At 39.2% G+C, this 220,276-nt stretch overlaps 9 protein-coding genes and 4 long non-coding RNA genes across 22 annotated transcripts; 5 read left to right on the top strand and 8 right to left on the bottom strand.

Annotated features, from left to right (window-relative positions):
- The first annotated feature begins 4,227 nt into the window (after positions 1 to 4,227).
- On the top strand, positions 4,228 to 7,595 carry LOC141906757 (uncharacterized). 2 transcript variants are annotated; one of them, XM_074796095.1, is made up of 5 exons: positions 4,228 to 4,316; positions 5,077 to 5,410; positions 5,938 to 6,165; positions 6,481 to 6,675; positions 7,169 to 7,595. In XM_074796095.1, exons 2-5 carry the CDS (start codon positions 5,266 to 5,268, stop codon positions 7,243 to 7,245), a joined length of 645 nt encoding a protein of 214 aa, XP_074652196.1. In that variant the 5' UTR covers positions 4,228 to 4,316; positions 5,077 to 5,265; the 3' UTR covers positions 7,246 to 7,595. The 2 variants fall into 2 exon arrangements, 1 of the variants encoding a protein (XP_074652196.1); XR_012619411.1 differs by lacking the exons at positions 4,228 to 4,316; positions 7,169 to 7,595 and adding an exon at positions 4,685 to 4,831 and having other exon boundaries at positions 6,481 to 6,826.
- LOC141906755 (uncharacterized) lies at positions 7,451 to 12,519 on the bottom strand. Its single transcript, XM_074796090.1, has 5 exons — positions 12,478 to 12,519; positions 11,228 to 11,566; positions 9,563 to 9,588; positions 8,938 to 9,179; positions 7,451 to 8,050 (listed from the first exon to the last, which is right to left on the bottom strand). The coding sequence occupies exons 2-5, from the start codon at positions 11,445 to 11,447 to the stop codon at positions 7,651 to 7,653; spliced, it is 888 nt and encodes a 295-aa protein (XP_074652191.1). The 5' UTR covers positions 11,448 to 11,566; positions 12,478 to 12,519; the 3' UTR covers positions 7,451 to 7,650.
- A 1,662-nt stretch (positions 12,520 to 14,181) lies between these two features.
- On the top strand, positions 14,182 to 33,756 carry LOC141906754 (uncharacterized). Its single transcript, XM_074796089.1, has 6 exons — positions 14,182 to 14,201; positions 14,627 to 14,791; positions 15,035 to 15,373; positions 31,102 to 31,127; positions 32,150 to 32,424; positions 33,059 to 33,756. The coding sequence occupies exons 2-6, from the start codon at positions 14,698 to 14,700 to the stop codon at positions 33,588 to 33,590; spliced, it is 1,266 nt and encodes a 421-aa protein (XP_074652190.1). The 5' UTR covers positions 14,182 to 14,201; positions 14,627 to 14,697; the 3' UTR covers positions 33,591 to 33,756.
- Positions 33,757 to 34,457: 701 nt separating this feature from the next.
- LOC141906756 (uncharacterized) lies at positions 34,458 to 38,426 on the bottom strand. 3 transcript variants are annotated; one of them, XM_074796093.1, is made up of 5 exons: positions 38,314 to 38,426; positions 36,891 to 37,787; positions 36,017 to 36,349; positions 35,274 to 35,516; positions 34,458 to 35,014 (listed from the first exon to the last, which is right to left on the bottom strand). In XM_074796093.1, exons 2-5 carry the CDS (start codon positions 36,949 to 36,951, stop codon positions 34,851 to 34,853), a joined length of 801 nt encoding a protein of 266 aa, XP_074652194.1. In that variant the 5' UTR covers positions 36,952 to 37,787; positions 38,314 to 38,426; the 3' UTR covers positions 34,458 to 34,850. The 3 variants fall into 3 exon arrangements, with proteins under 3 accessions (XP_074652194.1, XP_074652192.1, XP_074652193.1); XM_074796091.1 differs by lacking the exon at positions 36,891 to 37,787 and having other exon boundaries at positions 38,314 to 38,421; XM_074796092.1 differs by lacking the exon at positions 36,891 to 37,787 and having other exon boundaries at positions 35,274 to 35,504; positions 38,314 to 38,421.
- Positions 38,427 to 40,647: 2,221 nt separating this feature from the next.
- LOC141907421 (uncharacterized) lies at positions 40,648 to 44,061 on the top strand. Its single transcript, XR_012619487.1, has 4 exons — positions 40,648 to 40,812; positions 40,900 to 41,105; positions 43,738 to 43,861; positions 43,949 to 44,061. It is a non-coding gene; the product is annotated as an uncharacterized LOC141907421 (long non-coding RNA).
- Positions 44,062 to 53,874: 9,813 nt separating this feature from the next.
- Positions 53,875 to 54,544, bottom strand: LOC141906723 (uncharacterized). The gene is made up of 3 exons (XR_012619404.1): positions 54,497 to 54,544; positions 54,029 to 54,157; positions 53,875 to 53,931 (listed from the first exon to the last, which is right to left on the bottom strand). It is a non-coding gene; the product is annotated as an uncharacterized LOC141906723 (long non-coding RNA).
- A 1,654-nt stretch (positions 54,545 to 56,198) lies between these two features.
- LOC141907617 (uncharacterized) lies at positions 56,199 to 56,966 on the bottom strand. Its single transcript, XR_012619524.1, has 3 exons — positions 56,873 to 56,966; positions 56,695 to 56,765; positions 56,199 to 56,429 (listed from the first exon to the last, which is right to left on the bottom strand). It is a non-coding gene; the product is annotated as an uncharacterized LOC141907617 (long non-coding RNA).
- A 19,052-nt stretch (positions 56,967 to 76,018) lies between these two features.
- LOC141906998 (max-like protein X) lies at positions 76,019 to 82,126 on the bottom strand. Its single transcript, XM_074796522.1, has 9 exons — positions 82,063 to 82,126; positions 81,093 to 81,135; positions 80,192 to 80,320; positions 79,599 to 79,702; positions 79,094 to 79,190; positions 78,542 to 78,641; positions 78,041 to 78,125; positions 77,494 to 77,610; positions 76,019 to 76,828 (listed from the first exon to the last, which is right to left on the bottom strand). Exons 1-9 carry the CDS (start codon positions 82,114 to 82,116, stop codon positions 76,760 to 76,762), a joined length of 798 nt encoding a protein of 265 aa, XP_074652623.1. The 5' UTR covers positions 82,117 to 82,126; the 3' UTR covers positions 76,019 to 76,759.
- An 892-nt stretch (positions 82,127 to 83,018) lies between these two features.
- Positions 83,019 to 111,576, bottom strand: LOC141906710 (transcription factor CP2-like). 5 transcript variants are annotated; one of them, XM_074796019.1, is made up of 19 exons: positions 111,310 to 111,576; positions 109,987 to 110,122; positions 102,295 to 102,360; positions 100,075 to 100,146; positions 98,131 to 98,207; positions 97,242 to 97,309; positions 96,232 to 96,337; positions 95,446 to 95,705; positions 94,528 to 94,596; positions 94,395 to 94,436; positions 92,927 to 93,036; positions 92,582 to 92,659; positions 89,851 to 89,953; positions 89,209 to 89,232; positions 88,500 to 88,593; positions 88,290 to 88,380; positions 87,699 to 87,748; positions 86,924 to 87,118; positions 83,019 to 86,698 (listed from the first exon to the last, which is right to left on the bottom strand). In XM_074796019.1, exons 1-19 carry the CDS (start codon positions 111,317 to 111,319, stop codon positions 86,652 to 86,654), a joined length of 1,698 nt encoding a protein of 565 aa, XP_074652120.1. In that variant the 5' UTR covers positions 111,320 to 111,576; the 3' UTR covers positions 83,019 to 86,651. The 5 variants fall into 5 exon arrangements, with proteins under 5 accessions (XP_074652120.1, XP_074652123.1, XP_074652119.1 ...); XM_074796022.1 differs by lacking the exon at positions 100,075 to 100,146; XM_074796018.1 differs by lacking the exons at positions 109,987 to 110,122; positions 111,310 to 111,576 and adding an exon at positions 104,684 to 105,365.
- A 245-nt stretch (positions 111,577 to 111,821) lies between these two features.
- On the top strand, positions 111,822 to 121,935 carry LOC141907284 (GTP-binding protein Rheb-like). Its single transcript, XM_074796887.1, has 8 exons — positions 111,822 to 112,007; positions 113,158 to 113,229; positions 113,315 to 113,382; positions 113,856 to 113,938; positions 114,655 to 114,708; positions 115,281 to 115,328; positions 115,417 to 115,498; positions 116,562 to 121,935. The coding sequence occupies exons 1-8, from the start codon at positions 111,959 to 111,961 to the stop codon at positions 116,649 to 116,651; spliced, it is 546 nt and encodes a 181-aa protein (XP_074652988.1). The 5' UTR covers positions 111,822 to 111,958; the 3' UTR covers positions 116,652 to 121,935.
- Positions 121,936 to 125,068: 3,133 nt separating this feature from the next.
- Positions 125,069 to 126,995, bottom strand: LOC141907135 (uncharacterized). The gene is made up of 5 exons (XM_074796708.1): positions 126,847 to 126,995; positions 126,530 to 126,763; positions 126,251 to 126,413; positions 126,078 to 126,143; positions 125,069 to 125,409 (listed from the first exon to the last, which is right to left on the bottom strand). The coding sequence occupies exons 2-5, from the start codon at positions 126,755 to 126,757 to the stop codon at positions 125,381 to 125,383; spliced, it is 486 nt and encodes a 161-aa protein (XP_074652809.1). The 5' UTR covers positions 126,758 to 126,763; positions 126,847 to 126,995; the 3' UTR covers positions 125,069 to 125,380.
- Positions 126,996 to 128,580: 1,585 nt separating this feature from the next.
- Positions 128,581 to 129,699, bottom strand: LOC141907899 (uncharacterized). The gene is made up of 3 exons (XR_012619557.1): positions 129,653 to 129,699; positions 128,867 to 128,955; positions 128,581 to 128,602 (listed from the first exon to the last, which is right to left on the bottom strand). It is a non-coding gene; the product is annotated as an uncharacterized LOC141907899 (long non-coding RNA).
- Positions 129,700 to 141,809: 12,110 nt separating this feature from the next.
- LOC141906704 (fasciclin-2-like) lies at positions 141,810 to 199,315 on the top strand. 3 transcript variants are annotated; one of them, XM_074796005.1, is made up of 20 exons: positions 141,810 to 141,998; positions 160,512 to 160,671; positions 163,995 to 164,137; positions 168,373 to 168,525; positions 169,317 to 169,454; positions 170,027 to 170,142; positions 171,224 to 171,392; positions 171,921 to 172,069; positions 172,992 to 173,133; positions 173,728 to 173,936; positions 174,485 to 174,602; positions 178,446 to 178,616; positions 179,554 to 179,673; positions 180,204 to 180,331; positions 181,012 to 181,216; positions 189,761 to 189,965; positions 191,507 to 191,602; positions 196,801 to 196,878; positions 197,907 to 197,982; positions 199,080 to 199,315. In XM_074796005.1, exons 1-20 carry the CDS (start codon positions 141,944 to 141,946, stop codon positions 199,212 to 199,214), a joined length of 2,766 nt encoding a protein of 921 aa, XP_074652106.1. In that variant the 5' UTR covers positions 141,810 to 141,943; the 3' UTR covers positions 199,215 to 199,315. The 3 variants fall into 3 exon arrangements, with proteins under 3 accessions (XP_074652106.1, XP_074652105.1, XP_074652107.1); XM_074796004.1 differs by lacking the exon at positions 163,995 to 164,137 and adding an exon at positions 161,652 to 161,797; XM_074796006.1 differs by lacking the exons at positions 163,995 to 164,137; positions 189,761 to 189,965; positions 191,507 to 191,602; ... (1 more) ...; positions 197,907 to 197,982; positions 199,080 to 199,315 and adding exons at positions 161,652 to 161,797; positions 183,797 to 188,448.
- The last annotated feature ends 20,961 nt before the right edge of the window (positions 199,316 to 220,276 follow it).

Raw genomic sequence — 220,276 nt, 5'->3', positions numbered from 1 at the left:
TTCGAAAGTATGATTCCTAGTTGATAAGTCTGTCCGTACTTTGAAATTGAAATTTTCCTTTAGGAAGAGAGCTACGCCGCCACCAAGTTGACCATTGGCGCGGGATTTAAAAATACTCGTGTAACCGTTAATTCTATACAAATTGGAGTTAGAATTATTTGAATTAGTCCAAGTCTCGGTCAAACCAATGACCGAAAATTGACCATTACAACAATTCAAAAAATCAGTTAAACTGTCAAAATTTTTGTTGACACTTCTGATGTTATGAGAAATGATGGATAGACTTCCCCGTTCAAGAGGAGAATCCTCGTCAACATTAAAGTACAAACAACTGTTGTTTGTACAAGGTATATCAGTTACTGAGCTTTTCATACAAATAACAAGTCATGGTGTTTGACTAATATTCAACGTATTGTTTTTTCCTGGTTTTTTCTATTGAAGGTGGTGTTCCGGATAGTGATCTCTCCTTTCGTTTTGCCGAGGTCGGTGTGCAGAAAGCATCACTAGTGACGCCATCTATTGCCTCGCAAAAGTGTTTAAGCAATGCAAGCTTGCCGGTTTCACTGAGGTGAATACCACTTTTATCGGTCGGCGAATAAAAGTGGTCCAAAGCTTTACCAGACGGTTTAAGTTTCAATATAGTGTCATTATCAATAAACATGATATTCTGTTCCGCGCATAGTTTCCCGATATGGTTGTTAACTGCTATTGCAAGGCTGTTGTACTCTTTTACGTTGTTGGAGTTACCTTTTCTTGGAATGATACTAGAGAAGTGAATCTGGGCTTCATTGAAATGTTCCGTCGTTTTAGCCATGGCTAAGGACAGATTCACCACTACAGTGTCACTGTCATTTTTGTTGTTACTTATATCGTTTGTACCTAAGTGGAGAATAACGTCAGTAATCGACGATCGATCTAGAATCTGATTGTCAGCTTTATTCAGAAGCGATGAAATCTTTTCACCGCTAGCACCAGGCTGGCAAATAACCGTGCCATTCGGAAACTCGAAGTCACGGAGGTTGGAATCACCGATTACTAATACATTATTTGTAATAGTATTGGACAGCGGTTCGCTTGACGTTTTCTCGCAATAGTCACGCGCTTCGTTGGATATCGTGTCGCTCAGAGTCACGGTACAATCACGAGCTTTATGCTCTGCGGCGCCACATTTGAAACACTTAAATCGTGACGGACAGTCAGCTGAGCGATGATCGCCAAGGCAATGTTGACACCCTATACCCTCACAGTACACTCTAACGCGGAATCCATCGATTGATGTGAAGTTTGGAATAACTTTATTGACTTGTTTCAATTTCAAATATCTGGTCCCAGTATATATTTGAGTGTCCCTTATCACGCCTTTTTTTACCGATCCTTCAACATAATCACCATAATTTTTAATAAAGTTGACAATGGTCAGATCCGACATCTCATACGGAGCATCGACTATTTTCACAGACAAAAAGGTTAAATCTACATCATCCGGAGTGATTTTATTCCCTCGAAAGATTAATCCGGATTGTTTCAGAAGATCTTTACTCGTTTCATCTACTGCAGTAATTATGCAAAATTTTGACGTTATTTGAATCGCTGCTATTTTACTCACGTCACCGTCGGCACTGTCCTTTATAGCGTTAATTACATCTTGATGAAGAATTTTTCCGTTTACCTCATTCAGAGGAAACTTGATAGAACACTTCCTATCCAATGAACCCATTACTCGTTATAAATCCACAGTGAAAACACTTGATAAATAATTTTTGTCAGGACATATACGAATGCGTGATCGCACTAGTCCGCCATCTTGAATCGAAGCCTAAGAAGTTAAGACTAATACCTCTATACCCAAGTGGTGTAAGTTCGTCTTTACCTTGTTTATGAATAGGATGTAAAATACTCTGGTTCTATATTGATGGGACGTTACCGGCACTGAGAATCTTATTGAACAGGATGCACAGAATTTTACAAAGATTAGGACTTTTTAAAACTTCATTTGGAATCTTATCCAGCCCAGTTGCTTTATTGTTTTTTAATTTGTTCGTGGCTTGAATAACTTCGGCTTGTGTTATTGAATTATTCAGAGTATAATTTATATCATAAATTTCTTCCATATTATCAATATGATCCCAAAAGGAGTTTATTTCTTGTTCATCCGAATTAATGGGACTATCATTAGCAACTGGATTGTACAATTTTTCAAAATCGTATTTCCATTGTTTCATGATATCGTTTTTGTTTTCTGAAATTGTGCCGTTTTCCGTTCTCACTGCTCTTATAGCGTTATCTCTATTCCCCGGCCCTAGCTTTTTAATATGGTTCCAAAATTCTTTTGGGTTACTGGTCTGCAAGTGGTCTATTTCATTCAATTTTTGGAGCATAAATTGACGTTTGGAATTTCGATAATACGGATTAGTGCTGATCGCCTGCGTTCGTTTGCGAGGAAGTCTATTGGAACTCCATTTACGAGATATCTTTTGTCGACAATTACATCATCGACAAACGAGTTCACCTGACGATGATCTCTAGGGTGAGATCATAAATTCTTTTAATCTGTAAATAGTGGGATTTTTTCTTATCATCCGTTCACCACGTTTGAGTGTGGTTATCGTTCCACCATTAGATAATTCGGAAATATGACAAGGTTTGGTAATTTAAGATAATACATGATTTAAAGATTCAAACTGCCCTGATGTACGTAAGTCTCAAATTCAATACTGCCTGATTCTTCAACATTTCTTATTTATTTGCTTTGAAATTCGATTTTGATAGTATGCAAGCGTGATCACCCCTATTTATAAATCAGCAAAACATGATTTACTATTAATAGAAATGTATGATAGTGTAATTAACAATAGTAATAATGATGAATGATCAAGAGAAGACCTGATTATCACAAATTGCTGACAAACGATTGCTGTAGGATATCTATTAATTCGGTTTTCTAACTCAAAACAAAAATCGTTGGCCTCACTTGATTCAGGGAAGTTGGTCACTCTCACCTCCCAGCTTGATTCGAGTAAGAAGCCGTCTCTACTGTATTTGTTTGCTGTAAGTAACGAGGGTTTGTTTGAACCTGACTTGAGTTTTACAAACAAAGGTAAAATACGGACGAAGTGTAGATTCCGGTTAAGTAGTTCCAGGATGAACCACATATTCATATTCGTCCGCACAACAATCTACACAGCTGCGCGGTTAACTGGTTGCTGACTGACGGGACGACTGACTGGTTCAAAGGAGTAGTGGTGATGGTGGAGAGTGTAGTGATGTAGGATAGTAATGATGGGGAGGATGATGATGGAAATTATAGTCATGAGGATGTAGATGGCGTGATGGTGATAATGGCGGCTCTTTGAAATGCGTCGAAATGAAGATCCGAATCTGTCAACCAACGTATTATATGGAATAATTTTCCTACACCCTTGCACTATTACCCAGTATTCCAATAAATTGTCTACTCACCAATTCATAAGTGTAGCTTCTTGGACTATTTCGATCAGTTATCTTCTACATATTAATATCATCTGCTGCATTCAGATCAATCGGACTAGGTTAGTTTAATCAGCAGCATGCACATTTGACGGAAATCAGGTCCTGGGGGTGCGATTCAAGTATAGGGGACTATAGCAATATATATGTAGTGATAGTTATCAATTAAGTAATAATATCAGTAATTGATAATGATGATATATAATGATAGTAATGTATATTGTAATTAATGATGATTAGGGAACTAAACCTAACCCTAATCCTAACCACTAGTCCCCTATTCTTGAATCTTACCGAAAAGATGACAAATTTAAAACATTACAACTGATATTATATCGACTCGGCGATCTAATATTTGAATAAAGATTTTTCTAGATACCTGAGTGAAAATCAGAGTCGCGTGAAAATCCTGTATCAAGTTGTAGAGTTATTGTATCGGTTGCAGAGAACCGTCACTTCTCAACATTGCAAATCCCTAATAAAATCGTGGACTCTTTGACAGCTGGATAATTTGGTCTCACACCGCGTTTAACGTCCCTTCTATTTAGAGTCCATGATGAAATCTAGCTAACGATTTCTGCGTCCAATTTCATCAATATAAGCAAAGGGAAAACCCATTCGATTTATCTAAGCGCTCCGTAACAAAATGTTTTATCGATAAATATTCCTTATCAAGGCACGAGCATATCTGTTATTATATAGGGCAAAATACGTACTTTTATTCATTATCCGCTAGAAATTCAATCGATGTCATTGTTATAACGTCATTATGGGTTTCTCGTTGATGATCTTAGCGATTTTACTGCTGGGGCCTGCGCTGACAAAGACTGGTAATGTTGAATTGATGGAATTCTTTTTAACTACAAGTATCTATCTGTAATCCTCAGGATCCAGTTCCACAGTTGTGAGTTGAGAGTTAACTCCGAGTTAAAGTTAGTTCATTTTCAATGTTTTAACCCTGAGTCAAATCTTAACTCAGAACTGTGGAACTGGACCCTGGACTCAGTTCCACAGTCGCGAGTTAGAGTTAACTCTGAGTTAAAGTTAGTTCATTTTCAATTTTTTAACCCAGAGTCAAATCTTAACTCAGAACTGTGGAACTGGGCCTTGGGTTTTATTACATACCGTGAGCAAGCTAAACACCACTCTTTTCTGGAGAGCTGATGAAGTTGAACCCGTGTGCCCGGTTACAGTAAAATCCGCTCAATCCGGATCGTAATGGATCGAAGATTTTCGTTCGGATTATCCGAAATCCGTATTACACGAATTGGGATTCAAAAGTATGAAAATTCTGGAAGTTATGGTTGTTACTTGGACATTGAGCTACATATCTACATCGTGAACGGTAAGGTTTTTAGAGGCGACTTCTAAAAATTGAATATCCGACTGGAGACTAGATGAAAAAAAAATCGGACTTAATAAAGTGCATAAGACGAAAATCCAGATAAACCCGATACGAATTTAGCGGATTTTACTGTAGTTCATTTTCAGCAATGTCTCCGGTGAAGTCCTTTAATGCATTGACGAAACGCATGCAAACACAATTGAAAAACGAAAATTCATTCGCTCGTAAATCTAAATATCTTTCAGAATTTCATATGTTCGTCGATACTTATCATGTAACTGTTGGACGGCCGGACATTAGATTCGAGGGGGTCGAGACACGGTACCTTTGTAGAGCGATGGTTGGAAAATCGACGCCTACGCTGATTTTTGAACAGAAGAGACGAGATTCAGAATCGTGGGGACCAGTTCTTTGAGATATGCGACTTCACAGATATGTCAAACAGAACGCACTTTGTTTACGCGCAGCTAAAATTCAAGGCAGATTCCAAACTTCACAATGGAACGACTTTTAGATGTCTTGCAAAGGAGAATCCTACAGATCCGGAACCTGCACTATTTGACCCGATTGTAGTTCATAGTAAGTATCTGGGTATTCGTAACATCGATCATTTAAATATAATTAAGCTGAACCGCGCACCTTTATCTTTCCTGTGCCTTATTAAATTCTCAAGTTGAGCTTATCAAATAAAGTATGTGTTGAAAAAAAGAAACAAATCAAGTTACTTTTTCCCAGATAACTGGTTCAGACTAATCACGATTTCATATTCGTTAATCATAGAATTTGAGACGGATTTTTTATTGAATCTAAAGAAAAGTGACTCATTTATTACTTCGTTTACCTTTAAATTATCTTGCCACCATCCTCAATTAGCTTCTTAGCTTCTTAGCTTTTCTCTGTTGTATAGTTTTATCTAATAAACCTTTATACAGTTAAAAGCCGCCATTTCAATAGGGTTCCTTTGTCCCGTGTTGTTGTTTTTTATTTCTCTAAAATGGTTGATTGTCTTGTGATAAAAGCGGTTTTGAATACCGGTATCTATCATATCTATATTCAAGGGGCAGATAATTTGATTCATGGTTGTTTTATCTCATTTTTCATTCAAGACCTTGCAACAGCTTGGTACTATAATGTATTAATACCCAGTAATGCAGAGACGAAACGACTAACATGTGACCCTCCAGCCAATTTTCGGAAACAATCAAACGACAAATGGATTGTTTCGGTACCGATTGTAAACAGTATCACAACTGATTATAGAGGGAGGTGTCTGCTAAATGGTAAACGCTTCATTGATATTCGCCGTCGTGATCTCGGTCGATATGATGAACCAGGTTAGTTGCATTTATTACTGGGAATAAAATTTCCCATTCGCTACGAGTATACTCGCTATATCTAACAAAATTAACAACCATTCATAGCAAAACGACTTCGATAAATGTCTGTCAAAAGTACTGGATGTGTTGACATGCATCCGAAATTTAAAGTTACTAATAGCAAACCTGAGTAAAAGCTAGTCCGTGTTTGCCAACTCGTAATGTAGACTCTATAATGAGACACCGATGTTGAAAGTTTGTTGGTTGTTTCAGCATAATATTTATATCCTTATTTTTTATTGTCATTTTGTTTATTTTGCCTTTTATTCGAAGGGAAAAACAATGTCAATACCAATCATACCAATACCAATTCAGTTAATGCTATTGGAGTTAATGCAAATGGAGTTAATACTAACGGAGGATCTGGTAATGGAGTAAATGTTGCTGGTGGTGTATTCGGTGGACTCATTGTATTTCTTTTGTATAATCAATTGTTATGCAGTGAAGCCCGCAAACCCGCGTGGCAAGGTGAATGTATGGTGGCAGATTCGGGACATGGCAATATTTTTTTTTCATCATCCACAAAAACGCGCAAAAACAAATATTACCGCGATAGACAAACATTTAACGCGCAAGAACAAATCGCTTCGTTTTTTGGCGCTATTTATTTGCTTTTGCACCGCGCAAAAATAAATATTTGTTTTTTTTTTGTTTTTGCGCGGAGCAAAAGCGGAACTAATTTTTTTTATCGACTTAAGGTCGCCTGTCTCTGACATTCCCTGCAGCCATCGTAAAATCTTTGATTTGCAATTTATGATTTTTAAATATATCTTAATGTGTTGTGGTGATTTCTTCGGCCAGAGCCCAGTTTCACAAAAGTTTAACTCAAATTTTTGGTGTAATTGCTATTGGGTACTTCATTTTTTCAATGAGGACAACATTTCAAACTTAACCGTTTTAGGCTTAAACTTTTTCGTGAAACTGGGTTGCCTTGTGACTCCATTTTTTGTTCTTACTTCAGACGAACCGTCACTGTCGATATGTGCTTGTGTGATGATACCTAGTTTCCATGCGCCATCTATCGCAAAACCGGCTTAGTACATACTTCAGCTTCCAAGCCGTCGTGAACTATTTCGATCCAGCGAAAACAATCCCGGCACTATTAGTTGCTAGCCGCTTACAGTCGTTCTACCTTGAGGTTAGATGAGTAATCAAATCGAGCTGGGAAACTAAGAAATAACCGTCATAGGCAAAATAAGGAAGGAAAACATGTATATCAAATAACATATACTTTTTCTGTTCTTAAGACATTTTTCCGATGAATTGGATTCTTGTATAAAAAAGCTTTATATGACAAAATTACGAATTATCACAATACATTTTGATTATTTTTATGTATTCTTATATCTAAGTCGCGATTGTTCGTGATGAAATTCCAAATAGTGTAAAAGAGCGTAAGATTTAAAGTTAAATATCACATTTCTGTGTGAACTCACTGCCTTCTCAACTTCCATCGTCTTGTCTGCTATCCCTGGATTCCGTATCCATGGTGGTCGCTACATCTTTCTCCAATCTTGTCCCCTTCACGGCTTCCATATCCATGTAGGGAGTTGTATCTATGTCCTTCCCGGCTTCCATATCCACGTAAGGAGTTGTATCTATGTTCTTCCCGGCTTCCATATCCATGTAGGAAGTTTTATCTTTCCTGGCTTCAAAGTCCTTGTGAATGTTATGCAGTAATCCAGTTTCAGCATTTCTAACTCGATATTTGTTTGAAAGATTATCGGAATCACTGCCATCATCAAGCTCTTCGTAGATACTTAACATCTCGCATGTTGTTTCATCAACCTGTTGCTGCGGTGTTGGATTATCCACATGACCTTCACCGGACGGTCGATTGCGTCTGAAATGGGTAATATATTCTAGGATAGAATAACAAGCAACTTTAACGAACTTCCATCGAAAGGGTGAATTAAGATAATCTATCGGATGATACAAATCATGTCATGTGATAATCCAACATGACCAACAGGCCAAGTTAACTCATTTATAAGTATCAAACCTAAATCTTGAAATCATTTGGACCGGAGTTTTAAAAATTCTTAAAGTCGTTGAGTCCTCTAAGTCGAATTTAAAAAGAAACGGTGACTAGAATTCGTGATGTAGTCAGCTCCAAATAAGTCACTACCCCCAACCCAACATCGGGTTATTTCTGAGGACGGAACATCCATTATGTGCCATTTGGTCTTGGACCTATCCTGACACGCCCTGTCCAGGAATATGTCAGACATTCGACGTCAACGACGCTGATACGACGTCAGAGTCGTACGGTACTGAAATCAAAAACTTTTGTTTGGGAGTCGAATGTCTGGACATAGTTATCATTCATCTTTCTTAGGAAAGTCGTTTTCCTGTGTGATAATTTAAAAAAAATATCGAAATATATGATTTTCTGGATATATATTTTCTTGGAATATATAATATTCCAAGAAATGACAAAAGTAAGGAATCATCTAATAGATAATTTATGTTTCGCGTAGCGCATCCAAGAAAGTCGAATGGAACCAGAATGCTTATAATAATATGGAAATTTAATGAAATTTAATTTAAGAAATCGAATGACTGTCGAATGCCTAACTTATGAAATAAGCTTATATGCGAAATCGAATGTCTGGACAGTGAATTTTTGACGCCGATATGAGCTAGACGATGGTAAAAGGGACATATATTATGTTTTCGAAGGTTAGATCATCACGCTGAACAATCTTGTATAACCGAATGATTTCATACCTGCGCATAATGATTTCAGCGATTATAATGATTAAAATGCATCCAGTAACTCCGCTGATGATGTATAGTATCACATTGGTCCAGTCGGTTGTAGACCGATCAGTTGGGATCTGGTCAGTTTTAGTCCCAACAGTTGTGGTCTGGTCAGTAGTGGTCTGGTCAGTTGTAGTCCGGTCAGTAGTGGTCTGGTCAGGTGCGACCCGGTTACTGGGACCCACTGTAGTCTGATCGATGTATCTACGCTATTGAACGTAAACAAAAATCTGAGAATTATTACGATTTTAAACGATCAATTGACTTTAGTTATCATTAATTCTGTTTGGTTCAGCTCATCTTGTGCATTTTTTGATACCGAACCCAGATGTGTAGGTTTCATTTGACTCTGGACCCAGTTCCACAGTTGTGTGGATTTCATTTGACTCTGGACCCAATTCCACAGTTGCGCAGTTTAATCTGACTTTGGATCATTTCCATCAAGTGTGGGTTTAATTTGACTGTGGACTCAATTCCATGTTAAGTGGATTTAAATTGACTCTGAATCCAGTTCTAATGTTATGTGGGTTTAATTTGACTCTGGGTCCAGTTCTACAAAATGTGTGTTTTTTATTTGACTCCAGGTACTCACCGATGATGGATTCAAAGTTGAATGATCTGAAATAAAGTGTTACAAGCAGAATTAACTTTCAGCGTGTTTAGGTTTGATTAGTTTGCAGACGTGTATAAAATTGAGCATTATGAATATGGAAGTTACCGATTTGTCTCGAAGTACAAAAAGTAGCAAAACTAGAGAGACGAAACAAGTATTAACTCAGAATAAAACCGGTCGCTTCTTCGAAAACGCACTATCATTTGTACAGATTACTCCTAACATACACCGGCAACAAAAGATTTGGATATTCTTACAATACTGCAGAGCGGAGATATTTGCAGAATTTATTGATGTATTAATTCTGACAACATTGCGAATGTTTAGATTTGTTTAGGTTAAGATTTATTTAGATCAGTGAGTGCCCTTCTTTACGATCACGTTCAGACTGACTGGCCCGATCATGAAAATACGTCTGAATTAATTGAAAACTTCAGAACATTTTTTGTTGATATGGTCGAGACCATCAGAGAGGCTTTCCTAATTACTAATAGCTCAAAATTGGATGCGAAACATACAATATTGTTCTACTTATCTCAACTGCTTCAGAGGAATTGGTTTAATTGATAAGTTGATCTCTGATATGAAAACCCACAAATAGTGAGCTCGACCCGCTTCCATCTATCTACACTTTCACAGAAATGCCTCTCTGGTCTCTAAAATCGTCAACTTTTCTCTCGAATGCGGTATAGTTCCATCACAGTTTAAACTTTCTATTTTAAGGCTATTACTAAAAAAGCAATATTTGGTTTTCTTTTTCTAAAATTACCGACCAGCGTCAAACTTATCATTTTTATCCAAAGTCTTGCTTCTCTGGTAACTTGTCGTTTTGAAAATAATTGCTTGATCGATGAATTTCAATCGGGCTAAATAATAGAGTGATGTACTACGAGTGATGATTAAAACTGTGCTTTTAGTTCTATTCTATTTAATATGCACGTAGCAAAACGGGAATCAAATATCATCGACTTGAAGAATGAGGAAAATCGGTTTGTTTATTTTCTCTGATAATCAAATTTATGATTTTACTGAAAGAACGAAATGACATTTATCTATCTAACATTCGCCATTTTTATTGTTAGACAAAGCAAATATGCTAAATATGGATGATATACAATGGCTTTATGTTAAATGGATTAGGTCCTTACTTGAACACACAATCTAACAAAGACTAAACAGCTATTTTTGCCGTTTAACCAATTTATCTATCATAGTTTACGAGAGATACCTTGATATTAATGACACTATTTTATAAAAGCTCAAAGTAAATTCCGTTTATGATAGAAAGTGGCCACAGATCCTACGCGGAAACTGTTCGTGTAGCCGTTATAACTCGAACCAAATCGCAGATGAATAGTCCATCCTAGCTGACTATGCTATTCACAGAGCGGATCCAAGGGGACTTTAGAGATTTGAACAAGTCCATAAATCTTCTTGGAGCACTTTTTCATTTTGTCAACAAAAATGAAAGTGCATTTCTGAAGTCTCATTAACATTTCCTATTTGAACATCAAAGTGCCATTTTGGGACAAGACATTCAAAATTAGCCTGTGGATCCGCCCCTGGATGAGTGGCAACGCAATCTCGACGAGCCACCACCTCTCTAGGTTGGTTCGTGATTAACGCATTTCAATTGTTACTTACCGGTGTCGAAAACTACTATCGGATCAAACTCAACAGGTTCCGGATCTGTAGGATTTTCCTTTACAAGACATCTTAAAGTCGTTCCATTGTGAAGTTCGGAATCTGCCTTAAATTGCAACTTTGCGATAACAAGTACGTTCTCTTTAACATATCTGTCGAGTCGCCTGTCCCCGAGAACTGGTCCCCACGATTCAGAACCTCGTCTCTTCTGTTCAAACATCAACGTTGTCACCGACTTTCCAGGTTTTGTTCTACACACATATTCTACCTCTTGTCCTTGGTTTATCCTGTTCGGCTTACCTGCGGGAACAGGACGCTGGCCAATAAACTGTAGAGCACCTGGAAATAATGGTTTGTCCAATGATTTCACGTTATTTGAGACATTTCGTTGAACAGTAGAATGAAAACTGCTCTGACAAATCAGTTTCACCGCCGTTTAACCCAAATTCTACATGATTTAAATATCCGCATTTTCAGATAACAGATTTTCATTACATCTAGGTTCTTTATTGTGGTATGATTAGATTAAGAAATTTAAAAAGTGTTTTTTGAATAGCCAACAATTCGTTTTTGTTATTTCTTCATTACCACTAATTTCAAAACGCCTTGAGTTAGTATAGGCCTGCATGTTCCAGAAAAAGGTTATGATATGATCTGTATCATGTATAGTTTTCTAATAATTAATCTAAAATCATATCACATAAATAAACAGATACATATATTATGGTGGTGTGATTAAGATGAAAAAAAGTAAAAATTGTTTTTTTTAAATGGCCAACAATCCTTTTTTATCTTTTTTATTATCACTAAATTAGCACTAATTCAAAACGCCTTTAGCTATTTTAGGCCTGCATTTTCAGAAAAAAACCGTTATAATATGATCTGTACCATGCAGTGTTTCCTTTCATTTTTAATTATTATCTTCATTTTTTTCTGTTTTCTTGTATAAGCTAAACGATGCATCAAAGTTGTTCTTAACATTTAATCTTAAACAAGTTTTCCATGACCTTATTAATTTGGTAAGATTTATTTCAACAAAGTAAATCATATCATTATCATATCAAAAACTATGCAAACATTTGGTAATGTTTCTATATATACATCATATGAGGTATTCTATCGCGATAAAACAATTTTTTCTCTTAAATCAACTCTAGTGCCTACTCGTCGTTCGCAGTGAGATATTTGCAAATGTAACTAACGACCAAAGAAAGAAAGTCATTAGATGTTTTCAAGTTTGAGTAACTTACTTCTCTTTCCGTTCACTCCAGACAATTCTGCATTGTGAATGTTTCCCAGTTGCAGTAACACGATGCAGATCAGTACAGACCAGTTACTCAACATTCTCTGGTTTTGATTTCAAACACCCAGTAAAACTATGCAGAAAAGAACGGATCAGTTCTTTGCCATACCTGATTCGAAACTGTTCGTATGGCAGATACAAAACATTATGTTCCGCATCGCTCATGTGAAATTGATACGGAAGATTTGGATAATGATTGGTAGTATGTTTGATTGAAGTATGTTTGGCATATATATATATATATATATATATATATATATATATATATATATATATATATATATATATATATATATATATATATATATATATATATATATATATATATATATATATATATATATATATATATATATATATATATATATATATATATATATATATATATATATATATATATATATATATATATATATATATATATATATATATATATATATATATTCGAACCGGGACTTCGACTCAATTTTGCATACTCGCATCTACACGATAGATAAAAAGTCTGAAGTCAAGATCTATTAGTCGAAACAGGCGGTGGGCGCTGGAATTGACGCAAGACATTCGTACAATATTCGTACATGCAAAATATGTCCTATATCTGCTGGTTTGAGGCTAAATTATATAGCAAGAAATTACTGGACAAACCCGAATAAAGAGGAATTCATTCATTCAATTTCCAGTACTTTTATGATTTTCAGCTCTGCTTAAGGAAGGTTTTGGTATTCGCTTTTGATTGGGAATTGAGCAATTGAACGTTGTGTAAAAGCATGTATATGCAATGTTTGTCATACATCTATGTGCAAAATGAAAATGTGTCATTTTTAACCGTGCTAACTGATTGTATACAAACGACCAATTATTGATCAAAACTGTTCTCGAAAATGGTCACATCCACGAGTCAAGTGTCGAAAAAGCCTCACCGATATTTACTTTCAGTGCACATGTTTTTATGCAAAATCGTTAATACCGCGACAGAATGGGTTAGTTAAGTTATACTGGCGATTAAACGATTTTGCTCCTCGATCCGACCTTGGTTTATCCTTAGATATTAATATAACTGATTCTGGTTTGATTCATAAGGAAGTTTTTTTATCTGTTTGCAGGATTTCAGGAATTCGGCTCCCGTGGAGCCGAGTGTAACCGGATGGAAGGGTCGTCGTCGTATGGTCGAACGTTGTGTTGAAATGTATCGAGGTAGTGGTAAATGGAACGATGTTATATGCCAGAGTCCAAAACCAGCTATTTGTTCGAAGGACTGTCAATAGAAATGAACGAGGACGATATGAACATCTTCACTACGATATCTCTTATCTTATACGTATTTTGTGCGGTATGAAAAATAAAACTATTCCGTAACGGCAACACGGTCGTCTTATAACCTACGATAGACTTCTGAAGTTTAATCAATGTTTTACACTCTGGGTTAATATTAATCGTTGTTGCACGGTCGGATGATTTGACAAAGTTAGTATTTCCCAGCGCATAGCAGTCGCATTACCGATATTCATCCAGTAATCCTGTTCCGTCGATATGGACTGCCCGGCTACGTATGATCACGGACTCTAAAACGTATTAGAGTCCACGGTATGATGAGGGACGTATACAGCCTTTTTTCTTGCATATCCGCGTTCACGCCTCACCGAGAGCTCCAGTCAAATTGAACAATGCCCAGTAAGGATATTTTTACATTCATATGAATATTTTATATTAAGATATAATCCCCCTGATTACAAATTAAAAGAATTCTAAAATCGATAATTTATTTATTGAAACAATCTAAAATATGAGAACACGACGTTTCGATCACACCCTAGAGATCATCGTCATGTATGATCGAAACGTGTTATTATATTTTAGATTGTTTTAATAACTAAATTCTCGATTTTAGAATTCTTTTTTATTTGTAAATAGTGGGTTTTTATCTTATAATCTATTCACCACGTTTGAGTGTACAGGTTATCGTACTATTTACATATATATTTATATATAGTTAATCGTATTTACCATTCATTATCCAAATATTCCGTATCAATTTCACCTGAGCGATGCGGGACTAAATGTTTTGTATCTGTCATACGAGCATTACTACTCTGCAGGTATGGCAGGGGACGCTGATCCGTACTAATCTGTAAAGTTTTATCAGGGAGTTTGAAATTAAAATCTGAGGATGTTGAGGAACTGGTCTGTACTGATCTGCATCGTGTTACTGCAACTGGGAAACGTACACAATGCAGAATTGTCTGGAGTGAAGGGAAAGAGAAGTAAGTTACTCAAACTCGAAAACATCTAACTTTCTAAGTCGTTACATGGCCTTTCTATTAAACAACGCTTTTACATACGTACTTATTTCCTTTGACTTATTTATTCACAATTGGCTGTAAAAATGTCGACGTTCAAATCATGACGATTTCTGGTTCTTATAATAATCCATATTCTATACTTTTACGCGAAACCGCGAGAATCTCTCAAATAACATGCAGATTAAATGAGACACTATGTTTCAGGTTTCCATCGATTTATTCACCTGCTTCCTGATCTCAGTGGTCAGCCAGACAAGAAGAAACAAGGGGAGAATGTGCTTTATAAGTGTAGAGCAAGGACTGACAAATCGACGCCTACGTTGATGTTTGAACAGAGGAGACGCGGTTCAGAATCGTGGGGACCAGTTCTTGGAGATAAACGACTTCACAGATATATCAAACAGAACGTATTTGTTTACGCTAATCTGACATTCAAGGCAGATTTCAAACTTCACAATGGATCATCATTTAGATGTCTTGTTAAGGAAACACCTACAAATCCGGAACCTGTTCAGCTTGATCTGATCGTAGTTCGTGATACCGGTAAGAAATTAGTTAAAATTGAGTCGTCATTTGCTCTAACCTTGAATGCCTGGGATGTCGGTAATAATTCCCCTTCGGTTTGATAAGAATGAGATTCACCAATCCATTTCATTTTCCATAGGAACAAGTTAGTTCGAAAACAGTAATTTTAAATATAGCTGCGAAGCAGCGATGACGTGTTTTCTGCAAAGCCATTCAGAATGATGGGAATTGTAGTAAATTGAAATACCGATACATAGTATAAAATGCATTGACAGATTCGAACCTAATATGCAACCACTGTGTAAACGTCAAATGTGATTCAGCTTTGAAACCGAACATACGCGGACGTATAATCAACAAATATTAATTTATTTGACCAGGCATTTATTTTGGCATTCAAACATCATGATACTGTATTATCACCACGCTTAAAAATGGATCTGTCCTATTAAGAACCCATCTTAAGCACCTGTTGAGTCGATAGATTGAGTGAATTCACAGATAAGAACGTATTATGATTTAGAATAGATTGAAGAAGTTAATATTTTTATTGAAATATTTGAATAAATACATATATTGTAGTGTAGATTCAATCAATAAATTATGAATTGATCTGGTCTGGGTTTCCGGCTGATTTTGGCTTTTATGGATTATAAATTCTATAGTGATTAACAATTGATACCTGCAACATGTGTGTAAATCAAACCTATTCCACTGGTTGCGTGTGTTTCCTAATAAACGGGAGAGTCACTCTCGATCTGAGTTATGAGACAAGGAGCCTATCGGCTTATATAGCTCCGCTGTGTGATTTGAAGAAATGGAAGCTGCATACCCAGGGGTGCTCCCTTTTGGCCAAATCCAAAAAGGGCTCTGTACTTTGTAGGCATTGGTCCATAGAACATTCATACCAAATTTGAACTTGATCTGTTTAAATCTGTATGACTAATAGCAATTTTGAAGAAATAGAAACTCCACCCCCAGGGGCACCCCCTGGTGGACGAATCAAAAAATGGCTCTGTAACTTCATAGGCCGTGGTCCATAGAACATTCACACCAAATTCGGAATTGATCTGATTATAACTGTAGGACGAGTAGCGATTTGAAGAAATAGGAACTCCAACCCCATAAGGCGCCCTCTGGGAGAAGAATCAAAAATGGCTCAGTAACTTTTTAGGGCTAGGTCCATAGAACACTGATACCAAATTTGGAATTGATCTGATTAAAACTGCACGACTAGTAGCGATTTGAAGAAAAAGTTGACAGACGAACGAACGGACGGACGATGACGGCTTACCCCTAACCCAATAGCTCCGCTGACCTTCGGTCACAGCCGAGCTAAAAAATAGTGTTCATTTAGTTATAGAACTTCATTGCCTTTTTGAAAATTCTATAATAATATTTGTTCTGTCCTAATTTTTATTACTGTATGAACCAATGATACGCTTTGTAAATATGATGTAATAGAACAAATTTGAATTAAATTTGAATATGAGAATCAAGCATAACTTGTGTTTTTTCAAATCGTCTTACTAGAGTTTCAATTACAATCAAAGCCAAATTGGCTAAAAAATGCATAGGACTAAATGAAATGAACTGTTAGTCATTACAAACCTATTCCAGTGTTATGTCGATCGTGTAGAATCACTTTGCTTGAGTTGAAAGAATCAGATCTTCTATGGTACAACATCGGTCGAAGAGAGATATCTTGGTGTTGACTGTCCTTGACCATTTAACTTCATGTGTTTATTGTACATTGGAATCAGCATCATACCCATTTGAACTGCAAAATATTCATACAACATGAAAACCTACAGTACATGTATACAGTAATCAAACTTTCACCGTTGTTGGATATTTCAATGAACGTTGGGCTTATTTCAGTATTCTAAAGCAGGAAATAATAAGCCCAATTGATACAGAGGATAGTATTTATTTAATATCTAAGTCATTATTCAGTTTTCATTACAAACATGTTATACTATATTTCCGTATGTTAATCATATCAAAAGCAATATTGTCTTTATCTCTTTAATCCCAACCGTCCACTTCACTCGGCACTGGTCATTCGGACTTTGTCCTACTGACGTGTCTGGCCATTGTCTAGTGGAGCAATATAAATTCATGTCTCTCTATTCCTCGCTCTCTTTCTCTTTGGCTCTCGTTCTCTCTCTTAGCTCTTTTCTCTTTGACTCGTTTCAACAATAAATCAAGCTTTAAATTATTTCAATATCGTTTGTGTTTGGTGACTATTCCGAGCTAGTTCTAGGTATCATTGGTGGAGAACCCGGGCAGGAAGGTGGTGTCATGTGCGGCAGGGGATAACGCAGCCAAGGTAGAGCATACGTGTGGCTCCATGCTGACCCAGCGTTGTCGATCTGGCCCTGTTGCGTAAACAAGACACCGTAATCTTTCCGGAGTATCAACCTTTCCCTCGCAGCACCGGTCCCTGTACCCATCACCATCAGTATGAAAAATATTGGATAAATCATCATTGTCTGAAAAATAGATGGAAAACGACACGATAAGATCATTGTCTTTTATCCAGCCGGAATTTTTCAATTAGGTCTTTAGATACGTTTCTTGATGGCTCCCATGAGGGAGGATAGTTACCAGCCCATTGTACTAGGTACTGTAAGCGACCTTTCGATTTCCGTGATTTTAATAGGCATTCGACGGGAAAGACATCTGATTGCTTTTTGTTCCGGGATTTAAGTTCGGGATCGGGAAGATTCTTTGTGATTGTGTGCTCAGTTGTAGTTGGTGGTGTTGGATTATTCGCGGATGCGGCCGTTGGCTCGGAATCCTTGGGTTTATTGCTATCGCTACCTCCCTGTTGTTGAGGGACAACCTGTGCTTGTTTCCTGGGTATTTGGGGTTGTACTTTAACTTGCAAATCACGATCAAATTTCTGAATTCCGACACGTCGAGCATTAGGGTCAGTGTGCATTTTAAGTCTGTTGGCGTGCACGGGAGATTTAAGGGTTCTACCAGCTCGTGTTTTAAGGAGATAATTAACGGGCGATGTTTTCTTGAAGATAATGAATGGTCCAGAATATGGATGAAGCAACTTCTTAGATAGCCCTTTTATTGTCTTTGGAGTCCGAAGCCAAACTAAGTCGCCTTCCTGGTAGACAGGATCTGTGACCTTGTGTCGTTGATCATGTTTCAATTTCGCGATCACCTGAGTATTTTCCAGATTTGTTTTGGCCCAAATGCGAGCTTCTTGCAACTTTCTACCCATTTCTTGGACATATTCATCAGCTGAGTAGAATTCATGTTCAGGAGGTAGGAGTGAGGTGTCTATTGGTGTCCTAGCTTCACGACCGTGCATGAGAAAAAATGGTGTGTAGCCCGTGCTTTTGACGATGGTAGTTCTATAGGCATGAAGGAGTGGCTTGATGAATTCATCCCAGTTAGTCTGTTTTGAATTGCAAAACATGCTCAGTCCTTGCACTAAAGTGCCATTGTACTTTTCAGTAAGTCCATCTGTACATGGGTGATAAGCGGAAGTACGGATCTGAGTAGTATTGCATAATTCACATAGTTCTCTTACAAGAGAAGACAGAAAGGTCTCTGTCACTCAAAATTAATTGTGAGTGGTGCGCCGTGGGTACATAGAATTTCATCAAACAGAATGCGAGCAATCACAGTTGCAGAAATAGATTTGGTGGCAAAGGCTTCGGCCCAACGTGTCGAATAGTCGGTTATGACTACAATATATTGGTTCCCTTTCCTACTGCGATGGATTGGCCCTACGCAATCAATTGCGATTCGATCGAACGGAGAATCTACTGCAGGTAAAGGGATCTGGGGTGCCGTGAGCTTGTGTTTCGGTACTTTCTTGGTATTGCACAATACACATGACCTGACCCAGTGTGCTATATCTTCGTACATGCCTCGCCAGTAGTATTTCGTTCGTATTTTATCGTAGGTCTTATCAAAACCAAAGTGACCAGCCAAAACATCGTCATGATAAGCTATGAGAACGTCCTCTCTCAATGATGGAGGGATATATAATTGAAACAGAATTTGTCCCGGATGTTTTGATCGGTTCAATTTGGACTTGCGCCATAATAATCCGTGTTCGCGTAGACAGAAAAATTCAGACTGGAGGATGATGTTTCTAGCGGCCTTCTTGTCTTCGGGTAATTCTCTATCATTCAAGTACTTTATCAAATCTAAAGAAAAAGGGTCATCCCTCTGTGTGCGTTTGATAAATGAGATAGGGTTGAGTATCAACCAAAGACAGACAATATCTCATTTATCAAACGCACACAGAGGGATACTCAACCCTATCTTCATTTGAAATGTTCAAAACCTGATTTGAATCAATGGTGTTGATATAGTTTCGACGTGATAAGGCATCCGCGTTATTGTGTACCCGACCAGCACGATGCACAATCTCCATGTCGTATTCTTGCAATGCTAATGCCCAATGACATAATCGTCCTTGAGGTTCTTTTAATGTCATTAACCAACGGAGTGCATTGTGGTCTGTAACGACACGGAACTTACGACCGTGGAGGTAGGGCTTGAACTTCTTGATGCCTTCCATGACAGCAGCCATCTCCCGTTGGGTTGTGTCCCAATTTCTTTCCCTAGGGAGGAGGTTCCGGCCCCCATACGCAATAACGCGTTCATTATTATCCACACGCTGACACAATACCAGCCCTATTGCTGTTGCACTGGCATCTGTGTGCAGTTCAAAGGGTAGATTAAAGTCGGGAAATGCTAATACGGGGGGAGTCGTGAGTCGTTGTTTTAATGTGTTAAAGGCTTTGTCACATTCAGGTGTCCAATCAAATTTTGCATTTTTCTTGGTCATGGCATATAGAGGTGAGCATATTTCGCTAAATCTGGGAATGAATTTCCTGTAATACGTAGCCAGGCCTACAAATGATCTTAGATCTTTCAACGTTCTTGGAATTGGGTACTCCAAAATTGCCTTGCACTTTTCAGGATCGGGTTCGACTCCCTTGGCGCTGAGAACGTGTCCTAAGTAAAGAATGCTTGCCATAGCGAAGTTGCATTTGGACGGCTTCAGAGTCAGTCCAACTTCTCTTAGCCGTTGGAAAACTTGCTCTAAATGTTCCAAATGTTCTTCAAATGAATTGGAAAATACTACAACGTCGTCGAGGTAAATTAGACATATCTTCCAACTGAATTAATTAAATTCAAACAGGCCACGACTACAGGTAAACGCAGTGATTGGCTTCGAATCTTCGTCAACCTCTAATTGCCAATAACCAGATCGCAAATCTAGTGATGAAAGAATTTTGGCTGGGAACTACCTAAACTGTCGATTATATCGTCACAACGAGGCATCGGGAATGAATCCTTCCGAGTGACCTCGTTGACCTTCCGATAGTCTACGCAGAACCTAGTCTGGCCATTTTTCTTTTTAACTAGCACGACCGGGCTACTCCATGGCGAGTTAGATTCTCGAATAATCCCGGCACGTGCCATCTTATCTACTTCCTCCTCCTCGATTTTTCTCATGTCTGGGGTCCGTCGATAGGCTCGTTGCCTGATAGGAGGGTGGCCTTGGACATCGATATGATGTTCTATTAACGTTGAATGACCCAGTTCGTCATCACTATTGGCGAAAACGTCACGGTACTTCAAGAGAGGTTTACGCAGACGCTGTTTCTCTGAGCCTGAAAGTTGCGATTTACCTAGGTTGACGTCAGGTGGGTCTTCATACTTCAGGTTCCCAGGCTGACAATTAAGATTACAAATGTTGGGTCCCGGTATACTTGCTGATTCGTTTTGTACATCTGTATCTATGATGTCAAACGATCCTGTAGATAGATGACCAAGTGTTGTGTTTCTATAAAGTTTCACGGGTTTAACGGTAGGATTGCAAATACGAAATGGAACTGAGTTCTTCTTGACTAAAGCAATGACTTTAGCACCAATCAAATTTGTTCTGTGTAATTTGAGACTCGGTTCAATTATGCATTCGGTCCCATTTGAAACGGATTGTGATATTTTTGCCGGTATGACTATTTCTGAAAAAGGTGGAACTACAGTGGTTTCTTTGACACGCAGTTGGGCATCATTTACAAGATCGTATTGCTTCTGTAATATCAGAGGACCGCTACCAGGGAATTGTACGGTACCTTCCCCTAAATCAATAATAACTCCCTGTGGTATCAAAACGTCCATACCTAAAATAACGTCGTATGCCAAATCTGCCGCTACATGTGCAGTTATATCATAATCACAGAGCCCAATATTAAGTTTTAATTCAGTGACGCCCAACATTCGAATATTAGATCCATTAGCTGAATGGGCATTGATACTTTTATCGGGGTCAATTAGCTCGCAACTGTCTAATTTATCAAACAGAGATTTACTAACGACTGTCAAGTCACTACCACTATCAATTAAAATAGTAACATTTGTTCCACTAACTTTTCCGGGAATTGAATTGGCGACCGATGCTAAAATTTTATAAGACTTTTGACTATTTTCGCTCACTATCGGCGACTGTTTACATTTTTCATCACATTTCGGGAAACTGATGCCGTTCATAAATAGGCTAATATGATAACAAATAATTCAATAGAGAGACTCACCCAAGACACGAGACTTAGCAAATATGGTTATACTGCCACGTGCTGACCGTTGTACAAGTTTGAATAGCACGATGAAAACATTGATAAGAAATGGAGTGGCTCTACACACGATGTCTTTGCATAAAAAGAATATAAGTAGGGAAAACGCCATGAAAACATAAAATATTCTGAGCAAACAGTCACAAAAATCAATATGAAATTTACTGCTAAAAACGTCAGAATTAGCGGAATCATCTGCAAAAGTATCGAAATTAATGTTAGGAGGGGATGTTGGTAAATGGTTCGTGGGGTTATGTGCATGTGGTTGGCTGTTATCACCCACGTTGATACAAGCCGTGCCTAATTTCCCTGATTCGTGTGATAGGTAGAGTTGGGAAACTGCTGCCTGTCGTTGTAACGAGGTCCTATTCTGCCTGTTCCACAGTAGAAGTTTCCTCCAAATATCGACTCTGCGAGCCCAAAAACCAGTAAAAAAGGCGGACAAAAGATATTAACACAATCACCTATTGTTCTGTATTTTCGAGAGAGAGAGGGCAGCACCCTCCAGTTACAACATAGAAAACGACTGATGGACATATTCCATCACACTACCCCCTTCAACTTGTTCAAACTCCTATTTGAACAGGAATATATAGTCAAAATATCTACGCAAATTTAATTATAGTCCTTATAATAGTATATTAAGCTCCAAACTTCTCGGCTCTGGATACAGTAGACATCTAACACGGCGTAGTTGTTGTTTCGCATTAGGGTTTCTTTTATATAAATGACACAGAAAATACAGGACCGCAAATAAATGTAGGGGAAACAGGCACTTAAATAATACTAAATATGTACTAGGAATTACGAAGTAGGTAAAAAAAAAATACGTTAAGTACACACAAAAAGTAACCGTAATTTACACAGACTAAACGGAGAAAAACGTGTTCACCGCTTCAACTCAATTTCAACGGGTTTTTTCACAATCAAATCCCACTACGCTGCCACCAGATGTAACGAGGTCCTATTCTGCCTGTTCCACAGTAGAAGTTTCCTCCAAATATCGACTCTGCGAGCCCAAAAACCAGTAAAAAGGCGGACAAAAGATATTAACACAATCACCTATTGTTCTGTATTTTCGAGAGAGAGAGGGCAGCACCCTCCAGTTACAACATAGAAAACGACTGATGGACATATTCCATCACATCGTAATTACCCCTATGTGTATAGTTTCGATTGTTTGTCGGGTTATCAGGATTAAACCGACGGTAATTATTCCTCGAATAATTTTGCCTACGCAACCCTTGACCCCGATAACTAGACTGCTGACCTCTTGAATTGTACCTGCGATCACAAGTACGCTCAGAATGACCTGATCTCTGACAGTAATTACAGTAAGGAATTTCTGATGCCGGCCTATTGTTTGCTTGGAAATTTGATTGAGAAGTGAGGTCAGCTCGTAGAGATTTTATTTCGTTAATCAACAATTCCATTTTATCCTGCTCCTGGCCTTTAAGGGCGGCAACTGAGTGTGTTGCAGGAGGATCTAGCTGCGTAATAATCTCTGCCGTAAGGGCCTGATTAACAGCCTCATCAACTGACCGAGGTTGTTGAGTCAAAACAAATTTCTTTAGATCCGTTCGTAACCCTAACAAAAAGACTTGCAATCGCGTCTGAGGAGGTGTTTTCAATTTCGCAAATTTAGAGGTGAGGTCCTCCGAGTATGATTTCACCGGCTCATTCGGTCCCTGTTTACGGCCAAGTAACGCCTGTTCTTGCACCCAGTAGAGTTCCTTTGGGTCTAACTTCGCCTCACCGTGGCATAAAAGTTCTTTTAGTATTGATTCCTCACAAATTATTGCCTCTACATCATTAATCTCAAGTTTGTTAGCTTTGACTTTCTCGCTGTATCTATTCTGTACTAATCGAAGAAGAGCGGCAACTTTGTTTGCACCTCTCGCAACAACCAGCAATCCGTCGGCAAATTCATTTAAAATAACGATAAATGAAACACTAGCCTTTTATCCACCTGACGAACAAAGCAATCCGGCTACCGACAATGCTACAACCGATTTTGTATCCTCTTTTGAATTAATTTCTTCGCATATTCAGGAGAACGTACACTTCATCGTTTTGTTGTTAGCCGGCTATGTGTTATTTCGGTTGTCTTTATTAATTTTAAAGAATATATTCCGAATGGTATATCCGTTACGTACTAGCGGCTGTTCTTTAGTCCTCTCACTGGCTAACATCAGCGATAGCGTTAATATAACTATTTTAAATCTTCCTGACTGTCCACATCACTATTATATCAATCACGCCCCCAATGGTCTAAGGAAAACAAGTCAGGTCAAGCTTTTAAGTCCTTATCTCTCGACCTATTGGGGAAACAGTCAAATTATAGCAAATTCTCGGCGGCACGACTTACCTGAATTAACCAGAATGTCATGGTGCGCGTACATCCAATTAATAAAAATTATTAACTCTAACTATTATGATACTTATCTATATCTTTCATTCACGGATGGTAAAATGATTGCACTTCCGACACTTGATTAAGTTTACCCAACCACTAAACCTTAATAATCATTAGTTACACGTACTCACAAAAGTCTTTTGCAGATCGTGAATATCCATTACTGCTGCGACACTAGCTCAGAGATATCCTTTTATCAAACTACTCATATTTTTCAAATTCTATAACAAAATTTTATGAGAGAGCTTCCTACAATGTTTTATTTTGTCTAATCCAAAACGTTCTTTTGCAGGTGCAACAGCTTAAGTTTTTCTTGTTTTTGTTTTTTTTTTTTTTGCTTTATGCTATCGTTAAGCTAACTATCTTTTCCTAACTAATATCGGTATCATCCATTTGCGCGTCTGATATGGGAAAGCATGGAGGTAGTTTAATATATCAATTTGATCTATAATCTATGTAAATGACTCGCATGCGATATAGTCTCAGGTCGATGTCACATCTCCGTCAGAAGTCACACCCTAAATAGTCTCTGAGGAAAACCACAGACGCCAAGTGCCACAATGCGGTCTTCGAATACGAGGCCTCTTCCACAAACAAGTTCTTCCAGACGTATCGGTACTCCACATTGTTTACACCGGAGACAGCGATGAAAAATCGTAAGAAGTCATCAACTCTATCTAAAGAAGTTATCGCACCAAGCTGACCTTTGTCAGACTCACTACGAGATGGACTGTAGATGTGAACGTGACAACTAGACATTGCTGGCCCCACCTGCGTCAACATAGGTGGTAAGCCCAATGTCGAATAACCAACAACACACGTCATGTCGAACCGTCCACAAACCTGTAGTCTCAAGAACATCCGATGGAGAGACGTCCACAAACCTGTATCGAAGCCTGTTGTCCGGCATAGATGTCTAAACCTGATGTCTCGGAGACTAACAAAGTGTGCGCTGTGTACTATATCAAATGCTAGCCTTTGCATAACTATATTTGGCTAACACTCTTTGCTTTTTCTCTGGAGTGGTTCCTCCAGCACAGAAATAACCCGGGAGTTAACCCACTCTCGTCAAGGAAAAAGGGCTAATGTATGGTTGATACCGTTTGGGGTTTTCTGAGTCCTCTCCCCAACACAGAACAAAGAGGATCGGCTGTTGCTAATGTTTTTTTTTATTTTACAAAACGCGTGCCTCTGTGTCAGCCCGCCTTTTATTAGAAATATTTAATATACTTATTATCGTGTATGTGGAACTTGATACTTACTTAGTTACTATCGCGCCATAGTTTTCATTTATTTTTGTGCGTGCAGTCCACTTATTGGACTTTGATATTTATTTTAGAAGTGACAATGATATTTACTGCCGTACTGACCACATTACTATTATTGACAACCTATACGCCTATCTTTATATGGGTTAGATTCCATTCATATGAATCATGTACTATCTTTGTTTATTTCTCCTGATTACGCTTAATTGTTGAGTGGTGGACCTGTATACATTTTTTCCGTGTGTCTACGTCTTCTTGCTACAATGATAAGTCGTTAGTGTCATCCGCGTAATTTAAGTGTCTTCCAGGTTTTCATCCCACTGATAATTGCGTGTTTAAAGGGAAGAATATCATGCAGTATATATGGTTACTTTTCATGTTTGGATCTTTTATCGAGTAGTGGTTTTTCACTCGTTGTCAATAGTTTTTTCGTCGGTATAGTTTAATTTTGAGATTCGAGGACGAATCAAGTGAAGGTGGGGCATATGATACAGAGGATAGTATTTATTTAATATCTAAGTCATTATTCAGTTTTCATTACAAACATGTTATACTATATTTCCGTATGTTAATCATTTCAAAAGCAATATTGTCTTTATCTCTTTAATCCCAACCGTCCACTTCACTCGGCACTGGTCATTCGGACTTTGTCCTACTGACGTGTCTGGCCATTGTCTAGTGGAGCAATATAAATTCATGTCTCTCTATTCCTCGCTCTCTTTCTCTTTGGCTCTCGTTCTCTCTCTGAGCTCTTTTCTCTTTGACTCGTTTCAACAATAAATCAAGCTTTAAATTATTTCAATATCGTTTGTGTTTGGTGACTATTCCGAGCTAGTTCCAGGTATCACAATCAATAGGCCCTATTCCCATTGGAACAATTATATAATGCGTACGCTATACTGTACACTTATCAGTCAAAAATGGAGAAATCGGTATACCAAACCTACGAACAGCAAAATGTACAGGCCTACAATGATTTCTGGTATACAAGCCGTGACCACATGAACGTTTTGGATCTAGGTTTGACTATTAATGTCAGCAGGTCAGAGAAGGCCTGAGTAAAATTTAATCACATGGCTCAAATCAATTAGCCTTTCTGCGTGTGAATACTTCACTGTATTGTCTTAAAAATAGGCCTATCGAGTGAATTAGTACAGACTGAATTAGACTTTAGGCTAGTCCTGACCAAATCCTATCCATGTTATAATGGCACCAGTTATTAGTAACATCACTGTAGGGCGGACGAGAGGTAAAACGTTGTGTTTGTAGTACATAGGCATGGTAGGCTTATTGTACTCATGGTACTCACTTAATACTTCAAACGTTGTTGTTACCTGTACGTGACTGTACGGTGATTTCTACAGGTTAGCCGTATGTGAGTACGTTGACGCTCAGACTTGCAATATTGGGATTAAAACCAAACGAAAAAAAAATCCAGTAGTAATCCAGTGATTTACCCATTGTGCCACAGAACGTAACTGCATTGTGGATGAAATTTGATTTGCAAATAGCCTACTTCTGTCACACCTGCTCTCCGTGCGACGTTTTGGTCCGTAATTTCGTTAATAATCGGTTTATCTACCTTTATTACCATCAACTTGTTCAGTGAGGAATTTGCATTCAGAAATAAACAATTTTTACTAAAGTTGTTGTTGTTTTCATTTATGAGCGATAGTTTACTCGGCATACGCTCGCGTAATGCTGAGAATCCGCTCCGTGGACGCTCGGAAACGTTACAGTGACGTCATCACCTGCTCATTAGCATATCAAAATACAGTAGGTGGCGCCACGTGACGGACCATAAAAGATAAGATAAGATAAGATAATTTATTACTCTCCAACCATTTCCATGGTACGTTGAGAAAAAAAAAAGATTTTGTTTACAAATATTTACATATCGAGAGAAAAATAAAAAATATTTTAAAAATATACACAAGAGTATTTACAATATATACAAATACAGTGTACTATTTACAATTGACAGACTACAGGAGGGATCTATATACATCTAAACCATCTTTTATAAATTGTGCTAATTAGGGTTTTCTGTTATTTCACAGAAAACCCTACTGATATCCACGTGATTATTAGGGTTTTCTGTTCCATCACAGAAAACCCTATTGAGATTCGTGTGTTTCTTATTATGGTTTTCTGTTACATCACAGAAAACCCTATTGAGATTCGCGTGTTTCTTATTATTAGGGTTTTCTGTTACATCACAGAAAACCCTATTGAGATTCGCGTGTTTCTTATTAGGGTTTTCTGTTATTTCACAGAAAACCCTATTGATATCCGCGTGATTATTAGGGTTTTCTGTTATTTCACAGAAAACCCTATTGATATCCGCGTGATTATTATTAGGGTTTTCTGTTATTTCACAGAAAACCCTATTGATATCCGCGTGATTATTATTATTATTATTTTCTTCCACACTATTTTTACCAAAAGAACATAGGCTTTGTTACCTTACCGCTGTTTCATATACAATCCATATAATATCGTTCAGCTCACTGAGATCTACAAATAGCCCGCGTGTTTTTTCACGAATCATCGTTACAAAAGCGCTGTCGTGCCGTAAACATCGAAAATTTAGCCCCATTCAATGGGGCGACATGTTTTTCGAGTCGTCATCCCGAAATCAACCCGCAGGCCGACTGTCACTTCGATTATCAATTCAAGTATAAATGAACTAATTTATTGCCGCAGACTTCACATTCAGTCGCGGTCTTCAAACAGTGATTTTAACAATAGCCCATTTTCCTCATCAAATCATATTACCGATACACTGGAAATTTACTACTTTAGATTTTAAAAGCACTGTCGAGCCGTAAACATCGACGAATCGACGTGTGTTACTACATCGTCGTTCCGGGGATCAGCTGCGAGTTTCTCCTCATCATGAACCTACGTGAAGTGAGCCTGTTATTCCAGCCTCGTATTCAGATATAGTGTGTACACACTGTACAGCTGCCTTTAGATACTGGTTGACATGAAATGTATAACTTATATGAGCACTTTCGCCCTAGACGTAGTTTGTAGAACGACGGCTAGGTACTAGACTACCCGTGACTCAACAACCTTGATTTAAACTTGATAAGTTCAAAATGTATTTATTGATGCTTTTGATTACATGAACTGATCAGCAATATACTTAAATGAAATAACCGGAATAACAAGAAATCAACAATATAAAAGAGGTAAAAAACAAATGCCCGTAAACCTGTCGGACTCGTGAACGTCGGGTTCGTAAACTCTTTGACTCGGACCCGCTGAGCAATAAATTCATAGAATTGACTTTGAAATTGATTGTGGAGAAGAGAGGGAATTATTATTTATTTTCTCGTTCTTTTTCAAATTTGTTTAGCTTTCTTATGATTTGATTGTTCTGCTTTTCCGTGAAATAAATATTGAATTGAATTGAATTGAATTCGATAGCTTTTCCTCGAAAAGAGGAGAGAAATGTCGGAAGAAAACACAACATGGCTACTAATTGAACGGGGCCAAATTTCCGATTTTTACGGCGAGAGTGCCAACGAGGATTTATCAAAAAATTCCCATGCAGTATCTGGAGATTGAAGTGAGCTGAAGGATATCATATCGGCAACAGCGGTAAGGTAAGGAAGCCTCTACACTTTTCACAAAAACTGAGTGGAAAAGAGAAAAAAATTATAATAATCACGCGTATTTCAATAAGGTTTTCTGTGATGAAACAGAAAACCCTTATAATCTTGTTTCATAACGAAGGTCGAAAGGTCGAGCTCACGTGATAATAAATTCCCACATGTTTCAGGCTCGAATTTGTTTTAATTTTTGTGAGCTCGACCTTTTAAGCTTCAATATGAAACAAGATTATTACAATTACTTTTTTCGAAACGTTGCGACTAATTTTTGGATCTCGATTTTTAAACGTGTAATCTTTATAGTGGGCTGTTATCTACGTTCGAGTGTGGCTATTTTATCATTTATTTTTCACCATATTACCTCCTGGACTCCGTAAATATGACCTTTTCTGACATATGATTCCCTCTTGGGATGTAAAAATTCTTCACAATTAGATAATTAGCCCCTCAGAGCTGTAACGTGCCCAATATTGTTCTCAATGCGCATCCTAGCGCCCTTTTGGGATGGAATGAATTCTTTGAAAAAAAACCTTTGTGATCACCGAACGCATATTCAGGAAATTTTGACAATGCTTTTTATTTTGTTTGGTTTTATTCAACTCGATCTGTAGAATTTACCCTCTTAATAAACTCCATCAATTTTACTTGATTTTTGGAGACTTGCTGGAAGATTTGTTTTTGAAAAAAAATTCGTTCATATATAGTGGAGAATCCCGCACTGATAAAACGAAAGATGAAGTCCGAAAAATGTTTCCTTTAAAGCTGATGTGTTTTTTTATTATTCGTTCATTCGTTCATATTTTTTTATTCGTTCATATATTTTTTCAAATTATTTCGCTTACACAAAAGCGAACAAATAAACAGTCGTCTTAACATAACCCTCTTGGAAAACATAATTATTGTCAATTTACTCGTTATCTAAGTGCCATAAAAAATCTGGAATTTGGAAAGATTTTTACCAGGGATATCTATCTATGGGGTATTTATCGCCAGTTGGAATTGTATCTGTAAGCACTGGCTGGGATGTGGGTAGCTCGTCAAAATTTTGCCATTTTACATTATTCTGGTATAAAGTGTAGTCGGCAAACGGCACATGGTGGACTAAATGGTTAAAGCAAAGACAAGATAATAACTTTATTAAATACGATGATATGTGCCCGATGAATTAATGTCTTGTTTGAATAGAAAATTTTGACACCTGGTCCATCGGTTTAGTCGGCCACCTTCTAGAATTATATATGTAATTTGCAAGTAAAATAAACAAATTAGAGAGATAGTTGTTGCAAAAATAGATTTTTGATTGGTGAGATAAGGTAATATAAGATAACACCTATTCAAAACGCTAATGATAGTTGCATTGTGTATTCCTTGAACTTCCTCGTGAATGACAGCTGATTTATCTAGTCCTATTCTTTTACAACCGTTTATGTCACTGGCGAATCTATACTAACGTCATTCAGCAATTCATGGTGATGAGTTATGTCTATCGGCTTGAATAATGAGCCCCTGGACAAAATAGTGTTTTGAATAGATTGCTAAAAATGTGTCGAATCCACCGACATCCATCAATAAGTAGCCACCAAATTTGTCCGCACTACAGTGCACGCAATTCTTCCGTTAGAATAAATAGTTCACCTTTTTCTTGAATAATGCTGGATCCATCTCTGGTGAATTTTTAGAAATGTTATTTATTTATTTTTGCTTGTTGGTTACTTTTAACTCGAGGGAATACCTGTAACTATTCCTTCTGTACAACGCTATACACGTCGCATCAAACCCAGAAACGCTGAAAGTTAATTCTGCTGGTTACACTTTGTTTCAGATCATTCTAATCTGGACCCTGCACCGGTGAGTATCTGGATATAAGCTGAAGAGTCATATTTAACCAAGACAAATTTAGAACTGGATCCAGAGTCGTGTTAAACGCTCTCCGCTGTAGAACTGGGTGCAGATTCAGATTAACCCCACCCAACTGTGGAACTGGATCCAGAGTCAAATTAAACCCCACAACTGTGGAACTGGATCCAGAGTCAAATTAAACCCACACAACTATAGAACTGGGTGCAGATTCAGATTAACCCCATCCAACTGTGGAACTGGATTCAGAGTCAAATTAAACCCACGCAACTGTGGAACTGGATCCAGAGTCAAATTAAACCCACAGAACTGTGGAACTGGATTCAGATTCAAATTAAACCCACAGAACTGTGGAACTGGATCCAGATTCAAATTAAACCCGCACAACTGTGGAACTGGATTCAGAGTCAAATCAAACCCGCACAACTGTGGAACTGGATTCAGGTTCAAATTAAACCCGCACAACTGTGGAACTGGATCCAGAGTCAAATTAAACCCTACAACTGTGGAACTGGATCCAGAGTCAAATTAAACCCTACAACTGTGGAACTGGATCCAGAGTCAAATTAAACCCACACAACTGTGGAACTGGATTCAGAGTCAAATTAAACCCACGCAACTGTGGAACTGGATCCAGAGTCAAATTAAACCCGCACAACTGTGGAACTGGATTCAGATTCAAATTAAACCCACAGAACTGTGGAACTGGATCCAGAGTCAAATCAAACCCGCACAACTGTGGAACTGGATTCAGATTCAAATTAAACCCGCACAACTGTGGAACTGGATTCAGATTCAAATTAAACCCACAGAACTGTGGGACTGGATCCAGAGTCAAATTAAACTAGGAAAAAGCGAAGCCGTTTCACCCCTTGTTGTTTTGATATAGTAAGGTGATAGACAGATAGATGAGCCTAAGCAAACTGAATGAATGGTGACTAATTAAATCAATTGATAATCATTATTATACCTTTTGAAATTGTAATGATTCTCAGAGTTTTGTTCATTTTTAGGCTCCGCTGGGTCCACGTTACAAGAGCCCACCTGTACGGTCAAAAATTCATAAGACCACCACAGTAACTAACAAGACCACAACCGATCGTAAAATAACTGAACGGGCTACCACTGATCGGGCCACAACTGACCGGACCCCAACTGATCGGACCAAAACTGACCGCACTCCAACTGATCGGACCACAACGGACCAGACCAGTTTGATACTGTACATCAGCAGTGTGGTTACTGGGTGCATTTTAATCATTATAATCGCTGAAATCATCATGCGCAGGTATGAAATCATTCTGTTATACACGATTCCCCAATGTAATGATCTACCATCTATCCCCATCGAAAAGATCCGTATACATTGAGTCCCATCGTTTTAAGATGTCCAGAGATTTGATGAATACAAGAACAGCGCTACCATGAATCCCGTTATAACAGCTGCAAATTTCCAAATCATTATTTTAGTTCTACGTCTAAACTCGGTTAAGACGAGCGATAACCCATAAAAAACCCTTGTGCGTGCGTTCGTCCGTCCGTCCGTTCGTCGCTGCTCCAATTTTGCAGATACGCAACATCTGTGCCGTATCATATTTTTGCGATTTCTCGGAATCTTCGTTGTTTTTTTCTGCTAGTTCACTTTACAATAGGTATGTAAGAACCTTACTTTTAACATCCCTAGTTTTCTAGTTTGGATTCGTGTAAAAATCGGGACTACATTTTAAGGAACTCCTGTGCGATGGACGATATCAAGATCTAGGTTTGATAATTATGAATGAGTTAATTTAGCACTTTGGCCATGTTTGATTATAACATGACGGATTCAAATCAACCGAAATATGATCTTAATGCACTTTTTCGATCAAAGTTTGTAAAAAGTTTGGCTTCTATTCTATCCTAGAATAAATTATCCATTTCAGATGTAATCGACCGTCCGGTGAAGGTCATGTGGATACTCCAACACCGCAGCAACGAGTTGATGACACAGCAAACGAGATGTTAAGTATCTACGAAGAGCTTGATGATGACAGTGATTCCGATAATGTTTCAAACAAAAATCCAGTTAGAAATACTGAAACTGGATTAGTACATAGCGTACCGATTCATAATGCCAAGAACTTTGAAGCAGGAAAAGATATAACTCCTTACGTGGATATGGAAACAGCGAAGGGCATAGATACAACTCCTTACATGGATATGGAAGCCGGGAAGAACATAGATACAACTCCTTACATGGATATGGAAGCCGGGAAGGGCATAGATACAACTCCTTACATGGATATGGAAGCCGGGAAGGACATAGATACAACTCCTTACATGGATATGGAAGCCGTGAAGGGGACAAGATTGGAGAAAGATGTAGCGACAACCATGGATACGGAATCCAGGGATAGCAGACAAGACGATGGAAGTTTAGAAGGCAGTGAGTTCACACAGAAATGTGATATTTGACTTTAAATCTTTCGCACTTTTACACTATTTGGAATTTCATCACGCACAATTGCGACTTAGATATAAGAATATATAAAAATAATTAGAATGTATTGTGATAATTCGTAATTTTGTCATATAAAGCTTTTTATACAAGAATCCAATATTCATCGGAAAAATATCTTAAGAACAGAAAAAGTATATGTTATTTGATATACATGTTTTCCTTCCTTATTTTGCCTATGACGGTTATATCTTAGTTTCGCAGCTCGATTTGATTACTCATCTAACCTCAAGGTAGAACGACTGTAAGCGGCTAGCAACTAATAGTACCGGGATTGTTTTTGCGGATCCAAATAGTTCACGACGGCTTGGAAGCTGAAGTATGTACTCAGCCGGTTTTGCGATAGATGGCGCATGGGTATTATGAAAATTCGCTGGAACTGCTGGTCACCGGTGACCGCGTACCACGTAACGATAGGGTTTTAACCAGCAGTAACGAAACGACTTAGCACTGTCTACGAGTAATCATCTTGATTACAAGTAAGTATTATATACCTATGACGCCGTATATTTATACATTGTGTTGGTGCAGATCCACCAGATATTGTTATCATGACCTTTTTTCGTTCCGCTAGGCCGTTTATGTGTCCAGTAAACGGTCATTTTCCCAATCAAAATTATCTGAATATTTCCCAATCTGTATCAAAAAATTCCAACACCTCGTCCTGGCCGCGGCACTATGACTCAGCAGGCTATAGTTTTTATGTCAGAATCCATCGCTCAAATGGCGTCAAATTCCGCCATTTTCCGGAGGATTTTAAAAAATTTTCTAAAGCATCTAGCCCAGAACGTTCAAAATGACTGAGAATAATGACTGCATCCATCTTAACAATTCAATAATTGTTTGATACTAAATATCAAACAAAATGCTATGTTTATTCAAAACAAAAACCATTTTGCATTTCAAAAATAATAATTATCAACAATAATGGTGCGCGTAATATACTTGAATTTCAGGACCGCGCCAAAAAATAAAAATTGCTCCACGCAAAAACAAAAAAAAACAAATATTTGTTTTGCGCGTAGCAAAATTTTTTGCAAAAACAGATAAATAAATAGCGCCCGAAAACGAAACGATTTGTTCTTGCGCGTTAAATGTTTGTCTTTGCGCGGTAAGATTTGTTTTTGCGCATTTTCATGGAGGATGGGAAAAATATTGCCATGCCCAAATCTGCCACCGTACATTTTACCCTCCCACGTGGGTTGGGCTTCACGGCATCACATTAAAGTATACAAAAGAAATACAAAGAGTCCACCGAATGCACCACCAGCAACATTTACTCCATTACCAGATCCTCCGTTAGTATTAACTCCATTTGCATTAGTTCCATTTGCATTAACTGCATTTGCATTGATATCATGGGTATTGACATTGTTTTTCCCTTCGAATAAAAGGCAAAATAAACAAAATGACAATAGAAAATTATAAGGATTGAAATATTTTGCTGGAACCACCAACGATCTTTCCACATCAGTATCTCATTATAATGTCAACATTACGAGTTGGCAAACACAGACTAGCTTTTTCTGACAGACATTTATCGAAGTCATTTTGCTATGAATGGTTGTTAATTTTGTTAGATATAGCGAGTATACTCGTAGCGAATGGGAATTTTATTCCTAGTAATAAATGAAACTAACCTGATAGTTCATCATATTGATCGAGATCACGACGGCGAATGTCAATGAAGCGTTTACCATTTATCAAACACGTCCCTCTATAATCAGTTCTGATACTGTTCACAATCAGTACCGAAACAATCCATTTGTCGTTTGATTCTTTCTGAACATTGGCTGGAGGGTCACATGTTAGTCGTTTTGTCTCTGCATTTCTAGTTATAGATACATTATAGTACCGAGCTGTTGCGAGGTCTCGAATGAAAAATGAGATAAAACAACCATGAAACAAATTATCTGTCCTTGAATATATGATAGATATTCAAAAACCGCTTTTATCACAAGACAATAAACCATTTTAGAGAAAAAAAACAACAACACGGGACAAAGGAACCTTATCAAAGTGGCGGCTATTAACTGTATAATGGTTAATTAGATAAAACTATACAACTGAGAAAAGCGGTAATTGAGGATCGTGGCAAGATAATATAAAGGTAAGCGAAGTAATGAAAGATCAGTCGCTTTTCTTTAGATTCAATAAAAATCCGTCTCAAATTCTATGATTAACGAATATGAAATCGTGATTAGTCTGAACCAGTTATCTGGGAAAAAATTAACTTAATTTTGACTTGTTTCTTTTTTTCATCACATACTTCATTTGAAAAGCTCAACTTGGGAATTTAATATGGCACAGGAAAGATAAAGGTGCGCAGTTCAAATTAGTTATATATTTAAATGATCGATGCTATGAATACCCAGATACTTACTATGAACTACAATCGGGTCAAATAGTGCAGGTTCCGGATCTATAGGATTTTCCTTTGCAAGACATCTAAAAGTCGTTCCATTGTGAAGTTTGGAATCTGCCTTGAATTGTAACTTGGCGTAAACAAGTGCGTTCTGTTTGACATATCTGTGAAGTCGCATATCTCCAAGAACTGGTCCCCACGATTCAGAATCTCGTCTCTTCTGTTCAAATATCAACGTAGGCGTCGATTTTCCAACCATCGTTCTACAAAGATACCGTGTCTCGACCCCCTCGAATCTAATGTCCGGCCGTCCAACAGTAACAGGATAAGTATCGACGAACATATGAAATTCTGAAAGATATTTAGAGTTATGAGCGAATGAGTTTTCGTTTTTCAATTGTGTTTGCATGCGTTTCGTCAATGCATTAAGGACTTCACCGGAGACATTGCTGAAAATGAACTACAGTAAAATCCGCTTAATCCGTATCGAGTTTATCTGGATTTTCGTCTTATGCACTTTATTAAGTCCGATTTTTTTTCATCTTGTCTCCAGTCGGATATTCAATTTTTAGAAGTCGCCTCTAAAAACCCTATCGTTTCACGATGTAGATATGTAGCTCAATGTCCCAGTAACAACCATAACTTCCAGAATTGTCATACTTTTGAATCCCAATTCATGTAATACGGATTTCGGATAATTCGGAAGAAAATCTTCGATCCATTAGGATCCGGATTGAGTGGATTTTACTGTACATAAACGGGCACATGGGTTCAACTTTATCTGCTCTCCAGCAAATAGTGAGTGTTTAGATTGCTCACGGTATGTGATAAAACCCAGAGGATTACAGATAGATACCTATAGTTAAAAAGAATTCCATCAATTCAACATTACCTGTATTTGTCAGCGCAGGCCCCAGCAGTAAAATCGCTAAGATCATCAATGAGAAACCCATGATGACGTTATTACAAATTCACCGATTGAATTCCAAGCGGAAAATAATTAAGTACGTTTCACAGTCGTATTTACATAAGTACTCTGCCCTATATGATAACAGATATGTTATTAAATCTGGTAAGGTGTTTAGTGTTTAGATCTGATAAGGGCAATAAAAATATGTTTCGATTAAAAAACTTTTTGTCACTTAGATAAATCGCCTTCAGAATGTATATCGGGTTTTCCTTTTGCGCGCGCTTATTGATGAAATTGGATGCAGAAATCGTTCTCCAATGTTATGGCGTATATTCCTTCTGTGTCAATGAATGAAATATATGTTTTTTTATTGAACACTTACTGAGCATTTATTGGACATTTCAATTTTTCTACGATGAACTGGAGCAAGTCAAAATAATGGAGTAGACCATGGTTGTCAAAATTTGGTTCCAATTCCGTTCAGAAATAGAACTCGGTTTCCACTTCTGGTGAAATTTCTAAATTGTGATAGCGTGAGGATAAAACTAGCTGCAAAAGCCTTTAAAACTACATACAGTACCGGATATGTAGGATTTTCCTTTACACGACATCTAAAAGTCGTTCCATTGTGGAGTTAGGAATCTGCCTTGAATTCTAACTTCGCGTAAACAAATGCGTTTTGTTTAACATATCTGTGAAGTCGAATATGCCCAAGAACTGGTCCCCATGATTCAGAATCTCGTCTCCTCTGTTGAAACGTCAACGTAGGCGTCGATTTTCCAACCATCGTTCTACAAAGGTACCGTGTCTCGACCCCCTCGAATCTAATGTCGGGCCGTCCAACTGTTACAGGGTAAGTATCGATGAAAACAGGAAATTCTGAAAGATTTTTAGATTTACGAGCGAATGAATTTTCGCTTTTCAATTGTGTTGGCATGCGTTTCGGAGACATTGTTGAAAATGAACTACAGTAAAATCCGCTTAATCCGTATCGGATTTATCTGGATTTTCGTCTTATGCGTCCACTTTAATTAGTTCGAATTCTTTTTCATCTTGTCTCCAGTCGGATATTCAATTTTGAGAAGTCGCCTCTAAAAACCTTACCGTTTCACGATGTAGATATGCAGCTCGATGTCCTAATAACAACCGTAACTGCAAGATTTGTCATATTTTTGAATGCAAATCCCCATTCAAGTAATCCGGATTTTGGATAATCCGCACGAAAATCTTCGATCCATTAGGATCTGGATTGAGTGGATTTTACAGTACATGAACGGGCACACGGGTCCAACTTTATCAGTTATCTAGCAAATAGTGAGTGTTTAGATTGCTCACGGTATGTAACGAACCCACATTGAGATTACAGATTGATACAGTTAAAATAATTTCATAAATTCAACATTACCTGTCTTTGTCAGCGCAGGCCCCAGCAGTAAAATCACTAAGATCATCAATGACAAATTCATCATGATATTATTACGATGGCGCACCAATTGAAATGAGGTCATTCGAATTCCAAACGGGTAATGAAAAACAAAATTTCACAGTCTTATATATATGAGTATCTTGCCCTATATGATAACAAATATGCTCGTGCCTTGATCTGATAAGTAAAATATAACTCGACAAAAAAACAATTTCGTCATTGGGCAGTGAAACAATTACGCAGTGAAAAATAAATCGCCTTCAGAATATATTTGTAATCTTAATTAATTCTATCTCCAACGAAATATTTTCCTGAGGCTTAATATTATATCTTTCCTGTAAAAATCCTTCAGTGACACTAATGTAGTGTATGCTTTTATTGAGCATTTATTGAACATATTAATTTTTCAATGATGAACTGGAGCAAGTCAAAATAATCGAGTTGACCATGGTTGTCAACATTTGGTTCGAATTCCGTTGAAATAGATCTCGGTTTCCACTTCTGGTGAAATTTCTAAATTGTGATAGCGTGAGGATAAAACTCGCTGCAAAAGCCTTTAAAACTACATACAGTATAAAGCTATATCTACCATTATAACTACAATCAATTGCAGAATTAAACAGATTTATTTATAATTACATGAGTAAAATCTGGTCAGTACATTGCCGGTACTGCTAATTGAGAGCAAAATAACTGAAAACTTTGTTTTATCTATTGAAGAACCACTTTATTTGTGACAAGCAAATGAATGTTATTTAAAACCTTAGCTATCACCGAAAACGTGTTTTGCGATCTACAGAAAAGCTACAAATTTCATTAATAAAAGTGACTCAATCTTGAATCATGAAACTATATTCTCATAGCCCAAAGAGCCTTTTAAATACAACCATTTAGAAACCATTTAGAAACATTTCTCCGAGGAAGTACTCCGAACTCCTTGAAGAAACAGACGCAAATTTTTCGCACCAATGTCAACTTGCTTCCGCCCACCATGAAGAGGGAAGATTGATAGATACACATTGCCTTTAAAACCTTTATAGGAACAATCAAAATCAAACCACATTTCTGTTTCAATAAGATTCACATTCAGATGATATCTTGACAACGATACATAATGGTAGCCTAGGCCTAAATCAGAGGTTTTTTCTTACAAGTTGAGATGTATTTTTTTAAATCATTGATTATTTTCTACTTCGATGGATCTCTATCTCTATCTCTATCTCTAGGCATAAACATACTTGAAGACCCGTGTAAAGTGGCTCAATTCCAATCTTTAGCTTGCACTTGTAAAGTTGTTAGTAAAATTGGTAATGTAGCTATGACAGTGGAATGGCTCAATAACGGATACGATGACGATGATCGACATACTTTCTTCACAAGTAAAATGCAAGTTCACTCAACTAAGATGGAGAATGGAGTTATCACCTCAATTGAGTTAGAACCATGGGCTATGGTCTTTGCAGATGCTATTCTGTGTCGTTTGGCGACGTACAACAATATAACACTAAAACATAGAATAGAAAATCAAAGTAAAATGGACGTAACGTGTAAGTTTTGAAATTTCCATCGGAGAGTTAAATTGTTTGAAACCCGATAACAACAACTGAAAATGCTCTTTACAGGCTAGCTTGAATAATTGTATTAATGCATTTAAGAGGGGTGTCTATCTAGGACCAAATACCCTCAAATTTCTCAACCGGAAAAATCATGATTACCAAACCTAATTTTCTACTAGCTCATATATTTTTTTAAATTTATTTTATGTTTAACCTGCCTGGATTTTTGGAATTCATTTCTCCAATATTTCTGATTAGTCATCACCAATAGATGACATATTCGGGAAATTCTGCAGCGGTCTAACGACTGAAATTCTTTGTTGGAGTAACTAATTGTATCATTTGAATGATCTCATAATTTTCGTGCCTGATATTCACCAGAATTGTGAGAATTTAAAATGCCGAGGATAATCGATTGCAATGGAGCTGCAAGGATTTTGCAAAGACTCTGCCTCAAACAGGGTCAGGTCTAGCCTCTTCCAGTATATATTGTACGTATTTGAACAATTTTCCTGTAAAATATGTACAGGGTCAATATGGCATTATCCAGCTAGTCGCACCAGTGTCCTAGAGTATTCCCACTGTCGGTTGAATCACTTTATGACGGAACCACTTCACTTTGTGTTCATAGGGATACATTGTCATTTTTGAATGCAATAATCAATGAATATATCGGTTTGAATAGCACCAGTTCTGAGGATTAAACCATTCACATAGTCCTATATCGCGTCCACACTAGCTAGATTTCATCATGGACTCTAAAACGAAGGGACCGGTGTGAGATGAAATGATCCAGCTGTCTTAGAGTCCATGATTTCATTAGGGATTAGCGATGTTGCGAAGTGACGCTTCTCTGCGGTGCAGGTTTACATAACTCTACAACTTGCTACAGGATTTTCACGCGAGTCGAATTTTCACTCAGGTATCTAGAAAAACCTTTATTCAACCATTCGATCGTCGAGTCGATATAATGTCAGTTGTAATGTTTTAAAATTGTCATTTTTTGCAGGCCATTCCTCAGTTTCTCGCCAAGACTTTATTGCAACATTGTGTACCGGTACTGTAGACCATCGTCACTTACCCAGAACCTGATTTCCATCAAATGTGCATGCTGCTGATTAAATCAACCCGACCCGAGAGATCTGATTGCTGCAGATGATATGCATAAGTAGAAGATAACTGATCGAAATAGTCCAAGAAGGCACTAATGAATTGGTGAGTAGACAATTTATTGGAATACTGGGTAATAGTGCAAGGGTGTAGGAAAATTATTCCATATAATACGTTGGTTGTCAGTTTCGGATTTTCATTTTGACGCATTTCAAAGACCCGCCATTATCACCATCACGCCATCTACATCATCATGACTATACAGTTCCAGCATCATCCTCTCGATCATTACTCTACAACATCACTACAATCTCCGCCGGCATACACTCTCCACCGTCACCGATACTCACCACTTAACCGCATTCTACACTTGGTGTACATTATAACTTTGTTTATGAAACTTAAGTTGAGTCAGGTTTTAGCAGACCCTCGTAACAGCAAACAAATACAGTAAACTGCTTCTTACTGGAATCAACTGAAGCCTATGATTTCTGTTTGAGTTAGAAAATCGAATTAATTGATATCCTATTGCAATCGCTTGTCTTCTCTTGATCATTGAGTATCATCATTATAACTACTGTTAATTACACTATCATACATTAGTATCTAATATGTTACCTTTGTCATTACTGAAAATTACGAAACACTTTTTATCGACAGTGAATAATTTTATGCTGATTTATTGAACTTGGACTTACGTTGGGGCAACTTGAATCTTTTAATCATGTATCACCTAAATAACCAAACAATGTCATACCGGTTTATCTGTAATTCAAGCTTCCACTGGTATAAAAGGTAAAATATTACTAGAGTTCATTTCGAACTTTAAAATCATATCTCGTAGATAACATGTCTTGAACTTGAATCTTTTAATCATGTATCACCTAAATAACCAAACAATGTCATACCGGTTTATCTGTAATTCAAGCTTCCACTGGTATAAAAGGTAAAATATTACTAGAGTTCATTTCGAACTTTAAAATCATATCTCGTAGATAACATGTCTTGAACCAATGTGTTTTTGACTTTTGAACGAACGGAAAATACCTTAGTGCTTACGGAATTGTATTTATTATCTTAGATCGATATCATTGTGGGTAATTGGTATTGCACAAATTTTTTTTTGCATTACGTCAAATGGTATAACCTCATACGGAAATAACCAATGAGCATGAAGGTCAGAAAATACTAATCTGTTTTTTAGGCTAGAATTAATCATGTCGGATGAACGGGTCACTTTTTTGAATTGCAATGAAATTTGTAATCAGCTCCAGGTCTGTAATGGCCCGGTTGACCAAGTCCCGGGGACCAAGTTTTCTCAAAAAAGTAATGCACAGGCTAGATATGCGGCTTGCTAATAATATTGATCGATTATTACGTAATTTAAGTATTTTAAAAACCTGAAATGTATAGACGTGGGAAACGCTGTATCTAATCGGTTCGAAAAATTACCTGAAATATTGTATCGATGAAAGACTATGGAGAACTTCCATTTCTCGCATTTATCTTTTAATCGCATACCAGGGTCGGTCTCGTCCATTTCCATTCCAGCGTTCGTTTGCCTGGGACTGTTTATTTTAAATTTCTTAATATTTTGATTTGTTTCTATTGGCTTATATTTTCCATAAAGCCGTAATAAAAGTGTGTGATCTATGATAGGGTATCAGGACAACTGCCCCCGGAAAATTGCCCCCTATGACATTTTGCCCCCGGATAATTGCCCCCCAAATTAAATCTTTTTAATCTTAAAGTAACAAGAGATATTTACTTCAAATTAATTAGACAAATTTAACTAAATCTAGCTAATTACTCTAGGACTGCTTTAAAGTTTTTGATTGGCTAAAGTAACGCTAAAACTAATTCCAATAAATCAGCCAACATTGACTAATGCACTAATAAATGGACTTATTAAGTTTTCTTTAATTTGGTAAGTGGATTATAATAACTCAAGGACTGATTTAAAGTTTTTGATCTGCACACGACATCAGTAATTCTATATCTTATAAATCTATATTCAATAATATACAAATTAATTTCTAAGTAAAGTATTTAGGTGGTGTTAATCCAAATCAAAACAGATTTTATTCGGAGGGGGGCAATTGTCCGGGGGGCAATCATCCGGGGGCAGTTGTCCGGGGGGGAATTGTCCTAGGATCCTATGATAGATGTCTGAATATTACGATATGACTTGCTACTTGGATCGGGGTCGCACCGGCATAGCTTATACCAGAATGAATTGTATATACAAAGTATATACAAATTATATACAAATTATTAGTTTAGAGTTCGAAATGAAATTTGCCCTTAAAGAAAAAAATCCCGATGCAACCAATTTCCCAGTCTGGACGGTCTCAGGTAATTGACCACTTTCCCAAGTGTACGGGGATAGTGGTTTATAAATTAATGTGTTTTATGATCTGCAAATCTTAGGAATGCATTTTAATTTGTTATAATGATTCCAGCCAGTGGCATGCGAGTCATAAAAGTCTAGTTTGAAAATGCTTTTGAAAAATTGATTCTCATAAAAAATGCTTTTGCGTTGATTTACTCGTTTAGCCGAAATAAATGTCGAACGACGCATGATGACTTTGACTTTGAAAATAAGTTTTGCTCGCATGCTATGTGAATGGATATCCAGGTTGCTCCTCTGTCCCCGAGGTCTTACTCGGGCATCATAAATATCGTTTTCGAGTCAGAATTAGAACTGTTTATGTTTTGAATTGTTGTTTTTTTTCAGATCAGCTATTCCTCACTTCCATCACCAGGACCTAATTGCTGCCAATACCACGAGGCTGACTCCACCAACGCTGCGATCGAGTCGAGACGTAATCCATGTTGCTCAACACGGAAGTAAATCGGTGGTGAGTAGATTTGTTTTTGACTGAAAATGTCATGTATCGAAATTGAATCATCAGATTTAATGGTGATTGTTTAATTTTTACTTTTAGAGAAGCCCTTCTTCCTCCTTATGGCTACAGCAACTACAGCTTCAACCCGCTTCCTAATGTCCCCAATCAAGACCTAATTGCTGGCTAAACCAACCTGGCCCAAACCGACCATCCTTATTGTAGCTTTTTGGTCATCCTTATTGTAGAATTGTAGCTTCGATGTTACATCACCCAAGGAAAAGATAACTGATCGAAATAATCCGTGAAACCTCACTCCTGATTTGGTGAGTAGATATTTCAACTAATTTGTTGTATCGGAAACTTAGGTTACGTCAGGTTTAAGCTTGTTTTTAACATATGGACCCTCGTTACAGATACTCAGTTACTGAGATACAGTAGGCTCCTAACACCGCTTCTAAATCGAATAAGTTTGTGACCAGTGATTTGTGTTAAGGTGATAAAGTCGGCAAATACAGCTGATATTCTATTGTTGAAATTCGCTTTAAGTTCGGTCGGGTTAAATCATATACTAAAAACTGGCATCATCTAAAAACTTATACACCTGCTTCATCGATCTTCGTAAAGCCTTCGATTCAGTGTGGCATGCTAATTATTATTAAATAATAATATGTTGTAGATCTATATGATTATAAAATATGCAACTTATATCAGGGTGACACCTTACCCTGGGAGGTATACTTGACACATTTGCGGACATATTTCCCGGTTGAATACACGCCGTCCCGGTTGAATACACGCCGTCCCGGTTGAATACACGCCGTCCCGGTTGAATCTCTAATACACGCCGTCCCGGGTTCACACCGTCCCGGTTGAGTACACGCCGTCCCAGTTGAATACACACCGTCCCGGTTGAGTACACGCCGTCCCAGTTGAATACACGCCGTCCCGGTTGAATACACGCCGTCCCGGTTGAATCCCGGGTTCACACCGTCCCGGTTGAATACACACCGTCCTACTTGAGTACACGCCGTCCCGGTTGAATACACATCGTCCCAGTCGAATACACGCCGTCCCGGGTTCACACCGTCCCGGTTGAATACACGCCGTCCCGGGTTCACACCGTCCCGGTTGAATACACACCGTCCCGGTTGAATACACACCGTCCTACTTGAGTACACGCCGTCCCGGTTGAATACACACCGTCCCGGTTGGATCTCTAATACACGCCGTCCCGGGTTCACACCGTCCCGGTTGAGTACACGCCGTCCCAGTTGAATACACACCGTCCCGGTTGAGTACACGCCGTCCCAGTTGAATACACGCCGTCCCGGTTGAATACACACCGTCCCGGTTGAATACACGCCGTCCCAGTTGAATACACGCCGTCCCGGTTGAATACACGCCGTCCCGGTTGAATCCCGGGTTCACACCGTCCCGGTTGAATACACACCGTCCTACTTGAGTACACGCCGTCCCGGTTGAATACACATCGTCCCAGTCGAATACACGCCGTCCCGGGTTCACACCGTCCCGGTTGAATACACGCCGTCCCGGGTTCACACCGTCCCGGTTGAATACACGCCGTCCCGGTTGAATACACGCCGTCCCGGGTTCACACCGTCCCGGTTGAATACACGCCGTCCCAGTTGAATACACGCCGTCCCGGTTGAATACACGCCGTCCCGGTTGAATCCCGGGTTCACACCGTCCCGGTTGAATACACACCGTCCTACTTGAATACACGCCGTCCCGGTTGAATACACATCGTCCCGGTCGAATACACGCCGTCCCGGGTTCACACCGTCCCGGTTGAATACACGCCGTCCCGGGTTCACACCGTCCCGGTTGAATACACGCCGTCCCGGGTTCACACCGTCCCGGTTGAATACACACCGTCCTACTTGAGTACACGCCGTCCCGGTTGAATACACTCCGTCCCGGTCGAATACACGCCGTCCCGGTCGAATACACGCCGTCCCGGTTGAATGCACGTAGTCTCGGTTGAATACACACCGTCTCGGTTGAATACACACCGTCCCGGTTGAATACACGCCGCCCCGGTTGAATACACGCCGTCCCGGTTGAATACACGCCGTCCCGGTTGAATACACGCCGCTCCGGTTGAATACACGCTGTCCCGGTTGAATACACATCGTCCCGGTCGAATACACGCCGTCCCGGGTTCACACCGTCCCGGTTGAATACACGCCGTCCCGGGTTCACACCGTCCCGGTTGAATACACGCCGTCCCGGGTTCACGCCGTCCCGGTTGAATACACTCCGTCCCGGTCGAATACACGCCGTCCCGGTCGAATACACGCCGTCCCGGTTGAATGCACGCAGTCTCGGTTGAATACACACCGTCTCGGTTGAATACACACCGTCCCGGTTGAATACACGCCGTCCCGGTTGAGTACACGCCGTCCCGGTTGAATACACGCCGCTCCGGTTGAATACACGCTGTCCCGGTTGAATGGACACCGTCCCGGTTCACACCGTCCCGGTTGAATACACGCCGTCCCGGTCGAATACACGCCGTCCCGGTCGAATACACGCCGTCCCGGTCGAATACACGCCGTCCCGGTTGAATGCACGCAGTCTCGGTTGAATACACACCGTCCCGGTTGAATACACACCGTCCCGGTTGAATACACGCCGCCCCGGTTGAATACACGCCGTCCCGGTTGAGTACACGCCGCTCCGGTTGAATACACGCTGTCCCGGTTGAATGGACACCGTCCCGGTTCACACCGTCCCGGTTGAATACACGCCGTCCCGGTTGAATACACGCCGTCCCGGTTGAATACACGCCGTCCCGGTTGAATACACACCGTCCCGGTTGAAGCACGCCGGTCCCGGTTGATCCGCTGAAATGCACACAAAATAAAGTGTCATTCTTCAAGCGTTTTTCTTGAATTTTGCACCATATAAATATAGATATAATGTGTCGAAATCATACAGCAAATCTAAGTTTGATTTAAGTTACAATTTAATTCGTTATTTCAGATAACCGAAGGAAAGTAATGGTAATGTTTTTGGTAGATGTGATGAACGAGGTTGTCAGCTGACCGTAATTTCCCCCATCAATCACCAAATACAGTACAAATTAGTGAAGCGAAATCTTCAAGCGCAAAAACACGAAATGTACAATAAGTATTAATAGCCAGGCCCATCAAAGTTAATAACTTGTTTCTCATCCAGACCTCAGTTCTAGACATGACGAGGGCGGGAGAATATTTTGGTTATGAGCTTTGTTAAAATAAAAAAGTGGAAATAAACTCGTATTTTCATGTATTCCAAGGAGACGAGGGCGGGAGGTTTTTCTTTTTAAATCCAAAGATCATTCACTGTGTATAACTTATATGATACGAGAGCGGGAGTTTTTCAGAGTCTCGATCCATTAAAGTTTAAGTGTACAGAATCAAGACATGTTCATTTGCTTATTTTCTTTATCTATAACATCTAACCTACACAATTTCAAACATTTGCATATAATCTACAGGGTCACATACCCAATCATTTTGCGAATGCCATTCTTATTGTCATATCTAAATTCTGAATAGACCAAAGAACATTATATACGCTAATTTTTTACCTTGGTTGACTGTTTTTTCGACTTCGTTGACTGTTTATCATAGAAAAATTAAAATGTTCAATAAGTGCATTACTAATACACAATACTAATTATCGATAAAAGCGAAATGCATTAAAAAAGATCCCCTATACGACGCGTCATCACGCGCGCGTGAGGTGTTATAGAAAAAAAAGAACCGATCGTAAGAAATCTGACGCGGGTTTCGACATTTATATTTTTCTTTTTATTTTGGCTATCGGCTATCGGGAGTGACGTGGGCGGCTTCACGACTTGATGAGAAATAAGGTATCAACTTTGAATGGCCTTAACGTCATATATATGTTTGTCAGGTGTTTCAAAACCGTTGTTACCCACGTAGTTATTTGGCCGAGATATAACGATACACCCAATAATGGTATTTCACGAACTAATGAAATAGTAATACATGTAATGACATCAAATTGGATTTACAATAATTTTTCTCAGAAAATGTTGGCGTCAAGTCAGCAGTATTGATAAAGATGGCGTAATGGTAATTTGCCGATCATACTGTTAGACTACAGTTTGTACTTGATATTCAATCAAATTTAAGTAAATTACTATCAATTCTGTCTTTATTAATTTCTTGTGGATACTGGTTGGTAATGAATCATGAATGGATCATGCAAGCTGGACCAATCAGATTCGAACGTTGTCACCTTCAAAGTACGGATTGTGAAGGGGGCTCCAGTGGGGTTCGAACCTTTTTTTGCGGATCGATGAGTAAGAGCAAGTTAGAGGATTATTTCCCGAACCGAAAATCGTGAACAAGTTATTGTAATTGATGATTAAGACAGACAGATTTCACTATCATAGTTACTATAGCGGTCGGTATCATAGTAGCCACTATATTTAACACTCTTAACCTTACGAATTAATGCATGTTTCAGTGTGTAGCGTGGGCCGTGCAAACCCAATTATCATCATACTTTTATCAATCATGGATCCCCCAAACTTAAGCACAAGTAGATCAAAAGTTTAGAAGACATTAGGCAATCAATCAGCAGACTTTGCATAAGAATTATCAGGCAGATATCACGGCTGGAAGGTAATGGTTCAAGGACACGGACTAATACGTACCTGCGTTACATAATTGAGTGACAGCGCTTTGAGCATTCATTGGAAAGGCGCTATATAAGCACTAATTATTATTATTATTATTATTATTATTATTATCATTATTATTATTATTATTATTACATTGCATTTATTGAACCCTCGTTACCAAAAAAAAACTAATGAGTTTTACTATTTGACATGGTTGAAAAATAATTTCAACTATATACGAATTCATCTACCTACAAGAAACAGCATTTTCCAAACTCGGCATCAGCAAAGGAGTCGTAGATTGGTAGCGTCCTTACAATATCCAAATAACAGGGTAGTTCTTAACAACTCAATAGATGTGTGATGTATTAAGTTATTAGTGGAGATGGCAAACTTAAATTGCACCAATGCGAGCTTCATTTCATTGAACTCTACTGATTTTCTGTTTTGACAATTGGTTCCTATTTACACTTGTCGCAGATTTGACAAAATCATATCTTAATACACAAACTTGACACAAAATCTCAATACTTTTATTCGAAATTTATGAACAATTTCTACAGTGCCATCATCTTCTGAGAATGCTCTTTCTTACTCGACGATGGCCATCACACACGAGCCAACGCAAAATAGGTTTATTTCATTTCATGTTTATTTTAAACCTCACTTTAAATCAGTCTGTTTAGCTCTTGTATCGGAATATTGTCCGTTACTCAACACTCCAGTGTATTTAAAGAAAATTGTGCATACGACGTAAATATCATCTGAGTTAGTTGAAAAATGAAAGGCTGGTGATCGTCGAAAGCTTATAATTTCATCATCGCTGTCCTGAACAGGAATCGAATTCTAGGTCGTGGCCAAAGTTCACCGATTTGATATTATGCCTCATAGAGTGAACGAGACGTGACAAACAGCCAAAAACTAGTCAATGAAAAACCAATCGTTATACTTAAGACTGCTTATAAGCTGTTAGATTAGCTATAGAACTAAAATAGTCTTAGACTGGTCTTAAGTCTAAGCCATGACTATGCAACCGGCCCCAGGGTCACATCAGTTCATGTATATGATTGGGAATGTCATTCTTATTATCATATTTTAACTCTGAAGACCAAAGAACTACACTACGTTAATTTTTCTCTTGATTGACTACTGCCTTATAAGGCTCCAGTTTATCATCAGTTTATCAGAAAAATTAAAATTTTCAATAAGTGCATTACTAATACACAATACTAATTATCGATGAAAGCGAAATAAATTAAAAAAGATCAGTTGCCGTTGTTACCCACGTAGTTATTTGGCCGAGATATAACGATACGCCCAATAATGGCATTTCACGAATTTGATAATGAAATAGTAATACATTTATTGACATCGTATTAGATTTACACTAATTTTTCTCAGAAAATGTTGGCGTCAAGTCAGAACCATTGATAAAGATGGCGTAATTGTACTGTAAACTACAGTTTTTACTTGATGTTCAATAAAATTTAAACAAATTACTATCAATGTTGTCTATGACAATTTGTTGTGGTTACTGAAATCATGAATGGATCATGCAAGCTGGACGGATCAGATTCGAACGTTGTCATCTTCAAAGTACGGATTGTGAAGGGGCTTCAGTGGGGTTCGAACCTAATTTTGCGAGCCTAATTTTGCGGATCGATGAATAAGGGCAACTTGGAGGAACATTTCCCGAACGGAAATCGTGAAAAATTATTGTAACTTATAACGATTAAGACGGACACATTTACATCGTAGTTACTATAGCGGTCGGTATTATAGTAAACACTATATTTAAAACGTTTAACCTTATGAATTAATGCATGTTTCAGTCTGTAGCGTGAGCCGTGTACAAACCCAATCATTATCATTCTTTTATCAATCATGGATCCCCCAAACTTAAGCACGATGAAAAGATACAAGACATTAGGCAATCAATCAGCAGACTGGACATAAGAATTATCAGGCAGATATCACGGCTGGAAGGCAATGGCCTAAGGACACGCCTGATACTGGTTAAATAGTTGTTCACATGGTTGAAAAATAATTTCACCTAATACGAATTCATCTACCTACAAGAAACAGCATTTTTCAAACTCGGCATCAGGAGAGAAGTCCTTTAATATTCCTTTTGGTAGCGTCCTTACAATGTCCTAATAACAGGGTAGATCTTAACAACTCAATAGATGTGTGATGTTTTGAGTTATAAGTGGAGATGGCAAACTAAAATTGCACCAATGCGAGCTTCTTTCATTGAACACTATTTTGATTTTCTGTTTTGACAATTGGTCAATAGCATCAGATTGGTAGCGTCCATACAATGTCCAAATAACAGGGTATGTTTTAAGTTATAAGTGGAGATGACAAACTTAAATAGCACCAATGCGAGCTTCATTTCATTGAACTCTGCTGATTTTCTGTTTTGACAATTGGTTCCTATTTACACTGTGACTGATTTGACAAAATCATCCTAATACACAAACTTGACACAAAATCTCATTACTTTTATTCGAAATTTATGAACGATTTCAGCAGTGCCATCATCTTCTGAGAATGCTCTTTCTAACTCGACGATGGCCATCACGCACGAGCCAACGCGAAATAGGTTTATTTTATTTCATGTTTATTTTTAAGCTCCACTTTAAATCAGTCTGTTTAGCTCTTGTATCGGAATATTGTCCGTGAATCAACACATCAGTGTATTTAAAGATAATTTTGCTTCAATACGACGTAAACAATATGTTTGTAATACGTAACTTGGTTGAAAGGTCAAGTGAACGAGGTGGCAGAGGCGATAAACTAGTCAATACAAAAACAATCGTTAACATGTTATCGCTCCAGAAAATTGCACATAAATACTTCATGACTCCTCTGATAAAAAGACTTAAACGAAAACGGCGAAAAACTAATCAATAAACAACCAATCGTTTACATGTTTTCGCTCCAGACAATTGCACATAATACTTCATGCCTCCTCTAATAAATACTGACTGTTGTACCTCGTTGAAAGGCCACTTGAACTAGCAAAAAACCAGTCTATAAAATGTCAGTCGTTAGATGGAATGAATACAAATATTTATTACACTCCAACCATTCCCATGGTATAATGGGGGAAAACAGTATTTGAAATAATTACATAAATAAAAGCTTTTAAAACTTAATAAACTGGGCTCAGGCTTATGTACATATTATACTATTTACAATACATATATACTACCGGAGGGATTCATATACATTTAGACCTATTTTGATGAATTTAGCCAAATTTAAATTTAGATTTTTTACACATCTAAGTTCCAAAAGGTGTTTACATCTAAGTGGTTTTCACGGGATTCGGTTAGCAAATTACAATCGGAAATAAATTGTAGTTGGAATGGCTGGTCGACCGGTGTGCCACCCTGTGCCCGCGCACCGAGTTAACCTCGCAGGTCTCCTGAGAAAACTATACAACAAATGTAAATTAGCGGAAGCGACATCTATTGCGTTGTTTAGAACCACCTTTTTAGCAATCACAATCCCCCAACCCGGATCTGTACATTTCATGACATCATTACAATAAGAAGCCATTACGAGAAAAGTCAAACCCGATTTTTTCATATGACCAGAGAAATTATATCAGATATAACCTGGTCAATCGTCCTTGACCTGTCGTTTGTAAGGCGATATAAGCCTATACAATGATTGTCTAGTCACCGTAACGACTGTAGAACATAACTATTTTATCAGCTCTATTGCGCTTTTATCTAAAATTTGCAAGGAGTTAAGTCGCGCTGTAGGCGGTTTCCTAGGGGGAGATGACTTACATTCACTTGAATTCAAATTTCAACAGGAGATTAGGAAAACTAATCTTCAAAATCATTTGATAGCAAGTCCAGCTCCCTTCCTATACTACCGAAATGTTCGTATGAATAACCATAGACGCGATAACACTAAAAACATAGTAATTTTCTAATGAGTAAATACAGTTTATTGACACGAACGTTTCGAGATCATATCCCCCTCATCAGGTGAAATACAAGTGAATCAAATGATTAAACTACAGGTTTATATACAACATAAGTTACAAAATTACAAGTGCTAAATTCTAGGCTAATTACAAACCAAGTATTTAATTACAAGCTAATTATTTGAATACATTCAAGATAAAGGATGAGCCGTTTTGGAATAATTTTTGATTTAAAGAGGGTCGTTGATAAACAGGGCCTCCCTAATTTAGTTTAAATTTAGTCTAATTTAATTCAAATGTGAGAAACGAAGGTTCTCCAAGTTTCCAATCGATTCAATATTTCAGTCAAGATTTAAGTCAACCGAACAAGTCGGAATGAGCTCTGTATGAACTCTGAACTCGTGTCTGGATGCATCGGCAGAGCCTCTCCCAAAAATCACCAAACTCAGGCCAGGATACCACCAACTGACATCCGCGTGTTGACGGCCGTGAAGTTACAGGGAGTTCGAATCCAAATACAGCTTAATTGGATATTGTCAGTTTAGATGTGAACGAACACGTTTGATTTCAACCTCAAGACAATTTTCATTCACGATCAGACGGGTCTGGCGGGACACTTTTGAATGAAATGTAAGTGTTTCGCCAGATAATGGATGAAAGCAAATTAAAACTTTATTTTTTGAAAATAATTTTCAAACTATCAACGAATGACTTTGTTACCGTAAAAAGTTTTCAGATTATGAACTAAATTCAAATATGTTCAGAATTGAATGTACGATTGAGCGTGTTATTGAACTATGACACAGAATGTATAAATGTCTCGGACGATTGAACCGGTTATAAGCGGGTTATAAATCGGTTTTACGATTAATATTTCATAATCCAAATGATCGGAATAAATCGGAAGTTTGCTTTGAAAACTGTTACAAATCATCTTAGCTCAAATCCTCCATATCTAAATTATCATCTTTAGCCCGAATACAATTTCTAGATCAATCGAAAGGGAATATCAGTAAAATTTTTATCATTTCAATTAACATTTAAAACAAAAAATCACTGATCGGAAATTAATTTGAGTTGAGAGGAGAGTTAGGAGTCTATTTTAGCTGGGTTTGCTGTAACGTGGGTCCATCTGTTTGATAAATGAGCTTAAGCGCGACCTGACCTAAGTTTCCGATACAACAAACAGTTAAAATGTCTACTCACCAATTCATCTTAGTGTGTAGCTTTATGGATCTGTTTGATAAATGATCTTAAGCGCGGCCTGACCTAAGTTTCCGATACAACAAACAGTTAAAATGTCTACTCACCAATTCATCTTAGTGTGCAGCTTTATGGATTGTTTCGATCTTTTCCATGGAAGATAGACGATCATCAACAGCAATCATGTTCTGACGATGAGGAACTCCACTAGGTATTTGTGTGTTTTGTCGGCAGCAGGCTTTGGCAAACGGATCCTGGGTAAGAAGAGCTTATCTGAAAAAAAATGTAACGACCACTATCAAAATTTGATTCGATTCATGTACATTTTAAACTGTTATATTCAGTTTTAAACAACAGCAAATCTACTCACCGACAATTTTTGTGTGGAGCATCGTGGATTATTTCGCACGGTCCGGAATTAACGCTGGTTTAGTCAGCCTCACAGTACTGGCAGCCATCAGATCCTGATGATAGGAAAGTGAGGCTTGGCTGCTGGTCACTGAAAAAGCAACAATTGAACGCATGAAAATTTTTAATTCGACTTAGAAGAATCATTATCTATGTAAAGGCCTGATGCCTGAGACAGGGTGTCAACCCGGTTTATGAAAATTAAACTTAGAGCCATGTTCAATATATTTATATACCGGTATATGCAGTAATCTTGAATTATGCAGACCGAATTTGATGACAAATTACTGGACCAGATTGATCACGAGTTTTGGCTAGTTTAAATCAATGTAGAAGTAGCTATTCTAAACATTATTTTCATTAAAAATGATATTTCTCAATTGAGCATAAAACGGTCAAATAACTCCGAATTCAACCAATACGTACTTACAATTCGTACAATTCATTCTGGTGTAAGCCGTGTCGGCGACGCGACCACGATCCAAGTAGCAACAACTCGCGTCGATATATTGAGACATCTATCATAGATTACACACTGTTATTACGGCTTTCTGGAAAATATAAACCAGCAGAACGTGTAGAAAAACAACGAAAAAGTGGAATATATCAAAGCCTCCAAAACACGGAAAATGGAACTCAAAACACGGAAATGCACCTCTACTTGTATGCGACTAAACACATGAATGTAAGAAACGAAGGTTCTCCGAGTTTCGAATCGATTCAATATTTCAGTCAAGATTTAGTCAACCGAACAAGTCGGAACAAATTTAGCATTTTCCGCGTCCTTATATTTCAGGAAATTTAGCATTTTTGTAAATGGAGTAATAATCGAAATGTTTTATTTAAGGATGCGCGACGCGTAGATTTGTAAATCAAACTGAAATACATTATCAACTTACACGAATACGGCCTATGTTTTATCCTACTGAATTAACAGCGACGCGAACCACTCCTAACACCGAACAACCACCGTCTGACCAGATATCAGCCGACACACTCAGCGTTTAGTATACGTGGTCAGTGGAGCGGTGATTTGTAAGGTCCATATAACCGCGCAGTTCACACAATGAATGGAAACATCCGAGAACCGCGTACGAGGTACAAACAGCGCATTATTTTGTACTGAATGAATTCACTTTAATTCAATTTAACATAATCCAAATCTGAGCGCGGTTTCTTAAGCAGATAATGGCACGAGACAATATTCTAGCCTGAACGACATTTTGTGAATTTTGGAATGAAATGCTGATTATATTTTGCGCCGTTGGATGAGGAAGAAACTTAGAATTAAATTCGCTGTAACCGAAGATACGGTATGATGTACTTTAATTTGACGTACGAAATGCGTGTATTGAAGATTTTTCAACTTTTCAACGTCGGAAATTATCATCGATCCGAGATTCTGCTCTTCCGGTTGTAGATTATATGTTCAACAACACTTGGTACCCACTCGACTGAGAGCGCTGTTTATAGCGTCGCTGATCGTCTGGCGAGTTAACATCGCACACGCTGATCTGTCTGACTCTGTGACGGTCAGTTCGTCTTGTAACAACACTTGGTACCCACTCGATTCTACGTCCGGTTACATCGTTTCACCGAATTACCAAGTTATAAAGATGTTTATTCCGAATATTAATATACATAAATACCAGTGCCAGGCTACAAGTACATTATAGGCAAAAGGGTTAAGTTAAACATTTACAAGTTACAAATTCGGCGTAGCCAGACATAAATTTAGAAATGTTACATGATGGTTGGGTTTATATGAAAAGGCTAACAGAGCAGATACTGTACATATGTAGGAGTCTATTGTTGGAATTGTTGGTAGTTACTGAGAATAAATTTTGAAACATTATGTAGAATTTGAGTGTTGGTATGAAGGTCGAAAAGGGAGATGTTGCCGTTAAGTAGGAGCTTTTTATCTTCAGCATCCGCGTCATTCAGCAGTACCACTCCGACTGGGTTCCGACCCGTAGCATCTCGGACCGTTTACCCTCCATTTGTCATTGGAACAACTCTGAAATTGAGTGGATTCGAATCCGGGGCACCCTTTTAAATGAGTGCTTGCAATGACTGACACACATCCTCAATTGTTGACAAAAAGAAAACAAGAAACAAACACAGAGCATGTGTTGTATTTAATCATACAGGTTGACTGTTTCTATTCAACTCATTGAATGTCACAAATATGACGTCTTTATTCAATATCTGCACATCTCTCCAGCTCCTGTGTTAATAACAACAAGCCCCGAAAGGATAATGACAACAATTCGCCGGTTTAGGGTTACCGAGCCAGTAATATGTACCTTTACCCTTTTTTGACTTGCACTTACACGGGGTTCCTCTCTTCACCTTTCGCACATCTGTAAATAAGCTCGGACTTATTACAATCATTAACCGGACGACCGGGAACAAGCAGGTTCGAATCCCGAGTATCGGCCTCGAGTAAAAAGCAACGGTTGACTGCCGTTTTATCGTATGCGAACAAGACACGAGAAATGGGTGAAAAAGATCTTTCCTAGTTTTCCTACGTCAATTTACGTTTCATAGAATGAACGTAAGTTTATTTTTTTGCGGAGTTAGAAATGCATAATTAAACAATTGAATCGATTTACTATTAAAACCTACCATCAGTTGCCGCCACGGCTCCGATGACCATAAACAAGGCCAACGCGATGAAAAGAGTTTTAGTAAACATTCTGAAATAAATGATTCAATCAGATTTACTGAGTTACATCTACGGAGTAACATCTACATGTAACTATGCAATGAAATATTTGAGCTTGTCGTCTATAGCTTCACTTACCTCGTTACCAGTGAGGATACACTCGAACAGAGTTCTTCGTTTGACGTGTGTTGACACGATAGTAAACAAAATCGTTCTCACTTTATAGAAGTCGTTTTGGTAGCACATGTTAGCGGCTTTTGATAATAAATATCTATTAAATTTCCACCTCTGGTTTAGTATGGCGGCTTATGTAATCAAATGAATGTGTGATGTTATATGATATATTATCAGCGTTTGAAATACAAGTTCCACGCGCAATTTCGAATAATGACTACAGTTGGGGTATGATCCCGACGTGATACAAACCCTTAACCCTGTTGGGACCGGGTGGTGTGGATTTCTACATAAGACCTTTCACTTTATGTCTATTTTGAGGTAGTGACATTTGTCGGAAGCCTCGAGCAAATTTACGTCCGGCGCGTTGGTTTGAAAAAGCGCCAGGCCTATAAACACCCATCTTCACCCGTCAAGGGATTCGAACCCAATAAGTTAAAGTCATTCCCCGAACCCCTTAACCTCACGAGTCGTTGTAGTCGTTACTAGCCGACCAGAATCCGTTCGTACCAATCACAGCGCCTGTAACAAACAACATTAGGCTTCTGTTGGTTTCCCGTTTAATGGACCAATCAGCGAACGTTTTACTGAACAAGGAAGTATTTCGCAAATCGATAAATGACGTCATGCGCAACAGCGCCATTAATGAAATCACGCGTCGTGAGGCCAGGGGGCTGGTGGAAGCGAGTTCGGGAGCGATACCGGACCCCTGGCAAGCGAGGATGATGAATACCATTTTCTGAAAAAAAAAGAAATCACATCTATGTTTTGCCTCCTTCGCCAACCGAAGCTATCACACCAACCAAAACCATGGCACTTGATAAAGGACATCTGTGGCAGGGATTCGAACTTGATGGCATCGAGACCGCATGAGCCTGAAATTCTGCTTGATCAACCCAGAGTCATGAGCTGCTACATACTAAGCTCAGATGATGTAATTATTAGTCAAGCAGCCCGTTTTATTATAGCCCTGGTTGTTCCATTGATCGATTCTCCCCTTCCCCCACCCCCTGCCCTCCCTATCTATCCAGTGACTAAGGATGCCGCTACATATGAATGAAATGTATAGCGCTAATATAAACCTTGTTGATTTATTCCATAAGGTTTAAGCTAAGCTAAATCTCGTACAGTCAAATCACCGCGCTAACTCTGGTGGTACGCAGCTTGCAATCGGTACATTGAATCTGGTTAGTGTGATCTCGTCCCTGATTAAATCATATATCAATCTTAAAACCAACAGCTTCAATCCAATTCCAGACATATATATCATCACGTTGGTATTGTGGTTTGGAATTGCTGGTGCATAAAGCGTAAAAAAACATATGGTTATGAGGTTACAAGAACCCTGGCAACACGTACATGTATGATGACAAACTGAAAGGGGAAATCTGAAATAGACAGGAGAAATAGACTGTATTGTTTAATGGGCATTTTCCATAATACCACAGTAAATTAATGAATTTGGTCACTAAGGAATGTTTCATTGGTTCTTCATTTCCCGCCGAACTTCATCAGTTTTCTGTATAAAAATATGTCAGTTTTGTGTATAGAATAAAATCTCATTTTAAAAAACAAGTCTTCGGAGTTGTCAGTTCCTTTATTCCGAATAGGGATTTCAGTCCTCTGGTCACTCTCCGTGTGACACTCAAGTCAAGTTGAAATGGATATTACACAACCGTTCTAACCGAAAAGCGAGTACCGGTACGGTGTATACGCACGTGGTTATGTCATCATTTATATATGACGTCATCGACAAATCCAACAATAAATTAAGCCAAAACGAGAAACTTGAATAGAAGAGTATATACTAAGCACTATTAAATGATTGTTTAGTTAGCAAAAATGTCTTTAAAGTTAATCGTAATTTAGATTTTTGTGGTCGATGAATGAAACTGAATTTCATTTTTAAACAGAATGATGGTTATTACACGTGGACTGATGGGAAACCATTGAGCTACACAGAGTGGTTTAAACCTACTATGATAAACGAAACGATACCAGAAGTTATTCGAGGATTGATATCTCCTCTACGAAAACAACCGATAAATGACGTCAATATGCCGTGTACGGCGATGATACTGAATAATCCACGAGGATCAGCGAACTGGGTTCGATTCCCGTGTCAAATCGAGGAGACTCGAACAACTTTCATTTGTGAATCGGATAGAATTGACGTCGATTCAGAACGCGTGGATAATTTCGGCAATTAAAAATCAAAATACAACGAGCATTACAGAAAATACTGATACTCATGACGATATCGATTCTTTCACAGGAAATAGAAGTGTTCGAAATTCCAATAGAACAAATAACTCGACTCGTAAAAAAAAGGTTGTTTAAGTTTTGACGAAAAGTGTTGTCAAATTCTCACAGATTGGAACAACAATCGAGGTTTGGATATTTGAAGGGCTACGGAATTGTGTCGTGACCTTCACGCTGAAATAGGTATTGTAACTCGCCACGTGGAAAATGAAATAAAAGCATTAATTGACGAGTTTAGTTTTAAACACCAATATGGCGCTATACTGACTATGGGTGCTAGAAAAATGTTTCAAGTGATCGAACCAGTTTTGATAAGGGATGGAATCACTTTTATCGAGTCGTTGAGATGGTCGATAAAACAGTGGAATAATCAGACAAACAACGTTCATTCCGTGCTATGTTCCCATAATGTAACTGGTGAAGAGTGGGATTCTATAAGCGGTTGTAAATCGTGGCAGTTTAACTAAATGTAACGATCGACCATGTATCAGCGACCGTCGCGTATGTGATAACAGAAACGACTGTCAACACGGTGAAGATGAACTCGATTGTTCGGGGTATAACTTATATAGTCAGTTCCACTGTTCAGATGGACGGGTTGTATCGATAAGTGGTTTCTGCGACTTTGAACCAGATTGTGTCGTATCTCCGATGAGAACTCATGCTTACACCCACCGTGTTTGCCCCAATAATTCCGCTGTACTAGTGGTCAATGTGTGGATAGATCGTACCGATGTAATGAAATCGTTAACTGTAAGGACGGCTCCGACGAGCGGGCATGCAGTCCGCAACTTTGCAACGGGTTTCTCTGTAACATAGGTGAATGCATCAGTTCTCTATTGTATCGGGATGGTGTTGTAGATTGTAGCGGAAGCCTCGAAGAAAATGAATTTTTCAACACCGAATGTTACAGTGAATCCTACAGTTCACTGTAATAGTGAAAACTACTGCACGACTGATTTCACAAACTTATGTAAGAAATCTGATGAACAAAGATGTTCTTTCGATTCTCCTCATTGTTATTCTAATTTCTTAAAACTTCGATTTCAAATTTGCAATTCCACATTAGCTTATCCCAAAAATTGTACATTGTTTTCGCAGGCGTCAAATAATTTATTAAATTAATTTTCTTGTGTTCTTTTTACAGAAAAGAAATCTTCTGACAACGAGCAGGTTGTCGTAAACGGTTTTTACCGGACCAAATTCCCACTTAAGCAATTGGCAAATAGCACGGCGGTCCATGAATTCCGTAATTATCAAAATCCAAGGTCACCGTCAATATTTCAACCCAGCTTTACCATTTCCAAAGTCAAATGGTGGCATCCGATGTAATGAAATATTTCTATGATGTCGACGATTTGATTAAAAGAAAACAATATTTACGAGAATGGAGAGCATTGTACTCGGTCGGCCACATACGTACGGATATATTTTTGAAAAAGTTATTTCATCCAAAATTTTGAAATAGGGTGGGTAGGCTATTTGGCTATTTGCTTTCGATAATGATTATTTGAAATGACGAACTATCTGGTTATTCGAGCCCGGGAAACGGTGTGTTTATACATAAACATATTACATTATTGACTTCTTCGAATTATTTTTGTGGTGTCGGATTTACTATCACTGAAGGACTGGATTTTAGCGTGTGGATATGGGATTCCGTGGCCTCGGATTTCTTGGAGGTGAGTTGAAGTGTTTTAGGGCATCGAGTAGTCTTTCAAAAACGGGAAAGCAGTGAGGGTTACCTCTAGTGGGAGAGGCCAAAAATCGGTGCATGCTCCTCGTTTCATTTAGTTGGTATCTATTTTTCTCTTCTAAGCTCAACGCCTGCGCAGGTCGGCCAGAAATACGTGTAGCGCTGGACTCAGTCGGAGAGAAAGCTAGAGGATTTACATTCTATAAAACGTATTCATGATTCTCTTATTAATTTCCTTGGGCACAGTTTTTGGTAACTATGCGCTCGTTTTACTCGATTTGTGAGGACATTCAGTCACCCGACACTGGAAGAAGACGTCTCTTCTGAGCAAGTGACGGTTCATAGTAGTTCTCGATATTAGAGATGGCGTGCGATGTCCTAACTAATGATCATCAGTATTCCCTACTTGAAACTGCAAGAAAAATCATCTCCCGACCCTGATGAGTATACAATATGTAATTAGATGAAATCTTAGTGACGGGCGCCTCGTCACAGCTTGATTTTATGTTTTTAAGTAAATTAGGTTAATCATCGGTAACGAATCAGAAGTAGGTTGTATTCGATTTTTTTTTTTTTCATTTCAGACAAATAAAGCCAAAGTTCATTGTACAGATTATAGAAATTTTTAAAAGATCGAAAATGTATCCAATCGATCAACTCAAAGAACACAACGTTTCGATCTCACCCTGGAGATCATCGTCAGGTGTGAGATCCTGAGTGGCGTGACGTAGTTCTACTGCCGATTTCCCCATTACTTGTCAGTAAGTCAGATCGGTTAAAAAGACACTTAGAGGACTTTCTGCATTAACATCTACCCGAAAAAAACTTAACTATCTGACTATTTACACGTCGAAAACGACCAAAAAAAATATAGAAATGGACAAAATGATCTTCAACCTTGTAATATAACTATTTCCAAAATTTCGATGTATCAAATTAGGCAGCCAGAAAACTTGACCCCAATCAGTCGCTTGCCGGTTCAGACTGAATGGACGATTGTTTGGATGAACCGGAACCGAATTTCCCAATTATGTACTTCGATTTTTAAACAAAAAATTATGTAAACTCGACCGCCGATCGCACAACTATATCTGTATTTCTGATCTCAAAATCAAACCCCCTGTTTCGCTACCGGCAGGTGTGGTGGGTCTGTAAGGGGCACTCAATCAAAAAATCAAACAAAATTTACCACAAAAAAAGACTCTTTGTAGTATTAACACGCGTTTATCAAAGGGACGCCCTTCTTAGGGACGTCAGTTCTCGTTATTCTTACACCTTCCAGATGGCCGTGCTTGACTGTTAAATGCAATTAAATCATTTGAACCAATAAACCGCCAACTATTCTAAGGCTCTTGAGCTGTTGCGGTGTCATTGGAATGCTTTGCCGCGGTCAACGTGCACTCTCCCTCCCTCCCTCCCTTCCTATCCCACCATTAATTAATTAAAAGATGATACAACTAATTGTTGTATCATTTTGAATTTCTAAAATCAGTTGAGTTATTTTATGTAACGGACTATGAATAGATATTAGTACTTGTATCATTATTTATGAATATATTTGTGACGTAATACAGAATGTAAGCGACTGCGTATGATGGATTGCATTCCAGTTCTCGGGACTTCCAGTTTGACCATCGTCACCTGCTAATTGCGTCTGATATTTGTAGCATCGTTTGTTCCGGCTTGTGTCAAACTCATTAGATACAAATTGATCGTGTTCACTCGTCTTGAATTAAACTGCACTAGGTGTAGAACATTTGAAGTAACTTGGTGTCCGAACTCTTGATTCGAACCCGGGTCACTTTTAATCTTCAGCGTCCGAGTCATTGAGCAGTACCACTGCGACTGGGTTACGACCCGTAGCATCTCGGACCGTTTACCCTCCATTTGTCATTGGAACAACTCTGAAATTGAGTGGATTCGAACCCGGGGCACCCTTTTAAGTTAGTGCTTGCAATGACTGACACACATCCTCAATTGTTGACAAAAAGAAAACAAGAAACAAACACAGAGCATGTGTTGTATTTAATCATACAGGTTGACTGTTTCTATTCAACTCATTGAATGTCACAAATATGACGTGTTTATTAAATATCTGCACATCCCTACAGCTCATGTGTTAATAACAACAAGCCCCGAAAGGCTTAGGACAACAATTCGCCGGTTTAGGGTTACCGAGCCAGTAATATGTACCTTTACCCTTTTTTGACTTGCACTTACACGGGGTTCCTCTCTTCACCTTTCGCACATCTGTAAATAAGCTCGGACTTATTACAATCATTATCCGGACGGCCCGGAACAAGCAGGTTCGAATCCCGAGTATCGGCCTCGAATAAAAAGCAACGGTTGACTGCCGTTTTATCGTATGCGAACAAGACACGTGAAATGGGTGAAAAAGATCTTCCCTAGTATTCCTACGTCAATTTACGTTTCATAGAATGAACGTAAGTTTATGTTTGGCCGAGTTAGAAATCCTTATTTAAAACAATTGAATCGATTTAATTATCAAAGCCTACCATCAGTTGCCGCGACAGCTCCGATGACCATAAACAAGGCCAACGCGATGACAAGAGTTTTAGTAAACATTCTGAAATAGATGATTCAATCAGATTAACTGAAATAACAAGTGTATAACATCTACGGAGTAACATCTACATGTAACTATGCAATGAAATATTTGTGAGCTTGTCGTCTATAACTTCACTTACCTCGTTACCAGTGAGGAGTTCTTCGTTTGACGTGTGTTGACACGATATTACACAAAATCGTTCTACTTTTATGGTCGTTTTGGAAACACACATGTTAGCGGCTTTTAGAAATAAATATCTATTAAATTTGGTTCAGTAACCGGCTTCCAATATCAACTGAATTAAAAAATCTTTGATGTATTATTTTTACTTAATATACACGTCCCATGCCCAATATAGACTAATGACTACTGTTAGGATGTGTCACTTACCAAACCTTGGCCCTGATCGGAATGGGTCATTTGGATTTCTGAATTCTTACAAAAAGGCCTTGAATATCTATTTTGAGGTAGTGGTATCTGCAAAATAAGCAAATTTGTTTTTCGTCTGTTTGGCATAGAACTATAAGCGAAAGGAAAGGCCAACTTCGTGACGCGTCTATACATTTTCCTTTGCTAACTTCGAAATTAATCAGCGCCCTCACCGGTGGCAATAAACAATAGGTTCTCGGAAATATGTTCGATTATATTTTCTCTGCGAACATTGAACATTGCCGTTTTTCAAGATTTGGTATTAAGACTTAAACAAATCAATGAAAAACGCTAAATTAAGAATATAGACCGGCAACCAGTCTACAACATCTATTGTTTATCGCCACCGGTGAGGGCGCAGAACAAAACACACGATCACTAGCGGCACCTAGTTGATTTTCTGAGGAGTCAGTCTCCCTGTTCGCTTATAGTTCTATGCTGACAGTATGTGATTTTGAATTTAAAATAGGGTGGACAGTATATACATAGAATCTACGCAGACAGAAAGACGTTTTATATTACTATCAGAGTTCAACATTTCGTTTAGAAGCTGTTAGTTGTCGAATCTGATAGAATATGAATTCTAGAGGAAAATCTGTAATGATAATATTAATCAACAGAATAACAAAAGGGTTCTCCACGAAAGTCAGAAAACCCTCAATATGTAAAAGTATTACGAGTGAATTTTAGCCCTGCTGAATTATTGAGATGACACTTTCACATTATTTGAATGATATGTATGTATGTAAATATGTTGACAACGATCTATTCATTATCTAGGTTAAAGTTTATCTGGAGCAATCGATTTATCATGCGAGCTTTGCGGGTATTTTAATCATGGATTTTAATTCATAAATTCTACAACAGCTTCAACACGATTCCACACATATATCGTACTAAGTAAAATACACACCAAAGGTTGAATGAGAAAAATCATTAAGGCATCGTCATGAACTTTCTCACTGAGCTGCCAATGGTAGGCTATAGTTCACTAATTTAATTTCCTCACAGAAGGAAATCCATCTATCAAAAATGGCGGATGATGTTTTATCTTTCATTTAGTTATAATTTGTTTTTACTCAATCTAATGCATTTTCGTAATTAATGAAATTTTAAATTAAATGCTCAAAACCTTCCCACAGTTATTTTGTTCATAAGAATTTTCACAACGACATTGAACGCCCCACCAAATACACTGGTGTTACTGGTTATTCTGCCAATCTTATTCCTGTTTGGAGTTTTCGGGAATTCGGCTACTTTCCTGATTACGGCGAGTCGAAGATCTGAGCCTTTTTTTTCTCGGTGATTTCCTTTACTGTTTAGATCATTGACTGACTGCAGTTTTATACTTTGTGCTCTTGAATCTAAACACTGGTTCTATATTAATGATTAATCCGTCGATCAGTTGTAAATTGTATGAGTTCTTGACAGGAATTGCCACTTCTAGTATAAGTTAATAGTGGTTAATAGTGACGATATCTCAGGAACGTATGGCGGTTGTGCTCTTCCCGGTCACATGCGGGATTCGCGTTATTTGTTACATATATGGATTATTGTTGCCGAGTTGTTAATTATATCGTTATTCTTATTTCATTGAAATTTTCTCCAAAAGAATTAACGTGATGCAATGAATTCCAATTCAAAAGAATTCAACGTAATTACGACAAGAACATAGAAATTCGAATCGAAGCTGTGCTAGGATTTATTTTGCAAGCTTTACCTCCAGTGTTTGTGTGATGAATCACTGACTGGCTGAGATAAACCTCTAAACAAACTAATCATTCATTCAACAGTTCAGAAAAGCAATGACGCCACCTCTACTAATAGTGTGATGAATTGACTGTAGATACAGATTTTCGTTTTGATAGCACATGTTGATGGCTTTTGATAATGAATATCTATTAAATTTTCACCTCTGGTTTAGTATGGAGGCCTTATGTTATCAAATGAAATCTGTGATATATCATGATATATTATCAATCAGCGTTTGAAATACAAGTTCCACGCGCAATTTCGAATAATGACCGCAGTTGGGATATGATCCCGACGTTATACAAACCCTTAACCCTGTTGGGACCGGGGTCGTGTGGATTTCTGAATTTCTACATAAGATGTTAACTTTATGTCTATTTTGAGGTAGTGACATCCGACGGAAGCCTCGAGCATGGTTTGAAAAAGCGCCAGGCCTATAAATACCCATCTTCACCCGTCAATGGATTCGAACCCACTAAACTAAAGCCATTCCCGAACGCCTCGCCCTCACGAGTCGTTGGAGTCGTTACTAGCCGACCAGAATCCGGTCGTACGACAAAACGACATGAGGCTTCTGTTGGTTTTCCCGTTTGATGGAACAATCAGCGAACGTTTTACCGAACAAGGAAGTATTTCGCAAATCGATAAATGACGTCATGCGCAACAGCGCCAGTAATGAAATCACGCGGCGTGAGGCCAGGGGCGTACTCTTTTATGACCTCCGAAGTCTCCGTCCGAAATCTCCGGTTGGCTCCACACAAAATCCGAATCACACCACCTCGACAGAAAGGAGGTTTCGGAGACTCCAAAAAGTCACGTGACCAATAAAAGAGTACGATTGGAGGCAAACGGATTCTCCGATCTGATAAAAGAGTTCGCCCCAGGGGGCTGGTGGATGCGAGCGCTGGAACGATACCGGCACCGGACCACTGGCAAGCAAGGATGATAAATACCATTTTCTGAAAAAAAAAGAAATCACATCTATGTTTTGCCTCCTTCGCCAACCGAAGCTATCACACCAACAAAACCATGGCACTTGATAAAGGATTATCTGTGGCAGGGATTCGAACTTGATTGCATCGAGACAGCATGAGCCTGAAATTCTGCTTGATCAACTCCGAGTCATGAGCTGCTGCATACTAAGTTCAGATGATGTAATTATTAGTCAAGCAGCCCGTTTTATTATAGCCCTGGTTGTTCCATTGATAGATTCTCCCCTTCCCCCTCTGTCTTTCCCTGCCTCCCTATCTATCCAGGGCATTAGGATGCCGCTATGGATGAAATTTATAGCGATAATATAAACCTTGTTGATTCATTCCATATATTAGGTTTAAGCTAAATCTCGTACAGTCAAATCACCGCGCTAACTCTGGTGGTACACAGCTCGCAAACGGTACATTAAATCAGGTTAGTATGATCTCATCCCTGAATGAATTAGTATGATCTCGTCCCATTATTAAATCATGTATCGATCTTAAAACCAACAGCTTCAATCCAATTCCATACATAAATATCATCACGTTGGTATTAAGGTATGTAGGGGTTGAGGTCGGCGCAACAGTTTAAACAAGTCAAATAAATAAGAGATTAAGTAATGAAATAAAAATTCTATTTCCATTAACAAAGAGGTAGCTTACGGTACATGACACCGACTTTTAACCTAATTAGTCGGGTGAAATGAACATTTTTTGACGCCTTATAAAACGTCACCATTATGAAACCTAAACAATGCTAACCATTCAGCGTCATTTTACAAACGACAGCCGTTAATCGATGTGCAAAACGTCACAGGTTTATGTGTACACAAACAAGCTATCTGGCAAAATATTATTGACATAGATGTAGAATGGCTCCCTGTGATTATATAATGACCTATATTTGAACGTCGAAATGTTATATTGCATTGAATATCATTAGAAGACGTATTGTAATAGTAAAGGGTGTATGATTATATCAGAAGCGGCAGGCATAAATAGAAATGATAAGTAAATCGGATTATTCGGTTAAATGGAGGATGTATACACGATGCGGAAGTCTTATATAAAAGTCAGACCCTGACGTGGGCATGCCGGTGGAATGACGAAGCTATCTACGATGTGTGTAGGGCCGGCGTGAATTTCATCAGCGGCTACAAGCGGTCAATATGAAAATTTGTAAACATGTAATTTCAATATTCAATCGTTTGTGAAAATATGTTTGATATTAGGAGTATGCAAGTTTCGTGAGATTAGCAATTTATAATAGCATAGCTGTCATATACGGCTCCGTGTCCTCTGATGGCATGTGTATTAGGTGACAATTCAATTCAATTCTTCATTGATCCTTATTACATTGAAATTCCGGGATAAAATTCCCAAATTCAATAAATACAAATTTTAAAATAAATTAATACAACATACATGACACACGGGTAATTCATACAGAAAAACATAAGCATGTTATTTTAAATGACAATGTCTACTTCAACCCACCTGTCCATACTATCGAGGACTCCAAAGAATTCCCTAGGTCCGAGAGAAAACGACTACGAACGACGAGACTTCCTTATCGTTGAAAGATCTATAACAGCCCTGATTTATTCTGCCCATACGTTCATATAAATGATATTGAGATTACATTGTGTCAAATCTGTACAACTATTGGATAGAATCTAGTAAACAACCTGTACAGTACTGAAAAGGGATTATCACATGAATTATATGGATTGATATGATACAACAACCATGAATGAAAACTACAACATAAATACAGCCATATACGCCGAATGATATATTCGCGACACTCCGGCCACAACAAAATAACTATGTACTATTACTTTCTCTATCTGAAATTATAAAGTTGTTCACAAATTAACTATTTACAGAAATACCGATAAGTACCATTAACAGACGTCATCGGCAACGTCTTTATATACATTTCTGATTCTTTGCCGGGCTAAATCTGCTGCTTGACGAGTACTCAGATTACGAGGAATACTTGCCCTTCCAGTTACAGAAGGAGGGGCATCTTCGTCATTTTCAGTTGTCTGTAATTCTAAAGGATAAAGTTTTGACAAAGGGCGGTTTGTTACTCCGCTAGCAGTCCTCAACGAGCAGGACCGGACACGACCATCCTGTCCCCTGAACAATTCAATAATTACACCTAAACGCCAGCTGGTACGAGGACCCTCATCGTGTATCAAAACTACCGATCCCGTTTTAACTATTTCTCTGTTATCACCAACATTCCTATGAAATTCCCTAAGACCAGTTAGATATTCTGTACGCCAACGTTCCCAAAACTGACGTACTAACGACACAATAAAATTGTATCTGTTACTTAGTGAACGGCTATTGACAACAAATTCCGGGTCATTAATATCAGCATCACCTATCGGTAGAGAGGTGATGCGCCTCCCGCACATTAAATGAGATGGAGTCAAAGGACCCAAATCGTTTATATCGCTCGATATATACATCAGTGGACGATCATTCAAGATCGCCTCTATTTCTGTAACCACAGTTACGAATTCAACATAGGTCAAAAAAGAACGCCCTAGGATCTTTTTAATGCAACCCTTTGTAATACCTACGAGTCGCTCCCAGAACCCTCCCTGCCAAGGAGCTCTCTTAGAAATGAATTTCCAGTCCACATTGTGCGAGGACAGATAACGCCGAACTATCTCATTTTTGAAAATCTGCCGTAAATGTGTATTGGCACCAACGAACGTAGTGGCGTTGTCGCTCAACATCAACTTTGGCAGGGAGCGTCTGGAAACAAACCTCCTGAAAGCAGAAAGAAAGGTTTCACTTTTGTTATCCGAAACAACTTCAAGGTGAATTGCGCGACTAACCGCGCACGTAAATAGGGCTATACACACTTTCCCGCCACCTTTCAAAATCATAGGCCCTAAATAATCGACCCCAGTATAATAAAAGGATGGCACCTCCTCCACTCGGCAATGAGGTAAATGAGGGGGGTCGGGTAGACGGTATGGTTTACCCTGATATTTCCTACAGACGATACAACGACGCATAGCAGATTTAACATATTGTCTACACTGAGGTATCCAATAAGTCTCTCTAATTTTGGCAATAGTGGCATCTGTACCCAAATGAGCCACGTTGAAGTGAGCGTCTCGTGTTACCAAATATGCGAATCTGCTTAACTTCGGAATTAACATAGGATATTTACAATCGTAACTAAGAGGTGCGTTTTTCAAACGCCCTCTACACCTGATTATTCCATCCTTGTCCAAATATAATTGTAGTTGATTCACTACCGAAAATTGTTTCTTAGACGTACCAGATAACACCCGAATTATATCTTTACAATATAAATTCTGACAGCTCTTAACCCACAGGATCTTTGCGCGGTCTATCTCGCATGATGATAATTCATCAAAATGCCGTGAACTCGCTTTTGTTTTGAGGTTATGTACAAACCGTAATACGTATGCTGTAACCCGCAGAAGTCCTGTGAGGGAAGAGTATGTCTCTATATCTACTACCTTCCCAACATCATAGTCAGAAATAACTTCTGAAACATCAAAGGATACAGCATTAGATTCGACATGGTTGGTGTTTACGTGCATGATATTTCCGTCACACTTACTTACTACAGGACGATTGTTTTCATCGACCAGCCATGACGGTCCCTTAAACCAGAAGGTGCTACATTGATTAAGTGTTTCACAAGTCACACCACGTGTAATAAGATCTGCAGGGTTTTCTTCAGATGGACAAAAACCCCAACAACCAATATCAATTAAACGATTTATTTCTGACCTTCGATTTTCTACGAATTGGGATACCTTTTTACCCGACCGTCCTGCTAACCACCCTAAAACAATCTGACTATCGGACCAGGCGAAAATATTCAATGGCCGACATAACGCAGGTTCAAGTGACTTTGCAACGTGAGATACAAGACGTGCTCCTATCACTGCAGCACACAATTCTAATTGAGGAATTGATAATTTCTTAATAGGTGCCACACGAGATTTGGACATCAAAAAGGCGGATTGATCAACGCAACGGATATATGTTACTGCCCCGAAAGCCCGTGAACTACTGTCACAAAATACGTGAAGTTCTGGTTGGCCGGAAACCAACATGGCAGAATCAATTAGTTGACGCGGAAATTCAAATGTAGACGCTTCTTGCATATCTTTTACTATAGAACTCCATCTACTACAAAGTTCGCTGGACAGACTATCGTCCCAATCCACAGAAAGTTTCCAAATGTCTTGCATTAGAATTTTCGATTGAACTGTAATTGGTGTAAGAAAACCGAACGGATCATAGACACTGGAAATATTACTGAGAATCAAACGTTTAGTAATAGGTGCTACACTGGAAAGGTTGTCATAAAGCAGTGTAAGACTGTCATGGTTGACATCCCACTTTATACCCAAAACTTTGACACTGTTTGACCGTTCCAAAACAGCCTCCCTCCCAGCAGCTTCACGCAGATCTGAGCAAGTCGACGACCAACAGCGTAGATTAAAGTTCGCACCCGCAAAGAGAGTGCGAGAAGCCGAATACAAATCAACACAACCAGAAATGCTGTCGACGCTAGTGACGATATTATCTACATAAAGATCGCGTAGAAGCTGCTGTGAGAGAGGAGTATCATTACATCGTAGATGATAGAATAGGGTGCTGTTAAGCATGAACGGACTACAAGTTGCTCCAAAAAGTACCCGCTTAAACCTATAAATATTGAATTCACCCTCAGGATCTAATGGGTCGCGGAGCCAGAAAAAACGTGTAACATCCCTATCATCTACATGAAGCCCGACGTGGAGAAATGCCTTCTCAATATCAGTAATGATACCATACTTGAATAGTCGGAATCGCAATAGTATACTGGTTATATCATTTAATAGAGGTGTTCCTGCCTCTAAACAATCGTTCAAAGAATTTGAATTCCTTGACGCTCTGCAACTACAATCAAACACAATCCGCAAGGGTGTTGTAGCAGATTGTTTGAAAATGCCGTGGTGAGGAATGTAATGTTCCCTAGAAACGCAACCAGAAGACACTAAAACTCCAGGATCATCAACTAACTCGATGAAATCGCGTGATAACTGTTCGGTTATGATATCATTGTATTGTTTTAACAATCCTGGGGTTTTAGATAACTTCCTGGCTGTGGACCTAGTGCGCGCTTTAGCGACATTGTAATTGGTAGGCAAAGGCCCGTGTTCAGACTTCCATGGTAATCGCGCATTATATATACCGTTATCAAAAGAGATACAATTATCACAATACCAGTCCAAATACGGATCAGTTTCTGGTGGTCTAATCCCAATTAATTCTAGATCCCAGAATTTCTTAATAGAGTTTTGCCCAATTTCATCCACTGAATCTGCGTTCACCTGCAAACAGTAAGCCGCTTGTGGACCGGAAACTAGGTAACCCAACTTTGTAGGCACAGCTATAGGACCAATTGACGAAACCACGAAGTCGTTCCCTAGTACAAACTGGTAATAAAAATCAACGCCTATCAAAATAGAAATGCTGAATGCATTTGAATAGAATTCACGAGAATGAGCTAGCTCTAAAGATTTAAACTCATCAATTTGATCAATTCCATGAACAGACATAGGTCTCGTAATAAAGGGTACCACGACTGCTTCTACCTGGACCTGAGTGTTATCGTTGCATATCACGTCAACCCTAACTATATCTACTGTCTTGTTAAACCCAGTGGCAGCACCGAAACCCGACAAATCTAAATATTCCTGCTTATGAGGCTTCAAACATAATTTCTCAACCAATTCTTTTGTAATAAAAGATCGTTGCGAGCCATCGTCAAACAATAAATTTGAGCGGATCGATCCATTGTACGACGAGCACACCCGCGCTACCGCTGTTTTTAACAGAACGTTAGCCCCACCGCCGCTGTTTGTCATAAGAGAGCGTTGTTTGAATTTTGGTTTATCAGCCTTGGAATTCAACGCAGGAAAATCGTTGACAGGCATTGCGGAAGGATTATCGTTGACATTGTCACTCTTGGAAGAAGCATCGTTAGAAAAAGTTGTTTTACTTCTGTCAGCGTTATTTTGATTCTGACTCTGACGGTACTGAAACATGGACGCACCACATAAACTAGTATGGTGTCGACATTGGCAAATTCTACAACGAAAACTAGACCTACAACTGTTAGAACGGTGCTTCCCCAGGCAGTTAAAACACAAACGTGATTTAAACACAATTCCTAATCTAGCATCAGGCTGCTTGACGACAGTGCAGTCGTTGTTCCGATGTTCCCCTTTGCAGAAAAGACACTCTAACTTCCTCGCTTGTACCTGTAGAGTAGTAGTGAAATTTGAATTCAAATCTGATGAATCTTGGCAGGTTTCGAGGATTTCTACTTCACGTAATAAAGCAGCTCTTAACTCAAAGAGATTCCATTTACCATTACCGTGATCCCGGCTGATGTTGTAAATTATTTCTTTCGGAAGTTTATTTCGAATTATTTGCACTAACAATGTTCCGTAAGAATTAGTTTCGATACCCAGAGCTTCAAGGCTCCGTATCTTCTGCTCAATCGTCTCATAAAACGTGCGAAGCGAACGTAAATCGTAATACGGTGCTTCGAGGTTAATCAACGCATCTAAGTAGGCCTCACTGATCCTATGTGGTCGACCGAATCTAGCTACAAGCATCGACTTAGCGGAATTATAATTCTCTGATGTCAACGAAAGACCTTCAATAACTGTCGACGCATCTTTAATCACCAAACATTTAAGGTGATTAAATTTTTCGATTTCACTTAGTTTTGTTTGTTTGTCCACAGCCGAAATAAACAAATCCCAAAAGGATTGCCAATGCAATATATCGCCATCAAATTTTGGTATTTGAAGTTTCGGTAACGATAAACTGCTAGTAGAAGTAAATGATGCTGAAGCGGTTTCGGAAGGAACGAATCGAGATTGAATTGATAGTTCATTTAATGCGAGCTCCATCTCCGTAAGTTTCATATGATGACTATTTATAATGTCATCTGACTGGACGATTAAATTCTCGTAGGCTGAACCCGCGAGACCACACTTTGCATATATTTCAAGGTCAAGTTGCTCCAATTGAGATAATTTCTTTTTAAGAGTAGCTAAAACACACGTACCCTGAACAGCCTGGTTATCTTTGATGTGGTTCTCGCACTGGATTCTTAGTTTTGTGAACTGTCCGCGCTGAATTCGTCTCATCTCTTTCTCCTCGGTGGCCATGATTTAGTTGACTTCAGCACTCCAGACGTCGTGATTAATGCTGTACCGCAAGTAGATATCACCCAACCGGTTTGTTGGAGTTTCGAGTTTTCACCGTCGAGTTGAAGTTTCTCGTCGAATTATCGTCGTCGAAATCACCGCAAAACAACCAATAATACTTTGTTTGCAACCGAAAACAAATCCCGCTGCTCGAGGGACCAAAATGTCCATACTATCGAGGACTCCAAAGAATTCCCTAGGTCCGAGAGAAAACGACTACGAACGACGAGACTTCCTTATCGTTGAAAGATCTATAACAGCCCTGATTTATTCTGCCCATACGTTCATATAAATGATATTGAGATTACATTGTGTCAAATCTGTACAACTATTGGATAGAATCTAGTAAACAACCTGTACAGTACTGAAAAGGGATTATCACATGAATTATATGGATTGATATGATACAACAACCATGAATGAAAACTACAACATAAATACAGCCATATACGCCGAATGATATATTCGCGACACCACCCAGACTCAAGACTCTAGGATATCGAGTGACAGCCAAACCCGTGGCCCGGGCCCGGGGACCGGGCCGGCTGGCTAGGCCACACGATATGCTCGAAGTCGTGATGAAGCAGACATCAGAAGAGCTCTTTCTTCATCCATGGAGGCAATGAAGTTGCAGACCAGCTTAGAGGCATAAGTAAATGAAGTCGGTCGCAAGTTCGCGATCAATTGAGAATTTTCAATAAAAAAATTTAAACCCTAGAGTCGAAGACCTGTATCATCTACCCAATCGCCAAATCTCATCATTCCCCAAATTTCTTAAAACTTCGATTTCAAATTTGCAATTCCACATTAGCTTAGCCCAGAAATTCTACATTTTTTCCCCAGGCGTCAAATAATTTTCTAAAATTAATTTTCTTGTTGAATGCACCTATAGCTGCTTCCCTCGACTATCCGCTGAAAATTGAGGTCACGGGGGCGCTGTGGCGATAGCCGGCACTAATCCATGCCTGTCCACTGGACCATTAAGAGTTAGGTAATGTGTCAATGAAGTGACTCTTAGCCAGCAATTGGTCATCTTCACCCGTCAAGGGATTCGAACCCACTACGCTAAAGCTGTTCGCCGAACCCCTTGACCTCACGAGTCGTTACTAGCCGACCAGAATCCGGTCGTACCAATCACAGCGCTTGTAACAAACGACAGTAGACTTCTGTTGGTTTTCCCGTTAAATGGACCAATCAGCGAACGTTTAACTGAACAAGGAAGTATTTCGCAAATCGATATATGACGTCATGCGCAACAGCGCCAGTAATGAAATCACGCGTTGTGAGGCCAGGGGGCTGGTGGAAGCGAGTTCGGGAGTGATACCGGACCCCTGGCAAGCGAGGATGGCAATTGGTCTAAGATTTAGATTAGAGCGGTGATCATAAGTTATTCAAGGACCGAAAACAACCGCTACATAACGTTAATATGCCGTGTATGGTGATGATACTGAATAATCCACGAGGATCGGCGAACTGGGTTCGATTTCCGTGTCAAATCGAGGATGTTCGAACAACTTTCATTTGTAAATCGGATAGAATGAAAACATGTGAAGTGTGGATCAGTTTTTGAAAGTGTGCTGATAAAATGTCTGTCTGGTGTTTGTAGTTCATTTTCAATTAGAAATGTCTCAGGTGAAGCACTGAACACATGTGAAGTGAGGACGATCTGTTTTTGAAAGTGTGCTGATAAAATGTCTGTCTGGTGTTTGTAGTTCATTTTCAATTAGAAATGTCTCAGGTGAAGCACTGAACACATGTGAAGTGTGGACGATCAGTTTTTGAAAGTGTGCTCATAAAATGTGTTGTCTGGTGTTTGTAGTTTATTTGTGTTAACGTACTCTCGATCGGGAGAAAACCAAACCCTCGCAAAACGAGGTTGCAAATAGCCTATTACATCCAAACCATGACGAGTTCATGTTCCTCTAATTTTAGTCTACGAAATTAGGTTCACACCAGCGATAACTGGAACCTACTGAAATGCCAAAAATCAATGCTACAGACAAAATCATCACGTGGTGGACAAAAATAGTCGATGTTTGAAAATAAATTAATGTACATGTTTAACAAGTTTAGATTGAATTGGCATCCAAGGAATTGATGACAGATATTTCTTCAGTTTTACAAAACGCAAACTTTATTGACATCAATAACCGCATATTATTGATACATTGAATACATAAATATCAATTTTTCAATGATTTCACGCGAACTGAAATCTTTCAAACTGCAATTGAAATATTGCGATAACAAGTTACGATAAATTATCACTTTAAAATGAATAAAACTTCACAACATTCGCCCGATGGGCAATATCTTAATGTACACGACAACCCCAGAGATGGATCAAGTACCAGAGATTATGTGAACATACAGGCACTGTGGAGCAGGAGGGCTCCCAACATTTTGCCTCCTCAAAATTTTAATCATAGAAAGTGCTTCTCCGTGTAGGTTGGTGGCTGAATTTGATCTGCGTACGAGCCCTTGCATTGCCAGATCTGTCATTTACAATTTTCAGGTACACCCCTTCAAAGAATCCAAGATCCGACTTTGTTTGCCTATAAGCCCCTCACCCCCGAAATCTTGAGGTCCTCCTCAGTTCCCGCCAGACCTATCCCAAAATCATTCAGCTGTTTTTGCCCCGGTTTTTGCCCATCACTAGGGTAAAACCGAACTTCGGACCCAGTTTAGCGGTTCTATACAAAGTAGAACCGCGTTACAACAAACTTCAGGGTACAAGAAAATATGTTCTTCATTATTTACAATTTGATATATCCGTGTATTGAAATTAATCCATATTTCAAAAGTTCGCGAATCAAATTGATGCAATAAATTGTGAGATAAGTGTCACAATCGTCTGTTTATCGATTTCATCATTTGTCATCAGTAAAATCAGGACGGCGGTTTCGGCAATTGCTTGTTGACCGTACCGAGAATATCCATCAATAGATGGCGCAACGACTGAAAAACAAACCGAAAACACGATAAACGCAATTGATTATTGCACATTCTCCGCAATGAGGACTCGAGGATTCCGCTTAGATCCACCAGGTGGCAGTATTGAAATCTATCGATAATTTCTAAAATTGCAGGCGGGATCTAAACTATATTCACTGCATTACAGAATATAGTCAGAACAAAGTGACTTCATTAGTAATCTGACGGATTCAGAAATCCTTAACCCTTTCAGTGCGTCTACACCGCAGTGCGGTGTACAAATCAGTGATGGATTTTGCTAGTACACCGCACTGCGGTGTATTGATGTAATTAGTAATTATCTCTCTTGAAAGATGGCAGCACCTGTCAAACATAGTGAAATATCAGTAACTAACGATACACCGCACCGCGGTGTAGACTATAGTGCTATTCCCGTTGTTCAACATACTGGAGTGGATTTATTCAAAATTTTCAAATTATCTCCAGCACTACAAGGGTATTAATAAGTCAGCATTGAAAGGGTTAATATCATCCCAGATTCGAAACGCGAAGATCAATCTCAGTTTATCGAGAGACATGAATTGCTACGCCACGCTTGTGAAACGGCTATTATCGCCTTGTGAACTCGTACAACAATAGTACAAGAACAGCAGCCGACTCTTTGAAATGATAAGTTTCTTTATACGTACGTGGGGTTTGCAATATTCCTCTAGCCACGAGAATACACAACCGGACAGTTCGGCAAAATTAGCCACCGATATCGACAAGTTGAACGACGTAAACAGCGAATCCATCATTTGTTTGAACTGAAATCAGAAATCATGAATTTGGTTTTTTTTCTAAATCGCATCAGACCGGGTTCATGGTAGTAAGACTGATGCAAAAGTAAGCAGTTTTAAGCACTTTTTAAGGCAAAAGTAAGCAGTTTTAAGCACTTTTTAAGGCAAAAGTAAGCAGTTTTTAGCACTTTTTATGGCAAAAGTAAGCAGTTTTTAGCACTTTTGTAAGCCAGTGACACCTCTACTATCATAGGACGACCTCGTCCTAATCCACTACATACTTCGTTGAAACCGTAAGTAATTTTGGATGTCAACATTTTGTAATGAGCAAGCACTTTCTTTGTGAAAATTAAGGGCCTGGCTAAATTATCTTAAAACAAAATGGTGCCTGCTCACCCTTCAGGTATGGCTGACTAAGAGGAGGGTCAGTAGTGCAGTTGACTAAAGAAATACTTACGACTTGAAATTTCACTTCATCCGAGACCTGGTTCTGTCCGTGTACAGGCGTATTCTTGTGGGCTTTTACGATATGTTCATAGTTCCTGCAGTAAGATACAGAAGTCATACAAGTCGGCTTCGAAGTTAGAGTTTCGAAATATAGTCAAGGACCTGCAGGAAAGTCTGGCAGTAGTAAGCTATGACTGATTGCTGTCTAACATGATCAGGATGGCCACTTTTATTTGACTTGCTTTTTCCCTGACAAGCACTTCGTTTTCCCTGACTTGATCTGCTAAGAATCCAATCAATTAACAAATATGCAAGACATAGCCTAGATGAAAACAGTCGCATTTTACGCGCGATCTTACAATCACAACCAATTTCCCTGTGACTTTTCCCTAATTTTTAGCTTCGTTTTTACGAAATTCCCCAACTATTCCCTGAATTTTCAAAAGAAAATTACCCAAATTTAAAGCGTTGAGTCAGTAAATTACAGTTTGGTCTGATTTTTTTCACTTACGCTTTCATGATTTTCAGCGCCATCACTTCTTTTCTCAGTGAATCCAATTCTTCTTCTTGTTTTTTCTTCTGATTCACGAGAAATTGAATGTAATCGATCGCTGAAATGTAACGAAAAACGCGCGAACATTACTCGAGGGTCGCTGTTAACACAGCGGTTCGGTCCGTTCTTAAATCATCCCCGCAAGTGACAGTTTTTAGCCAGCCAAGAAAAAACTGTCAAAACTTCACCAGGTCTCGCGCATCGACCCGAGGCATGAGTACTTAAGAAAGAATAGCCGTTTGGAACATCCGCTGTCTACATATATAACTATTATATTGATGCATTGAATACAGAATTGTCCAGACATCAAATTGTGAAGGGCTGGTTACAAACAGCAAATTGATACTTGCATAAATTACTGTAGGCTACACATTGTCCTCCCCAGGCGAAACTGTACCCGATTAGCCCAAAAGCGCAGCTGCATGCGCCCCAATCAGATATTCTATTCTATTTTAGCCCAGGTTCCATTTATGGTTTGTCAGTGAAATTTCAGTGAAAATGTGTACTCACATTTTTGTAATATAGTCGCCTTGCTGACTTTCTGTCCGGTCAGTCCATCCGATTGTTGGAATGAAGGCACAAGATTTTGTAAATCATCGTAACCTTTCTGAAAAGAAATGAACGAAACTATCTCGTTACAACGTAGATGAAACATCTCGCTAAGCTTTCGGAGTAGAGCCATCTGAGCTTAGCTACAGAAAACTTTCCAGGAATGTGATCACCATTTCAGATTCGTAAAGTATACTCTAGAATAAAATCCTCAGTTAACTCAGTAATCCTATCAGTAATCCATTGTTAGTTTGCCTTTACGATCTTGGTTTCCAAAAACTAACCCTACTGGATTTTTCATTTCACCTCATGACGAGACGGCCTTTGAGGTGTTGCTCGCACAATGTAAGCAGTCAACAGGACTCGAACCCACTTGTCACTCGGCACTGATAGTGGATGCAACAGCATCATCACGCCTTATCTCACTGAGCTACAAAGGGAGGATGCTTTAACTCATAATACTAACCTTAATCGCGTCACGTCTTTTTTGTTCAGCCTGCGTATGAGCTTCACGGCGTCGATCTTTATAAGACATCGGCTGTTTACTGCTATCGCTGTCATCATCATCATCTTTAATAATACAAAACATCGCATTAACTCATCGTCACTACACGGTCAGATTTAGGTGGCAGTCTCAGGGGTGGAGGAGATCCCTGCCTTCACAGTGAAGTTGCCCTTTTCGTCAAGACAGATTGTAAAATCATGCTAATTTGACACTTAATCCTATCAGCATCTGCGTCATATAGATTAGATTTCTTCGATAATATCTAAATCCAGAGGATTGGTCCCCGCTAGTGGCTGTTGACAGAGCTGCTTTATCCTGGAAACACCTTTTCTTCTGAACCCTGGCCTTCCAATTTTCCTAGACCCGACCCTGTACTACAACATTCAATAACCAGGCATCAGTTGCTGAAAAGTTGGTTAGAGTGAGGCCTAACTGGTAGACGAAATACCACACAATTTCAATTTTCACTACAACATCTATCCAATGGCTAACTGTGACCACTTCTGAGCAACTGATGCCTGGTAAAATGCGACAGAAACGGCGGCTGATTTTACCTGAATTATGAGCAGACGACGCCGACGAAGTCGTTCCGATTCCGTGAATAGATCCGGTGCTGCTCGTGCGAGAAAACGAAAAACGCTGGTTGAAATTCGTCGGACTCGTCGCTTCTATTTTCAAATCACCTGTTCATAGAAAATAAACTCACGATCGAAACAGGCAGATAAATCTTTGTCATGGAGGTATTCGAAATGTTCCACAAGGATCTCTAATACTACCAATTAGTAAATCTAAATAGGATGACAAGGATTTTGGATAAAATCCCAGGCAGGCTTGAAGCTTACATATGCGGCTTTAAAGGTTTCTATTTTCAAATCACCTGTTCATAAAAGATGAACTCACGATCGATAAATTCTTTGAGGTAATCGAAATGTTCCACAAAGACCTCTTCAACCGATTAGTAAATCTAAACGGGTTTTACTGTGACAAGCAAGGATTTCCGATGAAGCGTACACACCGGTTTAATTCATTGAAGGTTTTTATTTTTTCTCGATGACATTTTCACCGGGTTTCGATCGATATTGCAGAAAATTCACAATTTTCACTTGTAAAAATTTCGCGTCATGCGGTGGTTTTGAATGTGACCCAGGCGCGGATCCAGGGGGAATTATGAAACTTGTACAAGTCCATCAAACTTTCCAGGGTGCCCTTTTTCATCAGGGTTCCTACAGGAGTATCAATTTGAAATTTGGGGGGTTTGAGGGGCTTTTGAGGGTATAATCACCAAATCATTATGTCAAAGGATAATTAGCGTATTTCAGGGAGTAGGCCTACGCTTAAAGTTGCCTTTTTTGACATCGAAATGCTTCAAAATTAGCCCCTCAGTGCGGGAGTACACATGATATTTATGAAAGCCATCGAAGTAGGCCAAACCCTAACTATTGTACAGCTGCTTACCTTCCAGACTGGCTACGGCTTCAACAGCGGAAAAACTACCATCCTATCAATAAAATAGAAACGACTTACAATCAAAAGATTCCCGTGTATTAGGATTATCAAATTCCAGAAATTAATCTTATAAGAAAGAGCCTAACAGTAACATTACACGAAAGAGATTTCACTATAGAATTAGTGGGTTAGCCTTAATTATAGGACCAATGACTGGGGTATCGGTCCAGTTTCCGGGCTACTGCTAAGTTTAAAAAAATTTCGCATGGATAATGGGATTGGTCAGTTTTGATAGATATTGTGACAAGTCAAATAGTTTTCTTTTTTCGTTTCCCAGCAAGTTTAACTAAAGTAGCCTAGTTGAACCTTGGCCTGGAACAGTCTTCCCGGCCGAGTTATGGGGAGCGGTGGAGTGACTGTCACTGACATTACAATGGACTCATTCAAGACAAGTCTTCATGAGACATTGACAAAATTTGTAATGACGGGCTTACTAACTAACGGTTAACTAACTGTCACTACCCTGGGGCCAGTAGCTCAAAAGTAGGTTACATAGTGACAATTGAAGTATCATTGCTGCTATGGTATCTATCCACTGTGGTTATCTTTAACCAATTTTTGAGCAACTGGCCCCAGCCCGGTAGGCCTATGTCCTGTAAACAGCGCAGCCTACCAAAGTCATAGGCCTAAGCCTAAATCAGTTTAAAGGCCTTGAGTTGAAAATCATATAAATGGGCACATAACTGTAGGCAGTAGGGCCCAGGGGTAAAGTGTTTTTTCAGAGTTTTTTGATAATATCAAAAAACACTAAAAAAACACTTTTTTATCAAATGTCAATGATATGTCAATCAATCAATTCCTGATTGCAAGAAATACCGTTCGTGGCAAATAATTTCTAAAGAAAATTCTTGGAGGTTTGCTTTTCTAGTTTCTATAAATGTATAATATATTGAGGATGTATCATCATGCGGCGGCCTACCCGCTGTCGTGCGATCCATCCCGCGTCTAAATTAGCGTCGTCTTCGTCGGCCATTTTAACGATGGACGCCTCCGAGGAAATTGTCAGCGATCTTAAGGAGCGCTCCGATATTATCGCATGCGACATAACCAATTCATTTCAAACTTACTGCTAATGTTACTCTTAGAAACTACAATGTGTTGGAAAAACTATTTAAATCTTATAAAAATATAACAAATAAATTGTATTTCGAATAATGGATTAATCACGCATGGTCTCAGTCTTTCTGAAAAATGATCGCACTCAATAAGTCGTGGCTCCGACAATATCCAAACCTCTGAATCTATATCAAGGCGCGATGCTCTCACGTCGACACCGAGGATTACTCCGCATCGGGTAGCTGCCTTCGTACAGTAATAATTGTCGCCAAAATATAACATCTTGAATAGTGGTTTGGGCTGGTTTTTCCTAATCGGGCAGGTCATTTTGTTAACTGCGATTTAGTTAATTTCTTTCAAGCGTGCATCAAATAAAGCTTCTTGATATCTCTTTACTAATAGCCTAGTCTGAATACCAGTCGTTGTTACGGTTCCCGGCTAGGTACTAGACTATACTTAGCCCTAATTGAATGAAAATAAACTCGAAACCATTCCGATTTGATATTCTTCCGAGTAATTGAGCTCTAAAAGTGGTAGTCCTACCAATTTTAGTCGAGCTCAATTACTCTAGAGTAGTTTATTAAGCAAAGAAGTGGTAGGTCTGTACAGCCTCTTATGTAGAAGAGCTCATCGCTTCGGTCATCCTTATTACCGAGATGACGTATTTTACCGAGATGAACCGAGATCAACTGAGATGAAATGAAATATAACATATTTATTTATTCCTTTTCGATTTTAACAATTGACATCATATCATATCAGTAATAAATGCCTGCTGGAGTCATATTTTACATATTTTGTCGGATATTTTTGTAGAAAAATAACTTAACTTTACCGAGATGAGATCGTCGATCAATCAAATTCAATGAAATTTTATTGCTAATCGAGTTTACGTATTTGAAGTCAAAATTTTTTTTAATAAATAAAATATGTAAAATATGACTCTAGAAGGTATTTATTACTGATATAACATGATTTCAAGTGTTAAAATCGATAAGGAATAAATAAATATGCTATATTTCATTTCATCTCGCTCGGTTCGTCTCGGTTCATCTCGGTAAAATACGTCATCTCGGTAATAAGGATGACCCCATCGCTTTCACCAACAAAAATAAACGAACAATGCCCTATAATCTTTACTATAAGTTCTTTCGTTTGTATTTCGAGTCAACAAAATACATGATAATAAATATACACATAACCACAAATACATGTAAATACATTGCATACGTATTATAGAATTTATATGGACTGTTCATCATAGTAACATAGTGTGTGCGGTCAACTGGCCATTTTCACCCATACAGCGACACCTCAGATAAAACGATTTATCCATTATTGAATTACAAACCTTGAATTTAGTCCCAAATAGGACAATTTCATTATAATTTGATACTGGATATAATGAACTATATACTTCATAAGGCTTAACAAAAATGATACCTTGTTTCTCCGCAGCGGCCGGGTCATTTTTGTAAAATATGATAAAATTTATAAACAGTTCATTTCTATAGCGGCCGGGTCTGTTATGGTGAAATTGATCACGATTTTAAAAAAAGTAATGTATAGGGTAGATAGGCGGCCGGCAGGGTCAACATTTAAGCTCAGCAGAGCGGAGAAACAAGGTATCAATTTTTTTTGGCCTAATGAACAGATTTTCTGGTGCCATGAAGATCGTTGTAACGAGGTTCAATTGTACACCTTCATAAAAACAAATCATAAATTTACAAGTATCGTCGAGTGGGCCAGTAAATGACTAGCCTAACTCGACCATAGCCAACTGGGATGAAAACTAATTTTCAGACCTTGTAGAGGTATCTCCAATCGTTAACCGAACTGACCAATTTTACACGAACAAGGCAAGATTTACTGTACACTAAGAATTTTATACAGGGTATAAATATGATGCGTAAACATGTTGCATTTAGAGCACGAACAACTGAAACCAACGCAGCCATCTTTCATATTCTACTCTCTAAAACTACATACATATATACACAACCAAACTCAGTAAGAACATTACTCATTCATTTCATTCGGTCACATTATAAGAAATAGGAATTGCTGAGTCATTCGTAAAGTACCGGTACATGCACCAGGGTCCGATCCAAGGAATAAAAGCCACTTGTCCGGGGGGCAAGCATATCTGAAATTTCGCTTGCCCCTTCCAAAAGCTACTTGCCCTACATAGGTGGTTTGATTGGTGTTACTATCATCCGTTGTATCGAGTGGGAAAAAGCTTTTGTGACATGAAATTGCACTAGCGCGGGGGACAAGTGATAATGATAACCTACTTGCCCTGATGAAAACATACTTGTCCCGGGCAATCGGACAAGTGCTTAGATCGGACCCTGATGCACTTTACCTAAAATTTGTTTATTCTAACCCGGGTTATCCCACGTATAGATTAGTAACAGGTATGCGTTAAATGTGCCTCAGTGATTATACAACCGGCAATTTGATACCTGCGCACTCAGGCTAACCAGGCAGGGTTTCGTGCCATGGCAGAGTCTCGCGATGTCTTCAGGTTCGAATCCCTGCCGTGATAGGATGCACGACGATGGTTGGCAGTGTCTATTCCATTCCATCCTCCCTCGGCAGGGATTCAAACCTGATAGCATTGAGACTGCCATGGTGCATAGGTACATGCACAGGTTTGCCACACTAAAGACCGGTTGGCAGGTACATGCGGCACCAATCAGATTGCTCGTTGTAAAACCCCTGAGGCAAATTTCACAGATAAACTATAAATGGGAAAACTTGGGTTAAATCACAACAGGATATCTGATGACATCATCTAAATCTGCGCATGTACCTGCACACACGGTCTAGCTTGCCAGGGCTTCAATGCCATAGCTGTGTCAAGCGATGCCGCCAGCCGAGATTCGAATTTGACGGCATCGCGAGACTCGGCCACGGCACCAAACCGCGCACAAGGAAAGAGGAAGCTTACAACTGCGCGGGTAAATAGAAAATCATCATGAAATTATTTGTATTAAGCACGTTATCAACGTTTTATAATAATCACTCGTAAAATCTATTGAAATAACATACTTAACATTATACGGTACAGTATTGATTAATAATAATCCACTATACAAAACTGTATAAACAAGTTTTCCCTGCTTTTACCCTATATCACAATATAGTTCATTCTAATGAACAACATCCGACAAATCACGCCCATAGAAAATATACGTTAAAAAATTGTCCTCGTTACTATGAAAATCGCACAAAGTCAAAGCAGACGCAGCCAGAGTCGGATCCAGATTAGGCGACAATGAGCACCACGCGCTCTAGTACCAATATTCCCGTGCCCTATCGAAAAACGAAAGCAATCCTTTTCAGAGCAAGTTTTCACCCGCAACTAATGGAGCAGCAGTCCACTGCCCAAGATCTATCTCATTCTCTCCAATGTCACTAAACTCGAGCACCTAGAAATTGACATTAACCCTTTCGCCGCGAGCTTGGTTGCTGTGGTATGCGAGGGTCCCCAGGTAAAACAATTAAACAAATTCGAATGAAACAAAACCATCTATTTTTGATTGGGCCTTATTCGTTATGTTTCCGGATGTTTCCTTGATGAAAATAGCTAGAAATATCATTACTAAATTCTGGCCACCATCCGACAGCGTAGCACATGCAATAACCAAGTCACCTGGCGCCACCAGCCTGCCGACCACCCGAACCAAGTGGCATTAGCTATACCGGTATATATCAACTTTTTTCTCATCTTTTGCAGCGAAAAGGTTAAGATAGACTGAAATCTCAAATTTTGCCAGACACTCGTGTTGGCTTGGCGCTCGCGGATACTTGCCCTTTTTTCAGTATCTGTGCCCTTTTCATATCTCTGTGCACCTGTCAAAGTCTGCCCCTGGATCCGCCCCTAACAGTAGACTCATTCCTCGCTTTACGTTAGGAGCAGTCTACCGCATTTCTCAACTCACTTTGAGTTGCTTCAATCGTGCCTAATATGAGCCAGCAGTGTATCGTATCGTGCAACAGGTCATGTGTCTAGTATTCAGTGACTAGGCATCATGCGCACTACCTTAAAGCTCTAGACATGGATAATCAGTAACCCGTCACCAGACAAGGGTGTACCCTATCCTTCATCGAACCAGGGCTTTGCCCTAATCTTTCATCAAGCAGGGGTGTGCCCGATTTCCATCACCAAACAGGCGTCTGCCCTAATACATCATCGAACAGGCGTCTGCCCTTATCCATCATCGAACAGGCGTCTGCCCTAATCCACCGAACAGGCATCTGCCCTAATACATCATCAAACAGGCGTCTGCCCTAATCCATCATCGAACAGGCGTCTGCCTTAATCCATCGAACAGGGGTGTGCCCCAATCCATCATCAATCAGGGATGTACCCTAATCCAGCTGCAACACGACCCTTCTAGGATCTCCAGTGCGACGTTTACATTACACAGATTAAGAAGTTTATATTTAATCCACTGTTTTCAACAGAATTCGATATGTATCGTTTGATTGATCTGAAATGAAAAATCATTACAATATATTAGAACATCACTAGCACCTACAAGCAAACGCAATTGTCAACTCAGCTTTATTCAAATTTTAATGGAATGTTACAATTCACTCATTTTTCAACGAATCACGTATTGATAAAGAAACAATTTTCTGAGTTATCCAGCCATCACCCTGCGTAGTAATGATGGCAGTGTGTAATGATGGCGCTCCTGGTGGCCTCTTCTTACCGTTTAGCGCGTCGACATTAAATCTCGACTGATCGGTGATGTTTTGTATGACCTCGTCGGTGACTAGTATGTGAATTCCCGACGGACCTTGTAGATAAACGTCGGCGACTTTCTCCGCCGGTAAATTGTATAAAGCTGCCAACTTCGACACGAGCTCGTTATAATCTAACAACTCTAAATACAACGCGTGGTAAACTGAAAAAAACAAAATTTGAAAAGAAATTTTAGCCAGTGCCGATTCAAGATGTAACAAGGGAACGTAGGCCATCGTTTTGAAAGCCAACCTGTAAATCCGAAATTTCTAATGTGTAGTTAAGAAACGACCATGAAACACACTTAATCCAGATCAGTTTTATCCAAACATTATTTATCTAGGTTAGATGGGTACTTTACGTTAGATGGATACTTTATAATATGAAAAAGCGGCCAATTTTATTTGACTTGCTTTTTCCCCGACTATTCCCCGACATGTAAGTCGAATTCCCTGACTTGATTTGCTAAGAATTCAATCAATTAACACAATCTCAACAAATATTTCCCTGACTTTCAAGACACGAAAATTTCCTGACTTTTGCCTGATTTTCAGGTAAGTGGCCACCCTGTATAAGGTCCATACATATGATTTTTAATTTTAGATTTCTAATTAACCGATCTAGCTTATTTCAATCGCGATTCAAGAGGCTATTGGATCTATGAAAGTCAATACTTGATGAAAATGAACAAAATTTTTATCGAGTATATTACGTTTGGTCTACAGGTGGGACGGCTCACGTACCTTGTTCTCCTTCCTGCGACACAAATACTGACAACTTTGGTCGGATTATTCTGCGAAAATAAAACAACTTAGTTAGAAACATCATGTCTCTGTTACATGTTTCTTACGGGTTGTTGAAAGTTTTGAAAATGGAAATTTTTTTCCAGACATGCGAGACCTGGGTATTTGATATCTCTTATTGTAGATTGTACCAAATTCGAAAGTAATTTGACATCAAAAACAGTAGTTTAATTGAAAATGAACTGGAAATTATTGTAACACTCAAGAATTTCATATAGATACGTAAGATATTGATTTCTGCACCAAATTTTGACATCTTGGGTGTCCAGTTTATCCTAAGCTATTGGGTTTGAATCCCACTTTAACCTTTTTTGTGTAGCAGATGAAAAAAGAGTCCAGGAGGATTCTGGTGGCTTGAGTAGTAATAGGCAGGGCGGATGTTTAGGCCGCTTGAGGGCTGATAGGCTTAGCCGGCGTAAAGTTACTCAAATACACGGAGGTCAGTTAAGACTTATTCTACAGTTATTCGCAGTAGAGTAAGTGTTATTGTTTTTAGTTTCAGAGAATGCGTTCCGACTGTAGTCAACTTACTTCGATTGTAAAGCGTTGTTTAGTCGTATGCCATCGGCTAATCCACAAATTTGTATGAGATCGTCGCGAGACAGTCTTAATAAATCAGCACCTAACGAATAAACAAACTACATGTATAGCAATATGACAGCAATATTTCTCTTGTCAAATTCAACTTGTTTGGTGCTGACTACCGGTAATTGATACCCGAAAATGCTGGATATAACTTACCGGAAAAATTTTGAAAAATACGTGAAAAGTTATAGAATCTGTTTTGATGAAGCCATTCGGAAACTTGGTTAGCAGACGCATCGGGAGACAATGGCTGTAAATACATAATTTCAATATTTTCACTCAACAGACTTCGTGATACCGGTTACAATCTTTTTGTAAACAAACCATCCCTTCAGACATTCACCATTAGTGTGAAGTGTGAGGCTTTTTCACTTATTGAAAAATGTGCTTATAAAATGTCTAATATCTGGTGTTTTTAGTTCATTTTCAATTATCAATGTCTCAGTTGAATCACTGAACTCAAATTTTGTTTAACACATGTGAAGTGTGGATGATCAAAATCACTATGGATCATGTGGATGGGAAAATAAAGATAATCACTCAGATTAGTGGATATTTTGATGTGTAAACTGCTTTCCGAGACCATCGCAGTGGATTCTATAACTATATTATTCACGGTGTTTTATTCTCAAGGAGCAAGGGGTATCATAAAGATAATCACTCAGATTAGTGGATATTTTGGAAATATTGTTTCTGATTAAAAATGTCGAGCAGATATGAATCAATTAATGAATAGAGCATTTTAGGTGTAAATCTTCATTCGTTCATACGTAACTCTAACCCAGTAGGCTAACACAATGACTGATTACTGAATTTAAAGGGGGAGGGTTTAGGGGTCGGGAAAGGGACGGAAACAAGTATTTACCGAAAATTCCCCCGAATCCAACAACTGTAACATATGAAATGAGACATAGGCGTTCAAATAATCGGTAACAGATCACAAACAATAAATATAGCTGCAAAGCAGCTATATAAGGTTTTCCGTAGGGCTGCAACCTTCACATTCGAACATCGGATGTGGGACGTTCTGAATATGTCAATGAGGTAATTTTAAAATATAGTGATGATGAAATTCCCGAGAAGGGGACACTAGTCAGAGCCGTCGGAAGGAATTTTTCAGTGGCGAGGCTTATTTCTGAAGGGTGGTCTGGGGGACCTCCCCTAGAAAAATTTTGAAAATTCAATCGCCGGAGATGCGTTTTGGGGCCATTTCACGGTCTCATTCACAGAAGCATGAGAAGTCGTGAGTCAACCACCTAGTACAGAGAACGACGAGCTGCTACGCGGTATAGCATGCTTTTGAAAAAATTTTTGTTAAGCAAAAAAGTAAGGCGGCTGCTGCCACCCCTGTTTCGACGGCCCTGCTAGTAGGACTTGTTGCGTATCATCATTGTGACAAATTGGCAGATGGTATTCAAAGAAATAGTGAATATGGGCTCGCTGAAAAAACTACTGTCCTAAAAATTTTGAAATAACAACTATGTAATAATATACCCGGGGTACTTACACAGAATTCTGCATCTAGTCGAGTGTGACCGATAACTGAACTCGTATCGGAATTTGGCGAAGGACTCGGACTCGGCATACCGACACTTCCTGTAGGGGATGTTCTGCAAAAAAAATCGTAAAAATCAAAACAATTGAAGCGAAGTAGAATCGACCTTAACCTTTTCACCGCCGATTAATCAATGCCTGAAAATGCGCGAGATGATTTGAAAATTTGGAAAAATTCCACCCCAGAACGCCGTCACACAGCGCACGTCTACACCCGGGTGCGGTGTATTTGTTAGTTACTAATATTTCATAATGCTCGACATAATGCTGCCATCTTCTATAGTGATAATAACTTATTGCTCATTACATCGATACACTATGATGCAGTGTACTAGCGAAAACCATCAGAGATTTATACACCGCACTGCGGTGTAGACGCTTGATAGAGCTAACAGAATGAATTAACAGAAAACGGATTTAACACCCGAAACCTCGCATACCTTGAAAACGCGCAAGCAATTTTTTCCGTAGATTCCATTGCGACGATTTGCAGAGTAAACATTTGTTCGGGCGACACTGTCGTCCACGGACATTGTATCGAAAATTTCACAGTACGAAAACGCAATATAAAATACACTAACATCGCAACGAACATGTCAAATAGAAATTCGGTTAATGGCTAAAAAATTTTCGGGGGGGGGGGGTGTGACAAATAACTATAGCTCTTTACATCAATTAATGTGACTTATTGATACTCATGAGAATTGCACCGCATTTCAGATACTAGTCCATCGCAGTCCGAATTCCACTACGGTTTTTAGCTATATCGAATTTCGAAAAATCCTTTCAAATCGATCAATGAATACCCTCGATCAATAATTATGAGAATCGCAATACATTTCCGATACTTGTCGGTCCCAAAGGGAGTCCGCATTCCAATACGATTTTTAGTTGAGTCGGTAAGCGTAAAATCCTTTATCCAGGATTCAGTTTTGTCGAACGTTGAAACTAATCCTACACCGCATTCAATTGCAATGTTACCGGTCAGTTGTTATTATGTAAGCCACTCGTCATAAAATGTCGCCTAATAAACAACCTTCAAGTTCGACAGATTGCCGCGGTCCACATAACTCTCGAAATAAGGTGCTTCAAACGCGACTATGTATCGTACAATGGTGGAATGAAAACGCGGAAATTTTCCGCGATTAAAATCACCGGCGTTTACTCGCTGAAACTGGCTGAATTCGGTGATAAGACCGACGCGTTATCTAAACTAGTCAACACGGTCACTAGCTGTATGCGTGATATGTCAAGAGGCACAAACGCGACACAATATAGGTCAATATAGACACAATATAGGTCAATATCGAACACACGCGACGCGACATATCTACGTATGTAGTTATCATTGAGTACGCGCGACCCTGATTTCGGGGTCCCTACTCCGATTGTAAATCACAGGCCTGGATGAACCGCAGAATCTCAGGCCCGTATTTAGGAGGTTTAAGGGGCTCGTTGAAAAAGGTCCGCCGAGATGCCGAAACTTAAGAAATTTTGAGCATCGATATCAAAAGATTCACTCATTGGTTAAGTTTCATTCTTTTTTTGTTCGAAGCACTTGCTTCCAAACTTAATTCATTTCAGGCCAAATTGTAGGAAAAAAAGAGCAGAATTTTCACCCCAAGAAGTAGTGAAATTGTTTCTCTTTGATTCTGATTTTTAAATATTTTCCGCGGGATGCTTAAATTTACCAAAGCACCTTACGAAAAATTCCAAATATGAATAGCGAACCCCCTGGTTTACAGGACCCAGTTTCACAAAAAGGATTATGGCCTTAATCGATTTAAGATAAACTGAATCGATGAAAAAATCAAATCGATTTAACCTTTTCGTGAAACTGGGCCCTGGCCAATCTTGACGTTAAACCCATTATCTTAACCCCAAAATTCTGGTTCCAAGACTTCTTCTAACATTAACCCCGAAGCCTGTTTATTTTTAGAACAGTTTCAAATTCTAACCTAATACAGCCAAGAATAGCCTTTGTTCTGCTCAGAAAAACATTTTCGAAACATAAAATAATTTGACTCATAATATCATCTGCGCATGAATACGATTGAATTACGAAAAATTCTGACAAATGCGGACAAGTATTTGCGATTCCGATTTCAATCGACTTTGAAATAGACTTTTTAGTTTCCTAAAAATCTACCTGTACTTTCATACAAGCCTACACAAATATGTAAGATAAACTTTTTCAACTATCGCGTTTTGTATCCCACAATATAATTTCCATTGATGGCGGATTTACACTAGCTGATTTTGGTGAAAAAAGAAATTGAAGCGCGGCTGACTGAGCAACTACTAGCGAATTTCTCCCCCACTCCTTAATCACTTAATTATCTGTTTGCAGTATCACACAGTAACTTTGTATCATGCATTAAATCAGTTTGAAATATTGAATAAATATTGGGATAAATATCAGTAACTAACGATACACCGCACCGCAGTGTAGATGCACTATAGTGGTATTCCCGTTATTCAACACACAAGGGTGGAATCTTTTTAAAATTTTCAAATCTCCAGCACTATAGGGTATTGATTAGTCAGCACTGAAAGGGTTGAATAAGAAAATAACCCCAGCAAATTGGAAGACAACACAGCACAGCATCCATACCCCATACATAACCAACCCCAGCTCACATGCCCGATTCATAACTCAGTCCCAGATTCTGAAATCAGCCTACCTCGACGCAGCCCAATTATTCGGTGAAGAAACGCTACGTTTTCTCGGAGTTCGGTTCGTTCTGACCTTCGGGCTCCATCTGAAAACAACCATCAACGAAATCAAGTATTTGTATCGGGCGCAATTTCCAGGCGCCCGAACTAGTCATTTCTGAGGAACTATGATCATATTTCGAGTGTGCTGACGAAATGTTTTCAATTATATCGTACGCGACATTTTTCCACTGGGAAAGCCCCTGAAACCTGGCCTGGGCCCTTACCGCACATCTGAAACCTGGCCATGGCAAACGCATTGCAGCCATCTTTTCATGAAGTGTTTATATGATTAAAAAAAAAAAAAAACTTACTTTCGTTTCTCAGTAGTTGATGTATGGAGAGTTGATGAAGATGTCGTCGTGGCGACAGAATTAACGGTATTCACTGTTGACTTCATCGAGTACATCTGATCGGGAGGAATCTGCAATTACGATAACGAAACTCATGAACTCGCGAGTTTTAAATGAGGACCGTTGACGAGGTAGCAGTAATGGGTTCTAACATCAACAACTGTGGCAATAGAGGATTCCACTTGTGGCAAGTGAGGATCCACCAGGTGTCGCTAATGTGCAGTAGGACATCAACTAATGCGACAATAGAGGATTCCACTTATAGCAAGTGAGGATCCACCAGGTGTCGCCAGAATGTAGTAGGACACCAAGTGCGGCAGTAGAGGATTCCACTTGTGGCAAGTGAGGATTCACCAGGTGTCACTAGTGTGCAGTGGGATACTGAATCTACCCCAGAGTGTTGTATATCTATGTTTATGAATTAGTTAATGTGTTTATGTGAAGAGGGCAGCACCTATCGATCACTGCGAAATCTTGGTAATCTACTCCACTGAACGGCATACACAATATGATATATGATTTCATGTTTGCCCAGCAGATGGCAGTAGTCACTATAAGCATAGTCAGAATAAACTTCTGAAAAGACTTCGACCAATAAATTGCAGATATGAATAAATCGATATTGAATTCTGCTGACGTTTACGGCAAACTCTGGCAAAATGCCTTTGAAGTTATACCACTTCACATAGAGTGGGCCGACAGCAAAAAGTGAACTTCGACCAATTACTATCATAATAATGGATTTGTTTTAGATAAATTCTTTGCCCTATTTTGAGTCAACACGCCACCATTTATCCCACCAGATTATGCGTCAAACAGTAGGATAAACTGGATCTAATCAATTGAATCAATTTTCAATCAACTTTCTGCTGGTTGACGTCATGCAACATACTACCAATGCCTCAGTCAGCAGTTGATATCCTACCGTACACTAAGGACATCTGGTGGATCATCTCATGTAACACTAGGCCTAGCTTGATTTGTCGAAAAACCACTACCAGGGTTCTTACAGGTTCTGAATTTCACTATCCATAACTTTTCCATACCTATACTAAAATTTTTCCATACCCCTAAGTTACACATCCCCAACCTAGAACCGGTAATGTGAGCCCAGTCAAAGAAAATAAGTGCCAATCATCAAACCATTAACAAAGTGTCTTCATAAAGTTTGTTATCAAATGTGTAGTTCTTCATTGGCATACAGTCTAGAAATTTAAATTATTTTGAGACCATTTTCTGATTGTCTATACGTTTTCCATAGCCATTGAGAAAAAAATTTCCATAGCTTTTCAAGGGCCAGGAAAAAAAAGTTTCAATTTTTCAAAACTTTCCGAGACTTTCCCCAAACCCTTGAGAACCCTGCTACGTGAAACAAGCATATATCTAGATTTAAGGATTCATCAGATCAAATTTTAAACATCGATATTACCTCAGTCAGTACTGTACATTCATAAGATGGCTGATAATTTTTCTGCAATTAAAATAAAACAAATCGAATGAAGGAACAGCTGTGCATAAATCATTGAAACAGACGCAGGTTTAAAAATGGATTGAGTAAATACCTTTTCGCTTTCGTTAATTTTTTCGATTTTATCCCGGTCGGTTTTATGTTTTCGATCGGCTCCTTTAGGCTGAATAAATTACAGAATAAAATATACATCAGTTACGCATTACGACTTTTCACTTTTCGGAAGTCAATCAGTAAAATAAAACTAAACAATCAGTGACATAACTCAAATAACTCACAGGGTCCCCACAAATCAGTACTGGATATAAGTAGATTTGAAGGAGAAAATTTCACATTTCGAGGAAGTGTCTGCATCACTTTTAGAGTCTGATTACAGTAGACTCCTGAATCGACACGGTTTATCTCGGTAAACTGGTTGTTTTGTAAACAATATCATTCTATACACTACCTAAACTTGGTTTCTAATTCGGTAACCTCCTAATTGGGTAAAAAACTCCTGGGGCCGGTTGCTGAGTCATGGCTTTGACTTAAGACCAGTCTAAGACCAACTTAGTTCTATAGCCAATCTAACAACTTAAGAACAGTCTAAAGACTTAGTACCACTTTTGGACTTAAGTCACGACTGTGCAACTGGCCCCTGGTCTGGGTTTCATAGACGTGGAAGCAATATAATAATCCCTGGGTAACCATGGTTTCTCATCGTCACTACTACGGTGCCTCTTACCCTGGACCCAGTTCCACAGTTGTGAGTTAGACTTAACTCTGAGTTAAAGTTAGTTCATTTTCAATGAGTTAACCAAGAGTCAAATCTAACTCAGAACTGTGGAACTGGGCCGAGATTGAGGATTTACCCCATCAAAAAATCAAACGAAATTTACCAGCCAAATAAATAACAGGGAAAATCCCTATTTTACGATCAAAAAGATTTTAAGTCAGGTTGTGAAAAAGTTATCTCGACAAAATAGGCTGCTTTGCCCCCCCGGATCCGGCCCCGAGTATCCGACCTGAATACCTTGAATACTTTAATCTGCGACGAGGCAGAATGTATGAGTTCGCCGATCGAGCCGTCCTGCGGATGAGTGTACGTATCGACCTGGATACGGAACGGAACGCCCTTCTCGCCGCCGTGTTTCTTCGGCGTGAACTCCGTGCTGATGCAGTGAACGCGCACGAAGATACCCGTGTCGATCTTCGGGTCCCAGATGAACTCGGCGGCGTTCAGAACGTTCGGGTCGACTTTCATGTCGATCGCGCCGTACGACAGTGGAATATCTGAAATCATATCGAAACCGATGATGCATGGAACAAGGCTAAACTAAAATGATACCTTTTAAAAAATTTTTTTTTAACATCCTCAACCCGCTAAGCGCCACGCAGGTCATTATAAGGAGGTTCGATGTTTCTTTTTCCCAATTGGGGAGAGACTAGAGAAGAGCCTTCGACCAAGAAACTCTGTCACCACCGGGGGATCGAACCCATAAACCCCGGATTGACGAGACCAATGACCGGTGGCTTAAACCACTCGGCCACTCTTTAACCACTTAAACCACTGTTATAAACCCACAATATCAAGTAAAACAACTGTCATTGTTTTTTTCCACACGTTTCAGGCAAAAACCTTCCACCAGCTTCAGAGCTTATTTGAAAAAATTGGAGAAAAAAAGATATTTTTTCGAATGAACTCTGAAGACGAGTGGATGGATTCTGCCCTAATGGTAAGGAATAAAACAATAACAGTTGTTTTGATTGATTGCAGGTTTCTCCTAACATCAGGAGTTACTATCTCCACATCTCTCACCTATATCGAATATGCGATCACCGGGCCGCGTTTGTTTCCACGTTTCGAGTTGTTCCTTCTCCATGAATTGAAGACGACGATCGTGAAATGTCACTCGTATGACGCTCTATAAGAAATTTTTTTTTTTCTTGAAGTGAGAAAATATCAAAAACACCACGTAGTTAAAGCGTTGAGTTTCGGATTCCACCTAGAGATCATCATCAAAACTATTCAGGGTTTCCAGTGGTAAGACCAGGATAAAAAGAAGTACTACGAAGGAGTTTTTCCACGATTTTAGACTTAAAAGGAGGGACTTTTGGACTCGGAAAGAAGTACTTTCCAGTAAAATGAGGGGCCCTCAAGAACATTTTCGCAATGCCTCTGCCGGAATACTAGTCATATAGACCAGTCATACATTTCAGGGTATAATTCCGTAACACTTTTCTGTATGTTCAATCTTACTGATAATTGAATTACCAGGCCCGAGTAATAAAATACTTCAACAGTTGAATTCGCGACAAAATTGCGCGCGGAAATTACATAAGAATCAAATTTGGAAGGACTTTTTGATCAAAAGGAAGGACTTAGAGTCAAAAAGAAGGACAAAGATGATGTTTGTCCAAACTTTTTCCAAAAGAAGGACATAGAAAGACTTGGAAGGTGGAAACCCAGAGTCCTATTACACCTCAAGCCGCCAGGATCCACCCGACTCTTTTTCTGTCTGCTACACAAAAACTTTATGTCAAAAAGAAGGACAAAGATGATGATTGTCCAGAGAGAAGGACGAAGAAGGACTTGGAAGGACGGCTGGAAACCCTGCTATTATCTATAGAAAGAGTTCGAAACATCGTGTGTCTTATTTTCAATTCTTGAGTACGGGTAACAAATTTCGCTATTCAATATTTTAAATTTCGTTTATAGCGAACTTATGATCTATTCTCAACGTCAGAGTGTGCGTCTAAATGACGGCCGAATGCATCTCCAGGATCGGCAAGATTTACCGCAATTAGTAATCATCGAAGATATCTTACCCTGTAATACTGTCCCTTACAGTCGGACAGATCGCCGAGTTTCTTGATCTTCACTTCGTAAGACTGTCCTGTGAAAACAGTAATCAATAGTTAATACAATATACATCTATACCATCTGTAAAATACGACGTATCTCGAAGCTGAACTCTTACACCAAAATTTTTATAGATATCACTACTCAAGGGACCATTCATTTATTATGTACGCATAAAATTTGAATTTCTCAACCCCCCTTTCCTCTCTGTACGCAAAATCGGCCATTCTTTCATATACATTAAGCATCACGATACGCAATCGCACTGACCCCTCCTCCTCCCTTGATGCGTACGTAATAAATGAACGACCCCCAAGCGAACGAAGAATCTTGACAAGATTCTGAAAATGTTGTCATCTTTTTTAAGTGATAAAGGTCAGAGAGATCCCCCAATAACGATCCCAGATTGATAAATTCTACATCAGAACGATTATATTTGAGGAGCGACGTTTCGGCTAGCAACTGTTAGCCATCATCAGGCGTACTGACTTATTTCCTTACGGAGTCTCAAATCTCGGTATCAAAGGTCTATCTTCAAGACGGTTTTTTAAATTTTTTAAAATCTTTTTTTACACCCATAACCCGCTAAGCGCCACACAGGGCATTATAAGCAGGTTCGATGTTTCTTTTTCCCTATGGGGGGGGGAGACCAGAGAAGAACCTTCGACCAAGAAACTCTGTCGCCACCAGGGTTTGAACCCATAAACCCTGGATTGACGAGACCAATGACCGGCGGCTTAAACCACTCGGCCACTGCGCCTCTCCTTCAAGACGGTTCAATTAGCCCTGTATTGTTCAAGCTATAAACACGATAGCGCTCGACGAAAAAATGAACAAATTACGAACGTAACGAACCTTGATTTAGATAGGTGATTGTTTCTTCGTTCATTTTTGTCGCCGGGGACGTGGCCGCTGACATGATGTATTGAAACCTGTAAACGAGAAAAAATATCGAAAATATTTATGGTACGAGAACCAAATTTTGTAACTGAAAGGTCATTGGTGCATTTATTTTTGGTACTAGTGCCGGAGATATAATTTGAAAGTGTTTCGAAATCCCACTCCAGTGCGATGTATAACAGGCATGGTGTTGTCTACATTGCAGTGCGGTGTATCGCTAGTTACTGATATTTCACGATGTTTGACTGGAGCTGCCATATTCAATAGTAATTGATAACTATTACTTATATTTACATTGATACACCTTGATGCGGTGTATCACCCGATTAATACACCGCACTGGATTTAGGTTTCTGTAAATTGTAAAGTACGTAGGGGTCTCAATCTGTAGCCTGTAAGAATTTTTCACGAGGCATTATCAGTTGAAAATGAACCGACACAAGACACTAGACATTTTATCAGCACATTTTCACTCAGTGGTTACAGGGAAGGTTTCAGGCAACAGATATCAACTAATAATCAATTAAGAAATGGTGAGTGATTACTTTATTTTGACAGGCGTGAACAAAATCTGTTGACGTAGTAGCGTTATCAAACTTTCTAGCTCATGGTAGAAAAAGGTTTACGTGAACATATTTTCCTCGCTGAAATTACGATCGTAAAATTTCCTGAATTTCTCGTCGACAGATCACGATTTCCCCGAAAACAGCTTCGATTTCATCTCTGATCAATTTGCTGTTATCGTTTATTAGGATTTAAGCAGCGAAATCAACCATGTTAGATAACTAATATTCATATGGACAGGGCACGCTATGTCTCAGTGATGCCAGTTATTTCACCAACAGGCGGCGTGCCTAAGAAAATGATGACTTCACAAATCTTTAATCCTCGGGCTGCAGTTGCTGGTAGGTTGGTTAAAGACAACCGGATAAAATCAATAGCAACAGTGAAGTTTGAATTGTCACTATGTCAACTATGCACCGATTAAATCTGAATCCTGGTAAGTCTTTTGAGCAACTGGCCCAAGAATTTTAGCCGTGTATGATGTAATCACACGTTTTCGGATAAATCAGATCTTTACGGTTCATACATATCACACAATTTTCATGCATCTTCTATCTTCATTATAGGGAAATAAGAATAGATTTCGATTAACTCGGAAAGCATTGATGTCCTACTGCACACTAGCGCCACCAGGGCAAACTTCGGTTATCGGAGTTAGTCGACTATTTGCAAAATAAACGAAACCGAACGTCAGAAACGTAGTCGGAGCTATCGTCCTGAAATTGTCGACCACACTACTGAGTACGGTCGTTTAAAGTTCGACCTCGGTCCAAGATGGTCGACATTGCGAAATAGTGCGGTTCGGTTATTAGCTCTGAACCACTAGTCCACGAAGGGGTGGCCACTCCATCCAGTTTTCATCTAAGTCGGATATACTATATGATATGTAAAACAGAGTGACCCCCATTTTTCTCCATGACTATTCCCTGACATGCAACTTAATAAGATAAAAACCCACTATCTACGGATTAAAAGAATTTTCATAACCAAGAATTTAATTAATCGAACAATCTGAAATATATAAAATACACGACGTTTCGATCTCACCCTAGAGATCATCGTCAAGTGTGGATGCACGTTGTTTTCCCTGACTTGATCCACTAAAAATCCAATCAATTAACGCATAAGACATGGACAGAAACCGATTGATTATATGCGCGATCTAGCAATCTCAACAAAATTCCACGACTGATTTCCATGTTAGCGGCCACCCAGTACTAACTACAAAAACCGAAGTTTGCCCTAAAAGTGAATTGTCAATTGATTCCTGATTAGATCATTAAATCTTGCATAAATCATCAGTGAAGCTTGTTATAAATGATTTTTTCTCGATACCTGGAACCGTACGCGACGACTTGTTGAAATACATTCGACGATGCTGCCCTTAATGTATTTTCAGCTGAAGAGCTACAATTAAAAACTGTCATTTTACTAAACTTGCCTCAAGCCCTAAACCCTTTCAGGGCTGACTAATTAATTCCCGAAAGTGCTTGAGATAATTTCACAGTTTAAAAAAATTCCACCCCAGTGCGTTGAATAAAGGGCAGCCCTCTATATTGTGTCTACACTGCAGTGCGGTGTATCATTAGTTACTAAAATGCTTGACAGGTGTAGCCATTTTTCAACAGATATAAAAACATATTACTAATTACATCAGCACAATGCGATGCGATAATATCGGTCAAGTCCATGACCGATTTATACATCGCACTGAGATGTAGATGCATTGAAAGGGTTAAAAAGTCGTAGAAAAGAGTCGAAACCTAAAACAATTATTTTTAGGAAACTGTTTGTTGTAAAATTTTTTTCTAAGCAGTCTAATATAAAGCATGCGTGCAAATTTCTGAAAATTTTGAATTTTTTCACTTCTTTCCAAAAATCGCCAAATTCTATTTCTGAGAGGATAGGGTATGGGGAAAAAATCCAGACACGTAATTTTTGGGATTTTTGCTTCAAATGAAAATTAAAAACACTGTATCCACGAAATAAAAGTGATGATATGGCCGAAAGGGTTCTCAAGTTAATGCAAATTTTTTCGAAATTTTGACCTGGCAATATCTCATCAAGCATTCAAAATAGACGCGTCATTTTGGTCTTGTTAGCCTTGTTTCTACGTGATTGTTTCGCTCCGCCCTGTCGTCAACAACATTCACTAAATACTACAGTGCTCTTGTACTTATATCAGTAATTACAAGCCGAGTCAGTAAAATAGCGTGGGGTTTATCGCTCAAGAACTACGATCAGCAGATCGCCTGATTTCTTTAGAATTTCCGATCGGGCCCGCAAAGAATTCCAGTTTGTTTTACGCACGTCATTAGCCGATAGCGATTTTCTAGATTAGCGGCCTTTTCCTAGAACGGCTTGTCGAAAAACATACACGTAAAAGGCCTAAAGAAAACAATACCGCATTCAATCTTATCTCATACGTATACGCGTTATGATAGCGATTAGGTAAAAACACTTAACACGCGATATTTGGTTTTGCGCACCTGAAAAACGATATGCACATGGTACGTAAAACAATTAGCAGTCATTTACTCCTTGCATTGCGCTCATTACTTTTGAGTTACAACCTAAATCCATGCGTAACTCATAAACAATGTACAACTATGTGCAACTATTGAGTATAAACTGACAACTATGTACAACATTTGACTCACAACTGACAACCATGTACAACTATTGGCTATCAACTGACAACTATGTACACCATTTGACTCACAACTGACAACTATGTACAACTATTGGCTATCAACTGACAACCATGTATTGTACAACATTTGACTCACAACTGACAACTATGTACAACTATTGGCTATCAACTGACAACTATGAACAACATTTGACTCACAACTGACAACCATGTTCAGCTATTGGCTATCAATTGACAACTATGTACAACATTTGACTCACAACTGACAACTATGTACAACTATTGGCTATCAATTGACAACTATGTACAACAATAGACTCACAACTGACAACCATGCACAACTATTGGCTATCAACTGACAACTTAGTACGACATTTGACTCACAACTGACAACCATGTACAACTATTGGCTATCAACTGACAACTATGTACAACTTTTGACTCACAACTGACAACCATGTACAACTATTGGCTATCAACTGACAACTATGTACAACTTTTGACTCACAACTGACAACTATGTACAACTATTGGCTATCAACTGACAACTATGTGCAACTATTGGCTATCAACTGACAACTATGTACAACTATTGGCTATCAACTGACAACCATGTATTGTACAACATTTGACTCACAACTGACAACTATGTACAACTATTGGCTATCAACTGACAACTATGCGCAACTATAGAGTTACGATTCACAACCTTGTACAACTATTGGGTTATAACTGACCCATGTGCTGCAACTATTGGGTTTAAACTTACAAACATGTGCAACCATTGAGCTGTGCACAAAGATTATAATCATAAAGTCACAGCTGAAGAAATGGTACAACCGTAAATGTAGCTACATGCAACTTGCTTGACACTAAGTTGCACCTCTGTGTTACTAACTTACCTGTTGATTTTATTGAGATCATCAAGGTGTTCCTGTTTAAACACAGGCAATGCCAACAATGCTTCACTGAAAAAGAGAAACAAATATCATCATTAAATACTTTTCGATATAATCTGTTCATCTGAAAATTGTTTAACATTTACTCCAAAACGACGGGCTGAGGTGGGTTGTAAGACCGAGGGGCAGGAAAAAACCTGCCTGCAAATTCTAACCAATTATCAATTCACGCACCCTCAGACTTATTGCTCCTACCATGTAGGCTGTAAGTCATAGTACAAGATCCAATGGCCCGTACCAGTATGAAACTTAGCATTTGATACCATCCCCAATTTAAGTTATCAATGGAAATGCCCAGAATTACACTTAGGCCCCCCTATGAGGTTTTTTAAACATTTTTCTTCACAGGGCCCCGCAAAAATCGTTCGCAAAAATTCAAGCCCAAAAACAGCTGGTCACGCTCGATCAAGATAGTTAAATTTTCAAAATAATTAACTTCGACTTTTTAAGCTATCGTATTTATATGATATTGTCTAGACGAAACTAAGATTAGTCATTTTTTGGCTCATTCGTTTAAAATGTTGAAGTTGAAAAAAGTGTCCTCGTGAAAGTCATGAAGTCAGTGCGTGCGGTTCATGTGACTGATTTCACGGATGCCTAAAATCAATTTAGTTACAAATCCAACATAAATTAGAGAACATATTCTGAAAAGATTCCTTGATTTCTTGATTGATTTCAATGTTTTTTTACTATTCTATCCTAATAGTCAGCTACAGCAATAATAGAACTTACTTAAGGTGTTTCTACAGTTTTTCGTTTTAAGTGTGGGATTTTGTTTCCATTCAAATAAATCTACAAAATTTGAAGACATATCTAATGAATTTTCTTCTGCCCGTGTGGATATTGGCCCTAGAATATTTCCGGCGTGCTCATGATTTTCGACGCGCGAATATTTCACTTAAATCATCAGAGCGATCATCAGAGGCATTTTTATTTCAATGTGACGATCCAGTTCCACAGTTCAGAGTTAAGATTTAACTCAGAGTTAACTCATTGAAAATGAACTAAGTTTAACTCAGAGTTAACTCTAACTCACAACTGTGGAACTGGATTGTGGAGTGTTTTTTATTTCAGCAATGCGCCTACGATTTCCATACAACGTCCATATACGTATTTAAGGCGAATTTATCTTGTCAAATCAGATTTGATTTTCCTAATCATAATTTGCTAGTCACGCGTAATCTAATCAAATAAGATTTGCACAACAAGATGAATTTGACGCCTTGTTCGAAACGGCTGACAAGAAAATGCTGTCCCACTTTTTAAAATATTATTTCCTATGAATGAGTTTCAGGTTTCTCTTTCCGTTTTGCACATTTATATCAGTTTTTCGAAAAAAATTTGTGCGCCTCCCATCTTCAAATCGTATCTAATCACCTCCAGGGGCGATTTGATGATTTGACAAATCGATTTGAATTTGATGCCGTGTTAAATTAAAAAATTAGACCATATCAAATTTGGTTATGACAAGACGAAAACGATTTTACTTAAAATCGAATTTGATTTGACGTGTTAAATTCGCCTCAAATCAAAGTACCAACGCTGGTACCCAACACAGCAGGATCGCAATTCGCTGCGCTTTGATTCGACTTGCAAGATGCCACCTGCGACAGCAGCGTTCGGCAATATATCAAATATCAAAATGGCGGCTCTTTCAATCGCAGAAAATTCAGGTTACGGGTCATTCAAGGCGATTCGATTTGTACCATGTGATAGTCATCGACAGATATTTTCGATGTTTTGGTAATATTCAACATGAACTTATAGTAAGTCTACATAGAAGTTTAGATATTTCGAGCACCATACGGACAAGAAAAATTGCTAATTGCCTATGATTCAAAATAGGAGTTTCAAGCACCTTTTAAAGCTGCAATTACTGATACCTATCTCAGTGTAGAGTTAACAAATAAAAACCCACAGTTAGGTCCGTAAAACAATATATTTTCTTGACAGTTTCGGAGCTTTAACGAAGCCCCATCATCAGAGGAACAAAAACACTTTTTAAATTTTTTTTTTTTGTATTTTTTTTTTGTGTCTTTGTTCTTCTGATGACGGGGCTTATTTAAAGCTTCGAAACTGTCAACAAAAATATACAGGACCCAGTTCCACAGTTGTGAGTTAAGATTTGACCCAGAGTTAACTCATTGAAAATTAACTAATTTCAACTCAGAGTTTCAACTCTAACTCGCAACTGTGGAACTGGATCCTGTTTTACAAACCTAACTGTGGGTTTTTATTTGTTACCTTTTAAAAGCATTTTTGATTTAGGGAGTTTTTCAAGATTCAAGGAGTCGTACGGACCCTGGCTATATATACGTTACTGGTTACTTACAACATACTGTCATCGACCGGGGGCAGGGTAAAGCTGTAATTACTCGAGTTCAAATTATACGACGCCTGATTCAAGAACTGCCCGATCAAACCGTGACACGCGGCGGCCGCTTGGCTGTTACTGTTCCCGATCAAACCGTTCGCGCTCATCGCGAGTGTTCTATATACAACGCCGATTACGAGGAGTAGTCGAAAAACTAATACTGAAACCGTTTTTTGTTTTCACCGGCAGTTTCTAAAAGCGTTAGTTCCGCGAGATGAGAAGATTATGCGAGTATTCGGCGGCGGAAAAAAAATTTCCGTAAAATTTAAAAAAAAAACAAAACTACGATATTTGTGCGCGGATACGACGAGAGACGTTTATAAATACCCTGCGTCAAAAAATGCTGCCTCCGATGAGCGTTAGTCGCGTCCCCGACAGTTTCAGCAATAGACGACTTTGGCGGCGCCGTGCGAGCCCATGCGCACGCGGCAATTAAACAAATGTAGTCTCAGCGGGCGCATCGTAACGACCGGCTCCGATGAATAAACGCCCGAAATTGTGTTTAGAAACTAAAGTTTCCGATGTCGCCGGTGGTGAACTCGCGCGATGAACATTCGAGAAACATAACGCCCGAGATATTACGAGTAAAAAAAAAACAGACTGGATCCGAAAGGTATAAGTCCGATATGCCGACTTATAGGCCTAAATACTCTTAGAATAATGGTTGATAAAAGACATCTACGTCATATATATATATATATAACTTACGACATTTCGACGGGTTGTCACGTGACGCGGACACCGAACAAACCGATTGTTTCAACTGAATTATCAACCCGCGAACGCGCGCTTCTAGGCCGATCCTTATCCGCGCTTATCAAAAAGCACTTCATTTCGTATATATACTAGGCCTGTAGATATTTCTTCGACGCTCTGATAAGACTTGTATAATCTTCCGAAACGCGGCGTAAACCTCAAATATGACGGTTTAATCTGAGGTCAGTCGCGCGAATGATGGCTTGACAGGTCTTAATATAGGTTCGGATGGAAATATACCTTATGATCCTCTGCGGTCACTGACCAGCAGATGGATAGTTCCAATGTTTATGTTTTCAAGCAACAGGTACTTGAAAACATAAACATTTTAGGGGTATTTTAGGGGCCTGAGGTCTCGAAGCCAGAAATTTAGGGTATTTTAGGAATTTTAAGGTATTTTAGGAATTTTAGGGGCTGTAGGAGCCCTGTAACTTAATTTGATGGGGCTCAAAAAGAGATACATTCTCACCAGGAGTTAGCCGAAGAGGAGCACGTTGATTGTTGACGAAAAAACGATTCATAATAATACCAACGATAATAGTAATATCTAGAATCACGCCTTGCGACCTAAAATTTCGAGCCCCCCTCGGCAATTACTCTCTCCCTCGAAAGCCGCGGGCCACGTATCTGGTCATTCTAATAAACAAGACTATACTAAAAGAATATAGGACATCAAAGTGTATGTTTGATGCTCCTTAAGATGATAGACACTATAGCCACGATCGGACGAGCATGTTTGGCTCGGGGTAAATTTGGCCCGGAACTACCAAATGGACTTGTGCATGTTGGGCCCGGGCCTCACTTCACTTTGTCACTTTAGAGTCATTAGTGAGTGGTTTGCGTGAACACGATCTTTTATTAGACACGGGCCAAATTTAGATTTAAGGCTAAATCATCTCTGCATGATCGCGGCTTACGTTCGACTTAAAACATGGCTGAACATAAACCTAACGCATTTTTAATTGATTCAGCTGTGGTAGGGACGTAACTTGCCTGAAGGCGGTTTTACAGATGAATAATTGATTTATGCCGAATTCAAAGCATTCTCTACGGATGATTTGGCACGGTTTAGCGCGGTGAGGTTTAAACTAAAGTAAACATAAACAAGACTTTAGACGCGGAAAATGTATTGAAAAATGCACTGTTTTATTGAATTGCGCCCATGATAGACGTTGTAACTGGTCATTATGATTTGTCAAACCATTACAATATCACTTGTGTTACTCATGCACTAGGACATGTCAAATGTCTAGAACATGTCATATGTCCCAAAAGTGACGTGCACTTGATTAACTGATCATATTAGCACTACACATGATGTGACAAAGATTTTCAGATGGCTCGTGGGACTAAACCAAAAAGTAGCAATCGGCGGCACATTTATGACATTTAAGTGCAAGGCGAGTACAAAATCAGGGACCAGTCGCTCAAAAGTTGGTTAAAGATAACCAGTGGATAGATACCATAGTAACGATAAACTTTTAATTGTCACTATGTCAACTATCCACTGGTCAACTCGAACCAACTTTTGAGCAAGCACAAAATCGGGACCTTAACATTTTTTCCTCCACAAACTAACGCTTAGTCGACTCCTTTAAAACCATTTTTCGTGATTTGCTTAACCCGCAAACCTTTGAGTAGGCGTAATGGAAACTCAAATTTACTACGATCATAGCTTATCAAATAAAAATGCCTTGAACTCGAGATTTATCAACAGATATCCGTTAAATGGAACCGCTTTACGCGAAAAAGGGGGCACAAGGACACCGGGTTCACCTTCGAAAAATCCCTGCAAAAATTTCGTAACGCGAAAAACCGCAACCGCGGTATTGGCAACGAGCCAACGTGTAGTATTCGAACACTCGTTTTCGCGTAAACAGGACGTCTGGCAAATCGCCAACCGATCGTGGTCAGCGCTATATATCGAAAGTGTTTATGGAAAATTATCAGATCGCGCGTACATCGTCGAGTGATCGCAAATATTGATTGAGATAACGCCTGCCGGAGATCGACGTTTCGGGTCCTTTTGTGTGGTTGAATAAAAATACGAATTTAGGTCGTATAAATGCGCGCGCGCGAGCTTATCAAATATCAGGCACTACTAACGGATGACACAGATGAAACTGTGAGCTTGTCATGGATTTAACCCTTTCAATGCTGGCTAATCAATACCCTATAGTGCTGGAGATAATTTGAAAATTTTAAAAAATTCCACCCTAGTGTGTTTAATAACGAGAATACCACTATAGTGCGTCTACACAGTGTATCGTTAGTTACTAGTATTTCACTATGTTCGACAGGTGCTGCCATTTTTCAAGAAAGATAATTACTAATCACTAATTACATCAATACACCGCAGGGCGGTGTACTAGCAAAATCTATCACTGATTTGTACACCGCACTGCGCTGTAGACGCACTGAAAGGGTTAACCTTACCCATTAGCACTCAGGAATTTAGCTATGTAGTGTCTATTAGTGTCTATTACTCCTCAAAGATTTCAAGGGAAAATTGACATCAATCACGATACAGAATCAGCTCCAGTTTATTTTCACGTATTGCAAGTTCAAGTTCATTTTGTTTGTAAACACACTATGCTTTCATATGATATAAGATTTGATGAGGCAGGCCACCAAAATGCGGACATTTTGCCCAGTAGACCTTGGATATAAGTGAGCGCTCAGATCCGTCATGTTCGTACCCCAAATAGCCTACTCGAGAATTTCGCACAGGAAGATGTTGATTTCTGTACGGGATTTTGATGTCTTGTTCATCCTCTGCTTATGGATTTGAATCCCACTGTGTATAACAGTTTTTGTGTGGCAGATAAGGAGTTAAAGCTGATTTGGGCGGCTTGAGGAATAATCTAGGTTAGAGTTGATTCTCCTTGAGTGAAGCTTATCCCAGAACTGAGTTTCGTAGATGTGGGGCCAAAATAGTCCTAGCCAGAAACATTTTGTGTTCTAATTAATGAATTATTATACCTTGGTTTTTCATTTTTACTAAGGTGGTTGATAACCTGGTTAAGGATTTAACCCACCCCATGAAAAAAGTGTCAGGGTGGATTCGGGGGGCTTGAGGAGTAATAGGCTAAATGAATTGTTACCTTTGATGAACGGCCAGGCTGCTTAGGGTACGGGGAAACCACACCCAATTGGAAAGTGGTTCGAAATGCTCGACAATCTGACATTTTGAAAATTCAACGCCCCCTGGTGAACATATACAGAAACAACAACCTCGAAACTCACCACAATCATAGAAGATTTCACGAGCTACAACTTTGCAATTGAATGCGGTAACTAGATAGATCCCAATAAAAATGGAAATACTATATAATTTCACCATTTGACACCTGCTAGGACGAAAGTCCCAAATGGGCCATCCTTGCTTGCCAGGGGTCCAGTATCACTCCCGAACTCGCTTCCACCAGCCCCCTGGCCTCACGAAGCGTGATTTCATTACTGGCGCTGTTGCGCATGACGTCATATATCGATTTGCGAAATACTTTGGTCCATTTAACGGGAAAACCAACAGAAGTCTACTGTCGGTTTGTTACAAGCGCTGTGATTGGTACGACCGGATTCTGGTCGGCTAGTAACGACTCCAACGACTCGTGAGGTCAAGGGGTTCGGGGAACAGCTTTAGCGTAGTGGGTTCGAATCCCTTGACGGGTGAAGATGCAAATAGGCTGGAATGGTAACAAAACCGCATTCGTAATTGAATACCCAATTATACTTGTGACGATGGGTCCTACGGGGATTATATAAAACAATTCTAAACAATCTTCAAAACTCAGACTGATCCAGCAGCCGATTGTACCGCAATACAGTGTACTAGCCAAGTCCATCACCAATCTATACATCGCACTGTGGTGTAGCTGCACTGAAAGGGGTTACCCAGTCGTACATCCGTCCTCGGCCTCAGTGCCTGCTGAGGGCGGATGTATGACTGGGTTTCCCCTTTCAGTGCATCTACACCACAGTGCGACGTATAAATTGGTGATGGACTTCGCTAGTACTCCGTATTGCGGTATATCGACGTGAGATGAATAATAAGTACAATTTCTATCAACAGATGGCAGCACGTGTCAAACACGGTAAACATCAGGAACTGATGAAAGCAGCGTAAACGCGGTATGCCTTGTCAGACAACGCACCGGGGTGCAATTTGCTGAAAATTTTCATATCATTTCCAGCACGAAGCAGGGACGAATCTAGGAAATTTTGAAGGCCGGTGTCCATAAGAAAAGGAGACATTATTAAGATATTCCATGGACTATTATTGAGGTCCACCTTTGTTATTAGATATTTTTGAAAAAATACGTCACGAAAATATGTAATTTCCAAAAAGATCGGTGAAATTTACAGGTTTTAATGATGATCTTTGAATTGATAAAAGGGGCAACGTCAATGTGAGGGCAGGGATCCGGATCCACGAGACCGCCCCTTAAATCCGCCCCTGTTAAGGGTAACAATTAGACGAGCACTGAAAGGGTTTTAATACATACCTCATATTATACGCGTTAGCGCCGATTTCGACGCCGAGTCCGGACAGCGAACCATCGAAATCAGCCGCCAAACCTCCGTCGATATCGTGCCACGCCCTATCGTTCATCAGAATCGAGATCTCGTTGATTTCCGAATCTGAAATTATAACGAACTAAAATTCTATACGTAAAATCGAAAATTCATGAAGACTTAACCCTTTCAGCGCGTCTACACCGCAGTGCGGTGTATAAATCAGTGATAGATATTGCTAGTACATTGCACTGCAGTGTATTGCTGTAATTAGTAATTGTCTCTCTTGAAAAATGGCAGCACCTGTGAAAAATAGTGAAATACTAATGTCTATTTATTAATTGATGAGACCTGTTTTTCTTGGATATTTTGCTTACTTGTTGGGGTACATACCTCATTTATGTCTTAACAGAATGCCAAAAATCGCGGACAACAACTGAATATCCGATATATTTCCAGTTCTGTACCAATTAGATGGATTGGCAAAAAGACTCCTTAAGTCCAATTGAATGAGAGAGAAAATCCTCGATTTTGTGAAATTTCTTGAATTTTTACATTGTCACCATGCCTACGAAATGAAGTTATTTTTCTTGTGGGGTCTCAACAACTAAATCAGGGTGGCGTAGGCATGGTAACAATGTTCAAATCCAAGAAATTTGACAAAATGGAGGATTTTCTCTCTCATTAAACTGGACTTAAGGAGTCTTTTTGCCAATCCATCTAATTGGTACAGAACTGGAAATATATCAGATATTCAGTTGTTGTCCGCGATTTTTGGCATTCTGTTAAGACATAAATGAGGTATGTACCCCAAAAAGTAAGCAAAATATCCCAGAAAAACAGGTCTCATCAATTAATAAATAGACATTAGTAACTAATGATATACCGCGCCGCGGTGTAGACGCACTATAGTGGTATTCCTGTTAATACACCGCAGTGCGGTGCACTAGCAAAATCCATCACTGATCTGACCCCCTTTTCGAAATAGCTTAACTTTTCAAGTTAGGCTACTATGTAGGCCTAATCTAAATGCTCACGATTTTTCTTGCCAATTTGACTAGTCTTTTAACTCTAAAACGATTCATTTAGAGCCTGGAAAACGTCTCTAAAGCCTCCAATTTTCAAAAAGTTTTTTGGGAGAGGCCCACCGAACACCCGACATTACGCATGTGTATCCTGGATTGATGCTTATTCGAACCCCCTACCTATGAAAATTCCTGGGGACGTCTATGCCATGTCGCTGATAGATTACAGCAGCATTGTTATTGTGAGGGCTTAATTTTGGTAGGCCGACTTGACAACATAATACAAACCTCCACTCATGGCTCATCAGTTGAATTCTTCGCCTTCACAGCTTGGTTCCTTCGACTTCTTCAATTCAACCCTTTCTTTTTTATCAAATATATTGCACCAATATATTCTTCTATATCTGTTAACAATCCGTTAAACGAGCGGGAAATTACGTGGATTTTGCGACAATATTCTTAAATTCTATCCCAGACCGTATTCATCGTTGAAAAACGCGAGTGAATGGAAAATTTAGGCCCAAAAAATGGATAAAATGTTCCGTTTCGCTCTGACTGATGATGACACTTGGACGGGGAATACCTGTCGCAAAATATTCGACATTCTTGAAAAATTCTAAAAGCGAAATTTATTTACTAAAAAAATCGTCTCAATTTCTCTAATTAATTCTACTTCGGTCATAAATTTTAGATTAGATTTGCGAAAATCTAATTAGCGTTGTATGAATTGTCGTAAAAATGATCGCTGCCGTATGTAGGAAGCTACTTCCGGGTTAGAAAAATAATTTCTTTCGCGAAAATTTCTGAAAATTTCCATCAAAATTTCTGCGAATTTCCGTTTCTCGTTGCGTCGACGGAGAAATGTGATTGGATTGAGTCGTGAATTTATTGAATATCGAAGATTTCGCGAGCGTTGTTGGTGTTGTTTAGAGCCGTCATGCCGCCCAGACAGAGAAAAATAGCCATCATGGGATTCCGATCCGTCGGTAAGTAAGAAGAGGACCACACTCACTGTAGCTAAACACTCACAGAAAACATTCACAGTCGAATCATTTTATTTTCCCTTGTCACACTAGACCGGATGTCATTCTTTACAATTCAGATATCGGGTTTTATTCTAGCCCGGGTTTTTCCATATAGTTCTTCCGTGATTTACCTCAGCCTCTGCTGAGCGATTATACAATGAGCGATCTGATTGGCGCTGTAAGTTTTCGCAAGGCAAGGCTGCGCGCCCGGTCTAATGTCTATTTCGATCTGACTTGAGAGCATTCCGGGTGGCCTAGCTCACTCAATTTTGGTAGTACATACCTGATAAAGGTCTTGGTAGGACAAGAAAGGACTGGCAGTCGACCTAAAACATAGATTTTTAATCCACTTTAAACTGTATTGAAGGATATCCAATAAGTCTTTATTGAAAGGGGTTCATGAGAGAAAAGAGACTCCATGATTTGAAAGTTTAACCCTTTCAGTGCGGACTAATTACTACCCTATACTGCTGGAGATAATTTGAACATTTTGAAAAATTCCACCCTAGTGTGTTGAATAACGGGAATACGACTATAGTGCGTCTACACTGTGGTGCGATGTATCGTTAGTTACTAATATCTCACTATGTTTGACAGGTGCTGCCATTTTTCAGGAGGGATAATTACTAATTACTAATGACATCAATACACCATAGTGCGGTGTACAAGCAAATCTATCACTGATTTATACACTGCACTGCAGTGTAGACGCACTGAAAGGGTTAACAATTTCACTCCATACTGTTACATATTGTTAAACTTTCAAATCATGGAGTCAATTCTCTACATTTAACCCCTTTCAGTGAAGACTTTTGAGATATCCTTCAATACAGTTTCAAATGGATTAAAAAATGATGATTTAGGTCGACTGCTTGTCCTCTCTGGTCCTATTAAGACCTTTATCAGGTATGTACTACCAAAATGAGCGAGCTAGGCCACCGGGAATGCTCTCAAGTAAGGTTGAAATAGACATTAGCGTGGCCCTCGCCAGGGGTCGTGCCTTGGCTGAGTGTAGCGTCCCAAGTGTAGGTTCAAATCCCTGTCGAGGGACGATGGCATTGCGAGCCCATACCCCATTGACTCAGAATTTATTTAAATCTCTCTTTCTCAGGTAAATCATCACTAACTATACAATATGTAGATGGTATGTTTGTAGATTCATACGATCCGACAATCGAAAACAGTAAGTTGATCGTTTAAACTCCCGTCGAATTCATCATCATTTTACGTCGACTGAGTTTTCGGTATCGTATAATTTTCTTTTGTAGCGTTTTCTAAAGTTTGTAAGATCGGTAGCCAAGAATATCAGTTACAGCTCGTCGACACAGCCGGCCAGGTACGTATTAACAGCGCGAATCAAAATGTTAACCCTTTCAGTGCGTCTACACCGCAGTGCGGTGTACGAAGCAGTGATGGATTTTGTTAGTACATCGCACTGCGGTGTATTGGTGTAATTAGTAATTAGTAATTATCTCTATTGAAAGATGGCAGCACCTGTCAAACATAGTGAAATACTAGTAACTAACGATACACCGCACCGCGGTGTAGACGCCTTATAGTGCTATTCGCATTATTCAACACACTAGGGTGGGATTTTTCAGAATTTTCAAATTATCTCCAGCACTATAGGGTATTAATTAGACAGCACTGAAAGGGTTAAATTGCAATGAATTTTTGCCAGGCAAAATAATTTGATGCGACTCTAGATTTCTTAAAAACTCCCTCTAAACGGTAATTGTTTTTAAACGAGAGCGCGAAACTACTTTAACTCGTGCAAAATGTCTGAATAATCGGTTTATTTTATTTCAGGACGAGTATTCCATATTTCCGCAATCGTATTCTATGAATATCGATGGTTATGTTTTAGTATATTCCGTAAACTCGATGAAAAGGTAACAATTTTACGTTCTTTTTTACCCATCGGGTCTTTGTTCATCTATCTGACGCTATCATCAGTGGCATCAGTTTTGATTCAGCCATGTTGTAAGTTCGAGAAACGGTTTTTAAAAGACGTTACTGCGTAATGATGAGTAAAATCAGTTGCGTTCAATCTAGAAAGTTACGCGGTATCATCGGTTCAATAGTCTTCGAAATGAATCAAAGCGTAAAAAAGCCACGTTTTAACCCTTTCAGTGCTGACTTATAAATAATACCCAATAGTGCTGGAGATAATTTTAAAATTTTCATTTATTCCACCCTAGTGTGTTGAGCAACGGGAATACCACTATAGTGCGTCTACACCGCGGCGCGGTGTATCGTTAGTCACTGATATTTCACTATGTTTGACATGTACTGCCGTCTTTCAAGAGAGATAATTACTAATTACATCAATACACCGCAGTGCGGTGTACTAGCAAATTCCATCACTGAATTATACACTGCACTGCGATGTAGACGCATTGAAAGGGTTAAGTGAAGCTAAGAGTGTTTGAAAGTCGTAATTTGGGATCTTGTTCATTTGCCTGAACTGTCTGGAACTTCCAATTTTCTCAACAAAGTCTCAAGATCCATAGACTTCTATCATTATTTCGATTAAACATATCATGTCACTAGTATGTAGGTCAGTGTCGAGCTCATGTTATGAAATTCTGCTCTTTTCATATTTCAGCTTCGAGGTTGTGAAAGTAATTCATGAGAAATTGATTGATATGACGGGAAAACAGTAAGTATGTTTTATTCAAATGTCTACGCAACTGTGGAACTGGGTCCAGAGTCAAATGAAATCCACGCAACTGTGAAACTCGATCCTCAGTCTAATTAAACTCACACAACTGTGGAACTGGGTCCAGAGTCAAATGAAATCCACGCAACTGTGGAACTGGATTCAGAGTCAAATGAAATCCACGCAACTGTGGAACTGGATCCAGAGTCAAATGAAATCCACGCAACTGTGGAACTGGATCCAGAGTCAAATTAAACCCTCACAACTGTGGAACTAGATTCATAGTCAAATTAAACCTGCACAACTGGGGAACTGAGTCAAGTTTCCGATCATTCCCAAGATTAATCCTATCGGATTGTTCATTCAGCTTCATTCAACATGACCATTTCCACAGCCTCTGAAGTGTTGCCCGCACACTGTAAGCAGCCAGCAGGACTCGAACCTACTTGTCACTCGGCACTGATAACGAATGCAACAGCATCATGCTTTATATCATTGAGCGACTGAATCTACTAATAGCGTAGCACTCTCCGTTTTATAGCCTTGATTCAAGCCAGTTTTAACTATTTCAGGGTTCCTTTACTTCTCTGTGGAAACAAAAATGATCTTAGAATGGAAAGGTAAGAATCAGAATGCTCGTACGGTAGCCTTTGTTGAATTGATCAAAACTGTTGTCTTATTCAATTTACTCTGGTTGATTTCTTGTAGAGTCGTTAGTTTTGAAGATGGAAAAAAGGTGGCTGATCAGTGGAAAGCGGCATTTCTGGAAGCGTCGGCGAAAGAAAATCAGGTCAGTCTATCCGTGTGATTGTCAGAGACAATTTAGTGATGTGTTCTGAGTAAGATGTTCCCAATGGAGGGAGGTGTTCGCTATAGTTAGATACAGACCATTCAGCCACTCCTAGTGACGTCCTTCAAACTTCATTCATGGTTCCCACAATACAGGGAAATTGGGAAAAACTTGGGAATTTTGAGATAATTCCCGGCTTGGAAATATTTGGGAATTTGAAAAATTTTCCTCAAATCAGGGAAATATTTGGGAAATTCATTACATTTTGCATATTGCATTTGCCAAGGGTGGCTTTCTTCAGCGATTTCCCTCTTAATTGCCTTTTAATCAACCAATCACCTCTAAAATGTTGACTGTAGCATGACGATATGTGTTCATTTGCATTTGCATGAAATATTATTATTATTTGGCACCTTAGAAAACATTCATTTTTCGCTATAAGGTTGCCTCTCACAGAAATTTGCAATACAGTGTTCAGTCAGTGTATATTGAAATTTGACATAAGGCCTGCGTCGAAACATATAATCAGCGGTGTTGTGTTTAATATACTGAGTGAGGTAGAATATACATTTGGCACCTTAGAAAATGTTCATTTTTCGCTATAAGGAAACATGAGATGTGTATGTGTAGGTGTTCGCAATACAGTATAGGTGTTCAGTCGGTGTATATTGAAATTTGACATTTGTTGTGTCAGGAGAACTTTCACAGAGGTCGGCCGGACTTCGTTTTTTTTTTTTTTCGGGAGTTTAACCCTTTCAGTGCTGACTAATTAATAATCTCTTGTGCTGGAGATAATTTGAAATTTTTTAAAATTCCACCCTAGTGTGTTTAATAATGGGAATACCACTATAGTGCATCTACACTGCGGTGCGGTGTATCGTTAGTTACTAATATTTCACTATGTTTGACAGGTGCTGCCATCTTTCAATAGAGATAAAATCTAATTACATTAATACACCGCAGTGCGGTGTATTAGCAAAATTCATCACTGATTTATGCACCGCACGGCGGTGTAGACGCACTGAAAGCGTTAAACGACAACGTTTTTCTCTCTCTTTTTCAGAGCGTCGCAAAGATATTCTCGTCGATTATTTTCGAAATCGAAAAAGCCGACGGCAACGTGCCGGAGAAAAGCTCGTGTCTACTATCGTGAGCTTACTAATCACATCGACTCAGGTATATTCATGTATTCGGGAGCTTACGGAGCGCGCGTCGTAGGCGGTACGCTGCGCGGTGCCGGAAGATAGAAACGACCGCCAAAAAAAAAAACGATAAAATCATAAACGATATTTACGTGGCCTGACGTAGTTGGCATCGGATCTTCACGAATTCTGTTTGTTTTTATGCGCGCGAGAAATACTTGATGACGAAAATTGATGATGGTAGAATTTTTTATATACCGGTATAAACTTTATTCTGTGTTCTGACGAACGAGGTTTTGGGCGAGTTTTGTGTAAGTTCGGTGGGAATAATGCTTTGGGCTGGTATCGACGACCTGAACTACTCCAATTCAGACATTCGCCGTTGATTCTTGACATTGTTATGAACACTTGCGCGATGATACCTGATAGAATGTATATACTGTCCTGTGCGCCGTGTATTTGTTAGTTCATTTTAATCGCAGATATCTGGTGAATATATATTTATGATAGATACCTAAGTAACGATGAACTTATTATTTTCAATTATCCACCGGTTAAGTCTAGCCAACTTTCGGGCAACAGGACCCGGTTCCACAGTTGTGAGTTAGAGTTAACTCTGAGTTAAATTTAGTTCATTTACAATGTTCTAGAGTCAAATTTAACTCAGAAGTGTGGAACTGGGTCCTGGCCGCTGGATGTTATCCCAGATTTAGATAATCGCTATTTATGATTTCTCGAATTCTATGAATGTTGAATTAAAGTCGTGCATTGAAAGGTAAAAATCTATCAGAACTATCAAGGACCTGGAAATGATAATATTTTTACGTGGAAGGCTAGTTATGAAGTTGATTGAAAATGTTGAAAATGAACTTAATTTTGATTGAGTTGTCCTATCGACAAACGCATGCCATTTTGCAGGTTGGCTGAGGTGGGATGCGTTTTAATAGGTCTCATTGGAGATTGGAATCTGATGACATCGTGAGACTCTGCCACGTTCCTCCAGGGGTGGGGATTCGAACCTGATGACATCGTGAGGCTCTGCCACGTTCCTCCCTCATTGCTTTTTAAATCTCGATGGTTAAAATTAGAGCCACCTTTGATAACCGATAGTTCTAAAATATACAGCGGAACCTCGTTACAACGAACTTCAGGAGACCAGAAAATCTGTTCGTTATAACCGATAGTTCTATATACAGCGGAACCTCGTTACAACGAACTTCAGGAGACCAGAAAATCTGTTCGTTATAACCGATAGTTCTATATACAGCGGAACCTCGTTACAACGAACTTCAGGAAACCAGAAAATCTGTTCGTTATAACCGATAGTTCTATATACAGCTGAACCTCGTTACAACAAACTTCAGGAGACCAGAAAATCTGTTCGTTATAACTGATAGTTCTATATACAGCGGAACCTCGTTACAACGAACTTCAGGAGACCAGAAAATCTGTTCGTTATAACCGATAGTTCTATATACAGCGGAACCTCGTTACAACGAACTTCAGGAGACCAGAAAATCTGTTCCTTATAACCGATAGTTCTATATACAGGGGAACCTCGTTACAACGAACTTCAGGAGACCAGAAAATCTGTTCGTTATAACCGATAGTTCTATATACAGCGGAACCTCGTTACAACGAACTTCAGGAGACCAGAAAATCTGTTCCTTATAACCGATAGTTCTATATACAGGGGAACCTCGTTACAACGAACTTCAGGAGACCAGAAAATCTGTTCGTTATAACCGATAGTTCTATATACAGCGGAACCTCGTTACAACGAGCTTCAGGACATCAGAAAATCTGTTCGTTATAACCGATAGTTCTATATACAGCGGAACCTCGTTACAACGAACTTCAGGAAACCAGAAAATATAACCGATAGTTCTTTATATATCCAATGTGAAATTAATTTGAAATTCTATATTTGTTTAATCAGATGAATCGTTGTTAACGGGGTTCCACTTTGTAAGGAATTTGGTTGTCGAATAACATTCCTTTTACCCTTTTGAAACAATCGTTAATTCTTGCTGAGGGATTTTTTTTCCAGAGCATCGGATTTCATGGTATCGAGTTCGGCTTCGTATATGTATCAGCCGTTGTTTCTCAGTGAAGGGCCTTTTATTAGAATGTAAATAGTGAATAGAATGAGGACAGGCCCGTTGCTGGTTTTAGATTGATAAGATAGATTCTGGATAGAAATAAATCGTTTTTAAATTTTACGCGGGTATCAATGTGCAGCTTCGAGCCCAGGATTGGCTATAGAACTAACATGATCTTAGACTTGTCTTAACATGTTAGATTGGTTAAAGAACTAACATGGTCTTAGACTGGTCTTAAGTTGAAAGATTGGCTATAGAACCAAAATGAGCTTAGACTGGTCTTAAGTTGTTAGATTGGTTTTAAGTTGTTAGATTGGTTGTAGATTATTGGTTATGGTCTTAGACTGGTAAGATTTGCTATAGAACCAAGATTAGCTTTAGACTGGTCTTAAGTTATTAGATTGGTTATACATTATCGGTTATGGTCTTAGACTGGTGTTAATTTGTTAGATCGACTATAATCATAATACTAACAAGGTCTTGGTCTGGTCATAAATCTAAGCCCCGACTATGGAACCGGTTCCTGGGATTGGTTCCATAGTCGAGACTTCTGACCAAAAGACTGGTCGTAAGTTGTAAGATTGGCTATAGAACTAATATGGTCTTAATTCTAAGCCATGACTATAGCACCGGCCCCTAGGACCCCGTCCGACATTCACTGTGTTGTAGCTTGAAGTCTCAACGATCTCTTTTTGAAAATGTGACCTCCATGTTTGTTAGTTCGTTTTCAATTAGAAATGCGTCGGGTAAAGTCCTGCCAGGACTATGCAACTGGCCCCAGGAGTCTGGAGGATCAGTTGTTTTCTCTATTCCTGAGAATAGCGATGAAGTATCAGGGGCCAGTTGCACAGTCGTGGCTTAAGTCCAAAAATGGTCTTAAATCTTAAGACTGGTCTGAAGTTGTTTGATTGGCTATAGAACTAAGTTGGTTTTAGACTGGTCTTAAGTCCGAGCCGTAACTATGCAACCGGCCCCAGATGTCTGAAGGGATGCGGGGTCCGGGCTGTAGATGATACCTACGTGAATGTATTGACTTGTACTCTGTACACGACAGTTTGTATTTGTATAACAATAAACCTTGCCTTACTGGGACACGGCCAACTTTTGACTAATTCGGATCGAAAAAAAAAACATTATTTTTCTCGATTTTCTAACTGCTATCCTTAACTCGTCGAACTGTGGTCAATGTTATCAGGTCCAGTTCCAAAAAAGCAGGGTTTACTGTACAAAGAACCAACTCTATGAAGAGCAGACCTGAAAAACTGTAAAAACGATGTCGAAAAAGTAAGAAAATGTATTTCTTTTGGTGCATACGATATGTGATGTTCTCGTTGTTTGTGAAACATTGGCCGCGATCGCACGAGCATTTTTTGCCTAATTTGGCCCGGAACAACTGTTCACACGGGTGCCCAATGGCCCGAACCTGTTAGGCCCGACCAAAACGTCGGACCAGGCCCGAGCCAAATTTCAGCACGAGACAAATGATTGCAACTGGCACCGGAAATGATCCACTTCGCTTTGTTTAAGTATTGTATCGAGTGAGTGGTTTACGTGTGAACGCGCTCTCTAATTCGGCACTATAATTGGCACCGATCGGACTCGTGCCATATTTGGCCCGGGCCAAATCGTCTCCGCGTGATCGTGGCTTATGTTCTATTAATTCGGTGAATCATGTTCAAACGAAATAATGGTGCGATGAACTGAAACCTTAGTGTAATAAAGTAGGTACGCAATTGTAAACTCATTCGTCAAAAAATATGTCCCATGATACTTGTGTCTATGTAAAATGGATGCTGTGTTGACAATCTTGTGTCCTATTTTGTGTGAATATAAAAAATCTGCTAAAACTCTTAGTTACCGCTAGTGTCGCACTGGGTCGTAACATCATTTCCAGGGTCCCTACAACTCCTTGAATCCTTGAAAACGCCTTGATTTTTGAAAATATTTTTCAAGGTCCTTGAAAATCCTTTAATTTTGAGAAATATCCATAAACTCCTTGATACTCCTTAAATTCTGGGAAAGTCCTATTGAAGATTTTCAAAAGGTCCTTTTCAGAAGACAGTGTACTCTATTATTCTTCACTGTGTGACTTGTGAATGAAAGTTGTTTCACTTTGAGATTTAGACATGTAAAACCAAAACGGCACACACAACAACTGATCAAAATTTTTTTAGGAAAACGGGGATTTTGTTTTTGAATTTTCGACTTTTTTCCGTATATATGACCGCGAAAACCTCTTTGAATTTTGAAAATTACTCCTTAAAAAGTCCTTGAATTCTGGATACCAGGAATTGTAGGAACCTTGATTTCATTGTGAATGCATCGATAAATATCCTATGAAAAATCGGTTCAATCAACGTTTTAATCTAATCCAGATGTTATTTTAGTTCGTCCGTATAATACGACAATCAGACTCACTGAAGCGCTAAGTAATAAATAAGTCGCGTTGAAACAGGGGTCTGAAAAGTTGAGCGGTTTCATTGTGTCTACACGGCAGTGCGGTGTATAAACGGGTCATGATCGAGATGCAGTAATCATCGCCTTACTCAGATATGGGCATCGACTAACTCGGAATGTAAACTTCGTAAAGTTTAATAAGATAAAAACCCACTATCTACGGATTAAAAGAATTTAAAAACAAGAATTTATTTATTCAATCTAAAATATATAGAATACACGACGTTTCGATCTCACCCTAGAGATCATCGTCAGGTGTCTAGGGTGAGATCGAAACGTCGTGTCTTATGTATATTTTAGATTGAGTAAATAAATAAATAAATTCTTGCTTTTAATTCTTTAAATCTGTAGATAGTGGGTTTTTATCTTATTATCCGTTCACCACGTTTCAGTGTGGTTATCGTTCTTTCATAAAGTTTGTACTTGCTTACCTCGGAGCGAGTAGCTTTGTGTTACGCGTGTGCGAGTTAGTCGAGGTGGTTTTCTGCATTTCATAAACCAAATTATGTTCATCAGTACCAAAAATATACGCCGGATTAAAGTGAGGTTTAATGCAATACTTTGTAATCTTGCACACACTGTATATCTTCAACAGTATGAGTTTAAAGCTCACACTGTTGAGTCTGTCATCTTTAATTTGTCTTCATTATTTCTTGATAAAAATAATCAGTTTGGTGAATGGAACACTGCGTGTTTGAATATGATAAATTGTGTACAGTTTATGTAGACTATGACTGGAAATACGAAATAAATTGATTATAGTTCAATAGCTGTCTCTATTTTCTTCCGATGTTCATCATGATCAAGGTGTGCATGCCAGGGGCGGATCCAGAGGGCAAACTTGATTGCCTTCCTAGATTTAATAGGGCATATTATTGTAATCATAAGGGAAATTGTCTGCACTTGAGTCAGCGAGCCGCGCAGCGGCGAGGCCCGAATTCCATCTGAAAACCACCACTTCGTTTTTGAAAGCATGCCAGGGGCAATTTTTTTTCTCAGAGTTTAAAGAAAAATTTATTACTTTGATTTTTGAGGGAACCTAAAAATTTTGACTGCCTTCCGGAAGGCATGGAAGGCAACCTGGATCCGCCCCTGCATGCTGTGTTGTCTGCCTACCCCCCCCCCCCCCCATTGAGCCACGGGTCGGTGAGATTGCCCAGCTTACGTGTAGGAATTCATTGTGATATTCCATTCTGACCTTATTCCAAACGTGCATATTTTGAAAATGCTTCTTGTAAAACGAATGTTTGTATTCAACTCGGTTCCATTCGTGCAAGATATGTTAATCTTCCAGAGTGAAATAGATTTCTGAAACCTTTTCATTCGCCGTTAAACAATTTAGTTGTGAGATGTGATTACCATAGTCTCTTACAAATAATTGTGGCTGTACCTGGTAATAAAGTCTTGAATGGTACGTTCATACTTATTAAGTCGAATCAGTTTACCAATACGCGAGGAGACACAGTCAGTTCCGGCAGACAGTTACTCAGTGACACTCTCATACAGTCCGAGTTAAGATAGATAGACAGTAATAGTATACGTGATAAGATAGACAGTAAACTCTTATGACAGTCAGCAGTAGACTCTCAAACAGTCAGTAGTAGACCCTCGAAGACGGTCAGTCGGTCAGTAGATACGCACTCGATCCTCGTCTATCATGAATTCTACTCGGATTCAAATCGGCCGCACTTATAACAGTTATACCATCATCATGTACGTCGAGAACAAGTCCGGAATCTACCGTACTGTGTTACTGATCTCTCTGCCTGTCGTGTTCCTCTTCGGAGCTTTCGGGAATTCGGCTACTTTCCTGATAATGATAAGTCGTAGATTCCGCTGTTTATCGTACGCTAACTATCTGATCGTTTTGTCACTCAGCGATTTTCTGTACTGTATATGTCTAACGCTGATGCCTGTTTTACAGTTTGTTCTCTTGCACGTTGGAGATGTTCCTATATTCTTGATGAATTCGCTGATTACTTGTCAAATCTATGAATTTGTAATGATACTAGCGGTCTCAAGCTGTTCGTGGTTTGTAGTGGCTATAACTCTAGAACGCGCGGCGGTTGTGCTCTTCCCGTTCACATCTCGTTTGATATGTACACCGAGATTCGCTAGATTTACTATATCGATAATCGTTACGGTGAATATACTGGTTCTGATTCTTCTGCCAACTTTGTCGATGCACTTGACCGATGTTTCGCATGGATGTTACTACACACTAATTGACCAAATAAGATTTTTCTCAATAATCGTCATCCACGTCAACCTTCTGCCGTTAATTTTGATTCTTACATCGAATTCTGTAATAATAGTTCAGTTATTCAGAGGATCGAAAATGGTTTCGTCCGATCAGAAAACTACCAAATCAAAACGTACGACAATAATGCTCGTAACAGTTTCATTCGCATTTGCGATATTTACACTTCCAACTACTATAACTGCATTTCTAGAAATTTCACCGGAACGAAGAGAATTTCTATACGATATATTTGCACAATTCCTAATGTGTAATTACGTGATAAATTTCTACATATATCTTTTGCTGGGACGAGAAATTCGTGAATATTTCTGTATGAAAATCCGCTGTAGAAGTTCGATCAAATAATAACCGTTGCTTTCATATTTGATTCACCCCAAACAACTTTACCCCTACGTATCGCTATATAGAATGGCGCGGTGACATTCGGTGAATCTGTGACCTACAAATCCACAAATGTAAGACTTCGGACGATAACATTCTTGTGGCAAATCATTGAATTGTATAGTTGCAAGTTACAAATAAGTTACAGGTTAGTTTAATCATCATAATTGTAGTTGCTCTAAACAACAGACGTGCATGTGAAAGGGCAGTGAATGATTTGTTTTTCAAAATGATAAACATTCAGAAATTCTGAGTCAATTGTGTTGCGTCTGAAACCTTTCTTTTTCCTGTCGTTGTTAACGATAAAATTGTTGAGTCGCGATTGTTTTAAATCTCTAAAAAAGATTTCATGCTGTAATTAAGATTTTAATAACATACGTGTATATAATAGAAGCGAAGGTGGAATGAATTCTCAGATACGCGAGAAAACACGGGGTCATTTTTCATTGTACATTGTTCGAGAATTTGTCGAGAATTGGTGAAAATCCGATCGGTTCGTGATCGATATTTTCTTAAGGATTCCATGGTGCAAGCAATGTTTTCTGCGCGTTTTCGTTACGCCGTGCCGTGTGTTGAACGTTTGCGGACAAAACGTTTTACGAAACGTTTTTTTTTTTTAAACGGGATTTCTGTGTTGGCGAAACGAATGTTATGCCGTATGCGGCTGGCTTTAGGATTCAATCATCCCGAGATATTCCATTGTCCTGTTCCATTTATCAAAATGTTGTCACATATCATTGCGAACTTTTAAATCGTAGCCATCGTCAACGCGTGGAGGACGTGTAAACTGTTTGTCTTAATTCTATTCATTGCAAATTGTCATAAAAACTGAGTAACGTCTGCTGCGTAAAACGATGTGTGTTCCATTCACAACCACCGGGCACCACCATAAGCAACGTCATATACTAATTCTGTGTGTACTATTCTGTGTTTTCCTTTGTATATATTTTGTTCCTTTATTGTGTTCATCCCTAGAAAGTAAATGTCAATTAACTTATATGAATTTGAATTTTGAACTTGAATTTTATATCTATCATCTAGAAATTCAAATCGTAAGGTCAAGGTATTTTGCATGTTTCATGAAGTTGGCTTATAAAGAGGGGTTGTGCCTTTTCCTCATTCCCCATCAGTTCCATCGTACGTACGTTGAAATATGAACCTCGACTAATCATTATTGGAACATGTAATAGGATACATAATTACCTAATATAAAACTAGAAAAATATTTTTTCAAAATATATCTACGTTTTATAGTTTATTATGCGGTATTCTACATATTTCTAGAAAAAATAATTTTACGTTAAAAGCGAATAAATCAGATCTATTATTTGTTACAAAGTGTAATGATAATAATGATAATTTACATTTCAATTCATCGTCAATAAAGAATCACGGACGGAATTACGGAAATACACGGAACACGATAGAATCAGTAAATGAGTGAAATGTCATATATAAAATAAACTGGACGGTTACAGTAAACTACGTAGATATGTGCTAGTCTATTGAGAGCGATTTGTCAATGTTTCTGTCGGTTTTATGGTTTCTTGCAGTCACACGATTCAACTGAAAATACGAAGATACGAGATTTTACATGAAATTACGAGGATAGAGACGAGAAGATACACAATATCCGCGTAAGATGACAACGAGAGAAATCCGACAATAAATTCAGCCAGAACGAGAAAATTGCGAGCTTACTTTACTACTGTTTTCCAGCTTTTATGTCATTACTTTAATCTATTCCCCTTTCAAAATTTTAATCACTAACTCTGTTTCTATTGTTTTGGTCTTGTACAAATATCTTGTAATATTCTCCTGTTCTCAGTACGCCTGATGATGGCTGTAATAGTCTTTAACCGAAACGTTGCGCAAATATATATATATATATATATATATATATATATATATATATATATATATATATATATATATATATATATATATATATATATATATATATATATATATATATATATATATATATATATATATATATATATATATATATATATATATATATATATATATATATATATATATATATATATATATATATATATATATATATATATATATATATATATATATATATATACTCTATACATAGATATATATACTCTAATTAAAGTTTCTCGTTTTGGCTGAGTTTATTGTGGGATTCTCTCGTTACGAGGATAAAGATCTGATGCAAGTTGGAAGATAATCGACGATTCGCGGTAGTTTTCACTTACCATCATTCTTTTCCTGGAATGGCCACGGAGCGTTTTTGAATTCTTCCCTGTCGACAAATGAGTCCTCTGCAATGTAGGAGATGTACAGTATATCTAACCTGTATCTAGTTTAACTTAAATAGCATTATCACACACTTCACAAGAGTACATTATCCAACATTCTCACAACTTACCATTATTGTCGGCCTGGTGTATGAGGAATTTGGCATCATCGTCATCCAAATTCATTCCAGCGGAAAATTCTTCCACTGAAATCTTTTCATCTTCGTCTATATCGAAGAAATCGAAATTGTTCGGAATCGATACTTCGTGTTCTTTTTGTGTTGAATTGTCTGCCTGTAAAACGTCAATTATACCGATGTCAAATACAGTCAGTGTCATCACTTTCGTTTTGAATTTAAAAGTGATTACGTTAAAGTTGATGGTAATCATAGAATAAGAATAAAACTCACAGCGCTTACTGCAGAAACGTCTCGTGCATCGCGGTGGAGGTGGGGAACGCGGGTGCACACATACCAGCAGATGATATAACATCTCCATTTTTCAGTTTCCTTGTCGTAGATGCAGCGAACTATGCAATAACGACGACATCTGTAGACCGTGTGTGCTTCTCCCTCCTGAACGGAGTAGAAAGCCACCATCAAACAAACCATCAGAGACAATAAAACTAAAGAACGCATCTTCAGCTAGAAAGAAATAGAAAAAAAACAATTTCATGGAACAAATTTATAAACTAGAAGGAAAAGATTTGTTGAGATTGTTTACTTACATTATTGGAGTGTTGAATTTATAATTGGATTGTTGAATTTTCTTGCGACCTATTCTTCAAGAATCTCAGTTGTTTATGAAATGCTTCCGATTTTCGCTACTTTTATACAGTATTTCTCACAATAAAATGTGGCTTTTTCCGGGTCGAAAAATCCCGACGAGCAAAATATGCGGCATTCAGCAAAAAATGCATTGATTCTTGATAAAGAGAGTCATCAATTATATACTCGCAATTGCAGTAAATCATGTCAGATTCCTAAAAAAAGTTCCTTTTGATATAACTGAATAAAACTTCCTAGTTCGATGTGACTTTCTTTGCCCGACCCGTTGATCGTTTAGCAGTAAAACAAACATGAAAATTTATTGGATATAAATCTGCGAAAGTCTAACATTCTGAATTCTGAAGATATTCATTTCTTAACAATAACACGTTCGAACATTATCCAAGAATAACGCAATTCATATTCAAATCTTTTGTGTCCTTTATTGAATGTACGCAATACAGATTTGATAAATACATAAAAATGTTTGTGTTCTCGAATAGAGAAAGAATTATTAAAATACGTCAGGAGATAAACCTTGTAGTGCAGCTGTACTTAAGTGGACGAGAAAACGAGCATTTTTATTGACGATATTTTGAGAGTATTTATTTACATGAGTCACGCGAATTTGAAAGAAAGTCTCTAAATCACTGAAAACACGTGAACTCCGAATGATCTCAGTATTTTAGAACATGAAAATTCTATTTCAAATGTCCGAATTTGATCAGTGATTGGTCGATGTGTCTAACCGTCTATTTCGGGGATGTGTTTGTTGTATATAGACTGTCCAATGATCTCATTTTTCCTGTAACTGCCTGCGCGTTCAATTTCATATGAGTTTGTGATGACGATGCGACTGACCTCGACTCGGTGATGATAATGACGATAACGATGATGATGCGAATGATTCGTGTTGTTTCGGCGCAGGTGAAAAGTAACGATGATCGCTGGGGCCCTCCCACATTTGACGCAATCATCGGCACAGACGAAGAACGTTCATTTAGAGAAACAGTTTTTTTTTATTGTTTGAATCAATTTTCGATGTTTTTTTAAATGACGCTCCTCTGTCATGAATCCAAGCTAGAATCTTTAGAATCTTTAGAATCTTTAGAATCTTTAGAATCTTCAGATTTAAAAACCTGAAAGAACGCTGTATCGATATTGTTTCTTCGACGGCGGATCTGACTTTTCGCGTAGGAACAATTAAACATATATTCGGAGTCCGATAGATATCAAACGATATGCGACGCTATTTTTGCATCGTGATAATGGATGGTATAGGCTTAGTCTCGACTGAGAATGCCTGGGCATTAGGAGGTTGATTTCGTCGGTACTGGTTTTAATGGCCGGAATAACCAACTCTGATTCGGCGTGCTGACTCGACCTGTACGACAGACGATCGGCAGATGACCACAGGTATTCCTGCTGAAAGTCGTCGTCAATTTGCTGCTGCAACTGCTCATATTTCGTACCCGGTTCGACAAGTCGAGCGATGATCTTCGGTACAACGAAGTTCCATGGAAACTCTTGTACAACCAACGTACGTCTACAAAGACAGCGAAAGATTATTAGAAATCCGGAAAGTATTATGAAATTTCGTAATCAAAATATTGCCGAAATGCAATCTACCTCCCAAATAATGATGGTTGAATTTGCAGCTAAACAATGAGTAGTGCATAGGCTACATCGGAATATAATCGATGGAGCCATTTTCATCTACGTAAAATATATAATCAGTGAGAAAGGTTGTTAACAAAGTAAAAAAGTTGCCTTTATTATTACCGTTTACGATGACAACATTGTTCAATTCATTTCTTTATGATTGCGTTGAATGCACATTACGAAATAGAAAGTGAAACTCACTATGAGTAATGAATATATTCGTGAGGTGCCTGGTACTGTATCAGGTACCTGGAATTTCTTTTTTGTTTTGTTGAGACGACTGAATGATTTGTCTTTTTTCAAATCAGATTTACATACCCCGAATAGATATACAGCGAAATGCGGTGGATTGATGAATTGCCCGATCACGACGATAAACAAGACCGTCATACCAACGAGAAATACCTCTAAAATACGAAATAATTCATGATGAATTCATAGATTCAGTTATTGAATGTATGCATTATTAGAATGTATGCATTTTTTAGAATGTATACGGTATAAAGGTGGAATTGTTGTAGGGGATTAGGGTACACTAAAACAAAGACAGACCTAGTCAAAAATCTTTTCGAACTCGATATTCAGACGACCGTTCACTGTACGGGGCTGATTTTCATCTCAAAATCGGGAATGACCCTTTATTTGATTGGTAGACAGACATCCAGCCATTAAATAATGTCTAAATAAAGTATTATAAAATAAATAAAGAAAAACATGTGGGAAAATGTCCAAGAGTATGTGGGAAAATAGCCATGACGGAAAATAATGTCATATGGGAAAATGTCCATGTGGGAAAATGCCCGTATACCGAACGAAACAGGGGGTTTGATTTTGGTAATCGGTAATCGAAGTACGGATAAAGCGTTGTGTAATCGGCGGTCAAAATTACAGAATTTTCTGTTTAAATCGAAGTTGGGAAATTCGGTTCATCAAACAATCTTCTAACCAGCCTGAACCGGCAAGCAACTGATTGGGTTTGTTTTGTTGGCTGCTCGACTTAATACATCGAAATTTTATAACGGGGTAGATCTTAAACTTATAACTACTCGTGAATTTGTGCCTTTTAGGATTTATGTCAAGGTAGACTTGTTGAAAGTTACGTACCGTATTTGTAAAGCGGTTGACGGTATATGGAGCTCCCCGGGAAAACGAAATGACACAACAAGCGAATGAAAAACAACCATACAAATATACCGCCGTGTTGTCATAACTTTCGAAGTTCAACTTTCGGTCCCATTTCTACGCGAATAGAACTAGTTCGACGGCTCTATTTCGCGTAGAGATGTGTCTTCGGTTTCTAACCTATACATAGAAACAGGGTTCAGAATTATCCCTAAAACTGACGCCGGCAAATATCCGTACAAGTAAATACTATAGCTGAAAACGTGATCGTTCTGGTGGATACCGGCTCGGGTGGCAGGGTTTAAGTGTCGTAGAGATTGTGGTAGAATTCATGTAACTTGAATCTGACAACCTGTAATCGGTGTCTCTGCTGTAACACACACACCTTTAGTCTATAAGTTTTTAGTCTTTAAATCACATGACGATGGTCTCTAGGGTGGGATCGAAACGTCGTGTATTTTGTATATTTTAGATTGTTCGAATAAATAAATTCTTGGTTTTTTAAAATTCTTTTTATCTGTAGATAGTGGGTTTTTATCTTGTTAAACACACACCTCTCTGAGTATCGTCAAATCTACTCTAAACGCGGGCGGCATATTATCAGTATTTTCATAGGGTCGAAAACAAATTATATGGCAAAATTATCACTATTTTCATAGGATGGAAAATGTATTGTATAGCGCTGGAAAAATTCAGATTTCGTTAAGACGAATCTCTTTATGTCGTACCAGTTTTGTACAGTCTCAATACGTATATACATTATATCATCAACCCAGACATAAAGCAGCTTCTTTTCTTAAATTCATGAGATTTAAGTTGGAAAAGTTACGCAGAACATGATACAAGACGAACTAGCACTGAGTATATCGATACAAGAATTAAACAATGGGACTGGATCGAGTGATTAAACAGTTGTTCAGACGAGAACACGAGTCAAAGTTATTCGAAACAAAGACCGAAAAACAATCTTTAATCAAAGTTCTAACGACAAACTAGGGGTTACAACACAAGCTTAAGTAATTTAAAAACAAAGATTGCAAAACAATAGCAAAATCAGACTATGCAAAGACAAACGAAAAACTAGTGTTAATTTATATACAAGTTGTCTGTCTACATTGAATTTGAATAATCCTTTTCAGAGGAGATTTAGGACGGGTTCAAACATCAGAGCATAAAAGGTTTGTGATAAATAAAACAAACCAACAAAATTTCGTTGGTTGAGTTATGTGTGTGTCCACTATTTGATAGTCCAGGTTCCAGTTCCACAGTTCCGATAGAACGATGACCACACTCAAACCTGAATCATCAGTTCCACAGTTCCGAGTTGAGATTTAACTCCGAGTTAACTCATTGAAAATGAACTAACTGTAACTCAGAGTTAACTCTAACTCACAACTGTGGAACTGGGTCCGGGTGGTTAATGTGTGGGTGTGTAATGATTAAACTATGAGAAATCTTTATGTTCGTAATTACAACCACTCGGGCGGTTGACCCTTTAGAGTGTATAATGAGTTCATTCACTATAATTTTGCAGTCTTTCTTTATAAATTACTTTAACTTGTGTTGTTACCCCTAGTTTGTCGTTTGCAAACGTTAGAACTTCGATTCACTATTGTTTTCTGATCTTCGTTTTCAAATTACTTCAACTCGTGTTGTAGATTGTCGTTTGCAATGAAATTTGTTCTTTGGTATATATATATTTATATTTGTATGTGTCATACGAGAATATTCTCTCACAATAAAGATATATTATTATCATTATTATATAGTGATTTGTCATATACATGAATAAAATATCTATATTTGTATCAAAATAATACGATTCCCAAGCGATTTTTTTATGAATCCAGAATATCTAGAGAAATTCGACATACACCATAGCTATATTTTCCAGTAGTGTAAATGATCGATGTGTTACAGTGTGGATGTAGATGTGTTAGTGTTGATTAGTTTGTTGTTAGGCTTCGAACTTTTTAATTTTTTTTTTGTAAGTAGCTTATTTAATTTCCTAGAATTCCTAGTTATGTACCATAGAAATGGTTGACTTGCAAAAAAAACAAAACAATTCGTAATCATTCTCAACGCAATGAGATGAGTATGCTTTGGGTTAAGCAGATGAGACTCGACTAGAGTCATCCTGGTACTGCGAGGTAGCCCTGACAAGGGCTGATTAGAGATATTGATTGTAGTATCAGTAAGTGAAATCACTCCCGACGACCACGTCTGTTCGATCTGCGACGGTAAAACGAGCGGCCACCAGACTTGTGGCGACCTCTGGTTGCTGTTTGTCTAGACTGCGGCTCGTCTGCATCGTCTGCATCTGTTCTTGTGGTCAGAGACTCTGCTTCTTCAAGCTGTCTCTCGGAAGTTCCTAGAAGTTTCAGGATTTCGGAGCCTATCACTCCGGCTCTTCTCCAATTCTCATCGCCCATAGCTTCGTGGTGGCGTAACGATATCCTCATCAGATCTAAGCTCGTCCGACGGAGCTGTTCGGACCATTCCGCAGCGAGTTCAGGGTTCTCATCCGATTCCATAACTCGGATCAGCGGCAGGTGAATTTCGTATTCTCGCGGAATCTGTTCGGCGATCAAGCAGATGTTGAGGAAAGACGCCTGCTCTCGGTGTTGATGCATTCTTCGATGGCTGTCCTCGTACATCCGGAATACTGCGCTGAGTTGAGGCGGCGGTAGATCCGGTGTTGGGGAACTCGTTGCGGGTTCCGGTATCGTAGAAGCCGGGCTGTTCGGTTCGTCGATATTCGGCAATCGGTCATCATCGGTAAAAGTGTTCGTTTCCATCATAGCGTTACTGGTACGGACTGGTGTCTAACGTAGAGCAGTTAAAACTATGAGTACGTGAGCGCTATTTATACAAGCTATATGCTCCCAACGGGAAACCAATCAGGACGCTTGTTGATCTGTTGACTAATTATCCAGCGGTGAGCGCTGATTGGCTAGTTGTTCAGTGTAAAACTAAACGTCCTACTGAGCACATCCGGTTGTGTAAGAGTGATTAATAAGAATAATAACGGTGGCGTTTTATTGCTTGGTCTGTTTATCTTTAGTTTTGACACACTGCTTCTATTCTAGATCCTGTGAGTTAATATGCTTTGTTACTTGTTTTCCTGGTCATTCCACCTGATGATGGCTGTTAGTCAACAGCCGAAACGTTGTGGTTTCATTATAATAAATTTGATAGTATAATTTCAAATTCGAAGTGTGGGATTTCTTCATTTATCTACAGTTTACACGGATTATAGTGTTTATTCGACAACTAACGGTGACGTCGTCATCAACCCGATTATAAGTAGATTCGTAGATGTAGCCTGGTGTTAAATAACGAAACTAGTAGTACTTGCTAACTATTTCATTTGACGCACGAGCTTTCTTCGCTACTAATGAATAGTAGCTTCGTCGGGTGAACGGATCACTGGTTATAGTACTGGTAAGAAATGAAAAACTATTTTCGTTTTATATGCGTTATTCTTCAAGGCATCGGTGAAGTTGGATTTCTAGTTGTTTTGATGCGTGGTTGATTTGGCGGAAAAACGGTCACGACTATTTTAGAATTTTATATCACGCTTATGAGGCAAAAAAAAATTGATACCTTGTTTCTCCGCTCTGCTGAGCTTAAATGTTGACCCGGCCGGCCGCCTATCTACCATATACATTACTTTTTTTAAAATCGTGATCAATTTTACCATAACAGACCCGGCCGCTATAGAAATGAACTGTTTATAAATTTTATCATATTTTACAAAAATGACCCGGCCGCTGCGGAGAAACAAGGTATCATTTTTGTTTAGCCTAAGCTCTACTTGTTTTGTGCGAATTAAGTACACGAACGGTATCAATTAGAAAAGTTATTTGCGAAAAACGTTGATTTATTTGCGGTTTGTTTATCAGACGTTGTGGTAATAGAGGGCGAACAGAGACAGACATGTTTGTAAAACCAGTAAATCTAAATCCGGTACAAGAATCTATCGGACTGAAGCACTGGTTTATTGCAGAACACTTGCAGATTCGCAGAGAGTAGCCGTTTTAAATCTGGTTTAGAATAAATACAACGAAACTGATTGTATTGTATAGGTTTCGGACGCTCGGAGACGTTACAGTGACGTCATCACCTGCTCATTAGCATATCAAAATACAGTAGGTGGCGCCACGTGACGGGCCATAAAAGCCGTTTTTCAGCATTACGCGAGCGTATGCTAGGTAATCTATAGCCGATAGATGAAAACACAAGCAAATTTATGCCAGTTCATGATTTATTTTTGAATGCAAATTCCTTACTGAACAAATTGATGCATAATATTTACAGATCAACCGATTATTAACGAAATTACGGACCAAAACGTCGTACGAAGAGCATGTGTGACAGACAGTAGTTTATTTGACGCATAAGCTTACACTAGCGATTCACAGCGAGACGGATAGTACTTTATAGGTTAACTAATTTATTTGACGTACAAGCTTTGGCTACTAATGTATATAATAGTTTCATCAGGTGAATGAAAAAGTTGCATTTAATGAAGCTTTTAGAAAGAATTTTACTTTCAATTTGAAGTCAATTCGAGAAGCGCAAAAAAGCGCGAAGATATCTCTAAAACACTGCATGTGTATGGTGTGATTTGTGTAGAAATTTAGAAAAAAACAAACATTAAACATCCAATGATTACTTGCGGTAAAAGAATTTTAATCGTCCGAAGTTCGATGTTTATTTGAAATTGTGAAAATTGACGAGGACACTTTTTCACCGTAACCAGCAAATAGTGGGGTCGAACGGTTATTTGACTGAATTTCGCCGACAGAATTTCATACAGAAATATTCACGAATTTCACGCCCAAGTAGAAGATATATGTAGAAATTTACCACAAAGTTACAAACATGGAATTGAGTGAATATGTCGAGTAGCGATTCTCTCTGTTCCGGTGAAATCGATAAAAATGTAGTAATACAAGACGGAAGTGTGAAAACTGCAAATGCGAGTGAAACTGTTACGAGCATTATTGTCGTACGTTTTGATTTTGTCGTTTTCTGATCGGACGAAACCATTTTTGAACCTCTGAATAACTGAACTATTATTACAGAATTCGACGTGACGATCAACGTTAAAGGTATAAGATTAGCGTAGATGACGATTATGGTGAAAAACATGATTTGATCACGAAGTTCGTGGAAACATCCGAGAAACTTGGAGAAATGTAACACCAAAGCAGGTGTGAGATATATTACCAGTGCATTTACTGTAGTAATCGTCATTATAGTAAATCTAGCGAATCTCGGTGTACATATCAAACGAGATGTGAACGGGAAGAGAACAACCGCCGCGCGTTCTAATGACACAGCTACTATCAACCACGAACTATTGGTGCCGCCAAGCTCCATGAAAAATTCATAGATTTTACAACTGATCAACGAAGTCATCACATATACGGGACCGGCGTCCACGTGCAAGAGGACGAACTGTAAAACGGGCATCAAAGTTAGACTTACGCAGTACAGCGAATCACTCGCGGACAACACGATCAGATAGTTAGCGTAAGATAGTCCGCGGAATCTACGACTTATCATTATCAGGAAGGTAGTCGAATTCCCGAAGGCTCCTAACAGGAATAAAATGAACAGTATGGCAAACGAAAGCGTACGGTAGCTTCCAGACCTGTTTTCCAAAGACATGAGGACGATGTAACTGTTGTAAGGTCGTCCGATCTGCATCTGAGAAGAATTCATGACTCACAATAATATCATTGACGATACGGTATCGATATCAACGCTAATTTAAAATCCACGTCTTAGATGTAGAAGCCGACAATTTATATTGTTCGCGTCAAATTAGAAATCGATTCTGAGAAAGTTTTGCACAATAGATTCAGAATTTTGTCAAATTCTATTATCGAGTCAGACATAATTTATATTTAGTTAAATTAGTTCGTTGTACAAGAAGGATGCATTTGTAAATGTCGACATTGCAACATTTCGAGCAGGTCGGTAAAAGTTTGCGCGAATTCAATTCGTTGCCATGATGCAAGAGTATAACTCCCAATATATTCATTTGATGGGAGACGGGGCGGAGAGGGAGACAGAGAGGATGTCTAGGAGGGAGATGGGGATGGGGAGGGAAATGGGGATAGGGAGGGAGATGGAGATTGAGACGGAGCCGGAGATGGAGAGGGAGGCAGAGTGGTAGGCGGGGCAGATAAGATGACGAAGAGGGAGATGGGGATGTGGAGGGAGACGGACACCCAGAGGCAGACGGAGCAGGCTGACGGAGATCGAGACGGAGAGGCATACGGATGGAAGAAGAAGGAGGAGGCAGCGAGGGAGATGAGGATGAGAAAGATGGAGATGGAACGAGAGGGAGGGGAGATGGACTGGGAGACAGAGAGGGAGAGGATAGGCAGGCGGAGATGGAGACACGATGCAGATGGAGAGGCTGAGGAGGGAAGCATTCCCAAGTGATGAGGATATATCTTACTCAAAAGAACCAATTCGACCAACCGGTCTTTTCTAGTTTAATGGTTCCTCTTTTTAACACAACAGTATTTCAGTTTATTTGTTTTCTACATCATCATTTTTTATGTAAAAGTTACCGAGCTCCGTTTGAGTCCCACCTCATCGTTCGATAGATTGAAACACAGCTAGCCTCTACCACACCCTCGCGAGCTTACGAGACCGATTTTGAAAAGCTCGTGGATAAAACTGGATGGATTTTTAAGGGAAGCCCGGGATCTTTTGCCAACAATTTTATGAACTTGCACAAAAAATGGCAAATTATTGCGGGCCAATTTTTGTGTGACATCACTCTCACGTTCTTCGAAAATTATCATGGGGGGGGGGATAACCCATCAAAAAGGCTTTTCACCTCGTACGTTGCTCATTTTTCGTGTAACATGAACATGTTACAACGCTTTGGATGCCTTGCCCCTGAGTCTAATTTTCTGGATTCAACCCTGGGAAATATCGGAATTCTGTAAATACTGTCAAAGTCCGTTATAACGAACATTTTTCAGAAAACAAATCTGCTCAAACCAACTCAAATCCAATGGAAATATCATTCATTCTTACGCTAAATTCCATGATTTTTTTTTTGTCCCATGATAAGTGGCATTTCAATCGAGGACTTTCACTGCATATACAAAACACACTGAAGCCCTTTACCCTCATATACGTATATCCAGCTAACACTCCATTAAGCTGAAGGTGTATTATTCTATATTTACCGGGGTTGCGTTTTTGATAATCGTTAAAACAGATAAAAATACTGAACCCTACCACCGCCAGAAGATTATGACCCAAAGTACGGTGTCCTATCACGGTGAATGCTTTTTCCATTTGTTTATTAAAAAAACCAGATGCGTAACGGCAACAGTTGAGGTACTTTTTGAGTCATGCGAAAACTGGTGGTTCATATTCTGTTAGTCGGGCGGTGAGGCGTGGATCTAAAATTCTTTCTCTCATCAACATCACTTAGTAAAAATTGATATTACGGGTTTGTATTTTTTTATTTTATCAGTACTATCTAAAAAACCTTATCAAGCTTACTATTCTATCTTGGGGTACATCCACCTAGTAACTCTTTTTTATTCTCTTCTAAAGAGATTCCAATGTCTTTGTTTAGCGAATAATCTATTGCTGACATATTATTTTTGTATGTTATTTTTCATATGTCGAAGTGACTTAAAAGTGAATTTTTATTTTTTGAAAGAATCAAAGATAAGGGCCTGTTCTAATAGAGAAAAATTGATTTCAAATTGATTTATACATATCCCGGTATGCTTTTAGAAAGATCTGAACCGGTATACAATATGTTAGCGTTGTTCCTTTGTTTGTGGCTTGTAACGACGAGTCTTGCAAACTGCGTTCAATGCACGGCTGAGCAACATCGATTCAAACGACCTCCGAATTGTAGAGATAAGATCCCGATTTTCCACTCGATCAACGACTTCGAAGAAACTCGTCGATATGGGGACTGTTTTAGTCGATGCGCCGCGGATGACCGCTGCAAATCAGTCACCTACTCGAAAACGAGCCGCACGTGCCGACATTACTCGCGGACTAGCAACTCGAGTTGTGCGGGACTCGAACCCACCACGGATGATACGAAATTTTACGAACGAACGGTAAGAACGCAGACTACACGACAATTCAACCAGCTACGTACATCATTTACAACTTAAATAGTTTTTCATAAGTTTAGAAATTTTGCGGTTTGTCTCATATCGAAATTTGATGTTTTCAGACACAATTCAAACTATTTCAACTTTATAGTACGAGAAACGTGGTGAACGGGTAATAGGATAAAAACCCACTATGTACAATTAAAAGAATTTAAAATCGAGAATTTATTTCTAAAAAGTAACGTCGTGTTTTTTACATTTTAGAAATAAATTCTCGATTTTAAATTCTTCCGATTGTACATAGTGGGTTTTTATCCTATTTCAACTTCGATGAATATTACGTATGTACGGTATATTTGCTAATGGTTGAAAATTTGCATAATAGGTTAACGAGAATCCGATAGATGGCAGCGTTGAATGCACGACTAGTTTCTTCGGTAGAAATTGTGAATATTACACGAGCGGTAAGCGGACTAACAGAAATGGGTAGCTTGATTAGGATTATTTAGGACTTCTTAACTTGTCCAGAATTTCTTGGGTGGACAGGTTGCCGACTTAGCGGCAGCTAGTCTATATATCTAGCCAATCAGATGCGTAGTGAATCTGCCACGCCGCTGAAAAAACAACGCCTCTGATTGGCTTTATACGAGCCGTAATCTACCCGCCCAAGAAATCGCGGGCAATGTAGACCAAGACAAATGAAGGGTTTACGGCCAGAGGGCTTGAGTTGGCGTAAGCTTCGGCGTGTGGCAATCAAACCCTGGCAAGCGAGAATGGGTTTCCGTGTGAGTCGATGTGCACTACGTCATCAATATTGGCGTTTCAAAATAACAATTACAATTGTGAATTCTTGCCTTCTTTCAGTTAAACATATTTCATTATTTTTGAAAGGATATGCGCACCACATCAATGGGCTACACCAGAAATCCCAAATACGTAACTTAGTTGATGCTAATATCATATAACTTACTAATTATTATTGATTATTTATTGTCGACAATATGAAGTAGACTAGCCACACTCTGACGTGGAGAACAGACGATAAGGGAGGGAGGGAGGGAGGGAGGGAGGGAGGGAGGGAGGGAGGGAGGGAGGGAGGGAGGGAGGGAGGGAGGGAGGGAGGGAGGGAGGGAGGGAGGGAGGGAGGGAGGGAGGGAGGGAGGGAGGGTCCGTTATTTTTCAAGGCATCCATCAGGACACTTCTAAAAGTTAATTTTTCTTGATGTTTAACAGATGCAGCTCAGTATTTCTCGATGGATACGGTAACCACCGACCGGGTTTGTATCGGCTCCAAACTAAACGCCACGATGAACGGTACCGACTACGAAGTGGTCGCCGGTACGTTCTCAAAGTACGCGCTGCGAATGAACTCGACTTCGATGATTTTCGGAAAAGTCGCCGGTGACTTCTCGGGCTTTTTCGACGGGAATTTCGAGAAAGGCTGCGCCGCAGGTTGCACGTTGATGTTTTGGCTATACGTGTACGAACAGCTCGAACAGTACACGACTGACCAGCAAGTCAATTACGAGTTTTTACGCTATATGGCAAACGGCGTCTTCTCCGTTTATCAGCACGGCGGTTACATACTAATGAGGAACCGTTATTGCGTGAACGGGACGACCATCAGAAAAATAGCCGTTTCCAGTTCGAGCCCCGTCGGGGTCGGTTGGGTTCACGTGACCGTCGCGTGGAGCGATCGGCCGCGAATGTGGACGAACGCTACTTCGGGAATAACCGTTGAACAAAACGATATAGCGTGGAAATGCACGAACGACTTCTATCGGTTGACTGTCGGTATTCAACCCAGCGATGATCAAAATCCTACTCCGCTAATCATCGACGAATTGATTTTCTGGGAAGCCGCAGATATGGATTTGGTCCGAAGCGTTTGGGATTACTATAAATTTCCGCACGAATAAACGCGACTAGTTCGCCGTCTATCGGCGTAAACGTTAATCACAACAAAAACAAAAACCTTCTGAATGATTTAAGGATAAGTCTTATGACTATAACGGTCGGAAGCGCTTTGTCTGAATATCTTAAAAGAGATGAACACCAATTCAACGATAGTCCAAACACATAGACATAGCTGTATAAAACTTTCAAAATTCGTATCGAATAAAAGCTATAAAATACTCGTTCAGGAATTCGACTAAAGGCTCATAAAATGATACCTCGTTTCTTCTAATCGGTCGGATCAACTGCGATATAATAATCTGTTATCAGTTCATTTCTAAAACTTCCTGGTTTGTTATGATTAGTAGCTTGATCGTCATTTTCTTTGTAGAAATGCATGTACAGATAAGCGGCTGACCGGGTCTACTTTAAACCGATGCGCAAGAGAGAAACAATACATCAATATTCTATAAATAAACCATTTTCGGAGTCATTTTTTCTTCTCCTTATAATTGTGGATTTTTGTCATGTTTTATCATTGGCTACACTAACCAATTTTATCATCGACATAAGGGGCTGTCCAGTAAAAGACGTCCACACACGAAAGTATGGAAAATCTGACCCCCTCTCCCCCTATGTCCACATAAAATCCATATCAGCTTGACCTCACCCTCCTTGTCCGACGGACAGTGGACCTGAAGTTTCACAGTTGATAATGATTTGATGCAGCATGAAAAATTTTAACTTTTATCAACGTATTTACATTTATTCCCTTAACCTGGCATTATAATTATAACTTGTAAAGTTCAGGTATTGTCATGTGATTTCACCTATCCACAAAAGTTGTCCCTAACTAGTGATCGATGTCCCTAACAAGGTGGGCATCCATGAACCCCCTTGTCTACAGAAGTACAAAAAAATCTAAATTCCCCTCCCCCTACAGCGTGGATGTCTCTCAATGGACGGCCCCTAACAAAATGGTGAAAATTTTGAGAGGCTCTATGCTGGCATAGATGCCTAGTAACACCGATGGAGGTCACGTGGATAGCTGAAATGAATTTTCTGCAAGAAGATTCTTCGATGAAAATTGCCGGGTCGCCGCACGGATCGCCGGGCCGCACGGATCGGGCCTTTTGTGTCACCGATAAGACGACCACGCCAAAATAGAAGAGACCGTTCATATATAAACTATCTTAGGAAAAATCATCATAATTAACTTTTATTTAGTATATAATTACCAATGACAGGCGGCCATCTGAAATCAACAGATTCTTTTTAAATTAGTAACTAGGCCGGGCCTATGCCATGTACTTCATGCCATTTTCACCGAGCATTAAACGAGCATTTCCCCGAATCTTCTTGAAATTGAAATTTTGAAAACAAACAAAGCGGGGATCGTATCCGCAAGTTCGTTGGCATAGATAAAATAAAACAGCCATCTTTGAAGTAATCATATGATATAAAATTATAAAACCCAACAAAATTTAAAAGATTAAAACATTTTATAGCGAAATTTATTACACAATTCCAAAAAGAATTTCCAAGAAGTCAAAGAGTTTACGAGGCTGCTACTGTTAACAAATCTTGAATTCGAATCTCTCGTCTCAGCTGGGGCCAAAATCAATGACCCAGTATCCTAGTAGCGCCTATAAAAAGAAATCCATCATAAAAGGGTAAACTCTTTTTTATAGGGGACTAGGATACTGGTCATATCTTTGATTATAGGCCCCAAGCTGTCGTGACTAGCCCCGTGGTATATATATATATATATATATATATATATATATATATATATATATATATATATATATATATATATATATATATATATATATATATATATATATATGGGATTCGAACGCCATTGAGCAATGACTGGTTTCATAATGGCTGGGCGGGTACTCGTTTAGTCACTGACGCGGATTCATTATCGCAAGTAGTGCGCGTCGTTAATAAATCTGCGTTGGATTGAATTGATTTCGCGTATCGATTCGACCTTAAATAAATCTCCGAAAATCTATGATCGAAGCCCCTAAAACATACAAAAACACAAGATATAAGATATGAGAATTGATTTCGATCAGTAAAGTCTACTAAATCGAGCGGGGAAAGAATTGATGGTTAGAATTATATTGTTAGCGGATGGACTGGTTATTGATCGGCGATGCGCTTCGGTTTGCTATGAAACTCTCATCAGATTCTGGGATTTATTAAGATCCTGAGGTGGTTGTTTACAACAGAGCCAGTTCTCGTCAGGATGCGCGCCTTACTGATATTGTCAGTCGTTTTAGGATTATCTGTTCAGCTAATCGGTGAGTTTTCTAGACGAATTTTTGTAATGTGTAAGCCTACACGGCCGCGTTCAAACTCACTTTCTGTTTGTTGTTTAATGAAAATATTGAAATGGAGGAGAGAATCTCGGAATGTCGTTGTCGTATATCATGTCGACCCAGTTCGGTCGTTCCATGATTGGAATGATATTTAGTCCTCAATTTTACGCATTTAATCTCGATTGGTTTTGATATTCATTATTGTTGGTTTAGTCTGTCAGTCAGACGACTAACAACGACTGTCGCCGGTCGGTACCGTGGTGGTGGGCTTGGTTGGTAATGGTAGTCAGTTAAGTAGGCCTAACTATCTACCTGGACTGTTTGGTTTTATAGTCAAACCTAACCATGTTTTAGTCAGTATCAGTAACTGGACTGCGGTTTAGTTTATAACTGGACTGCGGCTTGGTTGAGGCGGTAGGCCTAATTGGACTGCAGTTTAGTCAGTAAATGGACTATTGTTTTGTCAGTAAACGGACTGGTTTAGTCAGTTACTGAACTGTGGTTTAGTAAGTACCATAATTGAAAGGTTGAATTAGTCAGTAACTAGGCTAAAGCCTAACTTTGGTTTGGCTTTGGCTTAGAAGAAATGTCTGGTGGATGTCCATGTAGAAGCTGGGCGGCCGCTGACCTGGAAAACTCAGGAAATCAGAATAATCTTAAAAAGATCGGGGAAAACTCGGAATTGACAAATTTTGCCGAAAGCTACCAAAACTCGGGAAGTAAAAAAAATCGGGGGAAAACGAATGAATGAGTAAACACTTTAAAGCAAGAAATTCCTCGCTCGCGGAATTCGTGTTACAACGTGGAAAAATAAGAGATTTGTAAATGAACGAGAAGCGACTACACTGAATAGTTGGCTCTGAAATATCCTCGAGTGGAAATCTCAACCAGATTGATATATTCAAATATAGAGCGTAGATCTGTGTAACAGCATTCCTAAACCGAAATTCATTTAGGCCTAGTCGTAACCTGTCTTAATCTTAAAGGTTGCGCCTTTTTTTCCGAGTAACGAAATGCATTTGAAATGATTTCCCCGAGTCACTTAACCCTTTCAGTGCTTACTATTAATACCCTACAGTGCTGGAGATAATTTGAAAATTTTAAAAAATTCCACCCTAGTGTGTTGAATAACGGGAATACCACTAAAGTGCGTCTACACTGTGGTGCGGTGTATCGTTAGTTACTAATATTTCACTATGTTTGACAGGTGCTGCCATTTTTCAAGAGGGATAATTACTAATTACATCAACACACCGCATTGTGGTGTACTAGCAAAATCTATCACTGATTCATACACCGCACTGAAAGTCGTAACCTGTCTTAATCTGAAAGGTTGCGCCTTTTTTTCCGAGTAACGAAATACGTTTGAAATGATTTCCCCGAGTCGTTTAAACAGACGTTCATCATATCTGCGTCATCGATTTCGCAATCTAGGAAGTCGGATTTAAAACCGATTTTCGTCACGCGCCCCCCCCCGAGGCTGAGTTATTATTTCCGCGTATATCTGATTCTCGGTTATAACTTGTTATTTTTAAAGCGTTATATTTATGTGTATGAAGTTCTGGTGTCTACCCTTAGGCTTCGTCAGGCATCGAAGCGCTAAAAAAGTGCTTACTTTTCACAAAAATTTTCTAAGCTCCTTAGAACGAGGTGCCTTTTGTAAAAAATTCAAAAAAGGTCTTCATAAAAAAGTGCTTACTTTCGACTATTGGTCTAGGCCTATCCAAAATTATTTCGCGTTCAATTATGATTGCCCGCGTAATAGCTTGGGCCCGGTTTTATAGACTGGTATTAACTTGAATCCGGGGGCTAACTCAATTTATTTTCAATTCAGTTAAACCTTTAAAGGTAATACCAGTATATAAAACCGGGCCCTGATGACGTAGTGAGACTCTGCAGTGATTTGAACCAGATGCAGGTTTTATAGACTGTTATTAACTTTTACCTGAGGGCTGGGCTAACTCAATTCATTTATTATTCAGTTAAACCCTGGGTTAAAGATGATACCAGTCGATAAAACCGGGCCCGGGCACTTTCAATCCCATATAGGTCTCATATCTCAATCTCATATCCCTAGGCCTATATGTAGACAACGAATTTCACAAATCAACGATTCATGTTGTGGATTGAGACGAGATCTGTGGTCTTAAATGATTTTATTTCATTTCTAAAAGCGCCAACTTTTGACTTTGTTATCGCAAAGACTTTTTCTGACGATCCTAAACGGCTTTCAAGGATTAGGCCTATGTTGTGGATTAGGTGCGAGGGCCTCGATCTTAAATGATATAAGAGAAATGTCATTTTGCCCTTGCCAAGAAGTGCAACTTGTATCAGCCTGACTGAAATAAACCGCTGTCAATGACTCAGCGTTACTGGATCGTGTTGCTAAGAGACATATACCTTTACACCCACCTAAGTAGCTCAGCTGATTCCATCATATTGACCAGTCATCTTCGGTATCATCAGTAATTATTGATTTTTGATGTATGGATGCTACTGCTGCTGATGCTGCTGCTGCTGCTAGGGTCGACAGTAGGGCTATTCACGCAGTAAATAGCTCCATCAGATTGAAATGATCTTGGAGGGAGTCGCCGGAGACTATTGATCGTTACTGTTGGACAGCGGGATGTTGGTCTCTCGTTCAATAATTCACAGTATTCGATGTAGTGTCGTCGTGGATTGGGTTAAGCCACGTGATGAAACCATGTTTTAAGCGTCGAACTAAGGGCGTGTGACAAACTAAAGAGTTGTCGCAGTTTGTCGTGTTGAAATAAAGTAGGCCCCGTATAACAGTGAGTGGGCCCTATCGTTGTCTTCATAATTTCGTTAGGCTCCAAGAATATTCTTTAGCTAGGAAATATCAACGAGGGGCATGTGTTCAGTGCTTCATCTGAGACATTTCTAATTGAAAATGAACTACAAACACCAGATATTAGACATTTTATCAGCACACTTTCAAAAACTGATCGTCCACACTTCACATGTGTTCAGTGCTTCATCTGAGACATTTCTAATTGAAAATGAACTACAAACACCAGATATTAGACATTTTATCAGCACACTTTCAAAAACTGATCGTCCACACTTCACATGTGTCCAGTGCTTCACCTGAGACTTTTCTAATTGAAAATGAACTACAAACACCAGATATTAGACATTTTGAAAGTGATGTTACTACTCTGGTTACTACTACACATGAATGTCTTGTATGATGGCGGTTCCAGGCTGCTGATATATCATGTTATGTCACTGCGTCAGGTCTGACCTAGCGAACCGACTGTTATCATTAATAGCTATTTAAACGATGGGTTTTTGAGTAGATAATTACGCGCAATTAGGTTAAATAGGCACTCAGTAGCTCGGTTAGTACTAGTTAACCATGAATTAACGAATAGTCGCTCCTCAATTCGATATAAATACCAGATCTGGTATTAAATTGTTTTGATTTTTCGCATCATTAATCATCGTGATGATGGACACAATTCGATAACTGCCGCCAGTATTATGTGTGTGTATACAACAAATTCAACTGTTCATTCTCATTAAGCTGCGGTTTATATCAATTACATTACTATATACTGGGGGCTTGGTTGAATTATTGGGTCAGATTTTTGTGTAGTCTCATAGTCTGATTAAAGTCGCAATTATTCGAAATTGTCGCGATGTCTGATTTGTGTGTGGGTGTAGCCTACGTATGTGGACCTGACTACAATAACTGTATTTGAGAGTAAGAGCTCGATTACAGCCCAAAAATATCGAAATAGCCTGACTCTTTTATGGGCAGTTTTTGGTGGCCTTTTTCGCATTTTGTGCGGTTCGTCATGACCTCCCCCTCCATGCTAATGCAGAGCTGCCAACTGTTGCTTGTTTTCAGTATTTGTTACTCTTTTATTACGAGAAATACTGATTAGACTTGTAAGATGCGTACAGATAAAAGATGTTACTGAGGGTCTTACTGTTGATTACTGATTAATTTGAACAGAAATATGAAAGATGTTACTGAGGGTCTTACTGTTGATTACTGATTAATTTGAACAGAAATATGAAAGATGTTACTGAGGGTCTTACTGTTGATTACTGATTAATTTGAACAGAAATATGAAAGATGTTACTGAGGGTCTTACTGTTGATTACTGATTGATTTGAACAGAAATATGAAAGATGTTACTGAGGGTCTTACTGTTGATTACTGATTAATTTGAACAGAAATATGAAAGATGTTACTGAGGGTCTTACTGTTGATTACTGATTGATTTGAACAGAAATATGAAAGATGTTACTGAGGGTCTTACTGTTGATTACTGATTAATTTGAACAGAAATATGAAAGATGTTACTGAGGGTCTTACTGTTGATTACTGATTGATTTGAACAGAAATATGAAAGATGTAACTGAGGGTCTTACTGTTGATTACTGATTGATTTGAACAGAAATATGAAAGATGTTACTGAGGGTCTTACTGTTGATTACTGATTAATTTGAACATTTTCTTTCATATTTCAATGAAATGTTACTGAAAATAAGTCAATTTGTTACTGATAGCATTTTTCAGAGTTTGGCAGCCCTGCTACTGGCTTGGTGACCAAGTAACCCTGACATGTTCTTAGATAGGGTGGACAGAGAAGGATTTAGGGGGATGATCTCATGGGGTCTGGACCGCTGGCCCCGCCTTCCTACTGAGGTTGCCTTTTTCGTCAAGATATTAGAAAAACCTGGACATTTTACACTAATCTTCTCGAAATTTGCATCTTTTAGGAACTATTTCTTAAGAAACGCGTTCCTCGATAACGAGGGTCGGACCCCGCTAATAGGCGTTGATATGGCTGCTTTATCTGACAGATACCTTTTCTTATCTTCTGGACCCCGACCTACCAATTTCCCTACACCCGTCCATGTAACTAACGGTCATGGTGGCAATATCGGACTTCGCGTACACAGGCCTTGAGAAGATCGCCCGTCTTACCCCCCCCCCCCGGAGCACTCGGTGCAGTTTACACTAGTAATAATTGATTCGCGTCGTAGATTAGGTTTTAATTGAAATGTTGAAAGCTGCAGCTATTCCCCTACACGCAGCAGACGCCTTTATTACGAATACTTGCAGACGGTTTTTTAAAACGGATAAATCAATAGTTGGATTTTAGTGCGCCATTGCCGGAGGATTGCGTTACATTAATTGCCTACTAGATCATTTTCCAATTATCAATCTGACAATTTCTGTTTGAGATATCGTCGATAGGATATTTTAACCCTCGTCTGGCGGCCATGTTTAACCTGATGATTATAGGCTGCATTTGTGAAATTGTGCTGTTGAAATCGAGAAAAGCAAAATTATCGATGCCATGATATAACATGCAACAGGATTCATACGGTCAGGGTCCCTATGACTACTTGATTCATTTAAAAACTCCAGAAATTGCTCTGAAAGGTGCTTGAAACTCTCAGGCAAAATGCCAAAAACTCTTTTAAAACTATCGATTTTGAGAAATAGGCGATTAGAAATGTTAGCAGTTGCACGGTAGACTGCGCTTAAAATCGGTACAGTTTGCACCAGGATTTTGTTTCTTTACCCAATTAGGCGGTAACCAAATTACTAGGTCCGATCTAAGCACTTGTCCGATTGCCCGGGACAAGTATATTCTCATCAGGGCGAGTAGGTTATCATTATCACTTGTCCCCCGCGCTATTGCAATTTTATGTCACAAAGCTTTTTTCCCCACTCGATACAACGGATGATAGTGCCACCAATCGGATTGCCTGCGTAGGGCAAGCAGCTTTTGGAGGGGGCAAGCGAAATTACAGATATGCTTGCCCCCCGGACAAGTGGCTTTCATTCCTTGGATCGGACCCTGAATTAGAAACCAAGTGTAAAGGATAAAACTGCTTAAATACAAGGTCACATGTCAAATCCTGTTTTATTTAAAGGCGTTACGAGTCTGTAATGAGAATAACGCTACATAAAAATAAATATTATTATTATTATTATTATTATTATTATTATTAGGCTATTATGAAATAAAACCAGCCACCATGACAAGGAAAAAAAGAAATGAAACACCAGACATCGGGCATTGTTTATTACTGGACTAGGGTGAAGCCAGGTGGTCGATTAATACCTGTGTTAGGCCTAGATATCTCATCAGTTTGAATAATTGAAGATTTTCTCTAATAAGACAGCGCAGTGTTCGGGGTAATAAACTGCACTCGGTCGACACGGGCGGAATTAACGTCCAGGTACAGCAGCCTGTATGAGCAGCTGTTACCATAGTTACAAAAAGGGCAAATTGTCATTTCGAGCATTAGCAAAGTGCGTTATTATTGAATTGAAGAGGAACGCGTGGTTCCTCCGTCCGCCTGCCAAAAACAAACCTGATATTAAAGGCCCACTGGCAGTATAAAAGCCCAATCAATGTCAGACATGGCAGTATCTTTGAACCCGTGGAGCAGTGAGGAGCTCCAATGGTGGAAACTGGAATTCTCCTATTTTCTCTGTCAGTTATCCGATTTGGATCCTCCTTTTTGTCAGACATATGTACTAATGTATAATATATTCATTTCTGCAGTTAAAATTATGTTTTAGACCCTCCTCTTCGAGTAATTAAGCAATTTCGTTGGTATTTTCTTCAAAATTTGAATCTTTGAATGACGTAAAGGGAGGAGTTATCCAGTGAATCAGCGTAGCTTGCATGGCACAGTAACAGTAACATGATACCCTAGATCATCACTACACATAAACAAAAATATAGGCTAATTCATAGTACCAAAATCTCACTACAAAAAACTTTTTTCCCGATCAAGGAATCAGTCTGAAATTTCATACACTTGTTAAGCTATCTACCTTCAGTGTTATGCCCAAATTTCATCAAAATCGGATAAAAATTGAAAATTTCTTAAAATCTCAAAATTTCGCCAAATTCTTTAATCTTGGTCCTTTTCTTACAGAAAATGATCACAAGCTTCAGATTTTCATCCCCAATAAGACTGCACCATTTAAAATTACCTCAGAACTTTATATGAAAATTTATGAATTTGTCAGATATTACAGTGTGTGACCTCTACAGTTACAGTTGTAAGCCACCCTTACTCACTGTAAACATCATCAACATGTTAGTGTAGCTAGTGGGACGGCCCATCTCAAGTGCTTACCACCCGGTTTACTACTGCTCATACCAATGGGCCTTTAATTACAAATTATCTATCACTTTCACCCCAAATATCAATTAGTATTTCGAATGAAAAATTGTGACCTCGAAAATTTGCATAGCCGGGAGGTTCAACTTTTCAAGCTGGCTGACTGGTGGCCGTCTTTCCACGAGAATAGCAGGAAAACGATCTTATGTATAAGATACACGCTGAACTAGAGTGAATACAATCATGAAATTGCCTGCTGACATGTTGTCTGGTAATGCACAAAACAGCCCTATGGATTTTGAAAGTTCCATCATTCGAGATGGCTGACTGTTGGCCTTCTTTGTTCTTTAGAAATAGCGGGTTAACATCCTGCGCGGACAAGGCACAGGCTGAGCCAGCAGAATCCTATGAAATTTGGAGAGACTTGGGAACCGTTGGGTTTCTGTCTGACTTTCAAGGGTCCGAGGTTTCACAGCCTGTTTCGTACCTTTGTGCGCACTGAGTTAACCCTTTCAGTGCGGACTAATTAATACCCTATAGTGCTGGAGATAATCTAGAAATTTTGGAAGATTCCACCCTAGTGTGTTGAATAACGGGAATACCACTATGGTGCGTCTACACCGCGGCGCGGTGTATCGTTAGTTACTAGTATTTCACAATGTTTGACAGGTGCTGCCATCTTTCAATAGAGATACATCAATACACTGCAGTGTGGTGTACTAGCAAAATTCATCAACGATATATACACCGCACTGCAGTGTAGACGCAATGAAAGGGTTAATCAAATTCATCGGTGTTTGTGATCAGTCTCGGGTGAGATGTTTTTGAAATATTAATGAGAAAGGCGTGAGTGCGACGTGTACCGCGGCGCGCGACTACCTGCACGGCTGATCCGAGCGGCTGTTGATATCGGCGGATACCTATCGAGACGGAGGGCTCTTCGGGACGATTTAAAACATGAAGTGTTTTTGAGTATCTCGGTGTAAGAGTGCCATTCGTGAAGCATGCACTGCAGGCTTCGCTGGGGGAGGACCACTTCTCGCTTGCATGCGCGCTAAAGAGCCGTTGAATATCGGCGAAATTGCAGAACTGTTCTATGAAAACTAGTTATAACGACCTCGCTTGTATATAAAACAATTTATCGGTTATTACGAAACCTTGAATCGGAATGTTGCCACAAATAGCACAATTTTGATAATGTCGTACTGAAACTCTGTCCAGGATCCCTGCAATACCTTGAGTTCTTGCAGGATCCCTGCGACTCCTTGAGTTCTTGCGGGATCCCTGCGACTCCTTGAGTTCTTGCAGGATCCCTGCGACTCCTTGAGTTCTTGCAGGATCCCTGCGACTCCTTGAGTCCTTCCAGGTTCCCTGCGACATCTTGAATCCTTCCAGGATCCCTGCGACTCCTTGAGTTTTTGCAGGATCCCTGCGACTCCTTGAGTCCTTCCAGGTTCCCTGCGACATCTTGAATCCTTCCAGGATCCCTGCAAATCCTTGAGCTCTTCCAGGATCCCTGCGACTCATTGAGCTCTTCCAGGATCCCTGCGACTCCTTGAGCTCTTCCAGGATCCCTGCACTTTTGAGAAATAGAGAATTAGAAATTGTATCTAGTTTGTAGTTCAGTAGACTACGCCTAAATCTATACTACTTACGCACTTCGAAAAATATATGCCGTAGAAATTTTTCGAGGTCAATTCCGATACATATTTGTCTCGTGTAAGTCACTGGCCTCTGCTTCTGATTGTACGAGAAATTCCGAATATTACCGCGATTGATAGATGCCGTAACCATGGTAACTGAGCGCACCGAGGAACGAGGACGGTCGCAAAAACCATCGCGGGAAACAATAGATTACAATCAAATAACAATATCACAATTCACAATGATCGCGCGAATGTTTAGATTAGATTTGTAAAAAACAGCAGCAATTCATTGATTCATTTTCATCAGCTTAATGCATATTGCATGTATCAATCTGGATTCTGCACTCAGGTTTGATATTTCAAAATATTTCATTCACTATATATTGCTATTTTTTGCTCATGGATAGAGATTTTATGTGTTCAATGCTTCACGTGAAACATATCTAATTGAAAATGAACTACAAACACCAGATATTAGACATTTTATCAGAACACTTTCAAAAACTGATCGTCAACACTTCACATGTGTTCAGTGCTTCACCTGAGACATTTCTAATTGAAAATGAACTACAAACACCAGATATTAGACATTTTATCAGCTCACTTTCAAAAACTGATCGTCCACTCTTCACATGTGTTCAGTGCTTCACCTGAGACATTTCTAATTGAAAATGAACTACAAACACCAGATATTAGACATTTTATCAGCTCACTTTCAAAAACTGATCGTCCACACTTCACATGTGTTCAGTGCTTCACCTGAGACATTTCTAATTGAAAATGAACTACAAACACCAGATATTAGACATTTTATCAGCACACTTTCAAAAACTGATCGTCCACACTTCACATGTGTTCAGTGCTTCACCTGAGATATTTCTAACTGAAAATGAACTACAAACACCAGATATTAGACATTTTATCAGCACACTTTCAAAAACTGATCGTCCACACTTCACATGTGTTCAGTGCTTCATCTGAGACATTTTTAATTGAAAATGAACTACAAACACCAGACATTAGACATTTTATCAGCACACTTTCAAAAACTGATCGTCCACACTTCACATGCGTTCAGTGCTTCATCTGAGACATTTTTAATTGAAAATGAACTACAAACACCAGATATTAGACATTTTATCCGTACACTTTCAAAAACTGATCATCCACTCTTCTGGTCAGAACATTATTTGAGACAGATACCAGACATTAGACATTAATCTATTCAATGAATTCACAACATGTTTAGGCCTAATGGTATTGTTCAGATACATTTAGATGTTAAACTCGATGCTGTGCACTGTCGTCGTATAGTCTAGAATCATCTTTACGGCTTACTTATTATTCGCGCTACCTTTCTTATGACCTAGCCGTGTCCAACATCTTGATGGTTTCTATGGTTACGCGTGATTACGACCCTATGGTTACCGTACCGAGCCGTAGATGACGGAGACGGCGGTGTAGTAGATGAATTTATATTACGGGCGGGTGTTGCTGTGCAGGGTAGCGCTGCTGCTGGTGGTGGTATATCGCTGGAACCCGGTTCATGCAGTACGTCATGTCGCCTTCCTTTTTCGTTTTCAATTATGAATATCGCTTTTTGTTTATGACGCTATTTCAAGATGTTTCCAGTGTAGATAACACGTGATTATGTACTTGATGACCCCTTCACTGCCGGTGAATTATAGCATCATTATGTAACTCATAAATATTCTTCAAACATCAAGATTGATGAGCGGTGTTGCGGGCTTCATTAAACCTCTTTGTAGACTGGACTACATTTACAATGTCTGTATACTGAACTACATTTACAATGTCTGTAGACTGGTCTACATTTAATTTACCGTTGCTGGACTTGATTCGCACTACTATCTGTAGACTAGGACACTATACACCATCCTTAGACTGGACTACATTGACACTGTCTGTAGACTGGACTACATTGACACTGTCTGTAGACTGGACTACATTGACACTGACACTATCTGTGACACTATCTGTAGACTGGACTACATTTACACTATCTGACTGTAGACTGGACTACATTTACACTATCTGACTGTAGACTGGACTACATTTACACTATCTGACTGTAGACTGGACTACATTTACACTATCTGACTGTAGACTGGACTACATTTACACTATCTGTAGACTGGACTACATTGACACTATCTGTAGACTGGACTAAATTGACACTGACACTATCTGTGACACTATCTGTAGACTGGACTACATTTACACTATCTGACTGTAGACTGGACTACATTGACACTATCTGACTGTAGACTGGACTACATTTACACTACATGAAGAGTATAGTGGTCTACGTGAACACTATTTGTAGAGTATGCTGGAGTACACAGTCTGACTGGACTTTGACATTTTACATGTAGAGTGCCTTATGTATGTAGAGTAAATCTGTTGATGTTACGCCAGACTTGGCTGAAAACTTGACTGAAATTTCTTTATAGACTACCCTAAAAATATAGAGCAGACTGGGCGTTTTGTTTGCTGGAAACTGATAGTCCTAACTACAGCAACTAAATGCATAATTGACTGTTTGCGAATAAAAAAAACTAAATCGAGATTGGCCTCCAGTCCAGGCACAAGCAGACACCTGCGAGGCCTATAAATCAATGACTTGGTTTCAGTTACATGGATTTATCATTAGTCAGTTGAATGGCGTGCATGGCAAGTGTTACATAATATTCAGCTACAGTTACACAATAGTACGTGGTTTCGAATTCATTTAGAGACAATATTGTGATTAGGTGACTAACTCTGGCACACGGTATAGTCAAATTAGACTTACTTATGTGACTTAAATTCACCTTCAGCTGACACGTAATCGAATACCGCATGGAACAACACAGTGTGATTCATAGGTCATCAGTACCTTTCACACGATCTGCTGCATCATTACGCCGGTGGTCTACCTGATAGGGCAATCGTAGTTCAGAGTTTCGCTATAACTCAGTCGCCGTCTTCCTTAAAGGCCGAGGAGCAGTATAAAAGCCCAATCAATGTCAAAGATGGCAGTACCCATGAAGCAATAGTGCAGTGGAGAGCTCCAACGGTTGAAACTGGAAATCTCCTATTTTCTCTGTCAGTTATCCGATTTGGACCCTCCTTTTTGTCAGACATATGTATTAATGTGTAATATATTCATTTCTGCAGTCAAAAATATGTTTTAGGCCCTCCTCTACGAGAAATTAAGCTTTTTAGTTGGTATTTCCTTCAAAATTTGAATCTTTGAATGACATAGAGGGAGGAGTTATCCAGTGAATTAGTGTAGCTCACAGAGCACATTAACAGTAATTTGATACCTATAGTCATCAGTATACATAAACAAAACATAGCCTCATTCATAGTACCAAAATTTGGCAACATCAAAACTTTTTCTATGGTCAATGGATCAGTCTGAAATTTCGTACACTTGTTTAGCTATCTACCATCAATGTTGTGTCCTAATTTCATCGAAATCGGATAAAAATTGATGATTTTCAAAAAATTTGAAATGTCTCTAAAATGTTTAATCTTGGCCCTATCTCTACAAAAAAAGATCGCTAGCATCAGATTTTCATTCCCACTATGACTAGATTATATAAAATTAGTTTAGAACTTGATATGAAAACTTTTATGAATTTGTCAAATTTTACTGTGTGTGACCTGCTTTTCTGTTGTGAGCCAACCTCGCTCACTCTAAACATTTTAAACAAGATACTGTAAAAGTGGGACGGCCGATCTCAAGTGTTTGCCACCCGGTTAACTAGCATCCATACTCCTCGGCCTTTAAAACCATTTCGGTGGTTTTACCCCGCAGTGCGGTGTATAAATCGATGACAAACTTAAAGTTGTTATCACGATTTTAAGATGGCCGCACCTGTCAGACATTATGAAATATTACTAGTAACTAGCAATATGTTGTGCCATGTTGCAGAATTACTTTAGCTATACGCCTGTTATACACCGTACTGCAGGGTAGATGCAATAATGCAGTAAGTCTGTAATACACCAAACTATAGGGTAAATGCAGTAGTGGTATGCCTGTTATACATCGCACTGCAGGGTAGATGCAATAGTGGTGTCTGTAATACACCATACTCCAGAGTAGATGCAATAGTGGTGTCTGTAATACTCCATACTGCAGGGTAGATGCAATAGTGGTGTCTGTAATACACCGTACTGCAGGGTAGATGCAATAGTGGTGTCTGTAATACACCGTACTGCATGGTAGATTCAATAGTGGTATCTGTAATACACCGTACTGCAGGGTAGATTCAATAGTGGTATCTGTAATACACCATATTGCAGGGTAGATGCAATAGTGGTGTCTGTAATACACCATACTGCAGGGTAGATTCAATAGTGGTATCTGTAATACACCATACTGCAGGGTAGATGCAATAGTGGTGTCTGTAATACACCGTACTGCAGGGTAGATTCAATAGTGGTATCTGTAATACACCATACTGCAGGGTAGATACAATAGTGGTGTCTGTAATACTCCATACTGCAGGGTAGATGCAATAGTGGTGTCTGTAATACACCGTACTGCAGGGTAGATTCAATAGTGGTATCTGTAATACACCGTACTGCAGGGTAGATTCAATAGTGGTATCTGTAATACACCATATTGCAGGGTAGATGCAATAGTGGTGTCTGTAATACACCATACTGCAGGGTAGATTCAATAGTGGTATCTGTAATACACCATACTGCAGGGTAGATGCAATAGTGGTGTCTGTAATACACCGTACTGCAGGGTAGATTCAATAGTGGTATCTGTAATACACCGTACTGCAGGGTAGATGCAATAGTGGTGTCTGTAATACACCGTACTGCAGGGTAGATGCAATAGTGGTATCTCTAATACAGCGTACTATAGGGTAGATGCAATAGTGGTGTCTGTAATACACCGTACTGCAGGGTAGATGCAATAGTGGTATCTGTAATACACTGTTCTGTAAGGTAGGTATAACGTACTGTACTGGTAGGTATATTAGGTACTAGCAGTATGCCCAGTGTACGATGCACTGGGTGGAATTTTCAAGTGGAATTCTCGAAATTCCAGCACTTCAGAGTATCTTGAAGTACGTCGCTTCTAAGAGTAGGTTTCGTCGACACACGTTAAGGTGTCCCCTACCGGCTTTCTAGTGACCGCATACGTTTACGGTCTATTCAAGCAAATTTCTAAGAGCCTAGGTTTCCCTCAACAGTGTGTCAAGAGTACTCGTTCTTTTTTTTTAGCGATAACCTCGGCGCGTGTTCGGAGTGCTTCGAAATAACGCCGCGCGCAAAACTCGATTATTTCCGAGTAAGATTGTTGCGAAATGTTTTTCCCGGAAACGTGGACGGGTTTCGTCTTGTTTCGTGCGAATCAATGAAAAAAAAAGTTTTATCCGGGCTGCAATCCCGGTATAGACTAAGCACGTTCGTCGCATAGGTGTCTTCAACGGTATCGAATTTCCCTTTAAAAATGGCCGAAAACCACGAGAGATTCTTCCACGAACTGCCGTCTTTTTAAACGGTAAAAAGCAGCTGAATCCCGGGGCTGTTTCTCGCTGTATCGAGTTCTGAGCGCGCTTAGTTTATCGACTTTAGCCAGCCACTCGTCGGTGTAAACCGATTCGGAATGGACTGCCCGGTTTAACGCGGTATCGATTGTTTTCATTATTTCTGAAACTGAATCTGGAGGAAGGGGGGCCTTCAGCCTCTCAGCTGATTTAGAAATACTGTCAACAGTCCGTCATCATCCTTCAGTTCGATGAAAATACCATTCGGTGGCATTGGAAGTGCAACGACAATAATTTACTGAATGACAGTTTTTTTTCTTTGAATATATAGTCAACCCACCGATATACCGCCCTCCCATTTACCGCCATCCTCGCCTACCGCCAGGTTTTTCTCAATATACATCTCAATACAAATACATAGTAAAACACCCCCGATATACCCCCCTCCCATTTACCACCACCCTCGCCTGCCGCCAGGTTTTCTTAATATACATCCCAATACAAATACAGCCCTCCAATACACCGCCACCCCGCCTACCGCCAGGTTTTTCTCGATGTATATCTCTATACAAATACATAGTAAAACACCCCCGATATACCGCCATACCCTCTACACCACCAAAATCATTCTGCACCGATGTGGGCGGTATATCGAGGCCTGACTGTATGCTATGTTTTTGAAGAAATTGAAGTGGATTTGCCGTAGCAATATATCAGAACCTGTCACAAATCGGCAATTACTTAACAACGTTACCAAATTCGTTTCTAAAGCAATGTTGCGCATTGGTTGTAGCATTATAAGGGCATTTACTGTAGGATGGCCCGTTCGAAATGAGCCGTCCGAAAATTCATCGATATATGAAATGGGCATCTCTTGTGGCCGGAGTAGCGGCCGGAATTCTGAATTCTGACACACGTGTGACCTCGCTTTGTCTCCGTCGTCGTCGTCGTCGTCGACAATGGTGATGAGTATTGATTTTCAGTTACGAGACACCGCACCGAAGGTACATTCGAAACCTAACTGAGATACGTGCGCATACGATCCATCCGACGCAGTTGCTATGGTGACTAATAATTCGCAGATTTATAGATGAGATGATGATGTTACTTGTGACTGGAAGTAGTCACCATACGATCCTATGTCGCGGCTGAGGATGATGCGATACGCGTTTAGGATGGTTATTAGGCCGGTCCAGTGAGGATATAATATTACTGGCCTCGTCAAAAAGTTTGCTAATGACAGGATAAAGTCCGATCGAGCGTCCTGTAAAACTTTTTTCGCGACAATAGTCGCTTGCCCTGGTAACCCCCGGTCCCCCCCAAAAAAATCGGGATATTTACCGGGGGATATATAATGGGGGTATGTTCTTAACTACATTACTAATGATGATAATGGTAAAATGTCATTTATATAGCGCAGGTATCCTAAACAGTGTCTAGTTCAAATACTCTCCTAATTTGGTATTAATACCCCCGGCCTATAACTCTATTCCATGTATCGGGGGCCAAGTAATCGTTTTTACAACTAACAAAATAGCCGCTGCTATCCGATAGATATCGGAGTGCAAAACAATTCCGAACATATAGTAGTTAATGATTGTCTTGCTGCTGTTATTGATAATGTAGATGATGTGATACTCGCTCACTGTCGCAGATAGAAACCAGGGGCCAGTTGCACAGTCGAGACTCAAGTCCATAATTGGTCTTAAATCTTAAGACTGGTCTTAAGTCGTTAGATTGGCTATAGAACGAAGTTGGTCTTAGACTGGTCTTAAGTCTAAGCCATGACTATGCAACTGGCCCCTGGTGACCAAACACCGATTACAACATGTTTAGAAAAACTACAGATAACCACCCGAAGATCTGCATCTCGATATCCTGATTGCGTACCTAACTAGATGTTTTGTTAGCATACTAAAAATACTGAAAAATTGAAATGAAACTATCGAGACTGGATGGAAGATATTTCATCAATAGAAGATGTTTTCGATTTATTTCCTTCCAGCGTGTTCTTGACTAGAGGCTTAAATCACTGGCGCTATTTTGCCAGAAATACTTCTTTTAAGTGGTCGAAGGACGCTGCCAGGATATCCTTTTCTTATCAACTTGCGTTACGAACATTTGCTAAAACACTCTGCGCGTCTTGTCTCTGGATACGCACGGCTGTCATTCAGGTTTGAATCTCGTGTTGCGGGCAGATGTGGCACCGGTCAAAGGTGTTAAGAATCCGTTAATGATGTGATAACAATTCGCTAATCGCACTCGTTAGCACGACATGAATTAACGCTTGATTATCGGTTTCACTCTTTAAGTGGCGCGATTTATTTCAAGTATGCCTACGGTCATTCAGGTCTGGTAGGGCTTCGAATCCCGGGCCCGACGACGGTAGTTCCTAAAACAGGATTAACGATATAATATAATATAGAATTCAGCTAGAAAGAGACAAGTACATAGCCTTTAGAACATGAGTTTATGTTTCATCACAATGTGGACTCCATCCTTGCCAGAACTGTCACGGTACGAAACCCTGCCACGCTAGACCGAGTGCGCAGCCACGTGCGCATGATGTCAACATCAGCCAATCAGATATCTCGTTTAATTCTAGCCCGGGGAAAAAATTCAAAAAGTTGTTTTGCCGAAATTTAGGTAGATACATCGTATCCAAAATGCAACGGGAACGAACGCATGGTAATTTCGTAGTTAGGGTCTGAGCCCGAGAACCGTTGTCGCCTACGGCTTGTTATTATTTTGTCGCCGTGACTGTCGTATACTGAGGTTCTTTGTGAATGAATATTGTTTTGAACAGTTTATGAATTATTGCATTTAACCCTTTCAGTGCTGACTAATTAATACCATATAGTGCTGGAGATAATTTGAAAATTTTTAGAAATTCCATCCTAGTTTGTTGAATATCGAGAATACCACTATAGTGCGTCTACACCGCGCGGTGTATCGTTAGTTACTAGTATTTAACTATGTTTGACAGGTGCTGCCATCTTTCAAGAGAGATAATTACATCAATACACAGCATTGCGGTGTACTAGCAAAATATATCACTGATTTATACACCGAATTGCAGTGTAGATGCACTGAAAGGGTTAATAGAAGTCTGACGAATGAGAAAAATTGTCCCGTTACAATTTCATCCGTATAGCGATGTAGTAAATCTTCGGCGCGACACCAGGCACGCAACACTCACGGTTTGTTTATTGCTTTAAAGAAAACGCGATAAAATTCATTTTTTCGGCGCACGGATACCTGCAGCGCGATACATCACGTGTCACCCGAGTTTCCAAGGTAACCGCATCCCGGAGGGACGCGTTAGGAAAAAAGAGTAAGATATATGAAAACGTCGGGAGTGCCGGGGAACGCCACGTGTTCGTACCCGGAGTCATAATTAGCAGACGTAGTTTAATGATGGAATCTAAAAACAGCGAGAGAAGTACGAACAATGTGTCTCGATCGTGAGAAAGCGTTGCTCTCCTCGGGCACGGATCAGACCAATATCTTATATCTTGAAAACCGTTAACCCTTTCAGTGCATCTACACCGCAGTGCGGTGTACGAATCAGTGATGGATTTTGCAAGTACAGCGCACTGCGGTGTATTGATTTAATTAGTAATTACTAATTATCTCTATTGAAAGATGGCAGCACCTGTCAAACATAGTGAAGTATTAGTAACTAACGATACATCGCGCCGCGGTGTAGACGCACTATAGTGGTATTCCCGTTATTCAACACACAAGGGTGGAATTTTTCAGAATTTTCAAATTATCTTCAGCACTATAGGGTATTAATTAGCCAGCACTGAAAGGGTTAAAGGTTTCGATTTTTTCTGGTTTCCATTTTCCTAGGATTTTCAATTATTGCATGAAGTTCGTGATTTCACTAGAATTTAGAAAAGATTTCGCCTTTCATCATTGTTTGGAATGAAGACCCTAGTGACGTCTATAGCGGTATAGCGGTGTAGACGCACTATAGCGGTATTCCCGTTATTCAACACACTAGGGCGGATTTTTTCAGAATTTTCAAATTATCTCCAGCACTATAGGGTATCGATTAGTCAGCACTGAAAGGGTTTAACTTACTGAAGGTGTTCACTCACCTGGTCTCGGCCACACGACCCGTGCGCTGATTTCAACGAAATCCTAAACGTCCGTTTAACTGAATTATTCGATGATTATTATTGTTTCTATTTCAGATAGTTTAAAGCTGCAGATTTTGCCGTCTGGTAACGTCGTGCGACCGGTGAACGAGGCGTTCGCGTTCACTTGCAAAGCGTTGAACGTCGACTCGGGCACCGATCCTCAACTCGCCTGGTTCGATCCCGACTCCCAACAGATCACCAGCACCGACAGACGGTACGTAGATTTTTTCGCTTACATTCGTTTCATTACTAATTCGAATGAATTGACCGCGGTGGCCGCTTAGTTGGAAATCTCGGAAAAGTCGGGGAACTTTCTTTTCCTTAACCCATTAGACCCATAAGATGTTCCTGAATGACAAACGCTTACACTTTGTTCGCGGTCTCAACTTTGTTCGCGGTCTCAACCGTGTTCTGGTCGTATCATGGCAGATTAAGGGTTGATGGTTGCTCCTTACAGCAGACTGCTCCTAGCTCTAATCCACCGACCAATGATAGTTAAATTTAGTTAAACACATTCATATTCAACCCTTTAATGCATCTAAACTATAGTGCGGTGTATAAATCAGTGATTGCAGTAGTGTATAATTCAACTATATTGTGTCTCAGTCCTGCAGTGCAGTGTATTGTTATAGCGTGCCTACACTGTAATACGGTGTATCATTAGTTACCAATATTTCAGAATGTTGTGATTGACAGTAATATCTCAGAAAGTTTGACAGCTGCTGCCATCTTTCCATAGAGATGATTACTAATTGGCAATTGCATGGATATGCCGCGGACAAAGGCCATTACTGATTTATACACGGCACTGCCGTGTAGATGCACTGAAAGGGTTAACATATGGTCAATGTTGGAATTCTAACTGAGTTCTAACGAGCCCCATGGATAGTTCATTGCTTTCATTCTTAGAACTACGAATTCAAAGTAATAATTCCGCTTGGATTTGAGTCGCGGAGGAGGAGTCTGCTAGCAAAATTGTTCAGTTCAAGATTTTGATAGTTTTATGAAAAAACTAACTATTGTTTGCCCGACGCATATAACCGAGAATGGATTGAACCACCCTCCCATTGCTCGAATATTATCCCGTATTTTGCCGCCTTTTCGATTCCAATGAATATACCGACGGTTCAAACTCGGGTTCGTATGAATTCAAGTGTCGATGTTAATTTCTCCTCAACGCTGCCGCTCATACAGGACGCTTAAGCAGAACGCCGGAGAGCTGACCGTATTGAAACTGATATTCTATCCGGTCACGATGGACGACGGCGGCACGTACAAGTGTCGATCGTTACGCGGCGGCGGCGTCACGACCGAGGTGCAACAAGAGTTATTCATCTACAGTAAGTCGCTCCGCGCTGCGCTGACCTGTCTAGACACGCGCGACACAGGTTCACGGGCACACGGTTTTAGGAGAGCATATGTATAATATATGTATATATATATATATCCATTTATTGCATGTTCTGTTCGGAGGCTACAGTAAACCTCGCTTAGAATATCTATTAATGTTCAAGATCGCCTATTAGAATTGTATACTGTGTTATTGGCCATACTACGTACTTAGAAATTGCTTATACATACCACTTGCTGCAAGGGAAGATTTGCCAGGTGTCGCTAGTGTGCAGTCAGACATCAACTACTGCGGCTATAGAGCATTCTGCTTGTGGTAAGGGAGGATCCACTAGGTGTCGCTACTGTGTAGTAGGACATCAACTAACTGCAGCAATAGAGGATTCCGCTTATGGCAAGTGAGGATCCACTAGGTGTCGCTAGTGTGCAGTAAGAAATCGACTACTGCGGCAATAGAGCATTCCGCTTGTGGTAAGGGAGGATCCACTAGGTGTCGCTACTATGCAGTAGGACATCAACTAACTGTGGCAATAGAGGATTCTACTCGTGGCTAGTGAAGATCCACCAGTTGTCGCTACTGTGCAGCAGGACATCAACTAACTGCAGCAATAGAAGATTCCGCTTATGGCAAGTGAGGATCCACCAGGTGTCGCTAGTGTGCAGTAGGACATCAACTACTGCGGCAATCAAGCCATGCAGCAAGTGAGGAGGATCCAAATTAAAATTAGTTCGAGTCGTAAAGGCTACTTATAAGATTTCTAAAGTAAGATAGGCCCACATGTTCCGGTATAGTCTAAGCTGCTGCTAAGCGAGGTTAACTGTATGTCTGTATTCACTGGTTGCATGTCGCTTTGTTTTTATCATTATAGGTCTCAAATCAGATTCATTTTTAGTCGCATGAGAAAAATTTTTTCTGTCCAATGTTTAGTCGCTACTACGTAATGTGAGTGGTTGGAGTTTGAGAATTTTTTTTCCAGGGTAGTGAATTTAGTGTCTGAGTCAATTTTCAGGCTAGCGGAACGGTTTAAAGTTCAGATATTAGTTTTGCTCTTTGAAAATTACCGAACAAATTTTATGCGAACGGGCTTATACTTCCTGAAGCACATACGCATCGTATGGTGTAGGGGGTTAAAATTGATAATCGTTTCCTATAACGCGAAACTACGTTCTTCACAAATTTGTTTAAATATCGGGGTACCCTCCCCCAGGATTTCAGCCTTCGCTTAATGGAAAAAGAAATCTCTAAACACCGGCTAAATGCAGTGTATTTTCATGTGGTTGTCAGGCTTCGAGCAGCTTCAGTCGTATCGTCATTCCTATAGTGCAAATTGATCGTAGCAATTTTTGCGAGTTTTTATTATGGAATGTGCAACTATCTATGAAGTGGTAATCATTAAGAAGCACAAGTATGCGCCACTGATTAGATAGTGAGAATGATAAATCATCGAACAATTTTCAGCAATGTATATTTTTCTTCTGTTAGAAATTCTGATTGCGTAACTTACATAGTGTCAAAAAAATCAGTATCCCATTGCCGGAAGCTGAATTCTGTTATGGGTCCAATCTGACTTCGACTTAACCCAGTTCTTCATTTGTGTGCGGGTTTAATTTGACCGAACCCGGCCGCGCCACAGTCGTGTAGGTTTTAATTTCGCTCTGGATCCAGTTCCGTGAACTGCAGTTTTAGCGTGGACCTGATTTAAGTCGATGTCATTTTAGCCATCAATGCGGGTTTAATTCGACTCCGGATCCAGTTCCGCAGTTGTATGGGTTTAGTTCAACTCCGGATCCAGTTCCGCAAACTGCGGCGTGGGTCTGCGTCATTTCATCAAACCAAAACCTACCCATCGACCATGTTTTGGCGTATTTGTATTGGAAAGCTGCTTAAAGCCTGATCTAAATTACAGTAATTTTTGCTTTCCTCAGTAATGATGTGTACTGGTTCAAGTATCGTCATCAAATTCGTTTAGCTTAAATCATCATTTCGCGCATATATATATATATATATATATATATATATATATATATATATATATATATGTATATAATCTTCTTGCATGTGTTTATTTTCCCCCTCCCCCTATTGATACTGTATGCATGCGTATCGCGCTGTTTCCCCCCTATTTTGTGCACACGTTTTTTTTTCCTTTCCCCGCGTTTTTTTTATTTCACTTTCGTTTTCGACAGGTATTTAGAGACTAACGCCGGCGATAAAACCGTTTTGAAATTGATATTTTATCCCGTGTCCGAAATGGACTACGGCACGTACATGTGCCGGTCTAAAACGTTTCGGAACGTGCGGCCCGAGTCGGCTCTCATGATCATTTACAGTAAGTCCCCCCCCCCCCCGAAACATATTCATAATTCGACTACCTCTACTACGTACTTAACCCGCGTGGACTAATTTATACATATTTACATATATTTATACAATTCAGTATAATACATTCATATTCGTAATCGATAACAGTAAACCATGCGCGAGTTTTCGAAATGGAACGACTTCTTGTACCCGGACAAAAAGGTTTTAAAAAAGGCTGATGATTTGTTTGATTCGGAGTCCCTTACAAACCGCCGTACCTGCCTGCCGGTAGCGAAACGGGGTTTGGTTTTGAAATCGGAAATTGAAATACAGATTAAGTGTGATCGGCGGTCGAATTTACAGAATTGATCGGTAGATGCAATTCCGATTTTAGTGGGTTTGTGTTCTACTCAAATATGGAAAAATTTAACTGAACTCCTGTCTACCTGATAGATTTTTAATCCAAATGTTAATTGCGGTCCACCTGAATTGAATTTCGTCAGTTCTGACTGATCTGGCTTCTTACCCTAAAAGTGTTTGAGATGAATTGACAATTTTGGAAAATTGCACAACGGTGCAGTGTATAATGGGCATACCGTTATATTGTGTTTACCCGCAGTGCGGTGCGGTGTATCGTTAGTTATTCATATTCCGCAATGTTTGACAGGTGCTGCCATCTTTCAATAGAGATTATAACTAACTAATATCTATATGGATACATCGCAGTGCGATGTATAAAGAAAGGCAATCAATGCTGAGTGTCTATGCTGCACTGCGGTGTAGATGTACGACTTATCAGAACCAAGCGAGTTAAAGAGACATTTCCCCTTCACTTCAGCATTTAACTGACTTCGTGCATGGTTTACTGTATTTCATTTTTATCTGATCATAACATCCTTTCGAAGTCCAACTCCTTTGAATTATATATTGTTCAGTAAGATTACAATCACCTAACCGATCCTTAATCCTCTCTGAATAATCTCAATGCTCCACTTGATTGATGGACGTTAGATTAGTGGATATTCATCGTCCAGTTCCCGGAGATTAAACCTGCCAATCATGAATCGAGGTCACCCTGATTTGTGAAATTACGTATAATGATAATTTACTCACTTATTACATTAACTGACCAGTGACTAGCGACACTGAGTTGTTGGAATGCTGTAATCCACATCCGCAACTTATACTAGCGCCACCTATTGGATCGTTGATTGTCGGACGAGTCCGATACCCAATTGTGGCATCATAGAAGTGCCACCTAGTGGAGCCTCAATTGCCCAAGCAGTCAGTTGACTTTCCATGATATACTGGAAACTTAAGGTGGAACTCGATTGCCGCAGTAGCTGTCATTTGCCCTTCAGTACACCATTCTAGCGCCACCTGGTGGATCCTCAATTGGCATGTACCCATTGTCATTTGCCCCCATTATATGACGCAGACATTATCACCGCATAGCCCTAGTGAATTATTCATATTAATATATTAATATTTATATATTTATAATTAAATTATATATTGTCCATATTAATTCTAAAAATGTTAACAAATGTTTCAAATGTTAACTATTAATGTTTTACTGGTTTCAACTAACTTTCCATTATTCACATTGAAAGTGGTCGGAAAAGTGTTTTGCCATGCCAATAATATCTGTGGTATGCCTTGCAAAATCGTCGTTTTTCTGCGAATCTGTAATTAGCAAACCAAAGCGGTTTACTTGAATAAAGTTAGGGTAAGTTTGGAGCCCGGTTGGTTTGAACAGGGGGAGCTGAAGGGTTGGGATTGTTTTGATATTTCAGATGCATTGCCTATACTGGTAAGTATGTTACTAATAGGTGTTACAGCATATATTATGTTTAATCTAAATTCCCTGCACTTTTTCTTGCTTTTAGTAATCGTTTTATGTATACTGTAGTTAATTACTCGAAATCAAATTGAATAGATTAACGAATTGTTGAATAAATGTTCAATATGTTTCAGTGATGGTGAGTATTATGAAGTTCGAGTTTAAAGACTTTTATAATCATATTGAGGCAAAATGTTGAATTTGAAATTGTGATTTCAACGTGGATTTTTGGGCTTTTGAATTTTTTGGATTTTTAATTCGATGATTGTGGATTTCGTGTGATGTGGCAGAAATTGAAATGTGGCTTGAATTTTGAATTGAACCCTTTCCCTTGAATTGAAGGTTTGAGCCTGTACGGTATTCGAACATGCATCGCACTGCGGTGTAGACGCGCTGAAAGGTTTGAGCCTGTACGGTATTCGAACATGCTTCGCACTGCGGTGTAGACGCGCTGAAAGGTTTGAGCCTGTACGGTATTCGAACATGCATCGCACTGCGGTTTAGACGCGCTGAATGGTTTGAGCCTGTACGGTATTCGAACATGCATCGCACTGCGGTGTAGACGCGCTGAAAGGTTTGAGCCTGTACGGTATTCGAACATGCTTCGCACTGCGGTGTAGACGCGCTGAAAGGTTTGAGCCTGTACGGTATTCGAACATGCATCGCACTGCGGTGTAGACGCGCTGAATGGTTTGAGCCTGTACGGTATTCGAACATGCTTCGCACTGCGGTGTAGACGCGCTGAAAGGTTTGAGCCTGTACGGTATTCGAACATGCATCGCACTGCGGTGTAGACGCGCTGAAAGGTTTGAGCCTGTACGGTATTCGAACATGCATCGCACTGCGGTGTAGACGCGCTGAATGGTTTGAGCCTGTACGGTATTCGAACACACTCTCTACAGATTCGATAATTCCGAACGATATGTCGATATCAAACGAGTGACTGACGTTGATTTCACTTTTTTACGATCCGCGATGTCGATTGAACGAAATTCAACACCCGTCGTTGATTGGTCGCGATCGATGAAATTGACAGACTGTTTGCGGAGATACGGGTATTTATATTGCCAACACCCTTTTATTGACAGCAGGAAATAAATTTATTTTTCGATTTCATTTCCTGTTATTTATATTATATTAAACGCTCGTCTACCCGCTGGTGTCGCTGTGAAATTCGATTAGTTGTCTCGAAATACTTTTTAGGCTCGAGGCCAGCCCGCCGGTCGCCGAGGCACCCCGGTTTAGTCGTACCGAGTTTTTTTTTTTTTCTAGATATCATGTTGTTCAAATGATTAAAATCAATTGTAACTGCTGCGAAAAACTAATATGATAAAGAAAGAATATTTACGTACGATAGGAGTTGATTCGAAATATTTATCGAACGTGTTGAACTCATCGGAGGGTTACGCAACTCAACTACAAATTCTGAAAAGCGTTTACGGAAAAAATCTAGGTTAGGCTGTGATTAGAGTTGGCTTTCCAGGGCTCGGATTCATAGAAATGGAAGAAATATAGTCCCTGGGAACATTTCTAAATGTTTCAGTTTTAACGGTGGTTCCTCATTGTTACTATGGTGGTTGTTACCCAGGGGCCGGTTCCATAGTCGAGACTTAAGTCCAAAAGTGGTCTTAAATCTTAAGACTGGTCATAAGCTGTTAGATTAGCTATATAACTAAAAGAGTCTTAGACCAGTCGTAAGTCTAAGTCATGACTATGGATCCGGCCCCAGGACTCAGTTCCACAATTGTGAGTTAGAGTTAACTCTGAGTTAGATTTAGTTCATTTTCAATGAGTTAACTCGGAGTCAAATCTTCAGGACTGTGGAACTGGACCCGGATTAAGGATTTATCCCTTGGGATAACTTCGATACTCAGTCCATGAAACCGTGCATCCTGGTAATAAAATCCTTTAGGTACTTCTCTTTTCGGACTCCGAGTCTCGTCTTAGGATTTTTCTACTTACCAATCCTGTGGCAGGTCTATTGTGTCTTTCCAGATACAGATTTAAACCAAATTTCAAGGCTTAGGTTTCTTGGTTTTGAAAAACAAATTTCAAATTTGATTAAAAACGCATTTTGCTTATTTCATAGCTTAATCATTGATGTAGGAACTACGTGCTGACTTATGACTTTTGAAAAATGCTTTAAAGTACTGACATTTGACTTTATCGAGTGCTAAAAGTGTTGACTCGACTTCAAAAATTTGCTGACTCAGTATCAGTCAGACTGCTACAAATCCTGTTGGTCGAAATTGGTGGGAACATTTTGTAATGAATATTTAGTAATTTCTGTTTAACCAAAATGCAAGCCACACTATGCCAAGCCACACTATGCCACATAATGAACTTCATGCTCTTTGAATTGAATGCTTAATAGAAATACGCGCCATTTACCTACAATTTGATTCCGATATTCTTTGCAGAGAAAATAACGTGGGACGATTGCGCGAGGGAACAACATCCGGCTATTTACCAGGACGGGTTGATCAGGTGCGTCGTGAGCGGTTCGCCGGCTCCGCAGGTCACGTGGTCCTACCGTAAAAATGAGAACAGTCCCAGACGACCAATTACTATCGGTAAGTCTATCCGCCGGTGGTATCTTATGGCGTGTTCGGTCCCGATGATATCATCCGGTGGTTTTGCTGATTGGAAGCACCTCAGGGTCTGCAGCATGACTGATTTCGTGGCCTCTAAAATCCTTTAATCATGATCACGGTCCTCGATCGGTGTCTGTCTTGCCACACCAATATAATTTGAAGCTTTTGGACATGCACAAAGATTTCATGATTCCTGCTTTAAGCATGACGATTATATGATATATATGATTCCTGGAATCGGGGATCATTCATTTATTACGTACGCATAAAATTTGAATTTTTTAACCTACCCTCCCCCTCTGTACGCAAAATCGGCCATTCTTTTATATACATTAAGCATTACCGTATGCAATCGCACTGACCCCTCCCCCTCCCCTAATGCGAACGTAATAAATGAATGATCCCTCAGAGTAAAAAGAGTCCTTGTAAGTCATTAAATAAGATTGGTCATGAACACTATATGAACCCTGAAGCATTCCCTTTCGGATTGCAAAATGCTTGCAGATCAAGGTCTCTTATTTATGTTATTCCTAAGTACCTGTAGGTCAATTGCTGCGGGAGTATGTAGGACGAGGCCAAAGTTTCTGAAAATTTGTTTTCCAAATGCTAAATGCGGACCTTTTCAGATTTTGGGCGGTTTGTCGTAACCCCCTTGGGGTCCCTTGACACCCCGCGCTACTGGCCTATGAGGCCTAAGTTCTCATGACAGAATCTTATTTGACGTGAATTCTAGTCAATGTTTTTCATATGAATATACTATTTTGAACCAGGTGACAGATATCAGATCGGTAATAAAGGATTGAGTATAAAGAACATGACCGAAGCCGATAACGGAATCTATACGTGTACGGCTGAGGTCGAACTGAAAGGAGACATACAGCCGCGAGCTATCACAGTCGAAGTGTACAGTAAGTATGAAATCTAGCTGTCATTGACCGCGATCACACGCAGATGATTCAGATTTTGCCCGTATCGAATTAGAGAGCGCGTTCACACGCAAACCACTGACTCGATACTGAACAATGCTCAAACAAAGCGAAGTGGATCCTTTCCGGTGCTAGTTGCAATTCAAAGGCAATCGTTTGTATGGTGCTAAAATTTGGCTCGGGCCTGGTCCGACGTTTTTGGTCTGTCCAAATTTGGCCCGTGCCTATATAGTGAGCGCGTTCACGCGCAAACCACTCACTCGATATCAACAATGCTTAAACAAAGCGAAGTGGGTGATTCCCGGAATCAGTTGCAGTTCAAACACAAGCATTTGTCCCGTGCTAAAATTTGGCTCTTTCCTGGGCCGAAGTTTTTGCTCGGGCCAAACGGACACGGGCACATTCGGGCACCCGTGTGAACAGTTGTTCGCTCCAAACGCTCGTGTGATCGCAGCCGTTGTCTATATATTCGCTATAGGAACCGACGCGCGGGTCACCCAGTTCCCGTCGGTCCGACTTCTCTATTTCACGGTGAACTCCTCTTTTTTTCGTAGCTCCGCCGAAGATAACGATGAAACCGAAATTGTTGAATCCGGCGATCGCTCAGAAAGGAGTAACGATAGTGTGCGAAGCTACCGGTAAACCATTACCTAAATTCGCTCTCTACCGGGTAAGTGTGATTAGTAGCAACGTGGTCATCAAGAGAGTTGGATGAAACTTAAGTTCATTTTCAACTGTACATCGTTGATCTTAGTTTTTACATCCTCCCTCGGCAGGGATTCGAACCTGATAGCATCGCTACACTCAGCCACGGCACGAACCCCTGCCACACTAGACCGGGTGCGCAGGTACATGCGCAGCTTTGAATAGTTGCGACACCAATTGCTTGTTGTATAATCTCTGAGATTAATTTCACGGAAGAACTATAAATGGTAAAACCCGTGCTAAAATAAAACCGGGTATCTGATTGGCTGATAATGACATCATCTTAGCTGCGCGTGTAGCTTCGCACTCCAGTCTAGTGTGGCATGGTTTCTAACCGTGGCAATCTCGATGCCATCAGGTTCGAATCCCTGCCGGGGAGGATGTAGTTTTTTGGGCGTCACATAGAAAAATCAGGTAAATAATGTCTTAAGATCAACTCGCATTGATCTTTACGATCTATAGCTTATAATTTTCTTCGTTAATTTGAAAAAATGATAGATAGATTTCACTTGAAATCGGGCATTCGTCTAGACACTAGCGACACCTAGTGGATCCTCACTTACCACAGGTGAAATCCCCTGTTGTCGCAGTAGTTGATGTCCTACTGCACACTAGTGACACCTGGTTAATCCTCACTTGCCACAAGTGGAATCCCCTGTTGTCGCAGTAGTTGATGTCCTACTGCACACTAGCGACACCTGGTGGATCCTCACTTGCCACTAGTGGAATCCTCTATTGCCGCAGTAGTTGATGTCCTTCTGCACACTAGCGGCATCTAGTGGATCCTCACTTGCCACAAGTGGAATCCTCTACCGTGTCAGAAGTTGATTTCCTACTGCAAACTAGTGACACCTGGTGGATCCTCACTTGCCACAAGTGGAATCCTCTATTGCCGCAGTAGTTGATGTACCATCGAACACTAACTTGCCCAAAGTAGAATAGGCTATTTTATCGCGAGGAATCCTCACTGAATATGATATTTTATTTTGATGATCTAGTAATGATAATTGGTCCGACTGATCTCTATTAATCGTTTCTCATTACAGGCGAACATGCCAGACACGCCACTAATCGGCGATAAGTATAGCCAGGAAGATAAATTCCAGGGCAAGTTTACGATATGGAATTTAGAATCGAGCGACAGCGGCGATTACATATGCGAAGCTAAGAACGACCTGTCTCACGCCCGCGCTACAGTAACCATCAACGTTATAGGTCAGTATGAGAGAAAATTATAGAATGATAGAAAATCGGCGAGTAGAATATTAGTATTGGACCGTTGGTCGGATGTGATGGTCGGTCGGTCATTCCAGTGGATCGTCAGTCATTCCATACATCGGTCGAACGGTCAGAACATCCATCAGTCGTCAGTCTTGACAGTTGGTGACCTTATCTATCGGTCAGTGCATACATTAGTCAGTGATTTCATCGGTTGGTTGATCGGTGAGTCCGGTTGTTAGTCGGTCAGTTCATCCGTTGGTTGGTCAATTAGTCAGTCAGTCCATTGGTCAGTTTGAACGTCAGTATTAGGATAATATGGTCGGAACGTCGAATAAACTACACTAGCTCAAGGAATACAGTATTCCTGAAGATGACTATTAGGATATAGTCGAAACGTCGAATAAACTACACTAGCTCGAGGAAACATTTTCAAACTATATATTTTCGTCTATATCGAGGCATTTTCGTTATTTTAGGTTCGAAACATGTCGAGTGAAAAATCGATTGTTTTTATTTTTTCAGAGCCGCCGAGAATCTATCGATACTACGATAAACGACCGGTGATCGGCGAGGACGTGTCGCTACATTGCGAGGTGCAAGCGAAACCAGCGGCGACCATCGAGTTCCTGAAAGTCTACAGTAAGAAACCGTACGTCGAAGGATTTCAACCGGTAAGTGGCGAACAGTTTCTTCACGCTCGCGCGAGGCCGACCCGGATGAGGGGTTGACGAATTTAACCAAAAACCGCGAAAACTCTGAATTCGCATAATGCTATTGACCATGCGTGTTTCTTTATGAATAATTCAATTCAAATGACTGTTTATTGTACTTAAAATCCTTACGGACTGAGGCATACAGAGTATAAGAATAAGATACAATAGGTTAACAATGATGATGATTGAAAAATTTGAGAAAAACAAAAGTTCTAATAGAGACTTAAGACAAATACTTGAACGATTACATACTATGAAAGCCTTGAATACGTGATTCAAGGAAAAAATGAGTTGTGAGATTTTAACCCTTTCAGTGCTGACTAATCAATACCCTATAGTGCTGAAGATAATTTGAAAATTTTGAAAAATTCTGCTCTAGTGTGTTGAATAACGGGAATACCACTTAAGTGTGTCTACACTGGGTGCAGTGTATCGTTAGTTACTAATATTTCACTATGTTTGATAGGTGCTGCCATCTTTCAATAGAGATAAAAACTAATAACTAATTACATCAATACACCGCAGTGTGGTGTACTAGCAAAATCCATCGCCGATTCATACACCGCACCGCGGTGTACACGCACTGAAAAGGTTAAACATAGAAATTTCTCTATTTCACTCGGGGTAGCTTCCCGTAATCATATTGAAAAATCAAGGAGAGCTTGAGGAATTTGTAAATTGTTGGAAAGTGGCCACCGTGATAATCCAAATGGCGTCGGTCATTACTGAAAGGGTTTGTGTATATTTTTGCAAAAAAGATTTTATAGATTGTTTTCTGAAATGAAACTTTTTCGTAGTTTCATTCGCGTTTGAAATTCGTAGATTGCGTTTCTTCGTTTAAACTCGATCGTTTATTTTTTTTGTTTTCGGTGTTTTTCAGAACGACAAACGAATCCAGATCGTGTCGAAAACCGGCGAGTTGTTCATCAAGAACGTGTCGCGATTCGACACGGGCAATTACACGTGTATCGCTCGTAACGCCGGCGGAGAGACGAGGGTTAATAAAACTATCATCGTCGAATGTAAGTTCGTGAATAGTTCGATTTCCGGCAGCTCGCGACGAGCAATTTTCTGATTGCCGCGGCCGATTGTCGTGTTTTTTGACGGGTTGCCGGCAAATTTACTTCAATTTCTTCAAGAACCTGGTATAGAAAGAAAATTAACGCCGTTCAGTGAATTATTGCCAAGGCTTTCGCCGGTGCTGCTGCTACGGTTCCAATCCCACTGGTCTGAATAGCGCTTAGATTCTTAGAGGGGGTGGACTAGAAAATTGGAATTTACTTGGGGGCAGATTTGGTAATGCAGGAGCTGCAAGCGCAATGCATTGGTATACATCGGCCTTCCCACGGTAAATCTAGGATAAAAAGGGGCTTTTCTGGCCCTTTGTCAGGGACCATTTGGATTTTGTTATCGTCCCTGAAGTTCTGAGGAGTTATAGACATTACGTATTGAATTCCTCAGTGCTAATGTGTCGAAATCAACTAGATCAGTAATAAGACCTCCACAGTCTGAAATTATATGATTTTAGCCTTGAAAAGGACGGTGCAATTTTTTATTAACTTTTTAATCAATTTGCGACGATGCGCTGTTAAACGTCCCGATACGTATTTTTTCAGATCCGCCAGAATTCGTGAAAGACCAGCCGGCTATTATCTACCACTGGCCGGGACACGTGAAGAACATCACGTGCGAGGTGTACGCCGAGCCGCGGCCTTCGTTTTCGTGGTGGCACGGGCTCAATCAAATTCTGCCGAAGAATCCCGACGCCAAAAACGACACGTTCAAAATAATCGACAACTTCAACTACACGATCAGCATATTACAGGTATTTAACGTTTGGAACCGATATCACGTTTACCCTTTGCTAGACATAACTACGACTGCTATGTATTTGATAGTAGTTTTTGCTTTTTCTAAGCGCCCAATTACTAGAAATATCAAAGTACTCTCAAATTCAAGATCATTTTCTATTAGACTTACTTTTTCGATGTCAAATTCTAATTTTTGGTGAAAACCGCTACAATGAAGAGATATCAGGTTTGTCATACATGCATATTGTCTGCAAACCTAACTACTATTACCATTGGAGAGTAGGAACTACTCTTAAAGAGTTTAACTTCTCCGAAAAATGTCAAAATACTCTCGAAACAAGAATAATACCCAGTTCATTTTCGATTAATCTACTATTTTTGATGTCAAATTACTCTCATTTTTGGTGAGAACAACTACATAGATATATATCAGGTACTTGCTATGTACAGTCATTGCCGACGTTATTTCTGCAAATTTATTCATATACGATTTATGGAAGGCGGGCGGGTATTGAGGTTGAGGAAAGTCGTTTCATCACCGTAAAAATCGTTTGAATTTCAGGTTAAGATCCGGCCGGGTATGGAGTCGTGGATATTCGGACCGTACGAATGTCGCGCGTCGAATAAATTAGCAGCTCGTACCTATACGTCGACGTATAAATTCACGTTGCAACAAGCTCGTAAGTAACCATACAGTGTCTGCACATTTGTATGCTGTATAGATACAGTGTGTGTATGTTTGTATGCTGTATTAATACAGTGCGTGTGTTTGCATGCTGTATTAATACAGTGCATGTGTTTGTATGTTATATTAATACAGTTTGTGTGTGTATGTATGCTGTATTAATACAGTGTGCGTGTGTTTGCATGCTGTATTAATACAGTGCGTGTGTTTGTATGTTATATTAATACCGTTTGTGTGTGTATGTATGCTGTATTAATACAGTGTGTGTATGTTTGTATGCTGTATTAATACAGTGTGTGTATGTTTGTATGCTGTATTAATACAGTGTGTGTATGTTTGTATGCTGTATTAATACAGTGTGTGTATGTTTGTATGCTGTATTAATACAGTGTGTGTATGTTTGTATGCTGTATTAATACAGTGCGTGTGTTTGTTTGTATGCTGTATTAATACAGTGTGTGTATGTTTGTATGCTGTATTAATACAGTGCGTGTGTTTGCATGCTGTATTAATACAGTGCATGTGTTTGTATGTTATATTAATACAGTTTGTGTGTGTATGTATGCTGTATTAATACAGTGTGCGTGTGTTTGCATGCTGTATTAATACAGTGCGTGTGTTTGTATGTTATATTAATACAGTTTGTGTGTGTATGTATGCTGTATTAATACAGTGTGTGTATGTTTGTATGCTGTATTAATACAGTGTGTGTATGTTTGTATGCTGTATTAATACAGTGTGTGTATGTTTGTATGCTGTATTAATACAGTGCGTGTGTTTGTTTGTATGCTGTATTAATACAGTGTGTGTATGTTTGTATGCTGTATTAATACAGTGCGTGTGTTTGTTTGTATGCTGTATTAATACAGTGTGTGTATGTTTGTATGCTGTATTAATACAGTGCGTGTGTTTGCATGCTGTATTAATACAGTGCGTGTGTTTGTATGTTATATTAATACAGTTTGTGTGTGTATGTATGCTGTATTAATACAGTGTGTGTATGTTTGTATGCTGTATTAATACAGTGTGTGTATGTTTGTATGCTGTATTAATACAGTGTGTGTATGTTTGTATGCTGTATTAATACAGTGCGTGTGTTTGTTTGTATGCTGTATTAATACAGTGTGTGTATGTTTGTATGCTGTATTAATACAGTGCGTGTGTTTGCATGCTGTATTAATACAGTGCGTGTGTTTGTATGTTATATTAATACAGTTTGTGTGTGTATGTATGCTGTATTAATACAGTGTGTGTATGTTTGTATGCTGTATTAATACAGTGTGTGTATGTTTGTATGCTGTATTAATACAGTGTGTGTATGTTTGTATGCTGTATTAATACAGTGCGTGTGTTTGTTTGTATGCTGTATTAATACAGTGTGTGTATGTTTGTATGCTGTATTAATACAGTGTGTGTATGTTTGTATGCTGTATTAATACAGTGTGTGTATGTTTGTATGCTGTATTAATACAGTGTGTGTATGTTTGTATGCTGTATTAATACAGTGCGTGTGTTTGCATGCTGTATTAATACAGTGTGTGTATGTTTGTATGCTGTATTAATACAGTGTGTGTGTTTGTTTGTATGCTGTATTAATACAGTGTGTGTATGTTTGTATGCTGTATTAATACAGTGTGTGTATGTTTGTATGCTGTATTAATACAGTGTGTGTATGTTTGTATGCTGTATTAATACAGTGTGTGTATGTTTGTATGCTGTATTAATACAGTGCGTGTGTTTGTTTGTATGCTGTATTAATACAGTGTGTGTATGTTTGTATGCTGTATTAATACAGTGCGTGTGTTTGTTTGTATGCTGTATTAATACAGTGTGTGTATGTTTGTATGCTGTATTAATACAGTGTGTGTATGTTTGTATGCTGTATTAATACAGTGCGTGTGTTTGTTTGTATGCTGTATTAATACAGTGTGTGTATGTTTGTATGCTGTATTAATACAGTGCGTGTGTTTGTTTGTATGCTGTATTAATACAGTGTGTGTATGTTTGTATGCTGTATTAATACAGTGCGTGTGTTTGTTTGTATGCTGTATTAATACAGTGTGTGTATGTTTGTATGCTGTATTAATACAGTGCGTGTGTTTGCATGCTGTATTAATACAGTGCGTGTGTTTGTATGTTATATTAATACAGTTTGTGTGTGTATGTATGCTGTATTAATACAGTGTGTGTATGTTTGTATGCTGTATTAATACAGTGTGTGTATGTTTGTATGCTGTATTAATACAGTGTGTGTATGTTTGTATGCTGTATTAATACAGTGCGTGTGTTTGCATGCTGTATTAATACAGCGTGCGTTTGTTTGTATGCTGTATTAATACAGTTTGTGTTTGTTTGCATGCTGTATTAATACAGTGTGCGTGTGTTTGTATGCTGTATTAATACAGTTTGTGTTTGTTTGCATGCTGTATTAATACAGTGTGCGTGTGTTTGTATGCTGTATTAATACAGTTTGTTTGTATGCTGTATTAATACAGTGCGTGTGTATGTTTGTATGCTGTATTAATACAGTGTGTGTATGTTTGTATGCTGTATTAATACAGCGTGCGTTTGTTTGTATGCTGTATTAATACAGTGCGTGTGTTTGTTTGTATGCTGTATTAATACAGTGTGTGTATGTTTGTATGCTGTATTAATACAGTGTATGTATGTTTGCATGCTGTATTAATACAGCGTGCGTTTGTTTGTATGCTGTATTAATACAGTGCGTGTGTTTGTTTGTATGCTGTATTAATACAGTGTGTGTATGTTTGTATGCTGTATTAATACAGTGCGTGTGTTTGCATGCTGTATTAATACAGCGTGCGTTTGTTTGTATGCTGTATTAATACAGTCTGTGTTTGTTTGCATGCTGTATTAATACAGTGTGTGTATGTATGTATGCTGTATTAATACAGCGTGTGTATGTTTGTATGCTGTATTAATACAGTGTATGTTTGTATGCTGTATTAATACAGTGTCGTGTGCGTGTGTGTATGCTGTATTAATACAGTGTGTGTGTGTATGTTTGTATGCTGTATTAATACAGTGTGTGTATGTTTTTTTATGCTATAATAATACAGTGTGTGTTTGTATGCTGTATTAATACAGTTTGTGTTTGTTTGTATGCTGTATTAATACAGTGTGTGTATGTTTGTATGCTGTATTAATACAGTATGTGTGTATGTTTGTATGCTGTATTAATACAGTGTGTGTTTGTTTGTATGCTGTATTAATACAGTGTGTGTATGTTTGTATGCTTTATTAATACAGTGTCTCACTGCCGGGATGCTGTATTACTGAATTCCATTGTACTAAGCTTTGGGATGTCCTAACACAGGGTGGCCACCGAGGTGGAGAACCCGAAAAACTCCGGCATATCAAGAAATCTAGAAAAAACGAGGGAATATGACAAATTTCACCAGAAAACCGGAAAATCTCAGGGAATTTGGATGACGTTTATTGACCACTTGTTTCTTTATCAATATGTGATTCGATGAAACTGTTTGAATGAACTATAACATCCCTATAAATTTCTGCCATTCACTCGGGGAATTTCGATATGGGAAAATCAGGGAAAACGTCGGGGGATTTGTGAATTGGCAGAAAGAAACTGATAATTGTTTAACGAATTTTTTCACTGAAAAATGAATGAAATTCAACATGTTAAATCTAGAAATTTCTAGAGATTCACTCGCGGAGTTTTCTGTCATTACATGAAAAAATCAGGGAAAACTTGGGGACTTTTTTAACGGGGCGCGAAAGTGGCCATCCCGCGTAGAATTAAATTTGTGCGATTTTTCTAACGAACGAACGTTGCGTTTTTTTTTCTCGTGAATAGATCGTCCCGAGGATCCGGAATCGATCACGGCGAAGGCGACGCCAACGACGATTCTCGTCAAAGTCGAAAAGCCGAAAAAAGACGGCGGAGTGCCGATCAAAGGGTATCAGATGACCTGGCAGAAAGGCGCGAACTCGCTCGGCTGGAATCAACCCTTATCATTCGGATTAGGTAAATTTCATCAATACGATCGGTGTGCCCTCCATGGATAGAATATTCTAGAATAAATAGAATAGCAACAGCAAAAGCAACAGTAATAGCAGACTTAACACATATGCAGGACTGCACCTGACATATTTCTTGTCATAACTTGAAATAACATATAACGCCAGGCATAAGACATTTTATCAGCGTATTATAAGAGATTGATCGTCCACACTTCACATGTGTTCAGTGCTTCACCTGAGACATTTTTAATTGAAAATGAACTACAAACATCAGACATTAGACATTTTATCAGCACACATTCAAAAACTGATCGTCCACACTTCACATGTGTTCAGTGCTTCACCTGAGACATTTTTAATTGAAAATGAACTACAAACACCAGACATTAGACATTTTATCAGCGCACTTTCAAAAACTGATCGTCCACACTTCACATGTGTTCAGTGCTTCACCTGAGACATTTTTAATTGAAAATGAACTACAGACACCAGATATTAGACATTTTATCAGCACACATTCAAAAACTGATCGTCCACACTTCACATGTGTTCAGGGCTTCACCTGAGACATTTTCAATTGAAAATGAACTACAAACACCAAATACCAGATATTAGACATTTTATCAGCACACTTTCAAAAACTGATCGTCCACACTTCACATGTGTTCAGTGCTTCACCTGAGACATTTCCAATTGAAAATGAACTACAAACACCAGATATTAGACATTTTATCAGCACACTTTCAAAAACTGATCATCAAGATTTTACATGAATTTCTGAAGCAGATGGTTCCAGGCTGCAGATTTGCCCGCATTATATGCTTAAGTTTTTTTAAAGTTTTCTGATATCCTTCGCTATCTTACAAATTTCACATAAATGCAGTACAGTGTTTAAAGTGATTTCCGAGAGATTTAACTACGTATTGTCCTCATTTCCTCAGATGAACCGCTTTATCTGAAGAACCTTCAGTCGGAGACATTGTACCTGGTGAAAGTGATGGCCATTAACGATGTCGGTACGAGCGATGGTCGCAACATACAAGTGAAAACACTCACCATACGTAAGTGACATTTCCATTAGTTTTTACAACAGGACTCCAGTCCCTAGATACAAAAGAATGTCTTTTGGTTCTCGGGCCTTCCCATTTATGGCCCGACCTTATGGAATCAGCTTCCTGGAGACCAGGGGCCAGTCGTGACATAAGCCCAAAAATGGTCTTAAATCTTAAGACTGGTCTTAAGTTGTTAGATTGGCTATAGAACGAAGTTGGTCTTAGACTGGTCTTAAGTCTTAAGCCATGACTATGCAACCGGCCCCTGGAGATCTTCAGGAGGCAACTCAAACATTTCCTCTTTAATGAGGCTTTTATGTGAAGCGCTCTGACCGGTTTTTATAAGCTGGATCTAGCGCTGTATAAAACACTTATTTATTATTATTATTATTATTATTATTATTATGATTATTATTATTATTATTATTATTATTATTATCACCGAGAACATTGTATGACAGAAGGTGAAGATGATTTTCACATTGAGGTAGTAAATCGTGGAGACCTTGTTTCTGGATATCATCGTTGTCTTTTTCTAGGCGAACCCGATGCGGTGGAGATAACCTCGTCGAAGGTCAGCACCGACCCTTATTCGCACGTATTGGGCTGGAAGAAACCACAAAACGGTGGATTAATGATCAATTCATACAAGATCGAATATAGACAGGTACGTTTGTTAACCCCTTCGACGGCGCTGACTAGTTTATACCTGAAAGTGCTGTAGATAATTTCAAAACTTAAAAGAATTCAACCCCAGTGTGATGCTTACCACTATAGTATGTCAACAATGTGATGCAGTGTATCATTAGTTACTAACATTTCACTATTCTTGACGGATGCTGCCATCTTTAATCATGAGATAAAAACTACATGTTAATAACACTAATAACATCGATACACTGGGATTCAGTGTACCAGCTGGTCGAAGTCCATCGCCGATTTATACACTGCACTGAAAGGGTTAACCTACAATTTCCGATCAGTTCTAGTGTTGGATGCATAACAGATGTAGCATATATAGCCTTGTCCAATAGTTCGACGAGAAATTCAGTGTGACGACTTTTCTGTAAATCAGGGCAAACTCGGGGAAATTTTATTTTCTTCCGAGAAGTCAGAGGGATTTTTAGAAAAAAGCTTATAATTAGGGAAATATGTTAAGATATTTTGATAGCGCTTATGATCAAACGCTTTCCACCTATGTCGTACATATTTGACTGTGTTAATTGAATGGTATCTTAGCAGGTCAAGTCAGGGGAAAACAAAGCGCGTGTCAGCGAATAGTCGGGGGGAAAAAGCAGTTCTAATAAAAGTGGCCGCACCCTGTAAAAATTCGATTTCCATTTTCAGGTCGCAGTCGACGAAAACGAAAAGTACGAGAAAGCGTTGTCGGAATTCGTGCCGTTGATCATCAAAGCCGACCCGAACTTACAGGAGTACGTGCTGTCCGACCTGAAGCCGAACACGTACTACCAGGCGCGAGTGTTCGCCGTCAACGACCGCGGCTGGTCGAAGGTCGACGCGAAAAACGACGGAATTTTCCGAACGCTATCCGGTAAGTGGTCGTCGTCGTCGTCGCCGTTTTGAAAAACGCACAGCATGCCGAAAACCCTTCCCCCGAAAGCATTGATCGTCGAAATTATGTGGTGATTATATTGAAAAAGACTTCAGTTAAGCTAGTTTATGATATTAAGCCAGGACCAGTCGAAGCAAGTTGTCACTGGCCTGGCTCATATTCATCGCATAGACCCGTAGTGTGGAGGGGTTCGGGGGGTTGGAATGATCCAATCCCCGCTCCAAAAGATTTTGTTCCACTCGTTTTTTATTTGAAAATATTATTATATTATTACGCTGAAACGTATTACACTTAAAAGTATTTTAACGTAATACGTGTATTTTAGATTTTATTTGTCTGATGGAGTCCCCCGGACTCCTTTCAGTTCCAGTCAAATAAGAAACGAAACCACTCGCGTATTACTCGTGCTACGGACCAGGGGCCGGGTGCTCAAAAGTTGGTTAGAGTTAACCAGTGGATAGTTGATATGGTGACAATTGAAATTTCATTGTTACGATGGTATTTAACGGCCAGTTATCTTTAGCCAACTTTTGAGCAACTGGCCCCTGGATGCAGTTAACTCTCCGTCTAGATGGCGTGACATTAACAGTCGGTTTCACGCAGTCAAAATGAGTTCATTTCGATCAACGTTGAAATTGAGTTCAGCCTCAGACCGTTCTCAAGTCGAAGCCCCGGCTTCTGAAGCAAGACTGATTCATCTAATTTACGTACATAATTTTCGAATGTCAATGTTTTCGATTTTTGTTGTGTTAAAGTGCATGTGCACCGCGGGTTTTCAATTCGTTTACTCTCACCGCAAACACACGGATAATCTAAGCACGACTATAGTTTAGTTCGGTGTATTCATTTTTTGATGTAATTTTATTTCCGCTTAGACATATACGTGACGTTTAAAATCTTGGAAACGAGTTTACATTGTGTGTAGTAGTATTTCATGAAATCATATTAGGCCTTTTTTTCCTTTCTTTGGCCTTTTACTTAAATGCTTGGCCCTGAAGATGCTATATTTGTCTAGGGGCAGTCTAGTACATAAAATATTTGTCTAGGGGCAGTGTAGTACATAAAATATTTGTCTAGGGGCAGTCTAGTACATAAAATATTTGTCTAGCGGCAGTCTAGTACATAAAATATTTGTCTAGGGGCAGTCTAGTACATAAAATATTTGTCTAGGGGCAGTCTAGTACATAAAATATTTGTCTAGGGGAAGTCTAGTGCATAAAATATTTGTCTAGGGGCAGTCTAGTATATAAAATATTTGTCTAGGGGCAGTCTAGTATATAAAATATTTGTCATGGGGCAGTCTAGTACATAAAATATTTGTCTAGGGGCAGTCTAGTATATAAAATATTTGTCTAGGGGCAGTCTAGTACATAAAATATTTGTCTAGGGGAAGTCTAGTGCATAAAATATTTGTCTAGGGGCAGTCTAGTATATAAAATATTGGTCTAGGGGCAGTCTAGTACATAAAATATTTGTCTAGGGGAAGTCTAGTGCATAAAATATTTGTCTAGTCGCAGTTTAGTACAAAAAAATAATTTCAAGTTTTTGGCCTCGAATATATGCTGAGACATGAGCTACTACAAGATATCTTGATCCCACAGGATGTACCACCATTGCAGCGGGTGCGCCAACAGGAAAGTAAAACACATCCAAATGATTCCTAGAAATGTTAAAATCATAAGCTGAATCTCTATATTTCCGATAAGCTTTCTTACGAGGAGGAGGGTACCTTTTAATTCTAATGATATGCAATATTTTGGGTTAGCACCCTTCCCTACCTGAATCCGACCCAGACCCGGCCACGTTTTAGTTCGACTACCCTGAATTCGTTATTGTGTGTATATGTGATAGTTATCATCAGTTTGCGCACGGGTTTGTGAGAAATTTTCAATTCTGAATCTAATTTTTTGTAGCAGTTTCGGTAAGTTTTGTCTCGGCGGTCGACTGACGTATTAGATTTGTGTCGATTTATATTCGAGCGTAATGAGAGAAATCTCTGCGTTGAAAAACTGCGTCTTACGTGAATTCAACCGACATTTTGGTTCTTTCGTAAAAATATTCTAAGCAATAATAATAAGGATTTTTATAAGGCAATTCCATATATCAATTTCTACATCAAAATGAGTTTAACCCTTTCAGTGCTGACTAATCAATACCCTAATAGTGCCGGAGATAATTTGAAAATTCTGAAAAATTCCACCCTAGTGTGTTGAATAACAGGAATACCACTATAGTGCGTCTACACCTCGGCGCGGTGTATCGTTAGTTACTAATATTTCACAATGTTTGACAGGTGCTGCCATCTCTCAAGAGAGATAATTACTAATTACATCGATACACCGCATTGCAGTGTACTAGCAAAATCTATCACTGATTTATACACCGTGTAGACGCACTGAAAAGGTTAAACTAAAAATGCGTTTCCAAGATTTTAAACGATCCAAAACCGTTCGGTAATGTTTCTTGTTTCTCGTTTTATTTTTTTAATCGCGGTTAACGTTTTTTTCGCATCGTGGATGTCTTTTTCTTACCGTGTTTTTATTTTGTTTGTAATTTCAGCGTCGATCGGAGAAACTGGTCCGGTATTGGCGTCGAAAGCGACGCGCCACCACCTCGACCGCGTCGTCGTCGTCGTCGCGTTGCTACTACCCGTTGTTGTGATATCCACCGCCACCTCTACTGTATTACTGTGATCCGTGTTGTTGTGTCGTTTATGTTTTTTAAGTTGCCGTGCATGTATATTACCGCTATAAATGTGTTTAAACGTATCGTGCTGTAGGGCATCGACTACTTGTTGCCAGTGCAGATCCGCCAGGTGTCGCTAGTGTGCAGTAGGACATTAACTACTGCGGCAATAGAGGATTTCACTTGTGGCAAGTGAGGATCCACCAGGTGTAGCTAGTGCGCAGTAGGACATCAACTACTGTAGCAGTTAATGGTTCCACTTGTGGCAGGTGAGGATCCACTAGGTGTCGCTAGTGTGCAGTAGGACATCAACTATGGCGGCAATAGAGGATTCCACTTGTAGCAAGTGAGGATCCACCAGGTGTCGCTAGTGTGCAGTAGGACATCAACTACTGCAGCAGTAGAGGATTCCACTTGTGGAAAGTGAGGATCCACTAGGTGTCGCTAGTGCACAGTAGGACATCAACTATTGCGGCAATATAACTCAATTAAGTCTCAATGCAAATTCGTCTTTTTAAAATGAAATCCATCTGCGTACGCGTGCAGTTCATCCGGTGCGTCATTCACTTGCCGTTTAAGCGAAAGTAAAAACGATCGAAAGTCGTCACTCTTCGGTCACAGTTTTTATTTACCTCTTCATTCTTTAAATGGAGTTCGTGTAAACAACGAAAATTATGGCGTAAAACATTGTGAATATTCTTCAGACTTAAGTTCATCGCAGTAGATGATTAAAATCAGTTACGCCGCATCTGTGGCTCATAATCGACCATAGTATGAAATATGACGTGAACTACCGTGTAGAAAAGACAATTTAGTTACGACTAAGACATGCGATTCACTTTGGGAAATATGGCAATTGCTTTTGATATTGTTAAAATCTGCCGGAGTGGATTATAGTTTATGAAATATAGAATGGTATCGTGGTTTTTTTTGCGAAAGAAACGAAGTACCCGGTAATGTTGTGGTCGAGTATTGCTGCTTTTCACACCGGATACTCGTGTAAATGAACGCTGTACATGACAATATGTATAATTCAGTGGATTGACAGTGGATTAGAGAAGGGATTTAGTGTATAGGGAATGGATAGAGAGGACTCGGTGGATAAGTAGATGGAGGGTGGACTCATTGGATGGAGAATTGGCTCAGTGCATAGAGAATGGGCTAAGTGGATAGAGAATGGGCTAGTGGATAGAGAATGGGCTAGTGGATAGAGAATGGGCTAGTGGATTGAGAGGGGACTCACTGGATTAGAGAATGGACTCAGTGTATAGGGAATAGATAGAGAGGACTCAGTGGATAAGTAGATAGATGGTGGACTCAATGGATAGAGAATGGGCTAGTGGATTTGAGAGTGGACTCAGTGGATAGAGAATTGGTTCAGTGCATAGAGAATGGGCTAAGTGGTAGAGATTGGACTAGTGGAGAGAGGGTGGATGCAGTGGATAGAGAGGGCACTCAGTGGATAGGGAATGGGTAGAGAGTGGTCTATGTGATAGAGGGACTGCCGTGCTTCATGGAGTCAACATTGGTCACTCAGGATTCTTAAAAAAATGGTTTCGTGTTGAGTAAAGAAGACATTTTTTTCGAGGGTTTTTTCATATAACTGGACTATAGGTTCATTACTGATCGAATAATGTAATAGCGAATGTGTGTAATCTACCTGTATATAGGCTCCCGATGTGTTTTACATTGTAGGCCTGTTTTAAAGGCAGTGAAATTTTGCGCGGGACCAACTGCAATTATGTTTCGTCAGTTGGTGGATTGTTGAGGACATCATTCCTGTTTTTTTTTTCTTCAATTGGTGATACATATGTAATATATAAAGTTGCTGTACGTATATAGGGAAAAAATTGATATTATTTTGAGCTGTAATTTTGAAAAGTACGAATAGAATTTTCCGTCGTCTAAGTACCGATTCTGGTGAAAGTATCGATCAGATTTTGTCAACATAAGAATTCTGGCAAATTTTTGGACGAGTAAGATCTCTTTGTCGAAGAATTTATTGAAAGAACTTCCCGACTAATGAATGAAAATACCTACTCGAGTATTACCAGGACGGTACATGGTGCATGCCCCCCCCCTAGAAATTTTGGAAAAGTGCCCTTTAGCAAATATTATTGTTATATCAAATAGAAATTTAATGTGGAATCCTTCACTTGGGACTGACAAGCATTTTGTTTTAATTTTGTTAAGGCTTATAAGAAGAATTTTTATATTGGTTTTTACTCTAGGTAACTTGTAATTTTTCTCTGCCCCCCCCCCTTCTCCCAACCAACGTACTAATACTAGGTACATCCCTGATAAACCGATATACTTAACACGATAATATAAAGATCATAAACTGCCAGATTTTATTATCATTCCAAACTTCGGCTCGTAGATCTCAACACCAATTTGAGTCCCGTTCAGCATATCACGCGGCATCTCATTAAACGCGTTAGTTTAATCTCGCTCGAAGTCGTTCGGATCTTGGTTTTTCTGAAGTCAAGCCCGATTTGATTGTTCGTTTAACCTCACCACGCCACCGACACTTTCGAATTGTTGCCCGCGCACTGTAAGCGGCCAGCAGGACTGGAACCTGCACTTGTCACTCGGCACTGATCAGTAAATGTGACAACATCACGCCTTGTCCCACTGAATTACTGAAACTGCTAGTGAGACCGAGTGCTCTTCAGACCGTCTGCTATGGTTCCCCACTGACTGGACCCAACTAATTAGCTATTTGGGCGCGATGTCCAATTTGGTCCTGGCATTGAGGGCATTCACTTTCCACAATAGTGGCTGCGATAAGAATTAGTTTTGGGAAGGAATTCTATGTAAATAGGCCCAAGGGCTTGAATCCTATTCAAGATTTTTCAGGGAAGGACCCTCGCACACCTGGCCTTTTTGGTTCCTTTTCAGTTGCTCTTCACCACCATAACATCCACCTGCACTACACAGGCCTATTGCCTCTGCACAAAACTTGACAGGGTTCTTGTGCCCCTCCCTTAGAAAACTTTGAACGACAGCCTGATTCAGAGATTCCCATATACGCGTACTATGTTGTTATGGTTGTAAAAAGTAATTTTTTTGGCTTGATATTTCTTTTCATAATTAGAAATGTAAAAATGAGAAATGAGTAACAAAGTAAATTGTTTGTTTTGTTGTTACGGGGCCCGCTACATGCTAGTAAAGTTGTCACCTTGTAATAACAACTGCTCTTCTCATGCAAATACGGTGATTTTGTATATACACGTTTTATCGGCTGGGTGTTTTATAGTATTTTTTCTAAATCAAGAGATGCGATGCTCAACGAATTATCGTGTAACACTTTGATTTTCTATATTCGAAATTTTGTACTCGGATGTTTTGTATTATCGAATGCCTCACAGCCACTCGCTGCTGGTTTATTTATTTATTTCTATAATTTACTTTCGTCTACTCCGCAAAACAAATAAGTAGTTGAAACCACGTTATAATCGATATTATTTATGATATTTATATATTAATTCTAATGAAGATTGATTAGCTTTGTCTACACGAAGATATCTTAACCCACCGGGGTTGACTTAAGTGTCACCAAGTAACAATCTGATTGACAACCAGCCCCTAGCCCTAACGTACATTGATGATAAGTGAATGGCCATTCAAAGCGTCTACACCGCGGTGCAGTGTATTAATCAGTGATGATCTTTGCTAGTACACCGCATCACAGTGTATTGATGTTGTTTGTTACCTCTATTGAAAGATGGTAGCACCTACGAAACGTAGTTATAGATTTGTAACTAACGATACGCCGCACTGCGGTGTAGACGCACTATAGTGGTATTCCTGTTATACAATGACCTGGGGTGTAATTAAAAAAAAAAAAATCATTATCTCCAGTGCGCAGTGCTTTCGGGTATTAATTCATCAGCACTGATAAAGTATCAATGCATGTATGATAAAGCCCTTTGTTCAACATGGTGAACTAGAAATTATATGGTAAAATTTCAAAATACAGGAAAGAAAGATTTGTTCAAAAGGTGTCTTTGAGCAAGAATTTTCATTTTTGTTTCGACCATATCCCTATTATCGTCTTCGCGAATATTGATTTATCATGGGTAATAAATCAAGCGTAAGTTTCTGGTAGACGAGTTCATTGGTATTTTGGTATCCTGTTCGAATACTAAGGGCCAGTAGCTCAAAAGTTGGTTAAACTGAACTTTTGGACGTATGACGTTGGCCATTTGCTGAAAGGTTGGTGTAAGGAAACTTTTGGATAAACAACGCGTGATAACATAAAAGTTTCAATTTCCACTACGTTTATCATTCGCAACCAACTTTCGAGCAACTGGCCCACACTCTCCAAGACGATTTCATTTAACCCGGTTTTGGGATATCGTCGCGTAGACACGGGTTGGTTAGTTATTAGGTCATTTAGTAAGAAAAAAGGTTAGTGTTTTGTTTGCTGATTATTTTTACATGAATGTATTATGAAAATTGGTTAATTTTTATTTTCTATATACACAAATATTTACAGCATGATCCTGATGTATATATATATATATATATATATACCGTAAACTATATGTATATTACGTGTAATATTATTATTATTATTATTATTATTATTAATATTATCAATAAAATATGTTTTTATTAAATGTGAAAAATGCGGTTTGAACTATGAGATTGAAAGAGGAACGAAAATTGATGGAAAAAGGTTTAAGAGAATTGATACCTTGTTTCTCATTTCTGTTGCGTTTAAAACTGATCCGGGCGGCTGCCTATATTATACCCTGGGCCCAGTTTCACAAAAGAGTTTAACTCAAATTTTTGGTTTAATTGCCATTGGTTACTTCATGTTTTCAATGAGGACAACAATTCGAACTTAACCGTTTTAAGCATAAACTTTTTCGTGAAACTGGGCCCTGTACATTATTTTGTTTACAATCATAATCAAGCAATTAATAACAGACCCGGCAGTTATGTCACTGATTACAAATGTTATTGCAATTTACCAATTAGGAGAAACAAGGTATCATTTTTTAGCCCAATTGTTGTACTTGTGCATTCACTGAGTATGACTTGAGGATAAGAAGGCAGTAGCTCTTGACTTCATGGTTTCGTTACACCCAGTACTGGCAGTGTGGTTGTCTCCGCAGTGATCTCCGTCGCTCTACGATCCTAGTGTACCCACATCTGTGGTACATATCAGGCACTAAGCTTCTCGGTGAAGGTTTCGTCGTCCATTTCTCATTATGTTTGGTCGGCGGTTTCAACAGCGTGGACGAGAAAAAGGCCGTTTAGCCATTTCATGTCGGGCTTCATAATTCTAGAATCATCTCGATTTTGCGTTCAGGTTTGCCTCCATTTATTCTTAAAAGTAAGTGGGAGGGTCTCGTTGACTTCCGTATACAATGAGTACCCGATGAGTCTACCTTAAAAAAAAATCATTTTTGCATGATATCTACTCGGTGAGTGACGGGAAATGGAATTCAGTACAGTACCCTAACAAAAATATACGTCTACCGTTCTACCGCTTACTGGCCAGCTTCATCATGCTGAAGACCCTTATTGAATAAGTGAGTCGACCGGGAGTGATACGTGTCCTGCCTGAATAACATGGTTTCACTAGGATTCGAACCCACAACCTATAGGTTGTGAGTCAAACGCCTTATCCACCATGCCACAGGACAGGACACTTAGTCCCGGGCGATCGGACAAGTCCTGAGATCGGATAGACTGGTTGCCTGTCCCATTCAATATGGATAGAGACCGGTAACCAGTCTAGAGATCGGACCCTTTCAAAGTAACAACAGTCACTGCGTCAAATATGTTATATGACATTTATCAATAATAACCTCGTTATTTCAGATCCGGCAGCGGCTCTAGCGGCTCACAACATGTCGACTGGTACGATCATCGCGATCGTCATCACCGTTTTCCTCATATTCCTCATCATCATCGACGTGTCGTGCTACTTCATGAACGAGTGCGGAATTCTGAATCACATCTGCGTGAACTTCTGCGGCAAAGGTCACACGAAGGTCAGGGAGAGGTCGATGGAGGAAGGAATGAGGTAAGACCGGGTTTAGTCGCGTACGACAACGCCATCTATAGGTGAACCTTAGCTTTCCGAGTTTAAGTCGACTAGTGGTCCGTGCTAACAACCGAATGCGCTATAGTTCGGTTTCAACCATCTTGAAACTAGTAGAATAACCACACTCAAACGTGGTGAACGGATGATTAGATAAAAACCCGCTATGAACAGATTGAAATAATTACACCTGACGATGATCTCTAGTATGAGATCGAAACGTCGTGTTTTTGTAGGTTTTTCAAATAAATGAATTTTAAAAGATTTTAGAATTATTTTAACCTGTGCATAGTGGGTTTTTATCTTATTATCTTGGAACTAGGTTCAAACTATAATGCGACGGTGCTCGATGATTTCTGAACTATAGTTCCGACTAACTGACATAATTCGGTTTCACTTAGTTCGCAAATAGTCGACTAACTCCAAAGACTGAAGTTCACCCTACCGTTAACTTCGGCGCCATCTATTATTACTTTCGCAGAAGTAACAGAACCCAGGGCCTGGTCTTGAAGACTAGTATTACCTTTAACCTTGGGGCTCATTCAATTGAAAATGAATTTAGTTAGCCCCCGGGTTAAAGATAATGATAATCTATAAAACCAGCCCCAGTTTATCATCTGCTAGGTGAAAGTTTCCATTATGTGCGATGAGCTCCTCTGAAACCCGCGGCTATATTCATAAAACCCTGCTAAGCCTAAAGTATTCTCCAATAAGTTCTTAAAAATTAGCCATTGGCTCCACCCCTGTTGGGAAAAATGCAACAGGTTTCGACCTTATTTTAAAACGCGTTGAGTGCCAGCTACGAATATACTGGTACTTCCGGGTTCTGTCACTGGGGCTGGCTATGAACATATTCGTAAAATTCTTCTTATTTATAGTCACTGATATTCACACTGTATGGAAATGACACAGTTCCTGATTGGCTGGCAATACCTACGAGCAATTACTCGTAGGCAATACAAAGGAACTGCTTCATGCTCTATGCTCATTGTACAGGGGCCTGAGGCAAAACGTTTTTTGGCCCCAGTATCCTAGGTGTTTTTTTTTCATCAAGTACCTAGGATACTGGTCCCAGTTTACCAAAAAGGATTAAGGCCTAAATCGATTTAAGATAAACTGAATTAATGAAGAAATTAAATCGATTTAAGAGATAGACCTTTTTGTGAAACTGGGCCCTGGGGTCAAAAGCTGTTTGCGTCAAGCCACTGTGGCTCATTGGTCAATTTCAAGCAAAGGCTGACTATGTTACAGCTCCAGTGCCGAACTACGAGTATATTCGTGCGGCACCAGGCGGCAGCACCGTACTATCAAGCCGGCACTCCATGTGATATAGTCTTCAGGCCTATACGATACATTAATCTAGAAATCTGATTTAGATTACAGCCAGGCGTGTATATCCTTCTGAAATATTGTTGTTGCGTGATGCGTGATGTTTATTATTAATATTATCGTACGTCGGTTTCGAGTTGTGACGTTTGTCTATTTTCATCGTGTAAATGTTTCGTTGTTGCGAACTTCTCTAGCAAGGAACTGGTCAAAGAGGAGGAAGCGCCACCTAGCGACGACGATTCTAAACCGCCGGACGCGACCGACCAGATGGCGATCGACGAGAAAGAAGAGTGAGACACTATATTTGTTCAAAACAAATCCCCAAACGCTTCGAATGTTCGTTCACCTGTCACTCAAGTCGCCCTCAGTTACTAGTTGATTTCGCCACCAACATTTTTTAGGTTGACTTAGGTTGTTTTCTGGAACAAAATGTAGTTTTCAGCGCATCATGAAACAGCGATAGTTGCTAATCTCAAACTGTTGTTTTCAGCAATTGGGGCTGATCTCAGCACCCACTTGGAACAACATTGTAAGGGTCTGAAAACCACGAAGTTGCTTTCTCGACCTAAAAGTTGTTTTAGCTGTTTACAGCAAGCAGCACCTGCTGAAAACATTTCTAGGGCCTGAAAACAACTTTGTTTTCTTGTCCTAAAAATTGATTTTTTAGCGAAAACAACTGAAATCAACTAACAAAGTTGTTTTCTTGACCTAAAAGTTGCCACTTGCTGAAAAGAAAAGTCTCAGATATTGCTGCCTCCATATCCAGAAATGTGCAAAAAGTTTTCCTCAAAAGTGTTTCGACTCTTGTCTGCCAGTAGCGATTCCAGGATACGCCCTCCTCGATATATTTCACAGGATATACATCATACAAATATGCTGATAAACAGCACGCTGATAGACATCCTCTCTCGGCAGGGATTCGAACCTGATGGCATCGCTACACTCAGCCACGGCAAGTGCCTAATCGGCTACATGTCTGTGGTTTAGTTTCACGATCGAATATTTTCACAAACCAAATTTTTTAAGCGTTAATTTTTCAACGGTGTTTTGTTGCCCCTTGTCGTCCGTAACGTTGGTATAAGCCCATCCGATTATAAAAGCTTATACCTCCAACGATAGGTAACTAGGTCAGGTTCTCAGCGGTGACTCGATCAGGTTCGAATCCCTGCCGCTGGGCAGGATGGCTGATAGATTTGAGTGGCGGGTGTGTTGATATAAATGTATCCATGCTATTTTATTTCAGCCGCTTGTTTTCGATGAACTCAGCTGCTTTTAATAGTGTGTAGTTTTACTGAGGCGTTCTCTAGAGATCACGCGGAAATTGTAGCCATATTTCCGAGCATAGAACTCATATCGAATCGATTTGAGGTCTATGTTCCGAGCGAAAATCGAAGAGAATGAAACTGGATGCATGGATTTTGTATTCTTAGGCTAAAACAAATTGATACCTCGTTTCTCATTCCTGCTGAGCTTGAAAATTGACCCGGCCAGCCGCCTACCTATCCCGGATCCAGTTCCACTGTTCTGAGTTGAATTAAACTCAAACTCACAACTGTGGAGCTGGGTCCTGCAGTACATTACTTCGGAAAAATATAGATCAATCTTACCATGACGGATCCGGCAGCTTAAGAAATGAACTGATAAAAAATGTTTTCGTTGTTTACGATAGTGACCCCTCGGCCGAAAGAGAAACGAGGTAGCATTTTGTTTTATCCTTATGTATATTACATTATTTTGGATACATATGTAGTTTTGATGGGGGTGAAAATTAATACGGGTAAGCCTAGAACCATCCCTCGAGACAACTAGTTCCGCGCTGATCAAGTACAACCATCAGTCCTTTATAACGCTGTTGGGATCAATGAACAATATGCCGTTAAAACCAGTTTTGTGTTATCAAAAATGGTATTATAAACAATTGGATTTGAGTGAGATTGTGAAGGTAGAAATCTTGGCGCTGAAATGTTAACAGTGGCATTAAATAGATGTTGTTGAATTCGATTTGGCCGTATATCTAATTAGATCTAATGGCTGGTCTCCACGGTTCATTTTTAGTTCATTTTCAATTCAAAATGTCCCAAGAGGTTTTGAACGCGGTTAAGATTTGGACGATTTATAATTTGCCGATTGGGTCTCGATGGGTTGTTTTGAGGGGGTTCCCGGCTGTTGATCGACGCAGGCTTGAAGACAAATGAAACATAACAATATTTCACTATCCAAAAAATGAATTAGATCAAATCAAAAAAATAAATCCTTCCCCTCCCTTTAACGCTTTCGCTTTTGTTGTCTGTCATCTTGCGCGGACTTCAGTGCTTTTTTTCTCAATTGGTCCATGCTTGATGTGTTATTGATCTGTATTCTAATTCTTTTAAAATAGGTTGATTCTTTCCAGGGAATCTATACGACTCCTTGATTCCTTAAAAACTCTTTATAAACCGAAACTGCTTTTCAAGTTGCCTGAAACTCCTTTAGTTTGAGTAAACTGCAGGAAACTCCTTCAATTATGAGAAACTTAATAGGCGATCATAAAGTTTACCGAGATAAACATGACCGATTTAGGATGAGTCTACAGTAATTGGGATATGAAAGTGATGCAGACGCTTCCTCGAAATCTGAAATTTTCTCCTTAGAAACTCATTATCTCCAGGAATAACTGATCTGTAGGGACGCTGCTTTTGTACCCGAATGATTGAGGGGTTGTGCTGGTCACATGAAAGTTTGTTTTATTACACAGAATGTTTCTGGCATCATTTTGCATGGGGACGATACAATACAATATACACACAGTTTGGATAGTTGCACATTTCAGCCTCTTGCTACATGGCATGTCCATTATCTAACATCACTAAATAGGACTTGGAATAGATTAATCATTAGCACAAAGCTATATCTGAACTTCGATTTCCGATTCGGAAATCGAACCAACTGTCTCTTTTCCGACAGGTGCGATTGGTGGGTTCGTAAGCGACACCAAATCAACATCCAATGAAATCAAATCAATCATCCGATCGAATCGATAAGATGGGCAAACAAGCCTACATTTCAATATAGAAGAAAATAAAGAATTAACCTTTTATTGTAATGATTAAGATAAGTTTTATTGTCCTCAATTCGATTTCGGGAAGTTCTCATCTGTTGTATCCTATACGGGTGATTTTGTTGCAATAACAGGGATTTATAAATTCAGCCCCCTTTTCAAGACCGAGCATACAAATGTCAATTTCAGTGATATAGTTAAGTCGATAATACGATTTGCTTTGCATACATTTGTGGGTTTTCAATTCAACGCAATTACGTATTATTCAAATGTAGCAATAAAATGTAATATTCATTGCAATTCAGATGAACTAATACCGCATAATAAACCCCAGTAGACGAATAACTTTAGAGAATAAAATATCCAATTTACCTCAATTAACATGAAATCCTTTAATCCCCAGTGAAAATAATGAAAATTTCGGCTTAACCGACATTTTCAACTGGAAATTTACAACTGTCTATCTGATGAACGAATAAAAAACACCAGATATTAGATATTTTATCAGCACACTTTCAAAAACTGATCGTCCACACTTCACATGTGTTCAGTGCTTCACCTGAGACATTTTTAATTGAAAATGAACTACAAACACCAGATATTAGACATTGTATCAGCTCACTCTCAAAAACTGATCGTCCACACTTCACATGTGTTCAGTGCTTCACCTGAGACATTTTTAATTGAAAATGAACTACAAACACCAGACATTAGATATTTTATCAGCGCACTTTCAAAAACTGATCGTCCACACTTCACATGTGTTCAGTGCTTCACCTGAGACATTTTCAATTGAAAAAGAACTACAAACACCAGATATTAGACATTTTTATTAGCAAAATTTCAAAAACTGATCGTCCACACGTCTCATACGTCCAGTGCTTCACCTGAGACATTTTTAATTGAAAATGAACTACAAACACCAGATATTAGACATTTTATCAGCACACTTTCAAAAACTGATCGCCCACACTTCACATGTATCCAGTGCTTCACCTGAGACGTTTCTAATTGAAAATAAGCCACAAACACAAGTCATGAGCTATAAGAGCACTTTCAAAAAGGACCGGTCTCCGTGAAATGAATACATAGAGTGGACATGAAGTCGAGGATTCAAAAATAATTCATGAACAAATAAAACATTTTTCTATTTATTGAAAGTTATGCATTCAATTAATGAATTTTGATTGAATATTTTTTCGCAATGTGATAATATTTGAATTATGTTTCTTTTTCTCCTCCGCCATTTTTCAAACACTTTTTCTTCACCGCTATCACACTTTTCCCCGTTTCACATGCCTCTTTTTCCTCATTGTGCACATGTATTAGACTGGCGCACATTTTTTCATAATAGTTCCTACTCGCATGCAGCATTCGAACCACACTTCAGTTTAATATTCACGCAGACCAGGTAATCGTGCGCAATGAATATGCGCAATCGTCGGGAATTGTCGGTTGTATGGCAATCGAGGATTCCACTTATGGCAAGCGATGATCTGTCAGGTTCGCCGGTAGCTACTCGGTCACCCGTGTTCAATTTCTCTTTACATTTCAGCGAAAGGAAATGTTCCGTTAAATAAATGAACTTTCAATGAAAAATTTACCAATCGTTGAGTAGAGTAACGAATTTAGTTTGGTGTACAGATTTGGAAGCCTAGAAATTCTGTTCAAAGCTCATTGATAATTGAGTGTTACCTGATTTTCACAACGGATGACCGAGTGCTCGTCGCGCCAGAGAGCGCGTGACGTCATAGTTTGCTTGCCTGTCAGGTCAGTGTTTGAGACCTGTCGTACCTAACATGAACAACAGATGTTTAAGAATTGGGACAAAAACACCGCCATTTACCGTCAATAAACAGAACCACTACTTGCCTCAGAATGGACGTCCTCAATCTCGCAGACTTGTTCATGCTGGACGTCCAATCTGGCAGACTTACTCAGAATGGACGTCCAATCTGGCAGACTTACTCAAAACGGACGTCCAATCTGGTGTTCAATCAGCAGACGTACTCAGTATGGACGTCCAAGCTGGCATTCTTACTCAGAATGGACGTCCAATCTGGCCGACTTACTCAGAATGGACGTCCAATCTGGCAGATTAATTTAGAATGGACGTCCAAGCTGGCATAATTGCTCAGAATAATTGCCAATCTGTTAAAAAGTCTTGAGCCTATAACTAGTATTAAATCTGAAGAAAACTTCGTGCAAATGCCATAAATAATTCACACAGTCAAAAACAAAAGGGGAAAAACATTTCACAAATATTTAGGCCGTGGTACTTGAATTTACTATTGATCAGTTAATCATTTATGTCCGTACACTTTAAATGGATGTCTAGAAAACGAAAATAATCGATAATGGAATTGAAATAGTTGAAACGATGTTCGGACCGTTTTTGATTATAATTTGACAATGATTCAAGCGTATTTGTTTGTTTTCCGTATTTTCTAGTTTGAAGAAAGCGCAGGCGCAGGAAGAGGCCGAATTGAACAACGAACGAAACGCCTACAAAGAATCGGAAGCGCAAGAGTAAGTTTTCGATTAGCCCACCAGGGGGCAGTTGCAGTCACTAGTATACTACTAATTGCACTAGAAACACCAAACAACGTGGCAATGGAACATTAAGATTATCAACTTTGAACGTATGTGGCTTGATGACTAAATTCGATGTCCTTGAATTTATTGAATATCAGCAACAACGATCTTAATGTCTCATCGAAACCCATTTAGATGATGTAGGCTCAATTACGTTCGCTGTTGATAGTATGTTGTTTGGTTTTACGTCACGTTAGCCGCTCACGTTTAGATCAAATATAGTATATTGATCTATAAAGACATTTTATCGATGCCTTCAAGAAAAATAACACATACAGACATCGCTGGATGATAGTGAGGTTGAGCAAGGGGAACCTGTAAGGGTACTTGGTAATTATACGTGTATTACACGTACAAGTACTATGTACAGGTGATGACGTATTGTGCACATCATCACCAAGAACCCCTTAACCCTTTCAGTGCTGACTAATCAATACACTATAGTGCTGGAGAAAAATTTTGAAAAATTCCAAATGTGTCGTATAACGGGAATACCACTATAGTGCGTATACACCGCGCTGCAGTGTATTGTTAGTTACTAATATTTCACTATGTTTGACATGTGCTGCCATCTTTCAATAGAGATAAAAACTAATTACATCAATACACCGCAGTGTAATGTACTAGCAAAATCCATCATCAATTCATACACCGCACTGCAGTGTAGACGCACTGAAAGGGTTAGATAACGCATATTAATTATCGATGTATATAAGCATTACTGTTACGGTATAACGTTTTTACAGTTTGCTAATTCTGCCGATGTATTCCGACTGGCCATTCGGTTAGGTGCTACCCCAAAAAAACGGTGGACAATATTCCTACTAAAATGAGACACGCTAAACCTATGTATCAGTATATGACTGAGACGAGTTGAACCTTTGGACGAAATGTATTGTCATCTGAGCGATTTATTACCGGCCAGAACGATTTTAAATCTATAGAATTGTTGCTATTTGTAGAATGGATAACGATAAGAGACTAATGCTTGAAAATCAAGATGAACTTGAGCCGGATGAAAAATCTCCTCTAACCGGGGTAAATATACCGGTATATTACATACCCAGGGGCGGATCTAGGATTTCCCATGGGGGAGGGGGGTGTCCAATGAGAAAAATGGCACTTTTTACGAAACACCACGTTATACTCCGGGTACTTCTACACCATTTTAGGGGGTGCTTTCGGTCATTTCATGCGTTGAAAAAATTATTATAGGTGGAAAACCTTGGTCAAAAAAATTTTGTGGGTGACATTTTTGAGGGCTTTTCAAAATTGAGGGGGGGGGTCCGGACACCCCGACATCCCCCCTAGATCCACCCCTGATACCATCCGGGGTAGCTGTAACCTGTGATAACATATCGATATGATGCCTCGTTAATTCGGGGGATTCAATGATTTGAAGTGTAGTTGAGTGTGTTTTTATGTCATTGTTTGGCAGACTAACTATTGCTGGAAAACACGTTTGAGTCCGTGCTGTGACGATAATATGGATACAGGGTGGCCACTGACCTGGAAAACCAGGGAAACCTGGGCAATCAGAAAAATTTAGAAAAAAAACCCTGGAAAACTATAAACGGAATTCAAATAATGCTATCGACCACGTGTTTCTTTATCAATGCGTGATTCAATGAAAACTGATTGAATTGTAACATTTTAAACCTCTAGAAACTTCTCATATTCACCCGGGGAATTTTGTGTTATAACATGGAAAAAACGGCGGGTAGAACTCGGGGAAAGTGGCCATCCCGATGAAATCCCACACTATATTGGAAATAAAGTCCGAATTGTTTCTCTGAATCAAGTTTATTCAACGTTTCGATAATATCCTAATAGTCATCATCAGTGTATCTTCAGCATTGGGTATTCTGTACTCCAGAAGATGACTGTTAGGATATAGTCGAAATGTTGAACAATCCACGAACTCTTGGAAACATTTCGGACTATATTTCTTAAGATCGTTAGTGCGGATTTTTATGTATCATCGTTTGGGCAACCGATAGCACGATTATAACTATTCGTCATATTTCTAACAACTTAAATCTGCTCACTAGAGACTAACTAAGAACATCTTTTCGCACGGCTGAGCGAACTAACGACATCGCGTGGCTTTTATCCGAATATTCCCTATATTTCAGGAGAACAACGTCGTGGATGACGAACTAAACAAACAGATATCAATCGACGGGGATCATTACGAAGGCGAAACTACGCCGTCTCAGAAAGCGTCGCCGCAAGGAAGTCCCAAAGAAACATCCCCGATCATCGCCTAGAGCGAACCTCCGCGCGCCGCGGCGCCGCGTGCTGGTGGTGCGACCCAATCGAATACTGTTGATTTACTGTTGATAAAATCTCGGAGATTCCGTTAGTTATTAAAATCACGCGCTCTCGTAATTAGCAGGGGCGGATCCAGGCTGGAAGAAAGGGGGGGGGGGGTCACCTCGTACGAAAGGGCATTATATAGTCGTGGTGGGTGTCCTGATGAGCGCCGAAAGGTCCTCCAGAAAACTTTGAAAATTGGGGTGCATTTTAATGCTATTTTAGCGCATGATCACTGCCTTAAGCAGTTCTGTGGACATTCGTCATTTATATTGGTTAATGTTGGGTGAAATATTTCACCTGTGATTTTCAAAAGGGCACTCGGGCTCAAACCCCATACCTCTGGATCCGCCCCTGATAGGATGAAACGAATGAGTCCATGGTTCATAGATCGTGCACGATAAATCAGTTCGATACTCGATTTCAGAAATCGGTTTCAACAAGTGGAACTATTGCGTTATTACTCGATTTGATTGATTTGTTTGTATAGGCGGGGGTTAGAATTCCATGACACGAGTGTCTACGATTGTGTATGTAATAGGTAAGGATGCGGATTAGGCTTAGTCCTGACTAACGCGTGACGTATCTCAGTAGAGCAGCAATTTTCCGCATCCTTGCTGCGTTCTCTCACGGGACATAGGCCAGTTTCATTGTATATAGGCTGTTGTTCACCCCTTTGTGGTTCAGTTAGGTAAAAGGACCACCGGATAGTCGAGTACGGAGGCTAGGAGTCCCGACCTCTCTGGTTATATCGACTACATAGCCTTTATGCGTATATTTCACCAATTTCGGACAGGCAATGAATATTTTAATTGGGTCAATAGGTCGGTAGGGCTATACCATCTTAGAGCGTTTGACACTGACATTATCATCTGGGTCCAGTTCCGCAGATCCGATTTAAGATTTAACTTTTGCGTTAACTCATCGAAAATGAATTAACTTTAACTCTAACTAACAATTGTGGAACTGAGTCCTGTCTTTCACGTCTTTCAAGCCTGGGTGCATATGGGTTCGAATCCTGTCTGAGCATTTTTGTTTTGTTTCTGGCGTCTCTCCTTAAATACAGAAACCTCGAAACTTATATATATATATATATATATATATATATATATATATATATATATATATATATATATATATATATATATATATATATATATATATATATATATATATATATATATATATATATATATATATATATATATATATATATATATATATATATAGCTTTAGCCTCTGTTGACTATTGTCTTACATATCACCGATAATTATTATACATGACCAAACAATGTACACTTACGGGAGTGTATAGGGAAGGGAGCGGGGTCTATGGGGAGGGGGGTGGGGGTTCACGGTATGTTGTATGTATGTATGTATGTTAAACATGTATGTTGTACTATTATTGATTGTTGCCTCTGATCTCACTACTATTGATGATATTTAACACGTGTTACAATACTATAGTCTAACCACTGTTACCTATTCGGCTTTTTGCGGGAACCTTGCATATATCATCGCTTTGTAAGATATATAGGAAACATTATCGATGAAACATAACTTAAAACGTAATTTAGATTTCGTGTAATGCGCGCTGATGCAGTTATCGATCTGCGGCCTGCGACCAAAAGATAGATATTCAGAATTTGTGGAGTGTTGCCGAGCAAAATGTCTCGAGACTTTGTGGTTCATACGTTCATTCGGAAATGTTCCCGGCGAAGGTCTGAACACACGTGAAGTGTGGACGATCAGTTTTTGAGACTGTGCTGATAAAATGTCTAATATCTGGTGTTTGTAGTTCATTTTCAATTAAAAATGTCTCAGGTGAAGCATTGAACACATGTGAAGTGTGTACGATCAGTTTTTGGGATTGTGCTGATAAAATGTCTAATATCTGGTGTTTGTAGTTCATTTTCAATTAGAAATGTCTCAGGTGAAGCACTGAACACATGTGAAGTGTGGACGATCAGTTTTTGAAAGTGTGCTGATAAAATGTCTAATATCTGGTGTTTGTAGTTCATTTTCAATTAGAAATGTCTCAGGTGAAGCACTGAACACATGTGAAGTGTGGACGATCAGTTATTGGGATTGTGCCGATAAAATGTCTAACCTCTTGGGGCCAGTAGCTTAAAAGTAGGTTACAGTTAACCGATGGATAGTTGAAATAGTAACAATTACAAGTTCATTGTATTCATCCGCCGGTTATCTTTAACCAACTTTTCAGCAACTGGCCTCCGAGAGGTTAGACATTTTATCAGCACAATCTCAAAAACTGATCGTCCACACTTCCCGCGTGTTTACCGGAGACATTCTAAATAACCTGTGAGCTACAGGGTCTCAGATAGTGTTGTTTGTGGTTCATTTTTGATTCGAAATGTCTCAGGTGAATTCTGGACGATCGAATATTGGAAGACTGGCGATAGCGCGTATCGAAAGGTCTGACGGGTCGGGTCGAAATGGCGGCATATTGATTCCTGCATTAGATTCGCGTCGATATTCGTTGCTTCGTTTTTTGCCGGGAGGTGAATTGTCTCCAGTAACTGTAATATAATCGTATTACGGTACTATCTCGTACTATATGCTCATTCTTTCAAACCGTGACATCGATAGAATAGGACGGGAGTTCACGTGCAATCGTGTTCCGTTTTCAAATGTGCAAGACTCAAACCGTTAGACGAACGTTATCGAAAGGATATATGCGCGAAGTGGATGGATTTGCGAACGTTGTGAAGGTGTGACTGTATCTAATTAAAACAGATGCATCACTTGAAACATAGGTGGCGACTCTAGAAATACAGGTACATATAGTCTCGGTTAATCTCTACGGCTTTTCGAAAAATTGATTACGAAGTGAGACTGAAGGTCGACTCTGTAACATTCCTGGCGGATTGAGAGCCAAATATAGAGTTCGATAATCTGTTATACGAGAATATAACTTTCGTACTTCGCAACTGGGTCGCCAGGTGGCGTATATAGTATACTCGCAATCGTTTAAAGAATCTCAGGTGTTCAGGGAACTATGCATTCGTGTTTAGCGAGCGACGGGAAATTCGCTCTGAAAACGAGACGTTGTTTGTTTTGTAAAGAGGTATAAGCGTTGCTATCCGCGTTCAGTGGTTCAAGCCGCTGGTCGCTGCCTTAGTCAATCCAGGGTTCCAGCGACTAAGCTTCTCGGCGAAAGTACTTCTCTTGTCACCGGTTAGTTGGGAGAAGAAACCAACGTCGAACCTGGTTATGATGCCCAGCGTGGCGCACAGTGGGTCGAAGGGAAAATAACGGTTCCAATCGATGGGGGACCCGCAGCGCTACTGTGGCAATCGAGGATTCCACGTATGGCAGGCGAGGATCCGCATGGAGTCGCTAGTAGATAGTTGGTCGTCCGCGTTCAATATCTACATTTCAATTAAATCTGAATGAACTTTTCTCTTTAATGAATCAGTTATTCATGAAAATTACCGATATCTGGGTAGAAGAATGGAAGTATTGTATATTTCGTGGTGCTGTGATAATGTATGGATTCAGGAGTCTCAAAATCATGTTCAAAGTTCATTGAAAATGAACTAATTCGACAGCGGACGACCTACTGCTCGTCGTGCCATCTGGCGGGATATTTGGTTATGAGGGTACCCCATTGATAAACTAGATGGGTTGATTTTAAAGTGGAAGGATGATAGCTACGGTACGTTTATCGATGTCGATATTGAAAAACGTGAACAGATATTTCCATTCTTAGATATTTTAGTTTATATCGAAAATAAGCTTTCTATGAAACATTGTATACATGTATTACGATTATCAACTAATGTCTATTTCAACCTGACTTGAGAGCACATCAGGTTGCCTAGCTCAGTCAGTTTTGGTGGTACATACTTGATAAAAGTCTTATTATGACCGGAAAGGACTGGTAATTGATCTAAAACATTGATTTCTAACCCGTTTTTAACTGTATTGAAGGACATCCAAAAAGTGATCAATTTGTTAAACTTTCATGGAGTCACTTTTCTTTACTCAATCCCTTTCAACGAAGGTTTTTTGCAATCCTTCAATAAATGAATTAGAAAAAGATGTTTCAGTTCAACTGCCAGTGCTTTCTGTTCCTGATAACACTTTGATCGGGTATGTACCACCAAAACTGACTGAGCTAGGCCACTTGATAGGCTCTCAAGTCAAGTAGAAATCGACATTAGACAGGCATCGGGCGGGATCGTGTGAAAGTAAGACCAGATAGCAAACATAGACACGTTTAAATCATGCTGTATTCTGCAGTAGTTTTTAGAGATTTTTGTATTTTGGGTACGTTCGAATAGCCGGTGCCGGATTGTGCTGATAAAATGTCTGGTGTTTATAGTTCGTTTTCGATCGTAATGTCTTCGGTGATGTTCCTAAGACTCGTGAAATGCCCGCACGATCACATTTTGAAAGCGTGTTGATAAAATATATGGTGTTAGTATACACGTAATTCAATTTCAGTTATCATTCTTGTCGGTCAGATTATAATCTAGCGTAGAACATGTATCGTAAACAAAGTTTCTTATTGTCGGCTAGGGATATTTGAAACATATGATATTATAGCTTTCGTGTTCATTTCGAAACTAATGTTTTCCCAGTGTCTACGATCCGATAACGGGATTCGAAGTCTTAGGTGCTGAAATTATAGATTTTTAATCGGTTGCCCAGTGAAAAGATTTCTATCGCTGGTCAGATTTGAGATGCGTGCGTGTGCGTTTGAATGAGATGACCTGTTCGAATTAAAAACCTTCCTACTTCGCGCTATTCATGTATAGACATTCTTACTTATGAAGTAACTCCTGACGGTTTTCCACGAAGATAGCTTTAAACCGCCACCAAGCACCCGGATCGGAATCGCTATCACCTGAAATGAATCACGATTGGTAGAACACTATATCCGTGTTGACGCGATGAGGAGAGAATCCCACAATGATAATAAAAAGTCCGAAAATGAAACTTCGAGATAGTAGTTTACTTCAACGTTTCGACTACATTATTCCTGAAGATGACTATTAGGATATAGTCGAAACGTTGAAATAAACTACTATCTCGAAGTTTCATTTTCGGACTTTTTATTATCATTGTGGGATTCTCTCCTGAAATGAATGTTGGAGACTCGCTTGCGCACTCTTCAAAAACGCGATGCCGAAACTCTCTGTGGTGATTGGCGGAATCTTGATCGAATCGTGCACTGAGTGACAAGTGGGTTCGAGTCCCGCTGGCTGCTTACAGTGCGCGGGCAACACTTCAAAGGCCGTGATCCCGTCGTGAGGTTAAAAGAATAATCCAAAAGGGTTAGTCTTGGAAACCAAGATCCAAGCGACGTAAAGCCAAATAAACAAACAAACAAACAAAAAATCTGATATGAAAACTGTCACGAATTATTATGATATAGAAAAAACGACGATGCTTTTTGTGATAATATATTGTATAAGAATTAAAGCACTCGCGACCGAGCGTCTTATCTCGTATGTATTTCCAAATCCTCACAAACTTGTAAATATATATTATCATATAGATATCGATAGAACTATTTGTTGTCAGTGTAACCACGATTGTGTATCTTTTCATGAAACAGCTATCGATATGTAGCCGGGAACCGCCCCCGAACAAAGACATTTTAACCATCGCTGTGTGAAGTCTACGATCGCTGATATAGCTGTCTAAAAAGTCTGGTGTTTGTCGTCAACATGCTCTTTGCCTGTAGTGAACTGATATAAATCTCAGTATATATAGTTAACAAATAAAAACCCACAGTAGTTTTTCTACAAATCAACTGCGGGTTTTTATTTATGTTCTTATGTGCTGATTAGCATGTTGTAGAGATCTCAACTCGACATCCACCCTCGGAAGGGATTCGAACCTGATGACACCGCTACACTCAGCCACGGCACGAAACCCTGCCACAGTAGACCGGGTGCGCAGGTACATGCGCAGGTTTACCGCGCGGAAACTTGCGGCCCCAATCATATTGCTCGTTGTATAATCGCTGAGATTAATTTCACCGATAAACTATAACCGGAAAAACTTGGGTTAAATTACAACAGGATATCTGATTGGCTGATAATGACATCATCTAATCTGCACGTGCACTTGCGCACACGGGCTAGTGTGGCGGGTTTTTGTGCTGCAGTTGAGTCTGAGTCTCGATGCAATCAGGTTCGAATCCCAGTCGGGGGAGGATGTCGACACTCAAATTGAAGTCTTGATGATTACATTTGCGCTGAGTAAATTCAGTAAACATTTAGTGCAGTTCGTACGAAAAAATGCCCCGGGTATTAGCACTGAGAAAACGCGCAAACCCTGAACGATAACATATCGAAGGCTAACGGCTCTAGGTTGCATATTGATACTTTGTATAGCCGTGATACTGGTGAAGGCATACCTTCTCACTAGCTGCGGTGTTGATAAGTCATTTTGAGTTCGTAAAGTTGTTATAACCGTCGAATATGAAAAAAATGTCAGAATAACTAAATCTGTATATGCGAGAACCTGTATATACGTGACCGACAAGAAAAGATGGCTGCCTGTATGGCTGTTCGGCTTCTGATTAGATTTTCAAACTTTGGTGACAAGAAAAATAGGGCGGCCATCTTTTCCGAAATCGTCGGGTGAAAAACCGACCTGTTTTTTTTTTAAACTCTGTATTTCTCCATGATCCGTGTGCGATATATTTTAGCTTTAGATTACTATGATTAAGATAGATATTTTTTTGCAAGTTTGTATTACGATCTTTACCTTGTATTGAAATCGGAACCGTGTAAAAATTAATGTTACATCGAAACAATTGGAATATTGCATGAATAATAAAATTAGTGTATATACATATATATGCATATACGTTCTGTGGTTCTGTTAATTCGAATCAGAAGTGGATCTAGAGGCCAATTATGAAGAACTTGTCACACCCCGAAAGGACACTAAGATGTTCTCCAAAAAGACAATACGGTGGAACCTCGTTGTAATGAACTCGGACACAACGATTCATCAGATATGATAAATATGAAATTGTGTCCCAAGTGAGACAATTTAATTATTTTCATATTGGATATAAGGAACTATCGGTTATAACCCCGAAGTTCGTTGTAATGAGGTTCTACTGTATTAGGTTAAACAATTGATACCTTGTTTGTCATTTTTGCCGAGCTTAAAGTCGACCCGGCCGGCCGCATATATACCCTGTACATTTCTTCAAAAGAAAAAAAAGAAATATACGTAAACTGATTGCAAATTTTGTTGCAGTTTACAAAATGACCTGGCCAATTAGGAGAAACAAGGTTTCTTTTGATTTAAGCCTTATGTGTACTCCCGCATCGAGGGGCGATTAAGGCTTAAGACACCAGGACCCAGTTCCACAGTTGTGAGTTAGAGTTAACTCTGAGTTAAAGTTTTAGTTCATTTTCAATGTTTTAACCAAGGGTCAAATCTTAACTCGGAACTGTGGAACTGGACCCCGCTTTATGATTGAATCGAATCAAAAGTATCTTTGAAAGCATTAGATTGAAATTATGGGTTTGTTGTTATAATTCCAATCTTGAATGAATAAATAGATACAGTGCATATTTTATCCCGACTTCTGTTAACGAGACTCAATGAATTGCGTGTAAAGGTTCTTTCATTAATATTTTTTGTCGCGTTTATTTCTGATATTGAATAAGTGAATGTGACGCACGCGTTCTACGTTACACGATCCACTCTACACGAATGAGGCTACAATTATCTCCTTGCCATACGCCAACAATCCACACGAATGACGTGTCTCAGAGGCTACAATTATCTCCTTGCTTTACGCCAACAATCCACACGAATGACGTGTCTCAGAGGCTACAATTATCTCCTTGCTTTACGCCAACAATCCACACGAATGAGGCTACAATTATCTCCTTGCTTTACGCCAACAATCCACACGAATGACGTGTTTCAGAGGCTTCAATTATCTCCTTGCTTTACGCCAACAAATTGCAAAAGACGAATTGCGCAATTATCGAAAATTCGATATCGCCAAGAAATGAAATTAAAACGTGTCTCCCACCAAGACCGGAACCGAAGCGAAATTTCGCGGCGGCCTTTTTCGATAAGATTGTTAATAATAAATCAAATTGCGAGATAACAATGCGCAGCGAGTCGCTCTGATTGTAAAAAAAGAACGATTTCCATCATCATCGTCGACATCACCGTACAATCGATGTCGTTTAAACAGATGTTATGCACGTGATGAGCCGGCATCAGGCAGGATATTACGGATTAATGCCATGTTTATATCCGCTACTAATTTCGCGGCTTATTGACTTGATTGACTTGATTAATCTCGGCAGTTTTTTCGCAATCAGGTCCGTTTTATGAGCGCAATTATTCCGTTCGTCAATTAGACGAACGGATTTATTGCGACGTTTATTTGAAATGCGGCTTCGTTATTTAAAGCGCTCGTACGCCGCGCCAGGTGCTCAGAATCTGCAGGACTCTCAGTTGTTGGGAGCGGCGAGACTCCGGCAAGATCCTAAACGGTATAACGCGAACGCAACGGGTCGATTCGAAGCGAGTTCCCGTTTCTGAATTTCCGTACGAATTATCGAGGAGCCTAGTTATTTATTCCTCGGGACAGTTGCTCAAAGGTTGGTAAAAGATAACCGGTAGACTTTTAATTGTCACTATGTCAACTATTCGCTGGTTAACTCTAACCAACTTCTGAGAGAAACTGACCCCTGGTAACTTGTCAGTCAAGACGGTTGTGACGGAAAGTACTTTATAGGTTAACTAGTTTTTTTTCAAGAGCTTTCGCTATTAATAACATTAGTCCTAATGTTAGTAGCGAGAGCTCGGTTCTTTAATAAAACTAGTAAACCTTTAAAGCACAATTCGTCTCTACGTCTGACTGAATCAATTACGCGAAGTTTTTTGGGGTTTTTTCATTAGCTGAGCTCTTGAGAAAAAAACTTTTCCCGGTTCAAGAGGCTCGAACGAATAACGAGAAAAGCAGAAATATGGATCGAAAAGCGACGGTCGTGTTGCTTTCCTCGGCGCTGATTTTCCTGATGGTTTCGACCGCCGGCGCGAGCGTCGTTCGCAAACGGGATTCCAACGGCGATAAAGGTTTCTACCACCAACCGACCTCGGCCGAGATCGAAGAACTCAGAAAACTGCTGGAAAACGACCCCGACGTAGACGATGACGGTCTCGGCGATGGAGAGAAATCGAACGCTAAGGCGGAGGCGGATAAAATAAACGCCGCATTGGAAATATTGAAAAACCTGCCGGTGTACTCGAAAGGTGACCAAACGGTATGTTAGGTTTCGAATCTGGTGACGGTTTTTGGAATTTCTATCCTTCTACTTCTACAAATTTATGGCCAGCATCAATCATGATGATTTTGCCATCGAGAGGCGCATGAACATTATCTGTTGCTTTTGATAATTTTACATGTATTTTAAAAAACTGCCCCAATCGCGTTAGGCAGTGAGGAGAGACTTGAGGCTCTCGGTGGTCACCGTTAGTAGGCAAAGCATTCCAATCAGTGGTTGTCCTTGGAAAAAATGACCACTCATCCTAATTTTCTAATCAAATCGACTAAGCTATTGCCGATGGCATTACGTACGTATGAACAAGGAATGGCCCTAAAGTATTGACTTTTTTTGTTAGGTATCGAGCGTTTCGTTTCCTTCTGTCCTGACACCATTTACGCAGGTTTGAATTGCTTGTTTAAAACTTGACTTGCGCTTTGACAATTGGACGACGACTTTTTAGCTATGAAAAGCGATCTTCATGTCAAAAACTAAAATTTCTGTAAATCCCTTTGCATTTTTCGAAGCAACAAATGATTTTGGCAAGGCACGAGTGAAATAGACTTTCAACTTTCTTTTTTTTCCCAGTAAAATATAAAGGCAAATAGAACTTTGAATGTTAACTAGATTTGCTTAGAATACGAGGTTTCGTTACTAGTGCATAGTATTGCTTCATCAGGTGATTGAGTAAGCTGGTCTAGTACTGTGAAGGTTAACCGATTCTATTAGAAATCACGAGCCTCCGCTACAAGTGCATAGTAACTTCACCGCGAAATCAGTTTACAACTTTTTCATATGATAGCCTATACAATTTGGGATGAGTATTGACCGTGGGGGTCACGATACATATTTGGCAATAATAAGATAAAAACCCACTATCTACAAATTAAAAGAATTTAAAAACAAGAATTCATTTATTCAATCTAAAATATATGAAATACACGACGTTTCGATCTCAGGTGTGGCGATGATCTCTAGCGTGAGATCGAAACGTCGTGTATTCTATATATTTTAGATAGAATAATTAAATTCTTGTTTTTAAATTCTTTAAATCTGTAGATAGTAGGCTTTTATCTTATTATCCGTTCACCACGTTTGAGTGTGGTTATCGCTCTAATATTCGGCTATAGCGCGTTCTTTCATCCTGAGGTATATGCTGCTATTGTAGAAGGCATCGAGCGTCGAAAGGCGCATTTATTTACTGACTGTTTCACTGAAAAGTTTATTCGATATTAGATTCTTCGCGTGAAATCGATTTCATCGATTAGCGGAATTGATATCGCATGAACGGCAAACCACTTACAGCTCTTGACATCGAATCCGACTGCAGATGGCTTTAATTCAAATTCATTGATTTGAACAGGGCTGAAAAAACCAGATCCAGATTATAAAAATCGTACGTAAGCGCGGAAAATATCCAGATTGACGCAAAATAACGAACGAACAAATCATTTTCTTGGAGGTCTACATGGATTTCGATGAATAAAAAACCAACTGATTTGTTTCGTAATCAGGCCTATATACGGTGTGTTTCAAAAAATACGCAACCTTTGAAAAAAAACAACTAATCACGGCTAATCACTAATCACTAATTTTTAAAGTAACACGCGACCCACTGAATATGTTGAGTATAGGTTGGCGGATGCATCATTGTGATTTTCCTTAGTACGAATGACAAGTATTTGAATTAAGAAAGCATTTGAAAAAATGATCATTTTCTAAACATCTGGAGTGATTGTAAAAATCTTGAAAAAATGTTCGAATATCTTCAGACCAATTCTAGATATGACCGACCGCTGTTTACGGTGAAACGACTTTGTGTAAAAGATCAAATTTGAAAAAAGTACGGGCCCCGGGCTCCGTGGGACCCCTAAATCCGCCATCACTTGCATATACACATATCATATAATGAAATGCGTTCATTTGTAGAGAAAAAGAAAACGCCGCGAAATCAGTGGATCGAAAGGAAGTTCAACTGTTATAGATTCCAATGAATCCAATTCCGATGAATCGAAATCGGTAAGTCAGCTACTTCGCAGAAAACCCGTGATTTTTTGTTTCCTTCCTCTTTCAGCTAGTGAGAGCTTTCATAACGTAATGTATATATAACTTAGATTCGACTACTAACAGCTTGTGCCCGATCGTAATTTTGAATCGGAGAGAAATTTAAGAGTTTATTCGCGTGAATAGATATTATGTATTACCACATCCACCATTTCCACTTTCCATCCATATTTCTAAGTCGTTATTTACTAAAAAACTGCCCAGAAATACCGTTGGTGGTACGTACGTAAACGCTACAGGTCATCGTGCGTGGATCGTTTGTCTGTGACGCTATCATGTGCCAAAATGAGGAAGGCTCCGAGAATACACTATTCAGGCACGCGCCTTTTCAGTACATCCTCCATTTCCTTTAATGATAGTATCAGGTTCGAATTCCCGAATGAAACTTTAAAACTTGCTGTAATTCCCTTCAATTATCGAGTGTAGAAGTTGAGTAATTTTGTTTCATTTTCATTATTAACGATATTTTTTTCGATGATATTTGAATTTTTTGAATGAATCATCACTTCGTATCAATTTCACCGCCGCCTATTCCGGTTGTTTTATTAGAATGAATGAATGAATGATTCATTTACACACAATATACGTACAAGATTATAAACATAATTTCTTTTGATATAATTTCATAGATAAATAGGTACATATATAAGAAGGACAACCCCAAGCCCTAGGTCACGATTGATAGAACACTATATCCGTGTTGACGCGATGTAGAGAGAATCCCACAATTATAAGGAAAATGTCCGAAAATGTAACTTTGAGATAGTAGTTTATTCAACGTTTCGAATATATCCTAGTAGTCATCTATTATATGTCATTATTCCTGAAGATGACTATTAGGATATAGTCGAAACGTTGAATAAACTACATTAGTTCAAGGAATACAGTATTCCTGAAGATGGCTATTAGGATATAGTCGAAACGTTGAATAAACTACATTAGCTCAAGGAATACAGTATTCCTGTAGATGGCTATTAGGATATAGTCGAAACGTTGAATAAACTACACTAGCTCAAGGAATACAGTATTCCTGAAGATGGCTATTAGGATATAGTCGAAACGTTGAATAAACTACATTAGCTCAAGGAATACAGTATTCCTGTAGATGGCTATTAGGATATAGTCGAAACGTTGAATAAACTACATTAGCTCAAGGAATACAGTATTCCTGTAGATGGCTATTAGGATATAGTCGAAACGTTGAATAAACTACATTAGCTCAAGGAATACAGTATTCCTGTAGATGGCTATTAGTATATAGTCGAAACGTTGAATAAACTACACTAGCTCAAGGAATACAGTATTCCTGAAGATGACTATTAGGATAAAGTCGAAACGTTGAATAAACTACATTAGCTCAAGGAATACAGTATTCCTGTAGATGGCTATTAGTATATAGTCGAAACGTTGAATAAACTACACTAGCTCAAGGAATACAGTATTCCTGAAGATGACTATTAGGATATAGTCGAAACGTTGAATAAACTACACTAGCTCAAGGAATACAGTATTCCTGAAGATGGCTATTAGGATATAGTCGAAACGTTGAATAAACTACATTAGCTCAAGGAATACAGTATTCCTGTAGATGGCTATTAGGATATAGTCGAAACGTTGAATAAACTACATTAGCTCAAGGAATACAGTATTCCTGTAGATGGCTATTAGGATATAGTCGAAACGTTGAATAAACTACATTAGCTCAAGGAATACAGTATTCCTGTAGATGGCTATTAGGATATAGTCGAAACGTTGAATAAACTACATTAGCTCAAGGAATACAGTATTCCTGTAGATGGCTATTAGTATATAGTCGAAACGTTGAATAAACTACACTAGCTCAAGGAATACAGTATTCCTGAAGATGACTATTAGGATATAGTCGAAACGTTGAATAAACTACATTAGCTCAAGGAATACAGTATTCCTGTAGATGGCTATTAGCATATAATCGAAACGTTGAATAAACTACACTAGCTCAAGGAATACAGTATTCCTGAAGATGACTATTAGGATATAGTCGAAACGTTGAATAAACTACACTAGCTCAAGGAATACAGTATTCCTGAAGATGGCTATTAGGATATAGTCGAAACGTTGAATAAACTACATTAGCTCAAGGAATACAGTATTCCTGTAGATGGCTATTAGTATATAGTCGAAACGTTGAATAAACTACACTAGCTCAAGGAATACAGTATTCCTGTAGATGGCTATTAGGATACAGTCGACACGTTGAATAAACTACACTAGCTCAAGGAATACAGTATTCCTGAAGATGACTATTAGGATATAGTCGAAACGTTGAATAAACTACACTAGCTCAAGGAATACAGTATTCCTGAAGATGACTATTAGGATATAGTCGAAACGTTGAATAAACTACACTAGCTCAAAGTAACATTTTCCTTATCATTGTGGGATTCTCTCTACCCAAGCCCTGGGGCTGAGCCTGATAGGGGGATTGCCCTATTGCCCTGTAGATTCGACAAATATTCACGTTAGAAATTCGTAATTTAATCAGACGTACTGCCCACGCGTATCATACGATATCTATAGAAAGAATTGGAGCCGTCTGAAGCGACAGAAATTTAACGGCTGCAATGCTTTCCGTTCAAACACGCAGTGAACTGGCCTGTATTTGTCGTCTATTGTGATCGGGCAAATAAAAAATGAATTCGATAGTAAAACTAGAAATGAGGTATACATCAAGGTCGATACGGATATAGCGTCGACGTGGCAAATACGAAGGGAATTAATGAATGTAGGGGTTACTGGGACTTTACCAGATGGCGCGACGAGTAGTCACAATTTTACAAATCAAAACTGAGTTCGTCTTAATCAAGTTTGAACTGGCTGATACCAGTATGATCGAATGATACAGTCGGCGGCAACATCATTTCCAGATCTTGTCCATTTCACGGATCAAAAACTGGTTCATAATCAAACTGGATGATTAAAGTATCATCGAATCATGCATAAAACTATTTCCTTATATTTATTATATCACCGTGACGATAAAAAAATGAGTCATTATATCATTCTTCTAATTCCTGTCTGCCTTTAACGGGGCAAGTTGGTTTTGTGCCCAATGTGTGGACCAGAGGCAGCGTGCCCCTGTTACGCAAATACGACAAGCTGTATAAACACTGGCCGAGTGGACTAAGTTCCAAATGCCTACTGTGTGTATCCGCCCTTTTGTTCATTTTCTCAAACTGCCCAGTAATTCCTATTTTCTCGGCGATGTTCTCAGACGTGGAATATCGGCTTCTGGGGCTATACAGAACGATATCAAATCGAAAAGTTTATTACTCTCCGACTAAGTATTTGTACGTAAAGGTTACAATATTTCATGTAAAATGTATAGATTAAAAAACAAAAAAAAAATCATAACAGGTTATAATTACAATTGCATCAAAATAGAAATGTGCACTTTGAGACTAACGTATATAAACTTTCTTCTTGAACGATACGGAAGAGTTTACAGGGTTTAACCCTTTCAGTGCTGACTAATCAATACCCTCAACGATTTTCGGACGTTAAACAGTTTGTTACATCGAAATAGATAATGAGGCAAGCGACGATCGTTGCGACATCTGGTGGTCATCATTAACCATTGATTCGTGCAAGTGAATAATTTATTTACGTTTTCCAGCCAGAGAGACCTTAGCTACTATCGGTTCAAAAGCATCATTATGCAACAGCATCATTTTGACTTCCAGATCTTTGACCTGAAAATAAACCTTTTACAAATCAGCGTTATTTTACTATCATATTTTCCACATATCAAACATATTGAGATGTAATCCACGCCGTCAACTACGATCAAGTTTCGATAAGTCGATCCTCTGTAAACCAGTTTTTAGGAGGAATATTGGCTCTAAATCTTTTAGCTATGCGAGTCCTACTTTACGGAATTCATTGCCAAAATCTATTCGCGATAGCGAGTCACTGTAAATTTTTAAGAAGAGCCTAAAAACTCACTTTTTTAATGAAACTTATGATTGAAATGTTATAATGGCTTTGTATCGTTTTATCGTTTTATATCTTAATCATATTTACTTATCCTGTTTTATGTAAAGCGTTACGAGTCTGTGATGAGAATAACTCTATATAAAAATAAACATGATAGGTAAACATTATTATTATATTATAGATACATGAAAAATGTCCAGAGAAAAAGGATTGATTCTTGCGCTGATTTGATGCTCTGATCTTATTTTCCAGCCGGATGAGATAATCGACTCGGATGAGGATGACGAGGGAATGAGTGGCGCGGCGCGACAAGCTGCCCAGTCAGTCTACAATGGAAATGTGGAATCGTATGACGATAACAGCGTACTGGTACGTAGAACAAATATACGCGGCGATAATCGTTGGCGATGGCGGATTTCAACGGGGGAACCCTCAACGCCAGCTTTCTCGCCAGATGGCGCGACGAGCAGTAGGTCGTCCGTTGTCAAAATGAGTTTTGACAACTGGATTTTCAGACTCCCCAATCCATAAACTATCACCCACCAATAAAATCATTCTTCTACTCCGAAAAAATTCTTGAAAAAAATGTTCTTTGAGACACGATATTGCATAAGTTTGGAATACAATTGTTTTTAGAAGATCATAGCGACGGTTAGTGTAAAACGAGTAACGGGTTACAGTGTGCGATTGATAAACATAGAAGCCGCATTGCAAAATAAAATGACAATATTAATTCTTGTATCATCTCCAACGTTTGCACAATAGAAGATCCCTTAAATTCATGATGAAACAGATTTCTGGGGCCAGTTGCACAGTCGTGACTTAAGTCCAAAAGTGGTCTTAAATCTTAAGACTGGTCTTAAGTTGTTCGGTTGGTTATAGAACTAAGTTGGTCTTAGAATGGTCTTAAGTCTAAGCCATGACTATGCAACCGGCCCCTGCCGTTCACCGTACATGTCTGTAGTGATCAAAATATTTTGTTCATTTCACACCTATTTACGCCAGGATGCCGATACGAATAAACACGGAGGCCCCCACGAACTGTCGACCGAAGACGTTCTAGAACAACTACAAGCAGTTGTCGAAGATGACCTCGGAACGACCGCCACAGCTGAACAGTTGCAAGTCGTGGAAAAAGTTGCCGTAGCACTCGCGAATACAGTCGATAATCACGATATCGATCCTGATATCATAGAATCAGTGGTGAGTGTATCGAGATAGTCGGTCGTCGAAAAAAAACACTATAATCCGTGTACACTGTAGATAAATGAAGAAATCGAGCACTTCGAATTATAAATGATACGATAGAATTTATTATTTTGAAACCACAACGTTTCGGCCGTTAACTAACAGCCATCATCAGGCGGGGAATAAATAGCTCGGGTATTCTTTCCAGGACTAACAGCGTCGCAGGCGTGAATTAAAATAATAATATAACTATATTAAATAATATTTCTTCGGTTTAGGCTGAGTAAATTATCATCATAATATGCGTTCTATTTGGATGCTCTAAAAACGATGGCTTGCTAATGGCCCATTTTGTTAAAATAAGTCCCCTTAAAAAATACGTAGTTCGACCATTTTGGTTGTTCGTTTGAGTAACTCACAATCTATTGGAAAAACATGATTAAATATATACTTTAATTGCAGATCAACCTGGCCGCTAGTAAAATCGCAAATGCGTCGTCCACGAATGGGTCGGGCGGGCGTCGCCGTCGCCGACACGTCGAATATATTCATTACGAAAACGGGCGCCGAGTTAAACGAAAAATTACATCTTTAATTTCAAGACAATGGATTGACGGGATGGTGCCGTATGTATTCGACTCCGGGGTGGGTAAGTATCACTCGATCGAACTGATGCCGAGTCCAACGTATGGGAAAAACAAACAAGGACAAGATTATCATATGACGGTGAAGCTGGGAATTACTGAGATAACTGACATCCAAATCTGGGTGTGTTTGCGTAAACCATTTTCTCTGCAAGATGGCCACGTTCTGCACTTGAAGATATGAGGCGGTACCTACCTAGCATTTGGAATTCAGGGAGACCCGAAAAAGGGATATAACAGTAATATCCGCTAAAAAGGGCCCTGCGATAAATGTTCATATTATCAGTGAGCGGACCTTGTTAGTATCATACAAGCCTTCAAAAAGAAAGATATCGAGGACCCTCAAAAATGTACAATATGAAAAATGCCTCTGCGCTCAGAGCAACTTTTCATCTCGATCTGCGGACCTTGAAAATCTCCTTAAATGGGACGAGAAGATACACAATATCCGTGTAAGATGATAACGAGAGAAATCCCACAATAAATTCAGCCAAAACGAGAAACTTGAGTAGAAGAGTATATATATATATATATATATATATATATATATATATATATATATATATATATATATATATATATATATATATATATATATATATATATATATATATTTGCGCAACGTTTCGGCTAAAGACTATTAGCCATCAGTACGCCCGATGATGGCTATCAGTCTTTAGCCTAAATATTTGTACTTAATTAAAGCTCGCGTGATCCAAGAACCCGTTTCAGTGCAAGTACTTTTGCCTATCTCGAGATCAACCTTTCTCGATTGGGTGACCATTCAGCTACCAGAGAGCGATATAGTAGATTATACTGGTCACACTCTATAATATTGGTATCAATTGATTGCAGGCGATGACCTTAGAGCTAGGATCGAAAGAGGCATGAACTACATTTCACAACATTCGTGTATTCGATTTAGACCGAAAGACGTAGCGGAAGAAATACCACATCTGAAATTCATTGTAGGCACCGGGTAAGACAAACATATCGTAATCTGTATATCTGTATCCAATTCAAAGATAATCTAATAGAAAACCAGTAATATATCATCAGGGCTGGTGAACTTTGAAAGCAATCTGATCGAGGGAAAGGTGCTTTGCCTCGTGGGCCTTTGTAAAGCATTTAAACCCGTTAATGCAGGCACAGTATGGAAATTACAGGAAGGGGCAAATAAGGAGAGCTTTGAAGAGACTTCATATGAGAAAGTAGATGAAATTTGATAGTAATAAATCATTATTTACCATCAAAGAAGGCCATAGGCCTATGTACAGACAGCCTCATTAGTTTAGATTCTTAATGTCCTTTCTGATATAAGTACATAAAGTACCTCTCTTAAACTCTTCTTTATGAGGGTGCCGCTATATAAAATAAGTCCTACGTAACGTCTCAAAGATTCGTCTAAAATTCTCTATAGAAATAGTTTTCTCTTGCTGCTGTTGAAAATACTAGTGCTCTCTGTATCTATTTCGACGCGCTTTTAAGTTTTCCTGATTGTACTGCGGTGTGGATGGCAAAGATATGGCTGTAGATTCAGACTCCTCGGCCGAGGAGCCGCTCGTTGTTTCACTTACCTTAATGCCAATGTAATGAAATACAAAGGAAGCGCATTGGTCTAATCGGGAGCAAATGTCATATAAGTTGGATTGCTGCAAATGCATCAGTTATTTCTATCAACAATAAATGAAAAGTGAGATTCTAGATTGACATCGAAGAACTGATTATTTCAGTCGTGCGCGATGAATTACGACTTGTGGTGAGTTATGACCGCTTGCAACGCGATGCATTCGGCAGCAAAAGCCCCGCGTGAGCATCAGCGGGTTTGGGGCATTAAAAGCATTAAAAGAACACAGAGAAACAATATTCGTTGTTCCTCCGCGAATGTAGCGACATTTTCCTTCCTTTTAGTTGTTACTCGTTCGTTGGCAATATACATTCACTCAGTGGTCAGGATATATCCACCTGTAACTTCGACGTAAGTATATCAGGCCGCCATGTCGATTACCGTATATACTCATTCGAAGCTCGAAACGTTTGTCCCGAGAACTAATGGGGAACCCGCAAAACCAGCTATGCTTCCAGATGGCGTGATGAGCAGTAGTTCATCCGTTGTCTAAATCAGTAAATTTTCAATGAACTTTCAACTGGATTTTTAGACTCCCTAATCGATGTATTAACGCAGCCCCCACCAAATATACTATTCTTCTACTCGGCCATCGGTTTAGATTTCTTGTATGATTGATTCATTTAAAAGAAAAGTTAATTTAGATTTAATCGAAATGTAGAAGAAATCGAACGCGGACGACCGACTATCAACTAGCGAACCTAGCGGATCCTCGCCTGCCATACGTGGAATCCTCGATTGCCGTTACAGTAGCAATGCGGGTACCCCATTAACTTTGGGTGAATTCTTTTCGAATTGAGCATGGTGAAGGTTTATGCGTATTCGATTGAAACTTAACAATCGCCGTGAATTCGTTTCGTTTCTAGGGAGTTATTTTGCACGAGATAGGACACGCATTAGGATGTCAACACGAGCACAGCAGAGTCGACAGAGATGAATTCATCGACGTGTTTCAATACAATTCAAGTTGGTATCATTCGCTTAGATTTCTTTCCGATTTTTACGGGGGCCTTTCGTCTCGCACAATCGAAATCCTAATCGATAGCAGGATTTTTATTGATTTCGATATATTCCAAGTAATATCCGTTTTCTATCACTTTTGACCGTGTACGCGTGATTCAAATATGTTCAGTAACTCGAGGACCTATTCGGAGAATTTCCGCCAATAATAATGATAATTGTATTTTTGTTCCTCTGGACCCAGTTCCACAGTTGCGAGTTAGAGTTAACTCTGAGTTAAAGTTAGTTCATTTTCAATGTTTTAACTCAGAGTCAAATCCTAACTCAGAACTGTGGAACTGGACCCAGATGCTGAAGTATAGTTTGAACCTCGTAACTGTAAGGCAATAAACTGTTTTCACAGAAACGACTGTGGGTTTTATTCGTTAACTCTACACTGAGATTAACATCAGTTCACTGCAGTCATGGTCTTTAGAAGTCGCTTGAGACTTCGATGATGCAACGATGAGTTAAAAGTTGTATGTCTTTCTCTTCAGAAAGTGGAATTTCCAAAAAGAACTCAGAGAACAGCGAGTTCAACGTATCGACAGTGCCGTTCGATGCATCGTCAAAATTGCATTACGGATTTTTGGTAGGTTTATTTATGACTCGAGCCTTGGGATATGAGTACAGAAATAATGCCGCAGAGCGGCGATAACGGGTTTTCTACATAGATGCATATTTCACATTCGAGCTGAAAGGTATATATTGTTTATAAATGGAGTACTAGATCGAAAATGTCTGATTCGCAGTGTTTGAGTTTGATTTGGATTCTCTCGCAGCAATCCTCTTCTGGCTCAGTTCCTCTTTTTGAGGAGCGATAGCTGCAACATTTTGAAAAGCACCTTTTTGCAAATACCAGTCTTATATCCTATACTGCTCCTTTTGGGTTTCTCTGCTACCCCTCCCAAAAATGCTTGGTACGGCCCTGCACTGGTCAGCCATCTCGAATACAGTTATTACTGACACCGATATAAGGCTAGATTGGTATCCATGCCACGTGTTGCATAATGTAGGACATGAACGATGTATTCTGAGAATCCAATATAGCCACCAGGCAGCCCTCTTGCATGAAATATACATGTCCAGCTAGCTGAAAATTATAGATTGTAAGCCTCATACCATGCATAATTTTGTTAAAGTGAAAGATACACTTCGTAGCCCCGTAGGTGACGTAGTCGAAATTGTTTCTTCTCGAAGAAACAAAAAAATCATTTCATTCGAAGAAGACA

Source organism: Tubulanus polymorphus, chromosome 6, assembly GCF_964204645.1.
Source record: "Tubulanus polymorphus chromosome 6, tnTubPoly1.2, whole genome shotgun sequence".
Lineage (NCBI taxonomy): Eukaryota > Metazoa > Nemertea > Palaeonemertea > Tubulaniformes > Tubulanidae > Tubulanus > Tubulanus polymorphus.
Note: the sequence above shows the minus strand (reverse complement) of the source record. Positions and strands in the feature narration are given on the sequence as shown.

Bases quoted from the DNA above. Each gene is read 5' to 3' on its own strand.
- LOC141906757 (XM_074796095.1), top strand. From the start codon at position 5,266: ATGTCAAACAGAACGCACTTTGTTTACGCGCAGCTAAAATTCAAGGCA. The intron at 5,411-5,937 runs GTAAGTATCTGG...TTTTCATTCAAG, and splicing joins TGACCCGATTGTAGTTCATA to ACCTTGCAACAGCTTGGTAC. The intron at 6,166-6,480 runs GTTAGTTGCATT...TTTTATTCGAAG, and splicing joins CGGTCGATATGATGAACCAG to GGAAAAACAATGTCAATACC.
- LOC141906755 (XM_074796090.1), bottom strand. From the start codon at position 11,447: ATGTTTGAACAGAAGAGACGAGGTTCTGAATCGTGGGGACCAGTTCTC. The intron at 9,180-9,562 runs GTGAGTACCTGG...TACGTTCAATAG, and splicing joins CAACTTTGAATCCATCATCG to CGTAGATACATCGATCAGAC. The intron at 8,051-8,937 runs GTATGAAATCAT...TACCCATTTCAG, and splicing joins GCTGAAATCATTATGCGCAG to ACGCAATCGACCGTCCGGTG.
- LOC141906754 (XM_074796089.1), top strand. From the start codon at position 14,698: ATGTTGAGGAACTGGTCTGTACTGATCTGCATCGTGTTACTGCAACTG. The intron at 15,374-31,101 runs GTAAGAAATTAG...ACTTTGTTTCAG, and splicing joins GATCGTAGTTCGTGATACCG to ATCATTCTAATCTGGACCCT. The intron at 31,128-32,149 runs GTGAGTATCTGG...GTTCATTTTTAG, and splicing joins CTAATCTGGACCCTGCACCG to GCTCCGCTGGGTCCACGTTA.
- LOC141906756 (XM_074796091.1), bottom strand. From the start codon at position 38,416: ATGACCTCATTTCAATTGGTGCGCCATCGTAATAATATCATGATGAAT. The intron at 36,350-38,313 runs GTAATGTTGAAT...AATATCTTTCAG, and splicing joins GCCTGCGCTGACAAAGACAG to AATTTCATATGTTCGTCGAT. The intron at 35,015-35,273 runs GTTAGTTTCATT...TTTTATTCGAAG, and splicing joins TCAATATGATGAACTATCAG to GGAAAAACAATGTCAATACC.
- LOC141906998 (XM_074796522.1), bottom strand. From the start codon at position 82,116: ATGGCCGACGAAGACGACGCTAATTTAGACGCGGGATGGATCGCACGA. The intron at 77,611-78,040 runs GTAAGTATTTCT...TTCTGATTTCAG, and splicing joins ATGAAGTGAAATTTCAAGTC to TTCAAACAAATGATGGATTC. The intron at 76,829-77,493 runs GTACGTATAAAG...TTTGTTTTTCAG, and splicing joins AGGAATATTGCAAACCCCAC to TCGTTGCGCCATCTATTGAT.
- LOC141906710 (XM_074796018.1), bottom strand. From the start codon at position 104,832: ATGAGCGCGAACGGTTTGATCGGGAACAGTAACAGCCAAGCGGCCGCC. The intron at 92,660-92,926 runs GTAAGTTTTTTT...GGTTGTTTTCAG, and splicing joins TCAACTACTGAGAAACGAAA to ATGGAGCCCGAAGGTCAGAA. The intron at 88,594-89,208 runs GTAAATACTTGT...ATGTATTTACAG, and splicing joins TGGATTCGGGGGAATTTTCG to CCATTGTCTCCCGATGCGTC.
- LOC141907284 (XM_074796887.1), top strand. From the start codon at position 111,959: ATGCCGCCCAGACAGAGAAAAATAGCCATCATGGGATTCCGATCCGTC. The intron at 113,230-113,314 runs GTAAGTTGATCG...TTTCTTTTGTAG, and splicing joins CGATCCGACAATCGAAAACA to CGTTTTCTAAAGTTTGTAAG. The intron at 113,383-113,855 runs GTACGTATTAAC...ATTTTATTTCAG, and splicing joins TCGTCGACACAGCCGGCCAG to GACGAGTATTCCATATTTCC.
- LOC141907135 (XM_074796708.1), bottom strand. From the start codon at position 126,757: ATGCGTTCTTTAGTTTTATTGTCTCTGATGGTTTGTTTGATGGTGGCT. The intron at 126,414-126,529 runs GTGAGTTTTATT...GACGTTTTACAG, and splicing joins ACGTTTCTGCAGTAAGCGCT to GCAGACAATTCAACACAAAA. The intron at 125,410-126,077 runs GTAAGTGAAAAC...TCGTATTTTCAG, and splicing joins ATTCCAGGAAAAGAATGATG to TTGAATCGTGTGACTGCAAG.
- LOC141906704 (XM_074796004.1), top strand. From the start codon at position 141,944: ATGCGCGCCTTACTGATATTGTCAGTCGTTTTAGGATTATCTGTTCAG. The intron at 172,070-172,991 runs GTAAGTGGCGAA...GGTGTTTTTCAG, and splicing joins ACGTCGAAGGATTTCAACCG to AACGACAAACGAATCCAGAT. The intron at 189,966-191,506 runs GTAAGACCGGGT...GAACTTCTCTAG, and splicing joins TCGATGGAGGAAGGAATGAG to CAAGGAACTGGTCAAAGAGG.